At 43.5% G+C, this 251,345-nt stretch overlaps 2 protein-coding genes across 7 annotated transcripts; one reads left to right on the plus strand and one right to left on the minus strand.

Moving 5' to 3' along the window:
• The first annotated feature begins 80,352 nt into the window (after nt 1-80,352).
• On the plus strand, nt 80,353-91,636 carry LOC131897584 (cytochrome c oxidase subunit 7A-related protein, mitochondrial). The gene is made up of 3 exons (XM_059248520.1): nt 80,353-80,481; nt 89,552-89,683; nt 90,822-91,636. Exons 1-3 carry the CDS (start codon nt 80,410-80,412, stop codon nt 90,960-90,962), a joined length of 345 nt encoding a protein of 114 aa, XP_059104503.1. The 5' UTR covers nt 80,353-80,409; the 3' UTR covers nt 90,963-91,636.
• Nucleotides 91,637-111,792: 20,156 nt separating this feature from the next.
• Eml4 (EMAP like 4) lies at nt 111,793-242,510 on the minus strand. Of its 6 annotated transcripts, XM_059248499.1 has the most exons (24): nt 242,333-242,510; nt 175,764-175,946; nt 169,288-169,417; nt 165,238-165,411; nt 163,161-163,289; nt 162,690-162,715; nt 162,466-162,498; nt 149,981-150,104; nt 148,510-148,659; nt 144,943-145,012; nt 143,608-143,718; nt 141,118-141,213; nt 139,212-139,346; nt 138,919-139,054; nt 135,236-135,387; nt 133,904-134,029; nt 133,691-133,822; nt 132,454-132,521; nt 126,800-126,888; nt 124,693-124,790; nt 115,573-115,660; nt 115,019-115,117; nt 112,581-112,711; nt 111,793-112,229 (listed from the first exon to the last, which is right to left on the minus strand). In XM_059248499.1, the coding sequence occupies exons 1-24, from the start codon at nt 242,355-242,357 to the stop codon at nt 111,795-111,797; spliced, it is 2,940 nt and encodes a 979-aa protein (XP_059104482.1). In that variant the 5' UTR covers nt 242,358-242,510; the 3' UTR covers nt 111,793-111,794. The 6 variants fall into 6 exon arrangements, with proteins under 6 accessions (XP_059104482.1, XP_059104484.1, XP_059104483.1 ...); XM_059248501.1 differs by lacking the exon at nt 165,238-165,411; XM_059248500.1 differs by lacking the exon at nt 162,466-162,498.
• Between the last annotated feature and the right edge of the window lie 8,835 nt (nt 242,511-251,345).

The raw sequence follows: 251,345 nt of genomic DNA on the forward strand, positions 1-251,345 counted from the left end.
TTGCCATGATCAGGTAATAATAGCAAAACCATTTCCTGTTCCCTAATTCCCTTTTCTGAATTCATGTGCTACTGGCCATTAAAAAAATCTTGCCATTTCTTTCCCATTGCCTTCATTGGTGTGCTAAAACTTCACACACTTGATTGTTATTTATGTATTTTTGTTGCATTTTAACTGAACATATGGCATAGTTTTATTTATTTTTAAGCTTTGTGATTTATGCAAATCGTATGCAGATGATAGCTCATCTATATTATTAGTAAGAATATGGTAACCTTTCATTTTACTGGCACTGGGATACTTCATGTGAATATGTATTACCTCTCTAAGCAACTTAGTACTCTCGTAAGCTGGGGCTCTGTTGGGCACACACACACATTGCCATATCCTTACAGTGTGTATTACAGGCGGAACAATGTGTGCCAGAACCTGATAGGAAGAGACAAAGATGGACATGCCTGGACATGCACATGGTTAGCCACACATGAGATTCCACCCACGAACTCTGAGTTGCTTGTAGGTAGCAAGTGATGATGCTTGACTTTTCACAGGGGCTGGCTTTTATCAGTTCAGCTACCTGTTTATAAACAAGGAGATGAGACATGATAAACTGATTCACTCATAAATGAGAAAATACAACAGAGTTGGTTTGTCCTGTAAGGATGTTGTAGCTTGTTAGGGACAGGCATTTTACAGTTTTCTCTGAGTATTACTGAATTTTTTTTGTTTTATTTATTTTTTATTTGTTTATTTTGCTTTTTTGGAGATAGGGCCTTTTGCTGTGTACATAAGGCTGACCGTAAACTTGTGACAATCCTCCTGCCTCTGCCTCCCAAGTGCTAAAATTACAGGTGCATGCCAGCTGCTTTAAAAAAACAAACACAGAGAAGATGGTTCAGTGTTTAAGAGCACTTACTGCTCTTGCAGGACACTGGATGGAGTTCAGTTCCCAGCACCCACATGGTCGCTCACAGCTGTCTGAAACTCCAGTTCCAGGGGGATCTGGCGCCCTCTTCTGGTCTCTGTAAGCTTCTGCACACATATAATGAACATCTACTCACACAGGTGCACACACACATGCACATAAATTTTAAAAATAAATAAATCATTTTTTAAAAATGCAGGGTGGGTATCTTCTCCTTAGATGTATTTCAGCATTCTTCACAGTTCGGTCTTCATGGCAGAAATGCTTTCATGAGGATATACAACACTGAGGAGGTCCGATGCCCAAGTCTTTATTGTGAGTTTGAGCATATGTGATCACTCTTACACGGAACTTAATTTGTATTCCCTGAAACAAGGGGGTAGGAAGACTGGAAAAATAAAATTAGGGAGTATATGTGAAAGTGAACATATAACTCAATAAATTCCCTTTCTTGTTGTTTTGTTTGTTTGATTCTTTTTTGAGACAGGGTTTCTCTGTGTAACAGTCCTGGATGTCCTGGAACTCACTCTGTAGACCAGGCTGGCCTCGAACTCAAGAGATCCGCCTGCCACCTGAGTGCTCAGATTAAGAGTGGGTACCACCACACCCAGGTCTTTTTATTTTTGTTTTTGTTTTGTTTTGTTTTAATTATTATTATTTTTGTTGAGTTACTTATTCAAACACTTCCATTTGTTTTTGAAGTTAGTAGTTACATGTGATTGCACATTTGTAAATTCTTATGTAAAAATGCTAAAATCTATTCATTCCTAGTGGCTGTTAGTATATCAAAGTAATACTTTTTTTTTAAAAAAAGTACATTTATTTATTTTACTGTGTGTGTAGTATGTGCGCGCACAGGGGTGTGTGTGGGGTGGGGGAGATGGAGAATCTAGGTCAGAACAACTTACTTACAGGCTTCTGTTCTCTGTGTCCACCATGTGGTTTTCTGGGGATTGAACTCAGTCTGTCTCGCTTGGCTGCAGTCCCCTTTACGGCTGAGCCATCTCCTCAGCCCTTTTCAATCTTTGTGTGCAGATCTTGCCTGCATCTCTTGTGGTCCTGAAGAGAGAAGGTGGGCTGAAGTTGAATGTTGATGTGTGGAGAATTTTCTTAGTCGGTTTGATATTTTCTAGAAGAAGCTTGTTTTCGATTTTTTGTAGAAATGGAAATAACTGAAAGCTCCTAGCTCTGCTATCAAGCTAAGCTTTGCAGCTTCAAACTGAACACCCAGGGGTAGATTATTCCCCCCTGACATAGGTGTGTGTTCTTTGTGTAGTAAAGCAGACCAACCATCCAGTCACATCTGCAGTTAGGACTAAACAGATGTGGAAGGCCTTCTGGTCTACCTTGCCCCAAGGTCTACACCCTTTACCCCACCCAGACTCTAGAGCTGAAGTCCACTGGGTTGTGAGTCAGGAAAGGTCATACTCCGTCATTTCAGCCTAGGCAACAGGAAGTTGATTCTAGACTCCTTCCTTCCCACCCCACTTGGTTTTTAATTTTGCAAAGCTAAAGGTATGGAGGATTTCTTTTAAAAGTACTTTCTTCTTCAGGGGCTGGAGAGATGGCTCGGTGATTAAGAGCACTGGCTGCTCTTACCAGTGACCTGGATTCAGTTCCCTAGCATCTACTGGGTTGCCCACAACCCTTCCTAACTCTAGTTCCGGGGGATCCAGTGCCCTCTTCTGGTCTCCAAGGGCACCAGCCACACACATATGGTGCACAGACACACACACATGCATACACACACACACACAAACACATACATATTCTAAAATATATTTTTCTTTACTACTTTAGAGATTCTGTCCCACTATTATTCTAATTAAAAAGTCATTTTTTTTAGAGGCCTTACGCATCAGAAAGGAGGATTTGGGATTGTACAATGCCTTAGGAAACTTAGATTTTTATTTTAGTTTTGTATGTTTGATTTGTTTGGGTTTTATGAAATAGGATTCTGAGTATCTTAGACCTCTCTCTCTCTCTCTTCCTCTCTCCCTCAACAAGGTCTTTATATGATATAGCTCTGGCTATCCTGGAACTCACTGTGTAGACCAGGCTGGCCTCAAATTCACAGAGATCTGCCTCCCTCTGCCTTCCGGCCCCAGGCTGCTCTTGAACTAGTGACTCAATGGTGTCTGCCTCCCAGACACTAAGATGACAGGCATGCACCACCATGTCCAGAAGGAACTTACACTTTGAAGAGATGTTTTGTCTTTGTTTTTCTTCTTTCTCGTGATCCCTCATCTCATTCCCACCTGCAGTGCTGGAAACTGACCTCGTACATGCTTGGCAAACATGCTTACCACTGAGCTACCCTCCTAGCCCTTCAGTAGACTTTTAGAAAAACTCGAGTGTGTGTGTGTGTGTGTGTGTGTATGTGTGTGTGCAGGCGGTTGGTTACTGTCATTGTTTTGTTGAGGACAGCCACAGCTGAGCAGGAAGCTTTCATGGAGAACTCTGGACAGGCTCCAGTTGGTCAGGGAAAGCTGCACACACTGCTCTGTTTGTTCAGTGAGCCTTCATATGGTGTTTGCTTTTCCTGCCTTTCTAGAGCCCATCTGCCCTGGGGAGAATGGGCGTGGCAGTTCTGTTGTAGAAAGAAAAACGAATACTTTCCTGTCCCATTGGCAGTGGAACCTTCCATAGACTTGTGAAGTGTTGCCGAGGATGGTGAGGATGTGCCGCTAGGTGATAACTTACACATACACTTTTAGATTCCCCAATTCTCTCAGGCATTCTCAGGAAGCACACTATCCTTTTTTCCCCTACTGGGGATTGAACCGAGGACCTCAAGCATGTTGGTCAAGCACACTACCACTGAGCTACACTTTCCAGGAGTGCACTTTAACTTTTGACCTTTCATGTAGGCTTAATGGCCAGTTTAGGGAATGGAGTGTGATTCTTTGCATCTACATTGCATTCTTGTTTATTGGTTTTTGGTTTTTGAGACAGAGTCTTGCTGTGTGACCAGGGCTAGCCTCAACTCTGTAACAGTTCTGCTTCAGTTCCCCAATGCTGGGATGTACAGACATGCTCTTCACCCAGTTCTTACACTCAAATTTAATTTAGTAGCTCTGGTGGGAATTAAAAAATATCATCATGAATCCAATAATCCAAGTCAAAGCATAAGCGACATTTAGTGGGTACAAGCCAGAGGGACTATTATTTGATGTTTACCTGCAAAAAAAAAAAATGATTGTCATTACGTCCGAGGTAGGACTCTGGCGTCCTCACTTATGCCCAGTTCACTAAAACTAAAACTTCCCATCATTTTGCCACAGAGAGAGATTCCTTCTCTTAGACTTCAATTATTGATGTTGCTGTCAATATCTACAATTCTGCCCATGACAGAGTAGAGGCATTTGCACAGTGTGGATGTTAAAATGCTTTTGTTTTATAAGAAAGGCTGTGTCTTAGGGTTTCTGTTGCTGCAACACAACACCATGACCATGAAGTAAGCTGGGGAGGAAAGGGTTTATTCAGCTTACACTTCTATATTGCTGTTCAAGAAAGTCAGGACAGGAACTTAAGCAGGGTGGGAACCTGGAGGCAGGAGCTGACACCAAGGCCCTAGAGGGGTGCTGCTTACTGGTGTGCTGCCCCTGGCTTGTTCAGCCTGCTTTCTTATAGAACCCAGGACCAGCAGTCCAGGGATGGCACCACCCACCACGGGCTGGGCCCTCCCCCACTGATTACTAAATGAGAAATTGCCTTGCAACTGGATCTCATGGAGGCATTTCCTCAGCGGAGGCTCCTTCCTCTCTGCTGACTCTAGCTTGTGTCAAGTTGACACAAAACCAGCCAGGAACCATAGTGACAGATTTTTTTTGTTTTTGTTTTTGTTTTTTTCTTTTTGAGACAGGGTTTCTCTGTGTAGTTTTGGTGCCTGTCCTGGATCTCGCTCTGTAGACCAGGCTGGCCTCGAACTCACAGAGATCCGCCTGCCTCTGCCTCCAGAGTGCTGGGTTTAAAGGCGTGCACCACCGCCACCCAGCTGATTTTTTGTTTTGTTTTGGTATACTAATATACAATGAGTTATTAAGTGTACATTTTTGTCTCTCCTACATACTTGGAACTTGTCACTTTGATGAGAGTCTCTGCTCTCCTCTCTGAGCCAGTCGGCAAGAGAATTTTACTTCCATAGGGAAAAGTCATCTTCCCAGTTTCAGATCCTGAATTCTGATGCAAGCCAAGTGTTTATTTTGTGGTTGTTAAAGTACCTTCTTCCCAGTGTGATTCTTATGGCAGAACCATAGAGTAGGAACAGCTTTTAGCAAGTCTGGAAATTAGGAAACATGAATCTTTCTTTTCAAGACTTTTGGCTCTATATGAACTTTAGAGCTGTTCTGTCATTTTTTTTCTTTTTAAGTTTAATTTATTAATATTTTGCATGGGGCATGGGGGGGATAACCCCCAGGAATCGGTTCTCTTCCTACTGTGGGATCTTGGTGTGGAACTCAGGTTGTCAAGCCCTGAAGACAAGCCCTTTTACACACGAAGCAGTCACGTTGGCCCAGTGTATCATTTTCTCTTCACGAAAGACAGCTGGGATTTTTATTTGTTTGTTTGTTTGTTTGTTTGTTTGTTTGTTTGTTTTACAGTGTCTAACTAGCCTAGGATGGACTTGAAGTCCAGGCTAGTGTTGAACTTAATCCTCACTCTTGACTCAGACTCAGGCGTGTTGGGAACATAGGAATGCACTACCACATGCAGCAGCTGGTAGTTAAAAGTTTGGCGTGGTATGGATCTCATCAGATCTATAAATCAATTAAGATAGTATCACTGTCTTAACAATACTAAGTGTTCCCATCCATGAACATGGGCTATCTTTCCGTTGGCTTAGGACAGAGATTCCTACCTTTCCATGCACACTTCCTTGATTTAATATATTCCCATGTTTTTGTTTCTTTCTTTGTTTTCTTGAGACAGGGTTTCTCTGTGTTTCCCTGCTTTCCTAGAACTCACTCTGTAGACCAGGCTAGCCTCCAACTCAGAGATCCACTTGTCTCTGCTGATGCTATTGTAAGTGGAATCCCCTCTTTTTTTTTCAAGATAAGTTCTCACTGTGTGGTCGTGGCTGGCTTGGAATTCACTGTGTTGACTAAGCTGGCCTTGAACTCATGGAGATCCACCTGCTTCTGCCTCTCAATTGCAGAACTTAAAGGTGTATACCATCACACCCAGCTGGTATTGTTCTCTTGATTTCGTCTTAAGAGTGTTCTTCGTTGGTAGTGTATGGTAATCCTGATTGTTATGTATTGATTTATATCTTCTGGCCTTGGTGAATTCACCTCCTCAGCTCTCACAGCTTTGAAAAGGTTCTTGGGGGTTTTCTGTTATTGTGGTCACAATATCTACAATGAGATGGTTTTACTTCTTTCTTTCCAATCTAGACACTTTCTAATTCTTTCTCTTGCCTAATTGCCCCTGTTGGGACTTGTCAAATGTATGTGGCTAGTACAACATCCTGTTCTTATTCCTGGTCCCAGAGGGAAGTTTCCACCTTCTACCGTTAGTGTCTTTCTGGCAGTGGATCTCTCGGGCTGGGGGATTTTCTTCGTATTACTAGATGGATGGTGTTTTTTTATCGAGACAGGATATTAGTTCCTAACAATGTGTTTTCATGAACAGATGGGCAGGCTTTATGGTGAGTCGAGTTGTACTGCCTGTGTCAGGAAACATATTTTGCTGATGAGCGTCTCTAAGTCCCTTACAAGGTACTAATCAAGTTGCAGACATAGACGCGCTCACTAATGGCTTTTAAACAGCCCCTCAATTGATACACATTGAATGGTTTCCGAGTCTGTTAAACTGACTTCATTAACCCAAGTTAATTTGGGTTTGTGTTCACTTGCCTAAAGACACAGAGACAACTTGGACATAGAAGATACAAGTTGATTTGTTTTTAGTGGTTGGTTCCTTTGAATGCTTTTCTATTACCTAACCTTGGATTCTCAGAGTCAGACGAGCTGGGTGCCGCTGTCGTCACCCTAAAAGGTCAGTGGTAGTGAGCGCTCTCTCTCTCTCTCTCTCTCTCTCTCTCTCTCTCTCTCTCTCTCCTTTCTGTACATTTTAGGGATGCCTCCATAGGAAGGCTTAAGAATTGAGCTTCCTAGTAGAACTGAAATCTGTATTTGTCTGTAGTGTATTTTTACAAAGGAAACATGTTGCTGAGTTCTAAGTGCTGGGGGAAGGACGTCTCAAAAATAAGACTTAATAGTTAACCTGCCTGGGGTGGGGAGGTCATTGCCTTAGGGGAAAAAAATTAAGCTGAATGTGGGTACATTTACCCATACCTGGGTAATTTTTTCTTTAATTCTTTTCATTGTGTGCTAATGGGAACATTTGCTTCATGGGCGTTGTTTCCATGTGCAATTGTTATATGCTATAATCCCAACACTCAAAAGACCGAGACAGGAGGATTCCAAATTAGAGAACAACCTGGTCGACATAGACAGGCTTTGTCTCAAGCCAGGAAAAGGGTAGCCACTGTTTCACCTGTGGGGTGCACAGAGGGGGCCTCTGCCTAGCAGATACGGTCTGAAGATCCTTTCAGTGGTTAAGAGTGTCCTGCTCTTGCAGAGGACCCAAGTTGAGTTCCCAGCATCCACATCAGGTGGCTCGCAACCACCTATAACTCCAGCTCCAGAGGATCCGACTCCCTCTTCTGGCTTCTGCAGGAACCTTTACTCACATACGCAACCCCACCACCATAATTAATTTTTTAAAAAATCTTAAACAGTTGATAAAGATCTTTCTTGGTTTGAGGCTCTTTTACATGAGCACCGAGTCTAGATTTTAAAAGGTCATTCGTCATCAAGAAGACAGTCATCCTGAAATCTCTTCAGGAAGGAAGTGTTGGAAGAGTTGGCCATTATCTGTCAATAACAGATGCAAATATTGAAGACCACTTGTAGGCATTCCAGTGTGGTCTAACGGGTAGACCCCCCCCCCCCCAGGCATTTTTCATGAGCAACACAGCTAATGTGGTATCTGACTGAACACTTAACATTTCTCTGATTTTATACATATGCCCCAAAGGCCTTTGGTTTTTTTAAGACAGGGTTTCTCTGTGTAGCCCTGGCTGTCCTGGAACTCACTTTATAAACCAAGTTTAATACATTTTACGACTGTGCTGAACAAATGTTACCACTCTTCAGTGCAGGAGAGCAAACCCAGTGGAATCTTGAACCTAGATTTGAGTCACATTGAAATACCTTTATAAAAAAATGTTTTGTGGAAAAAGATCTCAAAGAGAGATAGCCTTTGCCATAACTGTAGGATAAATGTATTCAGTACAATGCATAACAATTGTTCATGAAACCAGTAGGATCCCCAATTCTTAGTTACCAAATGCTTGAATAATGGTGAAAATTCCTAACATTTAGAGAATAATGAAAATTATAGCAGCTTTTTAAAATAAAAAATAAGGTACTGATGTTTTATTATTTTTGTTGAATATTTGTAAGTATTCTGAAAACAAATCTCTGGCCCTAGTTATTATTCTGATAAATCTGTTTAAAGAAAAGATGCTAGCCAAAAGTCTTGGGAATGTATCTTTCAGGGGCTGGAGAGATGGCTGCAGTTAGGAGCACCGGCTGCTTTTCCAGAGGACCAGGGTTTGGGTCTCAGCATCAATGTGACCACACACAGCTGTCTGTAACTCCAGTTCCAGGGGATTCCAGCACCCACATAGAACACAGACACACATACAGACAAAACACCCATACACCCATATAAGAAACAAAAATAAATATTAGAAATGTGTGTTTTGGGTTATGGCTTAGCTCTGTGGTAGAGTAGAGCAGAATGCCTGCAGACTGTGGGCAAGCTCCTTGGTTAGAACTCGGTCTTCCTGGTTTGGTTATGGGGACAGGGTCTCAAGTTAGAACTCTGTCTTCCTGGTTTGGTTGTGGGGACAGGGTCTCAAATCTGAGAATATACCCAGCCCAGTCTGCCCTGGCACTTGAAATCATCTTACTTCAACCTTCTAAATGCTGAGATTTCAAGCAAGTGCTACTTACTCTGTGTGTGTGTGTGTGTGTGTGTGTGTGTGTGTGTGTGTGTGTGTGTGTAAATGACAATATCTATATCTCTATAAACTCCAGGGAAGCACAGAGGTTACCCAAGGTTAGAGATGTTACTCTAAATTTATAGATGTTACTGTAAGAACTTAGAGCAGCCACCTGGCTGAGTGTGGTGATTCCAGGGTCTCCCCTCCCCTCCCTCAGGGTCTAGTATCAGGGCTGGTATGATCTTGGTCCACGTGGCATCTTAGCTTCTCTCTCAGCATCTTCACCCTTTGGACTCTACTGGTTGAGTGTCTTTCCACTTTTCCAGTTCATAGTCTGCATTGGCATCAACTTGGACTTAACCATTATCTAGGTTGGGGAAGAGGTTTTTCCGAAGCGGCCCCTGGTTAGGGGAAGTAGGGGATGAGAAAGTCACTATGGATAGTTCTTTATAAGGATGTGTTCGGAGCACCATAATATGGCCCCTGGAGACACTGAGCAGGACTGTACCCTGGCCACCGAACTGATGACATGTGATAATTGGACACGATGAGCAGGAAGTAGCAAGTTACTTGGATGTCATAACAGTTGACCTGCCTGCATCAAGATTAGAAAGTGGGTTTATTCAAATCTCTTAATTGCTCTCCTTACACAGTTACAAGAAGAATGAATCATTCCGTGGGCAGAGGTGTGGCTGGTTGGTATCTGTGTCTAGAAGTGTGAGTGTGCTTAGATTGAAGCTGGGGGCATGTTTAGTTAATTACTAAATAAGCAGACTTCAGATCTCTCCAACCAAAGGAACACACACTTTAATTGGCCTCACCCACCTTCACCCCAACTGTTAGCACATTTCAGCCTTGGAAAAGCTCTGTAGAATTGGTACTAGTGATACCCGAGGATGATTTTTATATTTGCCTACACCAGAAACAGCAGCGACCTCTCAACCAGATGACTCCTGGCATCCTGGGCAAGGGGAATTTGGGTTGTGAATCTTTACAGTTACTCAGTGTACAGCTCTTTTAGAGTTTGCCAACACCATCATCATCATCATCATCATCATCATCATCATCTTTATATGTCCAGTTAGGTAGTCTAATTTTTTGAATCCTGTTTTCTTTTATTTTGATCTAATTTGGAAACTTAATAAGCCATTCCTGACAAACCTGCCCTTAAAACACCATTTTTCTATGGTACTTGATTAAATTATTGGGCAAAAATAATTAGAATTTTCTCCTCTTAATGCCACTGAGAGTTTGGTAGAGGATATGAGTACAGTAACTGTCCAACTTTTTAAAAAAGATCTCCCTTGTCATTCATTTGTTATTTATTTATTAGTTTAATCTTTGTGTTTGGGGCAAGGTGGGACTGTTCCATCTTAAGGAAAACATTTTGAATGTGACTGTAATTGGTAATCAAATTTGTTTTTACTGTTTTTACTGCATTGTATCAACCTGTTCAGTAATTAAAAATACATAGACTCTCTAAGTCTTTGGATTAGAGCAGAAATCTCATTTTGGTTTTTTCTCTCTGTGTATCAATCATTCTTGGCTTCTGAGGCCCCGAATTGATGGGGTACACGTTAATGCACCAAATGGCCTGTGACTTAGGTTTGTGTTAGCCTTCGTTTTAGAAAGCCATTGACTGGACATCCCCAAAGAAGCCGTTAGGCCTTTTATAACTTGAAAGTAAAGACTAGATCTACCCTGTAAGGTTTGAATAATACGGATTTTTTTAAAATTATAATCTACATGTTATAGATTATGCTCTATTTGAATTATATATGTAAAGGTAACGTGTGTGTCCGTTTTGCACTATAGTGCTTTATATATTTTATCATTTGTATCATGGCTGTCTGTTTTATGCTTAAAAATACTAAGAAACATTTTGTTCTCTGTACTTTAATTTCAATTTTGGATTAAGTATAATTTTGATTCATCAACAAATCACCCTGCCATCCGGAATAAGACCCACGCCTCTCTCTTTAGTTCAGAATAGCTTGAATGTTGGCGCCCATTTTTGTTATTTTTCAGAAATTCTGTCACAGTAACCTTATCGTAAAGGTAGCCTTATGTGGAAAGCCTTATTACACAGATATTGGAGAACCTGATTTAAAGTATTTTTTCTAGAATTCAGACTTGGGTATTTGGGGGCATATAAAAAAACATTTGGAAGAGTTCTTATATAGTTATGTGTGGGATATGGCCATGAATGTCTCTACAGTTTGATGATCTCTATTTATGTTGGGTACATTGTACCTCGGTTTCCTAGTTGGCACTGTTCCATGATAAAGTCCATCGGTGGATGAATTGTTCTCTGTGTGTGTGTGTGTGTGTGTGTGTGTGTGTGTGCGCGCGCGCACGCGCGTGCACGTGCGTGTGTAAGAGAGAGGGAGGGAGGGAGAGGGGGAAAGAGAGAGAGAGAGAGAGAGAGAGAGAGAGAGAGAGACTAACTTGCCTTAAAATAGAGCCTCGTATGGTCAAATAGACTTTCCTGTGACTCATATTTCTGTGTGCCTCATGAGTCAGCCCTGGCAGAATCCATGCATGCAAGAAAGAAAAACTTGTCTTACTGTGGATAATCTAAACCTGGGTTAGAAAGTATTTCACCGTGTAAAGATGTTCTGGAAGAGGCTGCACGTGCGTGCTTTTGGCTCGTGTTGTTAAAAGACGACACGCGATCCAGCAGATTGCAGGAGGTAATGGTTTTAACCATTCCTTTTATTGATCTTTTTCTCAGTGGCAGTAGTTATGCAAAATGTGCTTGCTGTTTCCCCTGCTGACAGTCACCAGGAATGGTCACTGCATCTATCACAGGGGTCAGATGCCCTGTGTCAACCGGTATAGAGGACAACATGGAGGTTGAGGGGTCTGTTATCGTTTGGGATTTAAGGTCATTCAGAGAAAGGATGGTTCATGGCCGTAGCTTTTATCATCTAATAAAAAAAAAGTCTTTCAATCAGCTCCGTCTATGTGATGTAATCTTGTTTTCTACCTTAATACAGACCTAGTAAAGTGTGCGATCATGTGGCTCACAGCTCTCCTTGACTGTGTTACGTATGTATTTATGGCAGACTTTTGGTAGTTCCTATAAATGTACATCACCTATTTAACTCATGGTTGAAGCTTTTCGACCTCTCCGGTCCTTCCTGAAGGAGATATTATTTTATTAAACGTTAACTTTGTTATGATGTAAACATGTTGTATGCACATCAGCCAAACAAAGTTTGTACAGCTGGAACATCTGAAGAATTAATAAATCTTGGTTTTGAGACCGAGCTCTCGTTTGATAAGGCATGCACGTTACTCTGTGGGGCTGACTTAATGACTTGCTGGGTCCTTTCTCAATTGACTTAATCTTCTGAGCCAGTGCTTCGGTTTGCACGAAAGGGCTGGTGGGTAAGCACACCCTCCCCCAGTACGGGGGGTGGACCCTCAGCCTTGCACAGGCAAGGTGGGCACCCTACAGCTACATCTCCGAAAGTTGTCTCCTGGTAACGGTAGTGCCTTTGTTGCTGGGTGGCCATGGACCAATCATGTGGTTCCTCTGGCTCCTGGGTATTCTCTTTCTTTTAACTACTCCTCTGTGTTAAGAACATGATCAATGTTAGATTCCAGTTAATGGTGATGAATACGCACAGGCATGGATTGTGTGTGAACCTGAATCAGAAGTCTGGCTAATTATACTTCCCAGTGTTGCTGGTGTTCAGTCTGTTCTCAGTGGCAGAAAGAACTCTCAGTTCTAAGGAACAAGTCATGTGACCCTCCTCCCTCTTCACCTCTATTCCCTCTGCGCCATGGCTACAGAACCCCCACCCTCCACCTTTCGGAAGGTCCCACCATCATGGCACATGCATCCACGAGAGCACAGGCCGGTGGCACCAGAAGCTCCGCCTGGCTCCGCTGTCACAGCGGGTGCTGGCCATGGGCTTCGTTGTGACTTCAGAGGGCAGAGAAATCCCATCCCGCAACTCTCGGAGGCGGCAGGGCCCAGCATCCATCTAGGGGCTCCCTGCCTGAGATGGAAAGGTCTGCTTGTGTGCCAGAAGAGGTTTCCTGTCTTTTATTCTGTTAAAGTGGTTGCTTCAAGAGGTCGGCATAAATGCTAAGAACAGTGGGGAATCACAGGGAAATTGTGCTAATTGCATTTCAGACAGGAGCCCGTGCGGCAGGTAACACTCATGTGCTGTTAATCACAGTGATGAATTCTCAGCCACGAGGTTTGCTTCTTGACTGAGCTTTTTTTTTTCCCTTTGGGTTTTATTTTTGGAACTAATCAGGTTTTTGTTTTTCCTTTAAGGAAAAAAATAATAGCAGATGTCAGACTGAACACTATGACTGGATGATTTTTCTCCAACTTAAGTGTAAGCCCGATGTGCATGGTTGAGGATCATGACCACAGAAGATCATTAATGTGTATTTTTTTTTTTGCAAAGGTGGGGGAAGGGAGAATTTCCAAGGATCACCCCCTCCCCATCTTTTATTCCAAGTCTCAGGGAGACAAGGTGTTAGATGTACAGAGGTACCACCATCCCTATCCTCTATGAAACTTACTCAAGGTCTGTCGGAGTACATCTTATTTTGTGTTCAGCCTGTGAACAGGGGAGTCCTGATTAATATTTGTCCAAAAATGTGTTTTGGCACCGGACAAGGCCTTTCCAAAGCCAAGGAATGTGCGCGTATGTGGGTGGGCCTCCCATCTGCCGGAAATGTTGAAACATGCCTTTCTGCCTTGCCCAGTCTTGAATTTGTGGCATTCAAGGGTGGTCTTGAGGAGCCAGAGGGTTCCTGAGAGAGAAGAACTTGAGCTAGACCAGCTCTGGGCAGCAGGGTTCCTACTTAGGTGTTTTCTAGAAGAGCGAGTCGAGATGCCTTACAAACGAATGGATTTTCGAAACCTACAGAAGCATTATAGTCTGTATATTAGACAGGAAAACAAAAAGTATCCCCATCAGTAGATATCCTCTCTGTTCTCACCTCATTTCCCTCTGTGCTAGGCTCTCGCCGCACACATACTCCCTAGAGCTGGGGACAGAGACCAGTGAGATGAAAGATACGACGTTAAGTGGCTGTTAGGCGATCCCAGAAGAAGTCTCTCTCGCTGGGAACCTGGAGAAGTGGTTCTCAGATTCATCCAGAGGTACACACTTAAGGATTGGTGGTTCTTGTTGGGTTCTGTGGGCTAGAGCAAGAGAAAGGGGCTTATTTTGTGCACTTGGTTGAGTGAGTGCACGGGCAGAGAACCATCAAGGGACATCAGCCAGGGGACTGCCACAACATGTCAGGATCTGTGTCCAGGAGGCACACTGCCAGCTATATTCAGGATACAGAGAGACTGGGTACCAGGGGACTAATTGAGACACTTGCGGCCATTATCTAGCAATGAAAAGGTGGTGAGTGGATCCCCTAGCAAGAGTGCGAGAGACACAGTGTGTGAACAGCTTTTCTGTGGAAACCGATGGTGACCTGGACAGAATTCTAATGGAGACATCTCACAGGCTGGTGGCTCTGCCTGAAGTCCTGAAAAGAAGTCTAAAAAGAAGTCATCCAGATGTCAGAATGGGAAATCTTTGCCTTGGTCAGAGAAATAGAAACTAGTTTGGAAAAGAATATAGGGGGAAAAAAATCCCTCTTAGTACTGAGAGAAAAGAGGATGTTACCTACGCATGGTCCCTAAAAGCCACCAAATGGGACAGTGGGAGAAAGGGGGCCCAAGATGGGGTATTAATGTGGGTTAACTGTCTCCCATGGTCAGATGAGCTGTAGGAATAAGACGTGTCCACAAAATTCAGTGACAAGGAGCCAATGAGGTTTTGGAGAATGACATTCAGGAGGCTTCCGGGCCAGAGGAAGATATGAGTGTTTTCATAAGCCAGGACAGGACGAGGGTGGGCCCGTATGGCAGCAGCAACATTGCCTCTGACTGTGGAAACTCCCCAGACATTGATTTATAGATTGATATGAGTGTGCATGCATGCAACGCTGAACGTTTGGAGGTGAGAACATTCAGGAGTTGGTTGTCTTCTCCCACCATGGGTTTCAGGGATTGAACTTGAGCCGTCAGGCTTGGGTGATAAGTGTTTTAGCCACTTAACTGGCCTACCACTGCTTTTGGATATCTGTATTTGGGTGTCCTGGAAGTTATTCATTCGTTAAGATAGGACTCATAGAAATGAACCAAAAGCCTTAGTAGGCGCGTGTGTATATGCAAATGTACATATGCAAATGTGTGTATGCAAATGTGTGTGCGAATGTATATATGTGCATATGCAAATGCTATGTGTGTATATGCAAATGTTATATATGTGCATGCTGAAAGCAAGGTTAAGGTCAGACGTCTTCCTTGTTGCCCTTCACCTTGTGTTTTGAGGCAGAGTCTCTCACTGACTCCCAAGCTTGCCTTTCCTGTTAATCTGGCTAGCCAGCTTACTCCAGGATTCCCTCTCCCCCTCCTGCTGCCCTGGGATTACAGGCAGTCTCTTCACCCACAATGTATTGATGTGCCTTCTGCGGATCTGCATGGCAAGCCCTCCACCCACTGAGCTATCTCTCCAGCCCCCTCTCACTATTTCTATAACTTTGGCTGCCACACCGATTCTCAGGGGTGGCCGATGAGCTATGGCATCATGCCCTGTGGTCAGTTCCACCACACTCCAGTCAACACTAGATTTTGCCTCATTAAATTATTTTCCCGGGCTGGAGAGATGGCTTAGTGGTTAAGAGCATTGATTGCTCTTCCAGAGGTCCTGAGTTCAATTCCCAGCAACCACATGTGGCTCATAACCATTTGTAATGAGATCAGATTCCTTATTCTGGTGTGTATATAAAATATACGAATAAATAAATCTTTAAAAAAAAAATTATTTTCCCTAATAACTAGTGAATGATGATTTCTTGTGAAGAATTGTAAATCTTTGTTACCAATGGGCATGCCTTATTTTTAATTTCTAGTCACCCAGATCAAAGATCATGTATTGGACTGAAGGTTTTAGAATTGAAAGGAAATGACTTGTCATACGTCTGAACATCGCTGTGGGGCTGACTGTTCCTGCACTTGCAAAAAATGCTTAATTAATCTCTCTGGGTCTGTTTTTCAACTAAGAGAATCTGATAAGGTTCTTTCCTATATGGATTCTGGCCTCCATTTGTATTTCTCAGCCTGCATCTGGCTCCAGGTAAATCCTGGAAGATTAGCTGAAACCTTTGTTAGTGTTTGTGTTTGTTTTGTTTTTGTTTGTTTGTTTGTTTCTGTGTTCCTTTTCAGGTGGTGTCTCCATGTATCCCAAACTGGCATCAAGCTCACCATGTAGCTGAGGATGACCTTGAACTTCCATTCATCTTGCTCCCATCTCCAAAGTGCTAGGATTATAGACACAAGCCACCATGCTGAGCTTTTGTGAGGATTTTTCATTTATCTGTTTTTGTTTTATGTGTAGCCAGGCTGGCCTGGAACTCTACATTTTCTGCCTCAGTCTCATGTGTGTTGGGATTGTAGGCATGAGCCTGTTTGCCAGTTGTGGCTAAAACCTTTGCTGTGGTTATAAAGACATTGCCAACAGGACAAATAGGATGCCAGGCATTACGTCCATTAAGAAAATATGAAACCAGCTGGGCATTGGTGGTGCACCTCTTTAATCCCAGCACTCGGGAGGCAGAGGCAGGTGAATCTCTGTGAGTTCAAGGCCAGCCTGGTCTACGAGAGCAGTCTGGCCTACAGAGTGAGTTCCAGGATAGCCAGTGCTACACAAAGAAACCCTGTCTTTAAAAACTGAAAGAAAGAAAGAAGGAAGGAAGGGAGGGAGGGAGGGAGGGAGGGAGGGAGGGAGGGAGAAAGGAAGGAAGGAAGGAAGGAAAGAAAGAAAGAAAGAAAGAAAGAAAGAAAGAAAGAAAGAAAGAAAGAAGGAAAGAAGAAAATATAAAACCAGGTGTGGTAGCACATGCCTGGAATCCCAATGTGCAGGAAGCCCAGACAGGAGGATTGCCACAAATTTGAGGCTCTCCTAGGCCAGAGAGTCTTGCAGAGAGACACTGCAAGACTAACTCAAAAAAAAAAAAAAAGTCAAGGATTGTAGCACCCTCTTGGAACCCCAACATGTGGGAAAGCTGAGGCAGGAGGATCAGGAATTTGAGATAGGTTATACTAAGCTGTATAACCAGATTTATATATATATATGAAAAAATCAAATATGAAGAGAGGGAAAAAGAGGAGGAGATTAAGGAAATAAAGAAGCTAGGTGTGGAGCACAAAGCTGTAATACCAGTACTCAGGAGGCAGAAGCAGGAGGATTATAAGTTTCCAGCTAGCATCCAATTTAAAATATATATATGTATATGTATATATGTATGTATGTATGTATGTATGTGTATATATATATATATATATATATTAGTTCATATGCATTGGTGTTTTACCTGCATGTATGCCTGTGTGAGGATGTCAGATTGTCAGATTCCTGGAACTGGAGTTACAAACAGATGTGAGCTGCCGTGAGGGTGCTGGGAATTGAACCTGGGTCATCTGGAAGAACAGCCAGTGCTCTTAACCGCTGAGCCGTCTCTCTGGCCCCTGGCTTTTTAAAAACTAAAAGACATTGCAGATGATCCTAAGGAAGAAAGTGAGCTTCATCTGTAATGCTTCACCTCCACGCCTTTCCTGCAGTTCAGCTAACTTCCTTCAGACATCAGTGCAAACATTTCTTCCCAGGGCACTTGAAGACTGCTGTAAAAATCATAACCATTAGATACTCTCTTCTCCCTTACCTGTTACCACGCCACAACAATGACCTCATGGTCTGATTAATTACTGTATTTCTAACACATAACCCAGAGGCCAGCAGGTCATGAGACTTGATAAATGTTGACTATGGGGTAACCCTACACAGATATTTGTAACATTTTGGTCTGTTTCTTCCAGTGCCTTTTCTGAGTTTATCTATGTATCAAGGTATTTTTCCTTCTCAAAATAAGGTCGGTTTTTCTGCTCTTGTTTATTTTTTTATTCCTGTTAAGTCACTTTGGGGTGGTAGCCAAGCGTTTTACAGTGATCTATATGTATTTAAAGAACAGCTAGTGTGAACAATGGCGGCCTAGGTTAAGAGAGCAGCGTGGGATATAGAAGACTGAAGGAAGCCGCCAAGTTAGTTTTTCAGAAATTGTCAGTGGCTGAGTGTTTTAGTCAGTGTTCTAGTGCTGTGAAGGGACACCATGACCAGGCAAGTCTTATAAAGGACAACATTTAATTGGGACTGGCTCATAATGTCAGAGGGTTAGTCCACTATCACGGCAGAAAACATGGCTGCACTCAGGCAGACATGGTGCTGGAGAAGGAGCTGAGAGTTCTACATCCTGATCCATAGGCAACGGGAAGACAGAAACTCTGGGTTTGGAATGGGCTTTGGAAACCTCAAATCCCGTTCTCAGTGACATGCTTCCTCCAACAAGGCCACACTTTCTAATCCTTTGAAATAGGGCCACTCCCTAAGCGTTGGTTTTAATGCGGAGGCGCAATGTTACTCCTTAAGCGGCGCTGTTACTGTGCAAGAAAGGCCACGAGGCACGACAAAACCCACTATCAGAGTTTTATTAGGAGAAGGGAGGGGCAGAAGAGAGCGTGACCAGGCCTGTGGAAGACACGTGCAGAGAGAGAAGTGGGGAAGGAGAAGAAGAGGGAGAAGTCTGTGATCTGCTTCTTATGGATTCCCCTGCACATGCGCATATGGACTTATGGAGCTACGCCATGCATGCGCATAGATTGCGTGATAACATTGCACGAAAATTACTCAACCACGCAGTGCATGGATTACGTAGGACGTAAGGCTCCTTGCTTGGCTACTGAAGTGTGCATGTGCGGTCATGTAGCTGGGGGGAGTGGCCAGGAATTCCAACACTAAGCGTTTAACTAGATGAGCCTATGGAGGCCATTTTCATTCAAACCACCCCGACAAAGGGGATGGGTCAGTTGATACAGCACTTGCCTTGCGGACATGAGGACCTGGGTTTGATCATCATAACTCATGTAAAAAGTTGGGCACGTTTGTGATCTCAGCCGTGGGGAGATGGAATGTGGAGGTGTGTAAATCCCCGGAGCTCTCTGACCAGACAGCCTAGATAGCCTAGTCTACTTGGTGAAGTTCCAGGCCAGTGAGAGACTCTTGCCTCAAACAAAAGTGCAGGTCCTCCTGAGGAAAGGTTGTCCTCAGATAATGTGCAAGGGCGCGCATGTATGCACACGCACGTGCACGCGCGCGCGCACACACACACACACACACACACACACACACACACACACGAGAGAGAGAGAGAGAGAGAGAGAGAGAGAGACCGACTTAATACTACAAGGTAAGTATTATTAACTCCCTTTGGGTTTTGTGTGTGTGTCTGTGTGTGTATGTATGTGTCTTTGTGTGTGTCTGTGTGCACGTGTGTGTGCATTGTTCTGCTTGTTTGTGTGATGCTGGAAATGAAACCCAGAGCCTTGTGCACGGCAGACAGCTCAGAATCACTGGACTATGTTCCCAAACTATCAATCCTCTCTTTGAAAATATCTCGGTAGTAAAATCAGCCTTCCCAAGGTCACTAACGCTTCCTGCCTTGGTTGAGATCAAGCCTAGGGCTTCTAACACCAAGTCCTCATTTACAGAGAACAGCTCCTGGTAGCGCAGGAATCCCTGGTCACTGGTAGACCAGAAGTCTTGGTTCTATGATGAGGATTGCTGGTTTAAAAAAAAAAAAAAAGCAGTTCTGGGGTTTAATCCCCATGCACACAGAGCATCATCCATTTCCTCTCTGCGCTTTGCCAACTTCATTCTGTTGAAGCTATATTCTTTGGACATAAAATCGATGGGTGATCTTACTTTTCAATCAGAGGGGGTGAAAGTTCAAGTTGTATTGAGTACTGAGGGTGAAGGCAAGGTTTTCCACCCCTCACATGGTAAACCTCACATTTAAGTGTACATCGCCATGGGTCTGGCCTTTTGCAAGGATATTAAGAAATCCTATTTGAATTCTTGTCTGACCTCCTGGGAAACAGCAACACATGAGAACTTCCAGGGGCCTATCGGGAACAATGAGACACAGCGTGAACAGCTAAAACCACCGTGGTATTTTCATTTGAAAACCAAGAGCGGTCACACAGAAGGGCATTCACTAAAAGTGGTGTAGCTACGGTTGAGTGTGTCCTCAATCCCATTTACACTCGGAGGATGGTCTTCGGTGTCAAGAGGACCGGCTGTTACTCCTAATAATCATTAGTCGTGATGAGCCATAACATCTGATCCGGATGACAGGGAGAATTGAGAAGGAACTAAAGTATTATGTGCAGGAGTCTCCTTTAGTCACACGCAGCTTCCTGTGGTGTGGTTTTAATTTTTTAATAACTGCTCTTCATTTATAGAGATTCTGTGGCTGGCTGATTACCAGTGGAACCACCCAAGGCTTTGTCTAATGATTTTCCAAAGGCACATTTGCACGTGTACTTACAAGTGGCTGAGAGGGTGGCATGTATGGTGTGTGTTTTAACTATAATTTTAAACCCCCACACGTTTGCAGTGATTCATTATTGGGCCTCCCCAGATGAAAGGGAAGCATTTATTAAAACTCCCTTCATTAGATTTTAAAATGGAGTGAAATTGTTAACAGCAACTTAAGTCAGATGGGAATCTATAAAATTCAGAGTAAACATCTTCCAGACTCAACCCAGTAGTCACCCAACTGTTTTGTTGTATAATGTTTCTGGCCCTTTTAAAATTATTATTTTCTTTAAAACAAGGTCTTGTGTCACCCAGGCTGACCTTGAACTTGCTGTGTAGCCAAAAATGACCTTGAATTTGTGATTCTTCTACTTCGACCTCCCAGGTGCTGGGATTACCGATGTGAGTTACCACACCTGGTTTATGCCATGCTGGGGATCAAACCCAGAGCTTCAGCATGCCAGACACTCTACTGACTAAGCTACATCCCTAGACAACAGGCTTTTGTAAATAATGGCATATATGTGAGCACTTCTGTGTTTAAAAATAAACGACAATGGTTGAAATGTCAAAGCAACCCAAGAGCCTGGATGGAACAATGCACACATAAACAATGGAATATTATTCAGCCTTGAAATAGAATGCAATTCCAAGATATGCTACAAGGGAGATAAGCCTTCAGAACATGCTAAGGGAAATGAGCTGTGTGTAAACGGACAAAGGCTGTATGCTTCTACTTACATCGAGGAGTAGACTGAGTAGCATTTCTGTTTGAAATGATGAAAACGTTTTGGAAGTGATTTGTGCTACCCAACACTGAGAACGTACTTATTCATTTCTTTGGAAAAAAAAAAAAAAAAAAAAGATTAAAATGGGGCCAGCGAGGTGGCTCGGTGTACAGGCACTTACCACGCAAGCCTCACAATGTGAGTTCCATCTCCAGAACCCACATACCAGTTCCACTAAGTTGTCCTCTGACCTCACGTGCACACGTGGCATGCATGCCTCACAACACACACACACACACACACACACACACTCTTACAATGGTTAAAACGGTACATTTGTGTTAAGTAGACTTTTCCACAATAGTAAAAGCAGAGTGGGTCTGTAATGTTCTGTTTTACATGATCACTTAGAAATGGTAACTAATGGGCTCAGTGGCAGAGTACTCCTTTAAGCATGTGTGAGGCCCCGCGTTTGATCGCCAGCATCACGAAGAGAGGAGAGGAGAGGGGGAGGAAGAGCAGGAGATTGATAGATGCATATGATACAAAATATTTTTAAATGTAGTTCCATCTGACAGCTTGAAGTGTGCATTAGTCACTTTGGGCTAAGTTAAATAGCATAACCAGCGTTCTCCAACTCCCAAAGCATCATAGCCACGAAGATCTATTTTTTACTGACACTGCCTGTGTTTCACGGGCTGCCGGTGACTGCCACAGCCTCTTCATTGGGGATGCGGGATGAAGGCAACGCCCTTATCTGGAAAGTTGCCATGTTTTGTGTTGGAAGAAGCTTAAAAGGCACGGCAACATGAGCTTAAAACTTCTGCCTGGAAGCATCGAACATTTTTTTTTTTTTTTAATTTAAAAGGTGAATGACCTAGCCTGAAAACAATTGGGGTGAGAAAATACAATCTTTTCATCAGAAAGGAGTGATGGGTACGGAGGGGCAATAATACGATTGCTGTGGTGCTGTAACCAGAAACACGACACCCGTCTGTGGTCGTGGAGGAGGAAGAGAAGTATCTGCATGTCAGACCTCACTGCGAAGCCCGTGCGGGGTCTGGATGGGACAAGAGTCCCGAGCCCTGACGTGAGGCTAAATGTCAGGACCAGAGAAAGGTACTTAAATGGAAAGGGCACAGGATAAAGCTACAATATGTGAATTACAAAGCACTTCAGGGGCAGGGCCTCTAGCACCATTAACAAGAATTTAAGGATCTAACAAATACTTTTATTTATTTATTATTTAGAGGCAGGGCCTCTTGGAGCCCAGGCTGGTCTTAAACTTGCTTTTTCAGCTAGGCTGCTCTTGAACTCCTGAGCTTCCTGCCTTTACTCCCCAAGTGCTGAGATTAACGATACGCAGCACCATACCCAGCTACAAGTAGAGAGTTTATGTTAAAAATGAAGCTATTGGGTTAATGCAAAAGATCTCAAGTGTATAAATGTTTAAAATGTATAAAGATATAACAGAAGGGCCGGTACCTGTGAAATCAGATCAGGAGGCAATGGGATAAGAGCAGGTGAATGTGGAAAGGATCAAAACTTAAATTGAAAACCACTAGGCTGGACACAGGTAAAGAGAGAATTAGTGAATAGGAAGATAAAGCTGAGGGAAGTCAGTTGGTGACCCAGCTTACCGTGACACTTGAGAAGCGTTTCCAGAAAGAAGGAATAAAGAGGTCAATAACTGAAGATAAAATAGTTAAGAGTGTCTCAAGAAGGATACCAATCATCAGGTTAAAAATACTGAATGTCAGGTAGATTATCACAAGAAACAGAAAAGAAAACTCTGTTTAGGACAGTGAGAGGACAAATTATTAGGGATAGAGGGGACTGTCTAAAAGGCTTTGTAAAACAGCACTATAGTGCGAATTGAGCCTGATAAAGATCCAGATTCAGAGTGCAGTTTCTGCTGAACTCAGAGCCCTTGGACACTGTGGTAAAGCCGGGAAATTCCAAGCTGAGCTACCGTATAGTGAGGATGGTTTATACAAGAGAGGAGAACTTGAAACCCACTTTTGTATGGCTAACCTACCAAGACGGTGTGCAAATCAGTCGTGACAGCGCCTCGATCCCAGCACTCGGGAGGCTGAGGCAGGAGGATTGCTGTGATTTTCGGGCCAGCCTGAGTTACTGACTATCAAGCTTGCCAGACCCTGTCACAAATCCCCTAGACACCGGCTAGGGTTTTCTGAAAGGAGGGAACCTCCATTGAGAGAATGCCTCCGTAAGATCTGACTGTAGGACATTTTCTCAATTAATGATTGATGGGGGAGGGCCTGCCCCACCGCATGGCGGATGGCCCCTGAGCTGGTGGTCCTGGTTTCTATAAGAAAGCAGGCTGAGCAAGCCAGGGGAAGCAAGCCAGTCAGCAGCACCCCTCCATGGCCTCTGCATCAGCTCCTGCCTCCAGGTTCCTGCCCTGTGTGAGTTCCTGTCCTGACTTCCTTCAGTGATGAACAGTGATATGGACATGTAAGCCAAAGAAACTATTTCCTCCCCAAGTTACTTTGGCCATGGTGTTTCCTGGCAGCCATAGTAACCTTAACTAAGACACTTGTAAGAATAATAAAAAGAGGTGAAGGTAGATCTGGGAAGAGTGGGTAGGAGTGAATATGATCAAAACACATGGTATGAAACTCGTCAATTACTAGAAATATTACATTAAAAATAGAGTAAGGGGAATTTTATCAGGCTTACAGAAGAAGGCGAGAGTGAGGTTGGGTTGGACCTGCCTTTCCCTTTTCCTTCCCTACCGCCTTTCTTCCGGGTGCTGGGCGGTGTGTGCCTTTTCTGGTACCCTGGGCATCCTTTCTCTTCCTCTGAATCTCCCCCCACCCCCATCGCCATCTTTGCCGTGTGGCAGCTGGTCGGCTGCATAGCTGACCTCCACGCCCAATTCCGTGGCATGGTTTTTTCTCTCTTCCTCTTGATCCTCCTCCTCTGGGCAGGTGCCAAGATTTACAGCTTGCTTGCTTTCTCTTTGAAACTCTGATAAAATCGTCCTTGAGGAGAGGAAAGGGGAAAAAAAAAAAGGCAAGAGAAGCAAAAAGAAAAAGATGAAGTTCTGCAAATAGAAGGGTAGCAAGCAGCCGCTGAGCTTGCCTGAGTTCCAACCCAGAACCCATGCGAAACAAACCTGCCTGGGTGTGGTGCCGTAGGCACTTGTAAGCCCCGCACTGGAAAGGTGCGGGGAGACAGGTACCCACTGGGGCTCACTAGCCAGTCTTACTACGTGGGGAGCTCTAGTGGAGCCCTGAGAGACCCTGAGACCCTGTGCCCCAAAACAAGGTTGATGTCTCAGGGAATGACAGCGAAGGGTTATCTCTTTCATTTATTCATCTATCTATCTATCTATCTATCTATCTATCTATCTATCTATCTATCTATCTGTTTTTGAGACAGGGTCTTGCTATGTAGACCAGGCTGGCCTTAAACTTACAAGTCTTCTGCCTCCCAAGTGCTGGGATTAATTAAAAATGTGGGCCACTATGCCCTGCTTCAGTTTTTTTTTTTTTTTTTTAAGATTTCTCTTAGGTCATGTGTATGTTCTGCCTGCCTGCCTGTATGTGTGGGCACCATATGTATGCTTGCTATCCTCCGAGGTCAGAAGAAGGCGTTAGCTCCCCTGGAACTGGCGTTAGGAATAGTCATGAGCCACCACGTTGGTGCTGGGAATTGAACCTGGGTCCTCTGCAAGAACAGGAGTGCAAACTGCTGAGCCAACTCTCCAGCAGCCCGAGGTTGATCTCTTGCCTCCACACACAGCTGCATATATGTATACACATACATGCATAGATGTATACACATGCATGCATATGTGTATACACATCCATGCACCCACATGCGCGCACACACACACACACACACACACACACACCTGTAAACATAAACAACAAGGTGGGTCTGGTGAGGTGGCCCAGCAGGTAGAAGCGGTTGCTGCCTTGGAACGAACAGTGGAAGGAGAGAGCTGACTACAGAATATTGTCCTATCGTATCCACGTGCACACTGTGACGCACACACGTGTGCAGTCACACATACACCATATAAAAACACATACACAATAATAACTAAAGATTTGTTATAAAAAAAACCCCACAAGATAGCAATTTATGGCTCTGACTATATCGATGATCAGTTAGTCCGTAGAGATTAAATCTCTTTATTAGAAGTGAGACTCTGGGAATAGGGTCCAGCATGACTGTAGGTACTGCTGGGTGACTAGGTTCATAAACCTGCTGCCTTGGTTTTTCTGTATTTTGAAAGATATTAGGGAACAGTTATTTGTGAAAGAAAATGCATTGATTTATCTCGCTAGCCCGCAGAGAAAGGCTCCTGCTTCCTTTCTGACTCTCCCACAGCGTTGTGACGGTTTTACAGAAAAGCAACAGAAGCCAGGGGGAGAGCGTGTGTTCCTGTAACAGACAAGCCGTCAGGGCTCACATCTCCTCGTGTGAAGCACATCCTTCTCTGGCTGGCCTCTGGGACCAGGCTGCTTAGTCTCTCCCTCCAGCACAGGATTCCTGGAGAAGCATTGATTCTTTGGGATCCATTGTGTCTGTCAGGGTCTCTCTCTTAATATTCTGACTGTGAAAGGGAGAGACATAGTGTGTCTCCTTAGAAGGTCTGGTCAGGGCTTCTGCAGAGGATCGTGGTTATGATAGAATGCTTGCCCAGCAGAGGGGAGGCCCTGGGTTTGGGTCCCAGCACTGAAAAATAGTTGTTGTTGTTTTTTAAATCCAGCTAGTTACTGTTTATAAGAAACATCCTGGGGGCTGGATAAATGGCTCAGTGGTTAAGAGCTCTGGTTGTTCTTCCAGAGGACCTGAGTTCAATTCCCAGCAACCACATGGTGGCTCACAACCATCTGTAATGAGATCTGGTGCCCTCTTCTGGCCTGCAGGCAGACATGCAGGCAGAACACTGTATACATAATAAATAAATAAATCTTAAAAAAAAAAAAAGAAGAAGGAAAGAAGGAAGGAAGGAAGGAAGAAAGAGAGAGAGAGAGAGACAGAGAGAGAGAGAGAGAGAAAGAAAGAAAGAAAGAAAGAAAGAAAGAAAGAAAGAAAGGAAGAAAGGAAGAGAAAGAAAAGAAACATCCTGGGAGAAACTCCAGATAATACCAGCAAAGAGAATTATGGAACTGGAGTCAGATACGGGTGCAATTCACTGAACGCGTAGACTCTGAACCCTGTGGATGTGTCCTTTTCACAAAAGCCACACATACGCAGAGGAACCAAGTCTGGTGCTGGATGACACCTCAGGGTGAACAGCCACACCACACATAAGCCATACTCTAAAAACCTGTCCTTTCTGAGTCTCCACAGCCTCAAGAACGCCTTGAAGACAAGGTCATTTACACCTGCACCTTAAAAGTCTTGTCAGAAAAGAAAAAAGGGATGCCTTAACGCAGAGTTAAGTCCTGTCTGTAAACCCGTGGGTCGTTGTAACCCTGCTGTGTGTCTTATTTTCCCTTTGGCACAGGTGCTTTAACATGTACTCAGTGATTACAACCTCACACTGTTTTTCCTTTTAATCTCTTCCACCGCTGGAGCCCTGGGGGGTGTTTTTGCCACGTTCTTAGCATGTAATCATCAGAGTGTTTGTTTTCCAGCCTCTGAACTCTACGGATATAATAGTGAGGTCGGCTGTGTACAGCAGGACTCATGGCCCAAGGGGGAACCTGCCTAATGACTGTCTTTGTGTCTTCTAGGATGGAGCACTTCAGACCAAACTCCTTTGTGAGGAGAGATTCCAGCCGGTTCCTACACGGGAATCCAGCTCCTCCCCTCTGGCTGACGGGCACAATTGTCAAGTCCATGTCCCCTATCAACAGGAAGTAGTTACAAGATAATAGAACAACGTTCTTCAGCTCCCCCTCCCCCTACTAAAAAAAAAAAGAAAAAAAAAAAAAAAAAAAAGGTTTCTGGGACCAGAGATGGGTGCGGGGATTGAGGCAGGAGAGTATGGTAGAAATTGAGGGGCTGAAATGCCATACTCAAGGGCTGCCATGAGAAAATTAGCATATGAGGAAAACTTGGCAAAGAGAAAGGCTGGAACTACCCTCTCCTGCACCTGGCTGGAGCCCCTGGCACAGCCACAGCCGGCCAGTGACCTGCAACTCTGGAAACTAGATGGAGCAGCCTGCAGGAGAAAGGCCGTGGTAGGCACATGACCTAAGAGGCTTCCCTTATGTGACATAAATGCCCCTGTCCTTTGCAGAGCGCTGATGGCAAGCTTCTGAACAATTTGCTTGGACTGCGTCCTCCCTTAGAGCTATATTCTTTCTTAATATATTCTCTGACTTTGTTGGCTCCTGATCACATGTCCAACTCCTTGTTCCAGATACAAGAACCCAGACACCACAGTGGGTCCCCACAGTATCAGCACCACTCACAACAGCTAAGGTATAGAATCAGCCTCGGTGCTCATCAATAGAGCAGTAGAGACGATGTGTATAGATAGTGGAGTTTTACTTAGCAATAAAGGATGAAATTATGAACCAGGTGTGGGGGCGCACACCTTTAATCCCAGCACTCAGGAGGCAGAGGCAGGTGGATCTCTGAGACCAGCCTGGTCTACAAAGTGAGTTCTAGGATAGTCAGAGCTACATAGTGAGACCCTGTCTCCAAACAAACAAACAAACAAACAAACAAACAAACAAACAAATTATGTCTTGTGCAGGGAAATGAGTGGAACTAGATATCATGTTAACCAAAATAAGCTAAACTCTGGAAGATAGATCTGTTTTCTCTCATATGCAATATCAGGGACAGGGGTGAATGTAGGAAAGATAATAATGTGTTTTGTTTTTACATTCAGTAAGAGAATATTAAGACATATAAAGCAAACCTATTAGAATCTGACAAATATATAATCATGGGAGATTTTTGACGTCCTCTAAAGAACTGCTAGATCTTTGTTTTTATAAAACAACAAAAGATGTAACAAAAGTCAGCCTTCTGGACAACACTCACATAGAAGAGTCTGAGCCAGTCAGGGTTCAGCATAGAAAACAAAAGCCACGCCAATCCAGTTCCTTCATCGCAGAAGACAAGCTGCTTTCAACATCGTTGTCGGGCCAGGAAACACTGAGAGTCACAGACATAATTTTTAAGAAATTGCATCGAACAGCTTCTGGCAGACGATATGTATTGTAGGAGCCTTTATTAGATTAAAAACTTGAAAGCGCTAAGTTGAAAGTATTAGGAGATTGAATGCTTCAATCAGAGCCTCACGGCTGTAATTCAGGTGCCAGGAAGCTGTCGCTCCTGGAGCTAGAACAATTTCCCCATGTTCACAGAGAGGGCCACGGACACACTAAGCAGGCCAGTCAGCCCAGGATGATGGTCTCTGGCTCACTTCCGTCTTCCCGCTCCTGTTTATAAGACTGCTTAGTCCTAGATGAGTCAGGTAGAATACTAGTTGTCACATGTGCCGGGAGAGGTTAGAGTTTGCTGTCCAGCCCTTGGGATTCAAAGAGGAGCCGTGGAGCACGTGAGAATGAATGAATGCCAGACACCAATGAATGGGTTTGGGTAGAGATAGCTAAGAATCAGCCTGTGGTGGTTTGAATGAGAACGGGCCCCATAGGTTCATATATTGGAATGATTAGAAAGATTAGGAGGTGTGGCCTTGTCGGAGGAAGTGTGTCACTGAGGTGGGCTTTGAGGTTTAAAAGCCCATGCCAGGCTTGGGCTCTCTCACTCTCTGCCTACAGATCAGGATGTGGCTCTCAGATACTGTTCCAGCACCAAGCTGCATGCCACTGTGATGATAAGACGGAATCTCTGAAACTGTAAGCCACCCCCAATTAAGTGCATTCTCTTACAAGTGCTGCCTTGGTCACGGCGTATCTTCACAGCAATAGAACAGTGACTGAGAGACTGCCTAATGTGGAATGTAGAACACTTTTATGAAGAAAACTTTAAAATACTTTTCGAAGCAAATGGGGAAGCATTCCATATTCTTGGGTCATCTTTTTTTTTTTTTTTAAGATTTATTTATTTGGGCTGGAGAGATGGCTCAGAGGTTAAGAGTACTGACTGCTCTTCCAGAGGTCCTGAGTTCAATTCCCAGCAACCACATGGTGGCTCACAAACATCTATAGTGAGATATGGCACCCTCTTCTGGCCTGCAGGGGCACATGTAGGGAGAACATTGTATACATAATAAATAAATAAATCTTTAAAAAAAAAGATTTATTTATTTATTATGTATACAGTGTTCTGTCTGCATGTATGGCTGCAGGCCAGAAGAGGGCACCAGATCTTGTTACAGATGGTTGTGAGCCTCCATGTGGTTGCTGGGAATTGAACTCAGGACCTCTGGAAGAGCAATCAGTGCTCTTAACCTCTGAGCCATCTCTCCAGCCCCTTTTTGGGTCATCTTGAGGAGAGCAATTACCTAAGCTAACCGTGCCCCCCACCAAGAGACAAGTTTTCCCTGTGTCACAGTCCTGGCTGTCCTGGAACTCACTTTGTAGATCAGGTTGGCCTTGAACTCTCAGAGATCTGCCTGCCTCTGCCTCCCGAGTGCTGGGATTAAAGGTGTGTGGCCGTCACCACCCAGCGAATTCTTCATATAGTGTCACCTCTGTAGCCAAGGCTGGCCTTGAACTCACTTATATAGCCCAATCTCCCGTCCTCACCCTTCTGAATCGTGGTACTGCAAGCATGAACTAGCATGTTGGGCTTCTCAGCTAATTTATGAACAAAACACATAAGCAATAAAAATATCAGCTCATGGCATGCCAGATGGCCCAACAGGTCATGTGGTCACCATGCAACCCTGAAGACCTGAATTTAGTCCCCGAAACCCATGGTGAAAGGAGAGAACTCATTCCCCAAAGTTGTCCCCTGACTTTCACATGTGCACACCTCTGCTCTCACATACCTATGTCAGGTGCACACACACAATCAAAGTTTTTAAAAGATCAGTTCTTGGTTAGAGCAAGAGCTACTGATTCTAGTATATGTATGGGAAAACAAAGAAGAATGGTTAGCAAAAAAAAATTATAGATCAACTAGTAGGAACCAGCTGTACCAACCCTTAACCACACAAACTCTCAGAAATGAAAACAGTGAGTGTGGAAAATGTAGAGACGCAAATTGACAAAGATTAACGCCGTAAGAAATACACATACTCACTTTTTTCCTGGTAGTGTGGGAATCAGACCCAGGCTGTCACATGTGCCCTCTACTAATGAGCTACATCTTTTTTAAGATTTATTTACTCATGTATATAGGTACTTTGTCTGCATGTACATCTGCACACCAGAAGAAGGCATCAGGCAGTTGGGATCTCCCATGTGGGTGCTGGGAATTGAACTCAGGACCTATCAGAAGAACAGTGAGTGCTCTTAAACAATGAGCTTATCTCTCCAGCCCAAGAGCTACACCTTCTTCACACACACACACACACACACACACACACACACACACACACCACCCCTAACAGGACTGAATTCCATGGGGAAAAGACTATTCGGTGAGTTGTATTGAGACATCAGAACTCTGTCTGGGAGGAAAAATTGGCTCTAACACAAAGCACATACAAGAAAAACTCCAAATGGTTAAAGGTTGTAGATAAGGGTAAAACAAGACCATGAGCAGTTCGGCTCATTTGGATGAGAACTCAGAAGCTTCCAGTCTGAGGAAACGAGATCAGCTGAGAAATTGGCAAGGTGAGGTGGCTGTGGCTGGTTCTGTTTCTCTGATCTTTCAGCATTCACCCCAATACCTGGCTCCGGGTTTGTTTTTATTAATAAGACCTTTTAAGATTTGTGCTACAGAAACACCTGTGTATACACAATACACTAAGATGTTCAGGGTCATCCTCAACCACATAGCTAGTTTGAGGCCAGTTTAGGCTACACAAGACCCTGTCTCCAAAAGAAAAAGAGTCCCTCTCATATATTTAAGAATTCATAATCAATAGAAAATAATTAACAAAACATTTAAAAAATGAGAAAAATGAACAATTGGAACAGACAGTTCACATAAAAATATGAATTCACTTAAATACATGAACGTATACTCAATATCATTCAGAATAAAAGAAATGTAAATTTAATGTAGACAGATACTATTTTTCACCTATCAGATTGTCAAAATTCATAAAGTTTAATAATAGACTCTGCAGGTGAAGCTGGGGGGGATCAGTGGGTACAAACACAAATTGGTTGAATGTCTCTCAAATCCAGTTCGACAATTTTTGACAAAATTACTAATGTGTGTAACCTTTGACCAAGTGGTATCACTTCTGAGAATTTACTCTACCCACATGTGTGAACTGATGTGTGCTAAGGTTATCTTTTGTGACCGTGGACAATCCGATTGCCATCAAAATACAATCAGATAAGTAATTTGTGATACAACCAGCAATGAAATACCATTTCAATAACAAAAGAATTCGAAAGTTCTCCTCCAAGTACAGCAAGATGAAGAAACATTCGTTTAAAAAAGGTGGGTACACATCAGTATATATGAAATGTCACCTTTGGTATGGTAAGCTGGTCACAGATAAAGTGTAGTTTCATATACAATTGTATGATAAAGTCTACCAAAAGTTATGTGGTATTGTGTGACTTTTCCTGTGGAGACATGAACAAATACCTATTCACTCCAGATTAGGGCATTTACAACAGACCAAAGAAATGATTCCTCTCAGTTTTCACTTGGTGAACCAACAACCAATTGTTGTTTGTATAACTTTGTGAATCTTGTAAGTTTCAGGAGCCTCCTTAGACTTGTGAGTTTTGTTTACTTCCAGAACATGGTAAATTGTGTTTGCTTCCTGAGTCTTGAGGAGCCTGCCTGCAGGAGGCCATCTTTCATTCAGAGAAAATAGCTACAAAACAAATGAAATCCAAAAATTTAAAGATATAAATAATTGTAATAATAACTATTGCTCCAAGTTTAATGAGATCATTGCAGTAAGTGCATGCAATAGCCATCCAGTAGACCTGGAGGTCCAGAAGCCAACTACCAATCATTTGAGCTATGGATGGTCAGATGGTTTCATAGTTCCCATCTCTTGCTCTCCAGCCCCAGCCAGTGTGGAATTGATGCTCGTGATAGCTGCAGCAAGTGAGGAGAAAGATAGGGAAGAGGGGGAACTGTTGTCCTATGTGGTGGCGTATGGCACAGGACAAACTAAATTCAGGTATAAAACTGATAACCACAGTTTTATCATCCCATCCTGTATTTAAGAATTTAACAAAAACAGGTAGTTGTGATGGTTAATGTCTTTTTTTTATATATTTACTTATTTGCTTTTATGTCGTGTGTATGCACATGCACACATGTCACAGCACATAGGTGGAGGCCAGAGGACAACTTGTGGGAGTTGGTTCTCTCTAGTCATAATACAGGATTCTGGAGATCAAAATCAGATCATCCGGCATGGTGGCACTTGCCTTTACCCGCCAAGCCATCTCAACCAGCCAGTGATGGTTAACCTTGACTATCAACTTGATTGAATCTGAAACCAACTAAGAATTATGCCTCTGGGCAGGTGTGTGAAGCTGTTTCCAGGGAAGATTAACTGAGTAGTTAAGACCCAAACTCAGAGTGGGCAGCATCTTCCTGTGGTGGCCCAGCTTGAAAAAGATCTAAACAAAGGCAGTGTTCTACATTTGCCTGTTTTTGCTTCTTGCTAGTGAGTGCATCTATCCTGTGGTTGCTGCTGCTGCTTCTCCCAACCTTTGCTACCCTCAGAACCCAGCCTTCCCATGTGTCTTGAAGACCAGTGGATCTCCAGGAGCCTTCAATTGGAACTGCCAAGGCATCCAACCTTGTGGATTGAGCAACTATGGCATTCTTGGCCTCTGCAGTGTGAAGACACCCATTGTTGGACCACTCCGCACATTGAGTAAGCCACTCTAATCAATTCCCTGATGTAATAGTTGTTCATTCAGTTGATTCTGTTTCTCTAGTGAACCCTAAGGAATATGTGACCCAGCACAATGAGGGTGATAAAAGATATTGATTACCTAAACTTCTTGCTTGATGATGAGGCAACAGAAAAACCTCCACCCATATGCAGCAAGGTAGCCAGTGAGCTGGGGTATAGTTGAAGATTTGTTGAAGAAGTTTATGGACAATAAGACTAGACTAATAACGGTCAAATGAATTGAACCAGTAGTCAACACTGTCCCTGCCCCTCATATATAGACAGCATGTCTTGGGCTGTGTTATGGGCCAGTGGTCCAAGAAAATAACTTTCATAATGCAAATTGTTCCAGAGGAAAGGAAAACAGGAAGTTACTGAACTCACTTTGCAAGGATTATATAACCCCCCCCCCCCCCCCCCCCCGCGCCCCAAGACTGGGCAAGGAGCAACCAAAGAAAAGCAATGTCCAGTCTTCAGTGCAGAAAAAAATGAAAAATTGTAGTAAATTGTAACATTAGTACATTGACTCGACCATTGTATCAAAACAACCATCATGAGCCTGGGGGGCTTATTTTAGGATGACGTTAGAAAACATATTAACTGAATACACTACAGTAACACATTGAAGGAAGAACACGGTATGACTTAAATAGATCCAAAAAGATGCATTTAGCAAGATTCAGAATTCATTTCTGGTCTGAATTTCTTGGCAAACTAGAACTCAGAGATCTTTATAGTTGGATACTCAAGAGCCCACGGCCAGCATTCTTCTCTATGGTGAGACTTTGGGGCATCTCCACAGCAGTCAGGAGCCAGAGACACCTGTGATTGCTGTAGCAGGCCTCACTGTGCTGGGGTCATTTCACTGTGGAGTGGTAGAGGCGACAAGGGCGTTGGCAGGGTGGCTGGAGTAAAGCTGAACATAAAAAAAAGTGGTGCTTCTTTATATGAGGACTTACCAATGAGGATCTAATCAAGGAGAGAAATGGAAACGAATATCTGTGTTGGCGAGGCATGATACTTACAAGTGATATTCAAGCTCAGATTGAAAAACTGTCGAAATAGACTCAGCTGAACATGTGGCACACACCTTTAATCCCAGTACTCAGGAGATGGGGACATGAAGATCTCTGTGAGCTAGAGGCCAGCCTGGGTCTACATTGTGAGTTCTAAGCCAGTCAGGGTTACATAGTAAGATTTTGTCTGGAAAAAAGGAAAGACTTAGATCTTGCCTGGCATGCATAAAGCCCTTTTTTTCCCATCCCCAGGGAAACAAAATTAAGTATATTTTAAAAGAAACACATGAAGAACTTAATAAATCATATAAATGAAGGGAAGGCTTAATTATCTCAAAATGGTGACCTTGCACAAATCAACCTGTAAGTTCAATATAACCTTAACAAAAAAATTCCCAATGAACTTTTAGCTGTCCCTGGACAAATATTTCTTATATTTATGTGGAATATAGTTGTATGTATCTATGACGATCCAAACCAGCACTGAGAAGGAAGAGTGAGTTTCATAGGCCAAGATATTATAAATCTGAAGTAACTGATATGGTAGACTTTGACACAGCATAAACAAGTGGAGCAAGAGCAAAGAGCCTAAAAACAGATCATTCAGGCATTAGGAGAGTGCCATAGAAAAACAGATCATTCAGGCATTAGGAGAGTGCCATAGATGACATGACATCTCAAATCAGTTGGGAAACTGCTTAATGAATGGTAACAGGAAAATCATTTTAAAAAATTTTGGAAAGCCCAAACCCCATACCATGTATGTGATGGTTTGAAAGAAAATGGCCCCTATAGGCCCATAGGGAGTGACACTATTAGGAGGTGTGGCCTTGTTGGAGGAAGTGTGTCACTGAGGGTGGGCTTTGAGGTTTCAGATGCTCAAGCCAGGCCCAGTGTCACTCTCTCTTCCTGCTGCCGGCCGATCCAGATGTAGAATCTCAAATACCTCTCCAGCACCATGCTGTGGAATATTATTTTAACTGGGCAAAGATGTGTTACACTTGTTTATGCTGCACAATATCACTTTAACTGTGTAAAGGTGTGTTACTTTTGTTAGGCTGCGTTTGTTTAACGATGTAAGGATGTGTGTTTAATAATGTAAAGATGTGTTCCATCTGTTTCATCTTGTCTGCCCAAAGCACCTGATTGGTCTATTAAAGAGCTGAATGGCCAATAGCTAGGCAGAGAGAGGGATAGGCGGGGCTGGCAGTGAGAGAGAATAGGAGGAGAAATGTAGCCTCGAGAGGAGAAAGGAAAAGAAGGAACAAGAGAAGAAGGAAGAGAATGAGGGAGATGCCCAGGGCCAGAAGCCAGGCAGCCTCCAGCAGCCAGCCACAGAGAGGCAGTGAAAGTAAGATCTACAGAAGTAAGAAAGGTAACAAGCCCCGAGGCAAAAGGTAGATAAAGAGAAACAGGTTAATTTAAGTTAAAAGAGCTAGCCAGAAACTTGCCTAAGCTAAGCCAAGCATTCAAAACTAATAAGTTTCTCTGTGTCATGATTTGGGAGCTGGTTGGGGCGCCCAAAAGAAAAAGCCTGGTACACTCTCCACCATGCTGATAATGAACTGAACCTCTGAAGCTGTAAGCCAGCCCCAGCTCAATGTGTTCCTTTATAAGAGTTGCTGTGGTCACGATGTCTCTTCACAATCTGCACATGGGGCCGGAGAGATGGCTTAGTAGTTAAGAGCACTTGCTGCTCTTGCAGAGGACCCAAGGTTGGTTTTCAGCACCCACACGGCAACTCATCACTCCAGAGAATCTGACACCACCTTCTGGTCTCTGTGGGCACTAGACATGCATGTGGTACACATACATACACAAAAGCCTTCACTCAGATATAAAATAAAGATGAGTAAATCTTTAAAGTATATCCACACATGAAAAGCAACTTTAAAGTGTTTAAAAGGAAAGTCTTTGTAGTAGCATGCTACAGAGAAATAGAAGTGAATGTATTCATGCTTCCTTGTCTGTTACAGGAATTGGCTCACATGATTGTGAAGGCCGAGAAGTTGCAGATCTACCATCCACAGACAGGAGAACCGGGCAACTAAACTTTCAACTAAGTAAGCCACAATTCCCAATTTGAAACAATATAGTGCATATGTGTGTGTAAGAGCTTCCATCTCTTTCCATGTTGTGGTTTGAATGCAAAAAAAACATTCCCTATAGACTCCTGTGTTGGAGCACTTGGTCCCCAGGAGGTGACGCTGTTTTGGAAGGTGGAGGAACCTTTAGGAGGCGGACCTTTGCTGGAGGAAGTGGGTCACTGACAATCTCATACTTGTAAACAATGCTTCTTAGCTCCTCCCATCTAGTCCCCCCTAGAAACTCCCAACTCCTCCGTCCATTTCCCCTAGGCACCCCCAAATATGCCCAGCCCCCTTTATGGTCTCCTCTTTTGATGCTAATAATAACTCACTGAGTCCAATTCATGCCGCTGTTGGAATGTTGGCTGCTCTCCTCGACTTGGTCTTGTACGAGTCACCATTAGCTACGATGAATTTATGAGTGCGGTGGCCTTGGCACGACCCAAAGACATCACTTCATGGCTCTCCTCTCCAACCCTCCAGCTTTTACGTTCTTTCTGCTTCTCTTCCATGATGTTCCCTGAGGCTTGTGGGTGCGAGATTGAGAAAGATGCCTTATTTAGGGCTAAGCACTTGATAAACACTAACTCTTAGCACTCTGACCGTTTATGAATCTCTGTGACCACTGTAGAGAAAAGTCTCTCTGGCTGAGGTTGAAGGCAGCACTAAGCTACGGGGATGAGCATAGACATTTAGGAGGCAGCTTGACCACGTGTTCTTTAACAAAACAACAACAGTGGTTTCTCCTGAGGGCTTCCCAACCCATGGGCTTCTGACCAGGTTGACAGTACCAGGCACAAATTCCTTCCTCTTAAGCCGGCCTCAAATCTGGTCTCAAAACAATTGGTTGCCCCCTAACTTTCATGCCACTATGGCACCAGTGGGCACATCTTGCTTGGCCGGTTGGTATTGTAGATTACCATTGATGACTTTGTTGGTGTTTGTTTTTTGGTTTTTGAAACAGGGTCTCTCTCTATAATCTTGTTGTCCTAGAGCTTTCTGTGTAGACCAGGCTGGCCTTAAACTCACAGAGATCTCCTTGCCTCTGCCTCCTGAGTGCTGGGAATAAAGATATGTGCCACCACATCTGGCAATGGTTTTTCTCTCCCGGTAGCACTACGAAAGTCAGTCGGCAGGGAGGGCGTTTTCAGGTCAGTGCCAGCCTGATTTCTCTATCCTGAAATCAGTGTGTTGTGTCTTCAGTGCCATCTAGTTTTGGTGGGCAACCAAGAGCAATGAGAATAATCTTTTGTTTTGGGGGGGAGGGGGAGCCTCTGGGGGCTCTCCAATCAGTGACTCATAGGGAGACTGTGGGAGCCCGTTTTCAGGTTCCTCGTGGCTTTACCCAGCAGGTCCGCACAGAGAGGATGATTAGGACCACGGGCCTGAGTGCAGGTGTCTGAGATGGTCTGCACTTGGCTGTGCTGGGGGAGGAGGTCTTTTGCTCCACCCCTTGGCGTCTCTATAAAAACCCTGGGGCAGAGACAGTCGGGGCCCGTTGGAATAGGTTCCAGGCCCTCTCGAGGCTATCCTTTATTTTCTATCTGTCTATCTCCGCGATATTCTCCGCAATAAATCCTTCTATCTAATATTTCCTGCTGCTCACACTCAAGAAAACTCTGGGGAACTGCGGGGTTGGTGGGTAAACGCCCCGCAGGAGACATCCCACACCAGCCCTGCTTTTTTGTCTCCTCTCTTGGTTCTTGACTCAAGGCTGTGTGACCAACTGCCTTGAATTCTTGCCACTATGCCTTCCTTGCCGTGAAGGACTGTGTCTCTTCTTAAATAATACCCTCCCAGCCAAATCTTCCCCTTTAAAGTGGTGTTTCTCAGGTAGTCTGTCAGAGCAATGAAAAAGTCATGAAGGGCTGGAGAGATTGCTCAGTGGTTAAAAACACTGGATGCTCTTCAAGAGGACCCGGGTTCAGTTCCCAGCACCCAACACTGAGGTTTACAACTGTCTGTATCTCCATTTCTAGGGGATCTGGACTGGCTAGTTTTATGTCAGCTTGACAAGCTAGGCAATGGTTCTGAATGTGTGGGTCGAGACCCATTTGGGATCACCTATCAGATATCCTGCATATTAGATATTTACATTACGATTTGTAACAGTAGCAAAATTTCAGTTATGAAGTAGCAACAAAATAATTTTATGATGGGGGGGTCACCACAACATAAAGGACTGTATTAAAGGGTCACAGCATTAGGAAGGTTGAGAACCACTGATATAGCTAAACTCATTAGAAAGGCAGGGAGTCTCAGTTAGAAAATGCCTCCATAAGACCTGGCTGTAGGCAAGCCTATATGGCATTTTCTTAATTAGTAATCGATGTAAGGGTCCAGACCATTGTGAGTCGGGCTGTTCCTGGGCTGGTGGTCCTGGGTTCTATAAGAAAGCAGGCTGAGGGTTGAGGATTTAGCTCAGTGGTAGAGCGCTTGGCCCTGGATTCCGGCCTCAGCTCTGGGGGTGGGCGTGGGGGGTGGGGTGGGGGTGGGGAGGCTGAGCAAGCCACAGGGAGCAAGCCAGCAAGCAGCATCCCTCCATGTCCTCTGCATCAGCTCCTGCCTCCAGGTTCCTGTCCTGACTTCCTTCAGTGATGGACAGTTGATGTGGAAGTGTAAACCCAATAAATCCTTTCTTCTCCGAGATCCTTTGGTCATGGTGTTTCATCACAGCAATAGTAACCCTGACTTAGACAAGATCCAATGCAGCCTTCTGCCTCTGAAGCCACTAGGCATGTACATGGTGCAGATGTACAGCAGAGAAAACACTCATACCCATAAATAAATAAATACATAAATATCCAGAGAAAAGTAATGAATACACTCCTCGTTCTATGTAACTATTTTTATTAGTTCATGATCTGTCTCTCTGATGCATATATATGTATATATCATGCATTTTCCCGTGTTTCCTACATAAAAATTAACAGACTATATCTTGCCTTTTCTTCCCCCAGTAACCAGTAATGGTTAGTTTGACTGTTAACTTGAGAGATGCCTAGAAAATTGGTCGAGTATGTCTTTGTGTGTTCTTGAAAGGGTATTTCCAGAGATGACTAGCCTATAGATCAGCAAATAGGGATGACCTGCTCTAACTGTGCACACCCATTGCCTGATAGGCAGGGCTTGGATGAAGCAAAGCATGGACAAAGGGGAACGCTCATATATGTGCAGACGAACTTACTGAGTGGGCGTGGCTGTTCGTTTATTTTCTTTTGTCCTGCTGCCGTTGTCCATAGACATCAGACTCCAGCTTCCTCAACCTTTGAACATAGATCTGCACCAGCAATGCTTTAGGCAGCTCCCAGGCCACGTGGCATTAGTTCAGCCATGTGGCATTAGTCCCTCTTGTTCTGTAGCCTCCAGCTTCTTGGACTGAGCATAGTGTCCCTGGTGCTTATGGCTTGCCATTGTGGGACTATCCAGCCTCTGATCCTATTAGCCAAGGAGAAGCCTGGTTGATCTACTATTCTATATTGGTGATTATAGCTCAGTGCTTTTGATGGTCACCTAGTAAAGCGTTGTGTGGCTGTATTTTAGTCTATTCATTTTCCTAAACAATGGGACAAATAGTGCGCCAGTTGAATAGCCCTGTGTAAACACTCTTTGAGTGTGTGTGTTGATAGGGAGCATTCCAGGCATGCTCTTTCCCACTAAGGCACACCTCAGCCCTGGGCATTTTTGATCCATATTGTTTCTATGTAGCTCAGAATGGCCTTGAATGCTCAGACTTGCATCAAATTTCTGGTTGTCCTAAGTTTCTCAAGTGTTGTGATTGGGAACATAATTTTAATTTATTTTAATATTCTGTGCCTTGGTGTTTTGCCTGCATGTATATCTATGTGAGGGTGTCAGGTCTTGGAGTTACAGACAGTTGTAAACTGCCATGTGGGTGCTGGGATTTGAACCCAGGTCCTCTGGAAGAGCAGTCAGTGCTCTTAACTGCTGAGCCATCTCTCCAGCCCTTTCACAGTTTTATTTTTTTGTTTGTTGGTTGGTTTGTTTTGTTTTTGAGACAGGGTTTCTCTGTGTAGCCATGGCTGTATAGTAACTAGCACTATAGAGCAGGCTGGCCTCGAACTCTGAAATCCGCCTGCCTCTGCCTCCTCAGTGCTGGGATTAAAGGGGTGCGCCACCACTGCCCGGCAAAGTGAGAACATAATCTTTCAACCATTGTAGAATGGGCCTGACCTTTGCCCACCTATCAGCTGTATTTTCAAAGAAGAAGTGAACATTTGTTACAGACAGGAAGCACAGCAGCCACGGGACACAGCTGGCTGCCCCGGACGGATGGACGGACGGACAGACGGACGGACAGAGTGCCCACAAATTTGCCTTTCACATCACAGGAAGGATTTGAATCTTCGGCACATGCCCTCCTTTGTGCACGGCTTACCATGTGCCTGCACTGGTGTCCCGCTCCCCAGCTGGAATGCCCTTATGCTGATGCGTTGCTGTGATGGCCTGGTGTGGACAGTCATTGGTCAGGTTTACCACCGCCTGGGTGATGGCTGGTCTTAGCCGGTTTGCCCACAGCTTTCCTTTTTTGTCTGCTGGCTTGTAGGCAGCTGCTGCAGCCAGACTCACAGGCTCCTTGTCTCGTTCCCCACCCCAAGGATTTCCATTCCCCATAATCCTTTTTTCAGAACTTTAAAAAGAGAGAGAGAGATTTTATGTGGGCTTATGTGTCTCTCTATGTGTACCAGTGCCTACAGAGGTCAGAAAGGGGTGTCTGGTGCCCTGGAGTTTACAGCCAGTTGTGAGACACTCAGGGTAGTCACTAGGAACCGAATTTGGATCTCTGGCAAGAGTAACAAGTACTCTTAACTGCTGTGCCGTCTCTCCAGCCTCCCCTTAATATTTATTTATTTATAGTTTGGTTTTTCGAGACAGGGTCTATCTATATAGCCCTGGCTATCCTGGAACTCACTATGTGAACCAGGCTGGCCTCGACATAACATCCATCTGCCTGCCTCTTCCTTCTGAGTGCTGGGATTAAAGGTGTGTGCCTCCATGCCCAGTAGCTCCCTCAATGTTAAGGAGAAGGAAGGTCCATGCTTTAAAGTTGGCCTTACCTAAGTCAGAGAAACTGGAGGCCTCTGCTACAGGTCTTGTTTTGTGGTGCCTGGTGGTAAAGACTGGAAGCTGTATGCTTGACTGTTGGATTCAGGTAGAAATACTCTAACTTAGAAGACTCAAAGTAGTCGAGGACCATTTGTATTCATAGCTGCTCTGGAGGCTGAGGTAGGAAGATCAAAAGGTCAAGTCCTTCCTGGACTACAGAGTGAGTTCAAGGCTAGCCCGGGCGACTTAATGAGAACCAGCTTCCAAATAATCCCCAGTGAAAGGTAAATGGCGCTGGTTACCAGCAGAAAAGTCATGAGCCACAGCCACAACTACCAGAGTTACAGAGAGCTTTATTGGGAGGAAGGAGGGGAGAGGAGGGAGGACAGCCAGGCCTGGAGAGAGAGAAAGATGGGGGGCGGGGGGAGCAGAGCAGGAAACAGAGCAGGGAGCGTGGGGTCTGCATCCGGCTTTTAAGGCGCATAGGTAGTCGTCAGAACCCCCTGATGACATAAGACACAAGACCCCGAGCTGCGCATGTGCAGGAGTGAGGGCAGGATCCTAACACCCAGTACCAAAACAAATAAGCAAATCGAAGATTAATAATGTTATGGGGTTATAAACTTGATGTCTGTAAACCTTGGGGTTGTTTTTTTTTTTCCATAAACTTATAACTTTTGTCAATATTCTATTTATACTAGCACAGAAAAAAAAAAGATGAATCAATATGACAAAACGTTAAGAATTTTTTAATCCAGACAAGGGAAGTATTGAGATCTTAATGACCTACTTCTTGTCTTACTGGGTTTCCATTTTTTTTTTTTTTAATAATAAAAAGTAAAGCCACTTTACAGAGCAACAGGGAATGACAAAAGATGTGGAAGTGAGCTGGGGACACACACTTCATTGGCAAAGCAGTTGCCAAGTATGTGAGAGGCCCAGCATCACAAAAACAATCAGCTAAAGCAAAAGTCCTCTATAACATAACCTCTTCAGAGTCTCCCAGGAGGAAGCTGGTTTGCTACGATTCATGGCATATGGTTCCACAAAGAAAAAAACCAATTCTAGAACCCCGGGAAAGCTGGGCTTCTGATTCCAGAATCTCGGAATTTTGAGGTCCAGCCTTTTAATTTCCTTCCCAGGGGCCCAGGAGAGATGCTACCAGCGGCAGGGGAATGAATCTACATACACCAAGCTCTTTGTCTATTTACTTTATTCCTCTAAGACAAAATTCTATCTACACAGCTTCAGTTCCATCCTGACTCTCAGTTCCTCACTGTACCTACTTTTTCTGTCCTGAGTAGCCCCAGTAATAATTAAGCCCTTATGCTTTTGACCTTATCTTTGTCCTCTATTCCTTCGTCCTCCATCTCTCCTTCCTAGCTCCTTACTCCTTGCTCTCAGAAAAACTCTACAAGAGATCTGCCTTACCCTCTACAGAATCTCTGTCTTCTCTTCTCTCTGGCCACCCAGTTCTCTGTCTCAGGAATCCCATTCCACCTTTCACACCACCTGGATATGCAAAAACCTCTTTTGTTCTCAGTCAGTTGCTCTGGAAAGCCACTAGGCCTGAAGGAAGGGGATGGCCTGAGCTTCTTCTGCACAAAAAAACAAAGCTGTGCATCTAGGAGCCAGGTTGCTGAAAGGATGTTTTACTTTAGTTCAAGGGCTTCAGGCACCTAGCAGGGGGTCTGGTAGCTATTCTGTTCCTTGCTTGTCCTTTAATGCTTTGTTTGGAGCTTGGCCCTATCTTTGGATGTAGCTAAAAGGAATATTTGCAAAAGGCAGATACCCCATTCAAATGCTAAAAGGGGAGCCTGGAGCTCAGAGGCAGAAGGCCCTGCCTGTGTGACTTTATCCAAGTATTGTCCCAAGCAGGATGCTCACACATACATGTTCTATGGGAATTGTGAACACAGAGATTCATAACGAGGAGCAGCTGAATATTAAAGCTGAATAACACCAAATATTCTGTGATAAATGACTTTCCACTAGAAAAATGCCTTGAAATTTCTAGGTATAGCTTTAATACACAGCTGAATCTCGATAATAAATTCTTGTGACCTGTAAGACCGGAGAGTCTATGCTCAAACCTCAAGTTCAAGGAAGGAGAGTCTGAGGCTGACCTTAGGAAGCATGATGCCTGCCTGTTTTCAAACATATCAGGTGATTGATGAATAATGGGTTAGTGGTGGAGCTCCGTGGTAGACCAGGTACTTAGTGTGCACAAAGCTGAATGTGGTCAATCCCAGCACCAAACAAATACACAAAAATTGAAAACCTTACTCAGGGACTGGGCATCTGGGTTCTTTTTAAGGTCATGTTGACCAGATACAAGCTCCATTTGGACAGGGGTGAGAGCTGCCTTCCCGGTCTGACTTGGTCACCAGCCCTTAGGACCTCTGATGTCTCTGATGGTGTAATCTTATTAATCTTCACTCCTTGACTTTTTATTATTTTTTTCTTATATTGGGGACTGAATCCAAGACCTTTCATACTCTAGGCAAGTGCTCTATACCCAGGACCCCCCCCCCTTTTTTTTTTTTTTTTTTTTTTTTTGCTACAAGGTTTATCTGTGTAGTTTTGGAGCCTTTCCTGGATCTTGCTCTGTAGACCAGGCTGGCCTCGAACTCACAGAGATCTGCCTGGCTGTGCCCCTAGAGTGCGGGGATTAAAGGTATGTGCCACCACTACCCGGCTCACAGACCACTTCTTATTGAGATAAATTCTCAACAAGTTTTCCAGGCTAGCCTTGAGCTATTTATCAGCCTCCCAAGTAACTGGGGCTCCAGGTGGTCTTATGCATAAACATTTGTGGGTATAATCTAAAAACTAAGGATATTGTCTGAAATACAATGATTGCATCTCTCAAAATGAACAATAAGATGGTTAACAGTCATTTCCTAGTTTTCAATAGCCTGTCTACATTAAAATATTCATGGTTATTTCAAGTTTTCATGACCTAGAACTAGTCAAGTACCACATCCACATTTGATTGGGCTCGCTTGCGCTCTCTCGCTCTCTCTCTCTCTCTCTCTCTCTCTCTCTCTCTCTCTCTCTCTCATTTTTTTTAAGATTTATTTATTATGTATACAGTGTTCTGCCTGCATGCCAGAAGAGGGCGCCAGATCTCATTACAGATGGTTGTGAGCCACCATGTGGTTGCTGGGAATTGAACTCAGGACCTCTGGAAGAACAGCCAGTGCTCTTAACAGCTGAGCCATCTCTCCAGCCCTTGAATTTATTTTAAATTATCTGTATATATGTATTGTATAGTGGGGGGGGGGTTGTGGGCCTGCAGTCAGGTGCCCATGGGGTCCAGAAGAGGGTGTCACATTCCCCTGGACCTAGAGTTACAGGCAATTATGAGCTTCAAGACATGGGTGGTGGCTTCAGAACTCCGGTCCTTTGCAAGAACAGCAAGCAAGTGTTCTTTACCCCCAAGCCCTCTCTTGCCCACCATGTCTCTTTTGGAGGGTGTTAAACTCCTCTCACATTTTTTTTTAACTTTTCATCAAATGGACCTGATGAAGAGTCCTGGTCCTGATCTTTTGGCACATCTTGTGTCTTGGACTTGCCTGTTTTCTCATGGTGTCATTTCCTCATTTCTGTATCTACCACATTTCATTCCCCTTTCTCTCAGCATGGCCACGGGACATTAGCCTGGGTGATGTGAGCCTCTGCTGATCACGGGGGTCCTGCCCCTCTAGGTTCTGTCCTTAGAGTTCCCTTGATGTCAGTAGGTTATGTACCCAAGAAGATGCCTCCAGCTTCCTGCCCATCCAGAGATCAGAGAGGGAGATGGCTTGGAGGCTTCCTCATCCAGTACATAAGCATCCTTCAGTGTCCTCTGGGTCTGAGACTAGAGGCTCCCTTCTCTCTGCAGGTGAACAAGCCTCTGCTCTTTGGCTAGGAGAGAGGAAGGAATGGTTACCCAGAAACAGAGGAGGGGTCCTAGAAGTCAAGCAGCTTTCTTTTTTTTTTTCTTTTTTTTTTAGACAGAGTCTTAATGTATAGCCCTGGCTGGCCTCAAACTCACTATGTGTCTGGCCTTGAACTCACAGAGATCTGCCTGCCTCTGCCTCCTGAGTGCTGGGTTTAAAAGGGTTAAGTAGCTTCCTTGGGGGCGTTGCCGGGGGTGGGGGTAGGGGGTTTGGAACAGGATTTTTCTATGTAGCTCTGGCTGTCCTGGAACTTGCTCTGTAGACCAGGCTAGCCTCAAACTCACAGAAATCCACGGCTCTGGAGCCTGTGGTGCCGTGGAAGGAAGCTGAATGTTTTCTCCCGCACGTTCTCTCCGTGGTCTCTTTGCTGTCTGCTTTCCAGTTCCAGGCTGTTACGGCTCTTGTCCCCCTTGTGTGCTCCTGGTCCTCATGGGCTGGTATTCTCTGCAGATCTCTTTACTGGTGCTTAAGCAGAATGCAGAGGGAACAGGCTAAATTCATGCGTCTAATCCACCGGCTCTATCCACTCCTGGATTTAGAAAAATGCTTTGAATGGCCAGGTGAGTGTTTCCATGAGAGGTTTGCTTCACCCGCAGCAACACCCCTGGGTTTTCGGATTAACCGAGAGGAAGTCAGATTGCTCAGCAGGATGCTGGGAGAATGTAAAATTATAGAGAAAGGCTTGTAGTCTGAGAACGGAGAGGAAGGGAAGGTGTAAAGATGGAGCAGGTGTGATAAGGATCCAGGGACAGTCAGAGCCACACAGTGATGCTGTAACTTAGGGCAAGAGGAGAGCTTCCTGTAGGGAGGGAGCTGCCTGAGAGGCTTTGGGAAACAGATGTCTGCCTCCATCTTAATCTGGCTGTTGAAGCTGTGGCGCGGCAGGGTCTGCCGTCTTCCTGGGTCTACGTTTCCTTTCCCTTTTAGTCGAACACATTCTCGTTTGGGGAAAAGAAGCCATTTCCTAGTTTCCTTTGCAGCAAATTAGGGCCACACGATTCCGTTCTTGTCAATAGGATGTGAGCACTAAGTGTGACTGAGTCCTGGGCATACATGTCGTGTCAGAATCCCAGGAAGGCCAATTAAAGGGATTTCTTTGGTTGCAATACCTCCAGACTGAAATTTGGATGGAATGGAGGGAGTTGTAGCAGTTAGAGTATGTTGTGAAGTATTCTCTTTTATTTTCTATTTATTTATCTTTCACATTTATTTATTTATTGAGGGTGGGGGGATGTGTGCCATGGCAGAAGACCATTTGCAGAGCTGGTTTCCTCTTCTCACCTCGGGAGTCCCAGGAATCAAACTCAGGATGTCAGTCTTGGCAGTGGGCATCTTTACTCACAGTGCCCCCTCAGGGGTCGCTATTGTTTTGAGGTGTTCTTGAAGAAAGAACAGGAATCTAGGACTAATAATATTACGAGGCGGCCAATACCGGGTCTGGTCTGCTTATGTCTGGCATTTAATAGATAAATGAAATTCTCTGTGGTGTCTGGTTTATTATAGTAATCACTTATCATGGGCCAGGTGCCTTGGAAGTTCTCGGCTTCCGTATTAACTTATCTAATCCTCCTGCCACCAGCACAGAGAAGTCGGCACTCACTATTAGACCTCTGGTTTGCCCCTGAGGAATGAGGCCTAAAGAGATGAACTCACTCGTCTGGTGATCACCTGGGTTTAGCAGTGATCACCTGGCCCTGAAACACACCGGGATCTTCTACCTCGAGTCCCAAAGGTGTCATCGGCCAAGCCCATTCTAGCTGACACCACTGTGCAGTGCCACCCCGGCCAACTGCCTCCACAGTCTGGTATGGTGGAACCAGAGTGATCCCCTGGCCTGAGACCCAACGAATCTAGGGTTCCAGGGTTATAACCAGTATTGACATCAATAAAGGCTCCCAGAGAGGCAGAGGAGAGAAGCAGCAGCCAGGTGACCAGGAGGGCAGGGGCCTGGAGGACTGCCGTGTAGATTAAGAGTTTAGCATGCGGCCGGGCGGTGGTGGTGCACGCTTTTAATCCCAGCACTCGGGAGGCAGAGGCAGGCGGATCTCTGTGAGTTCAAGGCCAGCCTGGGCTACCAAGTGAGTTCCAGGAAAGGCGCAAAGCTACACAGAGAAACCCTGTCTCGAAAAACCAAAAAAAAAAAAAAAGAGTTTAGCATGCATGAAGCCCTGGGCTCAACCCCCAGAGTTACAGCAGGATCAAAAGTTCAAGGTCATCCTCAGCATAGCAAGTTGCAGACCAGCGGGGCTGTACCAGCTGCCTGTCTCTAAAGCCAAAAAAAAAAAAGGGGAGAAATGTTCCCCCCCAAAAAAAAAATACTGTAGAGGTGGTGTTAAGTTTCAAACCCGGGACAAGTGGCTGAGGTACCTATTTAACATATCAAAGCAGACCTGGCCATGCAAGGTTCTCCCAGCATCCCTCAGTCCCTACCTGTTACAGGGTATGGCTGGCATATCCCAACCCCTCTACCCTGAACTCTGTAGTTCAGGGGCTGGGCTGCCCTTCCCCCAGAGCCCCTTCCTTATATAATCCAGACATTTTGGTTACCCACCCCTATTTGTACCTTTGGCCTCCTGGCTGCTGCACCTGGTTCCCCTCTCTCCCCTCTCCTTTCTCCCCCTCTCCCCACGTGGCCCAGCTCAGCCTGGTCATCACTCAGGACTCTCCCAGATATCCCTGCCTCCGGCTATGCTCTCCCACATAATCCATAATAAACTTACTCTTCCACCATACCTAAGAGTGGTCATGTCCTTTCCTTTCCTTTTTCTTTTCTTTTCTTTTTTTTTTTTTTTTTCATCAGACACTACACAGAGCCTCTGGTTTTCATCTGTCATGCGTCTCCAGGGCTTAGCATCAACCTCTTAGGTGTGGTCTTCTATACGTCTTGGTTTCGTTTGAGCTGAACTAATGAAAGGATTCTTTAGGAAACCGAAGACATTGTACTTGTTGTGGGTAGAGATCCCTGTAAATTCTGCTGCGTGAGTGGTAGAGGAGGTTGGGAGCAAATTTGAAGATACTAATAAGAGCACTCGGTACCATCAACTCAGCTTTACTGATTGAGTTAATCAAAGACAAGAGGTAGGAAGTGTTGAAAAGAGAGGGATTGTGTGTGCTAGACACTGGGGCTCTTGATTAGTAAGGAGGCCCGGAAGGACAGCTTTCTCAGGGGGCCGTAGGGAGAGATCTGGGCTGTTCCTGTTGCCACCTTACCTCATAAATTTCAATCCCTGGTCCCCAAGCTGATTGTAAATAAGCCAATTTTAAGGGTACTGTTGCGTGCTAGACAGGCTGGAGTCGGAGTTTGAGGTCACACTAATGAGCTGTGAGTTATGGGTGCTATCAGGTGACTTGGTTTTGCTCTGGATCCTTAGGCAGTCCTCTTGGGGTTGTGTCTTGGTTCTGAAGTGCTGGCAGTCTGTGGGGTTATAGGAGAGGGCAAGGCTTGCCGGGAGAAAGCCAGCCTCTAAGAATGCTCTCATCCGCTTCATCCTTAATAAAGTCACAGTAGTAATGAGGCAAATGGGCCCTGTATTTGGAATGCAAATCGGGCCTGCTGGAACCACATCCTGGCAGAGCAGCCAAAGGAAAACAGCCTTGCAGTACTTCACGAAAGAGTCCCTTTCCAACATTTCCGGGGAGAACCTGTATTTGCCCCCCAATGAAGGAAACGTTCCTGAGGCTGAGACAGCCTTGGGGACTTCTAAGCCAAAGCTGGATTGCTGAGGGAAACCTATAGGTGTCCCCAGGGAACCCTGATGAAGAGTCCATCCGTATTGGACTCAAGAGCAAATGACATGCGAGGAAATCCATCATGACTGAGGACAGATTTGGAATGGGGAAGAAAACTCAGCCTCCAAATGCAGGGCTGAGGAATGCTGCAAGAGCTCACCAAGTATTTGTTAAGTTTTCGAGTCACCTAAGAGAAATGGGCCTTCCCGGGGAACGAACAAAGACTTCCCCGACCTGACAGCCCCTAGGAAGGCTGGGAGCCGCTGTGCGGATCAAAACGGCCTCTGCGGAGGCGCGTGATAAACAGCCCATGGTCCTTTCTTCCTGACGTTTATTTTCTTCCTTCTGATCATTCGTGTATTTCACGATTTCTCATTCCCTTCCTTCACTTCCGCCCCGAGGGACAGGGTCACGGAGCAATCAGGGACACATCCAGGAACAGAATATTAAAGGCTCCGTCCTTGTTCCACAGTCGGGAGAGAACATTGGGGAGCCGGGGAAAATGAAACAGATCATTCACCCCGACGGCTCAGAATAGATCATTCCCGGGGCTCTGCAGCCACATTCACAACTGAATCCGGAGCTCTGCAAAAGGCGCTTAAGAGATTTTATTCCTAATCTACTTTTTCCTCCTTAGAGCTTTGGAAATATGGCTGTGTAATTTAATGATTACAGGAGATGAGCCGAAAGAATGAGCTAAATAAGATAACATCAGCTTGCTTTGTAATGAGGGGCCGAATTTTCCAAATATAGAGCAAAATTCAATTGTGGCCCTGCTGTTTATAAATGTTTCCTGCATGACATTTACATGGGAGACTCTGTTGGAGCCCACAGGGTCCCTTTTCATATCAAGAGCCCACTCCTTGGCTCTCTACAGAATCCAGGGGGGGAAATGCAGGCCAATTTCCGTAGATCGCCCTCTTGGCCATATACACTAATATGTTTTGCTGATGGAAGAAATACGGGCTGGAATAAGTCAAACATCTACATAATGAGCAACACCCGTTGGTTACTATGAGAGGCAGCACAACCCCCCAAAACACCCAGGGGCTTCATAACAAATATGACTCAAAAATCGATACCACAGAATGCAAGTCAGTGTGCCAGGGTTGGTTTCAGCTTTGACACAGGCATGTTGGGTCATCAGTGCTGAGACACATTAAGTGGAAACTCTTGTTTTATCACTGTAACTTTTCTGTTTATCCCAAAATAAACATTTTGGGGGAAAAAATAGTGAAGCTTCAAATGCTGCTGGTGGAGGGTAAATAGGAATAAATGTTCTAACGCTGTGCACCAGGAATGCTAGAAATATCCCGTGGGCTATAGTTTCTTCTCGAAGAATCTGTCTTAAGCATGCTCCAGGGTGTTGATCTCAGCATCCTCAGGCATGGGGAGGGTTGACATGCCATCAGACTTATACACCACAGGAGAACTGGTGTTGCCACAGCAGGGAATCTCCAAAATTACCAAGACTGATGGAGAAGTAGTCTGATGATTCCAGAATGCTGTCACCAAGTACTGCTGAGTGGAAAGGGCAGGTTACAGCGTACGTGGTAAGTCTTGGTTTAAACAAAAGTGCTTAGAATAACGACCAAGATACACCAAGGAATTAATTGTGGGTTTCTCCAGGCGGGTGAGATTGTTAGGTTGTATGGACTGGAGTGTGTCCCCTTACATTTATACCTTGAGCTGGGTGTGGGGGTTCATGCCTGTAATCCCAGCACTCGGGGGATAGAGATAAAAGGATCAAGGGTTCAAGGTTATCCTCAGTTACATATTGAAATCAGAGGCCCGCCTTAGCCACCTAAGACCCTGTCTTAAAAATTTTTTTTCATGTTAAATTCTCAGTGTGACTGGCTGTATTTGATGATAGCTCTCCTAAGAGGTAATTCAGGTTAAATGAGACCATAATGGCCCTTGAACCATAGGACTGGCTGCCTTATAAAGGAAAGAACAATCCCTTGTGGGTGAGATGGGGAGAGCCATGTGAACTCACAGCCATGCTGTACCTGATTGATCTTGGACCCCAGATCTGTGTGAACACAGGTTTCTGTTTAAGCTACCCAGTCCATGGTATTTTGCTATAGCAAGCCACAATGTTAAAGACGGAGAATATTCTACATGTCCTTGTTTTTCTGTAGTGAATATGAATGACCTGATTATTAAAGAACAGTAAATATGAACTCTATTCTTTTGGCTTCGCCATACTGACGGAATGAAACGCAATGTTTCTGTGAAACTAGTGTCTGAACAGGCGAGGTAAAATCACCTCAACACACCTCTGCCACAGGACCAACCTCCGTCAATGTCTTTGGTCCTAGATATTCAGAGATGTCCTTTACCACCCCCCGCCCCCATCCCTTGCATCACTGGTAATTTATAATTTAATTTGAACCATGGTTGTGATTTAAAGCATCCATTTTAGCAGTGCCTAAGTGGTGCACATCTGGAATGCCAGCATTTGGGAAGTTGAGGCAGCAGGATTATGAATTTGAGGCCAGACAGGGCTACACAGTGAGCCCTTGTCTCAGACACACAAACCAAGGACTTGTGAAAGCAAGTGAACATCCCCTACATGTTCTAACAGTTTAATTATGGCAGAAGTAAGCAGCGGAAGCAGTATATGACTTCTTTTTTTTGGGGGGGGGTTCAAGAGAGGGTTTCTCTGTGTATCTTTGCACCTTTCCTGGAACTCACATGGTAGCTCAGGCTGGCCTCGAACTCACAGAGATCTGCCTGGCTCTGCCTCCCAAGAGCTGGGATTAAAGGCATGCACCACCACCACCTGGTGTATATGGCTTCTTAAGGGGGAAGTTTGGGGAGTTTAGGACCGGTGTCACAGGGCTAAGGATGATGAGGCCATCCCGGATCCAGGCTTCTTGGCCCCCAGAGCTGATACTTTTACTAGCAGTCCTGTCTCCCTCTCTTTTTTTTCCCTTGTGAGTGGGATCAGAGGTCTGACTCAGCTCCCCGTCAAATTCTGGTCCTCATAAGTTTCATATTGAAAGTAGAAATATGTTACACTCTCCCACTCCCATGCCAACCATGAGCTATTCCTGGGCAGTGTGTTTTCTGGAACTCGAAAGGCAGTGCAGACTTTGCCGGAGTTTCGGGAAAATGGTTTTGGCTGTTCTTGCCTGGACACCCAGCCCCCGGGGGCAGGGGGTGGGGAAGGGATTTGGAGACTGGCTCTCCAAACTTGGGGACTGTCAGTGCCGGGGCCTGGCTCCAGATCTCCCTCTTTATGTATTTGTTCTGCACTGGCAAGTCTGAGCTTGGATAAACATCTTTAAATCCTCTTTGGGATTTTGCAGGTTTTTTTTTACATTTGTGAACCAGAGCAGTTGCAGACGGCACGGTGAGCTAGATTTTTTTTTTTTTTTTTTTTTTTTTTTTTAATGTTTGGGAAGGTAGATTAAAAAAAAAAATCAGGAGGAATTGCTGCTGCACCCTTTGACAGAGAACTTAGGCAGCAGTATGCTGATGAAGCATGGAGGGACGTGTGGGTATTGGGTACGTCTGTGCACCCAGCAGATGTTTATCTGTGCCTGAAATGTGCGAGGCATGGAGCCAAACTCAAGGAGAAGAAGCAGCGTCGAATACAAAAATAAGATCTGCTGTCAAGGCGAGGATGGTCCACTGGGAAATAGAGGTGTGCTCACATTGCATTATCCACAGTGCTCGGGTAGGTGGAAGTGTGAAGGTGATTATTTTAATTATCCCTGGACTCCCCTGGCATTTATGGGCTGTGGCCTGACCTGGCGACGCACTATGAACCAGTGTGGTCAGAATCAGGGAGGAACTCTCCACCCTGCTTCTCTTGAGCTCTCCTCCAGACTGTAGAGAGCTAGAGGCTGGGTCAGTGCCTCCTTCATACCTCCACGGGACAAGGCCCTCTAAGAACGGGTAGAAGCTTCAGGAGAGTGAGCCAAGGATCACCCGCTGCAGGCTCTCCCCGACACCCAAACTCCCAATCACTGGTTACGAGGGTCCAATGGGGGGGGGGGGCAAGTCTTGGGTGTGCATTTTTGCACCTGTGTGAGCATGTGTATGGAGGCCAAAGATTGATGTTGGGTGCCTCCCTTCAACATTTCCTCACCTTGTATTTGGAAACAAGCTCCCTCCCAGAACCTCACCACCTCAGATAGACGAGCTGGCCAGAAAGCCACGGGGATTCTCCCGTCTCTACCTCTACGGCACCTGCCATTGTGCCTAGCTCTTATGTGGGTGCCGGGGGTTGAACTCGGGTCCTCAGGCTTGTATGGCAAACACTGTATCGACTGAGCCATTCTTCCAGTCCCCTTGTTTCGAGTAGCCCTGGCTCACTAAGTTGTCAAGGGTAGCCTCGAACTCCTGATCTTCCACTACCAAGCCCGGCTTAGGTACAGACTCTTCCACGTGGCCCTGAGACCCTGACCAAGCAGCCCAGCGGAGGACACAGCCCATCCTCCAAGCCCCCCTCTACCCTCCCTGCTGATTTTCCTTAAACGTGTCTCCGTGTCCCCCAAATATGAAGGATTGGGGGGCGGGGGGCTGAAGACATGGAGAAGCAGATTCTAGCAAGCTCCCTGCCTCTATTTGCTTAACAGCAGGATGCCGTAGATCGACAGCCAAAAGCATTCTGCCCACTTTCCTATTAGACAGAACGCAGGTTGACCCCCGAGGATGCCTTCCTCCTCATCTTCCTGGAGATGGACCAGAGGAGTCTACAAGCCTTCCTAGAGCAAGGAGGGGTGCCTGTAATCACAGCACTTGGGAGGCAGAGGGAGGAAGAGTTGGAGTTGGAGTTTAGTCTGGGCTGCATCATGAAGCTTTGTCTTTAAAAGTATAGAAAGTAATCAGCCTTAGGAACTAGCCATCGTTGGCCTTTTATTTGCCCCTCCCATGAGCGGCTCAGTGTCCTTCTCTTTTGTCCTGCGACTTCTCCAGGATTGGAGTGTTGAAGGTGCTGTGTAGACTGGAATTGCAAGACATCTCTTTAGGAGCAACTTATTTTCCGGGTGGCTTGGATGTGTATGTGAACTATACATGTTAATGAACTTACCTTTTTTTTTCCGCCCCCTCATGAATCTGTCTTTTGTGAAAGGTGTTTCATCAAGCTAAGACCCCTGGGAATCGTTCTTCTCTGACACCTCGAAACTCTCCTGCACCTGGCTGGTACTGTGACTTTCTGCACCATACCCCATGTCCCTTTCTTCCTCATGCCCGATATCTTATGCACCCTTTCCAGCCCAGCTGCGTCCTCAGCCTCCATCTTTCTGATGTCTCTATGCTACTCCCCCCACCCCCCAGCAGTCTGCATGGCCCATTTGTAGCAGGAGGTGGATGACAGCCTCCCATGAGCCTCAGCAGCCATACATTCTTGGAGTTAAAAAATTTAGTCTTCTGTCAGCATTCCAAAGACGGCATTTGTGACATTATTTTGGCATCCTCAAGGCCAACCTCAGCCACATGCATCCTTGGTGATGATAAATATTTCTTTCCTGGGATTAAAAAATCTCGTCTCTGCCACAGTTTGATGCTTCATAATTGGCCAACAAATCTTTGTAGGATGGATTTGAAGGAGGCATGAGGTAAGACGAGCACCAGGGAGTGTTTGTTACTAAAATTATTTACAAGAAAGAGCAGAGAGCCGAAGTTACAGATGACAACCAGCAGCCTGGCTGATAGCCCATGTATCCCAGCTTCCTGTGAACAGTGGGAGCAGTATCTTAAGGAACCATATTCCAAAAACCAGCCACACTGGCCGCCTGCCCTGCTGGGAAGATGAGCAGGAAAGGGGAAGGGAAGCTTGGTGAGCCCCTGGGCTGCTATGTATCTAGAAGGAAAGTGAGCATTCCAGTGGAACGTTGACCTATATGTGCTACTTTTCCAGTATTTCCCCTCATCAGGCTAGCAATGAAATCATTAATGATAGTTTTAAATTTAGACAGTGCTTTCCACCTGGGCAGTTGTGAGGTTTAATAACCAATAAGTTGATAGCTTGGGAATGTGTTCTAATAACTTTCTTTTTCGCAAATGAAAGAAATGGACCCTCAAAGAACTAGGAAGTTTCTGGACAACGACACAGTTGTTAAAATCTGAGATCTGAGATCGACTTGACTCCTGGACACAGCAAAGCCACATAGCACAGCCAGCCGGAAGCCTAAGGGTCATTGTCCCTGTGCTGGACAGCTAAGTGCTGTGATCCCATATGCCAAATTCTCCAGCCTTAACTCTTCCCTGGGGCTGTCTCCAGAGAGACTCTGAGGAGAGCAGTGGCCCCTAGAGTGACAGTGTCCTGGCCTGGGGTTGAGATCCTCCTGTGAGCCTACCTAGATGTCAGGCCTGCAAACCTCTAGGCTAACTGATTCATTACAGGATGTCTTAATTAGGGTTTCATTGCTGCGAAAAGACGCCATGACCACAGCAACTCTTATAAAGGAAAACATTTAATTGGGGCTGGATTACAGTTCAGAGGTTTAGTCCATTGTCATCATGGCAGGAAGCATGGCAGCCTGCAGGCAGACATGGTGCTGGAGAAGGAGCTGAGAGTCCTATACCTGGATCAGCAGGCAGCTGAGGGAGACGGTGAGCCACACTGGGTGTGGCTTGAACATGTAAGACCTCAAAGCTCCCCCCGCACCCCCCCACAGTGACACGCTTCCTCAAACAAGGTCATACCTACTCCCAGCAAGGCCACACCTCCTAATAGTGCCACTCCCTATGGACTTATGGGGGCCCATTTTATTCAGCTACCACACAGGTCTTCATTGACTTCTTCATGTCCGTCAGGGTTCTGGGATAACAGAACCAAGGCTAAGCACCCACCCACCTGTCTTTGGAGAAGGATAATGGGAAATGACTTCTAACATCCTTGCCCCAGCCCCAAGTCTCTGGTCAACTCTTGGTGATGGAAGCCATTTCTAATGACCTAAGACTTCTCTGCCACTAGGCACCATGGCAGTGACAGACCCAGCAAATTGGCTTGTAAATGTCACCTCCTGGCTAACCCAAGCTCTCTCAGCAAACGTAATATCAAATATGATAGAGCTGTGTATAGCAAGGCTGTTGGGAAAAGTAATTTACTCCTTTTTTTTTTTTTTTAAAGTTGTTTTAAACACAGCAGTGTGTCCCAGAACCCAGGATGTGTATCATGGAAGAAACTCTGACATCTTTGGGGTTCTGTTTCAGGCCATTAACTTAATGGCTCTAATTCTTGGAAGCTCCAGTAAGGAGGAGGCTTGCCCTGTTACATAAACATATTCATCAGCCTGGAAAAAAAAAAAAAAAGTGCATACTGTTTTCTGAGTAATGGTCATTGAAAGTAATTCTGTGTGTTTTCCATCTGATGACTGATGGCTGTGGAATAGTCTTTAGGATCTTTGGAGGGGTAACAGTTCCAAGCAGCTCCCTGAACTACAGAATTTGCTTTCCTCCCGTCAGACAGGATCTTGGGCTGTTACTGCTTGAGAAGACAATGTCAGCTGCAGAGAAAGTTGCCAGAGCAGAGTGGTCCCCTGCTGCCCTTGGAGTGCTCAGAGTACAGACGTCAGGGCAGCCAAGTTCTGAGTGCAAAGGAAGAGCCCACAGTTTCTTTGCCTGGAAAGGAGAATGTCGGGAGTGTATCCTCCCCAACAGCCTAGCTTACCGAGTGCCTGCCTCCCTCTTCCTGCCAATCCTTACCTGGAGACCAGGCAAGGGGGGGGGGGGGGGGGCCGGGGCGCTACCAACCATTCCAAGTACAGCGAAGACAAGGAGGCAGCTAATTGAATTTAATTCACCGAGGTGGCAACCAATTTTATGCCAGAGCTGGTAAATATTTTGTGCGCAGTGCTCATCTCCTGAAAACGCAATGCCAATTATTCTTGCAAGACAGATTGTGCATTTGAAAGGCAGAATGGTGGGGAGTCAAGGAGTAGCTGGCAGGGACCCCAGGCCTGAGCTCTGGCCCTCCTTAGTGGGTGGGCCTGTGTTCCCCTGTGCCAGGGCCTGTTGCGTGACGGGACCTAGTGTGTGCAAGACAGGCCTTTTTGATGAGAGTGTAGATACAAATTTAGATCTGTCCAAGTAAACAGAAATACAGCCTGCCTTCCTCACAGTGTGACAGGCTAGTGGAGCCTTCTGGGTTAAGAGTGTGTGACGTTTCTTTATGGATACACTGTGTTCCTTCAGGTTCTAGATAGAAGAAAATCTTGGCAGTTGCAGTGATCTGCCAGCCAGCGGTGGGCTGTGGTCCCCAGGCGTCTCCTGGACGGAGATCACTCATTTCCACTTCCTTTTCCATCTGTTTGTTCCCATTCTTCCTTACTTGTTCATTCCGGAGCTGACCCAACAGCATCCCGGGAGCCATGCATCTTACTCTTCTGGGGAAAATAATTCACACTTATTCTTTCCTAAGGGCGCTTAGCACAGAGCTTGGCCGTTAATAAACACCAACAAGATGAATGAATGGATGAGTTTTCCCCCCTGTATTCCCTTACTCCTTCAAGTCTCTGGGCTGTCGTCTTTCTAGCATCCTGCATCCATCCAGACTTGTTTGGGAATAGTTATCCTGGAAGCTGGTGCTAGTGGACTATCTTACCTTCCTGGACTCACCCCTGATGGGTAGCGTTCCGTCACCATGGAACTCAGTAGGTCACTTCATTTCTGTATGCTTAAAAGATTCTTGTCACTCATAACAGCTAGCTTGATGGCCCTGTCTTCAGGCTCCAACCCAAGAACAAAGGGATGATTGCAGATACTCACACAGACGCATCCTGGCGTGGGGTAGGCATTGTCTGGAAACAGTCAGATAAAGCAAAATTAATTATAATGAGAAAACAGAGCCTAAAAAGGAGAGTTTGCCCTCAGACAGAGAACCCCATGAATTTATAATGACTAAGATTTGTTTTCTGCTGAGGAGAGACCATTAATTATCAGAGATTGACTCTGGCGGACTGTGACTGAAAGCTGTGTGAAGACTGTGATGAGCGGTGGGGGTGGGGGGTGGGGGTTGGGGGGGAGAATTTAGCTAAGTCAAGTCAGGATTGCTGGTGAGGGGGTTGATATATGTGTGTGTGTGTGTGTGAGATGAGCAGAATCAAGGCAGTTGTAGAGGCAAAAAGCAATTGTTTTGGGGGGACCCATCTACACCATGGGACTTTGAGGGGCCAGTGTGTGAATATTTCCTACATTAGCTATAGTTTTTTTTTTGTTGTTGTTGTTGTCTTTTTAAACAAGATTTATTTTTATTTTTATGTGAATGGGTGTTTCGCCTGCATGTGTGTCTGTGTACCACATGCATGCCTGGTGCCCAGGGAATCCAGAAAGGGTGTCCGATCCCTTGACTCTGGAGTTACAGACAGTTGTAAGCCAGCATGTTACCTATAGTTTTTACAAAAAGAAGAAATATTTTTTTCTTTTTGGTAAACTTTAATTTTATATTTATTTATTATTTGTGTAAGTACATGCAAGTGCATGAGTGCTGTGGGATGGTCTGTATGTCAAGTGTGTTGCCGATTGGTCAATAAATAAATCATTGATTGGCCAGTGGCCAGGCAGGAAGTATAGGCTGGACAAGGAGGAGAATAAAGCTGGGAAGTGGAAGGCTGAGTCAGAGAGACACTGCCAGCCGCCAAGATGACAAACAGCATGTGAAGATGCCGGTAAGCCACGAGCCATGTGGCAAGGTATAGATTTATAAAAATGGATTAATTTAAGCTGTAAGAAAAGTTAGCAAGAAGCCTGCCACGGCCATACAGTTTGTAAGCAATGTAAGTCTCTGTGTTTACTTTGTTGGGTCTGAGCGGCTGTGGGACTGGCAGGTGAGATAGATTTGTCCTGACTGTTGGCCAGGCAGGAAAACTCTAGCTACACATGAGCATGTATGTGCCCGTGTGTGTGAAGGTCTGAGACCAACCTCAGGTTGTTTTCTTTGAGGCAGAGGCTCTCACTGCAACCTGATTAGATAGCTACTAGGCTAGTGAGCCCCAGGACACCCACCCCTGCATCTCTAGACCTTGAATCACATAAGTGTGCATTACCACACCTGACTTTTTATAGAGAGAACCAAAGGGAAGACTCTAGATGTGTGAGATGGCTGTCTGCTTCCTAGCTGCATCTGGTCTCCTTGCAGGGAGTGGGTCACAGGAGACATGGTGGAGGGACTTTAGAACTTAACAAAAGGACATCTGTGTAGATGTGATGTGGGTGTGTAAAAGACAGGCTTGCGGAGTGGGTGAACAGAGAGTGAGCTGACCTTGAAGAGAGCAGAAATAAATGGTGACATTGAAGAGGGGGTCACAGCATATCTGTGTTGAAGAGAGCGTGATTAAAAAGTGCCTGAGGTGCACACCTTTAATCCTAGTGCTCGGGAGGCAGAGGTAGGCAGATTTCTGAGTTGAGGCCAGCCTGGTCTACAGAGCAAGTTCCAGGACAGCCAGGGCTCCACAGAGAATTCTTGTCTCAAAAACAAACAAAAAAGGTCCTATGGCAATATGGATTGTGGTTGGGCACTCTAAGGACTGGCCTGGGAGAGCAGGGGGGAAATCTAGAGAATCTCAAATCATTGTTAAACAGATGACCATTGTTTTTGGTCCTGGCTTCTAAGGTAATACATATTCATTAGCAGGAAAGTGCAAACGAAAGACAAAGTCACCGCTTAGAGACTGTCCTTGCTACATTTTGGGAAAGCATCATACTGGACATGCCGCCTTGCTGTCTGATGTGGGAAAGGCTGCTTGGTAGGCCACGGGCCCTTCCTCAGAGTCCTTTGGTGATTTCGCTGGGCAGAAGACCCAGTCTCTAGTCTCCCTTTCATGAAGCATGCCCGGGTGATTGTTTTCTAGCTACTGAACGTGAGCGGAAGGGATGTGAGTAGGTCTGGCTCACCCTTCTGAAGGATGGACTGTGTCTGCTGCTTCTCTTAGCACCTCAAATGAAGACAGGACTGGAGGAGATGTCATAGACCACGTGGTAGAGGAGGAGGAAGGAGTGAACAGAAAGGTGGAAGCTGTGTCCTCTGCCCTATAGATTCTTCATCAACTCTACACCTATTAGTTTCCACTTTTGTAATTCGCTAGTATTTAAAAAAAAAAAAGCCAGGTGTTGGTGGTGCACACCTTTGATCCCAGCCCTCACGAGGCAGAGGCAAGCGGGTCTCTGAGTTTGAGAAACCCTGTCTTGAAGAATCAAATTAAATATAAATAAAAATAAAAGTCACTAGTATTTTGACCTTTTAGAATCTGAAATTATACCTTCACCAATAATCTTTTTTTTTTTAAATTTAACTAGTGTTAATAACATTTTCTAACCAGAATTCAACAGCATGGCTATAGAACGGACCCAAAGTATTTCATTCTACCTATGTATCATAATTCATTTATCCTGTTTGTTTTTATTTTTGGTATGTGTATGTACATGTGCATACATGTGTGAGATGTATATGTGTGGTGTTTGGTCGTGTGTGTGAGGTGTATATGTGTAGTGTATGACCACATGTGTGTACCTGTGGGGGGGTGTATATGTGTGGTGTATGCTCACATGTCTGTGTGTACACATGTGGGAGTGAGGTGTATATGTGTGTACATGTGCATACATGTGCATGTTGTGAGGTGTGTATGTGTGGTGTATGGTCACGTGTGTGTACATGAGTGAGGTGTATATGTGTGGTATATGCTCACATGTGTATATATGTGTGAGGTGTATATGTGTGTTGTGTGCTCACATATGTGTGTGAGAGTTTGTGTGTGTGCAGAGGCCAGAGAAGGACATTGGGTTTCCTGTGCTATCATTCTCTGCCTTATGCTCTGAGACAGGGTCCCTCACTGAACCCAGAGCTAAGCTGGCAGCCTGCAAGCCCCAGAGATTCTCCTATCTCTGCCCCTATAGAGCTTGGGTTACAGGCTCACATGTGGCCACGACTTGCTTTTTTCATGAGTTCTGGGGATTTGAACGTGGGTCTTCATGCTTGTAAAATGAGAGCTCTTATCTACTGGATCACTTTCCTGGATCCAGATGCTGGTTTTTTGCTGCAGGACGCAGGAATATATCATAAGAACTCAGCTGGTTATGGCAAAGGCACTACCTGGAGGGATCAGGGAATTCCTCCAGAGGAAGCCAAATTCCAAGGAGTTTTTGGTGTTACTTGGCTTGTTATATATCAGCTGTATTCTGTTATGAAAATCATGGGTGCCTTCATAGATTCCCCAATTGACTTTTCCCTTAGAAGGGCTAACAGTGTTGACTGATCACTCTCTGGACATACACATTCCAGGAATTTGGAGAACAGCCTCAGGAAAGGCTTTCTCTGGAATCAGATTATCTCCCTTAGCCACTTTCAAGGACTAACAGGAGACACCGCCAAACTTCCGAGGACTAACAGTGATAGCAGACCACATGCAAGTCTCCTGACTTAAGGTAAATTCCACAAGGAGACACCGCCTAGGTGAGGTGAACGTTAAGTAAGTAGCTTTACACAATTTAGCTCAGACCCTCCCTTTTTATACCGGGACTTCCAGGGCATGTAGGGGATGGAGAAGAGAAAGGAGAATGGAAGAACTAGACGGGTAAGAACTTGAGAGGAACAAACTGAGATGGGGAAGAACTAGATCGAAGGGCTAGAAGAGAGTACTAGAGGAACGAGATGGAAGATGAGGAAGAGCCAGATGGGGAAGTACTAGCTGGGTAAGAACAAGATGAAAAGGACCTAGATGAGGCAGAATTAAGACAAGAGAATTAAGATAGAACTTAGAGGGAGCAGTAGATAAATATAGAGAGAAATCAGGCAAGAAAGGAGCTAGACATGAGAACAGAACTGAAGCTGGGTATAAAGGATGTTATGCCAGAGGAATTAAAGCAAGTGGACTATAGAGCTCGGTGTACTGAGATTCTGTTTCCCAAAAATAGTCCTTGCCGTTAGTAGTTCTCTCTCCTGAGCCCCTGGGATGTATAATATTAAGGCTGGTCCCTCTAATATTATACAAGAGTTTTTGTTTTGTTTTGTTTTTTAGGATTTTTTTGTTTTTACTTTTCCACTAAATGTGTATGTTTGAAGATACATCTTTAGACAGAATTGTAATTATTTCTTGGCATATATTCATAGAAGTTGAATTTCTGGATCCTAAGTTTCCACATTTTCAGAACTTTAATTTCCAAGAGAGATTAGAGTACCAGAACCATATATATGCCTGAGACCAGAATGCTCTGGTTCCTGAATATGAGAAGTGTCATAAAAAATCCATGGGAACTGTGGTGGTTTGAATAAGAATGATCCCCACAGGCTCATAGATTTGAGTTCTTGGTTACCAGGGAGTGGCACTATTTGAAAAGATTAGGAGATGTGGCCTTGATGGAGGAAGTGTGTCACTAGGGGTGGGCTCGAGGTTTCAAAAGCACAAGCCAACCCTAGTGGCTTTCTCTTCCTGTTGCCTGCCAATCCCAATGTAGAACTCTCAGCTCCTTCTCCAGCACCATGTTTACCTGCGTGCCCCCATGCTTCCCACCCTGATGATAATGGACTCACCCTTTGAAACTGTAAGCCAGCCCCAATTAAATGTTGCTATGGTCACGGTGTCTCTTCACAGCAATAGAACACTCACCAAGACAGGATCATAGGTTTTCAAGAGCTTAGGGAACTAGGTAGAAAAATCTTAGCTTTGATTGGTACTGGAACCAGATTCTTTTTAGATGTGTCTTTCAGCATCGTCTACCCTGGCCTCAAACTCTGGATCATCCTGCTTCAGCCTCCAAAGTGCTTACCCAAGGCACGGACCACCATACCTGCCTTGGAAGATCCAATAAAACAGGACTTGAAAGGAATGTTCTGGGCTGAGCCCAAGAGAAAGAGTTTAAAGTCAGAGGCACGGTACCTAGCGGAACAGCAGAGACCAAGGCAGCCCAGATGTGAGGGAGAAAGGATGTCAGCATGAATACTCCCATAACAACTGAGTGAGGGGCTGGAAAACTGGTCCAGTGGTTAAGAGCACAAACTGCTCTGGCAGAGGATCTGATTTCACTTCCCAGCACTCACAGACAGCTGTAACTCCAGGTCTAAGGGCATCAGATGCCTTTGACTCCGAGGGTACCTGCATTCATGTGCTCATACTTCACCCACCCCCAAGACACAAACATACACATGATCAAACAATAATTCGTTTTAATCTGGGGTGAGAGAGAGAGAGAGAGAGAGAGAGAGAGAGAGAGAGGTATTCCCAGCACTTGGGAGGCAGAACCAGGCGGATCTCTGTGAGCTCGAGGCAAGCCTGGTCTACAGAGCGAGATCCAGGACAGGCACCAAAACTACACAGAGAAACCCTGTCTCAAAATAACAAGAAAAAAAAAACCCAAAAAAAACCCAAACAAACAAACAAAAAACCCAAACCAAAAACAAACAAACAAACAAAAAACAGCCTGAGTGAGACCCAGACTGTGGATCGAGACAGAGAAGAGGAGACATTTAGCCCTGTGACTGAGAAGACATGTGAAGAGGGGACCGACCTTCAGGTAGAACTGGGTTGAATTGTGTTCAACAGGTATCTACTGAGACTCTCCTCTGTGCCTGGAAGACAGACGAAGTCCTCCTTTTCACAAGCCAACAGTCTGGAGAGAGGGATGGGCAACCGGAAGGTAACAAGTGCCTTTGTTTCAGGTCTAGGTGGAACAGTGGAAACGCTGAGGAGATAGCATGCTTGCTGAGTTCAGCAGGAGAAGAGGCCGATGTTGGTGGCCTTCCCTGTCCTGGTGTGATTCTCTGAGCCTGGGGCCTCTGGTGGGGTGGGGTGGGGTGGGGTGGGGCGGGGGGATGAAGGGTGTCACTGCTGCACAGAGGTTGGTGAGAAACCCAGGAGAACTATCACCCCAGCTGCGTGGGCTCCTGGAGGTGCAGGGTGACGCAAAGCTGACTTTGGCCGCACTACCGACCTGCAGGTCCCTGGGCTGCGCTGCGGCTTTGCGGATGATCCAAACACTTAGCCGCTGAGTCCAAGCGGCTCCTTCTTGCCATCCGTGCGCTTCTCAGACTCCCCCCAAGTCTGGGTAAGCAATCACCTTTAAGAACTCCCACGTGTGCCTGCTCGAGGCACACTCGAGGTACGGAGCTCGCATTTCTGTTCTCAGTAGAGCCTGAGTGGGACCCGGGGAAGGGCTGCTGTCGACAGCTTTGGGGAGCGTGAGGGAGGCTCAGCATCGCCCGCCGTCAATGCGGAAACATCAGCCAGAGCCACAGTGAGATGCCTGCCAGTGGGAATACGGAGGGGCACAGGAGCTGTGGAGGATGAGACGGATTCCTCAAAGACTAAACACGGAATTCATTAGGACCCAGCAATTCTGAGTATGTACCCAAAAGAAGTGAAAGCGGGGACAGAAAGAGGGTTTCGGCAGTCTTGTGTTCGTAGCGTTGCTCGGGATGGCAGCCTGGCTCGGGATGGTAGCCTGGCTCGGGGTGGTAGCCTGGCTCGGGATGACCTAGCTTGGGATGGCAGCCTGGCTCGGGTGGCAGCCTGCCTCGGGGTGGCTGCATGGCGGAAGCCGCATTAGTTACTTTTCTCATTGCTGTGGTAAAACATAGCGGACTGAAACCACATACAGAGGGAGGGTTTGTGCTGGCTCATGGTTTTCAGGGAATACAACCCATCAAGGCAGGAGGGCTTGGCCTGTAGCAGTAGAAACAGACCTCCTCACATTGTGGCCTACCGGGAGGGAGGCAGAGAGGAGAAGGGAAGTCGGAAGTAGGCTATATCCCTTCAGGACCTGTCCTCAGTGGCCTACGTCTGCCAGGTAGGCCCCACCTTCTGAGAGGCTTCCACACCCTCTCTGGTACCACTGGTTGAGCAAGTTGAGCCTCTGGGTGACAACATTTCATGTGCAAACTGTATCATAGCCCAGTGATGAGTGGACAAATAGAATGTGGTTGGACATAAAGGGAATATTATTCAGTCTTGAAGAGGAAGAACATTCGACACACGTTCTAACACAGATGAGCCTTGAGGACATGATGTGAAGTGGAGCAAGCCAGTCACAAAAGGACAAATACTGTACGATTTCTCATTTATGAAGGTCCGCGGGCAGGAAAGTTCAGACACACGGAAAGCAGAGCCATGGTGTCTAGAGGCCGGGGAGTGAGGTAAATGGGGAGCTAGTGTATAACGGGTACAGAATTTCGGTTAGGGAGGTTAAAAAAGAATTCTGGAGAAAGAGGCAAAAGACAAGTTGCAATCAAAGCCGTTGGCCACACAGAATTGAATGCAAGCGACCTTGAAAAATTATTACAGCTGGCAGCAGAGACAGGGAAAAAGCAGTTTCTGCAAGCCATGGCAAAACTTTACTTTTAAGCAATTACTTCATTTTTTAAACTTTTAATTTTTTTTTTTAATCAATGAGCTAAAAGTAAACGGTATTCAAAGATGAGGTTTATATTAAAAAGGAAGAATTCTGAGGTCAGTGGGGGTAGTGGTTGTGTAACAGTGTAAATGTACTTAATGAAACTGAACTATACACTTAAAAATGACTAAATAGCATTGTGTAGAGTGGAGGTCTGGTGGGGGGTGGTGTGTGTGTGTGTGTGTGTGTGTGTGTGTGTGTGTGTGTGTCCATGTGAGTGTACATATATGTGAGTGTTTTCCCTCAATCCTTTCACCTTATTTTTTGGGCAGGATCTCTCACTGAGCCTGGTATTCACTGATTGGACTATATTGATTGGCAGAATGCTCCAGGGGCCCACCCACCTCCGCCTTCTCCCAGCGCTGGAGTCATAGGTGCACACTGCTGCACCCGGCTTTTTATGAGGGTGCTGGAGATCTGAATTTGGGTCCTCATGTTTGTGTAACAAGCACTTTACCAACTGAGCCGTCTTCCAGCCTGTGTTGGTACATTTATCACGTGCATGCATACATGCATATCTTATGAAGATGTCCAGGGAAGTGTTGTGTCCCGTCAGGAGGTACAACTCCTCCAGTCATAAAACCTACACTCTCTGAGCCTTCAATACATGTTGAGTACTTAAGTAAGAACTTGTGTGTGTGTGTGTGTGTGTGTGTGTGTGTGTGTGTGTGTGTGTGCATTGTTTTATACTCTCAAGATGCCTGGAGTAGGTACTGCTTTTCTCTTCATTGTGAAAAGCAAGAAATAGAAGCCCGGTGCTGGTGGTGCACGCCCTTGATCCCAGCATTCGGGAGGCAGAGGCAGGCAGTCTCTGAGTTCAAGGCCAGCCTGGTCTACAAATGAGTTCCAGGACAGCCAGGGCTACACAGAGAAACCCTGTTTTGAAAAATGACAAACAAATAAACAACAACAACAACAACAAAAAGAACAGGAAACAGATACACAAAGAGGTGAGGTGATTTCTCTCCAGTTAGTGACATACCATCAGGACTGGCCTAGGAGGTGACATCAGAGTGTGCTCTGTAGCGCTCTTACTGGGCCCTGCCCGGGAAAACAACAAATCCATCGGCCAAACAGGTAATGACTCTCAGTGAGAGGTTGCTACAGTTTGAGTCTGAAATGTCCCCCCAAAGTCCTGGTAGAGGCTTGGTCACAGCCCATGGAGCTATGGGAACCGGTAGGAGCTGGAGGAGACTGTTAGGTTATTGGGGACATACCCTTGAAGGGGTTATTGGGATGCTCTGCTCAGTAGCTCAGGCTGGCCTGGAACTTGCTGGGTAGTGATAGATAATCTCACATTCCTCATTCTGACTCTCAAGTGCTAGGATTACAGGCCTCTGTCACCACTCCTGGTTTTATGTGGTTACCAGGGATCGAACCTATGGCCCTTGGGCATGCTAGGCAAGCACTCTATCAACTAAGTTACCTTCTTGGACCTTTTTCTTTCTAATTCTGGCAACATAAAGGCTACAGCCTTCTCTGCCATGTCCTCTGACCATGAGGTACCATGCTACCACAACCCAAAGTTATAAAGCCCAGTAACCATGGACTTCAGTCCATGTGAATCAAAACCAGCTTTTCCTCCTAGGCACTGTATTCCAGGTATTTGTCAAAGGAAAGCTGACCGATACAAGACTAAAGGCAAGTTCTGGTAGGCACAACACCCCAGGCTTGCCTGCATGGACCTGCTAAGTCCCTTCTGCTCTGCCCTGCTCTGGATTCCTGCTCCTTCCACAGGGATATTTTGGGCCGGAACCGATGGTAGGTCCCAGTACTTGTCACATGTGTGGACACTGTCACTGCTCCCCTGTGATCCTGTTCTTTTCTCTCAGAAAAGAACCACTGCCTTTTGACATGAAAAATGAACTATATCGAGTCTACTGGCTAATTAATTAAAATGGAAAAAAAATCCCAATCTTTAAATCTGAAATGATTAATTGCATAAGCATTAACGCCTCTGCACACCCAAGACTACACATCTTCAATTTCAGCTCTCCTAGCATGTTATTTTCTGCTGATGTGTGTGTGTGTGTGTGTGTGTGTGTGTGTGTGTGTGGTGCCCATTTGAGGCTGATTTCTCGCACACCTCAGTCCATTTCACAGCAAATGGTTTGAATGGTGTTTATCCTGCTCATTAGGAGACTGTATCAATTAACCAGGCCAGCCAGCTCTCACCGCCTTGATGGGGTTCATTTTAAAATCCTCAGCTGCCTGGTACCCCCAGGCCCCTTCCCACTCCTTAAGATCTAACACTGGGGCAAGTCCTTGGTGGGTTTGATTTGTTTTATATCTTTACTAGGTCAGGGCAGAGTTCTGATCTCAACTGCTCTACTGGGCCTCTCTTTCTGATTTTGTAAAAGCAAATTGTTTGGCTGAGACACACAGCTCCCTCCTGCCCACATATTGCACCTTGCAGGTTTTGGGGGGCATGCATGGTTTTGCACACATACTCACGGACAATGTCACTCCTCAGGTACTTTTGATAGAGGGTCTTTCATTGGACTGAAGCTTGCCAGTTAGTCAGACTGGCTGGTCAGCAAGCTGGAGTGCTCCCATCAACCTCTGTGGTTACAAGTGTGTGCTGCCATGCTTCCCGCCTTTTTCACGGGTTCCAGGAATCAACCTCGGGTCCTCATGCTTGTAAAGCAAACACTTCACTGACTGAGTTCTCTCCCCAGGCTGTCGTTTTACTGTGCAGCTCTGGCTTGTCTGGAGCTTGCTATATAGACCAGGCTGACCCTGAACTCACGGAGACCCTCCAGCCCCCACCTCCTGTGTGCTGGAATTAAAGACCCCACTTGTCTTTAACCTGGAAGAGTAGGCCTCTTGCTCACTTGTTTCCCAACAGTGAGCCAGGTTGGCCCTCTCTTGCCAGCCCAAGCTATTTGTGACAATTCTGTGTTCCACCTCATCTGAGCCCTTTACATGGACCTTTGCTTCTTGCGAGGGACAGGACCAGAGCTTGAGAGCAGGGGATGCTGGGGGCTAGAGCCCCAAGCGGGCAGCAAGAGATGCCAATACTTCCCTTTCCCTGGATGCCCATTCTCCGTGGGCTGAAGGTACTTTGTCCTGCAGCCCCAGGGCTGATGCTCAGGTCTGCCATGCGGGCTGGTTGCCGAAGAACTCCGTAGTGCCCGCAGAGGAAGAAGTGGCGTGTTCCTCGGAACCCAGTGAACTTCCAGATGGAACGGCTGTCAAGAGCAGGGTGGGACACCTGGCCCGCCATGAGCAACAGAAGAATGTGTTTATGCCTCTGGCTGTGAAAATCATCATGTGCTGTTAGAAGCCCTCAGAGACAAAGCCCCCAGTGAGAAGATATAGAGATTAATGGCGGGCACGTGCTGAGAATGGCACTTCCATTTTCCAGAAGCAGAAAATGACATTTTTTTTTTCTCGCTGAAATTGTGAAAAGAGAAGTTATTATGGTTCAACATTTAGACAGGAATTAAAGCACTTTTAATATAAACTGAAATTATTTTTTCCTTGCCCGAATTCCTTAGCAAATGCCTTGGATTTTCTTCCATGAGGGCTTGGACGGGGGAAGTCTGTGTTCTCCTTCCCACCCTAGTTTGCATAAACCCGTGCAGCTAACGCCATAGCCACCAACTGCATGGGGATATCTAAATTACGTGGACAATGACGTTCCTCACCACACTAGCTGCTCTTCAAGTACCTGGAGAGCCACATGTGGACAGTGTCTGCCATGTTGACCAACACAGACACAGACTATTACCACTGCTGGGTCCAAAGGAAATTTCATTTGCCCAAATTCTGGTGGTTAGACAAAAGCCAGCCTCCTTCAGGAACTTGGAAAGCCGGTTCCCCTCTACCAAAGGAGCCATCTCCCTCATCACTGACAGAAGGGACAAATGGCTACTTGTACCTAATAGCATACTAAAGCATATGCTGGCTGCCAGGCAACCTCAATATCACAAGTACCAGGTACACATTTCAGAGTTCATGCTGGCATCCTGGCTGTTGTCACAACCCCCAACCCTAAACTTCCTCCAGCTCAGGAGCTCCCCCCCCCACAGCTTCTCCTTCTCCTTATAACCCTGCTATTTTGGCTCTGCTCTCTTGGGCTTCTCTTTTGCCCACACTCTCTGCTCCTCTCCTGGCCAGGCCCAGTCTGCTGGCCATGTTCAGTCTGTTACTTTCTCTATCTGCTGTGGGCTCATCCAGATGCCTCTGGCTGTTCTCTCCCTCATATCTATAACAAAAACCTTCCTGTGACCATACCATGGAGTGGTTATGTTATCACTACCAAATATTCCATTGGCTGGCCTGCCAACATACCTTTATTATAGAGGCAAATTGCATTTAACGGTTGTATTTATTGAACCAGCAGTTCTTCGACTACATGTTTACATGAATTTGTTTCTTTTTTGTGTCTTAGAAATGACAAGTTCCCCGTAATTTTCTAAATCAGAGGTCTGTAAACCTAAGACAGGAGATCAGCAAATGCCTGGCCCTCCCTCTGCGAACTCCCACTCTGTTCCCAGGCCCCTGCAGCTGTCCCCCCCTTACTCTATCCAACCCACATCTTTCTCAGCCTGACTCCACCCATTTTCCCAAAAGAGCATGTCCTTATTGTCAGGACCATGTTCAAATGGCTAAAATGGCCTGGGAGAGGGCTGAGGAGAGGGCTCAATGGGCAAGGCACTTGCCACACAAGAGTAAGGACCCAAGTTTGCACCCCCAGAACCCACATAAAGCTGGACACTCAGGCTGTATACAAACCAGAACATCAAAGAGACCTTGTCTAAAACAAGGTGGAAGACAAAACCAGTCCCTGAAGTTGTCCTCTGACAACAACACCCACCACACACCCACAATATGTGAGCTCGGGCTTAAAAAACAGAAACAACCAACCTTGGCCTGGAGACTGCAGAGGCCCAGCCCCACACAGGCATAGTGGCAGAACTCTGCTTGCGCCCCTGGGGGGCTGCTGAAGAGTCACAGGCTCTAGAGTTTGCCAACTCAGGTTATGTGTGGTTTTATAACGGAAATTTAATGAAGAGACTCCTCTGCTCTAGTATTTGCAATCAATATAAAAATAGGTTTGGCCCCTTTGCTTTGTTTTTAATTCTGAGGCACAAAATCCTCACCAAGACTTGTTCCTCTCGCATCATTTAACTTCGAATCCTACTGAGTTGCTCACCCTGCAGCTTGCAGGATAAATGGTACTTTTACAGCCCACCGGAAATTAATGCTACTTGACTGACAGCATCCCTGCTCTCTTGGGAAAAAGCGTGGCCACAGTGCTGAGCTTCCCAATTTGATCATAGACTCCAGGAGGAGTGCCAGCAGCTGGGGACAATCCTGGCAGTCCCAGGCCCCGAAGCAAGGTGTGCTGGCCTTGTTTACAATTCTAAGGTTCCAACAGGGAATGTTGGCCCGACAGGCTTTCAGTTGACAAAGCAAATGACTTCCGTGAAGCCTCCTGGGGAAGGCAGGCTGCCCAGGGCCTTCTGGGTCTTCTCCCAGCCCAGTTCCAATCTTGCATAGGAGACTTCCCTCGGTACCTATGTGTGTCGGAGGGGGCGAGGAAGTGCCACCTGTGGGTGAAGCCTCGCCAGCCAAGAGAAAAGCAGTAATGTTGCACTCCATTGTTTGGAAAGAAGCCTTGGCAATTAGAGCGGGCAGAGGAGAAATTATTATGGAAATAAAGTTATTAGGTCTGCACCATGGAAAAAATTTTTTTAACCAAGCTTATTTTCCTGAGAGAAATTTTAATATCCCCCCCCCCCCCCCCCCCCCCCCCCCCCCCGCTTCTCCTCTCTCTCTGCACCTGATACCACTCTGCTCCAACTGCAAGTGTATGCCAAACACAGGGGACTTAGCTGGGATGTGTCGTGGAGTAAACGGCTGGGGCCAGAGCCAGACAGAACAGTGCTGAGAAGACAAGGAAAAAAACAAAACAAAATAAAACAAAATACCCAAACAATAGGAGAGAAAACAAATGAAGTGAGACCCGCCCAGACAGTAAACAGCAGAGCTTCACACACCCCTTCTGGGATGGAGGGAGGAAGCAGCAGCTGAGCTTGAGCTTGTCAAGAGAAGGATGGGAGCTGCTGGACCAGGAAACCTGGGGCACTAACCGCGGTCAATTTACCACACCACAGTGCCGCTAAGAGCGACCGTTTGTGGGTGCCTGCAAAATGGCAAGGTTGAGGTAGATCAGAGAAGAGAAGTAATAGGATTTGGCACACACACACACACACACACACACACACACACGCACGCACGCACACGCACACGCACACACACACAAAACCTCCTTCAGCCATCTGCCCAGTCATTGCTACTGTTAATGACACCAACAGCTACAGTCTACTGAGTGCTTACTATGTCCAAGGTCCATACGCAAGCCCACGAAACTCTCCATGCTGTGTTATAAAGAACCCAAGGCTCAATAGTGAAGAGTCCTATGGCCAAGACACCAACTGCCATTTAACACCCCCCTCCACCCCCCGCTGATAGTTAGCAAGGTCTGGGGCATAATGGTGAAAGATTAAAGTGATTTTTATGACTTGGCACAGTTGTTACAGCTCTCTACACGCTACACAATGTTCAATTGTTAACTTGTATCATTCATGTTACTAAATCATTTATTTTGACTGAATAAATGCAATTGGTTTAGAGAGACGATGTAACCTATTCTTTAAATATGGGGAGATTTCTGTGATACGCTCTTTTTTTTTTTTTTAGTGGTTATGGGAGAACTGGGGGCAGGAAGGAAAGAATGTGGGGTGTTACCAGGAAAACATAGAAAGGATTCTTCATTAAAAAAAAGAAAGAAAGAAAACACGTCTAGAAATGATTGCTCCATAAACAAAACATGAGTGCACACAGCAATTTCATGTACTTGTTCCGCCCACCCGGTTGTTCTTAATGATTCAAGAACAGAACTGCCTGGGCAGATTTACAGGCTCCTGTTCCTGACATCTGTGCTGAAACGACGCTGTGTGTGTTCACAGAACGCTTGCTTCTGCTCGGGGAGAAGCGCAAACACCTTGGGGGTGATGTCTACCTTTCCTGTGACTTACATGAAAATAGATGTGGTTCTTCACCTGCATCCATCTGTGAACTCCTGGGACAGAGAAGGAAGGGGCGTGAAGACAGGGTGGGGTCGAAGTTTGGGGCTGGAAGACAGGTGACGATCACATAATGAAGTGACTATAGTCATGTCTTTGTTCAGCGCCCCAGTGGTGAGAAAGCTGAGCTCTGGCCCGTGTCTTTGGCTGGATGGTGTGGGCTTGTTTGGAATTGATTTAGCAGATTGTTCTCCTGGGAAAAATATTGATAAGGAGTCAGGGTCTGGGTGTGGCTGGGGGCGGGAGTGGGAGCAGGGTGCGCTGCAGTCCCAGGGCCAGCATCCCTTATCGGAGCCTTCCAAGTTGTTTCTCAGTCGTGCTTTTGGGAATGTCCCGTGTCCTCTAGTTGCCTAAAGGGAAGACTTGCTTTCCATTAGTCACTTTCTGCAGATCTGCAACTTCCTCCCAGGCTGTCCGTAGACTTTCTTTACCAGACTCGAGCCCCACCCGCTCCTCCCTAGGTCCACCATCTTGGAAGCACTCGGCGTACTAAGCCAGGGTGCACTATACAGCCTTCCGTACCTACTGATACTCGGCTGACCCTGGGATTCACCTGGGACACCTGATCAGGGACAGCCGTGAGCTGCTCAAGGTAACTGAGCTGCTGCTCAAATCCAAGTCGGCCAGGTACAGCCTTTCTTCCCGCCACCCTCTTTAAATGGTTGCTTTAGCGTTGTTCCTTTGGGTTTCTGTGCAGCAGAAAATGAAAAGGAAGTTGCGGTGATTGGAAAGCCAGCTCCCTGGCAGAACCCAAGTTCAATCTCTAATACCCCAAGCCCCAGACAACAACAACACGCCGACTTTCCACTCTGAGCTACAAGAGGGACAAGCAAAACGATGAATTTGGCATCTGAAATGACCTGATGAGATGGTTCGGTGGGTAAAGGCGCTTGTCACCAAACCTGAGTTGGAGCCCCGGCACCAACACGGCGGGAGAGAGCTGACTACCCCACTTTGCCCTCTGACGCATGCCCTTTGGCCCCTCCTCAAACAAATACATGTTAAAAACACTTTTAAAAGTCAAAATTATCACCCAGGCATGGTGGTGCACGCCTTTAGTCCCAGCATTCAGGAGGCAGAGGCCAGCCTGGTCTACAGAGTGAGATCAGGACAGGCACCAAAACTATGCAGAATAAACTCTGTCTCGGAAAAAAAAAAAAAATGACTACAGATCAAATTTTGCTGTTTTTTTTTTTTATGACATTATTTCCCATATAGACTTGACCCCTGCTCTGTGTGTGTGTGTATGTGTGTGGTGTGTGTGTGTAGTGTGTGTATCATGTATGTGTGTAATGTATGTGTGTAATGTATGTGTGTGTGGTGTGTGTGTATGTGTGTAGTGTGTGTGTGTAGTGTGTATGTGTATGTGTAATGTATGTGTATGTGTGTAGTGTGTGTGTGTATGTGTATGTGTAGTGTGTGTGTATGTGTGTAGTGTGTGTGTAGTGTGTATGTGTATGTGTATGTGTGTAGTGTGTGTGTGTATGTGTATGTGTGTGTGTGTAGTGTGTGTGTGTGTATGTGTGTGTGTGTATGTGAACTTGAACTTGCCCGTGTGCACATGTGCAAATCGGGGCAGGCCAGAGGCTAACACTAGGATGTCATTGCTTGGTCACCATGCCCTTCATCTTTTAAGATGTAGTTTCTCACTGAATCTCACACCCAGTAGGCTAAGCTAGCCCTCCAGTGAGCCTCAGAGACCTGTTTGTCTCTGCCTCCCAGCTACAACTAGGCTTTTTTGTGTAGGTTCTGAGGGTCAAACTCAGGCACCTAGACTTGTATGGTGAGCTGTAGTGGCAGCTGTTTGAGCCATGTCCAGCACCGCTCCTATGAGGTAGCAGGTAGCTGTTCCACCTGCCTGTGACCTTGAGGTACCTGCCCCTGGGGCATGGCCCCTGGGGGACCCTTAAGACCTGGGATTCACATGGGAGCTCTGTCTTCAATATCTCGTGGGTTTTGTTGCTGGAACAGACCAGGGTAGAGCTCACCGGAGAACAGCATTGGACCGTGTGCCTCACCCTTCCAAGATCCTGAGACAAATTCCTTTATTCTGCCTTGTGAGTTAACCCCCAAATAAATTCCATTGCTCATTAAATAGACTCCGTGGATTGGTAGTGACATAATCACAATAGTGAGCACTTTACCGACTGAGCTAGGTCCCCAGGGATTTTTGTCTTTATATATTTTCTTTAAGCTTTCCAGCCCATACTGTCATATTTAATTCTATTAATTCATATTAAATTGGAATTTTTATTCTGTGGTCAAGAGAGGCTAATGAACTAGTTACAAGGCACAAACCTGGTGGATTCAGAATCTACTACAATCAGAATATACAGACTGGCAGTGGTTTAGAGCACTCCGTGTTTTCATACAAGATAGATTCAGGCGAGTTCTCCCAAGAATGGCCTCAGAAGAAAATGGCCTGTCAATCATCCAAATGAGATCTAGGAGTAAGCTGAATATTTAGGATTTGATGATGCCATGGGTGGAACCCAGGGCCTCCTCTACCACTGAATTTCAGCTCAAGCTCAGGTAGTTTTCTTTTGTGTTTTTGTTTTGTGGTTGGCTTTGACACAGGATGTCTGTGGTCCAGGCTGGTCTCAAATTCGATATGTAGCTAAGGCTGGTCTTGAACTCCTGATCCTCTTGTGTCTACCTCCTAAGTGCTGGGATTACAGGTATATGCCACTTTGCCTAATTTTGTGTGTCTGATTCTTCCTTTCCTTTCCTCTCAACGGTCAGTATACACGGCTGTGGGCACACTCGGGGAAGTAACTGCTGAGGTTGTTCGTTCTCCTGTGATGTGTGGAGGTAGTGTTAGTTCATTTCTTCATTCTGGTTTGTTGGTCCACTCACTCACTCACTCACTCACTCATTCATTTATTCCAACAATCTATAAAAATAGAAAAAGCAGCACTATATTGTGTTAGCTCTAGAGGGCAGAATGGCAGAATGGCCTTTGAGCCACTTTCCATGTGGTTTTAACACTTGGAAACTGTCTCTCAATGGCTCCTCACCTCCACTCAGGGTGAGTAAAGAATACCTTGAATTAACTATTAGTTTGGGGTGTAGATCCAACAGAAATATTTTCTTTTTTTTTTTTGGTTTTTCGAGACAGGGTTTCTCTGTGTAGCTTTGCGCCTTTCCTGGGACTCACTCAGTAGCCTAGGCTGGCCTCGAACTCACAGAGATCCGCCTGGCTCTGCCTCCCGAGTGCTGGGATTAAAGGCGTGCGCCACCACCGCCCGGCCAGAAATATTTTCTAAATTCTGATTTTTATGCCTTTTGAGGATTTTTTTTTTTTTTTTTCTGACAGACTCTCACTGTGTGGCCCTGGCTGGTCTAGAATTCGTTATGTAGATCAAGCTAGCCTGAAACTCACAGGGGATGCCACTGCCTGTTTCCAGATGCTACTGTTAAAAGTGTATGGCGGTGGTGGCACACGCCTTTAATCCCAGCACTGGGAGGCAGAGGCAGGCAGATCTCTGTGAGTTCGAGGCCAGCCTGGGCTACAGAGTGAGATCCAGGACAGGCGCAAAGCTACACAGAGAAACTCTTGTCTCGAAAAACAAACAAACAAAAACGAAACAAAACAAAAAGTGTATGCCACCACAGCAGGTTACCTCTTAGGGAATTTCTGTTATTGTGTGTGTATATGTGCACTTACATGAAGGTAATATATGCACATTGTAAAAGACTTCAATCCTGAGACATGTGTGATACAGAGAGCAAGGATAACCAGGGATTAGGAGCGCCCCTCTGTCACCTCCAAACTAGGTAAGGCCACTGTTTCCTTTCCTCTCTGTGGACAGAGCACTGTACATGCTGTATTTTAATAGATGATCTAATGTAAAGGAGCATGAATCTTGTTCTGGAGCTCAACTTTTTCTTCTGTGCATAATTAAGTGTATTTAAAATGATTTAAAATAAATTATGAGTCATACCTCAGCCTTTCTTTACCAGTGAAATGAAATGTGATGTGTCAAACTTGAGTTAAATCCATAATCTCCCTGGATGCGCTTTTTGACTTGCTTGTAAGGAAGGCAGGCAGTCAGGCCAACCCGAGGCAGCTTCGTGCGCCATATTGACATTCAACACTGAGAAGGGCAGGGCAGGGGGTTCATGTTGATACGTTCATCCCAAACTGCAATAAAGCTGTCCTAGGAAGTACGGCCCCAACTGTCATTTCCCTATCCTTTGGGCTAGAAATGTGCCATTCAGACCCTCGACTCCCTGCCACGAAAATGCCAGACTTCCATGAAGGGGAAGGGCTGTTTTTAAATACCAATATAATCCTAGACTTTAGGTTTTGAAGACAAAAATCCCACACCAGTTAAGGGGTTTATTTAACACACACACACACACACACACACACACACACAGGAATAAGAGGTGACAGCTGAGCTTTCTTCCACATGAAAATTACCAGATAATTGCACAGCATGTCACCGTTAAGTATCATAAAGTGAGTTTAGCTCTCGGTTTGGTGTTCCAAAGCTTTGCCAGAGGTGGTTTTCTTGAGGATGATCAACAGCAGTTTGAAATATCAGATATTGGAAAAATATCTACCTCTACCTCCCCTTCCTGCTTACTTACTTATTGCCTGGGATGGTAGACAAGAGCCACAGTTAGAAAAGTATCACGTCACTGTGACGCCACTCCTGGATTACCCCCTTCCCCATCAGGGACACAAACTCAGAATGGCCACAACCCACCTGCACACGTGTCCGTTCCCAGGACAGGAAGGGATTCAATCCACATATTTGGCAACAAAATAAGCAATAGAGCAAGGAAAGGTGGGGAGTCTGGGACTCTGCCCTGGACGTCACTTCTTCATGTAAATATCCCTCACACAAATGCTTACCAAAAAAAACCCCTTGTATTTCTACTTCTAACAGGTGACACAAAAACAGGTAATATATGAGTCCTTTGGAAACAAAAGTGGAAGAATCCAAAAGACGGGTCCCGATCACCTCACCTGTTAGGAGACTCACGTGTTTCAGCTCTGCCTTACCTACCAAGTGTCAATCAAAAAAAAAAAAAAAAAAAAGCTAATTCTAGGAAAATTAGATAATTAACAATGAAGAATTATTTCACCAGGCAGTTCCTATTTATGTTGAGTATGACTCAATTTAAAATTTATCTCGGCTACCCACCCAGGGCCTAAATGCTTTCCCAGAGCAGCCTGCCAGGGGCCATTAGCACACAGCCCTCACAAATGGAGAAACAGAGCTTCTTGCTAATTTGCCAGCCATCCTTCCAACCTGTGTTTGCACTTACTGAGCAGTTAGCAAGCTTCTGTACCCTCTGATCCTGGTCACTGCCCCTCAGAATAAGATCTGGGGGAGGGGCATGCTGAAGGCATCATGATAAAAAAAATGAAGATGTCTGATGGTTGGGTGGGATGTGCAAATGTAGATGAGGAAAGTGTGCTTTGGTACTGTCAGGGTGTGCTGCATTTTATTTGGGAAATGAGGGGAAAAAAATCTTCCCATGATCAGCCACTCCATGTGACATCCCAACCCACACTCTGCTACTGACATTTTATCTCCCACTGAACAGCCCGGCTGTTGTAACATTTTCAGGATTCTTAAATTATGTCTTGCAGGATCTAAAATCAGAAGGCAGGGACTTCAAGAAAATAACCAGTGTTGACAGGCACCTTTATATTTCAAGAAGCTGCTACACCTTAATGCTGTTAGAAGTTGAGGGACATTCTTTCCCACTTCCTCCAAAATATGTCCAGAAATAGGAGGGGCGGGGAGGGCTGTCCCAAACCATTCAATTTTCTTTTTCCATATAAATCTGGGAAAAACCTTTCCTTCCATGCAATACTGCTAACAAGCTTATTGTTTTTCCTTAGGATAAAGAATTCCGGCATTTGTTTAATTTAAAATTAGAGCCGTGGTTCTCAACCTGTGAGTTGCGGCCCCTGGAGTCGCATATTGGATATCCTGCATATCTGATATTTACATTATGATTCATAACAGAGGCAAAATTACAGTTATGAAGTAGCAACGAAATCATTTTATGGTCAACACAACATGAGGAACTGTATTAAAAGATCGCAGCATCAGGAAGGTTGAGAGCCAGTGAATGAGAGTAACCAAGAAGTAGCCATGTTAAGTAACTATGATAATTAAGCTTCTTATCTACAACCAAGTACTGTGGAAAGGTGGAAGGACCAACAGGCTAGGTCATGCGCTGAGCATAAGCTTTATGATTTCCTGAATGGTTGAGTCTCAGACCGTGAGTGAGGAAAACAGAGTAATGATGGCTACTCCTTCATTGAGGAGGCAAATGAGGTTCCAGAAAAGAGTCATGACTAGGCTCAAATCATTACTCAGCTGTGGAGAAACTGGAACTCAAACTGAAATTGCAATTCTTCTTCTCTTTTTTTTTTTTTTTTTTTGGTTTTTCGAGACAGGGTTTCTCTGTGTAGCTTTGCGCCTTTCCTGGAACTCACTCTGTAGACCAGGCTGGCCTCAGAACTCACAGAGATCCACTCGCCTCTGCCTCCCGAGTGCTGGGATTAAAGGTGTGCGCCACCACCACCCAGCTGCAATTTTTTTTTTTTTAAACATTATACCATGGCTTTGTAAAGGCAGTAACTTTGGATTGGCTTGTCATTAGAAGCTGCTGGAATCTTTGCTGTCCATGGTATTAGAAGTGCAGAATACAAAAACAGGATTATACCCAGTGTATAGCCTAGCTCTAGAGTGCTGAACCTTGATCCTTTTCTTCATAGAATGGACTTATATCTAGTTATCTGTAATACAGTGCCTTAAAGTACAGAATCTGGAGCCTGATGACTAACTCTGCCACTATTTGCTGACCTCAGAAAGTTGCTTCCCTTTTATAGGCCTTTCCCCCTGTGCTGTAAAAATAGAGATGGTCACAATATCTGCTTCATATGTTCATTGTGGTGATCCAACACATTTATGAAAAATTCTATGTCAAGCTTGGCATTATCTATCCATTAGCCAACTTACATTTAAAATGTAGTATACATAAACTTACTCTGTGCGTGTGAAGACTTCTGGTTAGATGATAAAACTAAAAGCTTGCTCCATCCCTGGAGAGTGAGAAACCAGCACACTGCTTTTATAAAGTTTTTGACACACAGCGGGAGCTCCAGTTGCACTGAGTACTACTATCACCAGAAGACTGTAACTGCACATCTTTCGAGCAGACGCTCAGATTTCACAAGTCTTTTCAGTTACCTCCCCTGCAGGTGTTTATCTCCAAGAACAGAGGCCAGGAAAGAGATGAGCAACCAATCCCCATCAATGCAGATGACAGTCAAGTCTCACTCTCAGAAGGTGCGAAATGCACATATGGGTGCCTTAAGTTTAGGCTAAGTGTATACCCTCTGCACAGAGCTGTAAGTCGCTCCCCTCCCCTCTCCTCTTCCTCCTCCCTCTCTCTTTCTTTCTCTCCCTCCCCTCTCTCTTCTCTCCCTTTCCCTCTCGCCTCTTTCCTGTCACTTTCTTGGCATTTGAGACAGGATTTCGCTTACAGGCGTGGCACTCATGGCCGGCTCCAAAAGGCGGTCCTTATATTAATTGAGGTGAAATTCCTAACAGCCCTCTGTACTAAAGACCCTCCAGCAGATACTAAATAGCCCTCAATTGGAGCGGGACCTGGACCCAGGATCCAGACTCCGCCCCAATGCAGACCCCGCCCCAATACCAGGCCCCGCCCCAATACCAGGCCCCGCCCCAGAATCCGTCCTGTCCGACTGTGGCGCTCTCAGCTGCCGGCTTGGTGCACAGGAGACTTGCGCATTTAATCAAGGTGTCTTGGTAATGCCCGCCTCTAAATGAGCGGCAGAGAGACGCCTGCGTTTTCGAAAAGCCTCAACACGGCCTCTTTCCGTGTCGTTTTAGAGTCTATTTCCGTTTCACCGTCTTGAGAACGCGTTTTGTTCCTTTGTCATGGTTTAAGAGAGCATGTTTTTAGTCAGGCGCTCTCTGGACAGTCCACATCCTGGATCAGGGTCCCTGCGCCGAGCTTTGGGCGGGCCAAAGGGGAAGCGGGGTCCTTCTCTAGGGCGGTCGCACAGGCAGCAGCTGTGTGAAGCCGGGCTCAGGCAACATGTACTATAAGTTTAGCGGCTTCACGCAGAAGTTGGCGGGAGCTTGGGCTTCGGAAGCCTATAGTCCGCAGGTACGAGTTATGCCGCGCCGCCTCTGGCGGGAAAACGGCGGCCCGAGGCGGGCAGTCGCGGGGTCCGAGCCGGGAGAGGCTTCTGCCGGCCGATCGGTTCGGTTTCCTGGTGTTTCCTGGTACCTTGCCACACTGCCTTGTAGCAATCGCCGAGGTTTCTGTGTGCAATGCACCCTAGGCAAGGTGTGCATGGCACAGAAGTTCGGTCTGGATACCCTGAGGGGGTCAAGGTGACCCCTAGGGTGGCTGCCTGTTTAAGATGGATTTCCCGTGGAAGTCTGTGGTGCACAGAATGTGACTTACTTGAGTTCGGGTTTCGGCTCTCCCTTGTTGAGGTGGCCTTTGTGACTTCCCGTCGTTACCCCTCTCACAGCCCAGAAGGCAGCTTCTCCCAACTACCAAATGGAAGGGGGGGAGGGCGGGATTGAGACGCTTGCTTACAAGGCGAATTTCTTCAGATACAAGGGAAAGCCTGGGAAATGACACGCAGCGAGGTTTACACTTTCGTTAATTATAAAGTAGCAGACGGTGACCATTGGGCGAACTGACATTCAGGTTCTACTTAGAACCTACCGGTGGTGTTTCCTCAGTGATGTGAAAAATGTATTTTAGAGCTCCGTTCATATTGGGTTAATACTGAAATCTAGCAGCCTTAATTTTGTGACCTTGACTGTTTTTGCTGTGAGCCCTTTCTGATTCAGGGCAGCATTAATTTGGGTTAAATGCCGTATGTATCAAGAGAGCAGCTTTTTCTGGCAGATGGCGCGGGATACATACTATATATTCTCCAGAAGCTGAATCTGAATCATTGCTCAGAGTAGTGTGAGTGAGAAGGCTTGGTGGAACACAAGGCTTGGTGGAACACGAAGCTTGGAAAACCTTGACTAGAATAGTTAGTGACCCGTATGGGCTATAAAAGACACTCTGTGTGTTATTACTGCCTCTTTTCTCCCACTGTGGGACACTACATCTTGTTTAAGGGAAGCGTGTTTAAGTATGATTTCAATCCAAGATTAGATATGCTTTCAGGATAAAGGAGGTCAAGAAAGGCTGGATTTGTTTTTAGGGAAGATGAGGAGAAGAAGTCCTAAGAGGTTTTAGATATTCAGCTTTTGATGATATGTTGTGTTTGGCAGCAGCTGAGTTTATGAATATGTTTAATAGACCAGGTTTAATAGACCTGTCTGTTTTCAGCCCGTGCTTGGTAGTAGGCTCTTTGCTGATGGAGAGCTCATTCAGGAAGTACGTAAGGAAGAGAGAGACTAGCGTTCTGTAACAGAAATGTGAAGGGAAATGAGAATTCGTTCAAAGAACGGTCCAGGTTAGAAGGGGAGCTAGTGTGGTGTCACTAAAACCCAGTGGAATGAGTCGTAAGGAGAGAATTGCCAGTATGTTGCCCGATTTCTTGTGCAGAAGATGTAGGGAAGTTCTATTTTCTTTGTATCTCCTATAGTGCATTTTCAGTGCATAGATCATATGTTATGGTTAGGGAAGTTTTGGCATGCAGATACCATGTAACCCACTCTTTATTAGTATGCAGATCATTAATTATATCACCCTTAGAAAGGTCTCACATGCTTGCTCCCTATTAAAAATTTCTGTCTGCCTTCCCATTTTGCGTTTATCAGTGTAGTTTTGCCTATTTGAACCCCCTGTAAACCCCACAGCATATTCTCTCCTGTATAAGGCTGATTTTAAACGTACTTTTGAGGATCCTTCGTGTTACATGTGTGAGTGTTTCATCTAGATATGTCAGTTTCTCTCGTGATGGTTGTAGATACGCTTTTTAAAATACTTTATTTTTCATGTGTGTGGGTGTTTTGTCTACATGTAAGTCTGTGTTCCATGTCATTGCCTGGGGCCTCCAGAAGCCAGAAGAGGTTCCCAATCCTCTGGAACCAGAGTTAGAGGCGATTGTGAGCAAGTACGTGGGTGCTGGGAATTGAACTTGGGTCCTCTCCAAGAGCAGCCAGTGCTCTTAACTGCCACACCATTTCTCTAGTCCTGTAGATAGGCCTCTAATGGAGTTGTAGCATAACCTAGTGCTTCAAGGAGAATGTAAAAAATTGATAAGTGACATTGAAATAAAATTGACATCCAGAGCAAGAATTACCTAAAGGAGCTCTTGATATAGACAGGACTTTCGGATTTTTGGCATCCCTTGAGTTAGATTTCACCCTAGTATTAGAATTTCTAAGTTACTTAAAGCTTCTATTTTCTAGTTCTGGTTATTGAACCCAAGACTTCATATATGCTAGACAAGTGCTTTTCCACTGAGCTACATCTCCAGCTCACTTAAAGTTTTCTTAGGCTACGTTGAAAGAAGCAGTTTGGGGTGGGCATTGTATGAATTAATAGATTCGGAGTGACTGTAGGGGCTCATGACCACAGACAGCACTAGGGAAACCAGGAACGTTAACCTGGCAGGCGTTTCTCTTCAGTGAAAGGGATTTATACCCCTTTCTGCCCAGAAAGCTGGGAATGGGTGTATTTAATAACCTGGTGATCTTGTGCTATCTGTAGGGGCAGGCTTCACCTGAATCCCCTAGGCTATTATGCTTATCCCAGGCTTCTGAGCATTATTTCTCAGTCAGTAGAACCCATTCTTATGAAAGAGGTCCCGTGTACTTTGCAAAAGAATCTGTTATGATTTATTCCAGACCCTTCCTTCCTGAGAACTCTATCAGTCAGTAGAACCCATTCTTATGGTAGAGGTCATAGGTACTTTGCAAAAGACATGTACTTTGCAAAGATGTAGTCATGCCTTAAGCTTTGTTGTGATCATTGTCATGAGGAAACTTTTTTCCAAAGTTGTTCTGTGCTTAAATATGTCAAAAATTAACTGCTTGGGGTCAGACTCTAGAAGTCTGAACCAACACCAGCTAAGCTGTGTTGAACAGAATTTCCTTCCTGCCTCACTTGGATCGCTGTAGCATTTGCCGGACTCCCCCTCCCAAGCTCCCTCCCCCAACTTGGTGCTCTGATTCTGATAATTAGTATTTTTGTCTTCCTTTCTTGGACACAGTGCACTGTAAAATGAAAATGTTTGTACCATCCAGTATTATGTAAATTGAATAAGTAGCATGCATTCAATAACCAAATATGGAAATGCTACTTCTATAACAATAGAGATTTGTAAGTCAACTTGATGGCAACTAATTGTTGGGGAAGTATTTTATAGTGGCTGATTAAAAAGCATCCGTCTTTCTTTTTTGTGATATATTCCACAAATAAATTAAGGCATGTGAAAAGGTACCTGACATTACTAGTCCTTAGGGAACCGCAAATCAGAACTGCAGTGAGGTACCAGTTCATGTCTCCCAGAATGCCTGTAGGCAGAAAGACAGACAACAGCTTGTAGAAATGAAGATACAGGGAAGCCAGAAGCATTGCTGGAGAGAATTTAAAATGCTGCGGTCACTTTGGAATGCAGTTTGGCAGTGTTTTAGTTATCGTGTTTATTGCTGTGATAAAAACCCAAGGCTGGGCGGTGGTGGCGCATGCCCTTAATCCCAGCACTCGGGAGGCAAAGCCAGGTGGATCTCTGAGTTCGAGGCCAGCCTGGTCTACAGAGCGAGATCCAGGACAGGCTCCAAAACTACACAGAGAAACCCTGTCTTGAAAAAGAAGAACAAAAAACAAAACAAAAAAATGACCAAAAGCAACTTGGGGAGGAAAGGGTTTATTTTGTCTGAAAACTCTGCGGTTATACTCCATCACTGAGTGAAGTCAGAGCAGGAACTAAAGCAGAGCCATAGATCAGAGCTTCTCAACCTTCCTGACGCTGTGACCCTTCAATACAGTGTCTCATGCTGTGCTGACCCCCAACAGTAAAATTATTTTCGTTGCTACTTTAACTGTAATTTTGCTACTGTTATGAATCGTAATGTAAATATCTGTGTTTTCAGATGGTCTTAGGTGACCCCTGTAAGGGGTTGTGGCCTGCAGGTTGAGAGCACTGCTTACTAGGTTACTCGTTCCTCATGGCTTGCTCAGTCTGCTTTCTCACAGCACTGAGGGACACCAGCCCAGAAGTGGCACCCACAGGTCAATCTGCTGGGGGCATTTTCGTGAGAGTCCCACTTCCCTGATGATTCTCGCTTGTGTGCACTTGGCATAAAATTAGCTAGCATAGGTAGTTTCTTAAAAGGGGAAATATCATTTTACTCTATGACCCAGCAATTCTAGTTAAGGTACTAGTGTGATAGTCTAGGTGTGGAAAAATATGTGAAGAGAGGGCCGGAGGAGGGTTATTGAGAAAGTAAGTTTGGCTGTGGAGGTGAGTTGTGAAGGGCCTGTGGTAAAGTAACTACACTTTATAAGAAATTAGTAGGCAATGGGATGCAGAAAGTTGGGGTAGAGTATGTCCTCTTATTGATAAGTAGCATCCTGTGATGAGGAAGGAGTATCCAAGGTGACATGGGAATGGGAGGGTGGTGGTGCTCTCCATAGAGACTGGGAGCTCCCGAGTGGGTTGGTAGTGAAGTTGAGGCATTTGGAGTGTAAGGTGGCAAAGGGACCTGGTCAAGATGTCCAGCTTCAGTTAGAAATTATCTGAGCCACTGAAGATTTAGTCTAGTCTCCAGTCAGAGGAGCAGATGGACAGGTTTCTAACAACTGAAAACTGTCTTTTATTTATTTCATGTGTGGGAGTGTTTTATCTGCATGGATGTATGTACATCATATGCATGTCTGGTGTCCACAGAAGTCAGAAGAAGGCCCTGGATCCCCTGGAACTGGAGTGAAGGATGGTTGTGAGCCTTCATGCTGGTCCTCAGCAAGAACAAGTGTCCTTAACAACTGAGCCTTCTCTCCAGACCCCCATTAAAAACATATATTTTTTTTGTTTTTTGTTTTTTGTTTTTTGTTTTTTGTTTTTTGTTTTTTGGAGACAGGGTTTCTCTGTGTAGCTTTGCGCCTTTCCTGGAACTCACTTGGTAGTCCAGGCTGGCCTCGAACTCACAGAGATCCGCCTGGCTCTGCCTCCCGAGTGCTGGGATTAAAGGCGTGCGCCACCACCGCCCGGCGGTTTTTGGTTTTTTTTGAGACAGGGTTTCTTTGTGTAGCTTTGGAGCCTATCCTAGAACTCACTCTGTAGACCAGGCTGGCCTTGCACTCACAGAGATCCGCCTCTGCCTCCTCAGTGCTGAGACTAAAGGCGTGCACCATCACTGTCAGGCCAAAAAACATTTTTTAAATAGAGATAAATTTCTGTTTCTACCCTCCTCAGACCTAAAAGGTAGAAGAAACTGCTTAGCCTGTCAGCTTTAGGAGGAAAATCAGGTTTCCTTTGTCTCTAAACCGTTCAGCTGGAGGTTGGAGAAGTGGTTGTTCCGTTAAGTAGCACACACTGCTCTTTCAGGGCCTAGTGTGGCTGTCAGTACCCAAGTCCATTGGCTTACAACTGCCTGTAGCTCCAACTTCAAGGGATACGATGCTGTCTTCTGGGCCTTCCAGACACCTGCATTCACAGATACACAGATGTACCAACCCCCTTCCCTCTATTCACACATACCGTATGCATAATTTAAAAATAAATCCTGATTTTTTTTTTTTTTTTTTTTTTTTGAGCTGGACAGGCAGTACGGCAGCACCGCCAAACCCAGTACTGCTCACACTGTCCTTAATAAACCTGCTTTCTTTCTGTAAAAATGGAGCCCAGTGTCCTGGCACAGCAGAGTAATCCCAGCACGAGAGGTAGAAGCAGAGGGTCAGGAGTTCAAGCTCATCCTTGGCTACGGAGTAGGTAGGTTCCAGGCCAGCTTGAGCTTCAGAGACCCTGTCTTGAACAAACACAACACAACTTGGAGCAGTTAGAGGCTGGAGGAGAAGTGGTTGAGCCCTTGTTTAGCATTCTTGTGGCCGCATCTCCGGGACACATTCCTTTCTCGCTTCTTAGCAATTAAACAGGAAGAATTCAAATGGTGTAGACAGTTTTAGAGTAGGTTGTGTACAGTCAGTCGCCTGGTTTCCCTTGGTTGAATGAATCTTTCAGGTGTGTCCCCCTTGCAGGAGTACAGGCTCTGCCACGGAGCGCCAGTTGGTAGACTTCAGTTAGGAGTCTACATTGTGATGAAGCTGTAGGCTTTCCTAGTGCAGTTACATGTTGGCAAGTGTGTATGGAAGGTGCTGTCTATCAGTTGGGACTATGATCAGTGACCAAAACATGCTAGAATCCTGCATTCATGTGGCTTCTGTTGCAGAGGGGGAGACGTAGATAAAGGGGGATGTAGCATGCTTGGTGGTTAAGTGCTGTGGAGAAGAACGAGGCATGAGAGTGGGCTAGCTGTTTGCAGGGTTGGGAGGGGGTGTGCAGGTTTTAAAAGGGCGATTAGAGCCGGGTGTGGTGCTATAACCCAATCACTTGAGTTCAGGGCCAGCCTGGGCTACAAGTGAGTTAAGGGCCAGCTCATGCATGATACATGAACCTGACTTGAACAAACAAAAACCAAAAAAAAAAAAAAAAAAAAAATGCTTTGGAAAAGTTTCCCAGGGGTGATGTAAGGTGAGAAACCTGAAGGCCATTCCAGGCAAAGAAATATGCTTAGAGTCAGGGAGGGGTATGGGAGGGGTTGGGGAGAAGGAAGGGGCTGAGACAGGGGAGTGGAGAGAAGGGTGCACCGCGCAGACCCCTAAAGCTGTTAGAAAAACTTGGGGTTCAGTTCTGTAAGCTGGGTGTCTGGGGGAGCTTGAGTCTCCAGAGTGGCCGTGCCCTCCATAGAGCAGGGTAGAGCCGAAGAGTAGACTCAGACAGCAAGTGCGGAGGTCCAGTCAGGAGGCTGTTAAACCCAGGGCCTGGGCCAGTGGGAGAGCTGGAGGTAGATGATTGGTCAGATGCTGAGAAGGTTCTGAAGGGAAAGCCCAAAGGATCGGCAGCCCATGACTGAGAGACAGTAACTCCAAGATCCGGAGCAGCTGATGCGCTGGCTGATCTTTCAGGGGGCCCAGGTTCGTCCTCAGCGCCTGAAACTCCAGGTGCAGCGGACCCCATGCCCTTTTCTGCTTTCCTCTGCTTCCAGTCACATGGTGCACAGCTGTACATGCACACAAAGCCACCTCCTGGTCTAGCCGGTTTTCAGAAGCCCAGGACTGCCAACTGCCCCTGCCTGGAATCACCAGGGCTGCCGACTGCTTTAACGTTGTTGGTGATTATCGTGATGACAGGGAGGTGTAGCACTGTCATACCCATTCTTTTACCCGAGGGCCAACCCATGCGTTATTAATGGATGGTATGGTGACAACAGCCGAGCCTCATTGGGGAGAATGCACAGTTCATAAGAATGGAGGGAATAGGACACTGAGATAAGAGGCAACTTTAACAGTCTGTGTTCTGAAGTTTTATAATGAATATATGAAGTGATTTCAGACTGTTGAGGTAGCTGATATTCTTGTGCATGTCTGGTGTAGCGTAAGTAATGGTCGTGCCTGTTGAATGAGTGAATGTATTATTCTAGACAGGCCGTTCTTGAACCAAACCAACTAACAACTGTCCTTCTTCAGTCCCTTCCTGTACCAGACCAACTAACAACTGTCCTTCTTCAGTCCCTTCCTGTACCAGACCAACTAACAACTGTCCTTCAGTCCTTCCTGCACAGACCAACTGACTGTCCTTCTTCAGTCCTTCCTGTACAGACCAACTGACTGTCCTTCAGTCCCTTCGTTTGTTTGGTCAGGGTTAGGATTAATGCCTGGTTGGTGGGGGTAGCATGAATGTTTATGTAAATATGTGTTTGTAATTCATCCTTTTCCTCCCCTCTCTGCATTGATGTTTTAAAGGTCTCCTCTTTAGAGCCTGTCTGTTACAGACACATTTCTTTGGGAAGTAAGAACTCCAGTGACTGTAGAGGCTTGAAGCTCCTTTCCAACATGAACCTTTGTTTTCCTAGATAGAATGTAAAGGGATCGTTTTACTGGCTCGAAACTCTTCAGCTTCAGTATGCAGTGCTGTTTGGGAGGACTGTCTATGTTGCCTTGCAGCTTTGTGCCTCCTTCAGATTAAAAAAGAGAGAGAGAGAGAGAGTTCCCTTTGGTTTTGGTTTGTTTGTTTTAACATGCCGGGACTGTACACAGTAAGCAGGCGCTTTGATATGAGCTACATCCTCTCAACCCGCCCTTAGGTTCTTTGAAAAAATAAACAAAAAGTTGGTGGCACACGCCTTTAATCACAGGGAGGCCGAGACCAACCTGGTCTTATATGGAGAGTTCCAGGACAGCCAGGGCAAAGCCCTGTGAAAAACCAAACACCACCACCAAAAGGCAGCTTTTTCTCCCAGCACTCAGGAATAGTGGTGCATGCTCTAGTTCCACCTCTTGGGAGGCAGAGGCAGGTGGATCTCTATAAGGCAAGGTTTGAGAACAGCTTGGTTTACACAGCAAATTTCAGGCCACCTTGTCCCCAAAAACAAGCAAAAAGATTTATTTTTATTGTTTCTAACTGTATGTCTCTGTGGGGTATGTACAACTGTGTTTGGGTGATACAAGAGCTGTCAGGTCCCCTGGTGGTTGTAAGCCCCCCCCCCACATTGGGTGCGTCCTCTGCAAGAGCAGTGCATGCTTTTAATGGCTGAGCCCTCTCTCCAACCCGCACAGTACATTTTAGAATAACTGCTTAACTTTGAAAAGAAAGCTGTCCTCCTCAACTGGCGCCCTCTTACCCCTGCTGTAAACAGTCAGCAGTCTGCTTTTATTGTTCTCTGGAGCTGGAGAGTGAGCTCAGACCTTCATACGAGCACAGCACTTTACTGACTTTGCTCTCTGGGTTAGTACATTAGTCCAACAGATGAGAAGAGGGGACGTCAAGGTCCTTGTAGACACAGTACTTCTTGAAGCTCACATTGGGCCTTTCTTGTCCTTCCCATCTCACGGGTAGAGTTCTTGACAGTTTGCTTGGGAAAGCAGATAGGGTGTTTTCTCTGAGGGTTGAGAACCACCCAAAGGCCTCATAATGCAAGTGATGTGATGAGACCCTGCTCCTTCCCTTATATAGTTAGTCCCAGACAGCCTGTCCCCGGAAATAGCTCGGCTGCCCGGACGTACTCATGGCTAGCTGCTGTCCTGTGCTTGCCTGCAGGGGTTAAAGCCCTTGGTTTCCACCGAAACACCGCCTATCATCTTTGCCACACCGACTAAACTGACCTCCAGTCCCACAGCATACGACTATGCGGGGAAGAACAGAGTTCCGGAGCTGCAGAAATTCTTCCAGGTGAGTGAAGACCGGAGCAGAGAGCTGGGATGTGGAGATGTGTGTGTTGGGGTGGGAGCTTCTGAAACTTGAGTTTACGTTAGTGTTGTTGTCTACCCAGTCTCCTTTTTCTTTAACTAGAACTCTTGGTTTTCGTTTGATCCATTAACTCATAGAACCTATTTACGGGTAGATGCCAATAATAGAGGCAGGGTGGTTGATGACCTCATCGCCATGTGACTTGCACAGGTTTTCGGGTTCTCATGTAGCGTGGTCTTCATAATCACCGTGAGAGAACACTGAATCAGCCAGTACCTACTTATGTATGGTGTGTGTGTGTGTGTGTGTGTGTGTGTGTGTGTGTATCTGTGTGTCATGTGCGTGCAGAGGCCAGAAGACACTGGAATCCCCTGGAGCTGGAGTTACGGGTGGTTGTAGGAACTGACCCAAGAGCAGCAAGGGCTCACAACTGCTGGGCCATCTTGCCAGCTCAGTGCAGGCATTTTTCTTCTGTTTGGCTTGCTTGGTATAGAGGTCACTGCGCTGTTGGTGGAAGTGGGGAGCCCTCTTAGGTAGGACATCAACAGAGAGAAGCCAGAGTTGACACTTCAATATGATTAATCTACTTAGAGATAACAAGAACCGAGTCACCTGACGCTCGAGTGCCAGGGAGTGGCGGACCCCACCACAGCTTCCACCAAAAGTATGTTCAGGTTCAGGTCCACTTTCATGTTGCTCAGAGTAAGTCCTTTAAATCTGATGAGTAAGATTTAAGAGGCTATGGGAGTCTGTACAGAGCATGAATTAAAGGTCCTCCAGAATTGGATCACAAGCGAGAGCTTTAGCAGGCGATGGAAGGAAGGACCGCTGGTTACAAATGGACTGGAGCGTTACTAACTGACCGTGTTCCGACTGTGCGCCCCGTGACCAGGGCCAGACTGAACACAGACATGCTCAGAGAATGTGCCTGTGCTTTTCAGCTGCCGATTGTCATTGCTCTTCAAAACTCCCCAGGGCCCTGCTCTGGCCAGAGGAATACCGTAAAGGCTGTAGAAGCTGTCCATCGCCTTTATGGAGGAGCGCATGGGGGCGTGCATTCTTCAGTCTGTTGTGAAATCTTGTCTCACCAGCCAGCTCATTGTCAACCCTTGCTTTGCAGAAGGCTGACGGTGTGCCCATCCACCTGAAGCGAGGCCTTCCCGACCAAATGCTTTACCGGACCACCATGGCGCTGACTGTGGGAGGGACCATCTACTGCCTGATTGCCCTCTACATGGCTGCGCAGCCCAAAAACAAATGAATAAGTGGAGGACTGGTGTACTTGGTGGCACAAACCCTTTGAATTTTCAGTTCAGCTCTCTGTGTTGTTTTTGTTGTTTTTATTTCCCACTTGAATGGTCTACTAACATTTTTGCACACAAAGGAAAAGATAAGAACACAAGCCTTCTGGTTGTTTATGAAATGCAGATGGCCTGTCAGATGTCAAAACTCATTTGACAGTTAAAACCATTGTTTGAGGAAATGACACTGAACCGTGTTTGTGCTCCTGATTTCCCTGGAGGTTCTGGATGAAAGTTGCTCGAGCCTCATTAATGGCAGTCTGTGCTCCGGGCTCAGGGCTCTGTCTAAGCAGGAATACAGAAGCCTGTCTGGGTTTAGGTGTGACCGAGGAGGACGAGCTAGAGAGGTCGGGCATGTGAAATGAAGGTCTGATTAGCCTCCTGGGCTTTCCCACCTTGCAGGAAATGTTAACAGAAATTATTGCACTCTGTCTCTGTCTGTCAGGCAGTTGGTTTCAAAGGGTTCTTTGCCTCGCCCAGCTCCTTATGAAATGTCATCTGTTTGTTCCATCATGGGAAAGAGAACACCTGTCAGGGTTGCTCTTTAGACAGCTGTACCAGAAAGTCTCCTGTAATAATGCTATGACTTTAAGTTATGATTTACTTGACTGCGGAATAAATACATGAATACCAAGTTTTAGTTTCAGTTTGTTAGTTTATTTATTTGAGACAGTGTCTCACTCTGTTTCATTGGCTGACCTGGAGCTCACTATGTAGACCAGGCTGGCCTCAAACTCAACAGAGATTTGCCTGCCTCTGCCTGGGGAGTGCTGGGATTAAAGGTGTGCACCATCATGCCCAGCTTGATACCCAGCAGTGCCCAGCTTGACACCTAGCATGCACAAAACCCTAGGTTCAATTCCCAGTTGGGGTAAGATCCTATCTAAAAAAGAAAAAGAAAAAAACCCTCAAAAACATCTCTCCCTCAGCAACCTTAACTCCTTATAAATCCTTGCAGGGGTACAGGACCTCACAAGCCCCTCCTCACTTCCATGATGAAAACCCAGTGTGCCCAATCTTGTGTTCTCATGGGGGAAGGGGACCACAGTTGCTGGGAGTTCAAGAGGACACCACCAGAGGACAGCATCTCACAACACTCCCCGCTCCTCTGGATCTTCACGTTCTTTCTCTCTACGCGCTCTTGGATGATCCTTGAGATTTTGAGGGTATGTTACAGATGTCCCATCGTAAACACCACCCACTGCAAAAAGAAGCTTCCCTGACCAAAGCTGACAGAGCATCAGTCCAGGGGCATAAACACATATTCAGAAGGCGGTTTCATAGGCATTTAGCAAAACCAACCACAGTAGCTTCCTCGTTAGTGTCTGTGATCTCCCCAGCCCTGGGCTTTTGACTAAATTGAGAGTGACGGGGTGTTTCTTCCTGTGGAGCAGCCCTCAATTCCAACTGGAAAGCGGTTGGTTACTCCTAAGAGTCACGCCACTGTCGCACCCGTGGGCACAACTTGCCTGGCATATTGGGAGTACAGCACTCAGGGCCCACGGTTGGGAAGGACGGCTGCTGTTGATTCTCTCCCAGCAGCCTGCACAGTGTCTTGTAAAGCTAGCCAGCAGGGTGGAAGCGCCTAGCTCGGTCCCAGCTTGCTTTTGCCGGGTCCTGCAACCAAAGTGTTCATTGTCCTCACCAACAGGATCTTACCATCTCGTTCTGCTGGGCATAAACAGCAATATCAATAATGTTTTGGCGGCCTCCTTGACCAACAGCTCATTGAGGGGTAGCTTGTCCCTGGCACTGGGATTTTCATTCAATAATCTCTGAGTTCTAGGAGCATCGTTTTCTACCCACACAGGGTACCTTCGTTCAAAATCTTATTTTAACATTAACAGTCACAAGATGTTGGAGGATTTTTTTCTCTCATTAACCTGTGCGTCATCTGTGCCTTGCTCAGTCATGAAGTTCCCAAGACTTTCACAGCTGTGCCTGGTCTTTGCATCAAGTGTGAACTGATTGTCCAGTCCCAGGCCTTTAGATCTGCTTCTGTGGCTTTCAAATACTCTTCTTCTAAGTCTGCGAACATGGAGAGGTTAGCATCCTTCCATCTACCAAATGAAACCTTTTGCAAAGGGTAGGCAGGACCACTGAAGGCCCATTACCCACCATTTCAAGTACAGGTTGGTCTCAGGAATCAGCTAAGGGTTGCCCAAAGAAAAATGTTAACAAGGGCCTGTCATTTTCTCAAAGGATCAGTGTTGAGTATAGCGTGGGTGGGAGGCACTATGTGAGGCCTCCGCAGTCCAGTTATTCTTCCTAAGTCCTTCTGCTGTCTCATCCTGGGCTGCCATGCATCTCCCCACCGACAGTTTTGGTGAGGCCAGACCTGACTCATGCTGCTCTGACTGACCGAGGGTCACCAGGGAGCATAACTGTGCTCTCATCTGCTGTTCCTGGTTGGAGTCAAGCTTCTGGAGTCTGACCATCTCTGGGCCTGAGCGTGGCTGGCTGCTACCTCTCCATTGGCCACAGCTGCCTTTCTCCAGGGCACTGGGTTGGGTGAACAGGTTCCAGCCCCGGTATAATTTGTGCACAGCTTACTCTCTAGGCATAACTGCATGCCCCTGTGACAACCTTTGTAGCAGGAATCTTAAAGAGTTTTATTTTATTTTATTTATTTTTTATTTTTTATTTTTTATTTTTTTGGTTTTTCGAGACAGGGTTTCTCTGTGTAGCTTTGCGCCTTTCCTGGAACTCACTTGGTAGCCCAGGCTGGCCTCGAACTCACAGAGATCCGCCTGGCTCTGCCTCCCGAGTGCTGGGATTAAAGGCGTGCGCCACCACCGCCCGGCTTAAAGAGTTTTATTAATAAAATCAAACCTGAGCCAGGTATTGGGGTGAACACTGGATGGTCAGAGAGACAGAACAAGCCACATCTATCTCACGTGGCCAACTTCTCAGCTGATCCTGTTTCCTCAGACTGGAAGCTTCTGAGTCCTCATCCAAATGGATCTCAGCTGAACCGTGCTGCTCAAAACCTAAAAGCTTAACTAGCCAAATGCTTAACCAGGCTAAATGCTGTTAGTTTCTGGTCCTCACGCCTTATATACCTTTCTGCTTTCTACCACCACTCCCTGGGATTAAAGGCTCGCTTTCTGGGATTAAAGGTGTGAGTCACCGTGTTTGGCTGTATCCTTGAACGGATGGATTTCTGCCTCTGGAATGCTAGGATTAAAGTGTGCTACCACTGCCTATTCTAAGTATCTAGTGGCTTTTCTGTTCTCTGACCCCAGATAAGTTTATTAGGGTACACAATATTTTGGAGAACACAATACCACCACAAACCTTAATTTTTTTTCTATTTTTGAAAACTTGGTTTTTATTACTGTATAAAAAGCATACCCTCCCCATTTTTTGTCTTTCTTACACAATCTCCCCCACCCTCCCAGAGAACTGTGCATGGTGTTAAGGGATGGAGTGACCAGGAGGCCCTTGTCTCTCACCTTGCCCCCAGGCTGAGACAGCTCACACATAGTCCTTGGCAGAATTTGACTTGGTAGGAGCAGAGTGCACTATACAGCTGTGATTGCGCTGTCGGGGTAGGAGCAAGAGGGCGGTTCCTGTTGTGGGACAACCATTTTGTACACTGTGAAGACGTGTCTCTGCCAAGGCACCTTCTGATTGGTTTGATAAAGAGCTGAATGGCCAATAGCTAGGCAAGAAGAGGTTAGGCAGGACTTCTAGGCAGAGAGAGGGGAAAAGGAGAGGAATCTAGGGGGAAGAGAGATGCCAGGGATCACGGAGAGGAAACAGGAGGTACAAGATGGAAGAGAGGTAAAAAGCCATGAGGCAAAATGTAGTTTAATGTAAATGGGTTAGTTTAAGTTGTAAGAGGTAGTGGGACAAGCCTAAGCTACAGGCTGAGCTTTCATAATGAATAATAAGTCTCTGTGTCACTTTTTTGTGAGCTGGTGGCCCAAAGAAAATCCATCTACACATCCCTCTCCTGGGGGGCACCAGATATGGCAGGACTAAACTGTATTTAACATTTCTGGGGGCCAGGGTGTTGTGGTTTGAATAGGTATGGCCCTCATAAGACTCATGTGTTTGAATGTTCGGGCCATAGGGAGTGGCACTCTTGGGGTGTGGCCTTACTGGAGTAGGTGTGGCCTTGGAGGAAGGGGTGGGCTTTGAGGGCTCATATATATTCAAGCCACGCCCTCTATAGTTTTTCCTTTTGCTGCCTGTGGATCCAGATGTAGAACTCTCAGCTCCTTCTCCAGCACCATGTCTGTCTGCATGCCAGGGTGTCTTGCCGTGATGATAATGGATTAATCCTCTGAACTGTAAGCCAGCCCCAATTACATGTCTTCATTTATAAGAGTTGCTGTGGTCATGGTGTCTCTCCACAGCAACAGAAACACTAACTAAGACACAGGGGGTTATAAAAGTCGGTGACAATCTGATAGCCAACCCAGGAAAATGCTGCCAAGGCAGGAAGACGTGCCATGAAGAAAATGTCTTCACTCATCTCCCAAAGGAACTGGTTCCAGTCAGAAGCGCTGTTTGCAGAGACTACCCAATGTTTGCAGAGACTACCCAAAGATAAGAAGGTGCCATTTGGGTGGGTGGCCCCCAGAAAGTATCAAGCTGTGTCTGCATGAGCAGCAGAGGTAGTTGGGCGGTGATTCAGCAGGTGCGGGAGCACATTTAGTTTGTTTTATCTGCACTGCTGTGTCATTTATACTTCTTAAACCTTTGCCCAGCCTTTAAAGCCTTCCAGGGGCTTCATAAACCTGAACTTGGCTTCTGCTAGATTTTCTGCTTAGAGACCCCCACCCTACTCTACTCTTACCGTATTGCTTTCAGATGACTCAGACAAGCCCCCTGTCTGCTTTTGCTATTCCTTGTGCCCTCCTGATTGTTTTCTCACTTCATGAACCTGGTCTACGGGCCAGTCTAAACCAGCTGAACTTCCAGAGTCAGTTATACCTTGTAACGACCATGACCCATCATGGGGCTCAGCCAAAGCCACCAAAGTCTTGTTTGTTTGTTTTTTGTTTTTCAAGACAAGGTTTCTCTGTGGACTTTTTTGGTGTCTGCCTGTCCTGGATCTTGTTCTGTAGACCAGGCTGGCCTCGAACTCACAGAGATCCGTCTGGCTCTGCCTCCCCAGTGCTGGGATTAAAAGGTGTGTGCCACCACTGCCTGGCACCACTAAAGTCTTATAACAATGCCCACATCCCTGCTGAATCAACCTTTTGCAGTTGTGTGTGCGCGTGCGTGCGTGCGTGCGTGCGTGCGTGCGTGCGTGCGTGCGTGCATGCATGCATGTGCGCGTCCACATTTGTGTGCCTGTGGAGGCCAGAGGACAGCCTCAGTTCTCATTGCTAAGGCAGCACCCCGCCCCCCCTTTTTAGCTAGTGTATCACAGTCTCAGAGGCTGCCGAGTAGAAGAGGCTAGCTGGCCAGAAAGCCACTGAACCCACCTTTCTCCACCTTCCCCGTGCTAGGGTTCTAGCCACATGCCATCATGCCCGGCTTTCTGGAGATCAAACTGAGGTCTTTGTGCTTGCAAGGCAAGCCATTTCCTGATTGAGCTGTGTCTGAAGTCCCAAACCCTTTCTCCTGTGAACACAGTGCTATTTGGATCTGGGCATCAAAACTGCCTCTTTCGTGCCTAGTTCCCAGTAATTCTAGTTCTTTTCTGTCTTGCAGGGCATGTAATTAACGGGGCTCTCAGCCAGAGCTAACCAAGTGTCCCTAATGACCCACACGAGTCAGTCCATTAGGGACTGAGTTCCCTTGTATTTCCTTACATTAACTGCCAATTTATCCCCAGGGAGGGGACGTTTGAGTCCCTCCCTTCTGGCAACTGTTGGCTGCCTATAAATCACAAGGAAGGGGCAGAGTCTCATGAGCACCCTGTCCCTGCATGATGGATCATTAATAGGTCTAACTTTGAGGAGTCCAAGAGGGCGTGTCGTTCATGACTACCCTCGGAGCCAAGCAACCACCATCTTGGGGTGTTCAGCTGCTCCCACTTACAAAGGATTATTCCAGCTGTTGACTGTTTACATCCCTTCATGGGAGGGTTACAAGACTCACCTGAGTAGCCAGCCGCTCCCTACACCTGGTGTATGCAAATCTGCCTTAATCCCACATGGTCTAGGGGAGGGGCTGGCGTATTTAGGCCCTGGAGGGCTGGGGAGGAGTTCCCTCTGGGTAGCTATGGGAGAGCGCTCATCCCTGCTGGGTAAAGCCTTTCCCCGATGCAGCCTCGTTTGAAAGGAACACTCACAGCCCTGTAAGTAACCCCTCACCCACGCTCTGTTAGGAAGCCCAGTAGACTCATTGGCCCCCCAGAGTGAACTCTGGTGGAACGATGCATCCTTAGGAGGAGGAGTACATGTCGTTTATATCTCCCACTGAGAAGGAATTTTAGCAACTGGCCAACAGCCATGCCCAGCCATGCCATGCCCAGAGGGCAGCGTTGCGCAACACCTGTGCTTCTAGACGGTGAGAATTTTTTGTTTTACGTCCAGGATCCAGTTAAAGAGTGTAGTACCATGACATTTCCATAAATCCTTTAGTCTCCTGTAATCCAAACCAGCTCCCAGTGTCCTTCCTGACACTGAGTTAGTGAAGAGTCACTGAGTTATGGAAGTTGTTTTGTGGGACACCCCTCCACTTGGGTTCGTCGGATGGTCTCCCCTTGGATGAGGCGGTGTTAGGCAGCTTTTGTTCTATTATTTGTGATTCGGAGCTGAAATTTCCATCAATGTTGTTGGACGGATTTCTCCCCCCGGAAGGTGTCTTTCCCCCCTGTGGTTTTGATTGAGTCTGTGGGGTGTTTGAGATAGGACAACCCTGTGCGTGGCTGTTCCAGCACTCCACTGTCAGTCCTCACTGCTGAATTTTGACTGACTGATTTGTTAATTAAGGCGATTGTAAAAAGTGATCCACCCCCCCCCGGGGGGGGGGGGGCTAAAGAGATGGCTCAGTGTTAAAAATGTTTACTGCTCTTCCAGAGGACCCAGATTCGGTTCTGAAACCCCGCATGGCGGTTCACAAATATCTGTGATTCCCAGTTCCAGGGGATCTGATGCTCTCTTCTGGCCTCCACAGACTTCAGACATGCATGTGGGTGCACATACACTAACACGCAGGCAAGACATTCACACATATAAAATAAAAATAAATAAGTCATTTTTTAAAAGTGATTTTTTTCAGCTGGGTGGTGGTGGCTCACACCTTTAATCTCAGCACTCGGGAGGCAGAGGCAGGCAGATCTCTGAGTTTGAGGACAGCCTGGTCTACAGAGTGAGTTCCAGGACAGCAAGGACTAAACAGAGAAACCTTGTCTCGAAAAAAAAAAAAAAAAAAAAAACAACAAAACAAAACAAAAAACAACACTTTTTCTCCTGAGGCTGGAGGGATAGCTCAGTAGTTAAGTGTTTTCTGCTCATGCAGAGGACCCGAGTCGACCCCAGCACCCACTCCGAGTGGCTCACAAGCACCTGTAACTGTATTCCAGGTGGTCTAATTCCCTCTTCTGGGGGCACTGTGCTCATGTGCACAAACCCACACAGGTACACTTAAAAAAAAAAGTGGTTTTTCTTTTCCTCCTCCTTCTTCTTCTTCCTTTTTCTTCTGGTTTTTCAAGACAAGGTTTCCCTGTGTAGCCCTGTCTGTCCTGGAACTTACTCTGTAGACCACGTTGGCCTTGAACTCAGATCTGCCTGGCTGTGCCTCCCGAGTGCTGGGACTAAAGGCGTGCGCCGCTGCCACCACTGCCTGGCTTTAAGTGATTGTGTGGGCCGTCAGTCCTGCTGCGTTGTTGACGATGTGTATCCTCTGTGACAGTGAGCACGGAAAGATTTGATTGACTTCCCTCTCACTATCTAATAGCCCTCTGTGTCATTATTTGACGTTCAGTTGTAGCCCGTGTTTGGACCCGAGTTGTCTCCCTGTGCCCCTCTCAGTCCGTGAACATTTCCGTCCCTGGCGGCAGAGCACGGGTCTCCAGGCTGACCCTGTATTTTCCCGTTCTTATTTCCTGCTTCACCGGTTGGTGTCTTCTGTGCGTATGTGTGGGTGGATTTGCCTTGTCTGTTCAGTTTCTGCCTGAATGCTACTGTATCTTCTGCTGCTCCTTTGAGCCTAGAGAGCGGTCTCAACTGTAGCCCATTTTATAACTCACAGTGTTTGTTTGTTTTTAACTAGTCTCCTCATGGTGTACTTACTTACTGGTTAGGGTTTTTTTTTTGTTTTTTGTTTTGTTTTGTTTTGTTTTGTTTTTTTGTCAACGTCATACAAACTAGAATCATTTGGAAAGAAGGGACCTCAATTAAAAAAAAAAAAAGCCTTTACCAGAGTGGCTTGTGGGCAAGCCTGTGGCACATTTTCCCAATGAACAACTAACGTGAGAGGGTCCAGCCCGCTGTGCATGGTACCATCCCTCCGCAGGTGGTTCAGGTTGTTTAAGAGCCGCCTGAGCTAGCCGGGAGGCGCAAACCAGTGAACAGTGTCCCTCCATGACCGCTGCAGCAGCTCCTGGCCTGGCTCCCCTTGACCATGGACTCTGTAACCTGTAAGAGGGGATAAATTCATTGGTCCCCTGAGTCGCTTTTGATCATGACATCTCAGAGCGACGGTAAAATAACCAGCGCGCATGGGCATTACGTTGTTGGTTTTTTTTTTTTTTTTTGCTTTCACAAATCGTGCTTTAGCTCGGTGCCACCTTCTCTGCCTTGGATCTGATACACTGTTGAACATATCTGAGGCATGATTTCTGGAAGAGAGGCTTCAGGCTAAGAGAGGCCACCTCCCATTTTGACAGTGCTTCTTCTGAGCGATGGGGCTGGTTCATGCCTAGGTCATGAGAGTGCCTGATCCTTAGCCAGTGGAGTATAGTGTCTAGCTTTTTGTTGTTGTTGTTGTTGTTTTTGTTTTTTCAAGGCAGGGTTTCTCTGTAGTTTTGGTGTCTCTCTTGGATCTCACTCTGTAGACCAGACTGGCCTCGAACTCACAGAGATCTGCCTGCCTCTACCTCCCGAGTACTGGGATTAAAGGCGTGCGCCACTGACGCCTGGACGGGGTCTAGCTTTTTGATATTTGCCAATCTAATACACAATAAAATGTCTTTGTGGTTTAAATCACCTGCTTATTGTAATGAGTGATGTTGAATATCTTTAAGGTTTTAAATTCCTTTTCTTATTGAGAGGTGAGTTGTGTTTCCATTCTTGTCAACTATTTTCATGTTTTACCTCCTGGTCTCCAAAGCACTTTTTGATATTGCTGGAAATGGTCATTGACTCCTTGGGATGACTTCTTCAGGGACAGTAAATCCATTAAAACCAACCATTGCAGAAAGGGGGCTTTTCCAGAACCCGACGGAAGCCGGGTCTCACAAGGGCTGCCTTTGGGACAAGGCAGTTGTCCTGTGCTGTGTCTTGGTTGCGCTGGTGGCTGATGCTTTTTCTGGACCTTCCTCACATCACACATGTGGAAATGGCTGTCCAGCCAGCAGAACCCAGCTCCACATCCCAGTCGGAGACACCTCATTGGCCTGTTGGGGTCCGTGACTTTCACTAGGCCAGTCAGCAGTCTGTGATACAAGGGACCAATGCAGCAGGGCGGCCCCGGCCATCCCGTTCTTGTGACTATGGGCTCAGGGCCGTTCTACCAGCTGCTCTGACTCCTCGCCAGGCTGCTTGGCTCTGGAGGCGGCTCTCTCACGGCCATCAGCTGAGATGCTCCGTAACAGAGGTCCAGACATTCAGTCTCCTTGCCTCCCCTCGGTCACATGGTTAGGCCAGGTGCTAGCGACTCCTCAGTACAGCCTTTACCTTCTCAGGGTGGTTTTCCCCTCTCTAGTTTCCTGGGTGTGCGAAGACTCCATGGGTCTCCCCAGGCAAGGGTGCCCATAAAGGATAGCAATTTTTTGTTTGGTTTTGGTTTTGGTTTTTCAAGACAGGGTTTCTCTGTATAGCTTTGCGCCTTCCCTGGATCTCGCTCTGTAGACCAGGCTGGCCTCAAACTCACAGCGATCCACCTGCTTCTGCCTCCTGAGTGCTGGGATTAAAGGCGTGTGCCACCACCGCTCAGCTAAGGATAGCAATTTTTTTTAGTTAACTGTGTAGGTGAACATCTAAGTACTGGTCATGGCATCTTCATACATGTGTCATTATACTTTTGAACATTGCTCTCCCCCTCCTTCCCAGGTTTTCTGTCTGCCTCTAGTTCTCTCTCCTGTTTTCTTTTGTTTTGTTTTTTTTTGTTTTTTGTTTTTTTTGTTTTTTTTGGGTTTTTGAGACAGGGTTTCTCTGTGTAGCTTTGTGCCTTTCCTGGAACTCACTCTTGTAGCCTAGACTGGCCTCAAACTCACAGAGATCCGCCTGCCTCTGCTGGGATTAAAGGCATGCGCCACCACCGCCCGGCTTGTTTTCCTTTTTTAAACTATTAATTTATGCATATGAGTATTTGTATCCACGTACGCATGTGCACTATGTGAGAGCCTGGCACTGGAGGAGGCTGGAAGAGGGCCCCAGATCCCCTAGAACTGGAGTCACAGATGGTTTTGAGCCTCCATGTGGGTGCAGGGTACTGAATCCAGGTCCTCTGGGTGCAGGGTACTGAATCCAGGTCCTCTGCTGGAGCAGCCCGCCCTCTGGCGGCTGAGACATCTCTCCAGCCCGTCTCTGCTTTCTCATTACATATACTTCGTTATCCTCTTTCTCACCTCCCTTGAGCTCTCTTCTCTCCTCTCACGGTTCCCTTTCTGGTTTCCGTAACCTACAAATACACACATAAATTCCCACATTTTAAATTCGTCTTCCCGAGACTGGCTTATTTCGCTTGACGCAATGAAGGGAATAATTTTGGGTCCTCAGCCTCTGCTACCCTTCCTACAGTTGAGCTGCTTGGGAACTTGGCTTGAGGGACCTCCCGATGTATTCTACTCAGCAAAAGAAAGGCAAGTCTTCACTGTCTGGCCTGATCCCCGGTTCATTCCCTCTCTCTTTGGTGTACTGGTCCACCCTTGCTTCTCTGACCTAACAAATGCTTGGGCCTCAAAAGGGAACCAGATGGCAGTCTTGCCTTGCAGAAGCAAGCCCAGAGATTAATGGAAGGAAATGCCTTTGAAATCATTTCTGGGGTGGTTTTCAGCTCAGGGTTCCGAGAACACACGGCCCCTCCTGTATGGGCATGCTCCTAGTGCTGGTGCGTGGAGCATCAAGTGCCTGTGTGTGTGTGTGTGTGTGTGTGTGTGTGTGTGTGTGTGTGTGTGTGTGTGTTTGTTTACTGTAGGCTATGGGCGGCGGTCTTGGGCTTATGCTCTGGGAAACTCGCGTCCCGTTAGGGTCCTCCTGTGTTAGGAAGGGACTGGACGGATGAAGCCACCAGCTGCTGTCACCGCATAGGCCTGTGCCTGGAATCCTGGCCTCTGTGTGGCCTCAGCAGGCTGGGTGCTGCTTGTCCAGTTCTGAAGTCCATTACAGGCTTTGCAAGGGGTCTGGCTGCAAAGCCCTAATGGGCAGCGAGGGCCAGCCCGTCCGTGCAGGGTGTCTGGGAGCAGCATTCCCGAGATAACATCTCTTTCCTCGGGTTCTGAACAGCCCGACCAGGACACCATGCCTCCCCTCACCCTGACCTTTTCTCTGGTCGTTGGTATTTGTCATGGTCACATGGCTTTGCCACTGCGCCAAAGCACAGGCCTTGCACACAGCCCAACATGTACTTGCCAGATTGGAATCTCTGGTCATTGCAAACGTCACCTTCAGATGGAATGCAGCTGAAGCTGCCTCAGGTCATGGGAAATGGTGGCCTTGCTTCCCATCAGTGGGAAAAGCTATTAAAAAAAGCTCAGCTCAGCTAACCAAGCTTTGATATGAAGAGAGAGGGAGGGAGAGAGAGAAAGGAAGGAGAGGGAGGGGGAAAGGAGAGGGGGCAGAGGTGATGGAGATGGAGAGAGAGGGTATGAATAGGAATGTGTGTGAGTCGGGTGTGGGGAGCAGTTGATAGTTGTTGCATGAAAGGGAATGAGGGGCTGCAGGTTCAGGGGCCACTTCAGGCCTCTGGCTATGCCAGGTAGGAGCAGCTTGATGGCACAGCTCAGCGCCAGCCCCTCTTGGGGATGGCGCAAGTGTGGGTTATGGAATGACCTTGCCATTGACGGCCAGCGAAGCCAGCCAGCCATACCTGAGTGGGCCTGAGCGCATCTCCCTCCCCTCCCCTCCCCTCCCCTCCCCTCCCCCACTCAGGCCACAACCCGTGTTACACGGCAGATTAATTTGGAAATTGAGTCGCAGCTGAATGAGTTGATGTTGATTTCAAAGTTCACTGGTGTTTAATTAGAACCATCTTGAGACTCAACCAGCTCCAAGGAAATTATTCTGACCGAATAATTAAAGAGAATAAAGGTTAGATTTGTGCTTCTGGTTAAGTCCGTGTTGTATTCAACACTTCCAAAACACAAATCTCATTAACCTTTCATGCACCAACATTAAATTGCTTGGAATGAGTTGTCATTCTAATTAAGGCCGAATCATACAGAGGAGCCTTTGTTTCCACTGGGTGGCTGGGCCATCTCTCCTTGAAGCGGTCCTTGGGCAATGGTTTTCTAACTTGATCCACGCTCAGGTGCCAGCAGCTCCCTTCCCTTGGGACTTGCTCATGGAGCACTGGGGAGAACTTAGACCTCAGCCACGGCTGTGGCGGGGAAGGCTGAGGTGGCCTAGGCAAGCTTAGTGGTCTTCTTGGGAGCCTTGTGGGTCAGATGGGGAGCACGCTGTGCTTTTGAGGCCTCGAATGCTCAGAGTGTTGGTGACCTTGTTTGGGGTGTAGGCTAGGAGTGATAGAGTCAGTCTCCTATCTGGTGGCCAGAGCAGGACACGGGCCAAGCCCTATGTACCTGCTGCAGGACTCCCTGTTCCTGAGCATATTTTATTTCTGTCTTTTCTCAGTTGATTATAGATATGATGAGTTATAACAAGTAGCATGCCTATGCCAACACAGCCTGGGGAGCTTCCAGGTCCCCAGAACTCATGAGGCCTGCAGGAACATCCCCCCCTCCCCTGCAACCCCTGGGAGTTACGACAGTCCTGTTACCTGTGTGTCTGAATTGTGTGGTGTGTGTGGTGCACAGGGCTGGGAACAACTTGCAGGAGTCGGTGACTTCTACCATAAGACCTTGGGAATGACTGGAGTCGGGTCGTCAGGCCTGGTGGCAGACACTTTTGCACTGGCTGAGCTACTTTGCTGCTTGTCTTATTATTTTTCTGGTCTTTGTGGTATTTCAGGCCCAGAGGAACCTCAGTGTGGTCTGGATGCGTAGCTGGTGACCAGATCAGGCAGCCTGACTCCATTGGAGAGTTCAGTCCTGGCTCTATCCTCATGCTCAGTAGCTCGGGCCTGGGTTCAGTAGTGCTACCAGCTGACCCAGATACTGGGGCATGAAGCCTTGCTGGACTCTCCTTGACTCTTAGCTCCCTGGGATGTCTTTTATTCACAAGTTTTATGTGCTTCTTCATGAGACCCCCATCTGTCCTTTTTTGAAGGTCTTCCATGGAAAAATAATCTCGGGTTACCACGAGATAGGCACTCCAACTCACTCTCTGATGCGGGACTCGTGTTATCTCCTCAGCCAAAGCACACATCATGCTCCTGTCACTGATTCTGCTGTGGGGTGCTGGAGACAGAATGGGGACCCTTCCTCTGCCTCCAGAACTCATGGAGTGATAAGCTTAGCCTGGTGAGCCCTAGCTCTCCAGAGGAAGGGCTGTGCAAGAAGGTTTACATTTTCTACAGCCTCAGGCAAGTGTGTGCTGACTGAGGTCTACATTTTGGGCAAGCAGTGGGAGGAGAGAAAAGATCTGTACCGGAGAATGGGAGTCAGGCTCAGGTCTGTTCTGGAAACTTCTGTGGCCTGGTGAGGACAGCTCAAACTCTGGTTGGCAGGCAGCAGATGTGTTGGGGACAGTCACCAATTCCAGGGCCGCGCCCTTGGTGCCCGGGGTACAAGGTGGGCTGGAGAGGAAACAGGCCTCAGGTGGCTGGTGCTGAGGTGAGGCCTGGGGACTACGAGGGCACTGGAGGCCCCCTGTCTGTCTGTCCTCCCATGTGTCTACTAGCTATGTGTCCCCTGGGTATGTGAGTCAGTGACACAGTGATTGTGTCACAGTGACTGAGAGCAAAGAGTGGTTGCTAAGATCCTCAGGGCGAGGGCGCATCCATGAAGTCTCTTGTGTTTTGTGTCTGGCTTCCAAGTGGCCTCTTAGAGAAATCCTTGTGTTTAAATTGGTTAATGTGTAATGAAAAATGCAACTGACCACTACGATTTAATAAAAGAGAAACCCCTCTCTTAACGTTTCCCATGGAAACGACTTCGGTTTTGTTGACTGAATGGCAGCTTCATTATGGGGCCACCTGCCGGCTCTCCTGGAGTTCCTAACAATGTGACCTTCCAGGACAGACAATGTGCTCTGAAGGGGCCAGGCTTTCCTGTGTCAAGACAGCTTATGACATCCATTCATGCCCACAGAGGCCTGGCCTTGCTTGAACAGATGGGGGCAGAGCCCCAAACTCTCTCCATCTCTCCTTCTTTGTGGGGCAGCTCAGGCAGGTAGCAAGCACTTCGCCTCCACAGGCAACGTCTTCACGGGAGCTGAGTAATTACTGGTTAAAACTGGTCTTTTTCACTATGGCCAGCGGGCTCCTGCATCACTTAATGGAGATCTAGGTGATTTCTTCTGCATGTGAACACCACAGTGATTTCTACAGACAGCAACATCACTAGGCAAGATGACATTATGGGATGGGGGTATGGTGGGACTGTAGTTAGGTTTTTGTTAGTCTTCATCTGTCCCCAGCAGAAGGCTGATCTACTAGGTTGGGGGTAGAGGGCTCTGGGATTGTGTGAATCCTGCCAAGGGGACTCTAGGCTCTGTTCAGAATTAATTCATCTTCCGAATGGAAATGTCAAGACCCAGCAAACATTTTTGCTAATGATTCTGGTGATGAGATATGCAGGGGCAGCAAACGGTCGGCCACATGAAAATGGACTCTGCCTGCAAAGGAGTCACTCGAGAGAAAGCCAATGGCCCCTCTCAGCCCTGCAGCAGCCTCATGAGTTCCTAAGTTCCCCTTTATTTGATTGATTCTGAGCAAAGGAAGGCAGCTCAGGGCAGGCACCCAGGAAAGTGGGCTGGGTAGCTTTAGGAGAGAGGAGACTTCCAAGAACAAGAGAGGACAGTGTCTCTTGGAGCAAGAAACAGGTGCGGGGAAGAGATGTCCTGTCTCCGCGATGGGGCACAGCAAAGGCCATGTCCCCTCATCTGCTGCACCAAGTGGGAAATGCTACAGATCGGGCAAATATCCCTAACTGGAAAAGTCTAAATCTGAAATGTTCCAAAACTTGAAATTTTTGAGTACCATGATGGCCACCAGTGGAAGACTCCATGCCTGATCGCATGTGACAGGCCACACTCAGGATGCCGAGGCATTGAATGTGTAAAATTACCTTCCAGGTGTGTATGTGTATCTGAAACATATACATAGATTTTATGTTTAGACTTGAGTCCCATCCATCGATATCTCATTATGTATATGCAAACAATTAAAAATCCAAGAGAACCTGAACTTTGAAATACTTCTGACCCCATGCACTTTGGATAAGAACAAGCTAACTTATACCAACTGCTGGCATTGGAATGGACCAGATGAGGTCAGAATGCTTGGGTTGCCAAACCTCAGAAGTTCACCCCCAGGTCCCTTTGTGATCACAACACAGCAAGAAATTCACTCAGACACCTGTGATGGCAGAGGCACCCAGGGAAGCTGTAGATGCCACCTGGCTCCACAAAGTCATCTGACCTGGGGTAGAGCACGTAGGTGCACAAGGTCAGAAATAGCATGATAGGGCTTTGCTGGGAGTGTAGCTCGGTTAGTAGAATGCTTGCCTAGCACACACGCGCACACACACACACACACACACACACACACACACACACACACACACGGCCCTCAGTTCGACTCCCAACACTGTATAAAACGGGCATGGTGGTGCATGCCTGTGAGCTCAGCACTTAGCAAGTAGAGGCAGGAGGCTCTTTGAACTACATAGCAAGCTTGAGGTCACCCTGGTCTACCTAAGACACTGTCTGCAGGGTTGTATTGTAAAACAGCCTCACGAATGCTGCATATTCTCTTCAAAAATGCAAAAGGGGAAGTTCTCATGTATTTTCTGTTTCACTTACTATGTTTTAAGTTCATTTAGAAATGATGGGTTCACATGAAGATTAAACCTCGGAAGTCCTGTGGCCCCTTCCTCATTTTCCACCAGTGGTGGAACTTTATATAACTGTGTATTAACAGGAAATGGATAGTTAAATAATCCACAGATGTTACCCAGCTTGTTTATTTAGCAGTTCTGGGCTTTGATGCCAGGTAATTCACATACATGTCCAAGCAATCACCTCCTCTCAATACAGTCTTTAAAAAGAAAAAAAAAAAAAAAAAAAACACCAAAAAAAAAACCAAACACAAAGGGGACACCCTGGTCCCACCCTTTGTAGTCTCGGCCTTCCTTCATTATCCTTGGCCATCACTAGTCTCATATGTCTCTTACAGGGCCCTTCAGTTTTTGACACTTGAGTCGGAAGCCTTCTGTAGCTAGCTAAGACATCCTAGCGTCTCTTCCTGGGAGCAATGACCCATCATCTCACAGAGTCTAATCCGGAGGAGGGAGCATGGGGGCTGGCCACTGGCCATCTGTTTAAGTTACCGGGCTCCTCTGTCCCTCGTCTATCAAACTGTGGTAATGGAACTTGGGACTGTTACCAGGGCTGATGAAGAATTCCTGACGCTCGTTTGCTGTTGGCCGAGACACGGCAGCTCCTATGGCTCTCCCATGATGCAATCAACTCTCGAGCCTGTTCCAGGCCATTTCTTCATGCTTTTAAGTATCTCAAGGCTGGGGAGAGTTTTTCTGCTTGTCTTTTGGACTGGAAAAGTGTTAGGACAGAAGTTGAGTACGCCACTCTGAAGCTGTGGCTCACGAAGTGGTAAGTGAAGACGCTGTAGTCTGTGGATTTGGGATTAAGGCTCCTCTCTAGGCTACTTGGGCTGGGAAGGTTGTTAGAGTGGTGAGACTAGAACAGAGTCCCTGGCAGAAGGTGAACCAACCGGCAGCTTACGTAGGGAGGTGCTGCCCCTGCAGGAAGGGCTGCATCCTTTTTGTTTTTGGAGAACACTTGGATCCCATGTTTCTTGGGTGTGAATTTGGGGCAATCCTGGGCACGGACTTCTCCAGCAGGGTCTAGTGGCGGTGACAATTATACATGTGTGTGGACAATGGACCGTACTCTTGGGCAAGGAGACTGTCAGTGGCTCTCTGCTTGGTTTCTTTCTTCTGTCAAATCAGAGTTCTACCCTTGTTAGAGCCTCTGTGTTCCCACACAGTCTTTCTCCGAGGCCTTGAGCCTTTGAAGCTCCTGGCATGACCCTTGCTAAGTGAGTCTGGGCTGGCTATTGGGCCTTCCTGCCTTGATTCCTAAGCTAAGGCTCCACAGGGACGATGGCCGAGGTGGGGGGTGTGTCTCCCATAGCAGTGGCTTTCACCAGCACACCCCACATTTGTCCTCAGACTTTCTTTGGTCTGTCTTGGAGGTAGCTATGGTAGTACATGCATGTAACCCTAGCAACCAGATTGAGACAGACCATAATGTCAAGGCCAGTCTGGGCCTTATGAGACTGTTCAAATGCTGAACAAACAAGACCTACATACACAAAATCCGAAACTACCCCGCACATTTCTTACTTACTCCACTTAACCGAAGCTTAAGCAGGGAACAGCTCCTGCAAGTTAGCTTGCCTTAACAACCTCAATGCTCCTAAAATCAAACTTATTTTCCCCTATAGTTTCTTTCCTAGATCCGCTTAAGAATAATCATTTTATTTCACCAATTTTGATGCTTTAGGCATTCTGTCCAGCTTCAGAGATGGATTTTTTTTTTTTTTTTTTTGGTCCTTTTCTGAGACAGGATCTCACTAACTAGCCCTGGCTGGCCTTGACCTCAAAAGGATTGACTGGGGCTGCCTCTGCTTCCCTAGCCCTGGGATTATTAAAGGTGTGTCCCCCCTATACCTGATAAAAATTTTTTTCTTAACCAGGAGTCCTGTCCTGGCTGTGTCTGTGTGAATGGCTGAGTGTGCAGCCATCCCAGTTGAGTAAGTCCCCATGATTATAGATGCCTGTGGTAGTCAGTTATGGTCGTGGTGTGGAGGATGTGCGTTGCTGAGGCACAGGGGGAAAGCCGGGGATGCTAGCTTGTTGAGTAGGCCCTTCAAAAGCCCACCACCAGGAGGGGGCCAGGCCAGGAGGGTAACGGGACTGCCAGCCCAGTAGCCAGTGTCAGACACTGGAGCAAACTTTACAGCTGGGAAACCATCGGAAGCTGCACTATTCCCTGTTACTGGGGCATCCATCAGAACAACGTCCTCTACTGGCAGGAGGCTTCCTGCTACCAGGAGTGTGTCCACAACAGCATTGTCCTACCTTCTAATATCTGGATCATCATAGAAAGTGCCAGGATAAACCACTTAACGAACACGTAAAAAAGACAAAACACAACTGAGGTGGTGGAGCCTGCTTATAATAACTTTGAAGGCTGAGGCAGGAGGATTGCCACAAGTTCAAGGCCAGCAAGACTGGGACGCACAGCAAGACTGTCTCCAACCACCACCAACCACCAACCACAAGAAGGCAAAGGAAACGTTTTGATTATCTTCGTTTTTAATCTTAAATTTTCTGCCATGACATCGGAATGCATGATAGAAATGGCTCATCTTCACATGAAACACTTGGGTTCATTTTCATTCACAAGTTTAAAAAAAAAACATTTACAATTTCATAATCCCACATCCTTCCAGCCACTATCACAGATCTGACATCAAACAGTAGTCGCCAGCATGAGGGGCTGGCACGCTTTTCTGCGCATGAGTAGTGTCTTTGGAAACTACCACCCAAGAGTATCATGATTATAAATCTCATTGTACATGGCAACCCCGAAGGTGACAGATGTCCCCAAATAAAGTCCCTGTTTGTGGAGAGCCGCATCCTCCAGGCACTGAAAGAAATGTACTTTCCTTTCCTTGTGTTCTTTTTGCAAGGACCTGATTTCATCGCCACTCCTGACTGGTGGACAGAGATGCCTGAAGCTGTGCTCCCTCACAACCTGGTACAGACCGAACTGAAAGTCAGGTGGCTTAGAACCTCTTCTTTGGAAGAGAGTTACTTTGAGGTGTTTTTTTCCCTTAATTAAAAAACTGTTGTAAACAAAGGAGAGAGAGCACACGGACATACACCTAGACAGACTTCCACTGTGAACATTTGAAATGTGCACCTTATCTAGAGATACACAGGTCTCCACTTGTCCCCACACACCCTTCCATACAGCGTGTGAATATGAGTGTCCTAGTGTCCTTGGAGTCCCTGGAGCGCTCCTGTTTCCGAACGATGGCTACCTGATATGTTACTCCTGAGAAGACAGAGGGAATGACAGTTCCGATGCACTTTGGAATGGCACAATCACGTAAACGGCTGCACAGTTAAGACTTCTGAACTTAGCAAGTTTCTAAACACAATCCAACAAAAAGTATGAAAACAATGTAGCAAGTTAAAAAAAATAGTTTTTTTGTAATCGAAGTATAAACAAACATAGGAAATGCACACTTGTCAGTCATTGAGTAGGAAACATAAGAAAAATAGTTATATGACAAACTTGAAAAAAGCCCCTTCCCCACGTCTACCAACACGTGCACTGCCCAGACCAAAGCTACCACACGAGGGCTGCAAGGCTCACGGGAGGGGGACATGCCCATAGATGGCACATCTGCAGAGGTGCAACCTGGTAAGCAGTACTGTGACTACCACACTTCCGTAAAGACATCCCTCGGTGTGGTAAGTTTGTGTAAAAATGACAACTGAATTTCAAGCACCAATTCAACCATTTAGACTATTGTGTCGATACTTCTATTGAGGGAACAGAGTGCCGAAGGCTAGCGAAGGTTAGCAGGTCATCATTACAGTTCATCTTTTAAAGGCATGTGGTTTTTTTCCCGTTCCCTTGAATGCCAAACATGAGAGAATGTTAAGGCCAGTAAAGGATTCCTTGGAGAACCCACCACCTCTCAGAATCATGGTTTAATATACATGAAAAGCTCTTCAACAAACCAATGCTTGCTTCTAGGATAAAGTCTCTGTCCACAGAAACTGAGGGCTGCTCCTCGTTCTAACTTAGAGGAGGAGGCATCCATCACCTAGAGTAGCCTCATGAGCACATCTGGACATCTACTGGTAGTGTAAGAAGATGCAGTACGACATGATAAAGGCACCACCACACTTGGCAACACTCAGGTTTTCCTGAACTAAAAAGGTCCTGTTAGACACTGGAGTGGGACGGTATCACAAGATCACTTTTCTGCTTCCTTTTTCTGCATCAAGAAAAAAGGGCAGGTTGAGCCAGTGGTCATGCAGTGGTGTTTGCGATGCCTGTCTGTGCTGAGGAAATCGCCTTCAGAGAAGGGGGTTATTTCCATGGTGTAACTGCGGTTCTGGTTCCAGTATTCACACCACACATGGTGAGTTCTTAGACACACTCACCTGTTGACCTCCTCCTCGTAGTAGAGTTTGGTTAAGTTTTCAACATATACCAAACCACCTTTGGTTTGCTGTGTCTCACAGATGGCAGTTCAGACTACCGAAGAACACTGGATCACATGGGAAACAAATCTCCATCCACAGTGAGTCCCCATCACTGCTGGTTGTCACCTGGGTTTTAGCAGAGGGGTGGTGTGCCTTGCTGGTCCTCAGGCAGGTCGGTTGCTCCCTGCTTCTCGCCCAACTCACTGGCAGGCTCTTCATCCATCACGGCAGCACCAAGGTCTTCGCTGCCCCCCTCACTCTGCTCCAGGCTGTTCTCCACAAGCGTGGGCGAGCTGCCGATTCCGCTCTCTTCCTCGATGACGACGGTCTCAGTCAACGGCTGGGAAGGAAGGTGACACTGCCTGGCATTGTCAGTACAGGAGGCAGGGGCTTTGGTTAGACTGCTGTCGGGGATGACTTCATTCTGAGGTAAAGACAACTTTTCCACAAGCTTCCACTGAATGATGCTCATATCTTTCCCACCAGTTGAAATTAGGTGACTGTCATTATGAGTAAAACTGACGTTGGTCACGTGGCTGCTGTGCGCACTGTACTTGTGACTGGGAGCCTAGAAAATAAATCAGACAGGAAAATGAAACTCATTCTTCACATGCCTGCTTAGAGCAATGGAGAGGACTAGGGAGACAAGTTAACTTAATGAAAACAGGTAATTTAATTTACGTCAAAGTCACAAGCCCTCAGACCTAAGGAATAAAACCAGGTTTTATTTTCTCGTTTCTTTATATAAAGGGGGAACAAGAGCCTGGGACGGCAGCACACATCTGTAATGGCAGTACCTGGGAGTCAAAGGCAGATGGAATGCTGAGACTCAAGGCCAACAGACCCTGTCTCAGAAAGAAAACAGGAACAGGGCACCATCAACTGTCCACCCCAGAGAGTGAGCAGGAGAGCTGCTAACCTTTGCCTTGGAGCAGGGATACTGAAACAGATGAACTTTACAGAAATCATCGGCCACAGCTATCACCCTTCGATTGTGGGACCGCACCAGTGCGTTGATGTCCGTCCCATCGGATCCTTCTGGCCAGACACCTGCAGAGAAAGAGGTGTGGGAAATTAGCCTGATGTGAAATAACTGATGTTACACATCCACCCAAGACCTCAGGCCAGGAAGCAACGGGTGTGCTAAGAAACTAGCCCTTAGCTGTTACTTGCAGAGAAGAGCAAAGCGGAGTCACTGTCAGCAGAGGGGACTACATCCTCCCTCAGGGAGAGGCCTTAAAAACAGTGTTCTTAGGGAAATGCCAGGTCATACATTGGTCTAGTGTGCATCCCACAGAATTTTCCTGTTTTCAAAAAGAAGATATACCAAATGTACGTAGCAAGTTATTCTGAGGCATGGTGATCATGGTCAAAGTAATTAGATAAACTCCTGTTAGATCAGACTAATATGGAACCTCCTATGGCTGAATCCTGCACTGGAGAACTTTTTTAATGTGTAAGATGTTTGCTTGCACATGTATATGCACACCACATGTGTGCCTAGTGACCACAGAAGTCAGAAGCGGGCACCTGATCCCCTGAAACAGGACTACCATTGTGAGCCACAGAGGTGCTTGGGAATCAAACCTGATCCACCTTTCCACCTGAGAACAAATACACTTTGGGGGAGACAGTAGGTGTGTTAAAAATATTGTGTCACATACATGTGTGTGCATAGGGACATGCGAGGCCAGAGGAGAATGCTGGGAGTCTTACTGTATTGCTCTCTGCCTCCAGAGCCAGTCTTTGTGTTGGGGGACGGCGCAGCTGTTACGCCTTTGCAGAAGGGCCAGGTTCGGGCCCTATTCCCGCACGGTGGCTGGCGCACAGTGGCTCACAACCATCCTTCCCTCCATTCAACCAGATTCAATCAATGTCTTCTGGCCCCAACAGCAAGCACATGGCACACTTACACACACGCAAGCAAAACACTCTTTATGTATAAAGTCTTTCATTGCTGTTCACTGAACAGCTCATTGTTTTGGCTAGAACAGCTTGCCAGCAAGCTCCCAGGATCTGCCTGTGCTGGCCCCACAAAGTTGGGGTTACAGGCACATTTATCCATACCCAGGTTTTCAGGTGGGTGCTGGAAATTCAAACTCGGGTCTTCATGCCTGCACCCCCGGACCTATCTCCTCAGCTCCGTCTACATGATTTGAGACAGGGTCTCTTACTAAGCCCGAAGCTCAGATTCAGGCAGGGTGGCCGCCAATGACCTTCAGGGACCCAGCTGTTTCTACCTCTGCAGTGATGGGACTGCAGGTTTTTGCTGGCTGCAACTCTGAACTTGGGTCCTCACGTCTGCCTTGGAAGCACTTTGCCAAAGAAGCCATCTCCTTAGCCCTAGAGTCCCCAAATTCTATCTTTAAAACACCTTACTATTTTAACAGATGGCACCAGGACAACTGAAAAAAAAAAAAAAAAAACAAAACACCACCACATTGGCAAGGCCACTAAGTAATCCTCACATACTCTACCAGTACAATTACATGGCACACTCACAGTAGTCGTTCTTCAAAACCCACAGGACCCAGCCATGTCACTCTGGAGTGTATCCCTATGAGAAATTAACTGTACTAGCTGAGGAGTAGATGAACAGAATGCAGTCTATACCATTCATCCAAAGGGACCAGAGCTGTAGGAAGGACTGGGACACACCACACCCAGACGACTGTGCCTACTGTGCCCACTGAGAAAAGCCACTCTCACTGGCCAGGTGTGTGTGTCTGTTACATGAACTCTCCAGGAAGCAGAGGATGCTGTGTTGCTGGGCTTGGTGGGGCAGTGCTGCTCAGCCTCCCTGATGCTGCGACCCTTTAATACAGTCGCTCATGTCGTGCTGACCCCGAACCATTGCTACTGTTTTAAATTGTAAATATCTGATATGCGACCCCTGTGAAAGGGTCATTTGATCCACTAGGATAGCGGTAGAGATGGGGAGGGACTAATGATGGTGGGTATAGGAAGAGCACTGATTTGTACACTTTAGGTAAACTGTACAATATGTAAATGAGACCTCAATAAAGTTGCTATTTAAAAAGTCTTTAGTAATATGAAAGCTTCAAATCCACTTAGGAAACACCAGAAAGAAATTTATCCTGTGTCAATTCCTTTTTTTGAGACCAAAGCTGTGGGGTTCTGCAGAAAAATCTCATATTAGTTCAATCAGTACATTTTTCTGAATCTGAAATTAAGGGTCTTACTACGTAGTCTTGGCAGGCCTCGAACTCTGAGAGGTACACCCACCTTTCTACCTTCCAAATGCTAAGGGTTAAAGGTGTGTGCCACCATGCCTGGTAAACACAGTGTATAAAAAGCTCACATGCACACTTTCCACATTAGTTGTGATGTTCTTACCAAAGACTTGGAAGCCCAGCACACAGGTGTACGTCGTCCAGTCAATGTCCTTACAATCTGACCGGTTCCTGATCAGTTTGCAGCCATTCTCAATGTCCCCTTTAGAAATTTAGAAACAGGGAGTGTAATCATAGTGCTGTGTACATGTGTACAAATGTATTTCAAAGTGCATCTTGATTCAAACTAGTCATGTTTACTTGTATTTATAATCCATATACTGAAAAACATTTGAAAGGGTAAAGAATACGTAACAGAACCTTACAAAGTGTTTCCCATGGATGCTTTACTCTTTTCCCTGGAAGCATAAAGGCTCACCCTAACACTCTCTTTGCCTCCAGGAAAAGCTGTTAAATGAAACCATTCAGAGCTGCATCAGTTCTGCACCATTAAATGAATGCACCATGCATTGCTTTCCTGGAGAGTGGAGCTGCCCACGAGCCCCATGACTTTGTGTGCTGTTAAGTCAGAGGCCGGCACACACTCTTTACCCTTCGCCTGTGTAGCAGCACTGCCTGACAAACGTATCTGAGCCCACAGATGATGCTCATACTTACAGTACAGTATCTCGTAGTCGCCCGAGTTAGACATTATATGCTTATTGTCTGGGGACCAGTCAAGGTGTGTAATGTAGCTAGAATGTCCCTAAGGAAAGATCAATAAAGAGAGCATTTAGAGTTTTGAATGACAGTGCTGTCTCAGCACCCGTGTACCCGGACTCCTCAGGGATGGGGCAGCATCAGAGCCTATGGAACCAGAGGTTCTTCAGTTCTTTTACCCTGTTCTGTTAGCAGGTGAGTGTGCAGGCAGACACTGGTGTGTGAAGAGACCAGTGACACAGAGTTTGGGCAGGGCGGTGGCATTCTCGGGGCTGTACACAACAGAACACTATAAAGTGCTCTGAACCTGGGTGACACCTGCTGGCTCTATCTACACACCAGAACAAGTAGGTACACCTCTGCTGGAGAATTCCATCTCAGACAACACCGTGCACTCTCCGGCCTGCCTCTAACCCACTCACCATATGGCCCTATTGGAGTGACACCAGTTTTGAGAAGGAAGTTTCTGTTACAGATTATGCACATTAAAGTTTTCCTGGGCTGTATATGGTCACTATAAATAGTCAGAATGGAACTCTCCTAGGCAAATTCCTGTCTTCAAAGAATGTTCTGGGTAGGGGAAAGTGATCCAACATTGCATTCCTGTAGAACAGCTGGACCCAAGTTAATCATCTGATTCTTCAAAACTTTCCTTAAATAGGAAAAAATGATCTTTTGCTTAGCTTTTATTAACACTGGAAATTAAAACAACAACAAAACTACCAAATGCTTAACTGTTAGTTTGACATGTAAGCATTTGATGATTCCCAATAAACCACTTCAGGTATGTCCTACGGACTTTACGATTTCTCAAAGATGACAGACACACGCTCACTTGTATCATATATCCTAATTTTGTACTTTTGGAATTAAAAGCTGCCTGCTTACACTGTTTGAAGTTAACAAACTCAATGTGTCTCAGCTACAGTTTCTAATGACTCACAAGCTTCTTGATTATTCCAGTCTCCTGAAGCCCAATTAAATGTGTCCCTAACTCTCTCTGGACCCACAACCTTCTTCCTAGCACTGCAGGTCCATAGATGTTTACTGTATGTTTAAGTGAACTGAACTGGGGGAGTTTGAGAATTATGAAGTTTTTTGAATACAAGAGACTGGGTATGTTGGAAAACAGGTCGGGAATCACCTGCAGTTGAGAACATTAGCAACAAGAGAACAATGTTTCAAGCCAGAAAGGCATGCAGGGTTACTAGGTACTTCTGAGTGTGCATGAGGGTATGCCAACACGTTGACAGATGAGTCTCATGTCTGGCTCGGCTGTCCAGAGGTTAAGCAAATTAATCATGGCAATGCACACTCCTCTAAGTGTTTATCTTAACACAGATGTTCTCTGCATATTACCCGAATCTCTTAGAAGAGCATGAAAAGCATTATTATGTCTATGTAAGACTTAACTCATACAACAGTGGACACAGAATGTGTTCAGAAGGCCAGTCAATGCAAACTGTTCTGAAAGACCTATTTGGGGGGAAGTTTTTGACTCATGTTGGAAAACAGAATGACTATTTCCCCGATACCAATGTCAACAAGATGAGCACAGAGATGAAATGCAATGGTTGGGATAGGAGGGTCTGTGAGGTCATACCCACCCAGAAGCTATGATAGTGTCCTTCCCCGCCCTAGTTACAGACTCAGGGACAGGATGGGCTGAACGCCCCTGTTCTGAAAGCCTGAAACCTGAGTGCTGACGGGATTCCAAAGGCCTTGGATTTTGGAGCATTTTAGATTCGATGCTCATCTGGGTGATATCTATGCAGATACCCTCAAATCCAAAACCCTTCTGAGCCCACGTACCTCATGTAAGATATTCAACCTGTGCACACACAGAGTGGGGAATAATGTCAGGCTTCACCTCAAGGGACAAGCATAATGGTACAGGATTGTTTTATTACCCTGAGAAGAAATTCTCAAACAGGATTCCAGGCCGGCACTTCCATTACTGCCGCTTGAACACCGAAAGCTACAACCACAATGCTAATCCCAAGGGAAGATGATGAAGACCACCCTGGGAAAAACCATGACCCTTCAGGTAGGCACTGTACAGAATGCTGCCTGTCTATCAGTGATTGGCAATTGATTTAGAATTACCTGAGGAGTTAATTACATGGGAATAAAAAAAACATTCCAAAACCTAGGTCTCCCCCCCCACCCCCAAGACAGGGTTTCTCTGTGTAATAGTCTTGGCTGTCCTGGAACTCACTCTGCAGACCAGGCTGGTCTCAAACTCAGAGATCCGCCTGCCTCTGCCTTCCAAGTGCCGGGATTAAAGTCATGAGCCACCACCACCTGGCAATACCACTAATTTTTAAAGCTAGCAGAGTACTATATTGTGGTGGTATTGTGTTCCCCAAAATATTGTGTACCTTAATAAACTTATCTGGAGTCAGAGAACAGAAAAGCCACAAGATACTTAGGCTAGAAAATGTTAGCACACGCCTTTAATTCTAGCATTCCAGAGACAGAAATCCCTCTGGATCTCTGTGAGTTCAAGGCCGCATTGGAAACAGCCAGGCATGGTGACTCACGCCTTTAATCCCAGAAAGCAGCCTTTAATCCCAGGGAGTGGTGGTAGAAAGCAGAAAGGTTTGTAAGGCGTGAGGACCAGAAACTAGAAGCATTTGCCTGGTTAAGTGTTTGGCTGGTTAAGCATTCAGGCTTCTAGCAGCACAGTTCAGCTGAGAGCCATTGGGATGAGGACACAGAAGCTTCCAGTCTGAGGAAACAGGACCAGCTGAGGAATTGGCAAGGTGAGACAGCTGTGGCTTGTTCTGGTACTCTGACCTTCCAGCATTTACCCCAATAACTGGCCTCAGGTTTGATTTTATTAATAAGAACTTTTAAGACTCATGCTACACTATATATAACCTGATATAGAAATATCAAAGCGTATCATTCTATTGAAAACTGAGTTAGTTTTATGGTTTATTTGAGATTTCTAGGCAGTTTCGACCAATCGGGACACAAAACCAAGGAAAACATTCAATGGTCTACAATATAAAGAATTAAATAACACTTAAAATAACTGTCTTTTGAAAGAGAAAAGGAATTCTGTTGAATGACTTCCGATGGAAGAACCACTCATATTTTGTTTCTGGGATGACAAGCACTGTGTGGTCAGGGTTAAGAATGTGAGAGAAAGAGGAAACCAGAGACTGAACTGTCGTATCCCGGCTTCTAAGGTCTGACCTGACATATAGGAACCCAGTTCTCCTCACAGGGAGAGCGGCTCACTCAAGCACTTCGGGGTGGGGTGCAGGGTGAGGTGTGTGAAGGTTAGAGTGGTCAGGGTGAGGTGTGTGAAGGTTAGAGTGGTCAGGGTGAGGTGTGTGAAGGTTAGAGTGGTCAGAACAGGGCCTGTGAGAAATGAGCCAGTGCTCTAGATTCTCACTGTTAAACAGCTGACCCATCTTCAATCCTTTTATATGCTAGAATTCTCCAGTTTAGATGCCAGTACTCTAGGCCTTCTGAGATCAGACTTAACATCTCAAAGAGCACTTAGAAGAGGGACTAAACAGTATCAGAGTTGAGAATTCATGTAGAAATACTGGAACAAGATGTTAAGCAGATAAGGAGTACTTCAGGAAGAGTACGAGCGACATTTGGGGTCAATTAAAGCAAAAGTCAGGTGGGACAGTTCAGCCTGTAATCCCAGCACTGAAGAAGACAAGCTGGGCTTTAGGGCAAGAGCTTGTCTCCCACCCACTCTAGAAAGAAGCGAAGAATTTCAATGACTGAAGGTCACGGAGGAGCCTGGGAATTAAAGCTCAAGGCTAAAGTCACTACCAACAGGAAGTGGCAGAGAAGGGAGGGCCACAGTGGCTGCCAGGTCAGCAAGTCTAGTGCCTAAGCTGACTGCAAGTAAGGAAGTGCTGTTTCTTTCTAGATCCAGGTCAAGATGAGGGCAGAGGGTGGCAAGGAAGCAACTGTAGATAGGGCTTCCCCACGTCTGCGGTCTTGAATACACACGGTACAAACTGCGCACCTTCTGGTTACAGGCCAGCTCTGCAGACACGATCTCCTAGAGAGGAGGTGTGCATGGACGACAGCACCCTCATGCTCCTCTCTTGGCACCTGTACTGTGTGGGGAGGCTTGCTCTCAGAGAACAGGCCTGGCTAGCCCACGGAAACTGCCATCAGTGTCCTTAGCAGTGACCATGCCTGTGGTAAACTAGCATTTGATGGACCACCTTTGGAAGAATGTGGGTGACTTCAGTGCACGTCTGAAAATGGATCAATCACTGGGGACACTTGAACCAGCCTGCTGCCTTCTATTAGGGAGCCCTGCTTTGCATTCTCATTTAGCCCCATCTTCTGAAATAACATTTTCATACATAGGGACACCACGAAGAAGAGCAGCTTGCAACTACTCAGAACTGGTTATAATCTACTTCAAGGGCGTTTCCTAAAGCTCTAGCCTCAGTCTCTTTCTCCAGCTACACTAGTCACTTAATTTTGACCAATATCAGTTAGGTCTTGGGCAGTCCAACAAGCAGTTCATATTCCCAGAAATGAGCTCAAGATGGACTACAGAAGGATTTCTGGCAGATGGATAAAACGCTAGCATCCCTTCTGCCAAAAGGAGTCATTTCCCTTATGTACCAAAGCCCATGCCTGGCCCCGGCTCCCTCAGTCCCTACTCCCAAGCACCTGTCACACAGGCGAGCACCTGGCCCTTCTTACCTCAGATCCCCGCTCTCTATACCCACTGGTTAGTCTCTCACTATCCCTGCTCTTGGAATCTCCACCATTCTCCCGTTCTGCTGACTTTCTTGCTTTCCCTAGTCCTGCCACAGCCAGTCTGCTCACGCTCTCTAAAGCACAATACAGACTTTTCCCTTGACCATACTATGGACCAGCCATTTCAGGGGTTTCTTCCCCACACTCCTTTGCATAAGATCAGGCAAATGACTGGAAGTATGGAGCAGCAACAGCATTTGAATTCTGAGCTTCGGTTGTCCATTTTAATAGAGACCGCAGCTCTATGAAAGATGAACTTCTAAAATCTCCAATTTTATGAATGTAAGATTCAGAAAAGTTAATTAACTTGCCTAAAGTCACAAACTAGTAGGTGGCAGAGCCAGCAATGCCCAGTTTGTCCTCTCTAATAGCAGACAAGAGATAAAAGCACCTGTGGGAGCCCACAGGGGTTTCCTAGTGAGACCTGAGCTTGCTTTACCAGCAGGGCTGCATAAGGGGAGGGATGACTGGACCACGGGGCTGGGTACCAGGTGTTTGTAAGGGGAGACACTTGGGTGTAGCTAGCAAGGGGGAGGTCTTTTGTCTGCCCCTTGGCATTGTTATAAAAAGCCCTTTTGAATAAAGTTCTGGGCCACTGGGTATTGACCCAGGTCCTCCCGAAGCTATCCTGTGTTTCTGTCTGTCTTCTTCTTGGCTAGACTTATCACTCTATCTCAAGTTTCTTATTCCTCTCTCCTCCTCATAGGAACCCTTTAAAAGGTGGGAGCAGGTCCCCACAAGCAACAGACTCTAAGAGAAGTGACAGCAACAAGCCCAGCACAAGGACAAACACCACTGAGCCAAGTAGACAGAACTTTTGTCACAGCCGCAAACAGATTATTAGCAGCTCATTATACTTCTAAGTACTCATTCAAGAGAAAAGCTGCCGGGCGTTGGTGGCGCACGCCTTTAATCCCAGCACTTGGGAGGCAGAGCCAGGCGGATCTCTGTGAGTTTGAGGCCAGCCTGGTCTACAGAGCAAGTTCCAGGAAAGGCGCAAAGCTACACAGAGAAACTTTGTCTCAAAACAAACCAACCAACCCCTCTAGTTCCAGGGGATCTGACACCTTCACATCAATGAACATAAAATAAAGTCAAATAAAATACCTTTTTCAAGATAATTTAGAGTTGGGCCAGGGAGATGGCACGGTGGGTATGTAGGAGCTTGCCATGCAAGCCAGACAACCTGTGTTCCCCCCCACTGGATCCATGCAAAGCTGCCCTCTGCCCACCACATGTGCACTACAGCACATGCACTCACACATGCAAGTCCTGTGCATAATAATAAATAAAACAATTTGAGGCCTACTAGGGTAAACTTCAGTAATCTAAAAAAATTCTCATGGTAAAGTACTTTCTTCTTTCTTTGTATGCTGTGTGCACATGTTCATGTGTGCACACATGTACACGAAGGCCAGAAGACAACCTCACACGTTGTCCTCACTGGTCTGGAACTTACCCAACAGGCCAGGCTGGCCAGTCACTGAATTCGAGTGATTCTCCAGTTTCTGCCACCCCACCCTCCCTGGGATTACAACCCGGCACCATCATGCCTACCTAGCTTTTTATTTTTTAAACAAAGGTCTGGGCTCCAACTGAGGACCTCAAACGTTTAAGGCAAGCACTTTCCCAGTGAGCTGTCTCCTACCCCCCTGTGGAATACTTCATTTTATCTATTTTTATATACTACTCCATACTACAGACATTAAGTTGGTAAATTAATTAAAAGATGTAAATAATGATCTGTAATTGTTTCCAAAGCAAACAAGAAACATTTGGTAAGTTCTACAAGTAACTCAGATTGCTTGTAGGCTGGTTTATAAACGGACTGGTTTTAGTGTATGGCATAAAACACACAGAGCAGCAACAAACAAATCTCTCTTCTAAAACACTGCTTCTGCTCATACAAGTTCAAACATTCCTGTTTTCTTTTCTGAGAGTCTCATTATGTAGACCTGGCTTGTCTCAAACTTGTGACCAATGCTCCTGCCTCTGCCTCCAGAGTGCTAAGATTACAGGTCTATCTATGGCTACCAAGCTTGGCCAAACTGAAAACTCTTAATTCAAAGTGCTTCAAAATCTAAGACTTTATTATCTCATAGGACAGGTGGGTCAAAACACAAGTGTATTAAACATCCTGTAAAATTAGCACTGGGCTATATGTATAAGAAACAAACGAACTTAAGGTTTTTACTTCAATCTTGGCCCCAAGATCTCTTATTCCCAAAGTCAGAAAGCTGACATCTGAAACACTTCTGGTCCCAAGCATTTTGAATAAAGGATATTCAATCTGCATATCATAAGTACAATAAATATCAGCCTCATATCATGTGTGTTTATAAGAACTCTTTTATTATGCCACCCAAGTAAACTGTTTTATCAAGACTATGAAAGGATTTGTGGCACCATACCAACTCATCACGTCATTTGCTAATTCTGAATAATTTCTAACATACATATTAAGTTACCTCATTTTGTATGAAAATAATACGCACATTTATTGAGTATTTCTATGCCTGGCACCAGCCTCGGGTCTTCATGTACATTCACCTCTTTTCTTTCGTGTGTGGTGTATGTATACATGTGAAGTCACAGGGGGACACGAAGCATCTGCCTTGTCCCTTGAGACGGGATCTCTTGTGTAAACTGGAACTAGGCTGGCAGCCAGTGAACCCCAGTGATCCTCCAGTCTCCACCCCACAGCACTGGGTTACAGGCATGCATGTCCATGCCCAGCTTTCATGTGGGTGCAGGTAATTCACACTCAAGTCCTCGTGCTTGCACGGTAAACACTCACTTACTGAGCCATGTCCGCGGCCCTGCATTAGCTTCCATTAATCCTGTGAAGTAGAAACTACTATTACCCATCCTTTATAGGCGAGGAAACTGAGGCAGAGGTTAGAGCAACCTGCTCAAGGTCATATTAGTGTGTAAGCAGTGCATAAAGTTCCGGCCGGAAGTTTGATCCAGTTTGTGTCTGGAATCACCAAGCTATACTACCTACATGTCCTTCTCCTGTGTGGGACTGAACCTAGGGCCTCAGATGTGCCGCCGAGTGCTCCACCACTGACTACAGCCCCTCCTTCAGCTCTACCTGTTTTTCTTTTTCCTTTGGCTCTTGTCTGAGTGCCCTGGCTGGCCTGTAACTTGCAATGATTCTTGCACCTCTGTCTCTTGAGTGCTGGGACTGGGATCATAGACATGTGCTACCATGCCTGGCAACTGTACTTCTTGAGGACAAAGGGACACATTTTCTAGACAGTCTTGGTGCCTAGGCCATTTCTCTAGTTTGAGGTGAGGTCCCACCGAACAGTAAATATGTAACTATTTACAGAATTTAATTTTCATATTATAAAGATAACCTATTACCTTCAGAAATGGGTAAACAAATATCAGGAAATATGTTCTGCTAACTTCCTTAAATGCAGACATCTCTAAAGTTATTCCATTTTAGTGGCAGACAGGTGACATAGGACACTGTAGGGTATTGGGGATGGACAAAAACATGGGACACTGAACTAAAAAGTTTCCCACAGCTAGGTGTGGTGATCCATACCTTTACTCTCAGCACTCTGGACACAGAGGCAGGGCAGATCTCTTGTAAGTTCGAGGAGAACCTGGTCTACATAGTAAGTTCAAGGATAGCCAGGGCTATGCAGAAAGATCTTTTATCAAACAAACATAGTTTCCCACAGAAATAGCTTAAACAAACTGCCTTAATACTAATTAAAGATAAATACTGAGCTCAAATGCAAGGGGATAGATACCTTTCCAGAACATACAGTTGTGTTCTACAGTTAGGTAATTACAATTTTCTTTTTAAAAAACTTATTGAATTATGTGTATGCGCACTGCCACAGAGGTCACAAACACTGGATCCCCTGGAGCTGGAGTTACAGGTGGTTGAGAGCAGCTCAATGTGGGTGCTGGCAACCAAACTCAGGTCTTCTGTAGAGCAGTATTCCTTCCCACTGAGCCACTCTCCAGGTCTCCCCCTCCTCTTTTTTGTGAGATAGGGTCTCATGTATCCTAGGTTGGTGTCAAACTTATTATGTAGCTGGGGATGACCCTGAATACTGATCCTCCTGCCTCCATGTGCCAAGAGTGTGCCGCCATAGCTAGTTTATGAGGTACTGGGGATCGAGGTAAGGGACCCATGAATTCTGGTACAGGTGACCTCAGTTTTCACAGAAATAGATGAGAGTTTAAAGCAGTTAAAAGGAGAACACAACGGCTCCATCAAGGTGAACATTTAGTTCTCCTTTTAACAGAATACAATTCTCAATTACTTTGTAACTTAGGTTATTCTATTTTGCTACTTACAGTGCATTTTCCATATCTGCTGTATTTTCTTGCATTTTCTGAGACTGTGTAGAGGTAAATGAAGTTGTCATGAGATCCTACAGCCAGGAGAGTACCATCTAGAATTAAACATGAAAAAGTGCTGACTGCAAAAATGTCTTTATATATTGCTACCTTATTGGTTCTATTAAAAAAAAAGTTAAATCTCATCAATTTAAATGTTATTTGGCATTTTATTAACAAATCCAATCACTTAGCATCCCCTAAAATCAAACAGTAATCTAGTCCAACATACAATCCCTTCCTTGGAGATACTCTCTGGTCTGGTCCTTGTAGTCAGCGAAAGGCTGGGTTCAGAGCAATGTCCCTGCATTTATTGGTGGAAGCACACAGTGTTAATGCAGCATGCTGAGCATGTGCAGCTGCAGTGTTGGGTAAGCACATCTGATCTCACCAATTACAGGGTGGGTTGTCTTAGAAAGGAATATGCTACATTCTCCAGTTCTGTGTTATCTTTGGTTGTACCTACCACTATGCTAAGCAAATAACAACTAGTAAAACTCCACTGATCTTTTGATTTTAAATGCTACATTTTGTACAGCTTGTTATTATGGCATTAAAAACAAACTAATAAAAATAAAACAGGAAACTCTGCTGTTTCAAAATGACTCTTTTGGGGAAGGCAAGATGGGTCAGAAGGGAAGTGTATACACTGCCATGCTTGATGACCTGCGTTCCATCCTAGGAACCATGTGGTGAAGGATAGACCCGCCTTACAAAAGTTGTCCTCTGACACACGTGCACACATAAACACATGTAAAAAAAAACAACCACCTAAAACAACAGAAATCACACTGATTCTTTCTAGGTTTTCGCATCTTGCTGTACATACATTTTTCTCCATAGTCTATGCTTCCTTTGAAACAACGAAGAAGCAATCAAACATTGTTTTCTTTACTCTTAGTTCAACAGCTATGAGAATACACTTTCTGGGCCAAGGATATAGCTCCTTGATGAAGTGTTTGCCTATCCATGCATGGAGGCTTGGTTTTAACCCTAGCACTACAAAGACAAAACCAGCCAACCCTCAATATTCAAATATAAGAAATCCCATGTGTGCATATCTACAATCTCAGTTCTTTCAAGAAGGAGAATTTTGAGTTTCAGGCCAGCTTGGAAAAGACTATGCCCCAAAAAAGTCAGACTAACTCTAGAAGAGAATAATATGAATCAAACCACGTAAATAACAACAACAAAAGAAACTAGAATATTGGGAAACCATTTTGAATAAAGTACAAAGAATTATTCAAAACCGAATGAGTTATATAAAATTAATGAGTTACTAAGTATTTTATCTAGCAACAACCAATTATGATTATGTAACTCAGAACATTGCTAACTAGAGTATTTGGGTATTAGTGTGTATTCTGGCTATTTCTTCTACAATTTTTTGGCAATTCCAAGGACTGAGCCCTTAGCTCCATTCTCCACTGCTTATATCCTTTTATATACAAAGAAAAGGTTGCTAATTAGATGTAACATTCAGCTATTGAGGGAGATTTGTATACTGTGTGAAGATGTATTGCTGTGATTGGTTTAATACAAAGTTGGATGGCCAATAGCTGGACAGGAGAGAATAGGTAGGACTTCCAGGGAGAGGGAGGAACTGGAGACACGGAGGGAGTTAGACATACAGAATGGAAGGAAGGGAAAAGCCATGTGACAGAATGTAGATGACTAGAAACAGGCTAATTTAAGTTTTAAGAGGTAGTTGGGAACAAGCCTAAGCTAAAAGCCAAGCTCTCATAATCAATAAGTCTCAGTGTCATTATCTGGGGGCTGGCGGTCCCAACGATTCATTTTAATATATAAAGACCCTACTGTAATGGTATGATTTGGTTGTCTGTTTATAACTCCTACTACAGCTGTCATAGTTCATTCTAAATGCACGCTTGCTTGATGGTTACTATGCTGCTTCATTTCTCAGGTTTCTTAGTTTCCAGTAGTGGAATTTAGCCTGATGTTCAGGGGACACGTTACAACTCTTGAAAACACAGAGGAGTGAACCTCACGAACAAGTAAACGTGATTTCAGTGAGTGCATATCAAGAAGGGGGAGGTCTGCCCACCTACTGAGTAGCGCATCACGGAGAGCTGCTCATTCCCATCAGTGTGGATGGACACGAGATCTCTTGTTTCTGCATCCAGAACAAACCACCTGTTTAGGAAGGAAAGAAGGAAAAAATAAAAACTACCTTCAGATATTAACATTTACAGGAAAAAGTAGCTGACTTTTTCTACATTTTTATTTTATTTTATTTATTTTTGTTTTATGTGCACTGGTGTTTGGCCTGCATGTGTGTCTGTGAGAGGCTGTTGGATCCCCGGAACTGGAGTTACAGACAGTTGTGAGCTGCCATGTGGGTGCTGGGAATTGAACCCGGGTCCTCTGGAAGAGCAGCCAGTGCTCTTAATCTCTGAGCCATCTCTCCAGCACCCTTTTTCTACATTTTAATTTTAAAAACTTCAGTGTTAATCTTTTAATTTTGACTGTGCTTCTATGTTCTAATTAAGGTTGTATTTTTAAAAATGCTGCTAGATAGACATGGGTCTAGTTGTGTTCTCGTTTCTACTCAGGTACCTCTGTTAGGCAGTTTAGACAGAAGAATGAAGTGACAGGGTCGAGGTTTCTCAAGATTACACTAGAGCTGAGCAACAGCAGATGGGGCAATGGGCAAAGAGAAATGACTAAATGGTAGCCCCAGGGAGGCTCGGTAAACAACACAGAACTCACGGGAGGAAGTGAATGAGAGCAGGCACAGAAGAGCCAGTCAAGGGGGTGCAGGGTGAGTGAGCACTGAGGGAGGTGAGGAGGAACAGCAGCTGCACAGCTAGGGATGTAGGCAGGAATGGGGACACACTCATGAATGAACTGTAGTAACTGTGAGGGAGGGACTAAAACTTCTAGGTAGCTAATTTAACTCATAAACTCTGTCATTTCATAGCCTCTACACACACGAGTTTAAAGGCCAATCAGGAGGAAGCTGGCACACTGAAGCCATATGGTCCATGTTTACTGAACATACGATGGTGCAGCTGACAGCGCCCACAGACTGTAGGTGTGTTTTGAACTGTTATTCATCAATCTTCAGGCTACCACTGTAAGCATTGAGAACTGCCTTTTCAAAAAGAGAACAAGATGATATCACAACTAAGACTAACCAGATCTTGAGATACAGAGTTACTGTGAACATCAGGCTTCAAGTTTTAATACTATTATCAAAACTTTATTATATTCTTATGTATTTAAAATTATGAATTTTAAAGTTCGCAAACCCCTAAAACTGTTTCCAAGTCACTTTCATTTTTCTAGGAAAACTGCATACAATTTTTCTGTTTGGAAGCAACCTTAGCAAGCAACAAAGCCCAGATCATGTTCCATGTATAGAAACATACACTGTTGTAGACAGCAGCTCCTTAAAAATGAAAGACACACTCTTGTGTATTTTTTCTATTTTTTTTTTTTTTTAAAGATTTATTTATTTATTATGTGTACAGTGAGTGTTCTGTCTGCAGGCCAGAAGAGGGCACCAGATCTCATTGTAGATGGTTGTGAGCCACCATGTGGTTGCTGTGAATTGAACTCAGGACCTCTGGAAGAACAGCCAGTGTTCTTAACCTCTGAGCCATCTCTCCAGCCCCCTCTATTTCTTTAAATACGTAGCAGACTGATTCTTCTGCTTTTGGAATGGAATTTTATTTTGCATTTTAATTGTTCCTGTGTGTGGAAGCCCTGAGCTGACTCTCCAATGAGAAGGGTCTCTCACTGTACGCAGGAACTTGAAGACTGACTGAGCCGGTCTAGCTGCCCAGCTTCTGCCTCCACATCCCGAGTGCTGGGATTAGAGGATGGATGCCATGCCTGCTTAACTCTTATGTGGATTCTGGGGATCCACACTCCAGCCATTACACTACACATCAAAAGCATTACCTACGGAGTCCTCTCCCCAGCCTGGCAAACCCTTTTTAATAGTGAGTTAATGAACGCGCTTGTTAAAGTATAGAACTTCTCTACAGATGTGCAGTGACACTGGGGTGCTCTCACCCTTCTCACTGTGTGGACCGTATTCTACACTCAGAAGATGCTGCCATGGCCAGGATCTTTGTTCTTACTGGGGTGCTCTCACCCTTCTCACTGTGTGGACCGTATTCTACATTCAGAATATGCTGCCATGGCCAGGATCTTTGTTCTTACTCAAAGTCCTAGCAAAGAAAATTCTCTACAAACAAAATTTGAGTTTTCACGTTGTATTTAATCACTTCTTATTATAGGGTGTATATATTAGAACAAAGCTTCTATTTGATAGTAATGTGCCATCACTATGAGGCTTGCTTTTCTTAATGGAATGGCCATTAGGGATGGTAAATCATCTGTCATAGATTAAGTTGACGTGCGAACCAAAAACCAAAAGGCAGCACCACCCTTTATCATGATGACTTTTTGGGGTGGGGGTTGAGTCTCATGTAGCTCAGGATGGATGTGAACTCATTCTATAGCTAAGCCTGACCTTGAACTCCTGATCCTCCTACCTCTCCACAACTGCTGGGATCACAACCATGTGCCACCATGCTTGGATATACGACTTATACACAGAAAATTTAGAGCTAGAACTACCTTGATGCCCTTAAATAAATGTATCTCTTTTCCTTTAGAAAACTATGCGTCCATGATAGTATGTTTTGGATAGTGTGTCTTTGGTAGTGTGTCCTATGGGCCTTGTTCTTGTTCTTTTTGTTTTTTTTAAATGATCCTCTAATTACAGAAAGAGGAACGCTGTGGGTACTGGTGGTTGAAAGGTGAAGGGTATTTGCTACTCGCCAGAAGACTCAAGTTGCATGCTGGGTAGCTCACAATCACCTGTTACACAGCTACAGGGACAACCACACACACAGACACACACACACACACACACACACACACACACACACACACACACACGAAAACAAAAATTAAAAAACTAGAAAAATGTAAAGGAAAAAAAAAAAAAAAAGCCAGGTGGTGGCGCACGCCTTTAATCCCAGCATCTGAGAGGCAGTGTGGCAGGTAGATCTGAGTCTGAGGCCAGCCAAGGCTACACAGAGAAACCTTGTCTCAAAAAAAAAAAAAAAAAAAAAAAAAAAAAAAAAAAAAAAAAAAAAAAAAAAAAGCCAAAAAGAGAAGAACAGCCCAATTCAACCGATCCTTTATCTGATAAAGAACTCTTAACAATGCAGTAATTCAGAGTGGAAAGAGGATGGGAATATACAGTTTGCTCAGAATGAGAAACAAGTGGCTGATGCAAAGGTAAGCCATGCTGATCAGCTACTTCACACTACCTGGGGGACCAAATGCAGGGAAAGAGCTGTTGTCAAGATGTGGAGAAACTGGTAGGATTGCAAATGGTTAGATACAAAAGTTGGTCAAAACATTAGACAGAATTGTATGACCTGGCCAGTCTACTGCTATCCAAGACAACCGGAAGCATACCTCTACACTAAACCTTGTACATGAATGTTTGTAGCAGGATCACTCTATTGTCAAAAGTGGAAAACCAAATGGCCGTTGTTTTCTAATGTTAGTACAGCCACACAATGAAATACTATCTGGCCAGAAAAAGGAATGAAGTATTATACATAATGTAATTTTTTCAAGGTTTATCACTTCAGGTGAAAGAAGCCAGTCTCCAAGGCATGCCTGTGTGATTCCATTTATATGAAATGTCTGGAACTGGCAAACCTATAGGAAAAGGTTGATCAGCTGCCTATAGGTGAACAGGGCAGTAGGTGGTTATAGAACTGCTGTTAATGGGTAAAGAATTTCTGTCTAGGCTAACGAAAACAGTCCAATATTATATTACAGAGCTCTATAGATGTACTGAAACCATTAGCTAACGTACTTAGGTGAATTTTATGGTAGTTTATATCTCAATAAAGCTAAGCAGTGGTAATTAGGCCCACTTACTGCTATGCACTCATTTTCCCCTTAAAAATGATAAAATACAGACTTTGGGCAGTTGTGGAGCACTTGTCTAGCACACAAGGCCCTGGATTCAATCCCAGGCACCACACACACCATACACTCTTTTACAATGACAATCCTACAACTGATAATTTACTTGCTCTTGTGCTTATGTGTGGAGATACAGTATTCTGAAAATATCTTACTAGAATAGCTGGACCTCACAGCTGAGTTACTAATATACCTCAAGGTCACTTAAGACTTAATACTGCTGTCATACTGGATGTTCAGCCCGTTTAATCTGCCTTGAAAAGAACAGTGTAACTTGCCTTGGATCTCCCATGTGATCAACCGAAGCTAATGCACAGCTTTAATCTTTGTCATGCTCTAGCCCAGAACAATACACATGTGTCTGTATGTGTGTTAGGATAATCCTTTGCTGAGAACAGCAAACAGGATGCAAGTGGGCTTATGCAATAAATACACGCCATTAATGTTTCGTTCCTTCTCGGGTGACGCTTTCCTTCTGTGCTGTTCAATACATACAGAGCAAAAGCCCTTTGTTAGGGACAGACATAGGGACAGATAAAACAGACATCAGGCAGGCACAGGGACACACATTCAGACTCATACAACAGACTGTTTACAGCTGACCAGAACCCATAAGCTACAGAGAGAAGGAAGACACAAGGAGAGAAATGGAGGACTCAAACTCAGGCTTGCTCCTGGTTAAATTACTCCAAGAGAAATGCTTTGATTTCTTTTCTTAATGCAACACTAATGCATATTGGTGACTGAGTCACTAATGCACTTATTACTTGGTGACATGATGCAGAAATCTATAAACAGACACAGACACATCTTTAAACATTTCACCAGTCATTTTTCTGGCTCATGCACAATCTGGGCATGTTTTACAATAAACCAGTTCTTAGCCCTGAATGTTGACTTTTTCCCCAGATGTAAAAGAGAAGTAAGTGATTGTGCTCTGAATGGCTAAAATAGTAACTTTTCAGTTTTAGACATTAGAGTTACGTGCTCACAAAGCAAAGGAAAAAATAAAAACAAATGGAAGGTCCATGAATCAAAAGCACGCAAACAGGTGTGAAACCCAACAGAGTTATATCTACAACAAGCAATGCAAACTGCACCTGCCCTAGATTCTAAGTAGTCTCCAACTCCACAGCAGACGGAATGGACTAACTACCAACACTACATCTGCAGTTATTTATTATAGCCTTCTCATTCATGTGCTTTCTACTCACAACTCCAAGAAGTAATAATCGCCTTAACTTTAGTGTAAGTCACCAAGACAGTGATTTCACAGCTTCGTAACTATTAGAAAGTAATTTCAGTGGGTTTCAACCAGATCATTTTTTTTTAAACATCTGTGTGTGTGTGTGTGTGGGGGGATGATTAGGGGGAGTGCACGTGCCATGGCATGCATGTGGATGTCAGAGGACAACTTTCTGGAGTTGGTTCTTTTGATTCCAGGGACTGAACACATGCTGTCAGGGTTGGTGGTAAGCACCTTACCTGCTGAGTCATTACCTGCTTACCTAGCTAATCAATCAGAACAATTAAAAAACTAGGTTGTGTGTGAGGATATATTTGACACCCACATCCTTACACTTCATTCAGTGCTCAGTAAAGGGTGACTGAGTACACACAAGGGTACTAAGTGTGTTATATATGAGATGCATTTCCCAGATGAGAGTGAAAACACTCCAGAATAATTCAAACATCCCACAACTTCAGATCACTCAGCTCACTTAAAGACCTTACCTGCCTGAGTGTGTTCCGATGGCCACCACTGTACCGCTTGGATGAAAATCTGCACAGTGTCCTGGTTCCTAGAGGAGAAAAGGACAGCCATTGAGGGTTTGGTGGTTTGAATAGGTATGGCCCCACACTCATGTGTTTGAGTGCTTGGCCATAGGGAGTGGCACTATTAGGAGGTATGGCCTTGTTGGAGGAAGTACGTCACTATGGAGGTGGGATTTGAGGTCTCATATGCTCAAGCTACACCCAGTGTGGAACACAGTTCACTTTCTATTGCCTGTGAATCAAGATAAAGAACTCTCAGCTCCTTCTCCAGTGCCATGTCCCACCATGCTGATAATGGACTAAACCTCTGAAACTGTAAGCCAGTCCCAATTAAATGTTATTTTTTTCTAAGAGTTGAAATGGCCATGGTGTCTATTCATAGCAATAGAACACTAAGACAGAGGGTACAGGAGAAAGACTCCCTATATCTAAGGGAACTGTGAAAAAACATCTTTCTAAATAACTTGTTTCCTATAAACATAAAATTCTGGTCAGCTTCACTATAAACCAATGAGAAATACTATGTAGATATAACTAGAAAAGGAACTTTGGGACTGACTGGCAAAGGGAAAAGATAATTGGCTTGTGGCCAGTGGAACAATATGGGTAAAACCAAATACATTAAGAAATATATGCTGAGTGGTGACAGTACATGATTTTAATGCCAGGACTGGCAAGGCAGAGGCAGAGATTGAGTTTGAGGCCAGCCTGGTACACAGAGCAAGTTCCAGAACAGCCATAGCTGTTACACAGAGAAACCCTGTTTCGACTCCCCCAGCACCCCCAAAAAGACACAAAGACCTTGTGTATTTCTTTCAGGCTAGAAAAGGTAGTGATCTGGATACATCAGGGAGAAAATACAAGATCACTCATAAAGAAGACAGTAGCGTCTGTCACAGCATTTACTGAAACCAACTGCAACACCACAGAGGCCCAAATATTTCTTAACGAATGCTCCACAAATACATGAAATCTTTATAATTTGACCATGAAAACTGAGAAAAACTGGGAGTGTACATGGCTATCTTGCTTCATCAACGTAGATTCACATTATAACTCGAGACCAAACATTTCCCTCTTACTCTCAGCCCCTCACCAAACCATAAACACAAACTTCAATCAGTGCTTAATCCTTTTTCCTTTGCTGCTTTCAACTGCCAGTGGGAGGAGTCTGCACGGGGAATGATCCACTCACGTCCACAAGCCTGGTCCATTCCAGCCTGTGCTCCACCGAGTTCCACATGCACACCTGCCTGTCCTGAGCACATGTCAAGAGCAAGTCTTTGAAGGGATGTGTTGCAAGGCCCCAGAGTTCATCTGTATGACCCTGAAAATGAAAAACCTTGTCATAAGAACCAAAAGGTGCCACCAAAAATTACCACAGAAACTGCTGCCTCACACAGCTTACCTGCACTTCTATTTGGAAGCCATCATTAAATGTGCCCCGTAAAATGAAGTTTCGTGATGTACCTACTAAAAATTGTTCTGCCTTTCCTTCGGCAACAGCCCTAATTGTGCCGTACTGATCAGGAACCTGGAACAAATTAATGTGCGAAGTTACCATAAACAGAGTAACATACAATAATTACCACCTGAATAGTGCTGTGCTCACAGCTGTATGCAGTTACCGGGTAATAAAGACAGACTAAATCTGAAAGAGTGCGCTAGTCTCATCATATTGTAATTTAATGTTCAATTACATCTTATTACATAGAAGTTATACTGTATTATTATCAACATTCTTTGCCTCATTTATAGTAATTATCTTTGCAGTACAGGGTCACCCACATACTATACAAGCTTCTCACAGTGATCTCATTTCTAGCCCGCTTCAGTAAAGTTTAGATTTATATTCTGTATGATTCCACGAGTTAAGGGTTACAAGTGTGGGGGAAGGGGAGTAAGTTCTACCAGAGCTCATGAAGACTATGGCTTGAGTTTTGTTTTATGTTCTTCTGGGTAGTCATTCTTGATTGTCACAAGGACTAAAATAGAAAAATCTCAGTAAATCAAAACAAAACAAAACAAAAACCCAGCTGGCCTTTTTATCTGTAGACTCTGCAACCAAGGACTAAATCAACTACGGATTGGAAATACTGGAGTGAAAAAACCTGTCTGTACTGAATATGCACCACCACCCCTCATTAGCTCCTCAACAACCCAGTAAAACATTCACACTGCATCAGACACAGTAAGCAATATATAGATGATTAAAGTGTGAGTACACAGAAGTACTGGACTGCATTATGTAAGGGACTCGAGCACCCACAGATTTCTAGAATCCACAGGGAGATCAGAAACTACTCCCTTATATATATGAGAGGATGACTGCATTGTCAAGTATTTGAAAGGCCACTCATAGGCTTCTCTCTGAGATCTGTTTCACTTACACATTATGTGATATCATCTCAGTGACCTTTACACCATTGACTACAGAATGACTCTGATATGTGCATATCATGAAGGGCTCCCAAATGCCTCTGCTCATAGTGTCTGCCTAGCCTGTGTCAGGCCCTGAGTTCAGTGGCTTGCACTGCAAAATGAACAATAACGCCCCCAAACTCCAAATGGCTTTGTTTAAAACAGATTACTCTGTGCTGTAACAAACTCTCTGCTCTGGGGGAAGGGAAGGAATGGTAAGAACATGGATCAGTTTCCCAGAAAAGCTATCTCAAAATGGGACAGAGGGCACGAACAGAGGTTCTACTATTTTAAGATTGTTAGCGTTCGGCAGCCTTACCTCGATTTCTCTCTCAGGGTTCAGATCATGATCCCACAGAATTATTTTTCTGTCTTTCCCTCCTCCAGTTAATAGCATCCCGTTTCGCATCTGACAAAGTGTAAACACACTGCCATCGTGAGCTTTGATTTGTCTGTTGATCTGATAGACACCTGATACGGTAATGGGAAAATAAAAATACCAGTTATAACATGATGTATTAAGACTTTAGTGTCTTTCTGGAAAAAAGCTTCAGCAGAGCCACAGGGTGAATACTCACTCAGACATCCACAGCTTCATAATCAAAAGCCAATTAAGACTGAAAAGAATCCTTCCCATTTACATCGTTGTATATGTACTCTAACATTACTTTCTTACAGAAAAGTAAGCTGCTAAAATAGTGGTAACTGTCTGGACAAAAGGGCATCAGGTGCAGCCCCGAAGTTCACCGTCATCTCTTGTGAGAGTTCTGTGCACTATGAGGGTGTGCCACTCTTCTGACTTAGAGCAAGGGCACAAGTATGAGGGTCGTATTCACGGCACCAGCAATTTAATAATGAAGCTGGGACCAGGACCCAAGGCTCCCACCTCAATGTCCCTGGAGCTTTGCAAAAAAAAAGGCCTTTGTTAGCTCAGTACATATCAATCACTAATAGCACTGAATTACTCCTTTTAATCTGTTGAGAAACAGGGGCTAGAAAAGAAATTATGCCACCCAAACGTGATCCAGAGCCCATAATGCTTATTCAGAGGTCTCTAGCATAAAGTGAGGCTAGTGAAGTAAGAGGGCAGCTTTTGGAAGAGAATGCCTTCAAGAATTAGTTACCAGGTTCACAATGGAAGCTAGAGCCTTGTTTAAACATGACTCAAGTCAACACATAGCCTTAGATCTTGTGGGAAAACAGAATAAAAGTTTTAAAAACCATTCATTTTCTAAAATTAAATAGCAACTGATGAATGGATAAGCAAAACACGGGTATGCCTATATAACTGAATATTATGTCAAAAAAGGAGGTAATAAAACATGCCCTAACACAATGAACCTGGAATACATGTTAAGTAAAAGAAGCCAGTTATAGTCAGGCATGGGAGTGTACATCTATCATCCCAGGACAGAGCTGCTGAGTTTGAGGTCAGCCTGGGCACTCTGGACCAGCCTGGGCTATATAGTGAACTGTGTTTAAAAAAAAAGGGGAGCCGGGCGGTGGTGGCGCACGCCTTTAATCCCAGCACTCGGGAGGCAGAGGCAGGTGAATCTTTCTGAGTTCGAGGCCAGCCTGGTCTACAGAGCGAGATCCAGGAAAGGCACAAAGCTACGCAGAGAAACCCTGTCTCGAAAAACCAAAAAAAAAAAAAAAAAAAAAAAAAAAAAAGGGGATGGGGGCAACCAAAAAGAGAGACTAGCTCTACAAAGTCACACATTTCACTCTATTCCAATAAACTCCTTAGACTAGAGACACCAGAGAGACAGGAATGGCTGCTGACTGGTGCAGGGCTCCTTGTTGGGAGCTGACCACAGGTGCAAACTCGGGGTCTAGTCAACGTTCCTGAGTGTACGCAGTAAAGGAGCACACCGTATGCCATGTGAACTATGCGTCAACAAGGCTCTACTCAGATGACTGTTAACTCATTTTTCTGCTGGACCTGTCAATAAGTTTGTAAAATTTGATAAAATGAACAAGGCTTTGGCATTCTTAAAAAATGTTTAGCCAGAGCTGATTCTGAAAACTGTTCTCAGTGTGAGTGTATTAGTGATAAAAATATGTAAGTGAATGGCATACCCAGAGAAAAACAAGGACTGTCTACTTGGATCAACTGCCTCCACCTAAAAATACTTCACAATATGTCCAGTGGATGTCTGTCCTCACAATTTATCTATCTTTGCTCTGATTGCATCTAGGTACGCAGAGAGACAGCGCACCTGAAAAATGTGAATTTTCTGAGCACTGCTGACTCCCTTTAGGTCAGCAACAGAGAAAGAGAGTGACACTGTGAGCAGCCATACATCTTAGGTCTCCTTCCTTGTATGTGCAGTCTGAAAGCACCACATAAGAAATTACAAAAATAGCCAGACACGGTGGCTGCGCACGCCCTTAATCCCAGCACTCGGGAGGCAGAGGTGGGAGGATCTCGAGTTCAAGGCCAGCCTGGTCTACAGAGTGAGTTCCAGGACAGCCAGGGCTACACAGAGAAACCCTGTCTTGAAAAATACAGAGAGAGAGAAAGGGGGAGGGGGAGGGGGAAAGGGGGAGGGGGAGAGGGAAAGGGAGAGGGAGGGAGAGAGACTAACTGATTACAAAATAGCTGGGCATGATGGTGCATACTTTCACTCCCTGCATTTGGAAGGTAGAGGCCGTGGATCCCCATGTGAGACCCTGTCCAACAACAACAACAACAACAACAACAACAACAAAAAAACCCATAAAAAGTAGGTGTAGAGTTTCATTGTTTCCCATGAAGAATGCAGGAAAGTAAAATCAAGGTTTTCAGTTCTTAATCCAGCCTCCCTATTTCTAAACACGTTAAAAGGCCTACTCAAACATGTATGATCCTCCCAAAATGATGGATGTTAGAAAACAGAAAGCAGAACAACCACTTCAAGAGACAAAAACCTTCATACTGTGACCGACTGACTCACTTCCTTTCATGCTGAGAATGTTGTCACAAAGCCCAAATAATAACTAAGTTAAAATTTTTCAGTGTTTCAAATTCAAGCAAACTCCAAGTTTTTTTTATAAACAAGACACTACACTTGACAATCTCTCTCTTATGGACCTGCATTTTTGATGGTCTAGTTTAGGTCAAATATTTAAAATATTTGCTGAGAAAAATTGCTCTTTGAGTTTAAAAACTTTCCGTCTAGGTCTAATTATCCAGCCAGGTCGACCCAAGCTTACCAGCAGGCCCTTCCATTTAGTTAACCTCTAGGATGTAGTGGGTATACTAGGAGAGCAGTTTCCATAGGCAAGTCTGCCCCCCTGACAATGAAGACACCTAGAGGGCTTTCTCATTTCTCAGGAGCCTGACAGACGAAAGAGGGATGCACATTTTAAAGCCTTTTCTTCTGTGTGTGTGTGTGTGTATGTGTGTGTGTGTGTGTGTGTGTGTGTTTTTCTGTCTGTCTGTCTGTCCATGCGTGTGTGTGTGTGTGTGTGTGTGTGTGTGTGTGTGTGTGTGTGTGTTTCTGTCTGTCTGTCCATGCGTGTGTGTGTGTGTGTGTGTGTGTGTGTGTTTCTGTCTGTCCATGCGTGTGTGTGTGCGTGTGCGTCCCTGCAAGCTCAAATGTGTGGAAAGAATGGGAGGGCTGCCACTAGCAGGGCTGGGAAGAGGGCTACAGTTAGGAAAAGAGAAGAGAACAGAACGCTGGGTTACTCATTCCCCCCTTTCCCTGTGTCCTGCTTGAAAGTGTGACCAGGTGTTCTGCTCAGATAGCTGAGTACTGGCCCAGGGGAGAGTGAACCTTTATATTTTAAATCAGTAGGTACCATGTGTGCTTGTGAGTGCTCACTCTCTCTCATATTACACTTCTGGAGGGAAAAGTTCTCTATCATATGCAGATTATATATGCATAACACACAATTTCATTAGAAAGGATCTCATGAACAGGTATGCTGGTAACGCTCACATTACTCTAGTGTGGACTTTCTCTCCTGGTCAGGTAAGGGTGAGAATTATGCAGCGCAATTAACACAGGAATAATATACCTTTAGGTCCTTTCCCAGGTGGGGGCTCTACGGTAGTTTTGCTCCAGATAAGCAGGATTCCACCTGAGTCTCCAGTGAGGACATCTCCATTCCCCAAGAATGCTAAACATTGAACGAATTTTGGTTTTTCATATTTCTACAATAAAATGAGAATTTTCAGTTTTCTCTTTGGCATGGTGATTTTATGCTTACCTAACAACAAAAAAAGATTAGCATCATTCATACATACATACATACATACATACATACATACGTATATATATCCAATGATGTTATGACATTCTGATCCTTACCCCAAAAATTCCCTGTTTTCTTGTTAGTGAATTGCCACTCCAGGTCCAGAAAAAAATATGAGATTTACCACATGTTATTATAGTATTTGCATCTGTTGGGTGGAATTCCACAGCCAAAACAACTTCATTTGTTGTCTGTGAAAAAAATGACACTTTTAGAGGAATATATATTCTTACTGCTATCAAAATTCAATTATAGTTCCTTACAAAGACAGGGAAAATATTTTAGGAAATGCTTTTTCTTCTAAGATTTATTTTCCTAAATTCCCCATACGGTTTCTCTATGTAGCCCTGGCTGTCCTGGAACTCACTCTGTAGACCAGGCTGGCCTCGAACTCAGAGATCTGCCTGCCTCTGCCTCACGAGCACTAAGATTAAAGGCATGTGCCACCACTACCTGGCTTTCTAAAAAAATTGTTTTAAGAACACACTTCTAGAATCAAGACTTAAATTTGATGTCCTTATACCATTATATCAATTCTTATGCTGTTTATTTTTAAGAAGTCTGTAAGAATTCCAGCACACCTCTAACATATTTGGGAAAGCACACTCCAACTGTAAGACGTGAGAGCAATGTCTGTTGTCTTAAAGCTCCTAACAGCAGAGCCAGAAACAGACCAGATCCCTTTCTAGTTACCTCGCCTCAGCCTGTACGGAGGAAATCAAAGCAGAGGAGCTATTTCACTTCAATGGAGTTGCAAGTGGGGTACTCCTTTCTTGTTTACAGTATTTTTCAATATTGTATTTGTGAGATCCATTCATGGTCAGTCTAAATGCTGTAAAATAGTCCTTGGAAAAGAGGGATAAAGGACTACATCTCCTGCAGCTGGGACTAGGGTAATTCCATTTTTTTTTTAACAGTTACTGTAAACAGCACTGTAATTTGCATTCTAGTGAGTGTATCAGTCTATTTACGTTGAACTTTAAACTTACACAAAGTATAGTTATTATCAGGCACTCAGGTCTTTATGACTTAAGCAGAGATAGCCCCCTGTTAGAATGACGTAAGGTCAATACATAGGGAGAAAAATGGTGGAGAGAAGGCTAGGGATCTAGTCCTAGAACCAAGTCATTCCTGGCAAAATGCCTGTTTTCTTTTCTACAAAGGCTTTCCTTTCTGCTCTAAATAGGAATAAATACCCTGAAGTTAAGCTTTACTTACTTTACAATTAGCTATTCTGGAAATGGACATTTAGGAGAATTTGGGGAATCTGTATGAGAAAGAAATGGAAGAGACATATATGAAACCCCGGTGTCTCGGATGAATACGGCGTTCACATTGGGAGGCAATACTGGGTTCATAGACGATGTCTGGGAAGACTGGGCTGGAGGTACACAGTCAGACTCTGCAATAGAGCTCTGTACTAGCAACAAATCCTGGAAGGGTGACCCAGCCCTCACCTGGTAGACCTTACTACAAAAGAGGAAGATCTACATATTTCAGGGATTGTACTATCCTCCAGCACTTAGAAATTCTACAATCCCTCTAAATGCTACAGCACTTCCTATAGTCATATAAAACCTTGTGTTTTTATATATGACCTTCAGTCATATCAAGCATGTTTTTAAGTAAAACTTTCCTCTAGACTGCTAAAACCTTAGAGGCTGATTGAAATGTCAAGTTCACTAATAGGTAGTAGCCAGGCAGAGTGTTCAGTCCATCTACTATGATATTTCAGTAGCATGGTGTTTTCTGAAATATGAAACTGCTCCAAGTTGACTATTTTATCTAACTGTAGTGTTAGATAAAATATCACAATATCACAGACTCCTAATAAATTGGAAAAAATGATGAATAAGAACTGTGAGTTTACTCTTATAATCTGGATACACATGTACTATAAATCCAAATATCTGTCAAATAATGGACTCTAAAAGACAATATCCAAAATTTATTCTGATTTACCTTTATCTCTGCTACTTTTGATTTTTTCTGCCAGTCCCATACAGTAAGCATATGTTCATTGGAGTCATCAATAACGCATAAATGAGCACCTGAATCCTAAATAAAAGTAAATTTGAAGAAAAAAATGTCATTATTAAAACTGCTACTAGTGAGATAATGAAAAATTTTAAACTCCTTTGAGACACAACTGAATGTACTAGTTACAAAAACTATGCTATTTTATAAATACATTCATTGACTTTTTTCCTATATCTAGTTTTGCTCCTGAGCTGATACCCACTTGTCAGTTGGACACTGGCCACCATCAGGCCACAGCCACTGGTTCTGAGGCTCTCCTAGTCCCTTCACACTGTATCATGCTTACTTCTTGCTGTTAGAAAACACATTTCTCCATGTAGAAGAAACAGACATCATTCCATGCACTTTCGACTGGTGAAGTTTTGATAGTTTTGTTTGTTTGTTTGTTTGTTTTTTGAGACAGGGTTCCTCTGTGTAGTTTGGGTGCCTGTCCTGGATCTCGCTCTGTAGACCAGGCTGGCCTGGAATTTACAGAGATCCACCTGGCTCTGCCTCCCAAGTGCTGGGATTAAAGGCGTGCGCCACCACCGCCCGGCTGAACTTTTGATAGTTTGATGGAATATACTAAAATTAAATGCTGTTTTAAAGTTCGTTGGTTTCAGTTTTTGTGACATATTTGGTTTACAGTAACATGAATAAATGAGATAAATGAAAATAAGTATTTTTCTATCTCATTTTTCTGAAACCACCTTTGCTCACACAGATATATAAGTTTAAGAGAAGAAATTGTGCATGGTGTCAATTTACTTCTAGTAGTAGCTGTGGCAGGTGCCTCCCAAAGTCTCTGGAACAAAGAAAGTGAAGACGGGAGGCAGCACCTGCCCCATTCTCTTCCTTCTGTCTCTACTGAGTTGACTGGGTGACTTAAGCAGAGCTAGTCACTCCTGCTACCTGTTTTCATTCTGGCAGATTCCCTTCCCGGCCTGTCAGACTCTTGCCATTCAGTGCCTTCAAACAAGCAAAGCTGGGAATCCAACTCAATGTTCTGCTTTAAAAAACGTCTCCTTTCTCATGACCCAAAAACTCCCTGTAAGTCAGAATACAGCGGCTGACAGGTAAGAACTGAAGAGAATATGAATAGCTAAACACATTCTGAAGTATAAATGAAGCCCAGCAAAATCTAGAAGGGTGTACTTGAAAAACCTAAAATATGACTGTGAAAAATACAGGAGGTTTTTTTTTTTGTTTGTTTGTTTGTTTGTTTTTTTTTTACAAACTTTATAAATGTAACCACCATTTCAAGGAAAAGTAAAATGTTCAGATGAAGAACATCTTACTTTCCTCTCATAAGAAACTCTCAAAGCTTACATGACATTGCTACACACAATTAAAATAAAAGTTCTAACAGATGGCTGTGAGCCACCATGTGGGTCCTGGGGATTGAACTCAGGTCCTCTGCAAGAGCAGCAAGTGCTCTCAACCGCCAAACCATTCTCCAGCTCACTATACATAAAATTAAACTAATACTATCATCAATCCAGAACTCAGATAATTCGTGAATTTAGAGAATACAAAGATCTGATTGTTTCCTTGCTCTCATGTGACACCAAGAGAAAAATATTTTATAGAAATGAAGTGTCCTCTGAATTTCCTAATAAGATGATGTCTCCTATTATTCAAATTGAAATTAAAATGCATCTTATTGCTTATTTCAAACTGTACCACACGATGTCTTTATTCCTCTACCCATTTTCCACCACTACACTGGTATCCTATCTCAGGACAAAGTAATGTTTAAATGAGACTGACTCCCATAGACGCATGGATTTGAATGCTTAGTCACCAGGGAGTGACACCATTTGGAAGGATTAGCAGGTGTGGCCTTCTTGGAGGAAGTGTGTTACTAGGGGTGAGCTTGGAGGTTTCAGAAGCCCAGGCCAAGACTAGAGTCTCTTTCTTTCTCCTGCCTGCAGAACCAGATACAGAACTCTTGGCTACTATGCCTGCCTGTGTACCTCCATGCTTCCTGCCATGCAGAATGGACTAACCCTCTGAAACTGTAAGCAAGCCCCAATTAAATGTTTTTGTTTTTTTTTTAAGTTGTTGTGGTCATGGTATCTCTTCACAGCAGAACAATAACTAAGACAACTTAAATGTAATATCTTGATCCTACCTAAATCAATTTACTTAATTTTATGTGCATCTGTGTGAAGGTGTCAGGCCCCTGGAACTGGAGTTACAGACAGTTGTGAGCTGCCATGTGGGTGCTGGGAACTGAACCTGGGTCCTCTGAAAGAGCAGCCAGTGTGCTCTTAACCCCTGAGCCGTCTCTCCAGCCAGGATCCTACCTAAATCAAATTTAGTACTTAGATTACAATACAATAGCTAGCATCTTGTTTTTGGATGGATACAAGATTATGCACAAAACAAACAGGCTTAGCTTGCTTACTTGAAAATATAACTGTGACTTACTGCTTTTGAAAAATCCAGGCATCCTACTCCACGCTCAAAAGTTCCAAGTCCAATGACATGCAGTGTGGAAAGGCTTACTGAATCCCACACCCTGACATGGGGTTGCAGAGGCTGCAAAACACAAGATAGAACTAGTGTACTTATGTGGGTGCAGACATGTGCACCACTCCACACAGCATATACATGTGCACCACTACCAAGAGTAGATATGTGCTTTGAGACAGGGTCTCTCTATGTAGCCCTGGCTGCCCTGGAACTCACTATGCAGACCAGGCTGGTCTCGAACTCAAGAGATCTACCTGACTTTGCCTCCTGAGTGCTGGGATTAAAGGTGTGTGCCACCACACCTAGCCCTATTTGCCACCTTAGTAAGACAAAAACTACAAAATTTAGACATGCCTCCAAACAATCTTGATTAGGAACTTTTTCCCCTAATACTATGGAAATAAGAGTGATCATAGCAGCAAATATTTGTATATTTAGTGTTATGCAATACCATAATCTGCAACTCTCACTCTGGAGATAAGGAGACAGACACAGAGATTGTAACTCAATTTTACAGCTATTAAAAGGTGGAGCTAGACTCTGATTCCAATGTGCTCTGGGTACTTTGCTTTTTTTTTGAGACAGGATCTTACAATTTTATCCAGGCTGATCTCAAACTCTTAAACTCAAGCAGTCCTCTTGCTTGAGGCCACCAAGAAAGAGGTACTACAGGTGTGGCTGACCATCATCCTTGATACTTCGCTTTTAGTATTACCTTTATTCTTGACATAACGTACCTTAAAAAAACAAAACAAAACAAAAACAAAAACAAAAACCTGTCTACTAAGCTCTATGGAAAGAATCCTTAAAGAATACAGAACTGGAGGGCTCTTCAGCGCCATCTGATACAACCCTCCCACTTTATAGAAACTGAACCCAGAGAACATCACGGACATATGCTAGTCATCGTCAATTCACTATCTCACAAGTAAGAGATGTTTATAAAACAATCCAGTGAAATCAGAGTAACTGAAACTGAAAACTGAACGGTATCAGCTGTCCTCCTAACAGAAAAGCAAGGGGGCCAACAACTAGGAGGAACTCAGTTTAACAAGTTAACCTTTGACAAGCAAGAGCCCTTCCATCTGCAAGTGTAGACAGTTTGCTAGGGAGAATACTTATTATTCAGACGGAGACAATAGTTTGACTCCTGCATTTTAAGACCTCCTTGCATTCTATCATTTCCCCCAATACTAAAGACTCTTTCATACAGATCAGTGAGTAGGACAAGGAGCAGTGGCCGAGTCAGTCATCTAGCAGAGGAGGAGACACATGAAACCGGCTGCTCACCCTTCCATCCTTGTCCACTCCAGCTATCTGTCCAGTCGCGATCCTAATCTTGTCAGGATGTATAGCCAGGCTAAAAAGCAGTAGCAACAATAATTTTAAATACAGAAACATGAAACAGCACAGATGTACCTTTGTATCAGTATCTTTTCAAGCAGTTTTGAGTCTTAAAAACACACCTGACCTATTTATTTTTATTAGCAAATTAAGCAAACTTCTATTTTTATTAATCTTATAAATGAACACTGAATTCATAGAAAATATTTATTCATAATTTGGTCTAGTAAAAATGGAAACCATTTTCACCTGTTCAAATTCCTTTTTAGTTGCTCTTCTTACAGACATGTTTACATGGTTTGATGAAGTGAAGTATGGCCCAGTATAATTTTCATCTACTAAAATGTAAGCATAGCTTCAGCTTTACATAATCCTTACACACTTACTAACTTAATAACTCTTTAGTATTTTAGCAACAAACAAAAAGCAGTATTAAACATCTTCCAATATAATTCTACCAACCTATAGCTAGTTCTTAATGTTAAGCTTTTATAAATCTAACCCAGGGCAATGAATGATATATGAAAATGGAAAATATTGTAGCAATTGTACTCTAGTAGACCACGGTACACACAAAATCAACCACAAAATTTGTGTGTGCATACGGCTGTGTAGATGTGCAAGCCTTCCTGTGGAGGCCAGAGGACAATGTTGGATGTCTTCCTCTATCACTCTCAACCTCATTCAATATTTGCAATTTAAATTTTTATTACATTTTATTGTGTGCGCAAGTCTGTGCGTGTGTGGATGTAAGTGCACACATGCTGTGGAGATCAGAGAACAACTTGTGGGAGTTAGTTTTCTTCTCCAACCACATGCATCACATTGTCAGATTCCATGGCAAGTGCCTTTGTTGAGCTATCTCAATAGCCCAATTGTAGCTGAAAGTTTTTTTGTGTCCCACCTGGTCCGCAGCCGCTCAGACCCAAGTACACAGAGGCTTATATTAATTAAAACTGCTCAGCCATTAGCACAGGCTAACTACTGACTAGCTCTTACACTTAAACTCAGCCCATTTTTGTTTATCTATATGTCATCACGTGTTCCATGGCTTTACCTGTGTATTACATGTTGTTCCATGGATGGCGGGCTGGCATCGCACGACTCAGCCTTTCAGCCTTCCCAGAATTTTTCTTGTCTGTTTATCTTACCTATACTTCCTGTCTGGCTACGGGCCATCAGCTTTTTATTTATCAACCAATCAGAACAACACATTCACAAAATACACATCCCACAGCACCAATACTCATTAAAAAATATTTATTTATTTATTTATTTATATGTGGGGTGGTGTGTATGTGTGTGTGTGTGTGTGTGTGTGTGTGTGTGTGTGTGTGTGTATGTGTGTGTGTGTGTCACATTTGCCATTACTCACTGAACTAACTCACTGCCTTCCCCACCTTATTTTTCGAGACAGGTGGAGTCTGTCAGTGAACCTGGAAGTTGGTGTTTTGGCTGGACTGGCTGGATAGCCAGTCTGAGATCTGTCTGTCTCCATCCTACAGCACTGGAGTTACAGACATGTACAGTGCCCAGCTTTTACATGGGTGCAATTGTAACTCAGGGCCCATATCTGCACAGTAAGCTGTAACCACTGAACCATTTCTCTAGCTCTTGTTTACAAAAATCACTGCCCTCCCCACCCCCGTACCTCTCCAGAAGGAGATATATGGTATATACATACTATTGCATATTACATCTACATAAATTATGTTTATGTATGGGGCGAGAGCATGAGAGGTCAGAGGTAGACTGTAGGTGTTACTGTTCTCCTACCATATGGGTTTTGGGGTGGAGCTCGGCTTGTCATCTGGTTCACTTGCTGAGCCATCTTGTAATCAAGGAGTCACCTCAACTGGAAAGAATTTTTGTTTCCTGCTATATATTGCTAATTATTTTCCAGAAGAATTTTATTAATTTGTCACACGAGATTAAAAATGTTCTAAAGTTCTATAACTTTTCCATATTAAGAATTATATCTTTTGAAATGTTTCAATAACTTGGCATAAATGGTATCAGGTTTTCATTTCTAAGGAGGCTAGATTTTAACAATGCTTCTCTAATTTCTTTTCTTCTTAAACAGTTTATATCCTGCATCTAGACATTAAAACTAAAACTCTAAGGGCTGGAGATGGCTCAGGGTTAAGAGCACTGGCTGCTCTTCCACAGGACCTGGGTTCAATTCCCAACACCCACATGGCAGCTCACAATTGTCTGTAACTCCAGCTCCAGAGGATCCAACACATTCATACAGACATACATGCAGGCAAAACACCAATGCACATATAATAAAAATAAATCTAAGTCATTAAACAATAAAACTCTATTACATTAACATTTGCTGTATTTAACACTGTTCTTTTCAAACAAAAAAATTTAAATTATAATTTCTGCACTAGGTAATAATATATTTGCATGGCTCTGGTATCAAAAGATATTTAAAAAGTACTGAGAAAGTCTTTTTCCTCCCTGCGCCAATTGTTAAGCTGGTCTCTACCTTTCCTTTCCCCAGCCTCTGACAATGCTTCAAGGGTAACCTCAACAGCTTCTTTTAATTTGGAACTGTAGGAAATACTTTACACATGTGGAAGCCAAAAATAGTATTCTGCACCACTTTTCCCCCACACGAGTGAGAAAACACACACTTGCTTGTCTGCTTTTTAACAGTGGTTCTCCTTTCCTGTTTCTGCTGTTGATAAGACAGGGTCTCACTGCTGCATTAACTACCATGTTCTGACCTCCATACACACGATAACTAGTACCCAGCTGGGAGAGGTAAGCAGCTTCTAACACACGTGTAACACTGCACAAATTCAGTACACATTTAATCTTGCAAGTATAAAGTGTTTTTATCTTTTCTAAAGGCTGACTATCATCTATGTACTATCCTAGCATTCACACATGAGAGAAAGTTTTATCTACCTGTCAGGACAGTCTATGTGACAAAACAATGGATTCTAGTAACAAATGATGGAATTTAACTAAAGAATAGCAACATTCATTGAGTAAACCCAAGCCTAAGCACTTCAAAGAGTTCTGCTGTTACAGTTTGACACCACACAGGATACTTAGGATCCAATTTAGCTTATGGCTTCTTTCCCTCTGAAAGGAAAACCGGAGGCCCAAAATTTATCACGCAGAACAAACCCTCAATAAATACTAAGTAATGAATGAGAAACTACTTCCAGAAATTCATGAAGCCCAGTCTCTCTACATGGATTTCATGACAGGCCAGATAGAAAGGCACAGACTGAGGCAGCAGAAGGAGTCCACAGAGATTTAGAGCAGTGTATTTATAGCTATTGATTCAATTCAGTATTTTGAAGAATGTGATCTTTTTATTTTAAAAAATATATTCCATAGACTAAATAACATCTTTACTTATATCCTAAGCTTTCTGATGGTAAACTTTCAGTACAATTCAATAATAATTATAATAATAATAACAACAACAACAACGATTATGACGAAAGCAGGCAAACACAAAATTGGCAAATGGGAACTGATACCAACCATTTCACACAGTCTGTATGACCCAGGTAGTGTCGCTGAGTCCTTTCCTCGTAATTAAATAGTACCACTACTGATGCAATGAAATAAACTATCTCCCCCGTAGGAAGCAGGTACACATTTGCTCGACAGTCCTTTCCTCGGTAACCGTATCTTAAAGGAAAGGTCAAGGCTTTAAAGCAAATACTCAAGGGTGTTTAGGGAGCCATGGATGCACAATGAAGAGATAACTGGATCAGAGCCACGATACTCCCATCCCCTTTGCTGCCCAACCCTACGTCTTTTACTGTATGTGTCTATGGACAGATACACTCTGAGTTCCTACTACGCACCACGCACAGTGCTAAACACATCTGAGCAGATCAGATGTGGGCCTGTGTGACAGCATGCTAGGAGGAAGCACACATGGAGACCCTACTTAAGAGGAGAGAGAGAGAGACCTAAGGCCTACCCGGACGGGAACGTGTATGCTGGGCCTAATAGGATGAATAAGGCTAGTTAAATACTATTTGCTATATAGAATGGCAGTCAAAACCTGTGCCAAATGCTGGTGAGCTTCTGCAGGCTAATTTAACTTTGCCCAGTGCAAGGAATCTGGAGTGTGGGGAGGGGAGCATAGAAGATCAGAGAGAGAACTGAGTTTACACAACAAGTCTCCTTCTGTTTCACTGAGTTTCTTAGAGGCTGTAAATGAGACTTTCCAGGTAGAATCAGGAAACGTCAGTATTAAACTATCGTGTGTGTGTGTGTGTGTGTGTGTGTAAGCCTGGCAGAGAAGCAGTCAACTGCAGAGTTACAATCACCCTTGCTAATCTGAGTTCTTAAAATAATTCAAATAGTCATGCGGTGGTACATGTTTGTAATCCCAGCACTTGGGAAGTTGAGTCAGGAAGACTCTTGTGACATTAAAGCCACCCCAGGCTACACAGTGAGTAAAAGGTTGGGTAGAGAGACATAGCAAGACCCCATGTTTTAAAACAAACAAAAAACCAAAAAAAAAAAAAAAAAAAAAAAAGTCTCATCATATACGATACATCATTTCCGTTACAAAATGCCAACTCAGTGTTTAAAATCCTCCAGCAGCCCTGTGAGGCAGGTGTCACCTCTTATATATCTAAGAAAAGGAAGGTTCAAAGGGGCAAGTACAGAGCCAGCACACAGCACACAGACACTACCCTTCCAAGCCCAGGCAGGAACCTTTCCTCTGCATCACCACTACTTGCTGCAGAACTGTCTGGACAGGGATGGAATGCTGCTGTCCTGTCTCCATTAAATTCCGGTGGTTTTAAATCACTATCAGCAAAACATAGCTGACATGTTTGAGAGATAATGTTTCCTTTTTAATTTCTCAAGTGTTTCTTCAGTGCATTATGTTTTATTCCTGGTTTAAGGACAATTTGATGAATTAGCTAAGCAAGTTTTTATTAAACTAGGACAAAGCAAGCAGATTTGCTCTCCTGCTTGAGAAGGATACGCCCACTCCAGTTTGAGCTTCTCCGGAGGCAGCTCTGTTCGGATGTCGTCATAGTTGTCAACATCCGAAGGGATGAACATGGTAATCGGCCGACCTCGCATAAACATTTTAATATATTCTCCTTCTGTTGAAACATAAGACAAAAATTAAATCACATGTATTTCCTACATGACTGTAGGAAATGTGATTACTGATACAATGAAAACATGACAAGAGCACTCGAAGTTTTCCACTGTGTGTTTTTTTAACATATTACAGAGCATATGTAGAAAACAAAGGGGTACTATAAATACCCAGTCCAAAAGAGCGGAAGTAAAAATCAAAACAAACAACAAATCTGTGGCCATTTGTTTAGTTGAGAATAACTGTTTTCATCTGAATATAATTTAACTGTTTAAAATGACATATTTCTTCAAGAATCCAGAAAAGTTCAAGTAAAAAAAAAATGCAAACCTTCGTGACCGAGGTCTCTTAACTTGCAAAGAAGAGAGAAATTACTGGGACAGATAGTAATCGCGTCTATCACACTAATCGACCTACAAGTCAAGGCCTTGCAGATTCAAGTCCCTGCACCCCCAAGGAAACAACTGACAAGGAGCAAACAGGAAACCATGGAGTAGAACTGTCTGAAAACCATATAGGTGATACGGTGGTTCATCTCTAAACATATAATGGATGCCAGCTCAACAGCAAGAAACAAACCAAGGCAGCCCCCCTTAAAATGCATTTAAAAATGGATTAAGTACTTAGAAAACATTTCAAAGAAAGAATGGAAGAAAGGAAGGAAGGGAAGAAGGGAGGGAGGGAAGGAGGGAAGAAAAACATAAAAATGGCCAACAGGCAATTTGAGAAATCATGCAACACTATTAGTAATACCTCAGGGAAATGTGAATAAAAACCACACTGTATGTCATTTCAGACCTGTCACAATGATTAGCAAACCAAACAAAGTGTAGACAAGGATTTGGAAATACAAGATCACTTGTGGATGCTGCTGCCGCTAATGGAAAAGCAGGGCGGAGGCTCTGCAGAGACAATTCAAACAGAATCACTACATCATCTGGCAATTCTACTACTAGATATTTCCAAAATAATGTACATCAAGATCTTGATCAGATATCAACACTAACTTTCATGTTCACGGCAGCACTATTCCTAACAGCCAAGATCTACAAACAACCTAAATGGCCACTTCCAGATACATATGTGGTATATGCATATAAGTAAGCCTGTCAGAGAAAGACAGCTACTACTTGGTTCCTAGGACATATTTAAAAGAGTCAAAATCATGAATGGGGTGTGACGGTTAACTAGGGTTACAGGAAAGGGGAAAGGAGGATCAAGTGACAGTTCAGCCAAGCAAGAAGAAAGCAAGCTTCAATCTACTGTACAACACTGCACTAGACAGTATTAACTAAACTACATGACGCAGGACAGCAGACCTCATGTCCGCTGTTCTTACCATCATAAACCAAAACCACGATCTTGGAACAGATCCTAGGAAAAAGACTCAAACATCTTTTCAAGTTAAGATGAGAGGGAGCAAGAGCTAAGCTTCGTTGCAGTGAGTAGCCACTTCTCACTTCACCACTGGGCCTTCAATTAGCCTCATATCAACAATCAAATTCAATTGTAACACAAATATTTTCAAGACAGTAAGGAACCGTTTTTCTTTTCTTATTAGCACCATAGGGCCCGAAACAGCTTTTGTTTATACAGATCAACAGTTGTTACAAGATCTTCAACTGTCTAAAACTAGATTTTTAAAAGACAAGTCAGAATCAAATCAGTATTGATTACACATTTCTAACCAAGGGAAAGAATGCTTTCTGGAACAGCTGGAAGGTGGGCATGGTGGCTCATGCCTGCAATCCTAGCTTTCAGGAAGCAGAGGCAGGAGGATTGTCCACAAATGTAAGGGCAATTTGGTGTACAAAACTGAGTTCCAGGCCAGCTAGGATTGCATACTGAAACCTCTCAAAAAAACAAAACAAAACAGCAGAAACCCCCCCCACAAATGTGACTGTTCATTCCTCCAAAAAACTAGAAAACAACACAACCCCCAGCTACCCCTGCCCCTAGCATCCTGATGACCCCTACAGGTAAGTCACCACTGTGAGAGGACTGTCAAAGCTCAAGGAAGGACAGAGGCTGGAACAACGGCACAGGGCTGTCCAGTGCTTACTAAGCTGTCTAGAACAAAGTAAGTATGATCATCACCAACCAGAGGCTGATGTGGTCTTAAAATCTTTACCAAGAACCCAAGTTACCTAAGAAAAGCAGTGTATAATCCAGTATTCAAGATTCAGTAGTTTATAGACTGTAGCTATGAAGAGGAAGACAGATTACCTGTCGAGTGTCTGCCTGCAACCATCACTTCAGATTAAGAAGCTGTGGTTATTATGGGTGAAAAGTTCAAGTTATTTTTATTATTCTTACTCACAGTGCTCAGCCTCAGGGTTTGATCTAACAGGGTAAGACCTCCCACACTATGCTTTAACACCACATGATGCATGTCATTATTACTTCTGAATCTAAGAGTGGGCCTTGCTTCCTGATGATTTTTAGCATAGCTGAACTTCAACAGTAACTAAATAATTACCAGCTGTAAACATCTCCCTTCTAGAACCATCTTTACCCATATACTTGTCTCCTGGAGGTGATGGTAAATCTACTCTTACAGGTATTCATCTGGGATACAACTTTCTTTTTTGATTATTTTAAAGGAACATTAAATTGTTGAATCCCCTTTTAAATTTCTCCTAGAATCTCTGATCCGATCAAAGGCGTACATGATGAATGTGTTCTGAATAAAAGTAACAGATTAACAACAGGTGGTTCCATTGCTCTTTAGTGGGAGTATGGCTAGCAAAGGGGAAGGGCTGGCAACAGCCCATTATAGAAAAAGGCTAAACAACTGAAGAAGCTCAGAATATCATTCTTCTATCCACTGTTAAGTAGCAAGATCAATTAAATCAGAAAACAAAGGAGCTACTGGTGCTCACTCATTTTTCTAATATGAAGTTAAAATGGCAGGGTGTGAAATGCTTTGCCATCTGAACTGGTACCATTCACACTAGAGACCATGTATATAAAGTAGGAACTTGAAATACTTTCTGGCACTGAGAAGAAAGCAATAAATTATGATGAAGGAAAGATTGCTGGGATCTAAATCCCAGTTTACTCTCTATTAGCTGTGAGATCCAGTTTCACTACCCTAGCATTGAAAATAGTAATACTATTACTTAGAATTATTACTAAATAAGTTAACATACTGTGAAACATAATTTGAGGTCCTTGAAAATATTTGTCCTCCTTCCTTTGAGAAGGAACTTTTATTCTACTGTTCTGATACAGCGCCTAGCTATGTAACCCAGGACAGTGTCAAACTTGAGTGCTGGGTTTACAGGCATGTGTTACCATGAGTGGCAAGCTGTGACCATTTAAACACTGGCAATTTGCTGACATAATTTAATATTCCATAAAGTCTCTGCATAAATTTTTAAAGTAGCTATCTACAGGATAACAAGTATAGGCGAATACACCAAACTTCTGATGATTCTACCATGTACCACTTTAAAATCAAGGGCCATGAATTCAAGTATCTACATGGTCAGAAAATGAAAATGAGAGATGTGGGAAACCACAGGCTGACTGGGAATGATGCACAGGTATACTCACATACCAGTTCAGGGGCAGTACTATTCTAACTGTTCATTTCTCAAGAGAAATAGCGAATCTATAATTTACTGTGAGACCTTTCAGCTGTAAAATGTTTACTTCTTTGAAAGTGTGTGTGTGTGTGTGTGTGTGTGTGTGTGTGTGTGTGTGTGTGTGTGTGTGTGAGAGAGAGAGAGAGAGAGAGAGAGAGAGAGAGAGAGAGAGAGAGAGAGAGAGAGAAAGATGGGGTGGGGGCAGTAGGGAGACACCAGCCTGGCCAGTATACAACATACAAGCCATGGGTTTGCAACCTTTTTTTTTTTTTTTTTTTTTTAACAAACAGCCCTTTCCTTGGGAATTAAGTACAATATGAGGGTGGCACTCTTTTCTTGCTGCAAATGTTTTTCTTCAGACTTTTAGGTTTCCTCTCTTTTCTTTCTTTCTTTTTCTTTTAAAGACAAGGTCTCACTGTGTAGCTCTATCTGGCCTAGAACTTACTATGTTGACCAGGCTGGCCTTGAACTCAGAGATCCCTCTGCCTGTACTGTCCAAGTGCTGGGATTAAAGGTATGTGCCACCATGCCCAGTTCTCTCTAAGGCATCTTACTTTACAGTCAAATAACTTGTATTACTGTTTGTTTTACCCAGCAGTACTTTCTGCTGTCCTCACTGTGAACTAAGAGGAAGACAAGCTGAAAGGTGTAGAGTCAGGGACTTATCAGAGTAAGGTTTAAGATCAGTGACAACAAGACCCAAAGTCTGGTGGTGCGGAAAACAAGTTTATCAAACTACTTCTCCTCACGCTGGCAGACAGAGTAGGTGATCAAAACTCAGCAGGGAAGCTGCTTACTGAATGCAATGACTGCCCATTGCACTGGCACACTCAACAGTTCTGGACTCAGTGTGTGGACGGAACATAAACTGGGACACAGACCTTGGTTTGAACAGACCTCGGCTTTAGTCCTCCCGAAAGCACATGCTAAAACATTATGTATTAGTAACTGAATCTCATCAGTGACAAAGTCATTTGACTATAAAGGCAATTCTGTGAGATACTGATGAAGGCTATTCATCTTTTAAAAGGCCCTTGCCCAGCATGGGAACTGAAAAAAAAAAATCTTATGAGTTCACCTAGTCCAACCCCCACTTTTCAAAAAGGGAAATCACAGCTTAACCAATTTCAGTAAGGTTTTGGTCTGCATTCCAAGATTCTGTTATTCAGAACTTAAGAAAGACACATTTCCACTGTATTAACTAGGTTCTAAGACAGGTGTGGGTGTGGTGGAGCACATTTTTAATCCCAGTATTCAGGAGGCAGAGGCAGCTGGGTCTCTAAATGAGTTAAAGGCCAGCCTGGTCTATACAGCAAGTTCCAGAGCTGCACAGTGAGACCGTGTCTTCAAGACAAACCAACCCCAGGAAATGTAGGTTCTAGATCTGCACTTTCCAACATCAGTCACTGACCCATGAATGGTTGGGATGTGCCTAGCATGAGTGAGATATATTGCAAGCATAAAATATACAGCAGATTTTGAAGACTTTGTATGGAAAAAAATGAAAGTTCATTAATAATTTCACTAATAATCCCTTATCAAAAAGGTACTATCCTGGCTATCTGTAGTAGGTTTATTACTAAGTGTCGTGCTGTCCTTTGTCACTGGAAGTTTAGGTCGCATACATACTGTGTGACACCTTTCCACCGGAGAGCAGTGGCACTCAGGTGAGCAGACACTTGTCCAGTGACCTGTCTGGAGTGCAGTCACTTGTGTTGTGGGTACTACTGCTCAAAGACTTCTCAATTCGCCCACCCCTCCCAGGTTTCCGCTTTGTGAACCCTGGCCATGGAGCTGGGTGTCTGCATCCCACTTATGGGAGGCTGAGACAGAGCAGGAGTGCACGGCCATTCTGTCGCACACCACTTGACACCAGCGGGGGCTTTATTTACGAGATGCTATCTCAAAAAAAAAAAAAATCCGTTTCTACTATGCAATTTGTGGAACTAGTAGCTCCTTTGAAAAAAGAATTTGAGTCTCAAACATAAGCAAAACATGGAAAAGCATGTTACCAAAACAAAACTAAGGAATCTTTACTCGATTTTGGCTGTTTCTTTACTAGCAGTTCTGCCCCAAACCATGCAGCTAGAAACCAAGAAGATAAACAAGACACTGGATAAAGAAACCCTGATTTTATAGTAGAAATTGACAGAGACCATTTTTAGAAGGCTTCCGAGAATGAGTTCAAGTCCCAGCTAATGACCCAAGCATCTACCTGTGCACCAGGTGTGTACAGAAGCCGCAGGGATCAGGAGAGGGCACTGGGTCCCCTGGAACTGGAATACTAGGTGGTTATAACTTGCCATGTAGGTGACAGGAATCAGACCTGGGTAATCTGCACGAGCAACAAGTGCTCTTAACCACTGAGCCGTCCTCAACCTCTGACCAGGTTGCTTCGTTGTAATAAAAATGTAAAATCCAGGCGGTTGGTAGTGCACACCTTTAATCCCAGCTCTTGGGAGGCAGAGTCAGGCGGATCTCTGTGAGTTCGAGGCCAGCCTGGTCTATAGAGCGAGTTCCAGGACAGGCTCCAAAGGTACACAGAGAAACTCTGTCTCGAAAAACCAAATTAAAAAAAAAAAATTAAAATTCAACAAACCAGGCTGAATATTTGCATAAACCTTTAATCTCAATACTCAAGAAGCAGAGGCAGCCTTGTCTACAGAGAATTCCAGGCTAGCCAGTTTAGATCCTGTCTTTTAAAAAGAAAAAAAGAGGGGAAAAAAAGTTCAACAAAACAATGTCATGTGTGAAGAATTTTTAAAAAAATTATGTGCATAGGCCACGAGTGGTGGTGCATGCCTTTAACTGTGGCAGTCTAGTCTAATCTAAGCTGCTAAATCTAAATCCACAGGTAACAAAAAGACCCTAGTGATAGTGCCCACCAAATACGATGTAATTAGTTTTACTAATTAGGATACAACCCAGGTTTGAAAATTTGACTAGTATTAAAATGCTATTTTCATCACCTTTAGTAAGCTTCTGTAAGTTAGCAAAATTTCCTAATGGCAGGGGCATGTATACGTGATAATACAAAAGACATGACCCTAACAACTTAAGTTTAGACTAAGCTAACCTGGGAAACAGATGACATCTATGTACCTAAGAAACTCAATGTTAATTAAAACAATAAATCAATTTAACAATCTCTTTTGACTTCAAGCCACCTCTCACCTCCATCTGTTTTGGTTACAACTCTATCATAAAAGTACTTTCGGGAGGCAGAGGCAGGCAGATCTCTGTGAGTTCGAGGTCAGCCTGGTCTACAGAGTGAGATCCAGGACAGGCACCAAAACTACACTGAGAAACCCTGTCTTGAAAAAAACAAAAAAAGAAAAAAAAAAGTACTTGAAAACATCATATACAAGAGTTTGCTTACATATTTTGGATTTCTGCTTTCCCCCAAAAGGCTTTCTTTTTGAAAAGTTAGGAAATGGTGCTGGGAATAACAGCTGCATAGTGAGACTGTCCTACAAAAAGAGGGGGAAAAGGAGGGATTTCAGATCTCTCTCTCTCTAGCTCCACTTTTCCAATTAACTATGGCAGGAAAAGAAACACAAAGTTTCAGAGGTATAAAAATCTACAAATGAAATTCTAATGAAGCAGGATTCATGAACAGACTTTAACTTTCATACTTTGGATTTTTTTGCCTTGAGTTTTCTGAGGTTGGGTTTCATTCTTAACCAAGTCTGTCCTGGAACTCCTGTCATGTTCCTGCCTCAGCCTCCCAAATGCTGGGATCATAGGCGTAAGTCCCCACACCTATGTGTCTTATGTCTTTTTAAAACATTCAGATAAAACAAAATGCAAAGATATGATGAATTTGGGTCAAATTATAGGTGCTTCCAACAGTATTTACATATAATTTTAGGTAGAAAAATATTTCACAATCTTTATTTTAAAAATGTTACTAAAGGGGGGAAAAACCCAGAGCATTTTTGGTGGAGCTGTTCCCTGGAGAACCAATGGGCGAGCAGCCTCGGGGTGCAAAGAGTAAGTTACTGTCTTCCTGTAATCTTGGTGTGCATTCCACTGTTGGACAGTGTCCACAGGATCTCACTGAACATGAGGACATCAAGTCAAAACTCTCAGTGAGGGACGTTTCACCAAATCAACAATTTCCCTCCAACCAACAGACTCTGAACTGCTCTCAACCTACAATTGTTACTTTAGTCACCACAGAACTGTAATTTTTAAAATCTTCTGTGATACATATCATTTTGCTCCTATATCTCATGTTCATCTCTGCTGTGGGATGGTCTGTATGGCAAATGTGTTGCTCTGATTGGTCAATAAATAAAACACTGATTGGCCAGTAGCCAGGCAGGAAGTATAGGCGGGACTAACAGAGAGGAGAATTGAGAGAACAGAAAGGTGGAGAGAGACACTGCCAGCCGCCGCCATAACAAGCAGCATGTGAAGATGCCGGTAAGCCACGAGCCACGAGCCACGGTATAGATTTATAGAAATGGGTTAATTTAAGATATAAGAACAGTTAACAAGAAGCCTGAGCCATTAGGCCAAACAGTTTAAATAATATAAGCATCTGTGTGTTTATTTTATACGTGGGTTGTGGAACTGCGGGGGCTTGGTGGGACCTGGAGAGAAGCTCTCCAGCTACACATCTCACTTACATTACAGCCATTATGCCTCTTGCCCTGATGTGAGTAAGGTGTCTGGTGAAGTTTCTATTGTGAAGAACAAATATTTTAGAAATATAATGGCTAGCAAATCCAACACTGCATGCATGCATCCTGTGAACAGTGATCTACCTGCTATACCTTATCACAGTATTAAAAAAAAAAAATCACCTGCCTCGGGGCTTATGTACTTCAGATCCCTCCATTTACAAAACTCTTTCTCTAGATATTCACATATTTCACTCATTTTCGTAGGACAGTTTAAATGTCACCGGATCAGAAATGCCAACCATTCTATGTAATAGTAAACTCTTATTCTTTCCAAATATGTGTCATCTCATAACATTAAGAATTTGTTATATTCGGTCTACATCCCCCCCCCCCCGCCCCCTCGGAGCCGAGGACCGAACCCAGGGCCTTGTGCTTGCTAGGCAAGCGTTCTACCACTGAGCTAAATCCCCAAACCCCTGTCTACATCTTGTATGTTTCAATTGTTTGCCTCATAAATTCCATGTGCTTCAGACATAGTAACTGCTGTAATCCTGAGTGCTTAGTATAGGGCCTGACAAAGTAAATACTCAAATTTTTGTTAAACAAACAACTAAATATATAAAATGGTTAACTGATAATGGAACAATTCAGAAGCATGTCAGATCTATAAGAGCTGTCAGAATCGCAAGATTATTTTAGGGCTTACTTTTCTTTCCCCTGTTCAGTACACGTTTCTACTGGCTATTTAAAGTTTACTTGAGGGCTGAAGCAGGAGCAGAGAGAACAAGCAGAACGAGAATACAGGGTTCTGAGGAAGGTGAGTAGCTGTGGGGAGAGAAAGGAAGGAGGGAGGAGGAGAGAAGAGCTAGGATGCTAGCACGGACTCTGAAATGTGGTAACAGGTGCTTGTATTACCAGCATGCGCTTTGATATGCTGACAGGTGCCACAGGTAGCCATGTGTCTCTCTGCCAGAGGTTAAGGGAAACTACTCCTGTTGGTAGATGGCAACTAGTGTTCTAAGTTCCTGAGGAATGCTGGTTTTCCTCTGACCTCCAGAAATCCTCCTATAGTCCAGGCTGAACTCAATGGATTGCCTTTTGGAGTCTGGGAGATTGGAGTTTAGGTCCTAACACAATCTTCCAGTGAGCTCAAAAAATGTTCTTCAGGGCTGGAAATGCAGCTTAGTGCATGTGAAGCTGTGGTCTACATCTAGAGAATGTGCAGTGCTTACCTAGCATGAGAGGTCTTAGGTTTGATCCCTAGCAAGCATTGCATAAAGACAAACCAAAACTACATCTGGCTCTTAGTGGGTAAGTTACAAACAGGATAGCACTGTCTTAACTGCCCCATCTAGTAACAAACAGCCCTAGAGGAAATGTTATCAAGTTCTAACTGCTAGCAGCACTTTACCCCTGCTGTGAATATAACAAAACCCAGAGAGAGCAAGTACAAAAGGCTTAGGTATGGGGTGAAGACCTAAGCCTTTCCTGAAAGCTTGCCCATGTACATCCTTTCCTGCTGCCAACTGCTTCCAACCAGGGCACCTGCTTTGTGTGTGCGTGCGTGCGTGCGTGTGTGTGTGTGTGTGTGTGTGTAAAAGCCTTGCACTCAAATGTATAAAAAAATGGAAAGGCAGTCTTTATTTGCTGTAAGTTGTAAGAGTATTTTTAAAGTTTGATATTCATTTGCATAGCATATTACAACATTTTTATATTTTAGCTATTGATGCTAAAAATCATTTTTGGACATTCTTTTAAATTTGTAATTTATTTACTTCTTAGCCTTTTTTTGTGTGCCAATGACAACAATTACTGGCAGAGACAGGTGGATTTCTGCGAGTTCGAGGTCAGTCTGGCCTATAGAGTGAGTTCCAGGACAGCCAACGGTTACACAGAGGAACCCTGTCTTGGGGGTGGGTAGGAGACAATTCAAGTATAATTGCTCAAACTAAATTCTACCTCTTCTGCCCACTTCTCCAGTGTTTGGTCTTTCAGTAGGGTCACTTATCCAGTTCTCTCACGCTAGTCTCCACAATGCCCCCATTTCCTACCTTCCACACTCTCCACCTGGCCAACAATTTAGAATCTACTAGTCAGGACAGAACTAACTATATAACTGACTGCACAAGAGTCTTGACAGGTCCACTCTAGTGATTATTCTCCAGAAAGAATAAACTAATTAAGGAGTAAAGAAATGTACTCAAACTGTATAACTAATGCGAGTGTGATCAATATGTGATGTCATCAATTCCCATCCCTGGGAAACTGTTTTGAAGATCAAATTCTTGTAACAAAATTCAACTTCCTTTTTCCCTCTCCACCTTCTCCCAAGCACCGGCCTCCTCCTTCCATGCTGCGCCTCTGCACACTACCACCTAAGTAATGACATTATTTCACCTGTTCACCTGAATGATTTTGAAGATTGTGCCAATACAGAGCACTCTCACAAATGGACGTTAAGTTCCCCTTTCCCTTCCAAACATACTGAAGAAAGACAGCCCTTTCTCAATTCCTGCATGAGGATTCTGTCAGACTGGAATGTGTCTTTAGAACATTTAGTACAGCGCACCATCTCTGGATACGGTGTTTCCTAGTTTTAAAGGATGTCTGCATATACTGTTCCGCCTTACAAGTTGTGTGAAGTGAGCTTTGCTGTGGTTATTATTCTCAGGTCAGAACACTGTTCAAGGACACTGCCATTTGGCCTAGGCCATGAGGCTACCAAACAGAAGAACTGGGACCCATGGCTGTCCACATTCACTGCTCTTTCTGTATATCAGTGCCTCTATTTAACAAAGTTTGGCTAGAGTCAAAATTGTGTTTTAAGTAGATTCACCATTTTCTTTGGGTAGGTCAACCATTATGTAATTTATACTCTTATAATGCAAAAATTTCAGATCTACCTGAAGAATATCACATTTCAACATTGTTTATAATTTCTAACAAGATTACAAACCCATATCTCTCATAAATATATATGCAAAACTTCTAAACAAAATCTTACTGAAAAAATCCAATAATACAATTTAAAGAATAATATATCATGATTAAATTAATCCAATGACAGAAAACTTAACCAGGGTACTGGGAGTAAGAGAACAGATGAGAATGGTTAGAGAAAGTTGTAAGGGAATTTTGAAAATGATGGATGTTTGCCATCTTGTTTTTGATTAATGCATGTGCAAAAGACTTAGCAAATTGTTCACTTTGTGTGTGGTTTATCATATATCCCAACTATACTTTTGAAAGCTCCTTTAGAAAACATTAACAATAACAAAAAATAAAATAAATAAAAAATTTTTTCAAAAAAATAATTTCTGTGTAAAAACTTATGATCTAAAGAATATAACCTTTCTTTCTCTCTCTCTCTCTCTATATATATATATATATGTATATATATATATATTTCTTTCTAGAAGAAAATAAAAATTCACAGGAATTAAGTTAAATTGCTAACAGAAAATTTAAGCACATTTTAGCCAATTAATAGTCCAGAAAACAAAGATAGCTATGAACCAGAAATGAGGTGCAAAAAGCATGCACAGAAAAGGCATGGTTTCATCTAAAACAGCATGCTTCAATTACATTTGCAAGCAATTTGAGGAGAGTGTAAAAGTGATACATAAAACTTACCTACTTTGCTATTAAATATTAAATATACATATACAGAGTTATCCTGTTTCGGTCAGAACGAGCCAACAGCAAGTAGCCAGAAATAACAATTAATAAAAGGGGAAAATTGAAGAGGAAATGCTTTGCTAGACTCATTATGAGTTTTAGCAGCAAGAAACAAGTGATTATTTGCAACCAAGTTGGCAAGACAGGAGAGTTAAAATTTATCAATCTTTTAAATGGCTTTTCTAAGTATAATTTTTAGAGGAAACATATTTTGATTTCTTTATGTTGATATATTTATTTTTACTGTTCACCTTAATTCTTCAGATCTCACAGAAGACAGTTGTTTGGGGTTTTTTTTGTTTTTTTCTTTTCTTTTTTAAAAAAGCAGTTGCACTTCCTAGTCAAATTACCATGGTATTTCCTTTGCTAAGAGGAAAGCCAGAAAGCAGTAATGATGAAAAGCCAAATAAGAGATCCAGAAGAGGCTGACTCGGGAGGCGCCCACTGCAGAGCGTATCCTTACCTTGGCTGTTTTTTTCACGGGTTGACATTTTTGCTGGTTGAGACAAAAATGACATATCTTACAATAAAAACTGAGCATTTTCTTAAATGACTACAGTAATATGTCTTTTTGGTTACTATGAACTAATAAATTATACTGAATGAAATTGTCATATTCTTATGAATCAACAATAGTTAAAATGATGTTAAAAAGGCAAGTATTTTTAAAAAGAATTTTTAATTTACCTTGATTGATGATGACATCTTTATGTCTAAAAAAAAGAACGCAAAGAACACATTTATTTTATATGGCTCAGCACTAGAATCACCTGAAAGAATTAAAAATTTTTGATGCCTAGCCCATATCCTAGATAAATCTCTACAAGTAAAATTTAGGAAGTAGTATTTTTTCAGTTTCTCAGTGGTTTCAACTACTAATATATATACTATTTTATAAAACAACAAATATCACACATAATCATCAAAACAGTGAAAGCACACACAAAAAAGAGTATAATACTCAAATCTTACAAGATTAAAATACTGGAGAAAAATTAATAGGAAGACAAAGCTTTTCTATGAAGACTTAAAAAAATACACTGACGAGAAACAATCAATCAACTGAAATAGATTAAAAGGTTCAAATCAGGCATGTCGTCACACACAACAGTACAGAGACACAATTATTAATTTTTGCATATGACAAATATGACTTACTTGTCTGCACTTTTTATAACCTTTGATATTAGTTTTGATGTTGAAACGGTTTTCAATAACTTATTACGACTATCATCTGAATTTTCCCATGAGTTATGTGACTTTTCAGCTGTTGGTGGACGTTTTATGCTAGAAAAAACACATTAATTTCTTAGATGAACGTTTTGAGTAGCAATGACATGTAACTGACAGTTTCAATAGAGAATGAAAGAAGAGATTACTGCCCTTAAGGAATCCAGGGGTGAGGAGGATTAGTTGGAAGGCTCTGGCTGGATGAGCGGAGGAGTTAAACAAGGCAATTAGGAAGTCTGTGTTACCTGGTCATTCAAAAGAGCCACTAAAACAAACACTATCTAGAAAAAGAAATCTCCACAATCTGCTGTTAATACAAGAAAATGCTTAGATCAATATGGACTAGTTCTCATAATTTGTAAAAATACGAATTATAAGCCTGAAATATGAGACTGCACCTTTTATTCTGTATGTAATTATGTTCATGTAGTTAATTTATACACGACACAAATTTCTAAGTAAGCTGTGATGCTAAAGTGGAAGCTTTTGTTTACAGTTTTAGAGACTTTCATCCAGGATCAGAAATACACAATATGTGATACAATAAAAAGCTATTGGCATTATCAGTGAGGATACCCTGTATTTGTAACTGAAATTTTATGGTTTAAAAATGACTTTCTGGCTGCATTGCTAACTACCCCGAAACTCATCCAGTCCTCAATACTTCTGCAACAGGGCATCCAAAGAGCAACTTAGAAGGGCAAGCACATTTCCAGGAGATGCTAAGCTGAAAAGGAGACTCTGGGACAAAGAGACACCAAGTTAGTCAGAACCTTAGAGAGATCACGAGCCTTGCCTGCACACGGTAAGAAGTTGCATAACATTAATAACTCCACAGGAGCCCAGGCAGAAGAACCACAGACCCTTAGACAGCACAAGAATCTGCATCAGGCACAGAGACAAAGCATTCTGTAAATGGTAAACATGCATTAATCAAGTGAAGAATATTTTGGTTTTTAAAATTTCCATTATAGACTTGAAGCAAAAGATTAAAGTAGCTAAAGAGAAATATACTGCAAATCTTTTAGAGTGACTGTCATTTACTTTACTGAAGTTCTAACCAGTGCTGGGGATGGATTAATAGTTTCCTCAAATTCCTCTGCAGTACTATGATAATAAAATATCTAAGGAATGCTAAAACTTGAGTCCATGTTTCTAAACAGTGCCCACCCTGCCCCGCCCCTTCTTTGAGACAGGATTTCTCTGTGAAACAGTCCTGGCTGTCCTGGAACTGGCTTTGTAGATCAGGCTGGCCTTGAACTCAGAAATCTGCCTACCTCTTCCTCCCAAGTACTAGGATTAAAGGTGTGTGCCACCACCACCCGACTAAATGGGCCAAATTAATTAAACTGGTATCAATATTTGTTACAAGGCAGCTAGCTGCATCAGTGAGCCCTGTGTGTGCACGTCTATACCCCTAATTTAGGCTCACACACATTTGTTAGGATGTTTTTCCTTTCTCTCATCACTTTAAAACATTAATTATTATGGAACAGAGAAAAGCTCTCAAACAAGCCTTTAGCATAGAAAAGACGAGGTGAAATGAATTCATTTCCATACTCAAGCAAGAAATTATCCTCCCAAGACCCAAAGCTGAAATTGGGATACAGCCACAAGAACCGTTTGTTTAAAGGGGCCTTGCAAGTCGAGGTTGTAATGATGCCAAAATGTAGTGAGGATAATTAACATGGCAATTTCTATCCATGGCTATAAATTTAAGAATAAGTACCTAAAATTTTTTAAATATTCTATAATTTTATTATAAAAATATTGTTTGGGTTGTTTATACCTCTTTCCTTTCACCAAATTGTCTGTAACTTAGTTTCTTTGCCAGTTATAACTGAAAAATTATGGTTCTAAATCTTTATTTTCCGGTGTTCTAAAATACAGATTCTAAGCAATGAAGTTTTCTCTTCGACTCCATGGATAGCCAACTCTTCCCAAATCACAGAATTTAGGTATCTTTACAACCGTTCCCTAGCTCTGTACTTGGGATGGTTAAAACCTTTTGGTGGGAGCGGAGCTCTTGCTCTCTGGAGTTTGTCTGTTTATTTGGAGAGGCTGTGAAGAGGGCTGGGGAGAAGGTGATGCTCGCATTTGTGGGCTCTGATCATTAGAATGAGACTCCTCTCTTTTTTCCCTCTGTCCTTGTGGCTTGTCTTTCTTTTTTTCTGTACCACTGTAAAATAAAGTATAACATGGAACAACACATATTTAAACAAACTTTAAAATCAAAATAATAAAGTGATTAAAATTCAAGACCCTAAATCATATAATTAATACAATATATATTATTTTTATTCAATAAGGAAAAGTAATCTTTAATAAAGAATTAATTTTCTAAAATCTAAGATAATAATCCATCCTGTGGGGAAAAAAAAAATCTATCCTATGAAGAGTGCCCTTTTGGATGGAAGTGACCTCTAATGGATTTTGTAATTTTGGTAGATCTCAGTGGGGCTGGAGAAGTTCTTTAACTAATTCCAACTTATCCACATCAGAACACTGGAGGGTCTTTGCTTTCCCTGTACAAAGAAACTGACTGACGACACGCTAAGTGCTCATATTTAACCCAGACTAGTCCCGGGCTCCTCTGCCCCTGTTAACTGAGGCTTCTCTCTGTGGGGAAGAGAGGGTGGGCTGTGGAACTGAGCATCAATTCAGGGACTCACATATATGCTAGCTAAGCACTCTCCTGATGAGGTATACCCAGAGTCTCCATCAAGAGTTTTAAACTTGGGGCTGGAAAGATGGCTCAGAGGTTAAGAGCTGTTCTTCCAGAAGTCCTGAGTTCAATCCCCAGCAACCACATGGTGGCTCACAACCATTTGTAATGAGATCTGGCGCTGTCTTCTGGCCTGAAGGGATATATACAAGCAGAACACTCTATACATAATAAATAAATTAAAAAAAAAAAAAGTTTTAAACTTACTAAAAACATATTGTTTATTTCAAACCTGTTAAGTTGTTATTTTAATTATAAAAGGTAAGTATAAAAATAGAAACTATATATGAAAAGAAAACTGTAGTTCTGTGAAAAACCACGTTTTATGCTGCAGAAAGACTTGAGGGCTGGAGAGAGGGCCCAGCTATCAAGAGTGCTGGCTGCTCTTTCAGAAGACCTGAGTTCAGTTCTCAGCGTCCCCATCAGGTGGCTTAAACTACCACTCCAGCTCCAGGGGGATTCAGTGAACCTGAACACAAATGTACACATAATTAAAAAAAAAAAATGTGTATATGTGTATGTATGTATATATATATATATATATATATATATATATATATATATATATATATATATATATATACACACACTCTAAGAGGCCTGGCCTGGTTAGCGCACGCCTTTAATCCCAGCACTCAAGTGGCAGAGGCAGGAGGATCTCTGTGAGCTCGAGGCTAGCCTGGTCTACAAGACAGCCAGGACTACACAGAGAAACTCTGTTTTGATAAAAACAGAACAAAATAAAACAAACAAGCAAAAAACAAAAAACAACAAAAATGAAAACAAAAACTAAAAAATTTAAAAAGTAAATTTTTTTAAATGATATTAAATGAAGGTGAAGTAATTTTTAAAGTTACAGAAAAAGAAGAAAAACAAATACATTGTTTTGCCAGAGTTTTACATTTCTTATTCTGCCTTTAAACTAAGAATTACAAAGTTACTTATAGGTGTATTTTATATAAGACAGTCAACAAATGTGATCAAAGATACATCCTTTGAAGGGGAGAAGGAAGACTGTCCTGACAGATGACAAACTATTGATGTATTTTAAGTTAAAATACTCGACATACTTATGTATAGCCTGTATGACCCTGCAGTTGGACCCTTAACTGATAAAGCACTTTCTAAGTCTCAGCTGCACCCATGAGCAGTACTGTAAAGGACGGACTCAAGACTTGCATGCCAATAGTGAAAGGGTAGAAAACTATGAGTGCTCTAGTTCTTGAACAAAGGACATTTAAATTTTATAAGAAGGTATGTTCCAAGAATATCTGTCAAAATATACATATATATGTATTAATAAATATGAATATATATAAATAAAATAAACATGTGTGCATGTGTATATAGCCTATACAACTCCACTATCACATTGTAACAGTTAGGAATGTAATAACATAATCCTGACTTTGACATTGTGAATCCAATTCAGTTCTGATAACCAGCTACTGATTACTGACTCTATGTTCAATTTTTATAAAAAGTGTGTGCTAAGAACAAATTCTTACCAGCAAATAGACTAAACTTTAAAATTAGAAAACTGGGCCTGGAGATGGTCAGCAGGTAATGTGCTCCCTGTGTTAAGTGTGAGGATCTGAGTTTGGACCTCCAGCTCCCATGTAAAAGCCAAGCACGGTAGTACTCACTGGGAGCTCCAGCAGTGGAGGTGTGTGTGTGTGGGGGGGGGGGGGGGCAGGGACACGTGGATCCCAGGGGCTTGGGAGCCATCCGATCTAGGCAAAATTGCAAACTACAGGTTCAGTGAGAGGCCCAGTCTCAAAAACTAAGGTAAGGAATGATGACCATCCAACATCAACCCATGGCCTCCACAGATAGGTGTATGTGTACACACACTCACATACCACCCAACATCAACCCGTGGCCTCCACAGATAGGTGTATGTGTACACACACTCACATACCACCCAACATCAACCCGTGGCCTCCACAGATAGGTGTATGTGTACACACACTCACATACCACACAAAAAGGAAGGAAGGAGGGATGGGGGGAAGGAGGGAGTGACGGACGCTCTGAATTAGATGTCGCCTCTTTTGTAATGGTCTTCAAACTATTGTTTATGCTTAAAAGAGACTTTCCTTTGGGGTTACTGAAAAGCACAATCTAGTGGTCCTAGGTCCCCCTTTCCTAGTGTGCTGATCACTAGAATGTAACAGCACAGCAGCTAGTGTAAGAAAACCAGCTAAAACTAAACTGCTACCGAATACAAAATGGATTTTATTAAAAATTACATAGTAAGGGCTGGAGAGATGGCTCAGCAGTGAAGAGTCCTTGCTACTCTTCCCAGCACCCACACTGCAGCTCACAATTACCAGCAACTCCAGTTACAGGGGATCCAAAATCCTCTTCTAGTGGGTGCTGCGTGGTGTGTTCACCAGACGGCAAAACATACCAAGGAAATAAAAATTAAACCATTTTGAAAAATAATAATATAAATGTCTACTATGAATGTTTATTATAGTGTTTTCTCCTGAAAATGAAGCAGAGATAATTTTAGCACTCTTTGAAAGGGGAAAACAAAATCTGGATTCTGTAGCGACATTAGGTTCTGGAAGGAACGTTTAAAGAACAGAAGGTTATTTCGTCGCCATTCTTGTGACCACCTGTTTGGTTGAGCACCTGTAACTCCACACTGTAACCTTTTGGTCACTGGCACTAGTTCGAGAGGGTGGGAAAACGTCCTTTAAGCAGTATCATTGCAACGGTGAATTATACTGAATTAACAGATATGCATGAGCACATGGTATTCAAGTCTGTAATACCCTGGAACGTTTAGAGTGCAGGAACACCAGCATCCTCCTGCCTCTACCAGCCCTGAACATATAGACAGCCACACACTACTACTAGAATACTTTGAGGTGAACCTCAGTTTTCTGATTTTTGCTAAAGAAGTTATAATAGCCTTTAACCACCCCACCCCCCACTAAAGTAGAGATATATTAAAGAATCTATTTTGCCTTTAAAATGTATCAAATATGTCACTTGACAAGGACAATGGACTTGCAAAATTTCATTAAATGTATCAATAAAGTTTTGCTGAAAAACAAAACCAACAATAACAACAAGGTTCTAGGACATGAAAAGATTCTTTCCCTTGAGTAAGTACCAAAAGGCTTCTGAATAAAAACCAGCAGTGTGATACTGGAAGCACGATGGACTCGGGCCAGGTGTCTCATCCACGGTTAAAGAACTCAAGACATGCGCTCCTGACTACCATACGGCTCTATCTGTGATTCGGCTCATGAATAGCCTAATTTACCATGCATACTGGTGCACTGTCAGTTCCCCAACCCCAGGCCAGTCAGGTACCTTTTAGCAGCAGATGAAAGAGTTTCTTTTCTTGCTATTGATACAGAGCTGGTGTGATTCTGTTTTCTGTTTATACCACTTCCATTGGTTATACAGGACATGGAAATAGCTTCTCGAAGGCTTGGTTGGCCTAGGTAGTTAGAAAAAAAAAATTATAACAAATTTCAAGATATTTCTTAAAGAGCAGCATTTTAAAAATTAAGTCTAGTAGTGTTTAAGAACAGTGAGCAGATGGCCCCACCCGCAGCATTCAGCAAGCGGCACCACTGTCCTGAGATTTAATACCATCAACACAGACCAATACAAAGCTACACTGAGCTGCTGGATGCTAGATCAACTCGCTCAGCTAAATGGTGGCTGTTACATGGCAGCTCTGAAGCTCATGACCCAACCATATGCTTTAAATTTCTAATATTCTACCAGCAAATTTAAGAGTGCTATTCTATATAAATGAAGTTTAACTATGTAAAACAACTTTTACAGTAAAAGGATTGGAATAAATGTCTGGTAAGTAAGCAGCTGTGGTCAGCAAGGGTCAAAACCTCAGGTTAAACAGGCCTGTCTACTAAGAGTCAACTTTATTTAAAGGTTGGAAGTAGAGTATAGTTATGGACTCAAGCAAAATTGAACTGTTCAACTAAGATAATCTCATGCCGGTTTTTCTTTCTAAAACATAAAATTACAAGTTGTATATGTAGGACCTAAATTATCTGGCATTCCAGACTGTTTCAAATTTGATGTTTAACTGCATTTTTGACAGGTCCTGGTACTCAATTGTAACTACCTAAGGGGCTTCCTTAATACAGTGTCCCAACTCCTACCACAAATGGATGAGCCAGAAGAGAGGAAAAGGCGGAGAGCAGCTGCATTTCCTTTTTAAAACTTCTTGGGAAGGCACTTACATACATGTAAGAGAAATGCCCCTCAAATTACAATTTTTGCTATAAAATCTAGCAGTAGTACGCCACACAGGTGACTTCTTACCTTGATGATTTTTGAGATTATCATGATGAAATACTTAAAAATGTTCAAGTCAGTAGCATTTACCATGTCTGCAACGCCGTGACCAAGGGAAGGGGGAAGTGCTAGGAGAAAGAACTCAGTACCTGAGGTTCACTGTCAGGTGCTCGGGTCCTCCAAATACCTCTTCCACTTTCTTATTCTCTTCAATGTCCGCCTCCCAACACCCTTCCTTAGTCTAATGACTTTATTCCTTAAGAGGGGAGCAATACACCCTCATTAAATTCTGTCTTCTCTATTTCCAATTATTGTGAATATTTCCCCTTTCCTCTTGTCTCAAAGCAAGATACCCATTAACTTCTAGCCCACTATTTTCAAAAGTAGAAATGACAAAGGAAGCATTAGACTCTTGTATAGGAACAGCCCCTGTTGCTCGGTCTGAGACAATAGCCACCAACATACTTCTAGACACAGAAGTCTCAGAGGTGTTGTCTGGATAAGGAGGAATTATCCTCATCCTCTGACACAATTATCACTGATTTTAGTTTAATGCTCGTTAAAGAGATTCACACCTTCCTTCCCAACCTGACTAATGTAATTTTCCTACTAACAACCTATGACAACCTTTGCATTCTCCCACGTTATTTGGGATAAGAACTAAATGACAATGCCTAGGCCTTTATAATATCCCAAATTCTACATAACAAGGACTGGCTTTCTATTATATTTCAATATTTTTTCTGGGTTCTTTTATTTCTCAAGTGGTGACTACACAATGCTTTTTATCTTTGGTTTATCAAGTTTCCTTGGTGTGAAAAACTGCTACCTTTAGATAAATTTGCCTTTTACTTCTAAAGCATTCTGTACTAATAGTGTGTCTTTGTACAATGCCGCTGGGCCGTACTCTCAAATTATATTCACGTGGTCACCTCCTCCCCAAGGGGTCCTAATGGGTTTCCCAGGTACCAGCTGTGGCATAATTTGTCTTCCTGGCAGTTAAAATTGCCCAAGTGTTCTCTGGACTTTCCTTTATGCTCCGAAGTCCAGGTAATTTTCTTTTGGCAAGGACTCAGTTGTAACTGGTGCTTAAGTTATGAACATATATCGTCAAAAGGAAAGAATTCTCTGATAGAGAAGGTATACCAAAAATTTAAATGACTGGCCATCTTAAAAAAACTGGAGAAAAAACTTCCTACCTTGGTTAAATGTCTGGCATAAAATAAAGAAGAAAAATGTGGGCTAAGTTTTTAAGTACATGGAATAAGACCAACTAAAAGAAAAGAACTAAATATACTGCAGTGACTAGTTAGGTGTGCTGCTGATTTTGGCATTAAGTGACAGCAGAATTTCATCAAGCCATTTAGACATACATGCATCATTAATATTTACTGTCAGCCATACCTGAGGCCAAGTTCTGTCACCATAGTACTACCATCTAGCCACACTAAGTGTCAGTCGTCCTCAGCAGCAGTTACGCTGACTCCTCTTAACCACAGTGTCATAAAGAGCTCTTACCCTGTTGATCCGAGGTTTAATCTGATCTCTAAGGAAATAGCATGGATGATGAGCTGAGCACTGTCCTGTCAATAACTTATGGAGAGGGACTACAGAGACACTCAGTATCTGGGGGCATTTCTACTAAAATCTGAAACCAAATCTGCATATGTTCAAGTCTCCTAACACTAGCTGCATGATCATCTATGTACATCCTTTTGCATATTTTAAATCATTCCTACATTACTTTAAACACCCAACATGGTGCAACGCTCTGTAAGTACAGATTATACTCTATTGTTCAAGGGAACAGACATAAAAATCTACAGATGTTTAAACATGCCTGCAGGTTTTTTCCTCCCTGAACATTTCTAAATGATGCTGGCTGAAGCTACAGATATAAAATCTATAGATACAGTACTGACTGTACTAAATTCTATTTCAAAGGAAACCAAGAACCTAACATAGTAGTTTTCAACAGTACAGTAAATAATTCCATTTTAATTAAAGCTTAATTGTATTTTAACAGTTGTTTTATGAAAAAATTTAATTTGAAAACATTTTGCTTAAATATTCATATTTTCAGACCATTAATATATATTAATTCTAATTAAAAACTGATTATCTGATTTTAGATAATTTGATAGCATACTATACAAATCCCAAGAGAAATATACACCTGCTTAGAGTTTTCAATAATAAAACTTATGAAATTTTACATTTCTTCATGTCTTATTATCAGTGTTAGAAAATGTAATTAGACAAAAATCTCCAGTAACGAGAAATTAGTGATTAATCTTAATGAACTATGTTCATCTATAAAAGTTTTTTCAACCAAGTAACTCAAAGAATAATCAATGAAATGGATCTCATCTCAGAATGTAACTACACTATCAGCAAAGTAAAAACACTGAGATTTATTTTAAAAATGGTTTTCCTTTACTTTTATTTTATGTATGAGTATGTATGAGTGCTTTGCCTGTGTGCTGGTTTGTGCATCAACTTGCATGCAGTATCCGTGGAGGCCAGAAGAGGGCAATTAGATCCTCTGGGATTGTCGTTACAGATGAACTGCCTTGACAGTACTGGCAATCTAACCTGGGTAGCCAGTGCTTTTAAATGTTCAGCCATCTCTCTAACTCCTAACTTCACTACTTTTAAATTCTTTTAAACTGAACTCTTGGTAATTTTGTTAGAGCAATAAAAAGAAGAATAATGTGTGTATGTGTGTATCTATACATCCACACAAACATACACATCCACAGAACTGAATATTATCCGCCATTTAAAAAGTCCTCTTTTCATTTACAACAGCAGGTACAGAATCTGGGGAGGACAGTGTGTTAACTGAGACAAGCCAGACAGAGAAAGAAAACAGCACGTGTTCTCATGTGTATGTGGAAGCTAGAAGCTGATTTCAAAGGGGTAGAGAAAAGTGCCTGGAATAGTGAGAAGTGTGTGAGAGAGAAAAGATGGTTAATGGGTACAGGGGAAATGAACAGGGAAAAATGACTTGCAACAGTCTACACAGTACAGAAGGATAACTATAGCTGACAAAAATTGTTTGAATGTTTCAAAAAAAGTTACTAGAGAGAATGTCTGAATGTTTCTAACACAATAAATAACAGGCCAATTACCTTTACCTGACCATTCCACATTACATACATGCATGAATGTTACAATGCCCAATTATTACATAAGAGTTAAAATAAAGATCTATAAAGTACTGCAGACAACAAGGAAACATTCTTTTTCAGGCTGAGGGTAGAGATGCCAATTAGGCAGGAAGCTTGCTCTAAAGGTGCACCCACTTTATCAAGCCTGTATGTGTTAACTGATCCATTTCCCCATTCTATTCTAGCAACTTCAAAATTCTCCTATAAAAATCAATTCTTTTTTTTTTTTAAGATTTATTTATTTATTGTGTATACAGTGTTCTGCCTGCATGTATGCCTGCAGGCCAGAAGAGGGCGCCAGATCTCAATACAGGTGGTTGTGAGCCACCATGTGGTTGCTGGGATTTGAACTCAGGTCCTCTGGAAGAGCAGTCAGTGTACTTAACCGCTGAGCCATCTCTCCAGCCCTAAAAATCAATTCTTAAGCAAATCATTTATTATAGTCTTAACTGTGGCAGTCTTCCAAAGTTGGTTCTCAAAAAGATATAAAATGAAAAATTAAACACACACACACACACACACACACACACACACACACACACACACACACCATAATCCAAAGTGGTTCCTACCAAGCCTTTTGCCAAACTTTAAAGTTCCTTATCTCTTGTCACTGACATTTGCCCAACTACCACTAACAATAAAGAACAACTCTTCCTCCTTTTCTAAATCTCCACTATCTACATTTAGGTCCAAAATGCAGAATCACAAAAACAGACAGTGTTGTTACTCTAACTCTTTACTCTCCCCACTTCACTGGCCATGTCTTTCACGCCTATGCTCTTCCACTCACCATTCTAACTAGCACAGTTTTGCTCTTTCACGTCTATGCTCTTCCACTCACCATTCTAACCAGCACAGTCTCTCTCTTCTATCTACCATCTGAAACCCATCTTAATAGACAGACACAGTGGCGTGGGCCCACGATCCCAGCACATGGCGGGGAACAAAGGGGCACCTTGAGTTTGCGGCCATCCTAAGCTCCACAGGGAGAGCCACTCTCAAAACCAAGTGAACAAGAAACAGAAACACAACTGCTTTACTACTGTGCCGGAGAGAATGCAGGTAAGACTGACGGTGAGTGATCAAGAGTGCTTGCAGCCAGACCTGATGACCCGAGTTTTACACCGTGAATCCACAGGGTGGAAGGACGAAACCCATTTCTGCCAAACTGTCCTCTGACACACAGAATAAACAAACAACACAGCTCTGACAACTCTTGTGTGCATTTGTGCGTGCAAGCGAAAAGCGATAAAACCTGCTCTGGGTTTTATCTCTTTCTAGTATATCTCAGACTATGGGTTTTGTTCTCGTTTTTGAGTGGTACTGGGAATGAACCTAGGACTTAGCGCAGACAGGCAAGCACTCTTCACAGATCTGCATCTCTCTCCACCCCTGGAAGTAGCGGACATTTTTCTATTTAAGATTTACTAGTTTCTTCCCTGCCCTCAGACCACCCTTGGCAAATGCACAGAAACCTTGCTTTACCAATTCTTATTACCAGCACCGATACCATCTTCCTCTTTGCTATGGCTCTGTTCTCAGCATATCTGTACACCATCTTCAAAAGTACACAATGGGGCTGAGTGTATCTATAGTTCAGTGGTACAGTGCTTCCTAGGATGCATGGGACCCTCAGTCACATCCTCAGCACCGTAAGTCAATGGGTAACATTAAAATTGGCCTTCAATCAAGCATCCTTTTGTAGTCTCCATCATCTTTCCCTTCAGGCAATTTAAGTCACTGATCTAACTCCACAATTTTCCTCAAACCTCCCTTTTCCAAACACTGCTGAGGATGGTGACCATGCTGGTCACTACACCAAGAAATGTTAAGTTCAAGTGCTTGATTAATTTGAAAGAATTAAAAATTCTTGGTGGTTTAGGAACAAAAAGGCTAGATCTGATTTAAATGAGAGCAACAAGGTCTTAAGGACTGTTTCCTCAATATTTGGATGTTGAAATTCCCACTGTACTGAGGTTGGCAATAATTTAACTATGGACCACAGAAGGCTTAGGATGAAGCTTGTTAAATAATTTACAACAATTTTAATCATGTTTATGAAACAGGTAGTTTGAATGCCTAGCTAAATTTAGGACAGGAGGCTCATTTGACCTCAGCAAATTTATTATATAGTTAGAAATATTATGATGGGAAAAGCCTATAAGTGAAGTATTATACAGGGTTCCCAATTAAAATAATAAACTTTCAGAATTTGGGGGAATAGAGAAACCTACTATAACCATAAGTAATTCAAACAAGCAAACAGTTTTATATTTCAAGTTTCAATTTTCAAAAGAAAAAGGCAGAAAACACAAGACTCCTATTTACAATGCACTTAATTACCTTTATTTGGCACAGACTTCTTCACTGAGGCTACATGATCTTCAGAGATTGCAAGACGCCTCAAAACATCAGCCAAAGCTGCCTTTAGCACAGTGATTTCATCTTCCTGTTGTTGAACTCGTGACTCAAGAGCTGAGAGGCGATCCTGAACATCAGAAGTACTTGCAGCAGAAATGCTATCATCTAAAAAAGAAAATATTAACCATTTTAAAACCTGACTACTTGAGAAAGAACTTCCTTCTGGTGAGAAAACTACCAAATCAGGTTTTTTTGTTTTCTGTTTTTTGGTTTTTTAAGGTTAAAAAAAAAAAAAAAACCAAACAGTAATTTTGCCATGATTACAAGAGCAACTTCTATAAAGGTATTTTTCAAGCTATTAAAATGATAAAAATTTCCCATGGTTGATTGCCCACACACACACCATGGTGATACCACCTTAGTTTCCTTACTAAATGTTCCCACACACATCACTTTGGAGACGTTAAGTGCTGCAGTCACAGAAATATGCAGTAGGAATTCAGCTGACTGTAGCAAAACCTAACACCTGGAAGGTAGCCAAGGGCCTTCCAGAGGATAAAGCCGAGTCTTAAGGAGTCTTGGTGAGATCAGCTTTTGAATATTAGCCATTTCCTGCTATGAATTTCTCGTGTAGCTTTTCCATTCCTAGAACAGTGTGTTTGATCATTCATTGGGTACAATTTCCTCTATACAATTAAAGTATTTGGATATATATCTCCCAACTGTGCTAAAAGCCAGACCCCTAATTCCAGGCCTTTCTGTAATTATCGTCATTAGCAACACCCGGGCTAGGGCCATCTCTGGACAAAAGCATTTTATCTGAGGAGATATTTCTCAATTCCAAGGACAGACTATAGACAGATAAACATTTCAGACCAAGCACTAGTCTTCCTGAAATAAGGTAAATATTCATACAGAGACAACTGCCAAGGTCAGGCGGATGTTAGGTACAAGGTTTTGTTTCTTTTGCAAATTAAGCTTTAACCCTCTCTTCTCCCCTTTAACAATCAACTCAGAACAAAAGGGCTTTCACATACCAAGTATATCAAGCTATGATGCAGGCTTCCAGCTACTGAGGGCTGCAAGCCATAAAAATATATAAAGTAGGATTTCAGCTGATTATGACACAGCTAATACCTGGAAGAAGCCAAGGGCCTTCCAGAGGTCAACCTGAGGCTCAAGGAGCCTTGGTGATATTTGGCTTTTGATTATCAGTCGTTTACTGCTATGAGTTTCTTGTGTGCTATTGTAGCTTTACCATCATTTTTTGGGCAACATTTCCCATCTACTAAAGGAATATTTAGATAACCTTCTGCGCTGACAGCTATGCACAGCCAGAACTTCAGTTCAAGCCTCCCTGTAATTATCATCATTGGCAGCATCCAGCCAGGTCCATCCCCAGATGGAGGAAAAGTATCTTATCAGAGATACCTCTGTACTCTCTAAGAACAGACTAAAGCGTCCAGACTAGCTGTTTGAGAAGGCCTGGTGGATGTGCCAATTGACCTTAACTTCTTCCTCCTTTCCCAAATCTTACCTCTATTTCCAGATCTCCCTTTAACCATCACCAGAGGCATCTAGCTGTACACAGGTTGCCTAGCAACCAAGCACACTTTCCCCCACCCTGCAGAAAAAAACGAGCCACAGGAAAAATGGTGGCACTTTTATTTTCTCCCATTGACCTAGCAACTTACAGATTCTTAACATTTTCTACCAATCACGTTTAAGACTATAGTGAGCACATAAGATCCCTCTTCTTAGATATTACCCGAATTTAGCCTTTAGTTAATTCATTTCCCCATTGGTCACTTCCCTTTGGGGTTGCAAATGATAATTAACGGTTATTACCTCCCTATGTGATTCTTATCACCCCTCCGTTTGACCCTGGAAGCCTGGCTTTGCACTGCTAAGGGAATACTGCTTGTAAGTGCATATATACCAAGACTCCCAGGGCACGGGAGGGAGAGGAAGATGATTTGGAAGAATAAATGACTGGACTAAGAGCTCTGTGTGCTGAGATTCTATTTCCCGAAATAGTCCTCGCCGTTCGTAGTTCTCTCTCCTGGGCCCCTGGTATGTATAATATTAAGGCTGGTCCCCCTAATATTACACAAGACCTGAGCAGACTTGCTCCACCTGACCAGAAAATTTAAACTGGACTGAGAAGAGAGGAAGAGAAACGAAGATGGAAGAAACTTAGAACAATGAGAGGACAGGAGAGGAAGGGACAGAGAGGAGCTAAGGATGAGAACAGAACTGAAGCTGTGTAGAGAGAGATTTTGACATGCTGGGCGGTGTGGTGGCGCACGCCTTTAATCCCAGCACTTGAGAGGCAGAGCCAGGCGGATCTCTGTGAGTTCAAGGCCAGCTTGGTCTATAGAGCGAGATCCAGGACAGGCACCAAAACTACACAAAGTAACCCTGTCGCGGATAAAAAGGGAAAAAAGATTTTGACTTAGAATAAAATGGACTAAAGAGCTCAGTGTACTTAGATACATGAGTATCCCTCAGATTAATCTGCCACTGGTAGGGTCTCTTCTGGAACTCTGGGAGAAGACTATAGAGGGGCTGGACCCCAATAGTCCTTGTTATATAAGAATAGTCTTCAAGAGAGCAAACTAGCTAAGCTCTCCCTTTTAATGGCATCACGGCTCCTACTTCTTTAGGAAAACAGACGGCAAACCATAGGATGCATGTCCCACCACTGACCAGAGCGCCTCTTCCCTTGTCTTTACTATCACATTCCTCCAACACCAATAAAAAGTAACTCTGTCGTGACTTAACTAAAGCCTTGGTGCAGTTCTCCTTTCTTCCAACAGTCCAATGTCTTTTTGAGAGCGTAGTGGGTGGGTGTGCTGGCACATCCTGCCATCTCTGCACTCTAGAGGCAACAGGACTGGCTCAGTCCCAGGCAAGCCTGGGCTGTATTGTAAGACTATCAAAAACAGCAGTGGGCCAGCAGGACGGCGCAGCAGGTAGAGACCCCTGGGACCCACATAGTAGAAGGGAAGAACCAACTTCCACACATTTCTTCTGACCTCCACACATACACTGTGGTACACGTACACTTCTTATGCCACCAATAAATGTAAAAGTAAAAATAAATAAAGCAGTAGCAACAAGAGTAATAAAAATAAATCAAAACCAATAAAGAAAAATAAAAGATGAGGTTTCGATAAAGCTCCTACCTAACATGTTAGGTATGGTAACAACAAAGACTATTTTAACAATGTTTGAACTATAACAACATAATTAAATGCTTCCTAAGCTACTAAACTTTAGAGTCCACTATTTGCTGGGTCAATTAGAATAAAAATGTGGACGGATGGGGGTGGGAACAAGAGATCAGGTTGTGGGGGGTAGAGGGAGAGTACTGAAACAGACTACTGCAAGTACAGTGGGGAGGGGGCATTTCAAGGTCAGGTAGAAACCTGGTGCAAGGGAATCTGCCAGGAATAATCTACCAGGATGACCCCAGCAAACTCCTAGCAGTGGCGGATACATAGCCTGAACTGGCCATCTCCTGTAACCAAGCAAGACTTCAAGGGGAGGGTCTATGGGATGTGCTACAGTAAGGGTGGCCTAGAGACTGAAGGAGTGGTCAACAAAGACTGGTCTAACCTAAAACCCATCCAGGAAGAGTAAGCCCTCCCCTGACACTGTCTGGAGCACCAGGACCCACAGGCTGGATGACCTAGAGACCTAGCATAGAACTAAACATGACTGGAGGGGGGAAATGTCAGTGTAATGATGCAGAATAACAATATTCTGCTGTACTCATAGATTGGTCCCTAGCCCAACTGTCATCAGAGGCTTCATCCAGCCACTGATGGAAACAGATGCAGACCCACAGCCAAGCATTAGTGGGAGCTCGGGGAACCCTGCAGAAGAGGGGGAGAAAGGATTGTAGGAGCCAGAGGGGTCGACACCACAACAAAGCCCACAGAACCAACTAATCTGGGCTCATAGGGGCTCATAGACATGGAACAGACAACCAGGGAGCCTGCATGGGACTGACCTAGGCCCTCTGCACATAATGTTACAGTTGTGTAGCTTGGACCTCTTGTGGGACTCCTAACAGTGGGAGCAGGGGCTGTCTCTGACTTTTTGCTGCCTTTTGGGACCCTATTCCTCATACTGGGTCACCTTGCCCAGCCACGGGGAGGTGCTCAGTCGTACTGCAACTTGATATGCCATGTTTGTTGATATCCATGGAACTTGCTCTTTCCTGAACAGAAACAGAGGAGGAGTGGATTAGGGGGTGAGAACAGAAGTGGGGGAGAAACTGGGAGGAGAGGAGGGAAGGGAAACTGCGGCCAGGATGTAAAATAATTAATTAATTGAACAAAATGTTCAGCTGTACAGAAAGATCAAATGCTATTGGTTAATTCTCTATGAGCAGAAAAGTGCTGGGGAGAAATACTGACTTAATAGACACCCTTGGCCTACTTCTTACATCAGAGCACAATTTAAACCAGGTCAGTCATATAGACACCAGGGCAGAATGTGCCATTTTCCTCAGGCTGAAACAATATGCATGGATTTCCTTACACAGCTAATTCCAAATCTGAGCTAGCACACTAATTAATACAAAGCAAACCTATGTAGGAGGCAACATCCACACTGAGATGGCACATGCCAACGGACCTCCCAGGGGCAGATGCCCCTTCTTCCTTTAGTGGAATTTCAGTGCCAATCAGAGATGTAATGGTGTGGAAAGGAAAGCTGGGCTTGTCTTGAACTTGGACTTCAAGTTCTGGTTCTATACTAATTATACTATGTGAGGCAGGTGAGTGCAGCTCTTCGAACCTTAATTACATATCTTTAAAGGAGCGAAGTATAAGGCACACCAAGTACAAAGGAGAAGACCCGAGAACCTTGGCACCTCTGTTACATGAAAGCAGGAAGGTCAGAATCTGAGATGGTTTAGCAAATGGCTGGTTCTCTCATCTTAGAACTTGGATATATTTTAAGTTTTTATTAGCAAATTAGTCATGCACAACATGGGTTTCATGATGACATCTTCACACAGGTACAGAATGCATCTTGATCACATTTGTACCCCTTTACCCTCTTACCCACTCCAGCCCCTGCTGATTCCCTTCTTCCAGCTTTCAGTGTATGTGCAGACAAATGAGTTTCGTTAGGATTAGCCACAGAAGTACTTACAGGACCATGGGCACCATAAAATTTTATTTATATATGTCTAATTCTCACACGCACGTTGTCCTGTGTATGTGGTGTGCACGTATGTATGGGTGCAGGTATGCTCCTCCATGCATGCCCCTGCATATGTATAGGCCAGAGGGTCACATCAAGTATCTTCCTCTACCACTTTGCACCTTAATTTGTCTCTCAACTGAACCCTGACCTCGCCAACTGACTTGGCATCCCTAAGCCCCTGCCTCCAGCGCTGAGCTTGCACGTGTGCACCCCATGCCCAGCTTTCATGCGGATTCTTGGGGTCCAACCTCAGGTCCTCATCCTTGTCTACAGAGCCTCCCTGGCTCCAAGCCCCTGTATGCCGCCCTTTCCTTTGTCACCTGGCTGGCCATTGTCTAAGTTCAGTCACTATTATTTCTCCTGCCTGAGTGCCTGTTTTCCTCCCCACAGACAGACAAACAGCAGCAGCTCTTCTCTCTTGCAAACTCTGGCTTTTTCAGGTCTTCTTAGTTCTGGTGCCTCACTCTTCTACTGTAGTGGGTTCAACTGTATGAGATGGCTTTTTAAGTCGGTATAAAACAACTGGCTACCAGCGATTCCATACAGTTCAATTTACACACAACACTACAGAAACCAGGCCAGAGAGGGAGCTTCCAGATTTTCCAGAGACAGCAGTATACAGCATGTTTTCTCTCTTGGTTCAACACTCCAAAGATTTTCTTAAGACTGTCAGTAATAAAGCAGCTCCTGACTACTCTAGTTCCAGTTCTGAATTCCTAAGGTGTGGACAACCAATTCTAGAAGCCAGTTTAATGTTTCTGCCCGTTAATTGTGTGGCCTAATAAATCTAGTTTTTGCGAGCCACACATTCTAATGGAGTCAGTAAACTAGACAGCTATTACCTTCTAACCTGTTCTCAAATTATGAAGGTTAAGCAGCAAGCTTTGGTCATAAACACAATCTGTCTGAGGCCTTTGGAAGGCAGCAGAGCCTCGTGAGCTTTACCAAACGTCACAGCAATGTAATAACCCATCTGGGGTTTCATACCACGTTGGTACTTTATGTTGGGAAGTTACTTGCCTTTCATCCATCCATTTTTTTAATGGCTAAGGTTTTTATGTTGTGAATGCTGGATAATCACATGAAATATATTTTCCATCTGTCAAGATCTTACCAAATCTGATAGGTCTTATGGCAGACACAAGGACAATTTTTCAAAGGCACAATAAGCACCAAGTTAACAATATCTTATTTTTGTACTGTACTTTTCATATTAACTACCTCATTCCTTTCCTTGTGTTGTCTATATTTTATATTAAAGGAAAAAAACTGAAGATACTAAATAACTTGCCTAAGGATACCAAGCTACTCTTGTTTTTTTTTTTGTTTTTGTTTGTTTTTCGAGACAGGGTTTCTCTGTGTAGCTTTGCGCCTCTCCTGGAACTCACTTGGTAGCCCAGGCCAGCCTCGAACTCACAGAGATCCGCCTGGCTCTGCCTCCCGAGTGCTGGGATTAAAGGCGTGCGCCACCACCGCCCGGCCCAAGCTACTCTTAATATCTGAGACTTAAAACATAACCTGGAACTGGGCGGTGGTGATGCACACCTTTAGTCCCAGCACTTGGAAGGCAGAGCCAGGCGGATCTCTGTGAGTTTGAGGCCAGCCTGGTCTACAGAGCGAGATCCAGGGCAGGCACCAAAAGAACACAGAGAAACCCTGTCTCAAAAAACCAAAAAAACAAAACAAAACAACAACAAAAAACCACAAACAAACAAAAATAAGCCCAACTCCCAAATTAAATGCCCTTTATTTCATTTCACACTCCATTCTAATAATAATCACACGAAGACCAAATAAATAGATCCTTTCACTAGGCTAGCAGGGTTTGTTTGAAACAAACTGTCGATCTTTATCAGTCTAGTTATTAATGAACCCTCTCTCCCTGCAGTCCTGCAGTCTGGATGAGCAATCAAAGGGCCACTTGAGCAAAGGCAGACACAAGGGAGGACTGCAGTGAACCTGCACAACAGTTTTCAGCTCTACACAATTTCTTCCTGTCTGAACTCCCAACCCTGTGGGCTGGGGAGATACCCTGGTGCATACAGCACCTGAGTACAAGTCTGGAGACCTGACTTTGGACCTTCAGAACCAAATTAAACACCAAATACAGCGACACACAGAGACATGACCCAACTCTCCTATGGGGAGATGCAATACAAGAGACTCCCCAAAAGCTTGTGAGGGCCAGACAGCCTGCTCACACAGTGACAAACAAGAGACCTTGTTTCAAGTAAAGTGGAAGACAAGGACAGATCCCTTCACACATGTGCGCGCACACACACACACACACACTGAATGAATGAATGAATGAATGAGATCTCACACTTTCAGGTGCAGGAGCCAATAAAAGACGTGAGACAGCAGTGAATGAAATCTGGTGTTACACTGGGTAAATATGTTTACTTATCAGCTCTGTAAGTGGTTTCCTCACAAGTAATTTCATCATGCTAATTAGTACTACCATAAGGCTTGGGAAGATTAATGAATAATGAGCACTGTCACATAAGAAGAGTTTGTTAAGTAATGTTCTTGACTGCCCTGTTTAATAACACCATGAAACTGGAAACGACCTAAAATTTATGAGCACCCATGCAACCACTAATAAGGAAATATAGGGTAAAAAGACTGGAAGATCTGCAAGACAATGTAAGTGAAATAAGCAAACTGCAAAATAGTATGAGTAACCCCACCACCAACCCCCCCCCCCCCACACACACACACACACTCACAGAGTCTATAATCTCTCTTTTTAGTTTTTCTGGTGCATCATTTTGCAGCTAGGTATAACTATGCCTACCTGTACCTATAACTGCTTGTGATTTAATATCCTCCATTACGGGATACTGGATAAACAAGCCTTTGTGCCGGGCGGTGGTGGCGCACGCCTTTAATCCCAGCACTCGGGAGGCAGAGCCAGGCGGATCTCTGTGAGTTCGAGGCCGGCCTGGACTACCAAGTGAGTTCCAGGAAAGGGGCAAAGCTACACAGAGAAACCCTGTCTTGAAAAACCAAAAAACAAGCCTTTATATTGTTTGCTAAGAATTCTGTGTGCACATGTTTATAGATTCACTGATGTGTATATGCCTAACTGTATATATGTACATGAGTATACACACACACACACACACACACACACACACACACACACACACACGAAGGACATAACTTTAAAAACTAGAAAAGGATAAAGGAAGAAGGCAGCATTTGCTGGTATCTACTCGGTGCTAGGCGCTATCAGGCAACATGTAATCTTATTTAAGTCAACCAATGACCCAATGAAACAGGCTGCGGCATCCCTACTTACACTAAGTACACTGAAGCTGTGAGAAGTAGCTGCCTAATAGTGTGCATCTAGTAAGATGTAGAGCTGGCATGCGAGCCCTATGACTGTGGACCTAAACTGCAGCTCTGGAGGAGGGCGTGGCAGAGGGCATTCTACCGGGACCACAGAACTAACTGGGGTGGCACGCATTCTGCCACTGTGTACCAACATGAGAATCAGAGGTCCTGACCAAGGAGAGCTGCCTCATCCCCTTTTCCATTTTTTAAAATTCTGTTTTACATGTACAGGTGTTTTGTCTGCATTTCTGTTTGTGTACCTACCACATGTGTGCCTTGTGCTCTTGGAGGCCACAGGAGGGCATCTGGAAAAGAAGTTACAGATGTTGTGAGCCACCTTGTGGGTGCTGAGAATTGAACCCAGGCCCTTAGGAAAAAAAACCACTACTCTTAACCACTGAGTCATCTCTCCAGCTCCGTGCTGTAACTTTACTCTTAATGGCAAAACAATTACTTGAGATCTCTGAAGAGTAGTAATAGTAGGTGAACTGAAAAGGGAAATCAAACTCTGGAGAATTACCCATAAGGCAACTCTATTGCACACCTTTTACTGCAGGGCAACCCAAACCCAGAACTGCATTGAAAACAAGACTCTCCAAACAAAACCCTTTCTCTCTGGCCAAAAGCCTAGGAGGGATGGGGTGCTGCAGGAAGGGCTCTTTAGTTCACCCTGGCAGTTCTGGAGCTCTACCACATGGCGGCAGCCAGCAGTGCTGGGAGCAGGAAAGGCTCGCCTCTGCCTTCCACCTACTGCTCCACCTTGATGTGAGTAGCAACAAGAGGAAAGGACTCAGCTTCCTAGGAAGAAGGCAGAGAAAAGGGGTCTTCAGAGACCAAGAGTACCAAGATAACAGGGAGGACACTTGTGACACTGCACCTGAAGTCCTCCACTATAACAGAGAGGACACTTGTGACACTGCACCTGAAGTCCTCCACTATAACAGAGAGGACACTTGTGACACTGCACCTGAAGTCCTCCACTATAACAGAGAGGACACTTGTGACACTGCACCTGAAGTCCTCCACTATAACAGAGAGGACACTTGTGACACTGCACCTGAAGTCCTCCACTATAACAGAGAGGACACTTGTGACACTGCACCTGAAGTCCTTCACTATAACAGAGAGGACACTTGTGACACTGCACCTGAAGTCCTCCACTATAACAGAGAGGACACTTGTGACACTGCACCTGAAGTCCTTCACTATAACAGAGAGGACACTTGTGACACTGCACCTGAAGTCCTTCACTATAACAGAGAGGACACTTGTGACACTGCACCTGAAGTCCTTCACTATAACAGAGAGGACACTTGTGACACTGCACCTGAAGTCCTCCACTATAACAGAGAGGACACTTGTGACACTGCACCTGAAGTCCTCCACTATAACAGAGAGGACACTTGTGACACCGCACCTGAAGTCCTTCACTATAACAGAGAGGACACTTGTGACACTGCACCTGAAGTCCTCCACTATAACAGAGAGGACACTTGTGACACTGCACCTGAAGTCCTTCACTATAACAGAGAGGACACTTGTGACACTGCACCTGAAGTCCTCCACTATAACAGAGAGGACACTTGTGACACTGCACCTGAAGTCCTCCACTATAACAGAGAGGACACTTGTGACACCGCACCTGAAGTCCTTCACTATAACAGAGAGGACACTTGTGACACTGCACCTGAAGTCCTCCACTATAACAGAGAGGACACTTGTGACACTGCACCTGAAGTCCTTCACTATAACAGAGAGGACACTTGTGACACTGCACCTGAAGTCCTCCACTATAACAGAGAGGACACTTGTGACACTGCACCTGAAGTCCTCCACTATAACAGAGAGGACACTTGTGACACTGCACCTGAAGTCCTCCACTATAACAGAGAGGACACTTGTGACACTGCACCTGAAGTCCTCCACTATAACAGAGAGGACACTTGTGACACTGCACCTGAAGTCCTCCAAGCTGCACACATGTGAAAACAACAGGAATCAACAGGGCAAAGGCTCTCCAAAGTGGAAAAAAAAAAAAATTCTTGAAATAAATGGAACAATGGAAGTCTCAGCAAAAGAACCAGAAAATGTTCAGTGGAAATTTTAGAAATGAAAACAATCTTTTAGTATCATAGGAGTTTAAAAAGAGTGACAACTAAAAAGAAAAGCCAGTGAACTCAGAGCAACAGACACTACTTAACCTCAGCACAGGGAAAAGTAAATAGCACCAGGGCGAATGTTTGTGTCCTTGGTGTCTAAGGTGAACACAAAAACAGTCTGGGGGTGGGGTGGGGGTCCTTCACAGTGGTTAGACTTCCCAAACTGTTAAGTTAAAATTTATAAATTCATTTAAATTTGGTATACTGAAATTTTGCAATCATATGCAAAAATATAAGTAAAGCAGGTTAAAATACAAAGACAAAATTATAAACTGTTGTAACATAAAAGATGTTCATATACCCAAAGTAGGAAGAAGTTCATAAACAAGACCCAGAAGAGAACAACTACTCCCACCAGTAAAAACTGGCCCTTATCTACACTGGAATTCGGAATGTACACATGCAATGGACAGGGCAGTCTACAAACAGGGAGCAGACAGGCGGAGCACACAATACTACTAAAGCATCAGTATCCCAGACAACCAATTCCTACAAATGCATTTTGAAAAACTGACAAAAGCCTGCACATCTCACAGAAAATGGCCAATGAAAAAAACGGGATGAGGCTTGAGCACAGCATATGCAACCACACAAAATACTATTTTATGCAGTATGCACAGGGCAACCGAAATGGAGTGGTTTTTCTCCTTTATGGAAGATAGGTCGAGATGAATAAACCATGCCCATTTACTCACTTTTTTTGTGGGAAACAATGGAATTATTTTTGCAAATTAAATTCCAAACAGATAAACGGAAGCTGTCTATTCCCAAAGAGCCTTGAGGTTATACAGCATAGAAACAAGAAAAGTAGAAAGTTTTTTTTATCATAGTTTCTAATAATATAATCCTAAAATCTATCCATATCAATCAATTTTTTTTTAAAGCCTATCTTTAAAAGGCACACAAAATAAAATGCCAGGCTGGCCTCGAACTCAAGAGACCTGCCTGCCTCTGCCTCCTTAGAGCTGGGATTAAAGTCGTACATCACTACTCCTGGCTAAAACACCAGGCAGTTCTTATCAGAATAGCAAGGACAGGTTCCACAGGAACACTAGAGAAATGCAGAGTGAGAAACCATTAACAACAGCACATATTGTGTAGTAATTAAACAACTGTACTAGCCCAAATGACAGTCACTAGGAGCTCATCAAGTAAGTCACTATATTCTGGCATGTCACAGAGATCTTAAAAAGGACAGCACACATTTATAAACACAAACATGAGTTTAATAGGAAGGAACACACTATTGAGAAAAAAACTGCAGGTCAGTTTTGGTGCTGTTGTACCTGTGCAGAACTGTTTCAGTTGTTAAACACACATAGAAATACTGGAGCGAGTCTCTGGGAAGTAAGAATTCTTCTTCTCTTTAATTTTAGATGAATTTCACACACACACACACACACACACACACACACACACGAGGGCACAGAGAGTCCTCCTGCTCACAGACAGGGACTAGAGAAACCGAGAATGTTAAACATGCAGGCTTGTCTCTTCAATGGAAGGGATGTGTATAACCCGTTTTCCACACAGAAGGCTGGGAGTGGATGTTGCTAATAGCCTGGTGAGCTGTGGCATCAGTAGGGCCAGGCCTCACCTGAACCCCCAATTATTATGTTTTCCCCACACTCTCCCTCCCTTTGTCTTAGGCATTGTTTTTCAGTCAATAGAACTCATCCTTATGGGAGATGTCACATGTACTTTATAGCCTGGTGACCTCTATGCTGTCTTGATCAGAGACCACACCAGATCCTAGGTCCTTAAGCTACAGAACTCATCTTCATAAACACATGTACTTTGCAAAAGAGTTCCAAAGTAGTCAAGTCTTAAGCTTTACTGTGCACATGAGATTGAGATAAGTGTTATCAGGAAACTTTTCCCCAAAGCTGTACTGCACTTAAATATGTCACATTAAACTGCCTGGTGTCAGACTCGAGAAGTGTGAACCAGCACTGACTAAGTCACGCTGAACAAGATTTCCTTATTGCCTCGCTGGCAGTGATGCTCGCAGAGACCCCCACAAATTTTTAAATAAAAAAGCCGGCAGTGGTAGTGCATGCTTTTAATCCCAGCACTCGGGAGGCAGAGGCAGGCGGATCTCTGTGAATTAAAGGCCAGCCTGGTCTACAGAGTGAGTTCCAGGCCAGCCAGGGTTACACAGAGAAACCCTGTCTCAAAAAAAACAAAACATAGCAAAACAAAAAAAAGGGAGGGGGAAAAAAAAGCAAAGTAAAATTATGTTGTAATGCAAGCCTATTTATTAGCATACCTAAATTTTTAGGTCAAGTTCAGTTAACTTAAGATTTTTTATTTAGTGAGTGAAAATCCTTCTGTAAAAGTACAAATATGATATTCAAAAGTGTATTATCAGTAATGAGAGGCATGGAATCATTTATAGTGATATTTTATTTGTACTGAAATGTGATTTTATTTGTATGTTAATAAATAAAGTTGTCTGGGGGTCAGAGCTAATAGCAAGCCATAGCAGAAGCTGGGTGGTGGTGATGCACACCTTTAATCCCGATCACATGACAGACAGATCTCTGTGTGTTCAAGGATACACCCAGCATGGAGACACACGCCTTTAATCTCAATACCAACCATGGAAAACCTGGAGGTCTGTACAGATAGGCAGTGACGAGGAGGTCATGTGGTTGGGTTTACAACCAATGAGAAGGCAGAACAGAAAGTCAATAAAAGGACAGACACACAGGAAGTAGGCCTCTTGCTGAGGGGAAGGACGACAGCGGCAGCAAAGGGTAAGAAAGGTTTTTAGGATCAGCTCTTAGCTACTGCTCTGACCTCTTGGGCTTTTAACTCTGCATTTGGCTCTGTGTTTCTTATTTAATAAGACCGTTACATCTACAATCATTACAAAGTACTCAAAGGCCATCAAATACTACCTCTTATAGACACAACAAAATCTACTGATTTGTCACATTAGTGAATCAAAGAAAAAAGATAGTCAGCAAATGGTTTTTTTCTACCTGCTGAGCCACCTTGCCAGCCCTTACCAACCTACCTTTATTGTTTGACTATTAATTAGATCAGTTGTCCTTAAATATTGCTGCATAAAGTCGGAATGATATAAGTCCATATCAAGAAGTCAATGCCACTATGTATTCCGAAAAAGTTAAGATTAATTCTAGAAAATAACTGTAAGAAAATGTATGCACCAAACCACAAATGCACATATGAAGAAATATTCATTCAGGAATTAATGTTTCCTACTTATTATAATATCCTACTTCCAAAGTAAAACTCTTCTCTCAAGAGTTTTAACTAAAAAATATATTTAATTTTTAAAAACTCAGGTACTTTATATTTGTGGTACACAGTAATGTTAATTATCTCTGTTCAGCAAAACAAGGGTATGAAAGCAAGATTCCTTTCTGACTTAGGAAGTGAAATAACGACAGAAATTCTTTGTGATGGTTTGAATAAGGATGGCCCTGGAAGGCTCATACATTGAATGTTTAGTCACCAGGAGTGAAATTTCTGAAAGCATCAGGAGGTGTGGCTTGTTGGAGAAAGTGTATCACTGGGGGTGGGCTTTGAGGTTTCAAAGGCCCATACCAGGTCTCCCCCACCCTAAGCCCCACTTCCTCCACCTACAGATCAGGATGTAACTCTCAGCTACTTGTCCAGCACCTGCCTGCCTACCACCATGCTCCCACCATGACCAAAATGGACTGAGTCTCTTAAACTGTGAACAAGTCCCTAATTAAATGCTTTCTTTCATAAAAGTTGCCTTGGTCATGGTCTTCACAGCAATAGAACATCAACTAAGATACATTTGTTCTCTACTTTAAAAAATTAAAACTTTTTTCCTTGTAAGCTAAAAAGTCATCTAGAATATAACACAAGAAATTGTTTTTAAGAAAATGAAAAAAAATCATTTTACTACTAAATTCCAAGGATGCTGCTTAGTTCAAAAAAGAACTGTGTATTCTTCTATCATTAATTCAATATAAAATTTAAAACATGTACAGATAATTCTGTTTCTGATGAGGGTTTTTTGGTGGGACTTCACTGAAGGATAAAGTACACAATCTGATTATTTAGGAGGCATTATTAAATCAGTGTCCATTAAAAGCTTTGCTTTCAACTTTTCTCCTCAAGAGGAATGTATATTCCATACCTAACATGCATGTTTCATTGGAGAAAATCATGTAGCACAAACACACTCTGCTGTCTCCACTCATCTGTTACAAAGTGAGTACAGTTTTAAGTACTTAGGCAAATACTTATGACACTATTGTCACGTGGTGTACTTAAGAGTGAGGAGGAGATGGGGATGGAGATTTGCTCCCATCTCCAGCCTCTTCTCCCGTCTGACGGACAGGTCTCAGCTGTGGACAGGAAGTGCACACTGCAGCGGCCCAGGCAAGCTGTCTTCCGCTCTTAGCACCCCTGCCTGTTTCCTGCCGCTGCCGTCCCAGACACTCCCGAATCGCACAACATATCTGACATTCTGAGGAAATCCCCTGGTCCAGATGGCCTACCACAAAGCACTTCTATATTGGCACAGATAAAACCTGCTTGAGACAGCTCCTCTCCTGTCCCTTTGCTCATTTATAAAGGGACAAGCTGAAGGAGAACCAACAGGAAGAGACAAAGCCTTGGGCTGCCCCAGGCAGCAAACGGGGGTTAGTGCACATCTCCGACCTTCACCACAGTGATGTGGTTGTCCTGAGGCATTACTTTTATGATCTTCAACTGCTCCTTCAAACCCAAACCCTAGATCTCCTTCTGAAACTGCAACACAATACAGTTTCTATAAATAACAGTTTAGAAGTGCCAAAGTGAGCATTTTTTTCTAGTAGGAAATAAAAATAAACAATGTGCGTGCAAAGTGGCAAATCATATTTCCTTTTTCCTTTTGCTTTTGTTTAAAATGAAACCCACTTGAAGTATAAAGAATGATCATTTTTCATTAACTTTAAAAACCTAAATATTTAGACCATGGCTGATGAATTATAAGAATTTCACTAATAAATATAATTAACAAAAAGTCATTTTCAGAATTATCTAAAAATGTTAAAACTCTAGTAGTATCAATCAATCTGTAAGATGAAACAATTCACAACTGATTACATACTCTAGTTCTAAACCATCGATGCTTACAAGTCATGTCAATGTGTAATGAGTCAAGTCATAAATATTTTCAGTCTGTCTTACAATACCATATAAAGCCAGGTGACAATGAACATGATGTATTTTTTTGTGTGAGCCCTTCTAAAGTCAATGAAAGAACAATTCATAAAAAGTGTCAAAGATTCCAAAGAAGTTTCTTCAATTTGTTACTTTAAAACTTTATATTTAAGAAAAGTAAATCTAAACTAATCCAAAGTAAACACAAGCAATATGACTGCTATAAACACATTCACACACCAAGAAAATATTATTTAATAGATGAAACTAAACCAAACTGACATGAAGCGATGTGAACATGAGGACAAACGAATTGGTAAGCTGACAGAAGAGGAGTGGGGAGAACAACCCACATTAGTACGGCCAACAACCTTTATGGGAAAGTAGCACAAGAGTGCTCTACAAGAAGATTGAGAAAGCAATTCTGTTTTGATTAACAACTGCTACCAGTTCATCAAAGAACAGGGTTACTGAAAGATTAACAGGACTTAAGTGATTTGAGGAGTATGTAATCTGCTTGAAACATCACGGGCTAGGAAGCCTTCAGATTCTTGATAATGAATGATTCATGAGGAGCTGGGAAGTATGTTGTTATACTCCAATCTCCAGACTCCAGCCTAGTTTTATAATTCTTTATACTAAATGATTACAGTCTCATGAGGTTAGGGCTGTGAAATTTTGTAAGAAGGTGCTTTCTACCTAGGACCTAATGAAAGATCTTTCCTTGCATTACGGCACAACCAACTCTTTTTCTGCATCACATTTGAGTAGACAGAGTACTAATAATTTATTTAGATTATATAATTTAGGTAATTCTTTCTTCTCAAATAAATCTGACTTCAGGCCAGAAAGCTGTACCTACTCTTAGCTTAGTTTCTATGTCCAAGAACCATCTACTTTCCTAAAAGATGTATTCAAACTCTTTCAAGTATTTGAATACTACATCTAAAAATTGTCCAGGACGCCAAAGAAAGGGACTGGAGATGTGGTTCAGTGGTGGAGCACTGCCTAGCACACATGTGGCCTTAGACTGATTTCCAGATCATCGAGGTAAGACGGGGAAGGGGGGGGCACAAAAGGAGGGGAGAGGTGGGAAGGTGAGAGGAAGGACAGAGAGAGGAGGAGAGGAAAGGAGAGAGGAAGGACAGAGAGAGGAGGAGAGGAAAGGAGAGAGGAAGGACAGAAGGAGGAGGAGAGGAAAGGAGAGAGGAAGGACAGAGGAGGAGAGGAAAGGAGAGAGGAAGGACAGAGAAAGGAAGGACAGAAGCAGGAGAAGAGGAAAGGAGAGAGGAAGGACAGAGAGGACGAGAGGAAAGGAGAGAGGAAGGATAGAGAGAGGAGGAGAGGAAAGAAGAGAGGAAGGACAGAGAGAGGAGGAAGAGGAAAGGAGAGAGGAAGGACAGAAGCAGGAGAAGAAAGGAGAGAGGAAGGACAGAAGGAGGAGGAGAGGAAAGGAGAGAGGAAGGACAGAAGGAGGAGGAAGAGGAAAGGAGAGAGGAAGGACAGAGAGGAGGAGAGGAAAGGAGAGAGGAAGGACAGAGAGGAGGAGAGGAAAGGAGAGAGGAAGGACAGAAGGAGGAGAGGAGAACTGTAATGGTTCATTTTCCTTGTCAATAACACTGGATTGAGAATTACCTAGGAGACAAAAGTCCCAGGGTATCTGTGAGGAGTGAAATTGGGTTGACATAGATCTCCTCCCTGAACGTAGGAGTGCTACATTCTCGGGCTGGGGTTCAGGACTAAATAAAGTGGAGGAAGTGGACTTGCGTATCAACACTTCTCTCTCTGCTCCCTGAGTGTAGATGCAATGTGACCAGTTACTTCAAGACACTGTCATCATGCCTCTCCCATCATGGTGAACCACAACTTCCTATCAGTAACCCAAACAAAGTCCTATTTTCCTAAGCGGCTTCCTAAGTCACAGCAGTGAGAAATGTAACTAAATCAAACACCTAAAACATCTTAACCCCCAGAAATTTACTCACTAGAAGTTAGAAATGAAAGGGTAGAGCTAAAACACTACCGTGAAGTGGTAAAAGGTGTGGCCTCTCTCCCTATCGTAACAGCCATGGGTGACACTCCAGTGTCAGCTAATGAAAGGTCAGCAAAATTAAAGAGTAACATTTACTTAGTCAAAGAAGCAAAGGCCCAAGGAAAATTATTTTTTAATGAAGAATACATTTTGCTGCTATGCAGTTTCACAAAAAGGGTATGAGCTAAATGCAGCAAAGAATTCAGGCTCTTCTTGGCTTTTATGGCATCCCTTCCTCCCAGGTACACGACAAGATCCCTTCTGGAATGAAAATCTTACTATCTACCATGAAGCAAGATTGGTCAGAAAATTCTTAATGGCCAGCTCTAACAGGACAGGTTGGGGAGGAAATCAGAGGTAAATATAAGCATTGTGGCCTGCTCTGGAGGAAGGGGGAAATCAGAGGTAAGTATAAGCATTAGGGCCTGCTCTGGAGGAAGGGGGGAATGTCCTAACTCACTTTTTATCACAGTGAGGAAAGATTTCTCTTTTTTTTAAAGCTCACAAGTAAGTTACAGTTCATCATGGAGGGCAACCAAGGCAGGAACTCAAGCAGAGACCATGGAAGAACCCTGTTTACTAGCTGACTTCCCCTGGCTTGCTCAGCTAACTTCCCTAGACAGCATGCGCCCATCTGTCCAAGGAGCTGGACTGTCCTTTATCTCTTAGCAATTAAGAAAGTGCCCCATGCCCAAGCCAATCTGATAGGGCAATTCCTCAGCTGAGGTCTGTAAAACTGACAACAGTTCAATTTCCACGACCCTCCTTGAGGAAGAGAAATTCTTACCTCTCAGGTTCATATTCTTCTGTGAGGGGCAAAAAAGGATGAAGGAGAAGGTTAGAGAGATGCTGATTGTGAGGTCTCTCTAACATCCTATAAGGTAGTGTTCTCAGATGTCCTGGAACTCACTCTGTAGACCAGGCTGGCCTCGACCTCACAGAGATCCTCTTGCCTCTGCCTCCAAAGTGCTGGGATTAAAGGTGTGCGCCACCATGTCCTACCCAGTTTGCGGCTGTTTCAATCTACAGATTGAAATCTACCAACTTTATCTGCGCTTTTCTTATCTTTCCTTCATTCTTAGATAAAAGTCTGGGGGGGGGGGGACTGCAAGCCCTTTCCTGTCGGCACAAATCACTCTTCCTTCTCTAACCTGCAGATATAAGCCTCTAACTGGCCTTGCTTAGCACCCTCCTCACCCTTAGCCACTCTGTACTCCTTTCCATCGGCACACAGACTCTGTTAACTCTGCCTTTGTCTCCTGTTCCTCCTTCACTGTTTTGCAGTTGTGGTTTTGTTTTTGATCACTCCACTGAAACATCTGTGGTAAAGGTCCTCTAACAGCCAAACAAACAGAGCCTGTCTTTCGGTATCTTTGTAATCCGTGGCGTAGTTTCTTCTGTATCTACATTACCTGCTAATTTTCCTATCTTCTCTATGGTGTAAGATTGGCTCTGTTCTATTCTCACTGAAAGCTATCAATTCTCATGACTCCAGTTATCAGCTAGATGCCAATAGTGTTCCCAAAGTAAGTCTTCAGGTGTCTACCTTAAGCCTAAGACCTCCTCTGTTGCAGTGACCTCAGTCTCCCCAGGCCCAAGGCAGCCCATCATTCTTGTCTCTCTCCTGTTTCTTTCCCTTTCTTCCCTACCCTGGTGCACACAACCTAGCCATTTACTCAACTAACCAGTAGAAACACAGAAGGTCTCTTCTACCGCTTATTCTTGTATCTATCCAGTGATGACATTCACATGTACACTTGCATACATACACAAACACGCTTCTTCAGCTGTTATTCCCTAAACAATAAAATAGAATTCCTCTCTGTGCATCACTTACACTGTATTAAGGGACATAAGTAAACCAGAGAGTCAAACACCATCTTATACAGGAACTGATGAGTTTGTCTCGGAGAGACGCCCACATCTGTCTCTGTGCCTGTACCGCATCTGGGAAGCCCATCTGCTGAGCAGCACCATTTGAGGAGCTTCAGCTAAGGGTTAAGGATGACACTGGCTATTCCATCTAATCCATACTACTTTGAGATGTAGTTAGCTAGCTTTTAATAAAGTTACATTTCAAAGTTCTTGCTAGATCATAAAGTCCTAGAGAACTTTATTTTTTAATTTTCTTATATACCTGAAAAAATATCACGAGGTAGTCTTGTGCATGACTAATTTGTACATTTCAATATCAGCAGCAAAGACAAAATAAAGCGAGGGGTGGGGATTACCTTGGTGACATGCAAGAGGTGGAGGTTACTTTTAAAAAACAGAAGGCCTGCCTGACAGCAGAGCAAGGCAGGTTCCATCCTTGTACTCACATAAAAGTGAGAGGAGAGAACGGGCCCGACACAAGCCTGCATGGGATTTCACGATGCTGGAAAGGTTCTGGAAGCAGCCGTTTTAGAACTGTACGACAAACAGTAAACAAAACAGGGGACTTAAGCCACTCCCTCAGTCCCTCAAGGCAGCACCTCTCTCCTTGTTTCTGAGTGCTTTAGACAAGCAGTCCTTCTCTCTGTCTGCCCTAATCACAAAAACGAGTAAGAATGTTCATGGCTGTTAGTATTAGGGATTTAGTCAAGAGGCTAGGTTAAATACATACACATACACACACACACACACACACACACACACACACACAGAGAGAGACAGAGACAGAGACGGAGAGACACACACACACAGAGACAGAGAGAACAAAAACATAACTAGTCTTCAACACAGAACTCTAAATTTTTCACCCACCCCCTCTCACTGTGTAGCCCTGGCTATCCTGGAACTCACTCTGTAGACCAGGCTGCCCTCGAATTCACAGAGATCCATCTGCCTCTGCCTCCTGAGTGCTGGGATTAAAGGTGCACACCACTACACCCAGATGTTCAGCTTATTTTTATATATTTTATACGAAAATTGAAGTGCTTTATTTCTCAGCTTTAAAAAGATCGTAAGTGGTATAAAGTGGAAAGGGACTCACGTGGCTCTGAAGTGAGAGAGGAGGGCTGAGGAGGAGGTGGGAGCAAGAATAATCAGCACTTAAAGATATTTGAAAAGGCCATATGGAAACTACTATTCACAAACATTGAGTGCATGCGTGCGTGTGTGTGGGGGTGTGTGTGTGTGTATACACATGCATGCTTGCTTGCTTAATTGGAGTTACTCTACATAGGGGATACAAAATGTTCCCCTCAGAAGCTATAAGTTGTCCAATGAAACTTCTAGCGCAGGTGTGAGACACTTCCCTTCGCGTTGTTGGTAAAGGGTATCCTGGAGACCCTCAAAATACAACAGGCTATTGTCACTGCTCTCGATGTAAGAACTTACTGCTCAGGACATCACATACTTGGTCACAGGACAGAGAAATCAAGCAGGCACTGACAAGGACGCTGTCCAGCTGAACAGACTTGTATAGTACAGTGCTACGCAGGCCGCTCTCGGAAAAGGTCATCCAAAATCGTACCTAACTGTGAATGCTGTGAACTACAGTAAGGACCAGAGTGGACATATAACTGTGTACAATGGTGGTAAAGATGTTATGGTGGTGATGGTGGTGGTGTGGGGGAGGGGGAGCAATCAACTATTTTCTGATTGGATTTAAGGCCAGCTCCATAGGAGTACTGTGAATCTAGTCGAGAACCCATGGTTGAGGAGCCCACTGGCTTCAGGGTGAATCTACTACTATTATTTTGCTACACAAACATGGGCGAATTTCTTAACATATCTATGCCTAGGCTGTCCATCTTTGTAATTTTCAAAAGATTTGTTTTTATTTCGTGGTATGGGTGTTTTGCCTGCATCTATGTCTATGTATCATGAGCATGGGAACTGAACCTGGGTCCTCTAGAAGAGCAACCAGCACATTTAATTGCTGAGCCTACTCCCCAGTCCTGGACTGTCCATCTTTAAAATGAAGTTAAGAGCATCTAACACATAAAATTATGGAAAATCAAGTGAGATAAGTCATTGACAAGCATGTAAAGCATGCCTATAATCCCAGCATTCCATCGACAGGCAGGAGAATTAAGGTTAAGACCAGTCTGAGCTGTTTCACAAAAAGCAAATCAGACAAAATAAGCATGTAAAAAGAACAGTAAGTACTAAAGTACATAAATATTCACTATTCCAAAATAAATGCCTGTAAAGCCCATATCTGGACCTAGTTTTAGGAGCATCAGCACAGAGACACTGCATATTATCTAAATTCCATTTCATAATCAGAAATTGCAAAATGAATTAAATTGGAATTTTTAGGAAAGAAAAAAAAGACACATAGCTATATGTTATTTATATGACAATCTTTTTCTTTTTCTTCTTTTTTTTTTTTTTTGATTTTGGTTTTTTCAAGACAGGGTCTCTCTGTGTGTTTTTGGTGCCTGTCCTGGATCTTGCTCTGTAAACCAGGCTGGCCTTGAACTCACAGAGATCCGCCTGCCTCTGCCTCCCGAGTGCTGGGACTAAAGGCGTGTGCCGCCACCACCAGCACCACTCGGCTTATGACAATCATTTTTAACAGCAAACTAATCACACACTAGGTATTCTTAGAGTTTGGATAATATACATTTTCAATCCTAGAGAGAGTGTTGAGATTGGGAGAGGGAGGAAAAAGGAAAACAAAATACAATAGAGTACAGAGTGAATGTGACCCTGATAAATGTGTCAACCAACTACAAGTTGTGTCAACAGAACTTATCAATTTCATTCCTAACACAAGTACCTGTTGTAGAGTATTTTTTTAAGATGTGTTATTTGTTTATGCTGTGGAACATCTAATGATGCAAAGACGTGTTGCATTCTTTTATGTTGCATTTGTTTAACTCTGAAGCTGTGTTACTGTGCCTGTCTAAAACATCTGACGGTCTAATAAAGAGCTGAATGGTCAATAGCAAGGCAGGAGAAAGGATAGGTGGGGCTGGCAGGCAGAGAGAATAAAGAGGAGGAGGAGGAGGAGGAGGAGGAGGAGGAGGAGGAGGAGGAGGAGGAGGAAGAGGAGGAGGAGCAAAAGAACAAGGAGAGGAGGACACCAGGGGTCAGCCACGCAGCCACCCAGCCAGCCACGGAGTAAGAGTGAAAGTAAGATTACAGAAGTAAAGAAAGGAAAAGGCCCAGAGGCAAAAGGTAGATGGGTTAATTTAAAAAAAGCTGACAAGAAACAATAAGGCCAGGCATTTATAAGAAATAAGTCTCCATGTGTGATTTATTTAGGAGCTGGGTGGCGGGCCCCCAAAAGAGCAAAGAGTAAAAAGAGCAAAAACAAACAACAGGTACTGTGTATGTGAAGGGCGAAGGCATCACAGAGCACCTCACACAGAACTGAGTTCTTCTTAGACAAGCAGGTTAGGGGTTTTCTTCGTGGGTAGGACAGTAGAATAGAATAGCCTGAAGAAGCTCATGCTACTTTAAAAACACATAAGGTATTCTAACTCTTTTTTTTTTTTTTTTTAAAGAGAGAGGCTAGGGAGACCGCTCAGTTGGTAAGGCGCTTGTGTTAAGAATGGAGACCTTAGTTTGGATCCCCAGCACTGTGAAAAGTCTGGGCAAGGTGGAAATGACATCCACCATCCAGGAGGATCCCTGGGGCTTTCTGAGCTCAGTTTGGCTAAATAGGCAAGCCCTAGGTTCAGTGACAGACCCTATCTAAAAGTAAAACAAACAGGGGGTAGTGAGAGATGGCTCAGTGGTCAAGAGCACTGGCTACTCTTGCAGAGGACCAGAGTTCAATTCCCAGCACCCATGTGGTCCTTTACAACTGTCTGTAACTTCAGTCTCAGGGGATATGACACCCTCTTCTGGCTCCCATGGGCATTGCATGCAAGTGCACAGAAACACGCAGGCAAAACACCCATACACACAAAATAATAACGGTTAAAAACCTTTTCAAAATAAAAACTTTTAAGAAGGTGGTGGAAATGATAAACGTCCCCTAAAATCAAACACACACACACACACACACACACACACACACACACACACACACACACACGAGATCATGTACACATACACCATGTGTGTATTGTATACTTATATGAACATAAAACTGACAGAAAAAGACTAGACTGTTTAATCACTTTAGCAAAAGGCTGGAGAAAACCTTGCTTTCTTTTTAAATAGATTTCTTTTCTTGAATTTCATGGAAAATTTTTGGCAATCTGCTAAAAGAATCAAAATTTTTATTTTTTAAGGAACTAAATATTAATAGTCACAAACTTCATTCTTTCATTTAACATTATTTTAAATTTATTGACAAGTTTGTATATGTGGTTAATAGTATCACATTTTGATATATACATATATCACACTCTCTCTCTCTCTCTCTCTCTCTATATATATATATATATATATATATATATACACACATTACAAAATGGTAAATCCACGTATGTGCATCACTTCACATAAAGACACGTAATCTATTCTCAGGACTGCCAAGATGGCTCAGCAGATACAGGTGCTTGCCACAAAAACCAGGCAACTTGAGTTCAATTCCCGGAACCCACATAAAAGTGGAAGAAAATATAAACTTCATGAAATCATCTTCTGACCCTGTGCATTTACACACACACACACACACACACACACACACACACACACACTTTAAAATAAAAAAAAAAATCTGTCCTCAGCAATTTTTCCAAATATACAGTACATTGTTACTAACTGTGCAAACCATGATGTAAATAAAGTACAAGGAGTCTTCCTCGGAATTATTCCCTTTTTAATGAAATTGTGCCCTTTAACCTACGTCTTCCCAGTTTCTACCACCGTAGCCCTACCTCCAAGCCCTGGGTAAACACTATTACTCTTGTACGAGTTCAATGCTTTCTAGGTTCCGTATGAGGTGAGATGATATAAAGCCCTTATGTGTCTGGCTTCTTTCACTTAACACGATGCCCTGCAGGCTCCTCTGTGTTCCTAAAGATGGCAATGCTTTCTGTTCTAAAAATGAATAAAGGATTAGTTGTCTTTTTATCCAGCCAACTGTTGGTAGACACTTAAATTGATGCTGTACCTTGTCTACTGTGAATGATGCTAAAACAAACATGCAAGCGTAGTGATCTTGGATAAACTGAATTTCATATCTTTTGAATATGTATCTAGAAGGACTGTTAGACTACATGGGGATACAATTTTAAAAATTTTAGAGAACTTCCATACTTTTGTCCATAATGGCTTTAAAAGCTGTTGAGGTTTTCACTTTTTTGTTTTAAAATATATAATGGTCACCCATCACAGGCCAAGAATTATATAAAAACATACACACATATATGTATTATTATACACACAGGTAAAATAAAGATGCAGAACTTAGGAGTATACACAAGATTCAGTAGATGAATTTTACTTTAATTTTGGTATGACCATCAGACAAAAGAAACAGAATTGGCAAACTGTTTCCAATCCACCCACAAATGTCTCAAAACTGCACTGCTGTCACAGGAGATGTAATATACTGCTGCACCATGAACACATAATTAATACATAATTATACAATTATAGTGCATTTGTTAAGGTAGCATTACTCTTTTAAAACAAAATAAAATTTTAGACTTTTGCATACTATTTATACATCCTATATTCAGTGGCTAATTTGCCTATTGTCATGTTAAATTTCAGGCTACAAGGTATAACACATACAAGAAATACGTAAATATAGTCTATAAACCAACAAAAAGGCCTCAGCCCAAAAGGAAACAAGGAAAAGCTATAAACAGGCCAATTCTGTTTGTAGGAAGAGAACATGGGTCAGCCTCCTGTTAACTAGGCACATAAAATTAAAACAAAATTATAAGGAAACAAACATAAGAGGCCTAGCAACACCCAAACTGCTCAGATTCATAGTACTTGCACGTCTCTGTCTTCTGAGGGGAAGTGCATGTTATAAACCACTTCAGAGGAGGATCCAGAAGACTTACTAAATTTCAAGTTACATTTTTTTTTTTTCTGTAATCCAGCAATCCTATTTACAGAAATGGACAATTTGAGGTTCCTTCTTCCAAGATGACTTTAGCTTATGTCAAGCTGACAGGCCAACTGTGCAGCACAACACAGTGCGCGCACACAGCAGGAGGTGTGGAGGGCGACAGGACTGGAGCACACCCAGACAGCACTTCTAGAGACAGCAGGGGTTCTACTACGCTGAAACTTGCAAGTAAACTTGGCCTCGTGATGACCTTCCCGCCTTAGCACCCCCAAATGCTGGGGTTACAGGTGTGGTCTCTACACCAGCCTCCAATCTGTACAATACTCTAACTTCACTACCTTCACCTCAGAATTCTGTGTCCTTACTTCCTCCTCCTTGAAAGGAAAAAGAGCAGAATTCAGGTAAAAGTCCCATTTCCAAATTAGTACCCTTCCTGACACCTTTCTGGCCAACTCACTGAGAAGTGTCTTGGTTAAACACTGACCCTTTCCCAGTCCTCTGTGGTGCATCTCAACTTCCACAGTACCGGTAAAATGAAAACATTAACAACCTTTATCAGCTGAAAAGAAACCTTTTTCTAATCTCTTATTTGCTATAACATAGTTTCACATTCAGTGAGGAACAAAGTTTGTCTGATTTCTTCCACTTACTCTCTTTCTCTGTCACTTCTACAGTCTTCAAATCTGTAAGACTTAGTCACAGTCCTGGAGACAATACAATTAACGTTGGTTTGTTGAGGGGCATCTTTGGAGACCAGCTACACGATAGTATCTAGAACATCTTATTCTCTCTGTCTCTCCCTCTCCCTCTTCCTCTCTCTCTGGTTTTTCGAGACAGGATTTCTCTGTGTAACAGTCCTAGCTGTCCTGGATCTCACTCTATAGACCAGGCTGGCCTCAAACTCACAGAGATCCACCTGCCTCTGCCACCCGAGTGCTAGGATTAAAGGCCTGCACCACCAAGGCCCAGCCAGAACATCTTATAAACATACAGGCTTGTTTTCACAAATTTCAACTCTGGTTTCCTAGAATACTTTCTCCAGGAGTAGTAAACTTTCACTGAAAAAGCCCAACTACCTTGACCCACAGCGCAGTAGAGGACATGTATGTGTATGTGCTTGGTTGGACAGTTTCAACAGCCTACAGACTGCCAGGCACTCTGGTCCACGCATCAGATGATAAAGGAAACACCAGGACTCTCTAGTTGGATATCAGCCAGTGAGCCTCGGCCCTGCCCAAACTCCTGCCCTACTAATGATATGAGGTTTAACAACATGATTGCTTTATATCCTTGAGTTTTAAGTGTCAAATTACATAATAAGTATTAAGCCTTAACTTCCACTTTTGTACAGTGGTAGTCTCAAGTAGCTGCTTTAAAAATATCCAGATAGACGGTTCATTTCTGTGTATGTTACATGTTTGTGTGTGAGCATATGTCTGTGATATGCAACCATGTGTGTGCATGTGCACCTGGAAGTCAGGAGCTGATGTTAGGTGTCTTGCTCAATAGCTTTCCACCTTATTTTCTGAGACAGGATCTCCCGCTGAGCCTGTATTACACTAACTCAGCAATTCTGACAAACCCCAGGGCTTGTCCTGTCTCCACCCTGTCAGCACGAGGACTACTGGCTCCTGGGTACTGGGGACAAACTCACATGCACCTTGCCTGACAATCACCAACTGAACCCTGCCCCCAGATACAGTTTGATACTCTTGGAACAGTACAGTGCTGTCCTGAGACAAATACTGAAAAATGTTAGTAAGATGCAGAAATACACAAAATAATAGCCTGCCTGCCTGGGGCACAGGATAATGTATACCTACAGTAATAATACCTGTCTTGTCAACACACCTGGTGATTGGATAGAAAGGAGTTCTAATAAGAAATGAAGACAGATTTCTTTCAGTGAATACTTGAAGCAGAGGTTTCAAAACTACACCCCAAAATAATCTAAATATTAACATTAATACTCTCAATATCTTGTGTTAAAACATGTTATACGTACAAAAAATGTACCATGGAATCTGTTTTTAATATATTTCCTCTTCTCTCTTTGAAATGGCAATTCAGCTGGGACTGGAGAGATGGCTCAGTGGTCAAGAACACTGGCTGTTCTTCCTGGAGACCTAGGTTTGACGCCTAGCATCCATATGGTGGCTCACAACTGTTTGTAACTCATTCCAGGGGATCTGACAAACTCTTCTGGCCTCCGAGGCACTAGATGCATGTTGTGCAGACAAACGTGCGGGCAAACACCCATACACATACATACATAATAAATAAATAAATAAATAAATAAATAAATAAATAAATAAATAAATAAAGGTAAAATGACCAAGTGAAAATGTTAAATAATTACCAGAAGGGAAGAAACACTAAATACCCACCAGTTCAACTAGGCATGGTGGCACAGGCCTGTCACATCAACTAAGAACCACATACCAAGGAAACCAAACGGGAAATAGGAGTTGCTACTTTTGCCATTTGACTTCCGAGAGGTGTCAAAATGGTGTAGCATGCTTAGAAGGCGGCTTTTGAGTTTGAGGCCAACCTAGGCTACATGAGGAAAACACACGCACGCACACGTCCACATTCACAGGGTTGGGGGATCACTAAAACCCAACACCAAAAACTTTCAAAAGTTAAATAATAACTCCAAAATAGAGCACTACAATGACTGAAGAAAGCATACATATATATAAATAAAGGCATTTTAAGGTAGGTTACTGCATGTCTGGGAAGTGTTACTGTTTGCCCATAGCTTAAGTTTCTATTATCTACAAGGAGGAAGCATAACTCAGCCTAGTCAGAACACTGCAGTTGCACTATGCAGTAACAGGAACAAAGTAACAACTTAAATTCCATTGTTTCAATAAGAAAGTATGTAACCTTCCTGGAAGGAGGAAGAGTCCAATCCGTTTGATCATTTCTAATACGCATGTCTTAAATAATCAGAAACAACTTGAGGCACACTATACTTTACAGGCAGGTCTTTAAATCTTAATCCACAAAGAGAGGGAATTAATCTATTAGTTCAAATACTTTCAAATATTTCAGTACCACCAACACAAGAATCACCCACTAAAGAGAAAACAGAAAATTTGAATTGCTACCACAAAATAGGTTGATAATACTATTAAACTCACAAGTAGCCATTATAATCCACTGTAAAGATTTAAATTTTATTATTTACTGAATCAATCTATATTATAAACCAAAGACATATCACTTCAATAGTAAACTTGCTAAAACCTGCACATCCTAATTTAGCTGTGATGAAGTAACAAGCAACCTCAAATTCATCCTACAAAATAAATGCTCAGCAATCTTTAAATGCCTGTGTAATGGGGATGGGGGAATACTCTAAAGAACATTTCAGTTCCAGATTAAATAAGAGGAGAATCCCCTATAAGACTAAAGAGACACTTTTTTTTAAAGTGCCATGTTTAATCTTAGACTGGGCCAAGAAAAAAATTACTATAGCTATGTATACTATGTAGATAAATAGATATATTATGTATATCTATGAACAAGTGTATCAATAACAACTTCTTGCATCCATATTTGTTGTACATATATATGGTTTCAGAGTTGACCACTTTGTATTATTGTATTATATGTATGCATGTATCAATAATCAAATATATGTGCATGTATGTATATATGTAACAATAATCAAATGTATATGCATATATGTAACAATAATAAAAGGTTATTAATTTCAGAGTTGGGAGTAGGGAGGAATTAGAAAAGGAGTACCTTTGAAGGGATGGAGGGAGCAAAGCGAGGTAATTTTATTTTAATTAAAAATATATTAAAGGGGCTAGAAAGATGGCTCAGCTGTTAAGAGCACTGTCTGCTCTTCCAGAGGACCCATGTTCAATTCTTAGCATGCACAGAGAGGCTCACAATCATCTGTAATTCCAGTTGAAGGGGATCTGACATCCTCTTCTGGCTTCTGTGGGCACTGGGAACGTGTGTGGTACACAGACATATATGAAGCAAAATGCCCATACACATAAAATAAAAATCAACAACCAAAGACTGTTTAATGTATTAAAAAATAAAATAAAATTACTCTATCACGAGAAAGCAATTGTGCATAATTTCATTTTCTGGCTGTGGTCAGGATATGACGGTTGTATAACTCAGTGTGTTTATTCTGAGGAACTGTCTGTTGACCAGTCAGCATTTTACTTAGTTGACTATACCTGCAGCTTACTTAAATGGTTCAGCAGAGAAAAATGTTACGTAGACACAATGATATAACAAACAGCAAAATATTATGAAATATGAATCTGAGCTAAGGATATTCAGAAATTATTTTTACCATTTTAACTTTTCTATATACTAAATTACTTAAAAATAAAAAGAAGTGCCGGGAGTTGTGGTGCACACCTTTAATCCCAGCATTCAGGAGGCAGAGCCAGGTGGATCTCTGTGAGTTCAAGGTCAGCCTGGTCTATAGAGCGAGATCCAGAGATGGGCACCAAAACTGCATGGAGAAACTCTGTCTCAAACCTCCCCCCACCCAAAAAAGAATAAAATAAAAAAATAAATGAGTGAGTGAGTGAAGTTAGAACAGGAGTAATAACCTTTTTTAGAAAATTTTTCATACACAAAAATATAGAACTCATGAAGTTTAAGATTCCCACTCAAGTTCTAGGATAAGTCAAATGCTCACCAAATATCTAAGGAAACCAACACTAGGTCTGACATAAAACAACTGTAAGATGTGGCGACTACGTCCAGAGTCTCCAATCTAGCTGGAGTGTGTTCTCCTACAGTGTGCACTGAAGCGGTGTATTAACCGCCAAACGAGCCAGAGAGCCGGCAGGAGCGAGGAACTTGAAGGGGTAAAGGTCATGTACAAAAGAAACGATCTTATTAGAAGAAACAACTTGAGTCTTAAAGCCTAAGGAGAGCCGGTGGCAGTGGGGCAAGCCTTTAATCCCAGCACTCAGGAGGCAGAGCCAGGCGGATCTTTGTGAGTTCAAGGCCAGCCTGGTCTACAGAGCGAGATCCAGGAAAGGTGCAAAGCTACACAGAGAAACCCTGTCTCGAAAAACCAAAAAAAAAAAAAAAAAAAAAAAAAGCCTAAGGAAAAACTGGCTAGTCGAAAAGGATAAGGAAATCCTGAAGTGGTAGAATAACTGAATAAATCATGAATAATAAAGACTACATACACAATCTGCTAACACGGGATAATGAAACATGTGGCTGGCAAAGAGAGTTGGGACTAAATTACAGAGCACTCTGCCTGAATACTAATGCCCCCCAACCTGGATTTCATACTAGTGTCTTTACCCAACTGATAAATGATTCTCAAAGAGTATTACAAATCAGTTCTCTATTTCTGTCTAGAATCTGACCAGTTCCCTCCTTCTGACAATTCCTTAGAAACCCTTCCTACTATACTAACAGATCTATTGATTTCTCCATTAGAGCGCCTCTGTGATTCAGCCCACCCTGTGTATCACTGAAAATCAATGCTAGGTCAGGCCAGCCAGGAAACTGACTCAGCACCAACTGTGTACATAGTCTCTACAAAGGATCAGCCTATACCTAGAATTATTAATAGTCAAACTGAAACTGGTTTACTTTTAGTTATATCTTTTACATACCAAAAACAAAAATGTAAACTTCTACTGATAAACTTCCAATTGTATAAGGACAGACTTATTTTATTAGTGTTGATTTGTCAACACTAAAGTTTTCATTAAACGTTTTAATTCAGAATCATGTATCAGTGATCACATCTGGAAGTGGTTTCTCCTTGCTCATAAGCCAAACTTACACTAAATGCATTCTACAAAGTCAAATTTATGAATGTCAAAATGTAGTCTAAGAAGCCAATTTTGTCAATTTAGGATGAATCATCTTGTGAGAGCTCTTCATTTAATTTTCATTGCCCCTTTCACTGAGCTCAAGAATCAAATTACCTCAGCACCTCATAACAAAAAGAAAGTTGACCTTCAACATTCTGTTGACAACCAGGTATGGTAGTACAGACCTGTAATCCTACAGTAACTGGAGGCTGAAACAAGACCATCACAAATTTGAGGCCAGGAGAGGCCACATAGTGAGACTCCGTCTCAAATATATTGAAGTAAAGGGCTGCAGAAATGTCTTCACAGTTAGGAGCAGGTAATGCTCTTCTAGAGAACCATAGTTCAGTTCTGACACCCACTTACAGCAGCTCATAACCACCTGCAACTCCAGCTCCAGGAAATCTGATGCTCTTCTGGTCTCCATGGGAACCCAGAACAGACACATAATCAAAAAATAAAATATAGAACAAACTGACAACTTCTTACAAATGAGATGAATATTTATGACTTCTAAAAAATATATGGTCTGGATTTGGTGGTACATACTTGTAATCCCAGCACTTGAGACTACGGCAGGAAGACTTGAGTTAAAGGCCAGCCTGAGCTGCACAGTGAGATAATCTCTCTTAATCTGTGTGTATGAGCATACATGAACACATACACATACACAAACACTAAAACATGAGATTATAACAAGAGGTTAAAACTAAAACCCTAAAATCTTAGAATTTAATAGATTTCTGGTAAAAATAGCATTTACCTAATTAGTTTCTAATTTGTAACTACACCAAATAAAACTAGTTTATTCTTAAAAACTATTACAAGAGTTCTCTATGTTTACTACCCTAGCAGAGAATAATTACATCCAGCATTTCATCTATAAGTTACTGCCCACAGGACAACTCTAAGCACATCACTTGTTTATATGAACTAAAATTAAGAATTTTTTAAAATTTTAAGTAGATGAAAAATATTCAAAGAACAGTTTTCTGTGACCCATGAAAATTATATAAAATTGTTTTGTAAGGACTCATATCCATTGTTTTTAATATTTTCTTTTATATATTTTTACTTATTTTAGGTGTGGCTATTTTCACTGAATGTACGTCTGTATATAATGTGCCTACAGAGACCAGAAGGTAGCACTGGATCCAGGAACTGGAGTTACAGGTTTTGAGCCATAACGTGGGTGCTGGGAATTGAACCCAGGTCCTCTGGAAGAGCAGATAGTGCTCTGAACCACTAAGCCATCTCTCCAGACCCTATTTTAGATATTTTCTATAGCTGTTTTACAAAAGTAGCCCGTATGCTCCAGTTGGTCCTTTACTGAAGAAGTTGACCAACGCAACCCCTGCTGTATAGACGAGATCGATGCCATGGCAGACAGGAAGATCAAAACAACTCAGGTTCAAAATTGGCTGTGATACTAATCTGGTTATACAGCTAGTCTAAAGTCATCAAGTAGCTATAAAAATAATTTCTAGTATCTGTTTATAAAGAGATAAACATACACAAAGTGCTGAGTACTGTATCTGTATACAGGGCTAAGTAGCTCTACTGTTAAGTGGTCTTATACTTTCCTTATTACAAGCACTAATCAAAGCAGACCAGCTAACACATCTGTCACCTTATATAACCATCATGTGTTTATGCTAACATTGAAGAGCTTTTCTTTTGGACGCTTTGAAACACACACTGTGTGTTCTGTGCAGTAGTCACCATGCTGTGTGGTAGTCACCCCAGCCCACTCCTAGCTTCCCTCCTGACAACTCCCGCAACCTTTCCAGCATCTGCCCTCTTTCCCCACCCACACCCACTCACACCTCCAACAGTCTGGACATCACCACTCTCTCTACTTCTGTGACTCTAACTCTCTCAGATTCCACACATAGGTCACACAGTTCTTGTCTCTGGGCTTCATTTAGTCCACTTAGTCTAATGCCCCAAATTATGGAATCCCCTCCTCCAGTGGTACTTTATTTTATATATGCCACATTTTAAAACCCCACCCATTAATAGGCATCTTACTTATTTCTATGCTTCCACTACTGTGCATGTTTCAGCTCTTTCAATTCCTTTGAATATGTATCATAGAAATGTGATATCATACATATAACTTGTATCTCAATCAAAAAAAAAAAAGGTTTCAGCCCTAAGTTCAACTTCATAGACCAAATTATTGTAATTGTGAGCTGGTGAGATGGCTGTGGGTAAAGGTGTCTACCACCAAGCCTGATAACCTGAGTTCAATCCCCAGAGCCCAGAGGTAGAAGGGAAACTACTCCTGAAACTTGTCCTCTGACCTCCACACATGTGCCTCAGCACACACATGCACATGCACACACACAATTACGATAAAAAACTTGTTCCATCGCCATGCTGGTGCTCTATGCAACAGTTAGAGGCTGTGACTTGTTTTAGTTTGTTCTTCGGGGAACAGAGCAGGCAATCCACAGTGCTTAGAGGCCACAGCAAAAACCCTGCACAGATGATGCTTGCTGTTTTCCTCTCTTCTCTCTTGGAAATATTAGTCCTTTACATACTATTTTTTTTCTCCCCACCGAAGATTAAATGAAAGACATGCCAATGCTATCATGAGTGTCTATAACACAAGCCAAAAAAAAAAAAGATTTAAAACATTCCTTCAGATATGAATTTAGAATTGTTATGAGGTTTAGAGCCAAACTGCTAAACTTGAGGATTACTGTCTCTGCAAAGAAAGTTTATGAGTCTGAAACAGTACCAAGATTTCTGAAATTCTCTTTTCAACTACAGCAGGTGGGGATTGAGAGTGGGGCGACTACTTTTGATCATAATAACCAACAGAGCAGCATTTATCTATACAAGCACTCAAACTGAATTCAGAAATGTACTGTCTATAGCTTATCAGTCACATGTAGTGCAAAGATCAGAAATAATTCCCACATCTACATACTAGTAAAAACTCAATTCTAAATTTCAGCAACCTGATTTGCTTAGACCTTGTTCATCCTGTTAAAGACCAATATCCTGTTTCAAAGCATCTTTTGAAACTTGCACAAATGGTAATTCATGTAACACTTAGCACCCGAAAACAAACTGTATCCCTTTAATGCTCCCAGTCACATATCAACCATCTACCTGGTAAATAACATAACAGGGATGTCTATAAAGCAGATTCCTAATCTTTCCTACTTCTCCCTCCCAATAGGAAGCCCACTTTCAAACTTTCACTAAAGGATGCCTTTGGCAATGTTCTTTTACAAATAAACTTCTTGACAGAACCACATCCTAGAGCAAAGAGACAGTGTTCTAAGAGACAGCATCTCCATTCCTGCTGAGTAAAAATGGCAGCTGGTCAGAGTCTACCTTTCACACTTCCTATCTGCTTACTATGGCACACACAATTGCTCCAAGAGAGTCAGTCCTGTTACATCTTTTCTCCTTGTAATTAGATCCTAACTGACTTAATCATTCATCATTATCCACGAACCAATTTCCCACTGTCCAAATTACAGACAAGATTTAATGCTAGACTGACCACCTACCAGCTTTCCTAGCACCATCAGCCTGAGGAATCTTAGAGGTCCCCAGACAGACACCTGGCTACAAATGGATTTTTCATTTACTACTCTCCTGGACAATTCACCCCTGTGACCACTCACCTTACCATCCACAACAGTTTCTCATCCTAAGTTTTTAACTTAGGATCTTAGAAAACAAGTTTCTTTCATGGTTTTAACTCCCTGTACCCTCATCACGTTTTACTTTTAGCTTTTTCTGTTTGCACTCAGAACCCTTCATCCCACCCACACCCCTCTTTCCCTTTCAAGCTCCAGTTTTGGCCCAGGGTCTCTGTTATACTGCACAAAGCAGGTCTACTTTTTTTTTTTTTTTTTTTTTTTTTTTTGGACACAGAGTTTCTCTGTGTAGCCCTGGCTGTCCTGGAACTCTCTCTGTAGACCAGGCAGGTCTACATTCTCTTTCCACTGCCTGCCAGACTAAGTGGAATGTGTTCAGAGTGGGTGTGGCTCATTATACTTCCCCATAGAAAAGTCTCACGGTCTAGACTTGTTGGTGACTGCAGGAGACGCTCAGCTTGTCCTTTAGATTTCCTCCCTATTCCCCAATTCTATTATTCAAGTTTGAACTTCGGAAAGAAAACTGCCATGTCCATCACTTGTTAGAACCTAGTGAGAGAAGGCTACAATGGCTGACACTCCTAACTTTAAATACTTACTATGAATGTCAGCAGGTAATGACCATCAATACAAAACTACAACAAACTGAGTATACATTAAGAGTTAGACATTCAGGTGGTGGTGGCGCACGCCTTTAATCCCAGCACTTGGGAGGCAGAGGCAGGTGGATCTTTGTGAGTTCGAGGCCAGCCTGGTCTACAGAGTGAGTTCCAGGAAAGACTCAAAGCTACACAGAGAAACCCTGTCTCGAAAAACCAAAAAGTTAGACATTTTTTTATGCCCTTCAGTAACTGGTTCTGAGACTAGGTCTCACATAGTCCCAAGCTGGGTCTTGAACTTGCTTTGCAGTAGAAATGACCTTGAAATGGCTGGTCTTCCTGCCTCTACCTCCTTACAGATGTGTGCCACCCTGCCCAGTAAATGTGGTGCTGGGAGACCTAGCACAGGGCTTCATGATGCTGGGCAGGCAAGCATGCCACCAACTAAGCTGTATCCCCAGCCCCAAGCGAAACATTTTTATCTAGATCCATTAGAATCCAGACAGTCACTTAAACAAATAGTAAGGCTCAGAAACATATTTGTCCAAGCTTCCAAAGCTACCCTCAGATCTCTATGATGCCAAAATTGTTAGCCAACTGTAACATTCATTTCAACTCAAAGAAAACAGTACATTAAGCTTAGTTAAAGCATGGTATGGTAGTATAAGTATTAAACAGTTATCAAACACATTTTGTTTGCCAAGAAATAAATGATGTAGCATCTGGTTAATGAAGTACTGAGTTTTACAGAGAAAACGGTTATTGAAAAATGATTAACTTTGATAACACCTGGTACAATAAAGACTGGAGAAAAACAATCTCCAACAACCTGATGCTCCGTTTCCGTCCAGGCTTCCTGTAGTAAATATGTTATGTTGCAATAAAGCTCCTTGAAAAATGAGTCATCTGGAACCAAACATAATCAACAAGATAATGATTAACCAAAAACTGGCACAAATCCTAAGAGAGTAATAAGATTAAGATTCAGCCCTTTGAGAGATCACTCATGTTTAAATGCTGCTATCTTAAAAATACAAGACAACTGGGTTTATGTAACATGTTTACATGTTTATATAATGTCCCTGGCATAAGTATATGCAGAGCTATGTTTGAGAATCTTCATGTCTTAAATTTTTACACTCAATCATCTCCCCTCAAAACCTAAGAATGAAAGCATTTTTTAGTTTCAGCTCTACAAGTTCAGATTCTATACAAAATGATGTAACATTATTTTCTAAAGTCAATAGAGAGGCTAGAGAGATGGCTCAGAGGTTAAGAGCATTTAGTGCTCTTGCTGAGGACCTAGGTTCAGTTCCAGCACCTACATGGTAGAGTACAACCATCCATAATTCCAGTCCCAGGGCATCTATCTGGTACCCTCATCTGGTCTCCTCAGGTACCAGGTAAGCACATAGTACACTTACATGCTTACAAAACACTCATACAAATAAAATAAATCTTTAAAGTTTAATAAAATTAATGCATTTATATAATTTTAGCATGGTATAATAACTGAGCACTCTACCTTAGGCACCATAGTTCTATGAGCATTATATCATTAAAAATATAATAAACCATCCTTTACACAAAAATACATCAGTGATTACTATGCAGGGCATAAGTGCAAATGTCTTGTCTAATACCATGGCAGAGTGATCATAAACCCTCTCCAGAGCAGAAAGAAATATATTCCATGGCCACAAAACCAGGCCTATAAATCTGTCAACAAAGGAATAGTTACTATAACCAATAATCTAGCTAATCATGTAACTACCCGGGTAGAACTAGGGTGGAAGATTTAGCTCAGAAGTAGAGTGCTTGTCTAGCAGTCCAAGTTTGGGGGAAGGGAGGGAAATTTTATCATAATATTCAAATTTTAATAGAAAATAAAACAAAGTCTTTAGCGCATACCAGAGGGTTTGTATGAACCCTTATCACTCACATCCAGTAAGTCAATGATAATAATAGCCAGTGGAAAGAAATGTAAAGTCGAAAATAAGGAAAGTACTTTCTTATTTTTATTACATTTAGTTATTTGGTTTGAGTGTCTCATTATGTCCCCCTCACACACACAAGGATTAGAGTGGGGGGTCAGAGTACACCTGGCAGGGAGGGAGGTTCTCTCCTTCCCACATGTGGTATCTTAGGGTCAAACTCAGGTCGCGCAGGCTTGGCAACAGGTGCCTTTCTTTACCCACTGGGCTATCTTACTAGCCCAAAAGAGCAATTTCTAAAGCCACAAATTGCATTGGCCTAATTTCAAAGGACTTGATTTATTTTACCAAATATTACAACATAAATTCCAGTTTTAAGCAAATCAGTAACATCAGAAATGAGAAGTTTAATATGATCATTTTTGTGTATATTCATGTGTGTAAAAATAATAAATTATAATTTGCAATAAGCAAAACACAAATATTTAAAATGTTTAAAGAAAAAACTACATCTTATGATAAATACCAATATAATTAATGAGAAAGCATATAACGATTCAACAAATAACCAAAGTAAAAACATTATTTAAAACAATATATGTGCCAGGTGGTGGTGCCACATGTCTTTAATCCCAGCACTTGGGAGGTAGAGGCAGGCGGATCTCTGTGAGTTCGAGGCCAGCCTGGTCTACAAAGCGAGTTCCAGGAAAGGCGCAAAGCTACACAGAGAAACCCTGTCTCGAAAAACCAAAAAAAAAAAAAAAAAAAAAGAAATTTTCCAGTCAGTCTAAACAATTACACAGTAGATATAATTAATTATGCTTCCTCTTTTTATTCTTCTCCAAAACCTATTACTAAGTTTCCTTCAGTAGAATACATTTATTTTATGTAATTTGTAAGTTAAGAAACAAGGTAATAGGGTTCATTATGACATTTTACACATATGTCAATATATTTTGTTTCTGATTCATCTCCCTCCCAAACTACCCTCTCTGCCTCTCCTATGCCTTCTTGGTATCGCCAATAGTCCCCACCTTCTGTTTCAGTAGAGGAACTGTGCATGTAATGTCTATTACAGAGCATATCGTGCTCTCCACAAGTAACTGTCTGACTAAACAGAGTCGACCAGCCTGACACGGCCATCCCACAACCTCCACCTAAGCAGCACAGACCACCTCAGAGCCTACGAGGCAGTTCTACAGCCACTTAGATCACCGGTCACTCCTAGATTTAGCAAAACCATGATGCACCAATAATCTCACGGTTTCTAGATACAGGCTGGAAAAAACACTGAAAATGACAACAGTAGAATCAATTATTTTCATTTCTAGAAGCCTGTCTGAGTTTCTTGGTTCCAGTAGCAGCCAGTTATTCTAGAAAAATATGTTCATATTTGAATGTTTGTTTTCAAATGATCCTCAATCTGTTTTTCATCAACCTTACTCTTGCTGTAAAAATGACAATAGGAAACCTGTGACATAAAGACACTAGTATTTTAGCATAAAGATTGGACAAGAAGAGTCACTTTCACCAACATTACAAGTAGGTAAATGAAAAGAATGCAAAATGAAATTAATAACCAATGACTGCCAAAAGAGACAACCTAGGAAAACCTGGACAACTTATAGTCCCCTCAGGTAGTCCTGCCCACATTATCCGTTCCCTCCAGTTGAGAAACAACCCATGTAATGTCTACTACAGAGCATATCATGGTACACCTGCACACCAGCTCTATTTCCTGCATGAACCTGCTCTTTCAACACTGTGACTACTAACAGTGTGGGGTGCAAATCTGATGCCCCAATATTTTTCAAACCCGCACTGAAAGAAGGACACTTCAAGGATGCAGCTGCAGAGCTCCAGTAACCAAGGCCTCTGCTAGGCTAGAAAAGCTTGCTGTGACTTTCTGTCGTTTGCTGTGCCTCCAGGAGAAAGCTATTTCGAAGCGTCATTCCCTATAAGTACTGTAAAACTGAAAAGAAATAATGAACATAAAGACTTTGTAAATGCAAGTTTATCCATCTTATTCCTCAGCAATAATCGTTTTGGTCTTCAGCTACAAACAATACACATTCATATATATAAAGAAGAAGGTGGGTAATAAAATTCAATGTAAGACATGACTACAACTATTAAACAAATGCACAAAACCAGAGGTCAGCAAATTGTTGCTGGACAGCCAATCTAACCTGCCAATCATTTTTGTATAGTCTGAGCTTACAATAGGGAAAAATGAGTATTATGCAATGTGGGAAAATTTTATCAATTTCAAGTTTCAATGTTTATAATGTTTTATTGGAAATCAAACACCATCATTTATATATTTTCCAGGATTACTTTCATAATAAATAGAGTGGAGAATCTGCCTTTACAGAAAGTTTGGCAATCTCGACACACAATTTACAAGGGAAGACCCTGAGCAATCCGATCTTGTGTCTTTTCAACATATGAGACATGTTAGCTGTGCAGCTATTTCAAGTCTTCCTCAAATTAATAAACAGCATCATCAAGTTGATGAGGCTAAAAAATACAAGTTACTCATGATCAGTTCTTTTCTCTCCAGGCAAGCACCATGAAGCCCAGGCGAGCCTTGAACTCCCTGTGCTAGGATCACAGGCATGCAATCCCGAACAGGTCCATGCAGTGCCAGGGATCAAATCCAAGGTTTTGTTGCAAGCTAGGCAAGAAGTCTACCAACTGAGCTAAATTCCCCCAGACACGTGCGTGCGTGCGTGCGTGCGTGCGTGCGTGCGTGCGTGCGTGCAGGACTTTATCCACTAACCCCAGCCCCACCTCTGTTTTCAATTCCCTTAACAATTCTTGCTCATCTTTCCTGAATTTCTAAATATAAAATCAAACTACAAGCATTTATTTTGGATTGTTATAGTTTGACTCTGGAAAGTTTCCCCACAGGCTCGTATATTTTAATGGTTGGTCTGAGCTATCTGGGGAGGTTATGAAGAGCTTCAGAGGCAGGACCTGGCAGGAAGAAGTCAATGAGAGAGTGGAGGTCCCTGGAGGTGCACTATCAACTTCTCCTTCTGTCACACCATCAAGTGAACAATCTCACCACACACCTGCTGCCAGGATGGTCTGCCCAAGCACACAGGGCCCCGTGACCACGGGCTTAACTCTACAATCACAAGCCAGAATAAATCTACCCTTCTTTAGGCTGCTTCTTTCTGTCAAGTATTTTAGGGCAGCAATAAAAAACTAACTAGTAATGGGTATAAACACAAATACCCCCAAAACTAGCTTAATTTTAATCAATCTTAATGTATTGCCTTCAGGGTTACACAAAATGTTTTAACGAGAGGGAAGAAAAGCTTAAATACAGGAAAAGAAAATGCCTTCCTTTAAAAGTATGTTGACAAGCACCAGGCCTGATGGTGTTCTCCAAGCCTTAAGCAAACGGAGGACAGAAGGGTCGTAGGTTCAAGGACAACCTGGGCTAAAAAGAAGTCTCAAACAAATTTTTTAAGAATGTTTTTCTTCTCTGCTATTTTTCAAATTTGTATAGACTTAAGACATTATAAACGTTTCCTACAGAAGAAAAAGTAGAACATACACCAGCACATCCTTAGCATTACTTTGGCGACAAACTATTAAAAAAACAGAAACACACACACGCGCGCGCGAAAGAAAAACACAGCAACATGATTCCACCAAAAGTTAGTAACTCTGGAAAGTGGCTTGAAAGCTATCCAAGTGTATGGACTTCTTGACAAAGAATTCAAGAGAACGACTGACCAATGAATGAAAAGAGGACATACATAAACTGAGGGAACTACAGAAGGGTGAAGGCTACCAATGGGAACTTCAACAAAAAAGCTCAGTAAACACATAACCGGAAAACACGAACTACAGGCGGGCGGGGACAACAAGACAGATGAGAACGTGGTCTGTCACTTCACAGGTGTCACTCACTCGCTCTGGAGGCCAGAATGCCCAATCTCCCAGCCTTGAAACCCCAAGATGCCAACAGAGCAGTGAGCACATGAACACCTCCTGCTCCTTCCTACAAGGTTCCCAGGGCGTGGTCAGACCACTGGAAGCAATACAAGTGCCTACAATCTCCCCAGCTCCCCGCTCCCAAAGAAGACTTTCCTTCTCATTCTCTTCCTTTCTGCCAACTGGGTGTGTCTTCATCTGGCCCTCAGACTCCACTGGTTACAAGCTGGATAACATGGAGTAAGATGGCTGAGGCTAGAGAAGACTCTAAAATGATATAGACAGTGCAGGTGTTGGAGCTCAGCAGAGTAGCTCAAACCCTCAAATTGCAACTTACTATTAATAGCCCTGTGTGTTGGTGCAAGTCATGTGATTTCCCTTAAAAGGAGGTAAAAATGCCAGCCTCCTGGGATCACTATAGCATAAGTAAATTCTCCAGAGAAAAACCACCTCAGTGGAGCGGAGCATGACAGGGCAGGCCGAAGAGCCCACCCAACCTGAGTTACACAGGGAGACCCATCTCAAAGCAGGAAAGACCAGCAACGTACTCACAAGCAGTAGAGACTCCAAGTGTGATGGTAATGGTGACCAATCAGCACGTTGACTCAGTAATAAAGAAAAAGAAAGAAAGGGTGTGGGGCTATGGCTCAGTGAGAAAGCACTGGACAGAAGGGGTGTTGGATTCCCTGGAACTAGAGTTAGAGGTGATGTGCTTTGAGTACTGGGCATCTAACCTGGGTCCTCTGAGCCAGTGCTCTTACCAGCAAGCCATCACTCCAAAAGAAAAATGAAGTTTTTGAAAAAACTGAGGATACAGCTCAGTAGTGCTTAAACAGCATACATGAAGCCCTGGGTTCAATCTTCAGTACTGGAGGGTAAGATATGTAGCAACTGCAGGTGTGGGGTGTGTGGGGTGTGTGTATGTGTGTGTGTGTGTGTGTGTGTGTGTGTGTGTACTTGCGTGCACATGTGTTGAAATACTCAATTTTATAACTCAAGCACTACTGAACATAAAGTATAATACATTGATAGTGATTTTTAACAACTCGTTCTTTTATCAACAGATGCTGTTGGGGGAGGAAATCAATCAAGAAGCATTAAGCTATACCCATAAAGGTCACACGAATTTAACAGGCATCTACAGAGTATTCCATCAAAAAGCTACAGAATATAGATTCTCTTTATCAAGCTGTGGTGATTTGAATGACAATGCCCCCCTTAGGCTCGGATGTTCCAATCCTTGACCCTGGCACAGCTGGTAACACTGTCTGTGTAGGTATAGAAGTGTGGCCTTGCTACACAAGTGTGTCACTGGAGGCAGGCTCTGAGTTTAAAAGCCACACTCCATTCCCAGTGCGTGCACGCGCGCTCTCTCTCTCTCTCTCGCTCCCTCCCTCCCTCCATCCCTACCTCTCTCACTGCTTGAGTTTGAGGATGTGGGACTCTCAACTGGGCCAGCCACCCTGCCTGCCTGTTGCCATACTGCCCTGATGCGATACAGGTGACTCCTTATCACTGCAGAACCATGTGCCCAAAAAAACCCTTCCTTTTGTAAGTGGCCTTGGGCATGGTGTTTTATCACAGCAACAGAAAAGAAACTAATACACAAGTCACAGAGCTTTACCCAAAGTAGGGCATGACACAAGTCTAAACAAGTCCAAGGAGGAGGTGGGGTGGGGGTAAACCTGTTCCATCTTACCACATCCTAATAGAATGAAACTGGAAGTCAACAGCAAAAGCAACCATGAAAATGGGAGATAGAACAACACACTTTGAAATGAGCAGTGGGTCACTGAAGAAAAATGGGGAAATCTTTTAAATCGTGGATTCAAATACATAGAAACAATTCAAATGAATCTGCGGGATACCACAAAAGCAATCTGAAATGGAAGTCCGTAGCTGTGGGTGTCCAAGAGGGTGAGGGAGGTATCTAACAATGCATCTCAAGGTCGTAAACAGCAAGAACAAACTAAACCCAAAATCAGCAGAAGAAAATAAAGATCAAAGCCGAAATGAGTCAGAGACCAAAAAATAACACCAAGAGTCAAGGAGAGAGCCGAGTGTTTGAGGAGTAAACAAGCCGCAGACCCTTAGCCACAGGAACCAAGCAGAGGGAAGACCCGAGTAAGATTAGAGAGAATGGAGTCATGACAACAGATGTAACTACAATCCAGAACATCACTGGAATACTTTTAAAAATTACATTTCAATCAACATAAATATTGAAAGAAATGGGGAAATTTCCAGGCACATATGACCTACCAAAATTTAACTAAGGGTATATATTAAAAAGCAAATACAAAACAGACCTATAGCAGCCAACAAGACTGAAGCAGTGATAAAAAGTTCATCAACCAAGAAAAGCTTAGGCTTGAGACGTTCACTGCTGAATTCTACTGGACTGTTAAAGGCAAGAGAAAGGAGCTCCAGGGACACAAAGAGGAAGGCTGGCACACGATATACTTAAACTAAAACTAAAGGCTCCAACAAAAGCTCTTCAGGTACTTAGAACTGAAACAAATTCAGCAATGGAGCAGAGCAAAACACAACATACAAACCCGAGTGGTTTGTCTATATACTAACCGGGAGTTCATCACGAAAGAAGAAAACAGGAAAATTCCACTCACAGTAACATAAAATATATGTATTCAATCTAGCAATAGACCCAGCCACGGTTCAAGACTAAAATGAAAACTCTGAAGCACCGAGGAAAGAAAGTGAAGGGAACACTAGAAGATGGAACGAAATCCCATGGTAACACTGAAAATGTTAAATTACCAACACTGATAGGGAGTCGATGCAATACCATCAAAACATCAGTGGCGTTCTTCACAGAGAGTAGGCAGGAAAATTTTATTTGAAAATATGAAAGACCTGAATAGCCAGAGCACAGTACTCAGCATGTAAAGTACTGCAGGTCTTCGCTCATATGTGGCAACCTCAAATCCAAACAAAACACCCCAGACAGGAGAAAAGGAACTAACAGGAAAGGAAAGGGGAAGCCAGAGAACACATTAGGGAAAGTCGATTTGAATAAACATAATATATGTACATATGGAAACAACACAGGAAAAAAAACATTATTCTGTAAAGCTAATGAGTTAATAAATAATTACTCCAAATAAAAACAAACCCTCAGTAAATGTGGCCCTTGCTAATATCTCACTAGCTTTTTAAATTAAAATACCAAGTTATTAGAATTTCCTTAGCAGTTCCAAAAATCCTATGCTAGTTCAGTACAAGAATCAGCATCCCCTTTATCAGTTTTTTTTTTTTAATTATTTGAGACATCATCTTTCTACATAGCCCTGGCTGGCCTTAAACCCACCATGTAGACCAGGTTAGCCTTGAACTCACAGAGATCCACGTGACTTGGCCTCCCGAGGGCTGGGATTAAAGGTGTGCGCCATCACGCCCAGCTCATTCATACATTTACTTTAAAGAGGTGGGTTAGAAAACGTCTGTGAAGAATAAAGACGTCAGGCCATCCCATTTTGGCCCCAGCTCTTTCACTCTGCCAGTGTCACGTGAAAGCAACTATACAGTCCCTAAATAGAGAAGTATGCCTGTGTTCCAACAGTAAGATGAGACCTATCTGTGTTAAATCTGAAGTTCACATAATTTGTATGTCACAAAGTATTACTCTTTTGATTTCTACTTTCAGCCACTTAAAAATGTAGAAATCATTCTTGAGCACAGAACAAAAGGGCTGGGGATGTAACTTACTGGTAGAGTGCTTGTCTACCATACACTAAGTCTTGGGTTCCATCCAGCACCACAATATACACATAAACACACACACACACACACACACACACACACACACAGTATGACCTGTGCCAAGTAGCAATTTACTGACTCCTAATCATACTTATTTTTCCCTCTTTACAACTTAGTGGAGTGTTAGTATCTACTCAGACACCAGTTGTTTTCCCACTACATCACAGGTTTATCATTTCACACAGGGAAGAAAATAAGAGTTCATTAAAAAATGAAAAGTTTAAGATAATTCTATCGATTCACTGATTCCACAGTTTTCCACATTGGTTGAAATAAGCACTAAATGTGAGCAGTTAGTATTCAAGGTGCAGTAAACTGGATGCAATAAAAATTCAACCAAGCAGGGCATAGTGCTATGCACATGCCTCCGATCCCAGCACGTGCAGGGTAAGGCAAGAGGATTCACCAGGAAGCCAGCTTAGGCTACAGATGATGAAACGGCTCAGTGAGTAAAGGTGCTGTTGCCAAGACTGATGACCTGAGTTCAATCCCACACCCAACAAGATGGAAAGAGAACCCACCCTGGCAAGTTGTCCTCAGACTTCCACGTATGTGCCATGGCACTTTGCATGGCCACCATGGCACTTTGCATGGCCGCCAAGGCATTTGCACAGTCACAGACACAAACGCACAACGTAAAGGTAATGAAAACATAAATGGGGGCTAAAGAGATGGCTCAGTGATTGAGGGTGGTTTCTGTTCTTGCAGAGGACTTGAATTCCTTTCTAGTTCCCACATTAAACAGCTTTTACCCACCTGTAGCTCCAGGGGATCTGACTCCCTCCTCCTGGGCTCCTCAGGCACCTGAATGTACTTGCACATACTCCCACACAGACACACACACACACAAATAATTAAAAACAAATAAATCTTCAACAAATAAATAAATGGAATTAAAATAAAGACAATCTTATCAAACATAATATATATTCCCATCCTTACGAAGCACACTGCCTAGCAAAGATCAAGCTATGTAAACACAGCTAACTAACAGTAAGATGCCACATGCTGAACAATGTAAGGTACATACTGATTTCTGTAAGAGCAACGTACTCACATACACTGCACCAGGAAAGGGTGCAAATCCCCTAACGTTTGAAGCAGTGAAAGAAGGTGGTACCGACACCAGTTCTTGATTAGCAGGAGAAAAGACAGCTATTAATGACTAATGGGTAAGAATCAAGACGGCAGAAGAGGAAAAGGAGGAGGGTAGAGAGAAGTGTAAGAGCGGCCACTGCAAAGGAAGGAAACAGGAGTCCTCCTGTGAGCACAGGAGTAAGAAGAACCAGGTGGCAAGAGAAAGAAAGAAAGCAGCAGCAGCCAGGAGTGAGGGTGGCTGGCAAGCCCAGCCAGAGCTCAGGGCAATCTGGAAATCAAGCTGAGAGTTCATGTCCTAACCACATTGAGTACAAGCTCTTAAAGCGGGGGGTGACAATAATCAGGACACAGTAAGTGAGAAAAAAAGCAGCCCAGTATGGGTTTAGCGGAAACAGAATGGGGTCACATTCAGAGCACAGGCATTACAAGCCTGGGGTGGGCCAGAACCTGAAAGCTGTATCAATGGTTTCAGCTTATTGAACCAACTCCTTTCATGGCCAAAGCATAATCATACCCCTGAAGTCTCACCCAAAACCAAAAACAACCCTAACATCACTCTACAGATCCCACTATTGAACGAGTCTTCTCAGCACAGTCACAGCCCAAACTGCTGAAGTACCAAAGTAGGTGTTAAAATCCGGAAAGAAAGAGAGCCAGAAGGTGGAAAAGGTGACCTCACCCTGGTCACACAACCCACTGTTTGCCTCTATCATCGCCACCACCCACAAACAGCTGTTTCAAGATGTCAGTAGCATAACAAGAATTCTTAGTAATTGGATAGGGGTCCTAATCCAGATTGATCAACGATCTACAGTAATTAACTGGAAAACAAGAATTCATTATCAAAACCAAAGGGAAAAACATGTTCAACACATACATGTTAAACACACAAAGTTTAGCAAACAAGGGTTCAGACAGTAATGCTAAAAGCACAAAAACCTTTGATAACATCGGATGCGAAGACACACAACAGCTAAGCGCTACCATGGCTCTAAGTGCTGTCACCCACCTTACCCAGAGCTGGTCTTGAGATCCTGTGCTCCAGTGGCCCCATTAGCTGGAACTATAGAAATGTCGCTGAGCCTAACAATTGTTGCACCTTAACTATCTGCTTTGCACTTCCCAGGTGACTTTCCTGTAAGTTCATCTGCCACAACCAGATTCTAACATCTACTCTAAGAAACCATTTCTAATTGCATTATAACTAATAATGCATAGATACATCAGCATATATATGTCACTGTCCTCCTAGCAGTGAATTTAATGAAATGGTTTGTTATCTAATTCCCTTTGTTATAAGCTTCATGAGAACAAGGATTTGTTTTGTTCACTGATATAACCCCAGTACGAAAATAATGCCTGAAATAAAGCATCTGTTTAATACTTATTAAATTATTAGATAATGGGTAATTGTTGAATTATTAGATTTTCACTCCAGGGTTATTTAGTTAATATTAATTATCAAAAAGCTATCAACAGATATTACAAGTTGAGCATTCCTTACCCAAAATGCTTGGTACCAGAAAGGTTTCTGATTTGGTAGTTTTGGGGTTTGTTTTTGTTTTGTTTTGTTTTGCAGATTTTGGAATATTTCATAGAATGGACTGAGCATCCATAATCTAAAAATCCAAAATGTTCCTCTATCTACGAAGTTTGTGCATTGTTCAAAGTTGAGGTTTTGGAACATTTAAGATCTCTGATTGCAGACACTTCATTTTGACAATAACCATCATCTACAAATGAAGGCAGCCATGTAGTTTCAGTTCCATAAAAGCTAAGAAAAAAGCTATGGTTCTAAGCTTGAATGCATGTTTTAGGCTGAAATTAAGGTGTTAGCAAGTTATTACAGTGTCAATAAAGTTCCTGAACTCAAATGTCTCCCTGGCCTCCTGCCTTAACCTCCACAGTGCTGGGATGACAGGTATTCAAACACCACATCTAGCAATGATAATTGCTTAAAGCAAACATACCACACTGATCACAAGGCTCATAATCAAAGATGGGGCGGGGGGCACAGCGGCAAGTATCACAGAAACTTATCACTGGTACAGGTACCATGGAGAGAATGGAAGCCACGGACTTCAGTAACAACTTAGAATCCCAGCAGCTGTGCACAGCTGATAACAGTCCCACCAGAGACCGAGAACTGCAATTAAAAGCGAGCTGCTGCCCTTTTCTCGGGTGTTTCAGAGTGGGAGCAGATGTGTGAAGTAAACACTCATCTGACTTCTGCTTCCCTGCTAAAACAAAGGTCTGAATTTGAGGGAAATGCCTGAAGACAGAGGCCTCAGGTAAACCTTCAGGTTCTCAAAGCTCTCTATAGAACTTCCCCAAAATTATTCCTACCATTCTGTTTTAAAAGCCTCCATTATAAACCCATAAGGGCTTTGTTTATAGCTGGTAGCTGGGAGAGTGCTGAGCACATACCAAGCATTCAATAAATATTTCCTGACTAAATATTGCCTGAATCCTCCACAGAATCATAAGCCTTACGGGAGCAGGGATTTTCAAGTGGCTCACTCACCGATTCCCACTACACTCAGTGAGGGAAAACCTACTTACTACAGAGCACATGTAGGATTGGGAAACTCCCCAACCTTACCCCTACTGCATTAATGAACCAAGGAAAGCAGTTTCAAAGAAACCAAGTTTCGGTATAATCATTAAATCCCATCCACAGTCATGATTAATATTTTAAATAAATACTGCCTTTCTAATAATCTATTCTAGACTTTGTTTCCCGGTATCCGATCTCAGTCCACATTATTACATTCTCAAGTGGGAAGTCATTCATTGTCTACACACAAACACATCTTACCAATAATTAACTGAAGACTGAAAAAGTAAGATGAACACCAAGAAGTATGAACAGCAGTCAAGAGTTATGCCCCAACTAAACTGAAAACAGGATATCCTTCAACAAAGTTGATTCCTCTTTTAAACCAAACCTCCCACTCACTCATCAATAAAAGCCAGTTACAATACTCTTCTGGAACAAATGACTCAATGAAAAATGCAGACAAATTCTGCCAATTGCTCTCAAGTATCACCTAGAAAACCAGTACAGTATAGGCACTTCAAAATCAGCATGCAAAAATATATATTAGAGAAAAAATACTTGAAAGTAATATTTAATAGTTCTCTTTTAAAACAGGAAGTCACCTTAACTTAGGAAGTTAGAAAAAGCACCCTCTCCCAGCAGTTCTTAACCTGTGGGTCGTGACTCCTTCAAGGGGTCGCCTATCAGATATCCTGCATACCAGATATTTATATCACGATTCATAACAGCAGCAAAATTGCAGTTATGAAATCACATTGAAACTTCCAAATGCTGTGACCTTTTAATACAGTTCCTCATGTTGTGGCGACTCCCAACCATAAGACTATTTCGTTGCTACTTCACAGCTGTATCTGAATCTGATTATTTAGGATATCTGATAGGCATAGGCGACCCCTGTGAAAGAGCCATCCGACCCCCCTCCAGGGGTCGTGACCCACATGTTGAGAACCACCACTCTAGAGAAAAGAAATGTATTCTTAGAGAGTATATCACACAGAGAATAATGACCTTTGATATACCAACAGTTCACTCATAAAGATTCAACTGATAATCTTCAAAGAAAATCCAGAGCCAGTGTGACAGCTCAGCAGGTAAAAATGCTTGCCCTGCAAGCCTGATAACCGAGTTCAATCCCCGGAACCCAAAGTGAAACGAGAGAACAACTTCTGCAGTTGCCTTGTAACCTCCAACCTGATCTCCACAGAATGGAGCATGGCATGTGTGTATTCACACCCTCCTATACACACAAATCCTAACACACACAATAATAAACTTAAAGAAAAAGACTACACTATAAATGGTCTGTAAATTTCTACTGTCATATAAATACACTTATCAATAACAAGTCAAGCATATCAACCTAAAAGCTCGTGCATTGTTCTAAGGACCTCAAAACTATTCTTTTTTTGTTTTGTTTTGTTTTGTTTTGAGACAGGGTTTCTCTGTACAGCTTTGGAGCCTGGCCTGGAACTCACTTTGTAGACCAGACTGGCCTCAAATCCACAGAGATCCACCTGCCTCTGCCTCCCGAGTGCTGGGATGAAAGGTGTGCGGGTCAGCACACCCAGCTCAAAACTATTTGAAACAACATCTTATATTGTTACTGATAGTATTACAAATATAAGTAGTGTTTATTTTGTTGGACCTACAATTTAAAGTCATACACCATCAATTCTGGGGCCTCCTTTTTTTGAGGTTCAAAACAATCCTTCAATACATCAAACAGGCTTTGCTACCTGTTTCCCAGCTTACAACAGATTTAAAATTGGAAGTTTAAAAAAGGGGGGGCTGGTGACATGGTTCACTGGGTAAATTTGACCACCCGAGTTCAATTGCAGATACCTGCAAGATGTACGTACACACAAACGTGTACACACACACACACAACAAATAATACTTGAATGTATTTTTAAAATTTTTAATTCTAAATAAAACAGAAAAAAAACCTAATCAGAAACACTGATCCAAAAAGCAATACACACCTGCAGAGTCAAGGATACCATGTGTATATTTAAAAAAGAACACAACTGATTGGAGAAACAGCTGATTTCATGAGTAGAGCAGGATGCATAAAAGATACACTGGAAACTGCATTAGATACTTTTCTGTTACTGTGATAAAAACACCATGACCAAAGCACCTTACAGAAAAGAACACAGTTCCAGAGGGAGTAGGAGGTGTACGGCAGGGTGGGGTGAACAGCAGCAAAAGCAGGAAGCTGAGAGCTCACTCACATTGTCAAATGCAGACACAAGAAGAGTTTCATGAGGCTTTTAACTCTCAGAGCCCAACTCCAGTGTCATACATACTTCCTCCTCCTAAATCTGCCCAAAGAGTGCTACCAACTGGGGACCAAATGCTCAAATATTTGACCCTCTCAGAGACATTCACACTGAAACCACTACAGGAACATACTGTCGCATCTGAAAGCAAGGGAGACCACTATAGTCAGAATTCAGAAGGCAGTTTGAGGATGTTCCCACAAGGCCAAATTAGGTTAAAAGGAAGGGCGGGAGGGAGATAAATGTGGTAGATTAAAATACAGCAAATACATAAAAATCCATGAGTTTCATTTTAAAGGATATACAGAAAACAAAGAAACATGTTGCATAGCACCAAAAGACAAATCATCCATACCTGTGTTAAACTCTGTAAAAGACAGTTACCTAGCAATGAAATGTAATGTATGGATCTTAACTATAAACCACTGTAAAATGGCATTTGAGAGAATCACAGCCAGAAGTGGTGGTACAGGCCTGTAATCTAAGCATCCGGCATGCTGAGAAGGAGGTCCTTGAATCTGAGTCTAGCCTGGACTACATAGCTTGTACCAGACCAGCCAGGAAAGGAACCTGTCTCAAAAACTTGTATAAAACAAACCTAAAATACAAACTGACAGGCAATCACAGATATCTTCCTGTATAGATCTACTATCAAGAAGTTCCATTCAATTTTAGGTCTGACAACAGTATTTTTTAAAGACACATACACTCAAATATTGATACATACAACTTAAGGTGACAAAATGTCCAAACAATGGAATACAGTATACTGAACTTTCTAGTTATACCTGCTAAGGGAAGATGGTCACAATATTTTAATGGGGGAAAAAGGCTGATTCTTCTGCTTACATGTATTTTCTTTACCCAATCTCTCTCACATATTAGCTAACCACAGCTAGCTCAAAGGTAAGTGTTCACTGTTTAAATATAGAAATGAGATAGTAAGAACTAGACATCCGGAATGCCTTCCCACTGACAGTAAATACTTTCAAACTAATTTATATTCATGATCTAAAGTATCATGTAGTTATTAAAATACTCATCAAAACTGACTACTCAAAATGGTATGGATTCAAACTTTCATCTAAACCTTATTTACATTATACACACATATAGGCATGTTGTTGTGGACTGAATCATGTCCTCTCAAATGCTACGTTGAAGTCCTACCTACTCCACAGTACCTCAAAGTGTGACTGTATTTGGAGAGAAGATTCTTAGAGCTATAATTAGTCAAGTCTATAAAGATGGGTCCTTATCCAACATATTGAGTGTCCTTATAAGAAAACAGTAATTTATAGGCACATGTAGAGATACCAGGGATAAGCATGCACAGTGAAAAGACCAAATGCACAAGCTGGCTGACACCAGAGAGGGGGCTGCAAACAAAAAGCAAACTTACCAATGCCTTGATCTTGTGTGAACATCTAACTTCCAGAATACTGAAAATCAGTTTCTGTCAAGCCACCCCATGTACAAAAGTTCATTATGGCAGCTCTAGCAGAGTAAAGTGCATGCAAGCAGAACAGCAATAACAGAAAATGAAGTGGTGGTTTTTGGTAAAAAGGCTAGTGTTCAGTAAAGTTGGCTTATCAATTTTGTTGTTGTTGTTGTTTTTAGAGACAGGGTTTCTCTGTGTAGCTTTGCGCCTTTCCTGGAACTCGCTTTGGAGACCAGGCTGGCCTCGAACTCACAGAGATCTGCCTGGCTCTGCCTCCCGAGTGCTGGGATTAAAGGCGTGCGCCACCACCGCCCGGCAATTTTTTTTTCATTTTTTTTCTTTTTTTTAGATTTATTTATTTATTATGTATACAGTATTCTGCCTGCATGTGTCCCTGCAGGCCAGAAGAGGGCACCAGATCTCATTACAGATGGTTGTGAGCCACCATGTGGTTGCTGCAAATTGAACTCAGGACCTCTGGAAGAGCAGTTGGTGCTCTTAACCACTGAGCCATCTCTCCAGCCCGGCAATTTTTTTTAATTAAAAAGAAAATATAGTCACCAGCTAGGGGAGATGGTCTAGTCAGTAAAGTGCCTGCCACACACATATGAGGATCTGAGTTCAGATCCCCAGTACTTGTGTAAGAGTTAGACATGATGGCACATATCTGCAAAACCAACACTGCTCACGGGTGGGGAAAATACTACAGAAAGATCCCTGGGGCTCACTGGCCAGCCTAACTGTATCAATGAGCTACCAAATCAAAGAGCCCCAGGTTTAGTGAGAGACCAAGAATAAGGCAAGGGAGGTGGCTAGATGAATAAAGATGCTTGCCACCAAGCCTGAAAACCTGAGTTCGATTCTTGAAATCCACATAGTGAAAGGAGAGAATAACATCTCTAAGTTGTCCTCTGACCTCCACATGTGTGCCATGTCATGTGTAGGTAGACAAATGTGAAAAGATCAAAGGTGAAGAACAAGAGGAAGACATCCAATGTTGGCGTCTAGCTGCCACATGCATGTAAGTAACTAACACACACACACACACACACACACACACACACACACACACACGTATGTATGTATGTACATACACTGTTGATCAGGGAGGTCCCCCAAAATTCTCAACTGTAACTTCTGCTGGTTTCTCCCTAGAACTAGATGGCAAAGCCCTATGGCTGATAATACCACACACGTTAGCTGCAGGACATAAAGAGAGTAAGTGGACTGGGCGGGAAGCTCCCTCGACGCCGGCTAGCTTCACAGTGCTAAAAGTGTGATGAAAGCTACTGGGGGAGAATCGTCACCAACAGTCTTACTTATCTGTAGACCTTGTGTGCCTTAGTACCCCTGGCCAGGCAAGATAAGCCTAGTGGTACACGTGTCAAGTCTATTATGGGGGTAACTAGCTGCTTTTTTACTGGATTTGACACTGCCCCACAGGAGGAATTTGTGTGTATTTGGTCTCAGGGCTGGGAGGATCACAGGCCCTAGGAGAAGCTACTGTTACTGTTTCCCTAAAGCACCATGATGTGCCCATCAAAGTAACTAGTATGCCCACAGATCAGTGCTGCTGTTCCCTCTGGTAGTCCCCTCTGGTCAGAACTCCTACTGCAGTGGTCAGCACACTGCGAACAACGACTGTTGGATACTTAGCCATGACTGAGACATTACATGACCTTCTCTCTCCATGGCATGAGGAACACCGCAGTACAAGGGAAAGGGAGAAGGTCAGGGACGGAAGAAGGGGAGGGGTGCGGACTCCTCGGCATGCCGTGGCTGTTTCACTCTTGAACTCACAGCAGCAGCACCCTACCAGAGGAAGCACAGGAGGCCCCATCCCTCCTGAGGACTCATATGCAGTTCATGGTTGATGGGGGAAGAGACATCTTCTCCAGTGGGGTAGCCACTGGTAAGACGTCCATGCTCCTGTGAACGCTAATGAGATTCACTAGGTATCTCTCTCCCACAGGGGGAATAAAAAAGACAGGAAAATAGAAAGGAGACTACTACTCGGGAAGAGGAAGTGGAATGAGTGAAGGAGGTCCATGAATGTAATCAAAATATATTAAGTACATGTGCGTAAATGTCATAATAAAACCCATTTTTATGTGTAATCAACATAGGCTGTTAAAAAAACCAATTAAAAACACCCAGGAGTGGTGATGCATGCCTGTAACCCTAGTACTTAGGAGGAGTATGAATTCAAGACCAGCCTGAGTATGAGTCCCTGTCTCAAAACAAACTGTCAGTCCTAAAGCCCTGAGGAGGAGGAAAGGAGGGGGGAGGAAAGAAGAGTGTCAAGCGAAAGAGCAACCCAGCAGAGGGTATCAAAGCCCTGTGCATGTGTCAACATCCAGGAGAATAAAGAGGCACCCGCCCTCTCATGCTAGAACCCAAAGGGGATGAAGATGTCGGTCTATACAAAGGAGTTAAACCATGCACTGGTAAAGACATAGACAGGAGATTGCTTAAGCAAACTGAAGACCAGACTCCTCACAATTTGGAAAATTAGTTACAAATATGTAGAGAAAACTAAAATGAGCCCTATGCATTTATAAAAACCAAACACAGATATAAATTCATCTGTAGCTCCACATACACACTCCAGCTTTGACTGCTCTTTGAGAATGATAGCCATTGTACAGCTATATAGAGCTGGCTTCTAAATACCATCCTCCACAAAACAGAACAAAGTCTCCTTGAAAAGATGGCCAATTCTAGGGCTGAAGGAGGAAGAACACAAGGTGAGCCTGTCTTATTGTAAGAAAGCAAGAAACCCTCAGAGAAAACAGAATCCAGCTTGCATGAATACCCACTGGTGTTCACACTGCTAAACTGTGGCCAGTGTGAACCTCAAAATGAATAGCAATGGGTTATTACCACTGAATAAAAAAATTGGACATTCTAGGCCATACAAATAGAAACAAACCAATAAGGTGAAGGGCTGAGAAGCAGAACTTTTATACCTTCAAAATATTTACTTCCTACAAACCAAAGAGAAAAGTAATGTTATAGTGAAAGACCTTAATCAAATAACCAATAATAGGAGGAGCCACCTGTTAAGAAGCAAGGACATAAACACAGTTTCATTTTGTGGCATTTCTTCCCAAAATATGTAACTGAATCTAAGGGGAGAGGGTTATCAAGGTTACTCTGCACCATCCTGAGGTCTGAAGCTTATGAAAAACCATGAAAAGCCTAAAGAGCCGCTGCAGCTACAATTCCAACCCGGATCATTTTGCTAAAAAAGAGGTTACATTAGACAAAGTGAACTACAGAAGTGGATAGCTATGACACACTAAGACTGATTCTCCAATACTGATGGTTGTACTATGGCTAAACCAACTAATGCCTTGCCTATAGGAAATAAGCACAACATGCTAGGAGGGCAGTGGGCATCAGCTCAGAAACTTGGTTCTCAAACTGCCCAAAGTGCAAAGAAGATGGCATGCCCCTCATCATCTGCTGGCACACAACTGTCTACAGAGCCCAGGACAGGCAATAAAAAAGACAAAATAAGCTAGGAGTAAGGTGAGTCTCAAGAGCACTTAGCCTGATATATCACTTACTGAACATGTACACTATCTGAAATACATACTCAAAGTGGTGAATCAATCCATTTTTCAGCTAAAACAAGCAAAAAAGACCAAGACTGTTACGTGAAATTTCCTGTTTTTTTAAAAACATATATTTATTTTATGTTTATGGGTATTTTGTCTGCATATATGTCTGTGTATCACATGCATGCCTGGTGATACTGTGAACTGCCATATGTGGGTGCTCTTAATGGCTGAGCAGTCTCTCCAGTCCCAATTTCTCAATTTCTGAAATACTCAAAGGGCTGAACAAAACATAAAATGTTTGTCTGCTAAGTCTGAACCACAGCAACCTCTGGCCCAAAGGCATGTTTCTCAAAGTAAAGCCTCGGGATACAGAGAAGCCACATGATATACAGATGCAGCATTCTCACTGCCACAATTTTATCTCAAGAGTCTGCCCTGGAATTTTTTGAGAGACAGCTAGTTCATATTTTTTAAATGCTATATATTGTAGAATAGAGTGCAACGCTCACACAATTTTTAAAAAATCTGTATTAAAAAATGCCAAGGTTACAGAAAAGCTACCAGAATAGAAGTAATGAAAAACAAACACACACCCATACAGCTATTACCAAATTCACTTGCTGCTAACACTGTCTGTTTATCTTAATATATATGTCGATTACCTATGTGCATATATTTACCTATAAAACATATACATTTTTAATGAACTATTTAAAAGATTATACACAGTAGGTGTGGTAGTGCATACCTGTTCCCAGCACTTGGAGGCTGAAACAGGACTGTGGCATGCGGGTGGTACAGTGAGTTCCAGGTCAGCCTGAGATACAGAGTGAGGCCCTGACACAAACAATAGTAAGTTAACAGACACCATGGTCCTTTCTCCCTATCAACTACAGTTCGTATTTCCTAAAAATAAAAACATCTCCATGCATAATTTTAGTATAATTATCCATGTTAGTAAGTTAAATACTGATATAATATTTTTATCTCTTCTATCACATAAACTCTAATGTTTGTCAAGTGAATCAACAACATCCTTTGTTGTATTTTTCTCTCTAAAACAGTCCAATGTTTCTTTGGTCTCCTTTAATCTGGACTACTTCAAAAGACTCTATAAAGTATATGTGTGTAATTTAAGTTTCTTCTGATTAGATTCAGACCATTCATAGTGGAGGTAAAAAAAAAAAAAAAAAAAAAAATTAAGGCACACAATGTCCACCGGCAGTATTTGTTCTGATTCTGCATTCACGGTAAGTTTGGCTTTGTTACTGTACAGTTACTATTTTCCCCCTGCAACTAATAAGCACACAATAGGGAGAAATTTAGAGCCATGCAGACATCCTGCTTTTCATCAAATCCTCTTCTAGGTTTGTCAGTTATTAATTCTCATCCAAACCAATTCTTGTTATGGTCTCAAAATAATCACATGAATTACTCATAGGAATAAACATAAATTTTTAAACTAAACAGGCTTCAACCTTTGAATATAGCCCCACATGCTTGGGGTACTGAATGCAAATTCACCACTTTAGGAATACTACTTCAGTGCAATGGTTTGAACAAGCAAGACTAGAGCAACGAGGAACAGACTCTAGGATAAAGACAATCAACCTGAGATGGACACTGAAGAGTGGAGAGAGTCTATTCAGAATCATTTAATTAGTGAGTCAAGACAGACAACTCCATCTGAAAAGCTAAACTAGGAGCTGAAAAAATGGCTCAAAGGTTGAGAACATGTGCTACTCCTGCAGAAGACCCTAGTTTGTTCTCAGCATCCACATAAGGAGGTTCACCAGTGCCTGTATCTCCAGCTCCAGGAGAGCTGATGGTGTCTTCTGGCCTCTCGGAGCCCCTGCACTCACATACACATACAACAGAACTGAAAAACTAAAATACATTTTTAAAAAGCTAGAATAATAGATAGTAAATCTAAATCTTCTTATAAGTCAAAGAATCACTTGACAAAGTAAATAACCTAGCTATGAAAATTTTATAAAGCCATATTGTAAGGTCAAAGTTTGTCTTCCTTCTCTACATTCAGATCCTTAAGTTTTCCAAGAGATAGCACACTATTCCCTGTAACTTTTAATTGCTCCCCCACTTTCACACATGTCAGCATTCCTAGCTCCTCTCTCAGATAGAGCTTAGCCACAAAAATGTCTACCTCTTCAAAGCATGGCCCACAGAAAGTTTACACTGTAGTCTAAGCCAAACACACACAACTGAACTAGACAGTTTCAGCCATTATCATGTGGAGCACCGGCATTTTATAATCGTTCCTCCTGCCTTAGTCTTTTTAAATGTTGGTCTTGACCATTAATAAACTGATTTCAGAATCAATCAATTAATAAATAGGTCATGCATATGACTTGCAATTCAAAGCATTACCCCAGAACCTGGGCCATAATTCTTTATCAGACTTAATCAAATTTAATATAATCCAAGTATGGCATGAATCCAAGAAGTGTATGAATTATGGTGGTAGAAAAGGAAACTAGCCGGGCGGTGGTGGAGCACACCTTTTGTCCCAGCACTTGGGAGGCAGAGCCAGGCGGATCTCCGTGAGTTCGAGGCCAGCCTGATCTACAGAGTGAGATCCAGGACAGGCACCAAAACTATACAGAGAAACCCTGTCTCAAAACGCCAAAAAAAAAAAAAAAAAAGAAAAAGAAAAAGAAAGAAAAGGAAACTAAAAATAAAAAAAAGGTAACAAGCACCAGGCACTGTAGCACACGCCTTTAATCCAAGCACTCAGGAGGCAGAGGCAGGCCAATCTGAGTTCAAGACCAGCCTGGTCTACAAAGTGAGATCCTGAACAAGCCAGGGATACACAGGGAAATTCTGTCTTGAAAGAAAAAAAGAAAGAGAGAAGGAAGAGAGAAAAGAAGGGAGGGAGGGAGGGAGGGAGGGAGGGAGGGAGGTTGGTTGGTTTACAAGAAGGCTGAGGATGTAGCTCAGTGGTATATCACCTGCCTGCTATGCATGAGACCCTAGGTCCAATGCCCCAGTACAAGAAGAAAAATAACTGGGGAAGACAAAGAGGCTAGATGTAATGGTATATACACCTATAATCCCAGCATCTAGGAAGTGGAAGGTGGCACATCAAGAGTTCAAGGCCAGCCTCAGTTATATAGCAAGTTTGAGTTGAGGCTAGCCTGGGCTACATGAGACCCTGTCTCAAAAGAGAGAGAGAAAGAAAGAAAGGGAAAGGAAAAAGATAACAAGAGATAAGAAGGATCAAAAGAAGACATTTTAAATATGGCAGGGGGAAAAAAACGATAAGGAATCAAACATTGTCCTGTGATTTCAAGACTGGGTGATAAAGTATTTCATGTAAAAATACACACACATTTATATAACTTCAATGTAGCATTTATAAAATGGTCATGATTTAGCATCCTTGTCTATGATTTCAGAAACCACTATAGAGCCTTAATTGCTATTCTATGTAAAATGCAAATACAGTGTTTTCCTTATCTGAACACTCACCAACCAAAGGTAAAGTTTGAATTTCAAGTGTTTAAGTCAATAAAACTGCCATTTTATTTTATTTTATTTCATTTGGTTTTTCAAGACAGGGTTTCTCTGTATAGCTCTGGCTATCCTGGAACTCACTCTACAAACCAGGCTGGCCTGCAACTCAGAGATCCACTTGCCTCTGTCTCCCAAGTGCTGGGATTAAAGGTGTGTGTCACTACTGCCCAGCTAAAACTGCCATTTTATAAGAAGCAAAGTAGAGTGATTTAACAGAATGATTCTACAAAAAACAATTAAGAGACTTCAACAATCATTTTCAAAGGAAAAGCTGATTTAGAAGAGAAAGACTCCAGATTTGACATATCTGTAAGATTTGAGGAGTCACTAACAGGGCAGGCATGGCAACACATGCCCAAAATGCCCGCACCAGGAAGGCTGAGGCAAGAACCTCCAGTTCAGAGACCTCCAGTTTTAAGCTATGCAGCAAGACCCTGTCTCAGAAAGCAGTCACCACCAGAATAGGGAAAGAACGCTGGACTCTGTCACATACAGTGAGTTCAGGGGTTTTTCGTTTGGTTGGTTGGTTGGTTGGCTGGGTTGGTTTGTTGTTGTTGTTGTTTTGTTTTTGTTTTTTAAAAAGTTATGTGCCAACAGGATAAAATGAGAATGAAACACTGTATGATTTTTCAGTATTAAAATTCTGGGCATAGGAGAAGACTTATGCATACATCAGCCTGTTAACATAGAGTTGCAAACACACACACAGATAGACTATATGAAATACAATCTATCTATCTATTTTTGTCACTGTTTAACTGTTTAACATGGACATAAATTCTTCAAGTTAATCCTTTCTTAAAAGAAAGGGAAAAAAGAGCCTGCATTCATTTAGTTTTAAAAAAGACACTTCATACTCTGAACCTCAGTTTCATCTTTAAAAGGGTAACAATTTATTCTTAAGATCACATATAGATTTAAGAGATAAAGGTTATTTGTAAACTACAAAGCACTATGCAAATTTAAGGTGGTATGCTACTCTAAGGCACCCAGAACTATAGAACTTTTGAGAGGTAACATACAGACACAGAAATCCACAACAGACATGCAATCTCCCACACTGAGACAATTGCTGCTGGGCTATTTCCTTGAACTTTTAAAAGGTCTTATGACCCATCTATTTAAATATCAAAATGTTTTCAAATTCCTATGAACAAATAGTGAAGTTTTACATAATATAGAAATGAGTTCTCATATACAAAACAGTTTTTCTATAACTAATTCAGACTTAAACATAAAGACCTAGTCATACAATCCCTGGAATTTGGACTGCCAAATGCATTCTTTGATAATTTTAAAATGCCAGGCTTTATAGATATCTAGCAATCTCCAGATGTTCGCTCTCAGAAATCACTTGCTTTGATACACAGCACAGCATTTTAAATGGTGCTTCCCTCCTCCATGTCTGGTATTTTACTTCTGCTAAGTAATGAACATCTCTAGATGCCTATTTTAAATTGGCAGTAAGTTCCTCAAGGACAAAAGCATGTCTTTTTGTGTCCTTTCTTTAAGGATAAAAAGTATAGAGCTGGTCCAGCTATGGCAGTAATCCACACATATTTAGCAATATTATAGCTAATTCATGCTGTAGATGTTGTGCCTACATTTAAGAGCTATTATTCATATCATGTTACACATAATCATCTTTTTGCGTGTGTTAGTGTGTGTGGTGTATGCATGTTCAAGTACATATAGGTACAAGTGTGTGTGTGTGTGTGTGTGTGTGTGTGTGTGTGCATATGGAGGCCTGATGCTGTCTGGCATCAGGAATCTTTTTTTCCGTTGTTGTTGTTTGTTTGTTTTGTTTTTGTTTTTCCAAGACAGAGTTTCTCTGTGTAGCTCTGGCTGTCCTGGAACTCACTCTGTAGACCAGGCTGGTCTCAAACTCACAGAGATCTGCCGGCCTCTGCTTCTGGGTGCTGAGATTAAAGGTGTGCGCCACACCGCCCAGTGGCATCAAGTATCTTCCTCAGTCACTTGCTACCTTATTCATGGATCTCTCCACCAAAACCAGAACTCAGTGACATGGATGGTAGAACTACAAGTTCACTGCCATGCTTACCCAGCATTTAGATGGGTGCTGGGGATCTGAACTCCTGTTCAGCAAGCACTTTATCTACTGAACCGTCTCCCCAGTCACTACTTAAGGCTATCTCTGCTCTTCAAGATAACCAATAAATTAAAAGTTACTTAAGGGAAAAAAAATTTCAAATGATTACATGAAAAAAAAAATGGCTTACCGAATATTTAAAGGATGTTTAAAGCTAGATTAATATTTGAAAATCAGCCAGGCATTGTGGCATGTGCCAGTAATCCCAGCTACTGGAGAAACTTGGGCAGAAGAGTGGCGTGAGGCCAAGAGTTCAAAGCTAGCCAAGATAACACAGCATGCCTTTGTCTTACAAATAAATTAAAAAATTAACAAAGGGCTTGGTGTGGTGGGGCACTCCCATAACCCCAAAACTCTGAAGGTAGAGACAGGAGATCAACCGTTCAAGGCCAGCCTCAGCTGTGAATGGAGTTCAAGCCCACTCAGGGCTATGTAAGAACCTGCTCAGAAATTTAAAAAAAAAAAAAGAACTCCTGCATTGTTCTGTTAAGAAAGCAAGATCTGAGCTGAGGATGTCCTTCAGTTGGCAGAGTGCTCGCCTACCGTTTATAAAGCCATGGCACCCTCATTACTCCATGAACCACCCGAACTGAATGCAGCGACACACGCTCGGTAGACAGACACAAGAAGGATCGAGGCCACAGCGACTTTGCCGCCAGCCTGGGACACATGAGAAAATGTTATTTCTCTCTTGTATTACAATTTGAATTGTATATTGTAAACTGGCATGGCTAAGTTTATACTTTGTTTAAAATGCAAACATTCACCCTTAGGCTAATCCCAAGATAAATATATTAAAATTAAATTAAAACTTTTATTATGAAAAAATAATATCTTAGGGTGCGTAATCTTGCACTTGGGAGGCTGACAGCAAAACAGCCTTCAGTTCAAGCCAGCCTGGGCTATGTAGTTAAGACTTTGCCTCAAGGATGAGGTTAAAACCCAACCTCTGCCACCACCGAAAGAACAAAACAAAAAATGACTTAAACACTTAAATAAGAAAAACATGGGGCTAGAGAGATGGCTCAGAGGTTAAGAACACTGGCTGTTCTTCCAGAGGTCCTGAGTTCAATTCCCAGCACCCACATGGTGGCTCACAACCATCTGTAATGAGATCTAGCTCCCTCTTCTGACCTGCAGGGATAATGCAAACAGAACATTGTATACATAATAAATAAATAAATCTTTAAAAAAAAAAAAAAAAAGAAAGAAAGAAACAAAAACATGCTAAAAGAAGGCTAAGCATAAAATGTATCCAACCCCAACCTTATGAAAGTCAATAAGCTCAGAAAGAAAAGTAGTATTTATTGGTAGTTTCCTACTTTTGCAAACACACCTAAAGTTTAAGATACATACTGTGAGACGCTGTGTGCATTCCCACATTAAGTTGTGGAGGCAACACATCAAAATAATGTGGAGTAACTTTAAAAACACGGTTTCCCAAGTGCTACCTTTTCAAATGACCCTAATGTACGTACTGAAAGTTACTGTACCCAGGAGAAATTCCAAGCACCTGCCAACCAAACTACCTGAAATTCATCAGCTGCAGAGTAAATGGGTCCTCAGTTGCTTTTACCTAAAACGAGGGTAATACAAGAAAACTACTAACTTTGACATGGCATCGAAATGGCCAATCATCTAACATTCCATCCTCTGGTTCCCAAAGCTACCACATAGATGTCTTATAAAATGCACGGACTGCATAGCTTGGGTCTGAAGTCTTTCCGATTTACAAGATGACTCACTGCCAGATTCCCTTCAATAATCAGCTTTTAAAGAATCATTCTGCTGATAAAATACTGAATTTTTTTGCTTATAAAAATATAGTCTTCTCACAATTTTCCAAGAACCCATCTAGTATGTGAAAGCAGATCCAGGCATCCACTTCCTTGGGGGGGAAAAAACTGCTTTCAATATCTGTTACCCCCCAGAAGAATTTCACATGTTTTGAATTCTTCAGTTGAAAGAGAAGTTTTTAAACATAAGTGCTTTCTTTTATATTAATGGCTCTCTTGATGATAAAATAAAGATCAATGTAACTCTAAGCTCCAGGCTAATGAACTGCAGAGAACAGAAACAAGAAATCTGGCAAGAGCTGAGTAGAGCTCTGCTTAAAGGCTACTAGTAAAATAGACCAGCTCCCCTCCCCCACGCCCAACCCTTTAAGGTTTCAATTAAGATGGGGCCTAGTTTTACTCTTCAAAGAGGACAGAAAGAGAAAGCTCGGCTCCTGCTAGCAATTCTCTTCAGCGGGGGCAACTCTAGAATATGGACAAGAACTATTTCCTTCCTTCAGCTGACAGAGGTATGTCTCCCCTGGCCTGGTCAACACCAAATCTAAAGATCAGAAAGTCTCATCACATACCATGCAAAAGTTGGCATCAAATCAATCAGAGTAATTTTTTTTTTAAATCCAACGATGGGATCACAAAAGATGGCGTGAAATAAATCTTTTCTAAAGTCCAACATTGCGCATCTTTAATATGCCATAAAAACAAGATTTGTTTTCCCAACTGCGACTCTCCTTCCTGCTGTTTCTCCTGGATTAGTTAAGGGATGAAGCTAAGTTTAACAAGGCATACACACTTTCAAAACTAACTCAAGTGCTCCAATTGGTGAAAAGGCACTTTCAAAAAACACAGAGGCTTCTGCAAGCCATCCAGGATTCCTCAGAACCAACAAGAAAAGCACAAATGAGTGAAGATTCCATTACATAGAGATTATCACAGCTCCCCCCACCCCAAGATACTCAATTAGTTTTTGCCAAGCGCACAATCTGCACGTTAGTGGACATCAAGGCCAGCCAGTCTTCCAGCCAGTATGAACTGGGGAATGAACCCAGGCATCAAGCTAAAGAAGAACCAATGAAAAGCTAATGCCTCTCTAAAAGGAGCCCAAGAATGAAATAACTTCACTATGTAAGGAATTATAAGACATCAAAGGTTAGATAATGGACAACAGGTGTCTTTGGAGAGAAAAGAGTCACAATGAGTTACTCCTATTTTGGGATTTCCAGTCTCAAAGCTGTATAATAACAATGATTTTTTTTTCTTTCCCTCAAAGTCAAGACGAAAACTGTGGCTCCACTATTTAACAACTGCGAGAACCTGATGCTCTTGTACTTGCTTTTTATTTCACTTTTTTTAATCCACTAATCCCAACCTTGTGTGGGCAGATTAAAACATGGCTTGGGGCCAGATGGTTTACTGATCAATGAACACTAACTAACTAGAGATTTATTAGCAAGAAATGGAAAAGAAAAGCATCTGAATACAGGCTACCACCACGCAAAATATTCAAAACACAAATCAAACCCAGCAGTGGGTATCACGTAACTGCAGAATCAGCCAAAGCAGAATCGTTTCTCTCACCGTAACACTTAAAGCTCAATCTTTACAGTAACTAGATTCCAGGGGCCTCAAAGAATCGTAATTCCAGACACAGGTACTGGCTACCCTGGAGATTGTCTGTTCCTCAGACCAGTCAGAAAATTTACCACCTGTATTCTGCTCGAAGGGAACCGTAAGGAGGCACTTCAGCCTACCGAACAATCTATTCTCTTTCCCTCCATTCCACAAAGACAGCATATTCCAAAAATGGAGAATCCTTTCTTTCCCGATCGAGGCCCCCTTTCTTATGGATTCATTGGGCAGGATTACTTCTCTCCAGCATGCACGGAGAAGCCACGCTTCTGCTTTCACTCTTAAAGAGGGTACCCCAACACAGATGCACCTCTTCCTTTCCTGTATTGAGTAAATGCTCTCCACCACTGCAAAATGTTCAGAGAAGTGGAGGGAAGTTGTCAGTTACTGAGAGCTCCTTAATAAACCTCCAAATATAAAGACTGACGAGGGGTGCCTTCCAATTCAGAAGTGGGACTGGGGGTTCCTACTCTCTGCGGAAAGGCTGCCCCCCCCCGCCCCCCAGGCCCCAGTCCTGCCTGGAACTCCGTAAGTGCAAAGATGTACCCTGAAGGGGAAGTCTGTATTTGATTGAAGGGGTGCTCCGACTTTAATCGGGGGTCGGAGGACGGTGTTAAGCGGACCGGGAGGGACGCAGCAGTTGCTGGCGGGGGGGGGGGCGGGGGGGCTAGGGGGGGTCGCCGAGGAGAAGGAGGAGCCCTCGCACTGAAGGGGGGCTCCGGGAAGAAAGGAGGGTCTGGAGACGAGGGCTGCATGGGGGAGGGGCCGCCCGTCCGGGAGGCGGCGGCGGCTGCGGCGGCGGCAGCGGGGCTGCAGCCTCGCTGGGGGGCGGGGGCGGGGGGAAACCATGTGCGGGAAGCGGCGGCCACCCCGAGGGGCAGCCGGGGAGCAGGGCCCCGCGGGGCTCAGCGGGCGCGGGCAGCCGGGGGTCCCGGGTTACGCACGGGGAGTGAGTGGGGGTGGGGGTGGGGAGGGGAGTGCGAGCCCGCTGCCGGACTCACCGAGGCTGCCGGCGAAACCGTCCATCTTTGCGGGGGGAAGGCGCCGGGCTCGGGGCTCAGCGGGGCGGGCGCTTCATTCAGCACACCGACCGAGTGGCGGCCGCGGAGCCTGACGCGCTCGTTCTCGGCGTCGCCCGACGCGGCTCCCGACGACGACGACGACTCCCCGACTCCGCCGTCCGCCGTCAGCCCGTCAGCCCCGGGGTGGGTCGGTCGGCCGGTCGGTGGGTCAGTCAATCAGGTGGAGAGCCGCGCAGCCCGCCGCCTGCCCGGCCTCTCTCTCCTTCTCTCCCTCTCTCTCTCTCTCTCTCCCGCAAGCCGCAGCAGCGAGCGCCGCGCCCCGCCCCCGCGCCCGCGCGCAGCCACGGCCCCGCCTCCGCGCACGCCGTCACGCTTCCGACCCCGCCCCCGCCCACGTGACGGAACGGGGCGGGGCTTCTCGCGACACGCCCCTCCCTGTGCCGGGCCCCTGCTGCGGCCGAGAGAGCAGAGGCCGCCGGAGAGGCTCGTAGCTGCGCTCGCGTCCCGGCCCGAGTTCGCGGCCCGGTGTCCTCCCAACGGGAAGCTGGGTCTGAGTGGGTGGGAGACATGGGCATTCTGCTGCTTGGGAAACTCAAGTCCATGGTGGGATTCTCTCCGTCCAGTCCAGGTCTGGAGTTCTCTTGAAGGGAGATAATCCCACATGGACGCTAAAGAGGCAAACAAGTCAGAGAAGGGATTTCCCCCTTCCTGAGGTTCCCCTCTCCTCTAACCAGGTGAGGAATAATAAATAGGGACCAGACATCTTGACCAGCTTGGGGCCAACACTACTACAACCTCAGGGTCCGGAACAGAGCACAAGCAAGCGATGTTCGTGCTGGAGGAAGCGTTCATCTTAACCCAGTGGTTCTCAACCTTCCTACCGCGGCGACCCTTTAATACAGTTCCTCATATTGTGGTGACCCCCCCCCCCCGCCCCCAACCATAACATTATTTTCATTGCTACTTCATAACTGTCATTTTGCTACTGTTACGAATCGTCATGTAAATATCTGATATGCAGGCTGTCCGACACAAAGGGGTCACGAACCACAGGTTCAGGGCCACTCTAATGAGGAAGGATACTGGATCTTGAGGATGAGGACATAGCCTGCCCGAGGTCATGGAGCCTGGTGGAAGTGCACCTAAAGGCCGGCTTCCTTCCTCTGCTTCTGTTTTTCCCATCAGGATACAAGGCCCCGTTGTATAGAAAGCCACAGGATAGCCTGTCAGGAAACTATAGCACAGATTTTTCTTTTCTTTTTTTTAAAGTAAGTCTGAGTTACTTTAAATAAGCCCACATCTATGAAGTCACCTAACTTATATAGGCCTTGCTTTATCACTTGCAAATTCAAGGGCTAGACTTGTAGGCAAAGCATGTTCTGTCTGTCCTCTTCAGTCCTCCGAGTCTATCCCCTCCTCCTTACAAAGACATCAGAATAGTTTAGGTCCCCTCTAGGTTGAAGGTTGTGCAGATTAGAGTAACAAAGAACTGGAAGGTGTTCAGAGACTAAATAGGACGTGCCTTTTAAAATAGCCGGGTTAGGAAAACGTAAGAATTGTAGGTTACAAAGGACAAACAGACGGAAGAATGGAAGAAACTGGAGGCAGCAACTGTCAAGATGAAAGGACTTAGAGAATGAAATGGTAGGGACTGGAGATTTAGGTCAGTGGTAGAGTGCTTGCCTAGCAAGCGCAAGGCCCAGGGTTCGATCCCCAGCTGGGGGGGGGGGGGGGCTGTTAAACATCCTTCAAGTCTACTTCTCCCCTTTGATGCCTCTTTAAAATCTTCTCTAAGGGCCTGCAGGTGGAACCCACAGACAGAACCCACAGACAGATTGCAATATTCCAGCTCTGGAAAAACAAACAAACAAAACCTTCCTTTAAAAATCTAAGCAAACGTCAAGACAAAACTAAGAGGTCAGTGTTGTAATTGGGACCCCGAGAGGCTGAGAGCTGGCACCGTCTGTGTGGGGATGAGACCCTGAGTTCACCCCAGCACCCACGGTTTTCAGAAAGCTGTGACGGAGTGTACTTGCAATCCCAATGCTGGGAATCCAGAGACACATGGAACCCTGGGGCTTGCTGGCCAACCAGCCTACACAGAGAGCTTCAGGCCGACAAAACAAAGCAGGTGAGGAGTTACACCTGAGGTTGACCTCTGGCGCACACACATGCACAAGCACACACAAATAAAAGTAAATGTGACATTGGCCTTAAAAAAATTTATTTTTTCAAGACAGGGTTTCTTTGGGCAACTGTCTTGCTTGTCCTAGAACTCACTTCATAAACCAGGCTGGCCTCGAATTCAGAGATCCACCTGCCTCTGCCTCCCGAGTGCTGGAATTAAAGGCGTGCGCCGCCACCACTTGGCTAAAATTAAATCTTATTTAAAAAGAGAGGAAGGTAATTCAGGTTTTCTTCTAGCATGGTAGATCAAATTTTTAGTTATTGATAGTTGAAGTAAAACATGATTTCACACTTAGAGTAAGGCTATACATAACGTTGCTAGAGGTATTCTGATGAAGTTGATTTCATACAGTTCACATTTTAAAAAGGAAAATGGGCAAAGTATCGTGCATTTAAAACTCTACAGTGCTGCCGGGTGGTGATGGCCTTTGATCCCAGCACTCGGGAGGCAGAAGCAGGCGGATCTCTGTAAGTTTGAGGCCAGCCTGGTCTATAGAGCGAGTTCCAGGACAGGCTCCAAAGCTACACAGAGAACCCTGTCTCAAAAAAAAAAAAAAAAAAAAATCTAAAAAATAGTCTACTGTGCTGCAAAACTGAGTATGTTCCTCACAGGAGACAATGTCTGTTTTGGCTTGACATCAATGAAAACCAAATTCTCCACTGACAATGTACTTGGCTAATGACTGCAAGGATCTTCCCCCTCAATCAGCTTCTGGTTCTGTGTGTCGCAACCCTTGCTTCTCCCACACTCCTCACATACTGCCAGTGCCAGCCATATGTCCCTATCATGTTATAACCTCTAGCCCTGAAACTCCATGACAGGATGCCAGCCAGGTGAGTCAGTGCAGTGGGCCACGGGAGCACTCCCAGAATCTATTGCTAAACAGAAGTCGCCAGCAATGATTCGGTGCAAATGACTAGGGTCTGTTAACATGAAATGTAACCCCGGCTCAACTCTCTGAAGCTAGATGCCCCAAATATCCAGTTACTCCAATATGGCTTGCTGGAGTGGAACACGTAACAGAGGGAAGACTGTAATGGAAAGTACACCTTCTGACACACTTACCACACACCCACATTGCAGGGCACGGTGCACTCCTCTGCAACCTCTACCCTGGAGGTTGAGTCCGGGGAAAATCGCAAGTTCAAGGTCATCTTCAGATACCTAGCAAGTTTGAAGCCAACCTGTGCTAAATACGCCCTGTAACTTTGTTTCCAAAGACAAAGCAAAGAAACAGGAAAACTGGGGGAAGGCGGTAAAGAAATCTGAAGTCCAAGCATTGTCAATTTCATGATAAATCTGCCTGTGTTGGTTTTTCTTACCAAAGCAATCCAGATTTACCCTAACTAGTGAGACCAATGAAAGGTGTTTTTGTTGTTCTTGTTTTTTAAAGACTGAGACAGGAAAAATGAAATAAAATTTCAGAATGAGGACAATAAGGGTTGAGGAGATGGCTCAGTTGGGTAGGGTAAAATGTTCACTGTGTAAGCCTGAGGAGTTGAGTTCAAGTCCCCAGAACCCATATGAAAAGCTAGCACTTCAGCTGGGCGGTAGTGGCACTCACCTCTAGTCCCAGCTCTTAGGAGACAGAGATAGGCAGATCTGTGAGTTCGAGGCCAGCCTGGTCTACAGAGTGAATTCCAGTGCAGCCGGGGCAACGCAGAGAAACCCTGTCTGGAAAAAAGAAAAAACAACCTAGCACTTCAATATGAGTCTATAGCCAGCAGGGTGGCAGGGACAGGCAAATACCAGTGTTTCACTGGGCCAGTTAGTCAGGGTAGCCAAACTAGTAAACTTTCTAGGTTCAGTAAGAGACTGTCTCGCCGGATGTTGGTGGCGCATGCCTTTAATCCCAGCATTCAGGAGGCAGAGGCAAGTGGATCTCTGTGAGTTCGAGGATCTCTATGAGTTCGAGGCCTGCCTGGTCTACAGAGCGAGATCCAGGGCAGGCACCAAAACAACACAGAGAAACCCTGTCTCAAAAAAACAAAAAACAAAAACAAAAAGAGACCCTGTCTCATAAGGTAGAAAGAGATAGAAGACATTCAACATGGATCTCAGGATTCTGTAGGTATTACTGTAATTAACAAGGCAATTCCATGTAATTTATCTGGTAATCAAGAGAGATTTATTTCTGGGATAACTTACAGCCAGTAAGGGTTGGTAACAGGATCTGAGAGGGATGGGGTACCATCCAGTGGAGAACTCTGGCTTGATGTCCCACCCAGCTTCCAAGACCATGAGGTATCCAGAAGGGCCAAACATGTAGCACCTGAGTCTTAAGGGGCTCCCTCTCAGCCACACCCCAGGGGGCAGGTCAGCCCCAGGGGCAGGTCATAGGCAGGTGTGGCAGTGACCTGCTGTCACTCTAGGGCCAGTGTTTCAAGGTCAAAGCTGGAACAGCCACCCACTACGTGTAGGCTTAGCTATATGCATACACCATACATGTGTGAGTACACACACACACACACACACACACACACACACTACAGATAGACAATAACTTAGGTACAATCACCTTGCCACAGTAATTCTGGAATCTTTCTGGGATGGATATGATTTATTTCCTACTTAATGAGAATCATATAAAATTGAATTTACCAGAATTCTCAAGAGCGTGAAGAGGAGAAAGAATCTTTTCTTTGAATATTACTCTTTTTTTTTTTTAAAGAAATCTCTTTGTTTAGTGAACTCCATGGTCCCTGGTTTCATTGCCCTACAAGGTTCTTTCTTATCTTTTACCACATTTTGTCCCTAGTCCAGGCTCTAGGACTTAGTCCTATGGCCATAGAGTGGGAAACACCTTACTATGTATTCAGAAGGAATTACAGCCAGACTTCTCATTCATGGCATTCAGTAGAGTTAAGTTTTTCTCCAATTCTTCATTTAGTTCGTTTTACTTGAATGATTACTTGGTCCGTGTTTCCGTCACTGGGCTAGATACTGCGAAGACAGCTTCTAGAACATGTAAGAAGTGTTTAGAAAGCAGTCTGTGGCAGGCCCGGTGGAGCACACCTTTGACCCGGCACCTGGGAGGCAGAGGCAGACAAATCTCTAGAAAGAAAGAGGTGGGTGGTGGTGATGTGCATCTTTAATCCCAGCACAGCACTCCAGAGGCAGAGTCAGGTGGATCTCTGTGAGTTCAAGGCCAGGGCTACACAGAGAAACCCTGTCTTGAAAAAACAAAACAAAACAAAAAAGATTAAAAAAAAGATAAATAGACAGGTAAACGATCAGATGTTGCTCAGTCAGAGTGCATGCACAAAGCCCTGGAGTCCATCCCCAGAACCACATGAACAAAGCGTGGGGATACAGGACTATAATTGGTAGGTAGAGGCGGAAATATCAAGCATTCAATGTCACCAATGGCTCTATAGTAAACTGAGGCCATACTGAGCTATGTGATATACTGTCTTAAAAACCAACCAAGCAAACAACAGCAATGTGTATAAACTCCAGAATCACAGTATTATACTGTCCAGATTCTAATCCCAGCTCCATCACTTCCAAGCTAAGTAACATTAGACAAATTATCTAATCCCTGTACCTCAGGATTTCCTATGTAGCCTGTGATAGCCACACTTCTGTGGCCTAGAGCTGCAGAGAAGATAGAGTATGACAACCCAGGTAAAGCTCCCAGAACAGGGTGCAGAGTGCTGGAAACATCATTGGTTGCTGTAATTACATAAGCGGTCACTCTTCTGTTTTGTCCACCAGTCCATGCTCCAGTCGATTCAGTAGCTGGGCAGCAAATATTTACTAAGTAATGAATAAACATGGAAGGACTGAAACTAATCAATCTGAGCTCATTATTTTAACACCTAATGCCCAGCTACTTTAAAGCAACCGGTATCAATCTGTCTGTTTTCCATTTCTCCAACGAGATGTCGCAAACTATCTAATTACCACAACGAAGTAAAAACATTGAATAGGAGTCTTTCAAAATGAGCACGCAGCAAGGTATTATCATTAAACATGGAGCACACATAGAACACCAAATACATGCGACCGTTACTGATTACTGAATGCTTATTTGGATACTTCATTTTTTTTAAATGAAGTTTTTTTTCTTTTTTTTAATTTATTTTTTATTATTTTATGTGCATTTGTGTTTTGCCTGCATGTATGTCTGTGTGAGGATGTCAGATCTTGGAGTTACAGACAGTTGTGAGCTGCCATGTGGGTGCTGGGAATTGAACCCAGGTCCTCTGAAAGAGCAGTCAGCGCTTTTTAATCACTGAGCCATCTCTCCAGCCACCCCCCTCCATTTTTTTTTTTAACAAAGTGAGTTTATCAAGAAGAGTTTTAGTACAACTTTAAGCACCCACACCAAGAGCAAATGGGAGGCTGAGGAAATGGTCAGTACATACTTCTAGAGAAAACCACCTAGGTTATTCACCTTGAAAAGGAACTTATGGTTAGATTATTTTCACTTAGAGACCCTTAAGTATAATTCAAAAATTTGTTACATTGTATTTAGAGTGCAGGTGTGTGTGTGTGTGTGTGTGTGTGTGTGCGCGCGAGCGCGCGCGCGCGCGCTCCCATGCATACTTGGACATGAGTTTGGTGGTCACAGGACAAGTTGCGAGGGTTGGTTCTTCCCTTCCACGGTGTGGGTCCTGGGGATTTTCTCAGGTTCCTAGGTTTGGCAGCAAGTGCCTTTACCAGCTGAAGTATCTTGCTAAACCCCATACAATTTAATTCAGCAAGATCAAATATGTACCTTTTTTTTTTTCCATGAGCTCAAGTATTACATATTATGGTAGTTTGAGAGAAAATGGCCCCCAAAGGGAGTGGCACTATTGGGAGGTGAGGCTTCATTGAAGCAGGTGTGGCTTTGTTGGCTTTGTTGGAGGAAGTGTGTCACTGGGGCGGGGGGGGGGGGGGGGGGGGGGGGGGGGGAGGGGCGGGCTTGAGGTCCTTTGCTTTAAGCTACTCTCAGTATTACAGTCGACTTCCTGTTGCCTGCAAAATGTAGAGCTCTCAGCTACGTCACCAGCACCACATCTGCCTGCACGCCATCATGCTCCTGGTCACGATGATAATGGACTGAACCTCTGAAACTGTAAGGCGTCCCCAATTAAATGTTTTCCTTTCTAAGAGTTGCCACGGTCATGGTGTCTCTTCATAGCAATAGAAGCTCTGACTAAGACACACACATTTTATATGTAGCTATAACAAATACAAAAATTTATCATTTGTTCCTTTTCTTTTTTTAGACAGGGTCAGGGGTAATACAGGCTGGCCTCAAACCCTCTGTGTAGCTGATGATGGCACTGAACTTCTGATCACTTTGCTTACACCTCCCAGATATGGGGATCACAAACAAGCATGCCTTGCTAAAACTCAGAAGTTTGTCTCTATTCCTAGTTACCTTCCTCGAGGTCAAAGTGAGAGAACACTGTGGGAAAGGCTTCCGAGTACTTGGGGAGACACATAAGACCTATTGTCAAAGCCTTGACCTGGCAGTTGGAATAAAACCAAAGTTTCCTTTACTGATCTCCATTCACTTCCTCTGGTTAGACAATCTTTGGAAGGAACTCCAAAAGTTTCGTTTGCTTGCCTTTTCTCACAGATATTCTTTGAAGTGTCAAGGGAAATTAAGTTTTGTAAAAGAAGGTTGTGTTTTCAGCCCCTTGAATTTTATTGTTTGAATGTTGTTTTAAAATGAAACCCTAGCTGGGCGGTGGTGGCGCACGCCTTTAATCCCAGCACTCGGGAGGCAAAGCCAGGCAGATCTCTGTGAGGTCGAGGCCAGCCTGGGCTACCAAGTGAGTTCCAAGAAAAGGTGCAAAGCTACACAGAGAAACCCTGTCTCAAAAAACCAAAAAAAAAAAAAAAAAAGAAACCCTAGCCAGGCGGTGGTGGTGCATGCCTTTAATCCCAGCACTCGGGAGGCAGAGGCAGGAAGATCTCTGTGAGTTTGAGGCCAGGCTGGTTTACAGAGTTAGTTCCAGGACAGCCAGGGATACACAGAGAAACCCTATTTCAAAAAACTGAAAATATAAAAGAAAAGAAAATGAAACTCTATAGCCACATAATTATGTAGATTTCATAAGCCTATAGTGCACACACACGAGCATAAAAATGATAGAGAAAAACTTTAACTCCTTTTGTCCATCAAAATCAGGAATTAACAATATCTAGAGTATGGAAGAAAGATTTTTGAATTTTTTTTTTTTAGTTATATGTGTGTTTATGTGTAGGCCTGTGCACATGTAAGTGAAGGTGCCTGTGAAGGCCAGAAGAGGGTGTCAGATCCCCTAGAACTGGAGTTACAGGTGATTATGAGTTTGCCTGGTATGGGTGCTGGGAACTGAACGTGGGTCCTCCAGAAGAACAGTACATGCTCTTAACTGCTGAACCATTGCTCCATCTCTTATTTTTTGTTTTATAATATATTTAACAAGGGACTGGAGAGATGGCTCAGGAGTTAAGAGCATTGACTGCTCTTCCAGAGGACCAGGGTTCGAGTCCCAGCACTCACATGGCAGCTCACAACTGTCGGTGACTCCAGTTTCAGGGGATCCGACACGCTCACACAGACATACATGCAGGCAAAACCACCAATGCATATAAAATAAAAATAAATAATATACTTAACAAAAGCAGTATATGATCTAGAAGAGACTAAATGGCTATATATATAATATACATATTTATATTATATATTATATATATATATTTAGGTTCTAACCCTCAAGAATGCCCAGGAATTGCTGGGCTTGGTGGTGCATGACTGTAAGCCATGCATACACTTGGAAGATGGAGGCAGAAGAATCAGGAGTTCAAGGCCAACCTGAA

This window comes from Peromyscus eremicus, chromosome 22 (assembly GCF_949786415.1).
Source record: "Peromyscus eremicus chromosome 22, PerEre_H2_v1, whole genome shotgun sequence".
In the NCBI taxonomy this organism is placed as follows: Eukaryota; Metazoa; Chordata; class Mammalia; order Rodentia; family Cricetidae; genus Peromyscus; species Peromyscus eremicus.

Bases quoted from the DNA above. Each gene is read 5' to 3' on its own strand.
- Eml4 (XM_059248499.1), bottom strand. From the start codon at position 242,357: ATGGACGGTTTCGCCGGCAGCCTCG. The intron at 175,947-242,332 runs GTGAGTCCGGCA...TTTCTTTTTTAG, and splicing joins CGGTTTCGCCGGCAGCCTCG to ATGATAGCATTTCTGCTGCA. The intron at 139,055-139,211 runs GTAAGGATCAGA...ATTTTATTGTAG, and splicing joins GAAAACAGGGAATTTTTGGG to AAATATGAAAAACCAAAATT.
- LOC131897584 (XM_059248520.1), top strand. From the start codon at position 80,410: ATGTACTATAAGTTTAGCGGCTTCACGCAGAAGTTGGCGGGAGCTTGG. The intron at 80,482-89,551 runs GTACGAGTTATG...GCTTGCCTGCAG, and splicing joins CGGAAGCCTATAGTCCGCAG to GGGTTAAAGCCCTTGGTTTC. The intron at 89,684-90,821 runs GTGAGTGAAGAC...CTTGCTTTGCAG, and splicing joins AGCTGCAGAAATTCTTCCAG to AAGGCTGACGGTGTGCCCAT.